This window comes from Lissotriton helveticus, chromosome 7 (genome assembly GCF_964261635.1).
Source record: "Lissotriton helveticus chromosome 7, aLisHel1.1, whole genome shotgun sequence".
NCBI lineage: Eukaryota > Metazoa > Chordata > Amphibia > Caudata > Salamandridae > Lissotriton > Lissotriton helveticus.
Window position 1 is genome coordinate 673,552,369 of NC_136068.1, and position 288,358 is coordinate 673,840,726.

The window sequence follows — 288,358 nt, forward strand, 5'->3', positions numbered from 1 at the left end:
GTACTCTATATTAAAATTAAAACTTACCGGGGCCAGCAAAGGAGCCCTCGCCTGACCGATCCTGGCCTTGAAAAGAAGCAGCAGCCGATAACCCCTCCTCCTCTGTCCTCTTGCCCCTGGGGGGGGCTGATGTACAACATGAAAGAAAGAAAGACCCGAAAACATGGATGATTGTTGTCAACCAAATCAAACATTTCAAAAGAACAATAACAAAATATTTTGGCGAAATAGCAAATAGACAACTATTCCGCGGGATATATTGACCTATCTCATGTGGTCTACTACGATATTAGTATTGCTTGATTTGCGGACCGTCGACTTGGAAAGTTATGTAACTCACTAAACAAACTACTAAAAAGCTCTGGCAGGCAGCAGTCCGCAGCACGCGAAGTGACAGACAAACTCCATCGTGATTGCAGATCAGCGACAACACTAAAAAGTTTCCTACTACATTAACCTTTAGGCCCATAGGAATGAATGGGAAGACATATCAATGTGCGAATCGCTATTAGCGATTCACATTTTGATTTTGCGATTTCAAGTGTGCATGGGTGTCCAATGGACACCCTGTTGCACCCCTGAAATGACATTGGATGCTGGTGTTACGCACACACATGTCCCAAGGACATGTGTGTGTGTAACATACAACTTAGAAAAATGCACTTAAGTGCATTTTTCTAAGTTTCCGCTATTTACCACGAGGTTTGACTTCGCGGTAAATAGCGGCCCAAATTTGCAAATTCTCAATTTTTAAATGGTTAATGAATTGCATTTAAGGAATCTCAAATAGAGATTCCTTAAATGCAATTCCTCAAAAATATGCGATTTAGCTATTAGCGATTTTTGCATTTGGGATGATGAATCCCAAATGCAAAAATTACGCTTGCAAAGGGCCAGATTCTCATAATCTGGCCCTTTGCGAGCCCATTTTTCAATGATGAATCTAGCTGTAAGTCAGGAAATTTATCAAAACCTTTCTAGGTTTGTTTCTTGCTGGATTCAGGCGAAAAGGATCCCGGTGTATTCGCTGGATATCTTTCTCTAACTCCTCGACTGTTTCCTCGAGGTTAAGGGAGACCTTTAATAGCTTAGTTATAAAGCTTTTAAGATTTACGCCTTCCTTTCCTTCCGGGATCTTCAGGAGCCGAATGTTGTTCCGTCGGGAATAGTTTTCCAATACTTCAATCCGCTCCTGCATACTCTCCCCGTCTCTTTGCAATGTTTGAATTTTAGATCTGGCAGGTTCTAGATTAGATGTCAACAGGCCCACAGAACTTTCCAATATCTCCGTCCTTTCACACAAACCGTCCACCTTTTGGTCGAGCACCTCACAGGATGCTCTAATATCATTTTGGTTGGCTTTAGAGACCGAAAAATCATATCTAATCTCCTCCCTCATTGCAGTTATTGATTTGACCAGAGCCTCAAGTGTATTACCTACTCCCAGGTCACCGCGACTGCCTCCTCCACCATCGCCCATTGTCTCCTTTTCTGATGATTGTGCCACTTGTCCCCCTTCACCTGCCTGCCCATTTTGTGAGGTGAATGCCTCCCCCACAGTAGTAGGCTCAGAGGACGCAGGAGAGCCAGATGATACATTAGGTGATACAACAGGTAGAGAAATAACTGTGGGAATGGATGCCACTAGGGGAGCTGATGATGCTACCGGCTTAGAAGCCGGGCTAGAAGAAGGCACGGAGACAGGGACAGACAAGTCCGCCTGCGAAGCCGCTGCCATGGAGGCTCCCATACCTGGTGAAATATCTAACACCTGGGGCAAAACTTTGAAAAAAGAACGTAGAGATGGTGTTATGCCACCAGAACTCTTCGGGTATTTATTTGTTGTTCCTCTTTGCTTTGTACCTTTACCTTTACCTTCCTCCTTTGTAACAGCACCCTTAACCTCACTTATCTCTAATTCGTGCTCCTGACCCCCTGCCACGCTTCTGCATGCACTCTGAGCCAGCCCTGTGGTGCACCCTGGGACCTGTAGTTTTTTAACCGACTTGTGCCCCTTGCCTTGCTTCCTGGTTGTGCTCCTTGTGCTCCTTAAGGGCAATTCTTTACCCTGACCGCCCGTACTTGTTCCGCCCCTGGCCTGCCCAACCACCTTACTTCTGGGTGAAAAGGAGTCTCCCGAGTCGTCTGAGCCAGCCGAATCCTCATCCACTCTGGGAGCAGCCTGTACCGATGTTGCTTCGAACTCAGGAAGAAGAGAGCCAGGCAATACGGAACCAATCGTTATCGGCCCTCCTCCTCTCCTACTACCCGCAATTGCTCCGAGGAGCCCCCGGGCAGCCGCCGCACGGCCGCGCCTGAGCTCCACGGCTGCCCGTCTCCAGCACGGCAGAAAGGCGGAGGGGAGGGGGCGGGACGCGGCCGGCAGGCACATCCACCAAACACCCTGAGGCTCAATCTGAAGGAAGCAGCAGCCGCAGATTGCCCCGCTCAGGTCCTGTCTTCAGTGTGCACCAAAACAATCGTTTTCCCCAGTCAAAGCATGTCAGAGAACACCGTCCTACGGCATAACCCCGGTAACAGCAGAGTGGAGTTTCGGAGAGCTGTTCGGAGCGTGCGGACTGCATTAGCCGCCGGCCGCCATGTTTTCCCTGACAATACCGACAGTTTTCCTCTTAGCGAAATGTGTACCGGAGGGTATATATATCATGTGGATTCTCAAGCATGGTAGACTTGTCTTTGTGCCGTATCCTACAGCTACCTACAATTCTATAAGGGCTAAATTAGGGCAAGTTCGACAAGGACATAATTAGCACTCAACTTTTACCAGATATGGGATTGAATTTTTTTTTTCTCCAAGCTCCTTTCATGCAGATGTTGATTTTCATGATGCCCATTCACTGCTTAAGTTTTAGTAGATTTGGGTCTCACAGCCAATTGTTTATATGATTTTCTCTCTAGGTGAGAAGCAAGCGTTTAAGGGTTTGCACTACAGACAACTTTAAGATTGGAGCTAGACATTCACAATCAAAGGCCAAACCTGATGGCACCACTGGAAGTGGAAGAAAAGGCCTTAATGTCGCAACTAACAGACACAGAGAGGGTGCTAATGGCAAGATGGCCACCTTTCCTCTGATCCACTCTCCATTGGAATGTTTATTCACCCTTGTTTTTTAACTTTTCGGACCACCCTATGCCGCAGGTGTCATGCATGGAGCATGTCAATCACTTGCCACTTCCACTGCCTCCTCTATCACCCCTCATTTTCAATTCATGTCAGACCCTATTTCATCAATACCAATTCACGTATCTTGCATTTTGCTTCTGGGTGCCCTTTTCCCTTGAGATCTTGTTCTTGCCTTGCTATGTTTTGATATCAATAAAAAAAATACCTGCTGAATGCCAAGGCTTCATTTCATGCTTCCTTTTTTCACCACCGTAACCTTTTTGTCTCTCTATCTCACTCTTGTAGATTTAGGGGCTTATTTACAAGCCCCTTGCGCCACCGGTGCGTCACTTTTATTATGGGAAAAAGTTATGTAACTGTGGCGCAAGGGGATTGTAAATAAGCTCCTCACTTTCTTTCTTGCTTTCTCCTTTCATCACCGTTAATATGTTTCTCTCTTTTCTGCCGTTCTCTATTCTCCTGGTCCAGGTCAAAGTATGACGATGAAATATAAATCCTAATCCCAGAAAATGAGTGACTGTTACCACCTGAACAAATTAAACACTGATTAAATGCCTCCGCCCTGCACTGGCTCTCTCCTTATAAGACTAATTCATCAGATCATTCAAGTACTGGTGGCAGGAAGTTAAGTTGATGGGTTCTTCTCAATGAGATCACCATGGAGGGATATTCCTTTCTCTTTCATTTCTTGTAGTAACGCCATCCAAGAGATTAGTTGCTTCTTTTGCTGTGTTTAAGGAGCCTTTATTTCACTCACAACCTCAGTTCTAAGAGGTTTCTCTGCCATGGGATGCTTATGTTTTGTTAAAAATCTGATGGTTAGCAATGGGTGGCGTCTATACTCTCTGCAAGATAACAAACGTCTCGCAAGAGAGAGCACATGCACAGTCTTGGGCAAGACCTAAAAACTAGGACCTGACCCCAAAGATGTGGGCAGTTTTAGCCTCGTAACTGAAAACACATTTCTAGTGAAATTCTGGAGCTGCTGCCATTCAACTCCAACAATAATACAGCGATAGTCACAACTTAATAGATTATGTTCAGTCTCTTTCTTCCCCTTGTCACTCTCTCTGTTCCCGCCTCTCATTCTCTTTGCCTTTCTCACTTTCTTTGTATCTCTCTCTCCTTATCACCTCTTCCTTCCTATCTCTCTCATCCTGTTTCCCCTTAACTCCGTCTCCACTGTGCAATGAGTACACACAAACCTATGCATAGTGCATTTTTTCTCATGATTCAGCATGTCCATGTCTAAAACAAAAATAGTGCATTAATTGACTGATTAGGTCTGTCATACTTTGAACAAGAGTACATTTACCTCCCAAATACAAAACCTATTAAGACATTAAGAGCAGAAATAAAAGGAAAGCCAGGCACTATGGAAGAAAGACGAGAGGCTGTGACGTGGGAGTGTGTGTTCTAATGCACCATTGATTGCATGCTCCGAAGTAAAAGGTCACTACTGTGCAGGTCTCTACAGCGTCATTGTGCCTACCTAATTAATTAATTGAGGCCCTGGTACATCTGAACCACTCAGAGCTTCTAAATATAGACTGCAATGGCAGGGGGCGGGTAGGATAACAGGGGTGCCCACCTAACACGAGTCCAGTCAGGACAGAGCGGTCGGTGTTGGTTTTCAGACTACTTGTAGCTCAGCCAGTCTTACAAAAGTCTCAGGTACAGGTTTCCCAGCTACCTGTGCCTGGGCTGCACTCTGCAGAGGCAGTTGTGCTTCAGTGAAAGGCAGTCAGCAAACGACTTCAGTTATACTTCTGCAGGCTGCCCGGGGTCCACGAAGGAGACCCACTAAAGGGGCATCCTATTTAGTACCATAAGAGGCACAGGAGGCTGCCTCCCAGTGTTTGGGACCCTCATTGGGGAAGGCCACGGTGTAATTTGGTTCATCAGGTGGCAGGCGGCGAGGGGCGGCCTGCCATAGGATCGCCTGTAAGATAACCCACCAATGTTGGCATATCTGTAATGCTAATAAACCTGCAGCAATTTTTTCCACAAAAAAGGTGTATTTTCTGGTTATTGCTCTAGGAGAATGCTGTATGGGGGAGGGTGAGTGTTTGCCGATATTGGCACGAAGTATCTCGCACAGGGAGATGGATACGTGCAGTTGCTGAGATGCACTGTTAGAGACCCATATCTCCTCTGCAAGCAGGCAGCCAGCAGAAACACAGTGGTAAGCTGAACTATGGAAGCACAGCTCCTCTGGGGATAAAAGGAGAGAGGTGAGCAATTCTTAGTTTATAAAAACGAGATAAGTATAGGGACCCAAAGTTTTTTCTTAGGACACAATTCTTCCTAATGTCCGATGATAGAAATTGGGTCTCTAGTTGGCAGAGGTCTGCACCCTGTCCAAGAAGGGACCACAATCCTAGACAGGGTAAGCTAGATACAAACTAAAATATATCCTGTGCTCACCGTCTGGTAGCTTCGCACAGAGCAGTCAGGCTTATCTATACAGGCAATTTGTAAACTATTTGTGCATAAAACCAACACACACACACACATGCATGTATGTATGTATGCACGCGCGCACACTCACACACAAAATAAAACCACCACATAAATAATCCACACAGGTTTAGAACATTAGAGAATACTTTTATGAGTAAAACAAGATCCATATGACAAAAATCTAATGAGTAGAACTAGAGTAACACATTTTTAAAGAATAAATCAAAAAGTAGTGCTTAGAGTCAAATACCACTTAGGCATTACTTGAGGTCGTGCTGGACCAGGGCAAATCCATAGTTTCAGGCTGATCACGATGGAGGGCAAGTTGACTACAGTATCCACATGGGGCCTGCTGAAAAAGTACCTTGGATGGAGCAAGCATTGGTGTTGAAGACTCAATGCGTTGGTTACGATTCACGCCGTCTGGTTGATGCATTGATGTCAAGCCTTGCAGTTGGGTCCCACACCGCCATCGAACCCTTTTGATGCTGGTGCCGCATCATCGTCGAACCTCACAGGGATGTCATCATTGAGCTGTGCGGGGATGTCCTCAGATTGGCACTGTTTTGTTGTTGAAGGGCACCGCTTTGGTTCCGATGGGCGCAAAGCGTCACAGCATTGATTTTGAAGCCAAACAGCTGAAGAAACCACTTCTGAGGCCCAGGACTGGATTGGCACCTCTGGCAAGGGAGGACTCACAGATGGCAGAGTCCAGCAGCAGGGTTGCAGGAAGTTTTTGATGGCCATGAGACTTTAGAACGGGGGCAAGACAATAAGCCCTTGGAGCCACTCTGGGTTTAAGTGAAATGGATTCAGTCCTTGTCCTCAGCAGAGCAATTTCCCGGTCTTAAGTTTGGCGCTACCTCCTATTATCACCATTCTTGATAATAGGTGGGTGCGTCCAACTGCACGCCATCTTTCACGCTAAGTTTAGCGTGAAAGGGGCCCTACTCTCAAGGCAGCGTTAAGCTTTAAGCCACGTTCAGTGAGTTAACGCTGTCTTGAGAATAGGGCTCTGTCCTATCGCCACGGGAATGTAAAACAGAGTGACATTCCCATGGCGAGAGGGGCTTGTGAATATGCCCCTATATGGTTTGAGTGTCACAGTTTCTTTTATATGAAATTACTATGACACTGTTTTTAGATCTCATTCACCTGCAATTCGTACTGTTTAAAACTGTTGGAGGTAATTTAGTGCTAAATCTATGCACTTATATAGCATTCATATATTATTTTGATCCTTGATGAAAACAAGTTAGTACCTACCATGATGAAACACATGTTGGTTTGTTCGATTTATACCAATTAAAGGAATAAAGAAATAGAAGGACTAACCAAATACTACTGTGATACGGTTTTCTTCAGAGTGCTTGCAACCAGTTTATCACAGCCCATGTCTCTTTCTTCCACCACCCTACATGTCCTGTCTCTTTACCTTACTCTTGCATGTTCATTTTCATCTCTGCTTTCTCCTTTTGGTACTGTTTTCCAGTCTTTTTCTTCCGCCTTCTTTCTCCCATTGCTGTCTCCCCCCACCGTCTCTGGTTCAAAGTGTGATGATGAAAATTCCCGGTCCCAAAAATGATTGCCGTGGCCCATCGCCTATAACCACTTTTATAAATTAACACGTGCAGTAGTGCGTCACTATAGTCATTGATAGATATATATGCTGCAGACACTTGAAGACACAGCAGTGCCACTTTCCCCTCTGCATGTAGATACGCATGTTCCTAGAGAGGCAGACATCACAAATATGTTTTTCACACTGAAACAATGCTGGAACATGACACCAAGATGCCATTCTAGGGCTTAGTTTAGACCTTGGGGTCAGTTCCTGGAATTGAAAGAGAACAAATCCAAGCTACCTGGGTTGTCATGAAGTTTTAGGTGCACAACTTAGTCAGTGGCTGTCGTTAAAATAGCATCAACATAAGGTAGTTTTTGGAAGCACTGCAACAATGTAATTTTTCATGGGAAAATATATTTATATTTTTAAAAGACCCAAAAAATTAGTTTAATCAAAAAATGTAACCTGGTTGATCAAAAATGTAAATGTGGAAGCATGCACATTTCTGTAAACATATTCATTTAATAATTTCTTTTCTAAGTGATTTATATTTGGTTCCTAATCAAACAATGTAGGCTGAGAAGTGTATGTGGAACATATAGCTTGCATGCCACAAATATTCCTAAAGTGATGATTGAAGAAAATTGGTACATTTGTATAATCTATGGACTGGAGGCCATAGAAGCGTATTATGGCATGAACAATCAATAGCAACAGTTTCAGAGGATACTTATTAAAGTTGCTAAGTGTCCAGTTCGGTATACGGGGGCAATGGGGGCAGGGGAAGAGGAACACCTGCGTCAACACTCGTTCCAGCTGTCATAATATTCTGTGAAATCCAAGGTTTTGGATTAAATTCCACATATATTTACACCAAAACTGATCAAATTTGAGCCTGTGATTTATCAGGGCTGCAGAGGAAGGCATCTGAATCAAGTCAGATAAGTCACTGGTATTTTAATGAAACAATACTCAATAATACATGCTATTGTTCTAGCTTTATTACACAATTAATAATTTCATTCAATCTTTTTGAGAACATTGACGTCAAAATTGTACTATTTTATGCCACAAAGACCGTAACTAGGTTGTGATATCATTTTACTTCTCTGGACACCAATACCATTCCACACCATGTTTAAAGAACAGCACCTTCATTCTGAAGTTGGATTTCCTAGACTATTCTGAGTGGCCTATTTCACACTTTCCAACTTTGTAGCTATTGTAGTATTTATATATTATGAGACAGGGGAAAGAGAAATTCATTGGGGAACGGGAAGAATACAGAATAATATATTTACAGTGTAATATTCAATCACATCGCTCATTTTGTGGAGTTCTGTTGTATGCGAGCGGGCACATGCAATTTTAAGGCTTTTCCTGAATTTCAACTAGTTCATCTTGTCCTCAGGTTTGGCTACCATCCATCACCGCCCAAGGACCTCTCGTAGCCAGCGGTTGAGTAATTTCCCAGAGGTAATACAAGTTCAGCCTGCAAAGAAAGTGTGTTAAAGATGATGTACTGGTGAGACTTTATAAAGCAGGTTGGGATTTGTATTGTGCAGGTCATTGGTGCAAACTCCAGTACAAGCTGCACCCAAGCAAATGGGCCTTTAGTCCCGGACAGAGGCTTAACATTAACAAATCAACAATGCATCCATAACAGTGAAGCACATTAGGCCTCGCAAGTATGACAGACATTCGCAGATTTGCAAACCATGAAGGTTTATTAGCAGATTAGCAAAGTTACAAACTCAAATCATTTAAGGTGATCAAACTTGCATGGTCAGTTACATGAATGTTTCCATTATATAATTCAAATCAATTCAAAGTTAGCAAATACAAACAAAGCACTAAGAATTGTTGTAAGCAAATCAAATGAATTCAGTTTCACAGGATGGGAAGATTCCCTAATTCGTAAAGCTAAAGGTAGGGTTTTAAGTGGGCCAGGTCCTGCCGGTGCTCAGTGTTCTGCTGAGACGGGTCCCTACAGGCTCTCCATTTTTGCCCTCATCCTCAGGGAGAAAAATAAATCTTAACTCTGAAAACCTATTACCCTTCCCTGCCTTTAATGCAACTTTGTAGATGTAACTTCAAAGAGACGCGTTATAGTTCTTTCACATTCTCATCATTTCAGAACGGAAGCATTTTCAATATTATATACAACAGACCCATCATTGTTGCTTATTTATCTTATGCAACTAACAACCATTGACAAAGCCAATAGTCCTGTATTGTTGTAGATGTGATGTTACTTGCTGTATTATATATCTGGATGCAATGACAGAAGCAGCAAAATACCAATCAAGCAGCACACTATGCTTAGCACAGATGTTTAGTTTATGTGTTGTTAAGCCATGCCCCTTTAAGAGACCCTCTAGTTTTTTCACCAATCAGAATCTAACATTTCACGATAACATGTTTTCAGTCTTATTCCCAGACATCGTACAATGGAAGTTTTTTTACCTCGCAGGATTTAAGAGATATCTCGTTGCAGGATGATACATTGCGATTCATCAGTCCTCAGCACAAGTGCAGTGATTCATTATTCAGCTCGCTGTGAAACACGCACAGCTAAACGTTTGCACAGAAACTTTAAACAAGAGAGTATATATTGATTCAAATTCGATAGTTACAACTTTCATAAGTCCCAGGAGACTGAATTTCAAATGCCAGTTTTTGACTTCTGCTGTTTAAGTCTAGATTCTTCCACATCCCTCAAATTAACATTTATGTGACTCTGCAACCACAAATGCTCTATCTCGTCTGTCTGTCATTTTCTCCTATTTCCCTTAGTCACTAGTTCACCTCCCTTACGCGTTGATCCATTCCTTTCAGTCATCAAATCAACTTCCCCTTATAAAAAGAAACAAGCATATAACTAAGGTCGCAGTTATTCATATGCGGGTCAATATTGTCTCTAATAGTCCACTGCCAATGCCACTAAGCCATCTACCAACTGCAGAAAATAATTTGCCTGTTTCTAGAAACATGAGAGATATTAGTAATACATTTGTTAATCTCACTACTCTTGTTAGGCACATAGGTGCAGCACTGCATAACGCATAAAAGGCAACAGACTCCGTCCTTCTTAGAGAGTATCATATCTAAAGCAAGCCTATTCTGGAAAACCATTGCTCTAATTGTGACAAGCTCTGTATTAATAGCAGTAAATGCTCCTGCAGTGTTGATAGCAAGACAGTCCACCGACGTAGACAGTTTTCTAATCTTTTAATTGAGGCAGGAGACCCCCTGAATAAAAGTTTTTCCAGGTACTCCCAGCCCCATTTTAACTCACCATCATGTCTACACTTTCTCCGGCCCCATACCCGCACTTCACCAACCGGCTGTTGGAAAAAAGATCTCCGAAAAAGTGCCCCTCTTTGAGGTGAGCCCGTTGGGTATTGCACCGCCGACCCAACGAGGAGCAGCCCAGATGATGAAGCATGATACCTGCAAGGGTGTGTGAGGGCATTAAATTCCAACAAATGGATTCCCCCTGTAAATCCTAGTGAGACACGGTGGGTCCCAATCCTCTAGTGACTTGTATAACCGCTACCAGAGGAACAGCACCACATTCCTTTTTTGATTTCTTGATTGGGGCACCTGTTTGTGCTGGACCTCCCACTTCTGACAAGTGGAAAAAGCCCCCCGTTCATTCCCCTACTTTGAGAATAATTGATAGGGACTATGCCATTGGGGCTCCAAGAAACATTTCCTGATGTGTCTCTTCATCAACCCCAATCTCATGAACTTAAGTCATGGCACTGTTCACTGCTTGGAATGGGAGTAGCAGCCTCAACCTGATGAGAGACAGGTAACACCATTTAACACCTTTACTGCTGTGCAGATTTTACACTGTGTGCTGAAAATTGCAAAAACCCATTGTTCAAGACGAGCTCAGCTCGTCATAAGCACACGACCAGTGTACTGCATGACGAGCTGAGCTCGTCATGAGCAGTGAAGGGGTTAAACCAGTCCTTTGCACCAGTCAAGAACTATATCATCTGTATTATTCACAAGTGCAACTGGAGGTCTCGTATGTGGAGTGCTTCAGAGACTCATCAGTACCAAGCCAACTTGAGAGGTACGTGAATGTGCACACTTTGACAAGTCATGACTTTAGAATCTTGTTCATCTGTTTGACGATACCAGATGCCTTAAGGCCTGTAACTTCAATGGAAACTCTGATCCATTTTCAGGGCTACACACATTATCCTCATCAATTCATTCTTGAAGTGAGTCTGATGATCTGACTCCAAAGGAACCAGCAGCTGAAGTAAGGTATCAATTCCCTCAATAACAGCTTGGTCACATTGAGACCATCATTACTCCAAGTTGGTATGCCTCCACTCGGCTTGAAAAGATGTACAATACCACTAAAACTTAACAAAGGCCACTGAGTTCAGGCATCTTGACAAAATTAAGTACCATGTAATTGAAAGGTACACCTGATCCACCTAAATGACTCATGGTAACCACTGTCCTTCTACCCGCATTTAACTGCCTGCAGGTGACACATCAGTAACACAGATTCTCTTTAATGACAGAGTACCAGTGATTGTGACTTAAACAAATGTACCATCATTATCCTTATATGGGTGGAGCCATGAAGATTGCTGTCAATTGCACACAACATAGTGTCTGTCAAGACAGGTCTCCCACTTATCGACACCCAAATATTATACTTATTCTTCACACACCCTGCTCTGACCCACCCCCCTGTCCATTTTTTGGGGCTTCATCCTACCAACTCTTAATCTCTACACTTGTATAAGCAACGATTAAGAAAAGGCTTGCAGTACCATCATTTTATAATCATTTGAATGGGCTCTATTCAGTTTGCAAGACCCAAGAGCTGAGCATCTGGCCATGTCATTCGCATACCAGTTACCAGCAGTCAGCAAATCATATCCACCCATGTGCTGCACGTTTCACAACCGCTGTTTCAGTGAGCAACTGTAAATCCATTATCAGGTCCATAACATAATTCCCGATTTGGGTAGGAAAGCTAGAGGAGGTCATAAAACCCCTTTGGACCACAAATTCCCAAAATCACGGACCACACAAAACCCAACAGACTCTATTAAGAGAGATCAGTTTAGACATCTGTGGGGAGGATACATTGCCCAAATATAAGGCTTCCACTACACATTCTAAGGTAAGGTGCAGACTGCATTGGCTGCTTTCAAAACTCCTTGTCCCTTTCATAAACAAGAGCACAAACAACATATAATCAGGCTTTTCCAAAGAGATGTCTCAATTGTTGTGTCTTGGCTTGGTACTTAACTGTGTAACGTCCAGACGTCATGGTCAACCTGATCATCATTTTCATCAGTAACAGGCAAAGGTAACAGTATTACAGGTTTCAAACAGTTACACTTCGAAAAGAGTAATGTTGTTGAAATCAAGAATTAGCTGCTCGTACCTGGTCATCCTGCTATGTGTGATGTGTTATGTTCATGTTAAGGTGAGTAAGACCTCAACAGATTAGGGAACCATACCTGAAAAGGGTACCCCCTGACAATTCCCTAACATTCCTGAATCTTGACACCCACTGAAACCACCACCTTTAGGCAACCTGGCAACGCTGTGGCTAATGGGTCAAGTGTGGCAGAAAAATATGCTGCATGACTTTAGAGTTTTTATAGGTCTGTGTTACAACAGACAACAAGCACTCATCAAACTGCAATATAATACAAACTCCTTGTCATAACCCGGTATTCTTAGAGCCGGGGCTTTGCAGAGTCTTTAACTACTCAGCCCGAGGAAGGCGCTCAAGCATTCATTGTTCCAAGGTAGCGGATCAGACACATTTTAGTGTGTAAGCCTTTGTGGAGCTTTTGCCACTAGGGAAAACGTTGGGAATCTACTCACAATAGTAGTCTTGCATTCCCAGAAACATCCTAACTTATCTTTGCTTTGATAGAGGGATCATTCTCAAAATGGTAGAGATTCTCTCTTGAGGCACCATTATAGCTCCTTTCTCAATATGGTATCCCGGATACAAAACTTCCTTCTAACAGAACTGCAATTTGGTGGGGACTCTTTGTGTCTGTTCTCTGCCATGAGATTCAACAGGACAATGGTGTCTTGTCCGCATGCATCTGTAGTGTCGATGCCACCAGTAGGTTGTTGATTTATATTGAACTGGGACTGAATTGCATGGCAATTGTGAGGTCTCCATATTTTTCTCCAGTATCTGATTGAAAATCGAACAGCTTTCTATGTACCCCAGTGGGTCTAAGCACCATGCAAGAACTTTATTTTGGATTTTGAACTCAAGGAGGAACCGTCTTGCCTCATGAAAAGGAATGGAGAACTCTTGACACAAATCAATAACGGTAAACCAGTCAGTTTTTCATGGTATTTGGAGCAGTATCACAGCAGGATTCAAGACCATGGGATAACATGGGACAACAATATTATTGACATTTATCAGGTCCTGAACAATTCTCCACTTCTTATTTGAAAACCCATTATAGGTGAATTGTAGGAACTCTCTAGTATCTCTTTTAAGATGCCCTGTTCTAGCATGAACTCAATTATGGGAGTAATACCTGCCAATGCCTCTGGTGTGATATTGTACGTGGGCATTCGGCTATACTCTCAGCTTCAACATTTTTGATTAGACCTTCTCCTTCGTGGAGTCCTGGAGGTCAGGAAGTAAGTTCTCCCTTGTCAAAATGAGTAACAATCCAACATCTAACTTTTGCGTGCTTAGTTTAAAGTCTACATCCTCATCGTGTGTCTGAAGTTCTCCACCATCCAGTGTAAATAAATCACACAATTGAGCTTGTAAAGTAAATCTGTGCCTAGTAGATTGACTGGACTTGATGATATATTACAACCTGATGGTCTTCTTCAAGGGGACCTATATTCGCATGGACTTTAGCTGAAACAGGATTCGCAGCAAGTTTATTGTAAATGCCTATAACTTGGACTTGTTTTCCTGAGAGGTGTTGGTTTGGGACCTCTTCAGTTCTGATGGAAGAATGGGTAGCTCTGTTGTTGATCAGATGGCTATTTACCTCTCCATCAGCATATAGGCCACTCTGGCCTACCTCAAAGCACACAATCTGCCTCTCCTCGCAGGCTTCTCATTGTGTGAAGCCAGATCTCCGAAACTGTTGAAGACCAGGAACTGTTGGTAACTGTCAGGGCTCATGAAAGTCTCTGGTGAACTTTAGGGTTCAGATTAATGATAAACCTCAGACCATTATTATATTATTTCATCAAAGAGGTTTGGGGTATATTAGCATTTTTAGGTCTTTGTATTTGCATATTTTGCATCTGCATTGCATTCATGTTTGACATCTAAACATCAATTTGCATTTGATTTGGACTCAGCCTACATTCCCACTTTCAATGGTCCACCTTATTGACACAGAGTGGTCTTTTTCAATATACTTATGTCCATCCCCGAATTCAAGGCAACTGGCTTTGCTTGTTCCAAATCCTTTTGGACACTGTTCCATTCTGCATCATCTGACCACCACTTTAATAGCCAGCACCCATCATTCCTGAGCCAACACCAGGAACATAGCCAGAATTTATTATATATTGGCCTTTCTGAAACCCTTACTGTGCTAACTTTGTTTGAGCCACCATGAATTTTACTCTGATCTTTTTGTCTCACCTCTAAATTATTACTGCAATACTTTGCATACCACAGGATTTCATCCAGGGGCTTTAACTGCCACAAATCATGTTCTGCTGAATGTGCGATCTAATCTCTGGGTGCAAATCATGAACAAACTGACATTCAGAATTACTGAGATTTCCTCTTTCGGGATTTTAAAATCCACTATGCTGCCAAAAAACGTGCATTAACCGCTCATAATAAGCATGCACAGACTCTTTAGACTGATTTGCACATAGCTGGGTCCAAACTGAGGTGGCATGGTGTGGAGGATAACAATGTATTCGGATGCGGCCCGAATGATTGCCAGTGGCTGAGATTAATTCAAGCATTCCATCCATCACTGTTTTATATACTTATAAATCTCTTTCTGCAGAACCTATGTCTTCAGAAAGGCAACAATCTGGTTATATTTTCCATAACAACAGGAGAAGGGGCATTAGTTTGAGCAGCTCTTGGTGGTTCATCAGTCGGGCACTGCACTGATACCTTGCACTTAGGCAACACATCAATAGAAATTACGATATCAAAAAAAGCATTCAAGTCCTTCCAAAGAACCTTTGAAAGTTTCATAAGCCACTCAACCTGTGAGTACCAAAGGTCAGGATTTTCTCTCAGTTTTGGAAATTGACTTGTAAATGTGACAAGATGACCACCACTCCAATGTACATGTACATATCCACCCCCATGCAGAGGTCGAAGTGGGCAGGATCTGAGGAGCACAACGTGCAAAACAGTTTCCCTACTATCTTTTAAAAGGCAACCATCTGGGGATGGTTAATTCCCACATTTTTTGATGCCTCAACTCAAGTGGAGGGGAACAGGGCCAGCTTTGGCGTTGGTGGTGCCCGATGCAACAGTGTTTTTTTGTCTCCCCTATGACCTCCTTCTCCATTAATTCCCTCATTACCACTCTCCAACAGTGCACCTCATCTCTTCATAGTCTCTCTCTGACATACATTTCATATTTTTTATAGTGCTAGTCATAGTTCACTCACACTCAGGCCCGAATTACGGTGTCAGGTGGACCATTGCAGAAAGGAACCACAGTATTATGATGTGACCACCCGCAGGGTGGTCGCTAACCTCATTTGTCTATAGAAGCTTGTGTGGCAGGCGGAAAAGTCACACAGGGACCAGCTTCCATTGACAAATGGAGGGTTGTAAACATCCCTGCACCGTGTGGCAGGCACCTTATGGTGCCTGCCACACGGTGCAGGGATGTTTAGCAGGCACCATAGGTGCCCCCAATGCCCCATTGCAGAGGGCAAGGGGATAAGGGGCACTCCTAGGGGCCCCCAGTGTTGCTTTCTGACAGCCATTTCATGTCAGAAAGGCCGACATGGAATGGCTGTCGGAAACCGATATCATAATCCCGCCGGCCGGGCTGTTGTCCGACGCAGCAATAGGAACCACCTCAGAATCCCCCTACAGGCGTGACTCCGACTGCCATCATCCTAATATGGTGGTTGGATTGTAAACCTACTATGTCGGGCGTAAAGCCTCCGACTGCTGGTCGGAGGCTTTCCACCCGACATCGTAATGAGGCCCTTTGTGCTCTGCTTGGTACACGTTCTTTGCAGCAGGCACATTAACCCTCCGCACTACTATATAGCGAGTCAAAACTGCCACTAGACAACATTCTGATCTCTCACCAGTAGGAACATTAATCACCAGAGTTATGTTTACATTTTTATTGTTGAAACAAAGTAAAGTAGTGTGGCACTCTGAATGATACCAGTATTAATCAATCTTAAGTGGCTTGGGTGCTGACCGGTTGGCTCCCTCTGACCAGAGGGGAGTTGTCGAATATATCTGAGTAGGTGCTGTCAACCTTGACAGAATAGCCAATCGCACGCCAACACTTTGCAGGAACAACCCAAAATTTACAGAACGGTGGTACGAAATATTGAACAAGTGTTCATTAGACCTTATCTTACTTATCGTGGAGGAACTATCTAAAATTATTGAAGACCTTGATAAAGATATCAAAAGAATTCAAACGAACCTGGAAAGTAACCTCACAAAAGACGACTTAGATCGCGCATTAACAGATATCAACATACAGCTTGATAAATACACGAGGGAAATCAACAACAGGAAAATTCGTAAGTATAAACGCGACACCATAGACTACAAGTTGGGAGAGGTGTATAATTGGGCTGAGGTTTACGCCCAACGAAGACAACAAAGACCATTCCAAAATCCATCTTCAGACGAAGGAAGCTCGTCATCATTTGATTCCACCCAAAAAGGTCCTTACAAAGGAGGCAGACAAACAGACAACAGGGAAAATACTATCAATACCTCTGCCCCAACAACATCTGAAAGGCCTTTTTTAGGGAGAGGCCAAAGCCACAACGTCGAACCAGGAGGAGCAAGAGCACAAAGAGAACAAAGTTCTTCGATAGCCCAATCGACACGCAGCAAAACAACCTAGTAATCAATATCTCGAGAGAGAAGCTATCCAAAAATCAACTTTCCACATTACAACGCGGCTTATCTTTTGTGCCACTTACAGACCCAACGAATTGGAAACAGAAGTGAGTTTCTTTAAACTCATGAGAACCCTCCGACTGAGACTTTTTTTCTCGAACATAGTCACTGAACCCACATCATTGACACAGTCTGAAGACACATTGTTAGGATTGAGAAGCAAAAGTACTTTTTTAGCTCCAGTGAGCCATAAGATTTTTGACTCTTACGAAACAATAACAATGAATGAAATCAAAGAATTATTTAAGAAACCTCCAGCCAAACGCACCAACTTTCATAATAGTGAGTTTCGTGCGATCAACCAAATCATTGAGAACAGGAAGATCAAATGTTGTAAAGCCGACAAGGGCGGTGCCCTCATCATAATGGATTCAGAATTCTATTTGGAAAGCGTGAACAACCACGTGTTTGAAGAAAAGTTATACATGACATTACCGAGTGATCCTACCATGATATTTAAAGAGACTCTGACTACAATCATCGACCACGCTGTAGAGATGGGTACCATTACAGAAAAAGACAGGAAATTCCTGTTAAAAGATCATCCTAAGTGCCCAGCATCCATATGCTGCCAAAAATACACAAGGATCTAATGAAACCACCATTCAGACCGATCGTATCGACAAAGGGTTCAATTCATGAACCCACAGGTAAATACCTAGACCGACACCTACAACCTTTGGTACAGAAAATGTCAACGTACCTTCATGACACCACAGACTTCCTCACTAAACTTAACGACACAGTACTTGATGTAACAACCGAAGTAACACTGTGCACCATCGACGTGTGCTCCTTGTACACGTCCATTCCACACAACCGGGGCATTGAAGCAATAGAGTTGTTTCTAATCAACCACGACATTAAACAAGACTTAAAGGTGTTCCTACTTGAATTATTACATTTCACCTTGTATCATAGTTATTTTACCTGGAACGAACAATATTTCCAACAATTAGCTGGAACCTCTATGGGGAATTGTGCAGCCCCCAGCTACGCTAATCTCTTCATGCACAGACTGGAAGTGGAGCACATCCTAGAAAATCCAAGATGGTTGAACAAAATTCACAAATTCTGGAGATATATAGATGACATCTTCCTAATATGGAAAGGACCGTGTACTGAAATTGAAGAATTCATGAAATACATCAATGAAATAGATGACCACATTCAGTTCACACATACCATCGGGAGTGGATCCATCCCATACCTGGATGTATTAGTTTCTATACAGGACAATTGTTTCCTAACAGATGTGTACACTAAAAAAACTGACAGGAACAATTTATTGTCTTTTGACAGTTGTCACCCTATGTCATTGAAACGTCATCTACCTTTTTCTCATCTGCTAAGGATGAAAAGGATATCGTCAACTGATCAGATTTACTAAACAAATGCTAACTTGATGATCACTAAATTTCGTGAACGGAAATATCCAGAAACCATTCTTGAGGAAGCCAAAATAAGAACCCAAACCCTCTCTAGGGGAGAGTTACTTCAAAAACATGCGAAGGACACCAATCAGGACAGACCAGTGTTTGTATCCAAATTTTCGAACCGGAGTGAACAAATTAAAAGAGTTATCCTGAAGAATTGGCAAATGGTAGAAAAGGAACCTGACTTTCAAGGACTCTTTACTAAACCCCTATTTGCCTATCAAAGATCAAAGAATCTTAAGGATTTGATTGACAAGGATCCACATAATGCGAACATCAGATACACAGGGACGATCCCATGTGCCAACTGTGGACACTGCAATAACATAATCCGCGGCAACAGCATTAACCATCCTACCACAGGTAAACTAATTAAACTTTTCACTAATGCCACTTGTGACTCGAAAAACGTGGTCTACCTACTTAAATGCCCGTGTGGACTCCCATATGTTGGGAAAACAGAGAGGAAAATAAAAATTCGCATGACTGAACACAAAAGTACCATAAGAAACAAATCCACTAAGGCCCCTGTAGCCGTACACTACAATTCCAATAGTCAAAACATCAGCCAGATTCGATTTATGGTTTTGGAGTGTGTTCCCGTGAAGCAAGGCTGGGACAATAAGGAAAGACTGCTTCAACGTGAAACATTTTGGATTAAAAAACTAAATTCCTGCAACCCAACAGGGTTGAATGAACGGCTGGAATACAGTTGCTTTTTATAGCACGCATTATCTGTCATACAATTATGAACTTTGTAACTGACACCAACTAACATTATTATTTCGTGATATACTGAATAGCTATTTTTGTGAATTTAGTCCCTTAATTTACGTTTATCGATTGAAAATGTGATATATGTTTTGAACTGTTCCACTCATTGTTTCTTTCCAACCGAGTATTTCTAGCACTGTGTACATCTTGTCCATGTTAGGTACTCCACTCTAATATGGCCGCCATACACACACACACACACATACACACTTCGACAAAATTGTTTATTCATTTCACTTCAGTGGGTGAACTTGATTATTCACTCATCTTGCCGCACTTATTCATTGACTTCCCAAGTCCACTTCCGGGGCACGAGCGATTTGATCCGGTTCCCCGAGTTTAAGCGCAAGCGCATCATGCCGCAGGCTGTCACTGATTGAGGTTACACTTACATGCTTTCCCGAACATCCGACAGGTAAGCGTCTTGCATTAAAATACCCGAGCGAGTAGTTTCGACTCACTTTCATGCTTAGTTACGGACGCAACTATCATCGCAGAGATGGCACTAATGGGGGTATCGAACGAATTGGCGAAAACATGGACACGGGTACTCTGAGATTGTCGGCCCAGGCACACGGGGATGGCACCTTTAACAGACGTTGGCTGATTTAAATACGAGCACATCGTCACTCTTACAAACGATCGAGTTTTACTAGTTACACACACGCTGTTCATTATCCTTACCCTCACGTTCCACAGACGAATTAGCTCATTATTAAGACTCCCTTACTTTCACTAATGATTGTGTTGCCCCACGTCCAATAAGTCTTTTCAGTTTAGCAGTTTATTTGTTTTATTTGCATGTCCAACAAACTGACGAACAAGAAGTAGTGCTTCATAATGTTTTCATCGTAATGTTTTCATCGCATGCTTTTTTGAAGACTGTGGCCCGCCCCTTTATCTCTGATTACACTTTATTTGACTTTTTTCCTATAGATGTGAATGTATTTCCCCCGATGAAGTGCTTTCAGCACGAAATGCATTGGGAAAATTGATGTATGGATCATCTGGAATAATTTTGGGATGTTCTGAAATGTTGATATAGTTGTGAAGCAACAGCTTATACCAATGAGAAATATGAGAAAACGAAAAAATGAATAAATTTGAATGAGAATCCGTTTTCTACAGTTTACTTTATGAATACCCTTCATTCGAAATTCTTGATTAAACATTGGAGTGATCTAAACGACTCCCCAAGGAGTGCGATTGGCTATTCTGTCAAGGTTGACAGCACCTACTCAGATACATTTTTATTGTTGCCTGAAAACTGCTGGACTCACAAGGAAGTTCACACGCTTGTAAACCAAAGCTTATATTTAAACGCAGCGTCTCCCACCAAAGTCAGCGTCGGGTGCGGCTAATCGTGTGGCACACCCCTAAAGCACTTTGATGGAGCCTATCTTATAGTGTGTGTAATGCAAATTTCTAAATAATAACACACATATTCATAGTGCTGCCACAGGCTGGGACCCCATAACGCTCAAAACAGACATGTCACTATTGCCCATTGCATCAACTAGAATTCAATTGTGTGCCTCTCTGGTTACATACACAAATATCTGCAGTGATTGCAATGACCAATTGAAGTTTCACAACTTAAAATTGTGCATCTTTCACAGATTAGGTTAAATTACATTTATTTTCCATGTACGGTGTGGATTATTTTATATGCAGTCACTTAAATGTAAAAGACTAATAAGAAAGATAAAGAATGCATTTGATACCTCCCCCACGCTCACTGACCCCAACCGCAATGGACTCAGGATCACAGTTCCCATTCTATTTTTAAAGCACTTTGACTGCTGCCCCCATACACCTCTCTCTATTGCTAAACTTTAACCTCCACTTCGCTTTGGCTATCCTCCCCATCTGGTTCTCCAGAGTCATCTTTCTTTTTCTTTCCCTTATCTGCTTGAGCCCTCCCAACTTTAATCTTTTGAATATCGCTCCACTTCTGAATACTGTTAACTAATTCACTTAGGTGTAGTTTTAGCCCAGGCAGTTGAATGTTCTTGAGAGTTTCCTAATTTATGAACATCATGAAATTCTTCTTTAATTCGTACTTTTCAACAAAGTGACTTCAAACCCAGTGACTATTCCCTCTACAGTTTCAGTAGAATCTTTGCACAGAAACACAAGTTATTCTTCATTGTACCCATCTAAGTAATTTAACTCAAAATGTGTCTGACCAATTTCCTCAAACTCTGCATTCAGTCTCAAAACATCCATTGATCTTGCTGGAACATCCCTCTCTGGGGTTTGTGACTCATGACTTTCCTCAACCTCTACAACAGGCCCACTCCTAATGGGAGCTCCACATATTCAGGGTCGAGCTCCTGAATCTAAGGTAGCACCAACATTTGGTGTAGCGGGGACTGAGGTAACTTTGGTTGTATCTTGGACTGTGATAATAACAGGTGTACTTGGGGCTCCTAAAGGCCGACCCAATGTAACAAGGGGTAAGCCTCCTTCAGGGAGTCCCTGGTCAAGGGGCGTACTTGCACCTACATCAACAGGTGCTGTTGACTCTCTGGGCTGTTGATTCCCTCCAGCCTGATGAACAGTATTATATGAAGGTGGTCTGGAAGTCAACAGATCATCCAAAAAGTCAACACTGGGATCACTATCAGTAGATTCATCTTCCTTTTCTGCAATCCCACCCCCTTCTTGTAGTTTCTTCTTCTCTGCTCTGCCTCTCATTATTGCCTTGGGTGCATCCTTATATCCCCGATTATTCTACCTTCATTGTTGCTATTCTTAATGTGGCTTCCATCAAACTAAGGGCCTTATTCTTTACTAGGGTATGGTTATTCTCCTTGAGTTTTGCATGTGTAGCACTGGCCCATGCATTCAATGCCTCCTGTGAGATGGTCTCGGTGGGGATTTTATCTTCTCCAACACTTGCCCCAAATTCTCAATTATCGTCAGATTATAAGTACCATGTGGGGGAAACTGCAAGGACCTTTCATTCTGGTGATCATATTCAATTGTTTGAACCAGAAACTGCGCGTAAGCCAACCTTGGTTGTCATGTAATGTGTGGGTGTGCCCCTGTATGGGCTTCCTTGACCTCACAGACAGGTATTTCTACATAGTCACTAAACAAAGCTCTCAATTACTTGACATATTTATTCTTTACTCTGTATGCGAGGCAACACCAAATCAATAAAAGTTCAATTGAAATAACCAACAGTTTTCAGCATATCACAATGCAATACTAGTGCACAATCTCAGTGTGTGTGATAACGACTGTATGGACCACTCAAAGCACTTTCTGACGTGATGACTAATCCCAGCATGACAAATACACCATCTGATCAATACCTGCACTGCACCATATGAGGTAACACATAGCACCTCACAGCAGCTCCCACTCACAAGCTATCAGCTTTTCATAAGCAAATTATTAAATACCAAAAGCAAAACAATAACTCTTGTCTGTTCCACTAAATAAAAATTTAAAGTCACTGATCCCTCTGGGGAAGAATGGGGAGTAGCTCCCTCCTGGTGCTGTCACACAAACCAAGGTGAATTCTCGATCAGTGGGAAATCACCTAGAGTAGTGCGCTCTTCTGCAGTGCACTAAGGATTCAACTGAATACTAATCTCAGTTAGGACATCTTCACAATAAAAGTTTAAGAAGTCCCTGTCTTAGCTCTTCACAGTCTCAAATTAATATAACTCTATTCCTATTCCGGGGCTTTGGGTACAACAAATCTGATAACCAACTTCAACTTTTTTCAGCAAGAGCGTTTCTCTTCATAAAAACAAGCAAAACGCAAACAGCATTTCAAATCTCAACTTTAACACAGCAAACCTCCCTGACCCAAATGGACATCACACCGTGAAAAACTATACTTCCTCAAAACCACAAACACTTCAACACTCAATAACACACAATCAAGGACACATAATCCTACTTATACTCACACACCTAGGACACTAGAGCCACTTCAGGAATGCTTGTATATCGCCAAGTTTCCGATGTGGACCATGGAACTTTGGAGACAAGGACTGGGCTGGAGCAGATTCAAACTGACTGTGGGGCACATTCTAAGTCTCCATACCTCAGCAGGAACTATCCTCCGCTACCAGATTTGTTGCATCGGGATGAGATTTACACAATTCAGATAGTTGGTGCAAAGTCAAGTACAAGCTGCATTCGAGCGGGTTGGCTTTCAGTCGTGACCTGAGGCTTTACATCAACAAATCAACAATACATCAATGACAGTGAAGCACATTAGGCCCCACAAAGTTGAGAGAGAGCAGTAGCTTTGCAAACCATGAACATTTATTAGCAGATTAGAAAAGTTACAATCTCAAATCATTTAAGCTTATCAAAGATAAATAGTTAGTTACATGAATTATTTAGAGTTTGGCAGACAAGGAACACTGGACCAGATTTAGACTTTGGCAGATGTTGGTATGGCGGAGTACTTTACTCCAGCCATACTGAGGGTCCTCTGCCCACCAAATTTAGATATGTTGGCTGGCCCAGTTGACATTTCATAACTTTGTCAGGGCCCACACTCACAATGGTTCTTGTCAATGTTTTAAGAGTATAGTGGATGGTACAGTCAAGCTTTTAACATGTTTTTTGTAATTTCAAAGGCAAAATCCCAAAGAGAGATTTTGTTTTTGAAAATACAAATCTAATGACCTAATAGTTGTCTCCCATGGTCTGGGGGTCATTTTGCAGTTTTCATTTCCCCTTACCACCAGGTGGTAAGTCACAGTGAAAACTAGCCATTCACTGGCCACTCCAAATTGGGTGGGTGGTCAAATCCCCAACCTTCTGAGGGCCCTTAGTCTGTTAGACTGTCAAAGGAGTATGTCAGCGACTGAGACAGAGTAACCTCTGTTGGTGACATAGTTAAGGTCCATGCTTTTCTGTTCATCACACGGGCGGACCTTCAATTTGGAGGAGAGCGTAGTCCATTGCAACCTCGATTGAGTGCCCTTTCAGCCAAATTCTAAATCAGGACCAACGAGCATATCCCCCTTATGAAGTTATGTAACTTATTTTAAATCGTCTGCGTTGGTGCATTGGTCAAAAAGTACACAATCCACATAAAGTATTTGTACAATTGTGTTTTAATATGCAATGTTTTGCATTTTAGTTATGAGTAGTCATATTCATAAACAGTATTCAAGATTGTGCTTTATGATTTAGATCCTGGAGTTAGACGTTTTTGACTTTGAGCTGTGATTTATTAGTTACATTCTCCTTGGAGTTGTGGAATTGAAATCTAAAATCCTGTGTCTCAAGGCTTATTCAAATGCCTAGAATCAAGCGATGTCTCTTCCTACTCTAAATGTAATGATTAATATTCTCTTTCTCTACAGAAACTGGCATTGGCCCAGTGTTCCCTATGATTCTTTTGAGAAAGATTAATTATCTTGGTCACCAGTGAATTCAACATTAGTTCTGGTGTTTGCTCTCTCTTCTCTTCATAATTAGGTGCAGTCACACTTTTATTTTGAGTATGAGTGTTTGAAGTGTGAGAAGGTGGCTTCCCAAACTTTATGATTTTTTCTAATTTAAAGCTCACTTTGACAACATCATGAAGATGGCAAACTTTTAAAAAAAAATATTGAGTTTGAAAGTTCCACAAAATTCGGCTTTGCAGGTAAAACACAACTAGAAAAAAGAGTTGCAAAAAGAAAAATCCAGAAACCTTTTTTTCCACCTGCAGCTTTTATATAGACAATGAAGTTTGTAAACTCTTGGAATTGCCAAATTTGGCATATTTGCTACATTTTGCTGAAAATATAACTCCCACACACTTGTAATGCTTCGTCTTCACAGCCATCAATAGGTGTTTGTCTGTTACCTCTATTTCTACATGTGATTGTGGTAGGGAAGTTGGCTCGGCACGAGTGAGCCGTCGTTATGAAGAAGTATGCCAAATTCAAGACAGAAGGAATGGTTTCCACCCACTCACCATCACTCCCCTCCTCTACGATTAACCTATTGATGAGATGAAGAATCCTAATGACTGCATCACTTTAGTAATAGAATGATCATTCCAAAAAGTCACATCTATTCTGCCCATCTTTAGCTTAGTTGCATTTATTACTATGGTTGACTGATAGACCACCTAGCAGGTTTATTATATGCATAATTATTTTGCATTTAATATTTATATTGAAACGAAAATGCTGGATACATTCAGGGTTCAAGTCACAACGAATAATCATGTCAAAAATTCACCACCAGCACAATAATAAAGTCTCCTAGAAATCGAACCCCAGGCAAAATGTTACCTTGTCAATAAACAAAATACCACCAGTTATCTAGATAACATATAAATACAAAATCATTCAAAGACAGCAATCATGTCCTATCCAGTCTTTTAATAGCTAGAACACTATGGAACATAAAATAAGCACTACTTAAATATCTTTTTATCTGTCACTTAAATGAGGGAAGGAGGTTGGCCCTCCATCTTGATTCTGTTGGGACACCAGTTTTTTTCCTCTGAACCTGACCTTCTTCAGGAGCGGCTACAAAATGTTCTTTATGGACGGGTTAGATACAGCAGTACCAACTTATTGACAACCCTCCATATTAGAACCAGCATCTGCATTTCAATCTTTGCAATAATTACAAACCATCCCAGTCTATCCGGGGTCTTTGACCAGTGACGACATTTCATCGTAGTCTAATCAGGGTGCTTCGATTTTGTAACCTACCTTTTGAATTGGTTTTATAAATTAGATAGAATATGGCAGTTGTGAAAGCACCACAATGTGAAATAACAGTCTATGTGGTTTAGCGACTAGAACAGGGCCAATGTATATATATATATATATATATATATATATATATATATATATATATATATATATATATATATATATATATATATATATATATATATATATATATATATATATATATATATATTAGTAGAATGATAATATACTGATATTTGGCTTCTAATAAGTGGCTGATTTTACAAACACCTGAAGTTGTAGTGTGCACTGTTTGTACAGCGCTTGGAGGCAGGAGAAGGGCGGTGGTCATTTCCACAGCAGAGAATGTAGCAACTAAAACTCACAATCAATAATTTACTCCTATGTATACACAGTGAGCTGGATTTCGTCCATGTCTGTACTTGTTTCAGACATTTCATCACCTGCTACATTCCATTAGATTACTCATAAGGATTCACTAGAATTTGCGTATCTTAAGCATACACGCGACACCTCAGACCTCAGTCCCTAATTCGGAGTGGGGAAGCATACCTGAGTTAAAGAGACATAGCTATTGCCGAGCTCTGAGGAACCCCTCAAGACTTTTTCAATACTAGGCAGAGGTCAGGCGCAGAATGGGCTTAAGAACCCCCCCCCCCGCCCATTCGTCGTGTGTCTCAGCCCCGGCTGCTGCAGCTGTGGGCTCGACTGGGCAGTGTCTAGAGTCTTATCTCCCCCAGGCCCGAGTTTTTCACAGGTCTTTAAAGACCATTTGCATATTTACATACCTTTGTAAACTGGTTACCAAGGCTTAGTTTTTTTTCTGGTTCTGGTACCCCCTGTGCCCCCACTTTGCCTATTCCTTACATATATTTTACATTTACTGCTGTAGTGTGCGAATGCATTTCATGAAAAGGAATATAAACTAGGTTTGCCAAAAGAAAAATGCCAGCCAAGTGTTGTTTAAAGAGCCTGCAAAAACCTTGTCTTGACACTTAATAGGGTTTTAAATAAAAAAAGTATGTATTCATTTGTAATGTGACTTCTTTGTCTATGTCCCCTTTAATTATTATCATGGGTCATTCAGGCTGCCCTAGAACACAATTAAAAATGCTTTCTATTTATTTTTGCTGTTCGAAGTATAAGTGCTGAAAATACTACTTTAGATGACTGTCCATTTTTTAAACCATCTGGGACATCAAAATAATAAGCTGGCAACCCTAATAATAAGACTGGATGTTTGTTGCAGGATCAGCACATTATTTATTTCATCAACCTCGATCACTAATTAATGCCACAATAGCAGGGCTTTAGGTGGGCCAGGTCCTGCAGGTGCTGGTCTCCAGCAGTTCGTAAAAGCAGGTGCCGAGACGGGTCCCTATAGGGCTCCCAATTTTCACTCTCACACTCAGACTGGAAAAAAAATCTTAACTCAGCAGCAGTTTACTGTTTTTTTTTTACGGATTTGTATAGCGCGAACAAGACCCTTGTTGGTATCAGAGCGCTTTACAGGGCAAATATAGGTGATCGACATATACATATAAATACAATGCATTATGTGAATACAGTAGTGGTAACTATTATAAACTAGCACATATCTACAAGGGTGTAAAAAAAAAGTTACAGTAAGTTTGGACGAGAGAATCGATTTCACTTCTTTTTTAAAAAATGCAGCAGACGGATTAAGTCTTGTTTCTGGGGGTAAGGCATTCCAAATCCTGGGAGCCATTCCTGAGAACGTATGGGGGTACGTTTTCTTCTTGGAGAAACATTGTGGTTTAAGTAGAAGATTATCAGAACTCCTAGTAGATCTGTTACCACCCGATAGTACTAGTTTCTCAGCTAGGTGTCTCTGGGTTTTGTGATGCAATGCCTTGTGTGTCATACAGGCAATTTTCAAATTGATTCTGGCCTCAAAAGGTAGCCAGTTGAGGGCACGAATGTCAGGGGAGATGTGGCAGTTTCTTTTGGAACTTGTGATGAGTCTAGTGCTGTATTGATTGAGCTCTTAGAGGAGCGGTCGTTGATCTGTGAAGGCCGCAGAGAGCGACACTCTCATAGTCCACTCAAGGAATTACTAGAGCTTGAACTGCCTGTTTAAAGTCATCTGCAGGTATGAAAGGTTTCAGTTTTCTCAGTGTGTTCATCTAAAAATTTGCTCCTTTAGTTGTAGCGCTGATGTGCTTCTGCATATTTAGCTTATTGGCCAGGATTATTCCTAGCGATTTAGCAGAATCAATGATGAGAGGTTGACCGTCGAGTGCTGTTAGGTGCTTCATCCACTCGAGGATGTTGGTTGTTTGGTTGGGGGAGCGATTAAGAGGAATTCTGTTTTTAGGGTGTTTTGTTTTAAACAGTTCTTTACCAGCTAGGTCTGTGTTTTTTGGAGCGTTGAATTATGGGACTTGATGTCTTCAAGTGAATGGACCTTAATGTAGAGTTGTGTGTCGCTGGGGTACTCCCAAAGTGACTGGATGGGGTTAGATAAAGATTGGTTGATTTTGAATCTTTGTGTTCTGTTTTGGAGGAAGGAAGTAAACCAGTTTAACCCCGTTCCAGACAGTCCCATTCTATGTTTCAAGAGGTCTAGTTTGTTGTCGTGTTTGACTGTATCGAAGGCTGAGGATAAGTCAAGCAGGAATACTAAACAGGCTTTGTTTTGATCCAGTATTTGTAACACGTCATCTATTATGTGGGTTATGGCTGATTCGGTCCTGTGCCCTGATCAAAAGCCTGATTAGAATTGATCGAGTAGGTGGAAGTGGTCTATGTGTTTACTAAGCTGCGTGCGGACACACTTTTCTAGTGGTTTGTCCAGGGTCGAGATGTTGGATATTGGGCAATAGTTATTCAGGTCTGACGGGTCCGCCAATGGTTTCTTTAAGATGGGGGATACCTGACCAGCTTTGAGGATAACTGGGATGGTTCCTTGCAGAAGAGAGGTATTTATAATCCTAGTCCATAGGGTACTAACAGTGGAATGAAGGCTTTTAAGTGGCTTGCTGGTAGAGGGGCTTTGAAGTGATTAGAGGGTTTCAGAGCAGTGAGCATATTTAGGATACATTCTTCACTGTAGAAGTTGAAGGCGGTCCAGGAGGCGTTGTTCTTGAGGTCAAGCTTTGCAGAGCAGTTATGCGGGGTCCCTGGTGTGGTCAGTGAGGAGTTCATGTGTGGGTCAGTATGGTATAATAGATCGTTAAGTAGGTCTGTCTTTAAGTTTTCAGTCTTTATTGTGAAAAAGGAGGCAAGTTCCTCACAACTGGGGAGTGTTTCAGAATTAGCTTGGGGGAGTGGGAGACACCATTAGATTGAGCTTTGATTATTTTGAATAATCTTTTGGGATGATTCTTGGCTTGGTCTAATTGTTTACATGTGAAGTCAGCTTTTGATCGTCTAATCTTTCTGTAATCGGAATTTCTAGTGCTTCTTAGTAATTTGAGGTGGGAGGAGGATGTTGCAGCTCTATATTGTCTTTCAATTGCTCTTAGTGATCTTCTGTCTTCATTTAGCCTACCATCATACCAGGGGTTTTAGTCTTTTGTGATTACTCTTTTCAATTGTAAGGGAGCTAAGTTGTCTAGTACCATGTTCATAGAGTGGAAGTAGTGATTGGTCAGATCATGTACATCCTTTAGTCCATTTGGCGGGGGCGTGAGGATATGAGTGAGGCGGGATTGACTTTTTTTAGGTTCCTCTTCCAGATTTTCATTCTCGTCGGTTGGACAGAGAGTAGTTTAACTGCTACCTTGATATGGAAAGTGACTATGTGATGGGAGGATCAGTTGCAAGGGAGGATCGGTTCCAGCTGGGTAGAGTCTGCTTTGGAAATTACTAGATCGAGGGCTAAGCCTTTTTCGTGGATGGGGCTGTCACAGATTTGGGACAAGTTAAGGTCGGACAGGAAAGCTTTGAGGCTATTGACCTCTGGGTCGTTAGGATCGTTCCAGTGGAGGTTGAAGTCCCCCAGGAAGATTTGAGTAGTCTGTTGTCTGACATTTGTGGCTAGAATATCCATTACCTGTTCGATGAAGGTAAGGTTGTTGCCAGGAGGATGGTAGAATGAATGTAGTGAGCATGTTGGCTTGTTACTGTTCGTGATGTTTAGGCATATGTATTGTGTAGTATCAAGAAAGGACTAGCTTAGTTGTGTTGGGAGACTCAGTGGGTACGTAGGTCGGCAAACCAATTGGTTTGATTATGAAGCCCTCACCCACCAACCTAGTTGGTGGCATGCTTCATTATCGGGCCCACCACAGTGACACCGAATGTGTCCCGGGTGTGCTTCGACTCCAGATTACCGAGGAGCTGGTATACTTGCTTAGTGTGCTGTGTTGTGGGTGTGAAGGTGATTTAAAAGCTATGGAGTGGGTCCCAGTTCCCGAGGGTATATGGATAACTTTAATGTCTGGGCCCCTGCTAGCAATAACAAGCATTTACAATGCAACGGTTTCGCCTTTGACACCTCGTCAGGGTAAGAGCTATATAAATGCAATTACAAAACAATACAATACAATGAAAATCCAGGTCCGGCTAGTAAACTACTAGGTAGGTGGGCACCCTAAACATTCCATGTAAGTACGAAAACAACATGACAGCTCCCCCAATGTATGTATCTTCCTTTATACATTTGTATCCTGCATATTTTCCCAACATTAAATGGATTTTTAAACAACCGTGAAAATGCAGTTCCGATAATCGTTAACACAAACGTAAACACTGAAAATGCATGGGAAAGTACGCAGCTTGGTCGATAAGCCTAATACGTAGATCGGCTGCTTCTGTCTGTTTCGCCAGGGAACTTTACTTCATTTACAATGCACTGGATGCGAAACGCTGCAAGGGACGGGGAGGGGCGAGACCCCCAACAGACGCTATCATAGAGGAAAATTACATAGATGAGGAGCACAGCCTCTGATCGAGCCGAGAAGCAAAAAGTGAAGCCGAGGGAGAAAGAGCGAAGTGCAGCAGAAAAGTACATAAATTACTACTCACGATGACAGTAAAAGATCGAATGGTTCTCGGGCAACTGGTGCTGCTTGGATGAATCAAAGTACAGTTAGCCTGAGCCTACCTTTGTATCGTATACACACCAGAATACAGTTCACTCACGTGCTTTCCTACCACCCCAAGGCTCTCACGCTGTCTCTTTCTGACTGAAGGGCTTGACTCGGGTCTAATCGCAGGTTTCTCGCTAGACTGTCAGCCAGTATGTAGCGTTAATATCCCATTCCCAAGCACATGTTTTGTTGATGGCCGCCTACTGGCGGAAGGAAGGCGTGGAGTGCACACAGCCAATGAACATCTGACAACAACTGAAGCAGCCAATACCACACACCCTTACTTGCCGCCTTCTCGCAATGTTTGCACCAACTACAGCACACCTATAATCACTCCAGTACGAGATCTCACTTCCCGGGCAGACGGTGTTCTCAATGTGTTTGATCGGAACATGAAGAGGAAACAGAACCAGAAAGAACAAGCACCTACGAGGACACAGGGGGCGGGAGAGGACACGGACGGCGGGAGGGGGCGGGAGGGGGCGGGAGTGGACACGGACGGCGGGAGGGGGCGGGAGTGGACACGGACGGCGGGAGGGGGTGGGAGTGGACACGGACGGCGGGAGGGGGCGGGAGAGGACACGGACGGCGGGAGGGGGCGGGAGAGGACACGGACGGCGGGAGGGGGCGGGAGAGGACACGGACGGCGGGAAACGTGCACAGGACAGCGAGGGGGGGGCGGAAAGGCACACGGAGGGGGCGGAATGGACAGACTTTCAGTGAAAGGGGAGGGAACGGGCAAAAACGTAACTCCGCCCTGGGAAAAAATCTCGGGAACGCCCCCGAATGTGGTCCGGCCTTGACGGACAGATCTCTGTTCCAATGGCTAGCCTCCATTTATGGAGCTAGCCAATGGGACAGGGGGGCGTATTCCATTCTCCTTACTGGAAATCAAGAGATTTCTCTGGAGGCGGAGCTAAGAGCTCCGCCCTCCAGCGAAACCTAAAAAGGCAAACAGACGCGGTGGAGTGAGTTATGGGCTCCCACGTCCTGTGTGGTCTACATGTTTCAGCCAGGCCTTTTGTTTACATCTGGCTTTCCTCAGGACCAATGAGTATGTGTGGGTGAAAATAAACTATATTAAGTGGTTAGTGTTGTTTTATAAAAGTGTCGCACGCGCTAAGGTGCTATACGTGTTAGAGGGGGGTTCCCTCTGCTTTAACTTGCTGTTTGCTGTTAAAGCTTCCTGGGTCACCTGGCAGGGGGAGAGAAGACCGGAATTGCCGATCTGCGTGCTTCTGAGACCTATCGTCCTGCTGCGGTGTCCCATTTTGATTTGCTGATATTATGCATATGTATTCACATGAAGAGAGCACCGGGGAGTTTGAGCGGTTCACAAAGAGGTTGTTCCTATTGACGCAGGCAAAACCATCATTCACCTAGCCTATCAAGTCCATCTAGTCTTGTGATGTAATAGTTTGGGTGAACTGGTATGTCTAAGATGGATGTGGATGATTTGTTTAGCCAGGCTTCTAAGGTCGGGTTCATTGGTTATTATGAGGTCAGCTATATCAGCGTCATGACATGCGGCCAATCTACTAGTAGGATACATTTTAGCTGGGCCTTGGTAGGAGTGGTGTTGTGGTTATAGAAGATGGGTACTCTCTTGAGGTTATTTTCAACAAATGACCTCTAGAGGCATTGGACTGGATGGGTTGGATTAATGACAGTTTCTGTGTGTTATCCGTGTGTGCAGGTTTAGGGGGTGGGGAATGGAGCTCGTAGGAATGGAGCAGGGGAGTAAGATCTTTCGATGATAGAGTTATTTTTTCCTAATCGGACGGGATGAAGCATTGGGGTAAGGTACTGTTTTCCATCTGGGGAGCATCCGAGACGGGGAGCTAGTGCATGATCGATGAGTGAGTCTCGCATGTGTGTGGCTTGGGTTGTAGCAGGATCAGGTAATGAAGAGTTTGGATGTCCTCTTTGATTTTTTGTAGGGATAGTAGTATCTCATTGAGTCCGGGGTCAGGTGTAGGAGTTATCGTATTGATAGCCTGGACTGTGATTAAGTGAGGAGGGGTTAATACTTGTGTGGGGTGTTGGGGCACGATGTGAGCGGGTTTTGATTTGGTTTAATTGTTTTACAGTTATGTATTGCTAAATTTGAGGTGCGTTACATGAACACCAACAAGGACGTCTTCATTTATGTTTTGGTAGCCACGCACGATTAAGTGATTTGATTAGAAACACAAGATGTTGAGCTGATACTGAGACTCAAACCTGCTTCCTCCGCAACAAAGTTGGCAGCTCTAGCTATTACGCCACAAGCTCTTGCACAAGAACTAAAGCATTTTCAATATTATATACAATGAAGCCATAGTTGTATGTATGTATAAAGTATATTTATTGTATGCAACTAACAACCTTTGACAAAGCCAATAGTCCTGGCTTGTTGTAGGTGTAATGTTACTTATGTGGAGGCAATAACAGAAGCAGCGAAATACCAGTCATGCAGCACATTATGCTGAGCACAGACCTTTAGCATAAAGGTTTTAAGCCACACCCTTAATTATATTGCCCCTTTGAGAGACCCTCTGTAGGAAGCTGGCTCTGCATGTACCATACCAAAATGAGGTATAGTGTGCACCGAGTCCAGTGGAACCCCAAAGGTAGGCAGAGGTAAAGGTAGATTAACACCTTACTCTCTGTTTGTGGTAGTGTGGGCGAGCAGTAAGGCTTTATCAGAGGGTAGAGTTAAGCATTTATTGTACACACTCAGGCAAGAAATGATGTCACATACTCAAAGACTGAACTCAGACCAATTTGTTTGTATAAAAATATTATTTCATTATTTTATTACTAAAACCAAGCCAGACCTGGTGCCGGTAAGTGAAATAATACTTTGCTAAATCTTATGCAGTGATGTACAGTTGAATGCAGGTTCAAATACAGTTGGTTAATTAACAGGTAAGTAAACAGTTCGGAATAACTTTTCACTTACTTTACAGATAACTGTGCACGTTAATTTTTAGATTACTTTTTAAGTCACTTTTGTTAATCAGTGTGATATGCCTAGATGTCACACTGAGACATTTCCTAGACAAAAGGTAAGTAATTCAGTTTTTACACATATGCAGTTTTTTTAATATTTCCTACAAACCAACTCTACACTTCAAGGAAAAGTAGTCAATGCAGTCCTATGGGAGGAAATGAAGTTATCGGTTTGCAGGTAAGTACTGGTTTGTGGGAGTTGGTATTCTGGGGTTAGAACCAGGGTTACCCCAGGGTCGAGGATGCACTCTCGGACCACCCTCAGTGGCACTAGGCCGGCCGGCTGCAGAGTGCTGAGACGCAATGTTCTCCAATGGGGAATTGGGGGTCTCCGGTCAGGGGCTGCTCACAAGCAGGCCACAAGGTTGTGGGAGCAAAGCTCCTGGTGTTAGGTTCAGGGGAAAGGGGAGTTTGAGTTAGCATACAAGGTGCACCCACAGCGGCACAGGGACGGTTGAGTGCAGGGTGCTGTTTTGGCGTCGGGGGCCCTGTTGTTTTCAATGGGGATTGACGGTTTTGGCTGCAGGCTCGGTCCAGGAAGACCTCCGGGAAGGAGGGGGGACCAACAGCTGGGCAGTTACCGAGGCAGGCTCAGGAAAGTGGGTGCACCTCGGACTCTCTTTTCCAGGGCGCAGGGCGGCTGTATGCAAGGGTGTCTTTTGAGGTCAGATTTCACCTTACCGGGCCACTTGCTGTTGGGGGTACTCTGTGCAGAGGCTGTAGACGATGTTGGGGAGTCATGTAGGGGTCAACCCACAGTGGAATCAGACTCTGGAGTGCTGGGAGACCTCGCTGGGACCGGTGAGCCACCCAGATTCGGGCCATAGGCATCGGATGCAGTGGTGGTTCCACGCAACAGGTTTCTTTGTCCTCAGCTGGCTCAGAGTCTGTCTTGGAAGTTTCTTTTGAACAGAGCTGCTGTTCACAGGAGATCCAGTCTTTGTTGAAGGCAGTCAGTCCTCCCACGGGTTCTGGAGGTCATTGGCTGCAGGACAAGGCGATTTTTGGCACAGGATCTCTAGAAACTGCAGACGGGCTGGTAGGGCTGGGGCCAAGTCAGTTCTTCTCTGCAGTTTCCTCTGCTGGGCGTCTTCTTTCGTCCTCTACTTCTTAGGTTGCAGGAATCTGTCTTTTGGTTCTGGGCTGCATCCTAAATATTGAATGTAGGGGACGTTTTAGGGGTCTCGAGGGCAGTAGCCAATGGGCTACTGATCTTAGGGTGACTACACCCTTAGTGTGTTCACCCCACGTGGGGGAGTGGGTACAATACCTAATCCTGATTGGAGCGTGCCTGCCATTTGCAAGATGGCGAGCACTGAAAAGTGGGCTTTACCTCACCTCCCCACATGAGGAGTGGGATGGGCAGAGGTGGGCACACCTTCTGGGCTGTGCTAATTTTTCCCGTCTGTCTTCTGGCGGAAAAAGAGGGGAGACAGGAAGGGGGCCTGCTCCTGATAGCATGCGAGGCTGGGGTCGCATTACAAAGGCAGCAAGGCCTTTGAAGCTTCCCTGCCACAGATGGCTCTTCCTGGCCTGGGGGAGGTGTGACCACCTCCTCCCAGGAAAGGCTTTGTTTCTGAGCTCAGGGAGTGAATGCTCCCACCCCAGGGGTTGAAAAACATGTCTCGTGGTGGCAGGCTGGTGTGTACCAGTCAGGGAATTCACCAGAGGCTGGTTGTTTTTCAAGGGGCATCTCTAAGATGCCCTCTGAGTGCATTGTATAACAAATCCCACAACGTCATCAGTGTGGGTTTATTATGCTGAGAAGTTTGCTACCAAACTTCCCAGAATTCAGTCTTGCCATTTTGGTGCTGTGGAGTTCATAATGACAAACTCCCAGACCATATACTCTCATTTACTGCAGTTACAATGTCTAAAAATGGACGTGGACACTGCAGGGGTACAGTGCTCATGCAACTGAACCCTCACCAGTGGTATTGTGCACCCAGCTACAGGGGTGTCTTACCTATACCATAGGCAGTGGATTGCAGGCATGGCACAAAGGAATGTGTGCCATGTCGACTCTTCACTTTTCTCCGCACCAAAACACGTAGCCTGAAATGGCAGTGTGTGTGTGTTAAGGTACAGGACTTCTAAGCGTGACACAATATGTGCTGTAGTCCTTAGAGGCTTTCCCAGGTCACAGTGCCCTTGGTACCATTGGCACCTTTTACAAGGGACTTACATGTGGCCAGAGAGGTGCCAATTGGGGGTACAAAGGTACAGTTTTGGGTAAGAACACAGGCCTGGGAACCTGATTGGCAGGGACCCAGGGCAGATCAAGTCAAATTGCATTACAAATCTAGTAAAAAGTGTGTGTGTGTGTGGGGGGGTTACTACAACAGAAACTCAGCTCCCTGCACTCCCCAGTTTTTTCATACCGCTTAAAGCCCTGCATAATAGCAATAGTGTAACTTATATCTGAAGCTCTATGCCGCTATCAACAGCATACTGAGTTCCTTCAAGTGTCTGGGAATGCACCCTGCAATCAGACAACTCACTCCTCATTGTCGCCCTTCACTTTCATGCTCACCTTGCACTCACAGCGATCATAATGCACTCACAATGATCACCATGCATTCACACCATTCACTCGCTCTCCCTGCACTCACAGCGATCACTCTGCAATCACAATGCACTTGCGCTGTTCACCCTGTACCTCACCCTGTAGTCACACGAACACACTACTCACCCGCACTCATGTGACACTTCACCCACCTATCCCCCTCACTGCTCAATCTGCAATCTCACCCAAACAAGCCCATCACTAACCATGCGTTCATTCATCCCACTCTTCACTTACATCTGCACCATATGTTCACCTCACTCACCCTGCAGTCACTCCCCTTACCCTACTCTCACACTGTTGCATCGCTCACCGTGCACTCACATGGGCACTCCTGCCACCCACACAGTGGAGAGGATTAATGTGCCTGCTACAAAGAACTTGTACCATGCAGATCACAGAACCCTATGTGAGTAAACTATGAGTGGCACTGTAAAAAATGAAATGTTTGTCAGATAGGTACTATAGAGAGATGAGAAGAAGCATTGTTGGTGAGGCGTACTGAGGGAATTCATGGAAAAGAAGGAAATGGGGGAAGGGGCGCCAGAAGAAAATGTTGCACCATGTGCGACCAGTGCTAGGGCTAGCCCTGGTTTGGAGTGTTAGCTCCCCAAAAGTTCTGGTCTAGTTGCCCCCTGGTAGAAGTAATCACCGAGGTGGACTCACTGTTTCCTTCCATGAAGAAAGAAGCAGTTAACCTCCGTGGAGTTACTTCTGATCCCCATACCCCAATCCAAGCTCCCAGGACAGGAGCTAACCATGATCTATAGTCTGAAATGCGGTTGACATGTCTGGAAGCAAGAGAGCTGCCTGTCTTCCTTTATCTTTGAGAGCAAGCCATCTCTCCCTCACGGTATACATCCTTTACAACGCAACTTTTACCACGCAGTGCCTTTACGACGCAACTTTTACAACGCAAACTATTACAACGCATTGCGCTGGGGGGCGCTCTAGGATAGGGAATAGGTTTAATGTACTATCCAACACCTTCCCTACTATCCATGGGGACTGGAGTTGGAATAGTAAATTAAACTATTCACTATCCAGCGCCTAAAAGCACTATGCGTTGTAAAGGTATGCGTTGTAAAATTTGCGATGTAAAGGTAGGCGTTGTAAAAGTATGCGTTGTAACGTCATACATCCCTCCCTCACGTCGATTAAGGCTGACTCAGGCTCCTCACATGCAACAAACCTCTCTCCAGATGAGACAACAGGAAGTTGCCCTCCAAGTGCTGTATTTTGGCATGCTTCCATGTTCTTTCTGTTCACAACCAATTTTGTCAAATAATAGTACTGAAGAACCGAACGCTTTAGGAAGAGAATTGGGGATGTTGGTGGTCCAAAGTCAATCCAATGTATGTAATACTTTGTCTGGCCTTTTAATTGGGTGAGTCCCTCACTGGCTCAGCATAGTGATTAGTAGAGTATTTATTGATGAATTCAATTCCTTAAGACGTTGGCAAAAAAACTAAATTTGAGAGCACTCCTGAATTGATGCAATGGACTAGGAATGCTCTCCTAATTCGCAAGCGTCCCAGAGTTTTGTAAATAAGAATCGACAATGCAGCAAAAAGAGCTTCTTTTATTTGGCATCACCAATTCAGTCAGCTGTCACCTCACAACGTTTTCCTGATCATGACAGTTGACAGCACTTAAAAAAATCAAAAGTGAGTCCAGGGTAGGCATGCTGCGGAATGTACCACCATGATGAAAAGAGAGGGAGTACACTAAAGATGGATGGGAGACATAACACTTCGCTTCCAGTTCTGTTCATCGGCTACAGATAGATTTAGTTGCCTGTAAGCTGGCCTATAGTTTTTGTTCGACTTGGACTGGATTTCCTGAAGTTGTGTCCCCCTACTACTTAGTTGAAAGTGGTATTTTTCATTTTATTTCAGCACTCCAATGGAGTGCATGTTTCCTGACTCTCTTTCTCTATTTTCTATGTATCTTCTACCTCTCTTGATTTTCCTTCCCCTGCTTGGCTTAGACTTATTGGTTTTGCTAGTGCTTGGTTTGTAATGAAAGTAAAGTCTACAAGCTGTGCTAATGATGCTTAGACTCTCTAACTGTCAGAGTTCAAACGTTCTTACACCCTCTTTTGTTTCATAAACAGGTCAAACTGGCATTCACCAAGGAGATTGTTTTGTTTGGCTGCCACTCTGAGATTGTTTATGCACCATTCCAAGCGCTGAACAACAAGGTGTGCGCTCTATGTGAGTGCATAACTCTGCCATGAATTCGCTTCCTGTGGAACTGAGAGACAGTATTTAGAAGAACGTCGCGTTTTGTGGTCTGTTGGAAATCTGACCCACACTCAGGCCTTTGAAAGATATGCTAACAACTGTTCTCGTTTCACATATTGGGGAGTTGGTGGCTCACCAACAAGTTTGAATTTTAAGTTTTGCATTTGTGATAGCCTGTTCCTTCCTCCATGCAGAAGCAGTTTGCTTTACAGAGGGCAGCTTTTATTATTCTGTTGGGAACATTTCGAGCATAAGGTGCTTAGAACAGTATGGCTTGCCGGGTCTGGCTGATACAAGAGTGGAGAAACAATGTGATGGGGAAATATATAATGTAAATATATCTTCATTGTGCAAGGGTTAGTGGGAAAGTTACTAACTTCTGACCCCTGGAGGGTGAGTTTTAATCCTGACTTCGGCTTCTTTTGTCTAAGGGATCATGGGGATTGTGAGCAAATCGATGTATGTCTCTGTAAGTGTGCTTTATGAGATTATATAATAAAACATCTGTGTGCGTCATTTGCAGATCAAAATCAGAACGTAAAACCTTGCAGCGAGATTACCATTAATGCTGATAGAGCGTGATGGTGCTCTAAAATTGTAGGGGCGCATTAAAATCATTGATAGCCCGCACCCACACATATTCATGTTTTGTAATAATGTGTGATTATTAGAACGTGGTGTAATAATAATGTGATGTTGAACGGTAGAAATGTATTTGTGCCATGCAAAGAGAAATGCATTGGCAATCATGACTGAAATTGTAATTTTTAGTGTGCTGCATGCAATTGCTTGACGAAACGTTTATGTGTAATGAAATGCATTTTAGTTTAAATGTGCACTAAGATGAAGATTGCACGAAGAAATAATGTGAAATGTTTAACGTGTATTAATTGTAGATGCTGTAGTGTAAAGCATTATTAAGTTGAGTGTATAATTTGATGTGTAAAGGCCTAAATTAAATGTTCATGTTGGAATATGAAGGGCCTATTCGTTTATCCTTACATTGGCCAACTGTGTAGACCGAAAATGCATTTTTCCCTGGTGTGCTCTCGCATTTAGAGGTAGTCAGCAAACTTCATATTTATACAAGGATGTTCTGTTCTCACGTTTCAGTTGCAGGTGGAAAAAGCTGCCTTTGTTAGTTAGAACTAACGCCTTTTGTTTTAGGAGGTAGGCATGGAGGAGATGTGTAACAATGTAATGAATGAAGCAATAATTGGGAGCCGGTGTTCTCTCTCACGGAGAAGGCCCGGGAATCACGGTGGAAAACTACATAGAAGAGGTGTCTGTTAGTGAGGTGATCTGTGAGTGTGTTCTACATTTTCGTATTTTGTATTAGGGAAAGTGCCCCGAGGGAGGAGAGTCAGAAGGAGCATTAGAGAGGCAGAAGGAGAAAGAGAGAGAGGTTCAGAGAGGTGGAAGGAGACAGGATGAGGTAGGAGCTAGGAGGTCAACCTAAGAAGCATCTTAAGAACGAGCTCTGTAGCTTTGTCTACTGATTTACTCTGTGAATGTACTTCTTAGGAAGCCTTCACAAGCTGACACCTTTTTACTAATTTTGCCTGGGAAATGCTAAGTAAGGATGTCACTTTAGAGATAGTGTATTGATAGTTTAACAGTTTTTCCTTGTTAGCAACAGATTAAGTCTCACTTAAATGTTGGAGTGGTCCTTGCTTGTGTTTTATTTTTGGAATTGTTTATTCTCTTCATGATTCACCGGAGCAGACTTATATGTAGGTTCAGCTTTGTATTCGTTCACATGTATTTCTACAACCTCTTTTTGATGTGCTTGTATATTTAGTTATTTTTGGCTTTGTAATAAACACCCTAAACTGAAGTTGGAGTTGATAGTCCTAAAGTCCTGATTAGTTTGAAGGTTAAATTGTGATGTATTGTTTCTCCCCTTTACACTTCTCAGCAGGTAAAAAGAGACATCGACCTGAGGTTCCATGTTAAATTTCTGTAGAGGAACCCAGCCTCATCAGTTGGTAGTGAGAGGACAGTTACCTCTGTAGTAAGGGGAGAGTAAGGGAAAGGTTAGGAAAACCCCATAGAGCCTGAAGCCTGAGAGATGGTTGCCCAGAAGATCGAGAGCGGAGAACGACGGTGTTTGGCGGAGACCGACGGAGAGTGATGGTGTGGCGGAAGCCGCAGTTCGCGTAGGAGTGAGTATGAATAGGGATGTTGTTAGATTGCGGTGATGGTTTGATTGTGTGATATCTTGCGTAGTTGGAATGAGAGTTGAGTGATTGTGGTTTCGGACTGAGAGCACATGCGGTCCATGAAGTTTTGATGTCAGGCTCGACAAGTAGCCTAAGATCCTGGGATAGATAGATTGTGGTGTAGAAGACACCCAGAGCCGTAATTGTCAGCCATTGATGGTGGGAGCCGTGAGTCGTCTTCGACAAACCCATCTGAGATAGGGAACAAGAGAGTGAGTGTTTGAGTGACCAACGCAGTCCGTGGGTTACTGTTTGTGTAAAATCGAGTGATTGGATCCTATCAACTATTTATGTGACCGTCTGGCTGTTCATGGGCAGATGGTTGAGGGCAGTTGTCCGGTCTTTTTGCTGACAGACAAATGTCAGATTGAGGTAGACAATTACGGGTGACTGTCTGGTCATATGGTGGACAGACAGTCGATCAAGTCATTGTTTGGTCGTTTCGTGGACAGACAGTTACTTGTTGTATGAGTGAGACGTGCAGGAGTGTTTGAAGAGATTGTGAAGGAGGGGAAGTGCTGCTTGAGGAGGAAGAAGGACGTCGAAGTGTGCCGCGCTGTGATAGGTCGGGTTAGTGTAACGCCGCGCTGGTATTGGTGGATTGACATTAGGAAGTAAAACGAAAACACTGTGGGTAAAAGAGTTGATTTTATCTTGAAATGTTTTAGAGTATTACAAGATCTGTGTAGGGGAGATGGAGGAGTAGTAAATCGAGTGGGGGAAGAAGCCCACCTGAGGATACCCCAGCTCATTATGTGGCTACAAATGTAGGGGTCCATACTATACTTTGGCTTCAAAATTGGCAAAAGATGACTGAGAAGGAGGGATATTTTGCTTTCCCACGCTATGGCTCATTTAGATTAATGTGTTGTACCATTTGAAATCGGTGGTGGCTGTATTGCGACCAACTCAGTTTGAGGCGCTTGATGTATGGATAAGAGCAGCGCATGCAAGAAAAAGAGATCGAAGTCAGGAAAGGGTGAAGAAGTCGATCAGGGCGTTTCAGGATGTGTGATGGGACGCATTGGCGAGGAGATGAAGGGTAGACGCCATTGAGGGAGATAGACTATTTCCGTTACTAGTAAAAGTAGGAGACGCCCAAAAGAGAAGAAAAGAGGAATATGATAGCGACACAGATGACAGTCTCTTGGAGAGGCTGTTGGCAGAATGTCCACCACCATATAATCCAGGTTCGGAAGGAGGAATGGGAGCTTCTGCAAGGGAAACAGGGGCGATACAGATAAACTCCACAGTGGGAGTGAGAGGAAGGATTTCAGCAGGGACAGAGAGGATGGGGACACAACCACTGATGGGAAGGGAGGCAGATGAGCTCAACACAGTTACCAGACTACCGGAAGCTCTTACAGTACCGATCACCATTGGACCTATAGTCGCAGGATACGATCCAGATCAAACAGGAAATGGAAGTTTGGTACAGTCAGTAATAGGAGAGGGTGCTGGTTCTGGAGGAAACGGGACAGCGGATGGAAGTAGTCACCCTTTGAGGGCCAAGGTGCTGGATGTGGTGAGATTAAAGGCAGAAGCGGAGTAGATAATCAGTGGAAATTTGCCTTTGGAAAGGATCTAACTCTATGAGCCAGATGAATTGTTGTTTGTGGCGAAAGATGTAACTCGCAAGGCAAGGAAAGCACATGAGAAATTGACAGAGTTGGCACAGAGGTATGATGTGGATTTGTCTAACACTAAAATGTTACAGGGGAATCATATGTTAAATTACAGTGATCAGGAATTAGAAGAGAAAAGAATCATAGGTTTGAAAACACACATTCGAGAATTGATTATAGGAATATGCGCATGGAGCATGTTTGACAAATGAGAGAAAAGATGGTCAAAGAAGAAGAGTCTCTCTACACATCCACAAGGGACAAGGTTCTAAGGGATAATTTACTGACCCCACCAGATTCAATCCCCATATTCACTCTATTCAATACATAAAAATCTGGAGGTCATTTTACAAACCGTTGAGAGAAGGATAAAGAAAAAGAGACAAAACTAACAATAACCGTGCTCTAAGACCATTGCAAATCAGTCAGATTTCCATCAACTGCCTCACAAGGCCAGTGTCATCATTTGGATATCCTTCTTATCTCAGCATTCACTCTCTTTGGCACAACAAGAGAAGATATGGTGAGAATATCGCTTTGGTCCATATGACCCTTATATAAACAGACAGAGACAAAAGAGAGCACAGTAACCTGTAGTGTTACTGAGTCTACTAATATATCTGAAGGATATCTACTCAGTTGTATGATGGAAAAGGACAAAGTGCAGTGCAAAAAAAGTGGTGATCTAAAAAGGAGATGTGAGAGAAAAACCTTTTATTTCCAACAACTCCCACAAACCTAATAAAATAATTGCGGATACGACATTAGCCAAATATGTCGCTGCTCAAAAGGATATGGACGACTACTTTCAGCCTTTAGGGGCCTTTTGCCCAGGCTTTCTACAGGACCTTTGTTGACATTAAGCTACTGTATATGTGAAAACATAAAAGAAAACCAGTGTAATTATGTGCTCTTCATATTACCTGCATATAGGCAGCGTGATTGTCACACCTAAAAGAGAAGAAGAGTGCCAGGAAGAGTATAGGAGAAACACCACCCCCAGGTGGAGGAAAGATGAGAGTAGAGGCTTTTCCGTTGCGCGAGGTACCAAATGGAGGGTATGTGCATGTGCCGTGGAGTAGAGGTGACTTAGCAGCGTTTACCAATGATTTTCCTCGGCTGAGGGAAAAACCTGGTGAATGGTACAAGCAAGTTGATCGTTTTGTCAAAATGTCAAAAGTACTGTGCATCGATTTGAATACATTGTTTGATATTGTGGGAGCAAGTGATTTGTGGTCAGCTTGTAAAACTGCTGTTGATTGGCCGTCTTCGGGGCCTGAGGAAGATTCAGTTACACATGGTCCTTCTCCTGTGGTTATGAAAAAGTACTAACAAGTAATCACATGGTTGCAATCTAATATTTCGCCACAAGATATTGATTGGTTTAAGATAGACAGAACTGTTCAGAAGCCAAAGGAGAGTGTGCATGCTTACTATGAGAGGCTCTTAAAAGCCTTCAAGCAGTCAGTGGGTTAGATACTCTCGATCGAAAGGATAAGGGACAGTTCGTCTTCAAATTTGTGTTAGGATTGAGACCAGAAGTTAGCTTTATGATTCAGCAGCATTTGATTTGCTGGAAAAATAAATCAGTGGATGAAATCTTGCGGTATGCCAGATACTGTAGCGATGAAGGGGACTCGAAGCAACACAAAGCTTAAGGATAAGCTGATGCTGGTCCAGTTGCAGAATGCAGAGAAGGAAGAGCAGGCCCAGACCAATGGAGGAACTCTAGGAAGAAGGCAGGTAAATTATCAAGGAGGGACTCAGAATGTATCAGGTCAGGGAAAAGGGAAACCCATAGATCCTGAGACAGGACTAGATGTTGCTACCTTAAAGAAGACTACTGCATGTCATAACTGTCCTAAGATCGGGCATTGGAAGAGCGAGTGTAGATCGAATCCAGCTAATCAGATCCAGCAGGAGGAAGTGGTGCAGACGTCTGAGGTTGTCAATACAGTGACTAGAACCAGATCGGTACAAGGGGGACAGTAGGTCCGCAGGTACCAGTTCTCCAGCCACCGAGAATTCCACAGGGAACTCAAACTTACCAGCGGATGCCTTTTATTGAGACTTTTGATAAACACAGTTCAGACCCATTGCAACAACGGTGTCTGATGGGGGAGGAAGAATGTACCCTTGGAGCAGTCTTGGAGGTAGATCAAAGAGGACCGTATGTAGAGGGTCACCAAACTACCTTCTTGGTTGACACGGGTGCTACTCGCTCTACTGTGAGGTCCGCATTAGTTCCTAACTTACCCCTCTCAGGACAGTCGATTCAAGTTGTAGGAGTGGCGAACAGGAAAATGACTAATCCTTTGACTGAACCAATATCTGTAAGAATAGGGACCTGTCATGGTCGACACCAATTTGTGGTATGCGACTCAAGTCTGGTCTGTCTGTTAGGTCGTGAATTTTTGTGTAAATTGAACTGCACCATTTATTGCACACCCAAAGGAGTAGAGCTGCAGAATAGGGATGATGATGCTACCTTCAAGGTGGTAAACTAGAATTTGTGTATAGAAGAATTTCCTATGTTAACAGTAGAGGAACTCCCGCTCGACCTGAGAGACTCTGTCTCTTTGGATGTTTGGGATTTCAGGGGGGAAAAGATAGGACTAATCAAGGGAGTTGAGCCAGTTAAGATCCAAGTGAAACCTAATGCTGAGGATCTGAGAACACCTCAGTATAATCTGTCACCGGAGACGATTGCAGGAATTAAACATGGGATTGAATCTATGATCGAACAAGGAATTCTGAAGGAGATAATGGGGTGCTATGTAACTCACCAAACATGGGATTGCAAAAACCGAGTGGGAAATATAGGATCGGGCAGGACCCGTGAAATGTTAACACCCTTTGTCCCCCCTGCTTTTGGTCCCTCCTCTCCAACTCTTCCCCCTTCCCAATATGTTCCTCCCCCTATCTCGCCTGCCTTGCCTCTGGCCTCCACTCTCCCTCCCCACCCAGCATCTGCCCGATTCTCTAACGTTTTTGCCTCCCCTAATCCCCCTAATCCAACCCACCTCCCCCTTCTTATTCCACCTTTCTTACAACCTAATCCACTGATCAACTTTCCTTACCTTCCCCCTTCCTGCCCCCTTTTACCTCATCCCTTTCCACTCTTCCCTGTCCCCGTACCCTAAATTCTTCTTTTCTACCCCATCTCTCTTCAACCTCCCCTTCCTCATCCTTTGCTTCCTAACCATGTCTCCCTCCTCGACAATTCCTTACTTGTTTCTCCCTCTGACCTTGCAGTCCCTTACTCCTCCCTTAGTTTCCATCTAGCCCAATCCCCCCCACTCCACCTGTTACCTGCCCCCTACATTCACCCTTCATAGCCTACAATACCTGTCCAGCTCCATCCTCTCTTTTCTCCCCTTACCTCTGGCCTTCCTTGGTCCCCCCTCCCTCCCCTCCTGTACAGCCCCCTCTCCTCTCTTTTTTCTCGACCTTTGGCCTTCATCTGACTCCGCCCTCCCTGTTCAGTCTCTTCTCCTTTCTTCTCCCGTTACCTTTGGCCTTCATTTGACCCCCCTCCTACTCCTCATCTTTTTCCTCCTATTTATGAACTCTACTCTTCCCCTCTGTTCAACACCAGTAAAAATATTTCTCTTCCCACCACTGTTTCACCATCCACTCCTATCGTCCACCATCTTTCCCCACATTCTACCCTTGCTCTCCAACTCTCCACCCATTCCCCTACCCCACCCCTCCCCCTTCCCCTCTGCACTCCCTCTCTTATCCCATTCTCACGCCCGTCCTGTCCTCCCTCACTCTCTGCACTCCCTCCCATATCCCGCTCCTCCATCCTTCCCCGTCCTCCCTCATCCTCTGCACTCCCTCCCTTATCCCATTCCCCACCTCGCCGTTTCCCCCCTCACTCTTTCCACTCCCTCCCGTATCCCGCTCCTCTATCCCTCCCCATCCTCCCATACCCTCTGCACCACCTCCCTTATCCCTTATTCCATTTCCTCACCCCTCCCTGTCCTCCCTCACCATCTGCACTCCCTCCCTTATCCATGGAGCCACCCAACATTCCATGCTCAGCTCTCCTCTCCCTGGAAAAGAAACTTGATTATCTCATCTCTTCCATTTCCCAGCTTGAAGCGCCCATCTCACTTTTAAGCGCCAAGATGTCCCCCTTCCCTAATATCCTCCCGAGGAGTTCCTTGCTCCCACGCCCCAATAAAGCCAACCACAGTCTGTCCTCTGCAGACATCACCAACTTACTGGCCAGCTACAAGACCACCAACGTCACTCCCCCTCCACCTTCCTTTCCTAAAAATTCTACGCAGTTCCCTATTCAGACCATCTCCTCTGTCAGAACTTACCAGCCTCCCTCTTACCGGGAACCCTCATTCAAGAATCTTATCCCCATCTCCCTTATCAGCCCTAACACCCCTATCACCAAAACAGTTGCGTTAGAGCTGCACTGCTTGCTCCACAACTGCAGATCTGCAATCAAACACAAATTGGAAATCTCTGACACTATCACCCACCAGAGTCTTGACATGTTCTTCCTCACTGAGACCTGGTTTAATGACTCCTCTCATACTTTGTTTGATCTTCTGGTACCCACTGACTACTCTATCCTCAGAAATGACAGAACAGACAAAATTGGGGGCATTGTCACTACTCCCTTCAAATGAAAGCCTTCCCTACCACCCTTTTCCGTACATTCGAATGCCTATCCCTAGTACTTCAAATACATCACAACTCACCCTTTAGATTCCATGCCATCTACCATCCGCCCGGTAACTGCTCTTCCTTTGTGGAGGAACTCACCAACTTCATCAGTGACGAATTTTCTCAAAGTGACAGACAGATCTTCCTGGGTGACTTTAATCTCCATTGAGGCTCTTTTAAAGACTCGACTGCCAACAAGCTTGCCACCTTTTTCTCAGCCAACGATCTCTTCCAACATTGCTTGGAAACCACACATTCCAAGGGCTCAATTCTGGTCCTTGTTATATCCAAAGCAGACCTGCTGACTAATGTTCCCCCATCCATGTGGACTGGTCTGACCACTTTCTCATTCCCTTCCATTTTCAACCATTGCACGTTATAACTCTCGGCCATCCTAAAAGAGCTACTACCTGGTTCCGCAACACTATAAACATTGATCTTGACACTTTTTGTGATTCTGCTATGCGGTCACTTCCTAGACTAGACCCTAACGTGGATGTCAATGTTCTCACCTCTCAGTGCCTCTCAGTCCTAGCAGTCGAAATCGACAATGTCGCTCCACTCCAAAGCAAAAGGAAAAGACCCACCCCCTCAGCACCTTGGTTCAATAAAGCTCTCTACGATGAAAGGGAAAACCTTCGAATCCTAGAGAAACATTGAAGAAAATCTCCTTCACCTCCAATCTCTCTCTTTTACGTTCAGCAAGATCCAAATACCATAACCACATCTTCCATAAAAAAGCATCACATTTCAGATCCCTCTTTGACTCTGCCAAAAACAGACCCAAAAAACGTTTTGACCTCATCAAAAACCCAAACTGTTCTCCCCTAACCATTAAGCCTGAGGACTCAACAAAGAAAGCAGCAGATTTTGCTATATTCTTTGATGAAAAGGTCAAAGCACTGGTGGATCAGGTCGCCCACCCCACCCCCATTGAGGAGCAGAAATCCTTAGTCACCTGGCAGAACTTTGACGTCATCTTGGAAGATGACCTCCTCAAATGCATCCTCGAAACCAAACCCTCCAACCATTCTTCTGACCGCATCCCTAGCGTCATCGCCATCAATTTCTATACCCATACTCTCTCTTACTGGACCAGGCTAGTTAATCTCTTCCTCAGTCAGTTACCCCTCTTCTATAAAAAAACCTCCGCTGATGCGAACGACCTCAACAACTACCGCCCTATCACCAACCTCCCTTTTCGTTCGAAAATCACAGAAAAATGTGTTGCGAAACAACTTTCCCTACATATTATGGACAATAATCTCCTCAATGTTTTCCAGTCTGGCTTCATCCAAAATTGCAGCAATGAAACAGCCCTGCTGCAAGTGATTGATGATGCGCTGCATATACTCAACTCTGGGGAATCGTGTCTTCTGATTTTTCTAGACCTCTCTGCAGCCTTTGACACTGTTAATCATAGCACCCTACTCAACACTCTTCAACAGAGAATGGGATTGGATGGCACAGTGCTTAAATGGTTTGCCTCCTTCCCCTTGTACAGATCCCAAATGATCAAGATAGCGAACAGTCTTTAATCTTCATTGGCTGTAGGTCAAGGCGTCCCTCAAGGTTCTATCCTGGCACCCACTTTGTTTAATCTCTACCTGGAACGATTAGGGAACCTCCCTAGCAAATCTGGGATCCATTACCATCTTTATGCAGATGACACTCAAATCTACCTCAAGGTGTCTTCCGCACACAATCTCTCACTACTCAACTCTAGTCTCAACTCTATTCACAACTGGATGTTAGCTCACCAACTCATTCTAAATCCCGCCAAAACTGAATTCCACCTCCTTTCTACCTCTCTTTCACCTCCTCCTGTTCAATCTTGAATGGATCAGCTGAACTTACTCAACAACAAACCCATCATTGTCGACAGCGCTAAATACCTAGGTGTCATTCTTAACAAAAGACTCAACCTAATCTCTCACATCAACTCCATTGTTAATAATGCATGTTACCAGTTGCGCCTTCTGTGGGGATCCGTCGGTTATTCCCGGAAAAAGACTTAAAAACTTGGTACAATCACTGGTGCTCTCAAGACTGAATTATTGGCAATTCTCTTCTCAATTCTCAATTCTCTCCTACCCAAATCCCACCTCTCCCCTCTCAAATCCATCCTCCATTCAGCAGTTCACTTCATCTCAGGGTCTAAACGAAGCGACCACGTAACTCCTATCCTGTCCTCTCTTCGATGGCTTCCGATTGAGGCAAGATCTATTTACAAAACTGCCTGCATCCCACATAAAGTCTTGCACACGTCCTCCCCTCGTTATCTTGCAAATAAATTGAAATTGTCCGGAGGCTCTCGTCCTTCTCACAATGCAGAAAAGCTTCTACTGGAGGCCCTTTCTTCAAAAGGGAAAGATCGATGGCGCAGTCCTTCTCAGGCAATGTGGTGAGAATCTGGAAGTCGCTTCCCCCATTGCTCCGTGCCACCTCCTCTACCCGGATCTTCAAAGCTGACCTCAAATCTCTCCTCTTCCAAAGACACTTGCAGAACTAATACTTTCATTCGCAGGCCCATCTAGGAAGGTCTCTCTTCATTGTGAATTTGTAGTTCTTCCTGTACATTCCTCACCCCTGTGTGCTGTGTTGGATTTTGTGTTTGTGTACCCTTCATTTTAAGTCTCCTGTTTATCTTTGTAATGTTCTTTTATGTAACACCTTTCTCTTGTAACGTAACTGGCTCTATTGTACAGCACTCTGACACCTTTGGGTAATGTCCGCACTTTATAAAAATGCACTAAATAAATAAATAAAAAACACGATCGTGCTCTCATGTAGTCCTGTGGTACCGAATCCATCAGAGAATCCATCGATCTTTAATCAGCTCTTGAAAAAGAGTCTTGAGAGTCTCGTCCTGCCGCAGAATTCAGTTCTCGTACAGTACACTGACGATCTTTTAATCGAGTCTGAGACTGAGGATGCTTGCAGGATTGATACTGTTGCCTTATTGAATCATCTTGCTGAGAATGGACACCCGGTGTCCCCGAACAAGTTACAGTACTGCTTACCTGAAGTTCAGTACTTGGGTCATAGAGTAGAAAAAGGCAAAAGGAAGGTGTCACCAGATCGAATTGAGGAGATTATGAAAATGATGGTGCCCATCACACAGAAGTAAGTCCGAATGTTCTTGGGAATGGTTGGGTACTGCCGTCAGTGGATTCCAAACTTTTCCTTGAAGGCGAAGCCTTTACAGAGGCTGATGCACAAGGATGTAAGTGATTCAGTACCATGCGATCAAGATTGCCTGGTAGCATTCTTGGAGTTGAGAGAGGATCTATGTCGTGCTCCAGCTCTGGGGATGGCAGACTGTAAAAAGTCTTTTTCACTGGTCTGCTATGAGCGAGAAGGTTGTGCTTTGTCAGTCTTAACTCAGAGCCATGGAGGAGTCCTTAGACCAGTTGCCTATTTCTCAGTTACTTTTGATCCAGTATCTTCAGCGTTGCCCAGATGCCTCAAATCTGTTGCTGTAACAGGTGTCAGCATTGAAAGATGTGAAAGTATTGTTATGGGTCATCCACTTACAGTTTATGTTCCACATTCAGTTGAGCTCCTGATGACGAGAACCAAGACACAACATATAACAAATAACAGACTCACACGTTATGAGCAGGTTATACTTGCCTCGGAAAATGTGACTGAAACAATGTACTGTTTTAATCCTGCTACTTTAATGCCTGTGTCTAATATTGCTGATGAAGAATGTGAGGACCATGATTGTCTCTTTGTGACTGAATTTCGTTTCAAACTGAGGCCTGACATTGTAGATGAACCTCTACCTGAGTCCGATGAAATCTTTTTTGTAGACTGTTCATGCTTAAGAGACAATGTAGGTCACTTGAGGGCAGCATTTGCTGTGGGTACCATTTCTGGAGTCAAGGAAGCTGTTTGTTTACAGGGAGTATACTCTGCACAGCTAGCAGAAATCATTGCTCTGACTCAAGCCTGTTTGGCTGCTGATCAAATTTGAATCACCATTTACCCCGATAGTCAGTACGGGTTCGGTGTGGTTCATGACTTTGGACAGCTATGGTCACAGAGAGGGTTCCTTACGTCATCAGGATCTCCCATTTGAAATGGGGAATATGTAAGACAATTTTTAGAAGCTTTACAACATCCACAAGAAATTGCGGTGGTAAAATGTTCAGCTCATGGGAAGAGAAGTGACTGTGTCTCTCTGGGTAACAAGAATGCAGATGAGGTTGCACATTGTTGCGCTGAACAAGGGGTGCATATTTACTGGAGATTATACAGGAGAGTGCCCAAAAAGAACCGAGCTCAGCATGATGTTAGCCAGCAGACACCTGGGATGAGCTCAAGCGTCTGCAGGGAGAGGCTTCAGAAGAGGAAAGAGCTGTGTGGATCAGAGCAGGATGTGAAATAGGAGATGAAGGGATGTGGATTTCAAATGATGGTCGAGCAGTGTTGCCAGATGTTTATTGAGCCCTATGGCAAGACAGATCCAGGGAGCAGTGTGATGTATTCCTATAGGTTCTGTATCGATCCCCCTATTCCTGACCCTATTCTGGTTAACAAGTTAACTAGCAGTCAGCCCATGAGGCAGAAAACCCCCATGATGCAGAAACCGTTATCTGATAAAGCCACACTACGGCACAGGAACGTGTTATCGGATTAGGTCATAACGCTTGCCATCTAATTAGACAAGCGATATTCCTCCAGCCCCTGATAAGGCATACGGAGTTCTCAAAACAAATCAAACCTATGTCAACCTGGAAAAACCCTGCAACCATTGTTTTGATTTCACCGAGAACTTCAGCAAAAGAATGTGCTAACGACCAAGTCGTATGACATCCTTATTGACGTATCTATGTCCATCCTTACGTCAATCTCGGCACCTTAAAGGTATAAATATTACCGATATTGCCCTATGCAAACACACGCGGTGGTGACGAGACGGAGCAGCCAGACTTGCCGAAGCCCAGAGCAGAGCAGACCCCGCTGGCGCAGCCCCGCCTTCCTGACGCGCTGAGAATGAGACGCGCTGCTTTCTCCTGCCGAGAAATCCAGCACCGGCGCTTCCGGGTAGCCCTCGCAGGCAGCCTGGAATATCGAGACCAGAGACGAGAGATACCATCCCTCATCCATCCTAGATTCCAGGTACAGAACTGAATAACCCCTCGCAGAGAATTCTTTAGTCAGTCACTTGGCAAAACAAACTTAACTTAAACTGTAACTTTCTATTCCCGCCCACGTATTAGGCTTAGGTCAGGTACACGGGGTAGGCGTAGTTAGAAACACCAGTTGAGTACGTTTAGTCAAATGTATATGTGTATAAATATATTTTATTCATTTTAAACCTTCATATGGCTTAGAAACCATATCAATGTTTTTACAGTATTATTTCATACTTCTGCTTTTAATGTATGCACTTTACTTAACTATAAGTATTGCAATAATATCGATCCATTTCTCTTGTATGAGAAAAGAGACTGATCAATAAATAACATCTTTTATTGAACACGCCCGTCTCTTCCTTTTCTCTACAATCTGATGAGACTAAGAATGCACGTACTGACTGAGTAAAATAAATTGCCTTTTGTTCACACGACTCTCGAGATACACTCTTGATTAGGGGAGAGCAAAGTTGTCATGTTCTATGGTTGTCAGAAACTAAATCCCTTCTTGTCTAATCAGGGAAGTTAATTCCTTCCTGAACATTCGAGAAAGTTTCTAGTGAACTCTGAGCTAGCTGGCAAACCCAAAACTTTAAGTCTAATATCGACAGTAGTAGACCTAGTTAACGTCTGGTCTAGGCCTATACTATTGAAGGTATTATTCCAATGCGCAGAGCCTATTGGGATAATAGGAACTACACTACATGGCGCCCAACGCGTTTGGAAAGGGCGATAAAACTAACGTAAGACATTTAGAGTAACTCAGTCGTGCTTTCTCACTCAGACCCCTTTTTCCCCATAATACTCCAAAGACGTCTGGAGTGGGTGAAAGGTTATATCCGCCAGACCTCGCAGGAGGGAACTCCTATGTATGGTTCTTGGTTTAGTCAACGTTGAAGGATACACTGTTCCAAAATATTGTGCATCTAATCTTTGTTTCCATAAGAAACCTGATCTGCAAACAAACAGAATAACCTTCCTGTCGGTAAAATGGTAGACAGCGATGATGAAAGAGAGGCAGTTAGACTAGCAACTGAACTCGCAGCAGCTGATACTGCACTGCGGGAAGCAGACCAGCATATAATACTCATCCCGGTCATCAAAAGGAAATCTATAACCTTAAAACTTATAGAAAATGGACTGACACCTAGAGGTGGCACAGTCATATTCGTAATTGAGGCACACGAATATCGGCAGACAGAGGTATACTATTCATGGTTACATTTTCCAGCAGCAAATGCTGTAACAAAGTACTTCCACTATTACAAAATAGAGGAACCTCCTAATGAGTACACTCCGTTCGAGGAGGTGGAAGTACCACTCAAATTTCAAGAGCACCTGCTCTTATTTGATGGCGCCCTAAAAGACAACAATCACATCACCAGGCTCGGTCCTTTAGGTAGACCAGGAGCAACGTGTCCGGTCCTAGCCGGATACACACCACATCCAGACATCGACGGGATGTCTGCAGCAAATCTTTTAACACAGCTAAAACAATTAATAAAAATACATAGACAATTAGTCCAGTATGTGATGCGGACTTCAACAATTCAACCAGCAATTAAAATTCCACAGCTGACCCCTCACCAGGGGAACACAACTAAAATTACACCACAGAACATACAGTCCTGCCTAGGTAAAGTACCAGCTAAACGGGAACAAATACCATTCTGGTTAGCACAGAAAATCACCCAAATAGAGGCGGTGTTTCCAGACACCACCCCGTTAGAAAAACATAGGATTCTGACTATCTGTCTTCCAATGGGAATCGCACCACACATTGAGGACTGTGACACTTGGGGTACAGTCTTTGCTTCCATCTACACAAAAACGCACGGTGTTCCATCCATTTCGGTAATACCAGATGTGCTAAAACAAATTCAAGACGAATATGGTCCAGAACCCGCTTTAACTCTTGGTATGAAACTACTGAAAGACTTCAAGCAGGTCTCGGCTATATTACTAGCCAACATAAAGGGAGAAGCAGCAAACGTGGCGATCCGCCAGAGGTTAAAAGAGACAGATATAGCAGACCAACCAGCTGAAATTGCCAGAATCATAGAAAAATCCTATGAGGAACTAGGTAGAGATAGTTTAGGTGGAATACCAGTAAAACCACAACTGATTGAAAGTCCTGACAAAATATTTTTTTAAATAATAATTCAACATCACAGAAAAAGAGCTGGGATGGAAACAAACAATCCAATCCTAAAGAAAAGAAATTCCAGTCCAGAGGAAGGTCTCCTAGGCGAAGAGAAAAATCTCCGAACCAAAGACACAGGTCACCCCAGAGTGACCCCTCTGGGAAAAGATATAACCTTAGAAATAGGGATAATATAAAAAAGCCTGATAGATATCAAGACATTGATACACGTCCCTCTCAATCTTTTCAGACTTCCTCGCGGAAATCGGAAAGAAGAGGACGATCAGAACAAAGAGAAGAGCACGCCAAGTCCAAAGACAAGGAACCTGCTCAGCTAAAAAAGAAATTACAATTTCCAAAAAAGAAGGTAGCCAGCATTAAAATAGTTAACAATGCCGAGAATACTGAGGACACAACTGAAAAACGGAGAATGGGCTCAGACAATGCTAGACAGCGCAGCAGAAGTGAGCATAGCTCACAAAGTCCTTATGAATCATCTGGAGACAGTGGACACGAATGAATATCTTCAAGTGGAAACTGCAGACACCAGAGTTAGCAAACCTCACAAAATATATGAAATAACATTACGTATAGAGGGGGATAAGACTAGGAAAATAAGGGGACTATTTTGGGATAACCTCTCCAAGGGCTATGACATCCTTCTAGCTGAAAAAGACTGGCCACCAGAGTTTGTCAGGGATTGCCCTCATGGCGAAGAAATAATTATGCCTGCCTTCTCAAATCACATCCCAATTCATAAAAAATATACACTTGCTAGAAAGTGGGCAGTAGCTCTAGCTCCTGCTTTATATAAAAATCACGTAGGATGGGATGAGGACTCACCTCCTCACAAAATCCAGTTAAAATCACAACCTACTGCACAAAGGCAGTACCCAATTAAGCAAGAAGCTAAAAAACAGGTAAAAGAAATACTAGATCAGCTAGAATACCAGGGGGTGATTGAAACTTGCACCTCACAAATGAACAACCCTTTGTTTCCGGTCTCCAAACCAGACAATTCATATCGTCTAGTTTTGGATTACCAACACCTTAACTCATGTTGCAAAACTTTTGCAGTGCAAAACTCGCATAGTGCTGCACTAATGAATAACATAGTGCGCAAAAAATACAAAACAACATTAGACATCTCTAATGGATTCTTTTGTCAAAACAGCACCAGAGAGCAGATATTTGTCTGCGTTCTCAATAAATGGCACTCAAAAACAATTCTGTCGGTTGGCCCAGGGGTACAAGAACAGCCCGGGAGTATTCTCAGCGAGAGTAACAGAATTACTACAAACATATGATGACGAAGCATTATCTTATGTCGATGACATTTACTTAACAGATGATGACTTGGAGACTCACTTGAAGAGAGTGAACACCATAATACTTGGGTTCGCTGCAGAGGGTTACAAATTCAACTTTAAAAAATCCAGAATTGCCCATCTGACAGTCCTGTTCTTAGGATATGAATTATCAAGTGAAGGCAAAAGCCTGGCTGACAATTTCCTAGTGAAATGTGCCGTAATCCAAGCACCTAGAACACTAAAAAATCTTCAGTCAATTCTAGGCTTCCTAAATTTCGGAAGAACATACATTGCAAATTACGCAGAAAGGGTCAAACACCTTTATGATCTGATAAAACCAGATTTTAAAAGATCCAATTGGACTCAAATACACACAGAAATTCTGAGATCCCTACAAACAGACATGCTAATTAAAACAAAATTAGAAACACGTGATAACACACGCAATCTTGTGATTCGAGTCATCCCAGGAAGATGCGGATTCACATACCTGACCTCTAATGAGGGAGAAAAGGTACCAATTGCATTCAAATCACACTTGTACACAGAGGCTGAAAAGAAGTTCAGTATTAAAGAAAACATTATTCATTCAGTTCACACCGCAATAGCTAGAGAAAAAGATCAAGCTGACGGTAGACATATCACAGTCCGAACAGCAGAACCAGCCTTTGAGGCATTAACAACACCGTGTAATTTACCAACAATGACATTGAATCCGGAATGGATACAATGGGTGAATTCAATCACAACGGACAAAGTATACTACTACTTTGATCCAGAACTAGAAGAATTAAAAAATCTAGAATATGAAAGAACATTCCCTCTGCCAATCGACATTCTGCCCTTACGACACTACGCTTGTGTAATCTATACAGACGGACATGCTCAACCCTCCGTTTGGGGAGAACAAGCATACAACCCCACATGTGGGATTACAAAAGAAGTGTGGCGCGGAGATAAAATAAAACCTCTATTAACAAAAACACACTCAGTAGAAACTAATTCAGAACAACAGACTGAAATAATAGCATTGAAAATGGCGCTAGATAATGCGGATCGCGAATTCCCGACACTTATAGTGTCCGATTCATATTACTGCGTCAAATCATATAACAGCGATTTGCAGACATGGATTCAAAACGGTTACAAAGATGACACAGATGCAACAATAAAGCAGAAACTGCTCTGGGAACAAATAGCTCTTTTACAAAAAGAACTACCAAAGACTCACGTGACACACTCACTGAGTCATCAGCGTGATGGCGTTCATGTTGCAGGCAATTCATTGGCTGAGACAGCCACAGCGGTAGCAGCTAAATCGGCTTCCGTAGTTCGAAAAAAGCGTACATTAAAATATATTGACGGTGAAACAGTGCTGGCAGTGAAAACGTCATCAAAAGGCGACTGCTCAGCACTACCGATCAACTATCCACTCAATTATACATACATAATCGATGCAAACTCCGTCCCTTTTGCTCGAATCCCTGGAGTGGGGGATAGAGTGATTCCAAACATGGACAGGAGAAACTTGTTAATCGCAGACGCACATATGGGCGAGGGTCTTGGACACCTCAAACTAAAAGATTCTCTGGAAGAATTACAATCAAGGTACTGGTGGCCAGGCATGAGCCTGCAGCATCACATTTTTGTAAAAAAATGCCAGGACTGCAACAGAGATCACAGTGGTGAGAGAAACGGTATACTACCATGGGGTCTCACTCCAGAAAGAATCAACCGTAAAAAGCAAAGCGTCCGATTAACATATACAGGCTAGTTTCCACTTATAATGTAGATCCTCGGCACTCGGCTGACGTCTGGACTGTTATACAAAGATTAGCGAGTCTAAATGGCATATACGCTAGGAGCATGCTACGTTTGACCAGTGTTTTCACTCTAGCCCTACAGCCTGAGGGGAAACATGGCCAAATGAGCATAGCACAACGGGAATCTTCTCACTTCCTTCCTGAGGGATACGGGATGGTGTAAAGAAAAAACCAAGGCATAAAGCAATCTATAACGGAAAGGATATTAGGTTCGGGAGCTGGGTGGGTGTAGCCGGGCCCCCCATGCGCGCCCCGCTCTAGGGCGCGAACTAACCTCATGTGCCCCCCCCCTTCTTTCTCCACAGCCTGCAACCTGGTCTGGCCCAGAGAGATATAGTTGCGACGACGAGGAAGACTGGCCCTTTAACTGGACCGAAGGTGTGCTGGAGGAGGAGCCGGCCCCACCGATAAAAGACGTCCCTGAGCAGACCCAGGTGTGTTTTTTCACCGGAGGAGTGGTCAGTGTGAAGGAGAGCGGAGTGGCGGGAAGCAGCGAGGACGAGCAGAGGAGCGGAAGAAGAGGAGGCGAGGAGCAGACGTGGATCGACAGCGGACGCTGGATCAGCGAGCTAAGCCTACAGGAGGAGGAGGCAGCGCCATCCCAAGAACAGAGAAGGGAGCGGATTACCGGGACTGCAGCTGACGACCTTGAGACGAGAGGAGCCGACAGGAGAGGTGGTGTCGGCGAGGGCGGACAGCGCGGAGCCTCCGGGAGCCAGGAGAAGGAGGAGCCCCGTCCGGAGGAAAGAGGAGGGTATTGTCCGCAAGACCCGAGGAGAGAGAAGCCGGTCCCCTCGCAAAGTGCCAGTGCGCAAGACCTGTACTGATTCTTTGTTAGAACGAATAAATTCAAAACCCACAAAAACACGACTCCTGCCTATTCCTAGCCCCGCTGCTACAGTGGGTCAAACATCTAATAAGTGTCCAACGTAGTCTAAATAACCTGCCAAGAAATTCTCTGAAGGGATTCAGTCCGTACGAATTATTATTTGGAACTAGGATGTTAATCTCTGACCTTGATAGTCAGACTTCAGTGGTGAAGGAAAAAAGCTTTGATATCAAAGATCGTTTGGCTATTTTGCAGGACTTAAACAAAACAAGAAAAGACCTGAGCAACATAAAGTTGAAACAGCAGCCAACAACCACTGAAGAACCACCACCTGTCCCAGCAAGACCTGTCTGGATTCCAAAAGTCGGGGATCTAGTCAGAGAAAAGATCGCGGTAAAGAAGGAATTTGGGCCTTCTTACAGAAAAGCAGTTCCTGTCTTGTCTATCAACGGGACAAGATCAGTTGTACTACCGCCGCTTGCTGGTAAAAAGGAGAACCGAGTTGTATCCATCGACCTGGTAAAACCACAATCATGTGGCCGATAACAAATAGTAGGCCAAGTGGACTCCCAATAAGTAGCAGAACACCAAGGTTTGCTACAAGTACAGAGGTCCTAACAAAGAGGCTAATCACATTCGAAACGCCTACAGAAGAACAACAAGGACTATGCAACAATGCAATGGAACTTAGACCTCTGAAAACCCAAATAAAAACATTTAGCAGAGACACACCAATCTATAATGAAGTACCAAACGAAAAATGCAAGAAACAGTAATCCTGAAGCAATTGGAACAATTGACAGAACTGCATCCGGCTACTTCATAAACTTCGATGATTCCTCTGAAGGCTTCAGTGAATCAAAGACACAGCCATCATCAAAAACCTTTAAAGATAAAGCTAAAGAACTTTTGAAACAACTGAAAGAAACATATCTGATTTCTCCATGGATTGAATTTTGGGTGGGTTTTGGGGCATTTATCCTCATACTTTGGCTCATCATGGTACTAACTTTGGGACGCTTCATTGAGGGAAAATATGCTAAAATGGACACAGCAAGTCAGAAGATCAACTTGATCCTCAAACCACACACATCTTCACACGTCGAGAAAAGAGAACTTTCTTCAGTCAACTTCACAGCCAATCCTATACCGGGTGGGGTAGCATGGGACAACACTGACTACGAAATATATGGTCCGGTTGAAATCCTGAAATATCCACACCAAATTAAGATCTCATTGAGTGACTTTGTAAAACCAAGCTCTTTTGCTGATGATTGGGACTTCGAAAGCATTAATAATATGATGTCTGACTTAGTAATGTCTGCTAAATTTACCAAACATGATTATTTGCAGGGTTCTACAAATTATGATAGTATGTACTGTTATAACCACTATGGTAACCATTTTCTACATAGATCTGCACAACCTAGAAATGTTTTAAATTATAATCAATGGGAACATTGTGCAACCCCTCCAAAAGGAAGCTCAAGAACCTTCTATGACAAATATTCATACTTTTCAGGTTTTAACACAAGTAATGCTGAAACATTTTATTTCAAATTGTCAAATAAGACAGGGACAAAGACCATGATAACAAACACAAAATTGATATATTCAGACTCATTCTTTGAACAAATGAATACTTTTGGTTTTGATTATTGGGACAAAAATGTTGAATTGAAAAGTGTTTGGGGCACAAAAGAATGGCAAGTACAGGGTATAGAATCCATGTTTAGAGCCTGCATGATCCCAGAACAAATTATATTTTTAAATGACACTGTCCAACAAACTACCTGTCTTGGCCTAGCCAAAATCAAAGATTTAAATAAACCGTCTATTCCAAAGCCAACAATGTTCAGCAATAGCTCTACAGATGAAGAGATAGACGTAAACTATGTATTAAACCAAAACAGAACACATCCTGATTGGAAACAGTGGTTGATCTGGCCCACAGATACTAATAACTGTCAAGACAGATTTCTGAACAAAACACAGGGGTTAAAAATGACCAGGCCAGACCCTAGATATCCCCAAAGACATCACCCAGGGATAATAACAACCTACAGTGTGGGCAAATTATGCCTTCAATGGCTACAAACTTCCACACTGGCAGAAATTAAGCAACACCTAACTTTACTTACTGATGGTGCTGACTTGCGTGATTTCATTATGGGACCGCGCAAACAGCGTCAAAAGCGTTTCATAGCAGCCTCTGTATATGCAGCATACAACGAGGCCTGGAAGGTTACTCAAATTGAAACAGCAGAGAGTATACGGGAAATTGACCGTATTAATTTGGAAAAATCACTTTCTGTAGTGGACAATGGGTTAATGACTCTGTCCTCCAGAATTTTTTCTCTGGACAGCATTGTGTCTTCAGCAATCGACATATTATCGCAGGACTTACTGTTGTTACAACACGGTCAGTCTCAATTGCGTTCTATTGTACAGCTTGGCTGGACGTTACAAAATCTGCGTTCAGGCTATGTGCCTTGGCGTTTAATCAACACAACGTCACTATTCCATATCTTTAACCTTACTGAGAGACAAATCAGTATGGCACAAAAGGGTGCTGATTATATAATCCTGAGCATTGAGAAACTCGAAAGATTACCAGTGACAATGTCAGAACGACCTGTCAGTGAATGGATAATACATGGATAATAAATATTCCAATATCAACCTTCAGGTTTCAATACTGCCAAAAATATATACAGGCTGGCATGTACGAAAAATTGGGAAAGGGGTACATTAAAACAACATGGAACCTGCCCTATTCACATGCATGTGTCAGTAATAAAGGACAGAAAGTGTTTCTTAGTGGCAATAATTGTGCGATGTCACTAAGCGGCACACTTCTGTGTAACGGAATTAGTCTGCATGGAGCCTGTGAAGGGAATTCATATAACCTTTCATGTCACCAGCAAGGCACACCTGCAACAGAAATAGAACCATTCTTTCAAAGACTCTATAATGGGAGTTACATTCTAATTGTAGATCGCAGATGTTGTAGTCTTATGCCCGGGACTCCTTATCTCGTAACTACGACTGCGAAGGTCAAGTGCTGTGGACGCTCATTGTTCCCCAGCTCCTTTCCAGACAGGGAGGCAAGGGCATGGCCCAACTTGAAAATTACTTCTATTCGAATAGATACTTTAAGCAGAATGAAAACAGTGCTTCTTCAGACGCCTACCAGGCTCACGTCATCAAAAGAAACGTATGATCTCCAAGTCGCAAGGACGACTGCAGAGATACACTCCTTATTATCAACTAATTCCCCCATACATTTCGCAGAAATCCTGAATGAAATCTTAAATATTTCTGATACCAGTGGGGTCTCAAAGGTATTTAAGACAGTATTTTCGATGGCATTAACACCATTCAAAGCCATACTGGGTATTTTTCCAGATTTCGTCCATTCGATTTTTGGCGGACTTCCCCTCATTTTGGGACTAATTGCAGGAATCCTATTCTTGGTCCTAATATTTCGTTATGGCAAACCATGTCACAGACAAAACACCTGCGACAAGGGAAGAAACAATCCTAGCCATTGGATACCGGGACCGGATATCAAAAATCCTGGGACTATCCCGGCTTAGAGACCTGAACATGACTTGGTTTCTATCATTTCGACCAATGTGGCAACGATGTGTTTTACCTGTATTAAGGTGCCTGCTATGCGGAGAAGAATGCGTGTTAGACACCTGTCTGACGCTACAATCGGATGCGCCAATGGATGCAGAAACATTGTTGAGTCCTATCAAGGCTCACGCTTTGTGCTGCCCTCAAAGGCTACCAATCCTGATGACGGCATTCGTGGAAGCTTCACCACTACGATTAAGGGGTAGTGAAGTTCATGATGAAAGCAGCATCGATCAGGTACGACCTTCTGTCAGCAATCCAAATCAGAACGTCAATGGAGACAATCATGCGCACGAATGCATGGTTACACCTTTTTCCGAGTTAGTGGAACTTTCCCAGGAAGCTGTTGACAGCTTTTTCGAAAGCCTGAATGATATGATGTTCTCACCAGAGCAGAAATAGAGACTTTTGAGCAAGCTCGCACACGGCGTTCCCTGAATTTGGCCTTCAACTTTAATAATAAAGTCACATGAACAATTTTCCCTCCAGTTCACGGACAGCAATTTTTTCAGCAGCCCCAAAATATTTTTGCATATTTTTCGGGACACTTATCTTCTGCTTAAAGTGAGAAACTATTCTTAGAGAACTAAAATTTCTAACTTCAGATAGCTTATAGACATTAGCTGCCCGCTGGTATGTTCATAATTATTTTATTCTGTGATGGAATGGTCTCGAACTTTTTTTCTGTATTAAGAGCCATTTCATGTGTAATTTTTCATATACCGAATAGCAATAATGTATACAAATGCATGATTACTTTAGCATTAATTCACAGCTTGAGTGCATACAATACATGCAACTGCATTTTTTCCGTATATTTGATAATTTCAAAATGCATTTATGTATTTTGGGGTGGTAAGGTATACACACTACTCTATAGTATGTTGTACTATGTTTTACTATGCCTAGATTAGTAAATATGTCCATAGTTAGCGTGGAGTGGGTGTGATGTATTCCTATAGGTTCTGTATCGATCCCCCTATTCCTGACCCTATTCTGGTTAACAAGTTAACTAGCAGTCAGCCCATGAGGCAGAAAACCCCCATGATGCAGAAACCGTTATTTGATAAAGCCACACTACGGCACAGGAACGTGTTATCTGATTAGGTCATAACGCTTGCCATCTAATTAGACAAGCGATATTCCTCCAGCCCCTGATAAGGCATACGGAGTTCTCAAAACAAATCAAACCTATGTCAACCTGGAAAAACCCTGCGGCCATTGTTTTGATTTCACCGAGAACTTCAGCAAAAGAATGTGCTAACGACCAAGTCGTATGACATCCTTATTGACGTATCTATGTCCATCCTTACGTCAATCTCGGCACCTTAAAGGTATAAATATTACCGATATTGCCCTATGCAAACACACGCGGTGGTGACGAGACGGAGCAGCCAGACTTGCCGAAGCCCAGAGCAGAGCAGACCCCGCTGGCGCAGCCCCGCCTTCCTGACGCGCTGAGAACGAGACGCGCTGCTTTCTCCTGCCGAGAAATCCAGCACCGGCGCTTCCGGGTAGCCCTCGCAGGCAGCCTGGAATATCGAGACCAGAGACGAGAGATACCATCCCTCATCCATCCTAGATTCCAGGTACAGAACTGAATAACCCCTCGCAGAGAATTCTTTAGTCAGTCACTTGGCAAAACAAACTTAACTTAAACTGTAACTTTCTATTCCCGCCCACGTATTAGGCTTAGGTCAGGTACACGGGGTAGGTGTAGTTAGAAACACCAGTTGAGTACGTTTAGTCAAATGTATATGTGTATAAATATATTTTATTCATTTTAAACCTTCATATGGCTTAGAAACCATATCAATGTTTTTACAGTATTATTTCATACTTCTGCTTTTAATGTATGCACTTTACTTAACTATAAGTATTGCAATAATATCGATCCATTTCTCTTGTATGAGAAAAGAGACTGATCAATAAATAACATCTTTTATTGAACACGCCCGTCTCTTCCTTTTCTCTACAATCTGATGAGACTAAGAATGCACGTACTGACTGAGTAAAATAAATTGCCTTTTGTTCACACGACTCTCGAGATACACTCTTGATTAGGGGAGAGCAAAGTTGTCATGTTCTATGGTTGTCAGAAACTAAATCCCTTCTTGTCTAATCAGGGAAGTTAATTCCTTCCTGAACATTCGAGAAAGTTTCTAGTGAACTCTGAGCTAGCTGGCAAACCCAAAACTTTAAGTCTAATATCGACAGTAGTAGACCTAGTTAACGTCTGGTCTAGGCCTATACTATTGAAGGTATTATTCCAATGCGCAGAGCCTATTGGGATAATAGGAACTACACTACAGCAGTGCATCTCGGAATGGATGCTATGGTGTGAGTGTTCAGGCAGACGTGATATAATCCACAGTTTTGAGCGTTTGCTGAAGCAGTGTGTCATAGGTGTGTCGTATGTCAGCAGATGAATGCTGAAAAGAAGACTGTGGTTGCCTTGAGTCATATTGGGATATCTGGAGGGCCTTTCAACAGAATACAGCTTGATTGTATTGAAATGCCTAGGTGCAATGGCTTGAGGTATGTTCTGGTTGTGGTGTGTGTTTTCTCACGGTGGGTGGAAGCTTATCCAATGAGAAGGTGAGATAGCCTTACAGTAGCAAAGTTGTTGCTTAGGGAGTTGATCCCGAGGTTCGGATTTCCTACCTCATTGGAGTCAGATACAGGAACGCATTTCCAAAGTGAAATCATGAAGTTACTTTGTGCTGCTTTGAACGTTGACCAGAGGTTGCATTGTAGCTATCGACCAGAAGCTTCTGGTATCATGGAACAGATTAAAGGGACTTTGAAAATGAGAATGGCAAAAGTGTGTTCAACTACATCTTTGAAATGGTCGGATGTCTTGCCCCTGGTGTTAGTAAATTTTCGCAGTACACCAAATAAGAGAACAGGTCTTTCACCACACAAAATCCTGATGGGGAGGGTTATGAGCTTACCAGCAGTGCCATCAACAGCCTTGATAAACATCACAGATGATCTGATCCTTGACTATTGCAAAGGACTGGCTGATGTGTTCCGTTCTGTGTCTTACCAGGTGGAAGCTGCAACTGCACCGATCTCAAAAGACCTCTGCCAAGACATGTGTCTGGGTGATTGGGTGCTTGTCCGTAAGCATGTGAGGAAAAGCTGCCTTGATGCCCATTGGAGAGGTCCTTACCAGGTAATCTTGGTGACGAATACAGCGGTGAAGTGTGGAGGGTTACCAAAATGGATACACGCCTCCCACACTCAAAGAGTTCCAAAACTCCTGGAAGAAACAGCCCCTCTTGTTGAAGAAAATCCAGCTGTGGCAGAGAGGCCACTTGAGAGGGCAAGTCAAGTTGTGGGGGTTGCTGACGAAGCTGGTCCGACAGAACAAGCTGAGGAGGGTTATGCTACACAAGACCCAGGTATTGACTCTGAGGGAGAAGGTAACGTGGCAAATGATATAGAGTAAGACTCAGCCGAAGTAACTGGTGTGCAAGTTGGTCGGGGGCAGAGGAGGAAAGCTGACGCCATAGAAAAAACATGGCCTGGGAAACGAGGAAGGCTGAATCCGAGACTAGCCTCTGAGAGAGATCTTGCTCCTGTGTCAGAGACTTCAGAATCCAAACTGAATGAAGTAGAGCAATCTCAGGAGCGTCTAAGGGGGTCGAGGAGAGCAAGAGTGCCTTGTCAAAAATACGCTGCCCCGGAGTGGACTTATTTGGTAACAGATGCCAGGAGTACTGGGGACCGGAAGACTGAGGTCTTCGCGAGTGATCAGTAGAACGCCCAAGTTGAAAATCGAGGTGGGACTGATAGTTCCTGGACTGGAGCTAGAGGGACTGTTGATAGTCATTGTTCCGAGACCTCTAGTCTTGAGAAAGGTGTGGATTTTGATCCTCCAGTAATTGTCTTTTCCGACTTTTGCTTATCAGCCACCAGCTCAGGAAATCGCAGTTGTTCGTCATGAAATACTGCAGCGAGTGCTAATCGTGATTGGATCTGAGCTTATAAGAGACTGTGAGTGAACTGTGAACTGTAAATAAATGTCTCAAAGAAGATAACCAATGTCCGAGTGGAAGAAGAAAAAATTAGGGCTTTTCCAGTAGAAGAAGAAAGAGGGCTAGGGAATTCTTTTTGGACTGTGTAAATAAATCCAGAGGAACTGAGCTTTAAACAAATTCCCCTGATTTCAATGAACTTTGTTAGAACTTTTGAGCAGCAATTTGAGGTGTAAAGAAGAGACTTTTGTGTATCCTCTTATTGTACTGCCCGACAAGAGAAGATGGTGTCTGGGAGTTCCACCCGTAGGTCTAAGTGGTTAATATGTACATTTACTGTACGAGTGATAGTATTAATAGTAGTAGTTGTTGTATCTATAATTCTTTCACAAGATGCAGAAGTTAGGGAAGTGGGGGTACAAGGGACATCCACACCTATTACTTCTAGCACAAAAGAGGGTATGGTAGGAGCTGAAAAGGCTATGCTTGATCAAACTAGTTAAATGCTGCATGTAGATTTGTCTAGAGGAGATTATACGCTTAATGCATATGCAAAGCTGCTATATGAGTACGTGAGTACAATGGATGTGAGAGATTGTTATGTGTGTATGCAGTTGCCTGCATCTGTGGAGGAGGGTATGCAATATCACCATCTTCCCTTGACATATGGTATCACCTGTAGTTAATTGCTTAGTATGTTTTATGACAAGGGTCACTATGAGTATTATTTTTCTAACTATGATGTAGTGCTTTCAGAAGTTCCAGCTTACAAGCATTTGAATAAGTATGATTATCATAAACAAGAAGATAGAATAGGGAAGTATTTCATACCCACTGTAACCTTAGATACAGTTTAGCACACACCGACATAACTTAACATGTTCACTAACACATGCAGAAAAAAAGTTTATAGACCAAGTAGAAGATAGGCATAGACAACTAATAGGGAATAGTTACAATAAGGGAGGTAAAGTTGAGTGGGCCAATGGGGAGTTAGCTCAAAAGGCAAAAGGGAGTAGTGGTCCAATTGCGTTAGATTTTGAGCAGAGAGGGAAGTTATGTGTGCAACAAGTTCAGACTTATTATGATAAGGTCTTTGTGGGAGAAAGTGTATGTAATCATACTTTCACCATTGAGGCCTTAGCAAAGAAATGTTTGCAGGATGCAATTCAAGTGGTGCCAAATGTGTATTTTTTGTGTGGGAAAAATGCTTATGTGCGACTGCCATTGAATTGGTATGGTACTTGTTATGTGGCAGTAGTGTTTTCCAAGATTTATCACGTGGAGGATTTGGACGATTTGGAAGATGGATTACACTCTGGAGGGAAGCGAGGTGCAAGTGGAGGAGAGATTGTAGGAGATATTTTTGGGGCATTAATTCCTAATGTTGGAGTAGTACTGAATGATATCAAGATTCGGAAGTTGTCAACCATTGTGGACTAGTTATCAGCAGACAAAACTCCGTTGTTGTTGCTTGTAGATGGAGAGATGGTGTCGATAAGAGCTATGGTGATACAGAACCGTCTTACTTTTGATGTTTTACCAGCAAAAGCGAGTGGAGTATGTAAAAGGCTGAAGGTCCAACAGTGATGTACTTACATACTTGACCACAGTAAAGATCTGAGGAGGTATATAAGCAACATTACTGAGATACATCATGAGGAATTTGGGACAGGGTCGGAAAGGGATTTAGTAAGGTAGGGAGTTGGTTTGCGTCCCTAGGAAAGGGATTTCTTGGTTAGATTTTGAAACCTATCATTATAGTGGTGGTTTGTGTGATTTTGTTGTGGGGATTGGTGAGGCTTTATAAGTGGCATAGGGCAAATATAATTGAAATATCTTCTAGAGAGCAAAAGAGGAGAATGGAAAGACTGCAGGACAGTCATTACGAGAATATTAAGAGCCTAGAGAAGTTCCGACATGGAAGGATGGCTACAAGCTCTGTTTAGGTTGGTTCTTTCTCCAGGGAGTGTGATTTATTGTGATGACACTAGTCATCAGAGGGGGGAACTGATAGAGCGTGATGGTGCGCTAAAATTGTAGGGGTGGATTATAATCATGGATAGCCCGCACCCACATATATTCATGTTTTGTATTAACGTGTGTTTATTAGAACGTGGTGTAATAATGATGTTTTGTTGAACGGTAGAATTGTATTTGTGCCATGCAAAGAGAAATTAAATTAAAATCATGACTGAAATTGTAACTTTAGTGTGCTGCAATTGCTTGACGATAAGTTTATGTGTAATGAAATGCATTTTAGTTTAAATGTGCACTAAGATGAAGATTGCATGAAGAAATAATGTGAAATGTTTAACGTTTATTAATTGTAGATGCTGTAGTGTAAAGCATTATTAACTCGAGTATATAATTTGATATGTAAAGGCCTAAATGAAATGTTCACATTGGAATATGAAGGGCCTATTCGTTTATTCTTACATTGGCCAAACTGTGTAGGCCGAAAATGTGCTCTTGCATTTAGAGGTATTAGTTCCCATGTATTTCCACAACCTCGTGTTGAGGTGCTTGTATATGCAGTTGTTTTTGGCTTTGTAATAAACCCCCTAAGCTGAAGTTGGAGTCAGTGGTCTTTAAGTCCTGATTAGTTTGAAATTTAAATGGTGATGCATTGTTTCTCCCCTTTAAACTTTTCAGCAGGTAAAAAGAGACATCGACCTGAGGTTCCCTGTTAAATTTCTGTAGAGGAACTCAGTCTCATCACCGCCAAGCTTTCATTACTGAGTCACAGATGTAGAAATAGGGCATGATGTGTGGTGAGGCAGGGTGGGTGGGGTGAGACAAAAAATAAAACAAAAAACTACTTACCTTTTGCCGGCCACCGTTTTTTCCCTTCGGTTCCTTCACAAGCCGCCCTATTCTCTGCTTCGGTAGAGGATGGAAGCTGGAAGCACACTGGATCCCTCCCCTAAGCCAATCACAACACTCAAATGTAGCGGTGTGACTGGTCTGAATGCTGTGGTTTGGCGCTCAGATGGGGGATGTGAGGCTGGGCATGTTCCTCACCCGGCTGGCAATTACAGCCCAGTGAGGAACATGCAAAGTGTGCATGAATGTTTGGCCGGCTATGACGGTCTGCCAAGCAGTCACATGTACATGGTGTGTGCAACCCACTCCTCCTCCTGCGACCCCAGCCCCCCCACCGTAACCCAGCCCGTAGTGAAAAATAAAATGATAACAAGGTTAGTTTTTCCGCTGCACTGCTCTTAAAGCAGTGGGTGACGTTCCTCCGCCTCAGCTGAGGAGCTGCCATTGGTTACCAGGTTGGCCTCGTCCATGCTACATAAAACTGCAAAAATAATAAACATTGGCAAAGGCAGTCAGTGTGCCACTGGTTGCCAGTCGTTTGGCTTTGTCATTTCAAGCTTTGTTTTGTGCTGTTTTTATAAAAAAGTTCTGGGAGCTGCTGACCTTTGTAAAAATACGTTGGGAAAATAAATATATGTTTATATTTGGGCTTTAAAACTACATAAAGCCATAGTAGTAGTTGACATTGAAGTAATCTACTTTGTGTGCTCCTTGTCAGGGGGACGATTGTTGTCACTCATAGTGAAGTTAGCCAATGGCTGCAGAGGGCTGACCCATTTCCCCATGCTGTATACAGTACTGAGTGGAAGAAAAATGTGCATAACACAACAACAGATCAATGGACGAAGAGACTGGGTGTGAACCGATATAAGTAAGTATATAGTATATTTAATTTTGCTAAAATCAAAATGGCTTGGATAATGTCAGAATTAAAAATAAAACATCATTTTCTAACATAATGCGACAATGCACCTTCTGGTGCTGCTCTCTCTTCACAGCCACAAAACTTGGGTCGCTTTTGTTACTATTCATAAACAACCTACCCTAGTTGTTTAGGTTGAACTATTGCTATTGGAGAAGGACCAAGGCTGATTTGCATATAATAGGTCCCAGTCTGAAGTAGCACCATGAGCAAAATAATGAGGATATGGAAGCGGCCTGGGGTAAAGACAATGATGGGGCTTCACTGCAGAATATGAAGAGGGTCCTCTGGGTCTCCCATATCTCCCATATATTCATTTGTTTAGAGGTAAATGGAATCCCCCCTGCACCGCAGGGGCTGGAGGAGCCTGCGTTATGTCCCTGGGTGAAAAGAAGGCAAACACTAATACACTGCAATATGTATATTGTCAATTCTCTCAAGAATCACAGCTCTTTGCAGTGTTTTTTCGTCACTCTCTATCCCAGGTCCTCAACACGCATGTCAAGTAGTTTTGTAAATGTGATTACACCTCCCACGAACCCCAGGAACCGTATTCTCGATGTCATGATAGCTTCATATTAAACATGACCTGAAAGAAGAGATCTGCACATGCTAAACTTTTCGATATTGGACATATGAACTGCCAGTGCACTAACGTTTTGTACTTAGAATTTCGTTAAGTGATTTACATCAATGTACTGAATGTTCCCAATAAACAGTTTGTAAGTTAGAAAGGAGGAAATAAATGTACAAACTAATCCATACATGCAGCACAGCTGGAAGACAAATTATATGAAACAGTAATAAAACCCGAACGTATATAAAAATAAGCCTAAAAACAATAAAGTGAATATATGTGCTGCTGTATTAATATTTAACTTAATTGACTGTTCAGACTTTCATTGTAAAATGCACATCTTCCTGGAGTATAATGTTTAAATAGAATTGTATAATGTAGCTATAAATAATGGGGATGGTTTTCACTGAGGAGGTTGGTGTCTTTAGTTGTCTAAGATGTGACTCTAACATTCTACTTATTGAAAGCTGCTATTCTATAATTTAGTATAATGGTTGTGCGCAATCAACACCCTCTCCTGATGTGAACCAGCTGTAGTTATGAGGATCTATACAAAATCTCACCCTGTCTTACTCTCATTCATGACCATGTTAGTCAATAGTCGAGGTAGACTGTGACCTATGTGTAATTTGATGCTGACCGCGATGGAGCGGGGGTCGCATACACCAACCAAGTTTGTCCAGGTCATACATTTTACCTTCTGACTTAGCCATTTAAGTCCTAATTCACCATAGGAGTACACTTCTAAAGCCCTTAACAACCTCAGGGAAGGCACTTAGAGACTTCTCAGGGTGTGAGGTGGATCCAGCACTACGGTCCTGTCCAGGTTCAGTTGTCAGTGGTCAGCTGGGAAGTTGCAGGAAAAGGCCTGCTGTAGCTTGTTGTGTCACTGTAGCTTTAATAGGAGGTTAGCCTTATGACACTTTGTCCTTGGTATAAGATGGAGAATGTCTAGTCCTGAAAATCTCCTCTCAGGTCTCACACAGCAGGTTCAGTCCTCTTTTGTTCTTCCTTTGGTCCAGGAGTGTTCTGAAGTGGGTGCCTGGAGTTGTCACATATGTCTGGCAGGAGCTAGTGGATGGAGATGACTCTTGGACAGGTGCTAAACAATGGGCTAAAGTTCCTGAGACCTACTCTACCCACTTTCGGCATTTTCAAGAAGGTGTCTTTGGCCACACTAAACTTGGGCTCTGAAGGCGAGGGATGAGTGGGGGAATGTACTATGGTAATCATTGTGTCCTCCCACATATTACCCTGAAATCCAGTTTTAAGCAGTTACTTCAACAACCACACCATTGATACACAAGAAATCTCTTGCATCCTGTTCTCACCCTATGAAGTGCGCCCCAAGTGTAATATATAAAAGCCCGGCAGACCTGTCATGCATGGTTTGACACTCCAGCAGGATTTAACATTGTAATGTCAAGAAGAATGCTCACTGCCCTACCTTGCTTTATTTCTCAGTGTCAGCGGGGTCATCTCTGTCCATTCAGGTCAACCTATTGTTTGTTCTTAGGAGGTATTTTGCATCCATTCACACCTGTTAAAATGGTAATTACTGGCTTGCAGAAGCGGGAGCACACATGCAAATGTCCCTCTAAAGGCTTTAGGCAGAGAAAAGGTAATTTTCTAAAAGTACATTTGCCTTACTGTTTACAAAACATCTGACTTCATCTTTGAATTGGGTTTTTAATACTATTAAAATAGTTGAATTATTTTTATAGCTCTTTCCTAACCATAATTAGCATTACTACATGTAATAATGTAACCTAGAATTTCCCTATGGAACAGCCAGCCGTGCTATAGTGAAAATAGCCTTTTTCACCACATGGACGTTTAACATTAAGGGCCCGATTTATATGTTGGCGGGACAGGAACTCAATCGTAATGGCGACGGAATGTGCTTCTGCCAACATAGTTGTCCGCTCATCAGATTTATTTTCGGGCGGACCTTGAGTTTGGCCATGACGTTGACTACTCTGTCTCTGATGTGGCCAAACTTCTCTAACGGCCCTGACGAGTAAGGGCCATTGGAGGCTGACCTGTCATTCCGCCCATCTAATTTAGATGGGCAGAATGACAGGTCAGTTTTCATTGCCCATCACCGCCAGGAAAACACTGGCGGTAAGGGGCAATGAAAACTTCTAAATACTACCCTCACTATGGGAGAGGACTCCCATGGAGAGGGAAGCATTGTCTTTTTTTATTTTCAAAGAGAAAAAAATGACAGAAAACTGTTTGGTACAGGGCTCCGTCTTGCTGACAGAGCTTTGCACCAAACAGGAAAATGCATTGACAGGATGCATTGGCAGATGCTTTATATAATGACTGCCAGCTTGGTGGTCATTTACAAAAATGGTGGGAAGTCCCTCCATCAGAACAACTGACTAATTTACTCTGTTGCCCTGGCTAAACCACAGGCCATCTGCCCAAATATAAATCAGGCCCTAAATTCCTACGTGCCCACTTTTAAATACCACATATGAGCAATAAGGCCTACCTACATGGGGGGACTTTGTACATATTTAAATGCAAGGTTTCAACCAGTCAAAAGAGATTTTGATAGGTCAAATTTTCAGCTTAACACGTCAACAGATGGTAGGCCTGCAGTCCTGTTAGCACTGGCATTGTAGAGGATGGCAGTATTAGTGCTGCGGTTCATTAATGAAATTTAACTTACAGGCCCCTGGTTCACTTGTACCATATACTAGAGATTTATAGGTAAGTTAAATTTACACATTATGAGAACACCATTTTCATTGTACATTGCACTTTTTCGCTGGTTAGTATTGTGCACAGTCCTACAGCCAGACAAAATATAGGGTCCAGTAAAAGTCATAAAATCCAGGGTGAGCCTGCAGAAAGGGCAGCTTTCCTACACATACATTATAGAGTTAGAAAAGGAAACAACCTTTACAACGCAACTTTTACATCGCACTACCATTACAACGCAGTCATTACATCGCAACATCCTTTACATTGCTTGCCATTACAACACAACCATTACATCACATGTCACTACAACGCATATCATTACAACGCATGTCATTACAACGCATAACATTACAACGCATACCATTACAACGCATAGTACCCTTACACTATCAAACACTTACCCTACTGATGCACCCACTGGAGTTAGAATAGTAGTTTTTATCCCTATACTATCCAACACTTACCCTACTGTTGCACCCCCTAGAGTTAGAATAGTAATTTTTACCCATATACTATCCAATACTTACCATAAATGCAATGTAATGGTATGCGTTGTAGTGGTATACATTGTAAAGGTAGTATGCGATGTAATGGAATGCGTTGTAAAGGTAGTTTCTTAAAATGCGATGTCGTGTCATGCGATGTAATAGAATGCTTTGTAAAGGATGTTGCGATGTGAAAAATGCGTTGTAAAGGCATGCGTTGTAAAAGTATGCGTTGTAACGTCATACAACCAGTTGGAAATAGTGACCCTTTAAGTCATTCTTAAGTTGCAACTTCAGTGGAAAAGTGCCTTATTGGTTTGCTAATAACTTTGGTGTCATTTGAGAACTCTGCACAAGATATGGCAGGTGTTTTATGCGTCCAACTTAGTTTCTCATTTAACATTTTTGTGCAGCTCTATCAAAGTTGTTTGGAGTGAAGCCATTATTGTGCTGTCCCATGTATGGCCATTGGGAATTTTTTGTTTTTACTGGGGCAACAAGTAGTATGGTGGTATTACACCACACTTGGCTTGGAAAAGCAAAGTCATTCAGAATAGTCCCATTTTGTGTTTTGGTGTAATATTGAAATATTGTCAAAAAGAGGCTGGATAGCGTTAGCAGGGTTAATTTAATGTCCATACTTCCAGTTAGTCCACACATTATCCTGGTGGCCACTAATAATTTGATTGTAACTATTTTGAACAATGTTCTTATCTGATTGGCAAAAGGAGCCTTTTCTCCCGTTTGTCATTTCAGCATCTATGGTTCACACTTTGAGGCAAGGATCCCTGTAACTTAATTGGCTGCCTTCCCATAAACGTTTCTGCAGTGGCAGCCACTTTTCTATTCGAGGGCTCTCACATTTCCTTATTACTTCTTCAATATTGAGTTTTAATTATTGGGATAGCAAAATATCATAACCAAAAGAGTGTGATGCCAACAGTGCTGTCATAAATTATGTTATAAAATATGTAATGAGGGATGTAATATGTGGGTTGTAAGCAGTACATGGCAGTGATGCAAGTTATAGTTAGCTCTTGATATAAATGGGGGTCTCTAGTTGGCAAAGGCTTGCATCGTTGTCCAAGTAGGGACCGTTTTTCCTAGTCAGGGTAAGGGGGATACACTTAAAAAAATAACCCCTTCTCACCCGATTGGTAGCTTGGCACAAGCAGGCAGGCTTATATCAGAGGCAATGTGTAAAGCACTTGTGAACACATACAGTAATACAGGGAAAACACTACAAATGGACACCACAAAAGTTTAGAAAACTAAGTAATATTTATATAAACCAAACAAGACCAAAACAACACAAAATGTAACATACAATACTGTAAAACTAGTTATTTTGCAAGATAGCCTTTAAATTGCAGAAATAGCTGAAAAACACAGTTCTTCCAAGCCAGTAGCTCCGTCCAGGGCTACCACAATGCTGAAAACAATAGAGTCTAACAGTTCCGCGTTGGTATGGGCCAGCTAAAGTGTTGACAGATTTGTGAACAGTACCTTTCTCGTTGCGGCCGACATGTTGGTGCAAGTCATTCTAAGGCAACCATTGCGGTTGCATTGCAAACAAATGGAAGCGGCGCAGGGTGCGGTGCACTTATGATGCGGTGCAGGCAGCAGCTCGGTGACCATCGTCCAGACGGCATCGGTGAGCCCAAGGCTTACATTGTAGGGTGAGTCGGTGTTTGGTGCGGTGCTGGCAGGTTGCAGTGCAGGCGACGGAGCCTGTCGATTTGTGGGTCATGCAGTTACGGTGTCAGTGACCTCCATGCAGGTTGAGGCGAGGCGGTGTGGAGTGCGGTGCCCAAAGGAGGTGGTGCAAGCAACGGCTTGGTGAGGATCTTCCAGACGGCGTCGGGGAGACCAAGGGTGCGATGCAAAGTGCGGCGAGCTTTCTGTGGTGCCTTCATGGCACGGAACTCTGCGACAGACACGGTGACAGAGTCGGTTGCTCCTTTCTTCTGCGGCGGCTGCAAACAGCGGTTCCAGAGACTGTGCCCACAAAGATTGTGAGGTCTTTGCTGTTCCTGAGACTTCTTGAACAGGGGTAAAGCTCCACTTCCAAGCCCACGGAGATACTTTCTCAAGCAGAATACACACACAGTTCCTCTCCTTGGCAGAAACAGCTACTGCAGGCCAACCCCAGACAGCACACAGCCAGCCGCGGCCCATGGAGGGTGTTTCGGTGGGGCAAAGAGGCGGGGTGGGGGAGGGTCAGGGTGGGGGGTGCTAAAAACTGGAGTATAGATAATTGAAGGTAAGTAAACAATTTAATTAATAAAACGAATTTCGTAGCGTGCCCTGCATCGCAAAATGTGATGCAGGTTGCGCTACGAAATTCGGTTTATTTATTAAATTGTTTACTTACCTTCAACTATCCATATTCCGGTTTTTAGCACCCCCCACCCTGCCCCTCCCCCGCCCCGCCTCTCCGCCCCACCGAAACTCCCTCCACGGGCCGTGGCTGCACACAGCCTCCTCTTCCTCCAGTTTCATCAAGCTCTTCACCTTTGCAGAGGTTCCTCTTGAAGTCCAAAAGTGATCTAAAAGTCTGTGTTTGGGCCCCTCTTTTTATAATACTTACAGGTACATGCATCATTGAATGGCTTTGCGATTCCTTATTAGCGATTTTTAAGGAATCGCAAATAAGGAATTGCAAAACGGAATGCATGATAAAAATAGCGATTTTTTAAGGAATCGGTAAAAATCGCAGAAAAAATTGCGATATCCTTTTTTTGCGAACTCGCAAATTGCGAAATCGCTATTTGCGATTTCGCAAATTGGGAGGTCGCGCATTGATGCATGTTGATGACATCACAACCAGGAAATGTACTGTCCAAGCCTCATTTTCATTGCTGAGGCTCAGGGGGAGGAGGGAGCTGGCTCTGGGAGCAGAGGAGAGCGAGAGGGAGAGAGACTGTGTACACCTGAAAAGAACAGCAAAATGGAAGCTGACAATCAAGCACAGGACAGCCAAAGTGCAAGGAAGAGAAAACTTAAATTCTCTGATAAAGAATTAGAGACTCTAATTGAGGGTGTAGTGCACAGCAATGACAAGCTGTTTGGGAAAGCCTCACTGAAGGTTCCTGAGCAGGAAAAACGAAAAATATGGATCCGGATTCAGAACCAAGTAAATGCCATTGGGGTCACTCACCGTTCAACAGAGGAACTTAAAAAGAGATGGTACGATTTACGCAGTCGTGCCAAGGCGCGCATTGCAGACCGTATGAAGGAGGCACACAAGACAGGAGGGGGCACACCACCAGACACAGGAAACACTCCCATGGAGGAATTGGTGGAGTCAACCATCCAGCCTGAAGCAGTTGTTGGAGTCACGCAGCTGGACACCTCTGGAGCTGCACACACGTCTGAAGATAAGAGAAATGCATGTTTAAATTGCCCCAAGTACATAAGTCAGGATGTCAGCAGAGCACAGCATAAGCACACACTGTGAAGCCTGTATAGTATTACATTACTGAGGGAAGTGCATCATGGGAGTTGTAGTTAGGCTAAGTACTGACAATGACACACACACAGATAGGCAAAAAACTGTTTGAAATAGTGTAGCAGATGTCCAAAAGAAAATGAAATGTATTAATTGTGAACTGTGACATGACCTCACAAGCATACATTGATGCAGTTTTGCACTGTTTAACCTCACAGATGCAGAACTTAATGAGGCCTGAGACAGTGATGATCTGGAAATGCACCACAGCAGCGCATCAGAACATGAGGACACACCAGCTCTGCCAACTACCCAGTCACGTGTGCCTCATTCCCGTAGGTCACCTGTCCCAACACTGCGTCCCATGGCTTCCGATGATGAGGGCAATGCTGCACCTGCAGTCAGTGTACGGCAAACAGTCATCGCAACACCCACTCCAACACAGATCCGGAGAGGCAATTGTAGATCGCAAAGGAGAAGACGCAGAGCACACAGACCACAGCAGGTGGAGGCGACAATTCCAGTCTGGGGTGGCTTGGAGGGACAGATGCTCCGTTCACATCGCCTGCAGAGCAAGAACACTCGGTTAGTGAAGGAGGAAATTGCTAAGATGTCAGGCAACATTGCAGTACTGGCCAGTAGTGTCCAGGAACTCACAAAGGTCATGCAGGAATGGGCATGCATCGCGCAACAGACAGCACTGCCAACTGATGCAGCAACTCAAACACCAAGGAAAGACCAAGAATAGGCTGGCCACAGCCACGACACTGCTGGCGCGTAGATCAGTGACTATGCAGACGGAAATGTGTCACTGGAGTGGAGATGTTGCCAAAGCACTACATCAAGTGACAAATGCAGTAGACATGATGAATGCATCCGGTAGTCAAGTGCACATGACTGCACAGGATGACAGTAGTGAGTGTGCCTCAAGCATGAGCAGTACAACAGTGCCTGTTGAAAGTGCAGTGAGATGCACTACTCGCAGCGCTACCCCATCCACTACCAACGAAAGGCAAGAAGATGCTGCGGTAGACAGACGTCTGGGTGTTCGAGGGAAAAAACGCTAGTCTCCCATCCAGGCATTTTGCTTAAAATGGTGATTTAACCATTGACACTCTGTGACCTAATCACTGACTCTCAAGTACATTTGATTTAACTTTTGATATTATTTTTTTAATTCCAATGAGTATTGTGACATTAGTCACTTTGGCTGTTTGATTCTGTTCCCTGGTCACAATACATTTACATAAAGTATACTTTGCATTTCATTTAATGTGTTTGTGTCTTCATTACTCACCTCAGAAGTAATTCTGTGTAATCTCCATTCTGCGCCTGCGGCCTTCTGCTGCGCCTGTGCCTTGTTGGGCAGGGTGGTGTGGCACTTGTTGGTTTCCATCCTCCGAGTCACTGTCAGACAGCTCCAGTTCCAAACCTCCCTTTGTCGCTATGTTGTGCAGCATGGCACATGCTGCCACTATCTTGCAGCATTTGACGGGACTGTATTTCATTGCGCCTCCGGTCTTATGAAGGCGTCTGAATCGGCTCTTGAGTAGGCCAAATGTGCGCTTAATAACGTTCCTTGTAGAGATATGTGCTGCATTGTATCTCCTTTGTGCGGCTGTGGCTGGATTTAGATATGGTGTCAGCAGGTAATTTCGCAAGGCGTATGTGCTGTCACCTACATGTGAGGGATGAAAGGCTGTCAGTGGTTGTTTGAGTTTTACATTTGTACAAGGAATGGAAAGATGTATTGCACATAATTACCTAGCAAATGTCCCTCTCCAAACTCTCCCCTTGCTAGACGGGTCTGAATGCCACTTTGCCTGAAGATATACGAATCATGTGCACTGCCAGGGAATTGTGACACAATGTCCGTTATAATGTTCTTTGTGTTACACACTACCTGAATATTCAGGGAATGATAACTTTTCCTATTGCGATACATATATTCATGAGCTGCAGGGGGACATATCGCCACATGGGTGCAATCAATACAACCCAGTACTTGGGGGAAGCCAGCAATTTGATAAAACTCCTGCTTGGTCCTAGCTATTTCATGGGCTGTGGTAGGAAAACTTATGTGGTTGTGTATCCGGACCATCATAGCATCAAGGAAATCTGCCAATATTCGTGACATTGCACTTTGAGACACACCTCCTGCTACTGCTATGACTCCCTGAAAAGTGCCTGATGCCAGTAGATGTAGGCAACATAACACCTGAACATGCGTTGGGATTGCATTGGTCCTATGAGTCTGTCGTTGCAGGATAGGGTCCAATTCATGGATTAAATCATGTATCATTTGGCCATTCAGCCTATACTTATCATATATTTCATCATCCTCCTGACCAAGCAAAGTTATGCGGATTCTGAAGATGCGCTCATTAATTTGCCTCCCTCTCTGTTGAGCAGCTTGCAGCCTCATCCTCCTCGCCATCAGGTGCAGACCAGCCATTTTGGAAACTGGGACCTCATTGTGGGTGTGTTTATATAAGTCTCTGTTGGTCTTCAGCTGTTTCTGATTTGCACTCATTTTTACCACCTGGTTGTGTCCCTTCTTCAATTGCGATTGCAATTTAGCGATTTTTCAGTAAATCGCTAATAGCGATTTTTCATGCATTTGGATAGCGATTCCTTATTTGCGAATCTTTGTTTGCGAATCGCAAACGGCAAATCGCAAAGGTTTTCGCAGAATTTGTTTGCGATTCCTTAATTTTGCGAAAATTTAAAAAATTTCGCAAAATTAAGGTTCACGCTTTTCTACACCTCAAATTGCGATCGCAAATGCGATATTTTTGCGATTCGCAATTTTACCGACTTCCTAAACGCTTGATGCATGTGCCTGAAAATCCTTTGTCTAAGGCAGACCAGGCCAATTCAGGTGTGAAATAATTCTCCTCCCCTTACTCTTAATACAGCCCAGGTCTATTCAGCCCAGCCCTGACTTACCCTGGATTGGAAAGGCAGGCTACGCCTAACCCCCCCGCCCAAGTGGCTGTCTGAACAGAATGGATATCCCCAGCCCCTGTCACTCCTAAGCCAGACAGTCAATACACAACCTAGCAGAGGCACACTGGTTGGTTAGACAAGAAAATACCAACTTTCTAAAAGTGGTATTTTCAAACCCAGAATGTAAAAATCACTTTCACTAAAAGATGCATCTTAACATTCTGAGGTCAGGCATATCAAACTTTATTTTCCTATCTGTTAGACCTGGCACCTTGGCGTGAGTCTCCCTTCCACTTTTTGCTGATGTGCCTCAGATGTTTTGCTGGTATTCGATGCTCAGGGCACTGCGCCATGGCCAATCCGTGCCGCAGTGTAGGTGCTCCCAATGTAAAGTGTATATGTAATTGATTTCCACGATTGGCTTATTTGGTTTACTGTCAGTCCCCAGTAAAGTGCACGAGGAGTGCCGGGGCTTGTAGATACAAATACTGCTAGTGGGCCTGCAGCGCTGGTTGCGCCAATCACAGAAGCGGCCTCGTAAGATGTGTCTCGGGTCCGCCATTGCAGACCCCGCGTACGGTCTCGTACTGTCACGCTGACTGCGCAAGTGCCCACACTTGCCAGTCCCTGAGCCTTCCCTAACCTTCATATCAGTCACCCCTATGGTAGGCCTACGGGCAGGGTGCATTGTAAGCGTAAGGTAGGACAAGCCTAGAGTGTGGCATGTCCTAGTAGTGAATTACCGCCCTTTTCGTTCTTCACTATTGAAGGGCTACCTGTTCTCTTAGGCCAAGATGAGCTGCCGAAATTATTACACGCTATAGTCCCGGCAGGCTCAGGGAACACGGTAGCACGTCGAGTTTAGTATGCCTGAACTCAGAATAATAAAATACTTCCTTTAGTAAGGTTTATTTTAATATCCTGGGCTTGCAAATGCTACTTTTAGAAAGTTAGCCTTTGCTCGCCTAACTGTTTCAGCCCGCCTCTGCCAGGATGTGTATCTGCTGTCTGGGTTTGTGTGAGTGACAGGGCTGGGAGATTCCCGGGGACAGTCGGGGTTACCAGGTGGTGAATAGGGTGCTTACTCCAGGATGGGTGGGCGGAGTAGTCCTTGACTCTGAATAGGGTTGTGCTCCACCACCACAATGCTGGCTCCACCTCCTGCGGAGCGTCTGATGTCCCTGCCCTGCGCCCTGAAAGAAGACGGCAGCTTCCTGTCAACAGAGTGCTCCAAAACCGGGTTGAACTAGGCTCAGGCCCCCTGGCCTGCAAAGACAAAAGAAACGCAGTATAAATGTAGGAGCTCCGCTCCTTACAAATCAGATCCAGTTTTGACCACGACGAACTTCTGCCTGACTAGAAGGACCAAGAGAAGCTGAAGGACGGAAACCAGTCTGTATCCTATAAGACTGGCCTGCAGTGGAGCCTTGCTGAGAATGGAGAGGAAAGGACCAGAGAGGACTTTGTAGACTTCTGCCTGAAGCGATCTCCAAGGGCTTGATTGCGAGCTTGCCCCCTGAACGGAACCCCAGGACTATTGGGTTCTATTCTGCTTGTGCCCGTCTGCTGTTGAGCCTTAGTTCGTATTCCCTCGCCAGAGTTGTGACTCGGGTGCCTTCGTCCCTCCCAAGGTCGTGACAGCTCGGAGCCTGGTCGCCCCGCCGCAGAGAGCCCCGCTCATCCCTGAGCCGCTCTTTGCTTCAGTGCCGGGCCACCCGCTCTCCTGTCACCTCGCCTGCTAACGGACCACGTTGTGCGCCTCTTATCTTCTCCAGCCGGAATCTGCACGGAGCGCATTCCATAGCCTCGGACGGTCCGTACGTCGTAACGTACCCGACTGTCTCGCTTTGCCCTCCTGCATACCAAGGCTCGTGCCGCACCTCAAGAAAGGCCTCCCCGTACAGTGGTACCGGAAGCCTTGTGCTGCACCCGTCTGCCCGAGAACGCGATGCCCCTCACAGATCCACGAGCACGACCTGGCGTGCTAAGAAGTAGTACGTCCCGCAGGCCTGAACGCCGCCTTGCCCCGTGAGCTGCACCGACCCCGGACCGCCGCAACCCTCCACAGTCCTGCTCGCCCGCCTCGCACCTCGAGGGGGCCCAAGCTGGAGAGATCCTCTGGAGAACCGGCGGCCTCGTCCCGGGTCCGCCCTCACCAGTAGCCGCGCCTGAAACGCCTCGGACTTCCACAAGCAAGGTACACTTAAACTCCATCTCGAGTTCATATCGAATCCAGGGTCCGCAACGCTCTTATTTCCCTGTCCTCGTACCTTGCTGAACAACGAACATTTAAAGACTAATTGCCTATTGAAATCTGGTGGCCTCAAATCGCTAAACGTTATATGGTCTTGTGATAATCCTGCTTTTGATATATACCTTTTATATAAAGTATACGTATTTTTGATACAACCTTACGACTGGTGTCCATTTGTGGTGGGTCAGTGGGTTTAATGCGCGTGATCATAAATGCTTAACTTACTATCGCCCTGAGGATTAGCCTTGTCTGCCTGCGCCACACTACATAGAGGGTGAGCAGGGGTTATTCGAAGGAGTAGTTCCCTTGCCCTGACTGGAAGTGAGGGTCCTTGTTTGTCACAAGTGCATACCTGTGCCAACCAGACACCTCCGGTTCCAACACTATCTTTTTCCCATGGGCAGTTTTGCTTATAAGTTGTAATAAGCAATTTCCCCTAATCTACCCTTCGGGCCAGATAGCCTTTCATTAGTGATAAACAATATTGGCAGTATTTCACTACCAGGGCATGCCACACACATCAGGGCATGTCCTGCCTTTCACATACACTGCACCCTTCCGACAGAGGTACCTTGGTCCTACCATAGGGGTGACTAACATGTAAGAAAAGGGAAAGTTAGGGCCTGTCTAGTGGGTGCACTTGTCAGGTCGACATGGAAGTAGCAAACTGTGCACAGACACTGCAGTGGCAGGTCTGACTTACATTTACAGGCTGCTTATGTGGGTGGCACAATCAGTGCTGCAGGCCCACGAGCAGCATTTGATTTACAGGCCCTGAGCACACACAGTGCACTGTACTAGGGACTGACTAGTAAATCAAATATGCCAATCATGGAATCACTAATCCATAACAACAATTTACAGGGAGCACTTGCACTTTGGCACTGAACAGAAGTGGCAAAGTGCCTAAAGCATCTAGACCAGCAAAAACGAAGTCCAACACACAGCAAAATAACAGGAGGCAAAGGCGAAAATACTGTGAAAACCCATGCCAATGTTGCGAAGTCTAACAGCTCTCCTAACTATAACTGGTGAATTAATGTGTTTTTTGTGCATGTATCTATCTATCTAGCTATCTATATATATTTTTTTTAATGTATATTATATATATATTTATATATATATGTGTATATTGTAAAACACCATATCCACAATACTGTTTCTCTGCGATTCCCTGCCCCCGGAATCAGAAAGGGAATGGACACCAATTTTCGTGCTGGTAATTTTTTCTTTATTTAAGCAAACATGCTATTCCGCCATGACGTGTTTCAGCCCCTAGAGGCCCTGATCACTGACATATTTACCCAAATATAACGTTAGTTTAACCGTTGTTTTTTCAGTGGATGTATCTATCTATCTATCTATCTATCTATCTATCTATCTATCTATCTATCTATCTATCTATCTATCTATCTATCTATCTATCTATCTAGTCTTTAAGCATAGATGTGAGAGGCTGGCCTGGTATATGATGTCCACTAATGTAAGTGGGCACCTTGCACCAGTCCAGGCAACGCTTATGGTGATTTAAGAGGTCTTAGACAACCTTAGAAAGCTCTCTAAATGGTAGCTGTGGAGAGCAGCCTTGAGGCTTAGTCCAGAAGAAGTGTAAAGCAGCTTGTTTTACCAGAATGCAATTGTATATATATAGAATAAGTGAAAAAAGAACCACACAATGTATTTATAAAAATATGTATTTTTTTATATAACACTCACTAATAAGAACGAAAATCTCCTACCCGGAGATATACACAATGCACACAATACTTTGCATAGAAATCAAGTAAATAGCACAGAATACATAGTGGACCCCAGGGGGGGACCAAACCATATACTAAGAAAGTGGCATAACAACCACGACTCATGTCAAGACAATGTTCAGAGGACGTAGAAGTTCTGGGAATCCAAGGAACCACCCGAAGTGAGTGACCAAGAACCCCATAGAGATTGTGTGCAGTGTGGGAACATGACTGCGATCTCCGTACAAATCAACGTGTAAGTCACGGGTGCAATTTGAAAGATTAAGGACCCTACCCAGTGGACCCTGAAGAAACCCAGTGGAAGACAGCAGGTTGGAGAGCCACCCCACCAGTGGATATTCTAGTACCCATGTTACCTACACCAGGGAAGCCGGGTGCATAAGTGTGAAGTTGTGTCGAAACCACCATCAAGCCCAATGGAGGACTTCAGGTAAGTGCCGCTGGTGGAGAAGGAGAAAGTGTCAGGTGGAATGCGAAGCTGGATTCAGGATGAGAAGTACCTGCAAGCAGAGGAGACAAAGTCTATGTCACTCAGGAGTGACCCGGGGACCTGGAAGACTAATGCCCATTGATGTCGGAAGTTGCAGAAGAGTTGACAGTGACCGTGACTCTCCAGCTGTGAGGACCAGGGAATGCTGAGAAAGACCAGCAGCCGTGCACGAGCTGTCCCATGTCCGGTGTCAAGAGTTGAGGGGTTCGGTGTCCGTCGGGAGCACCAGCAAGTCTTGGCAACTACAAACAATGTAGAAGTTGAAGAAGGTGCAATGTCGGGACCAGCAAGGTCTAGGGGACTAACCACAAGCAGGGGAGCCAGGGCAGGCCCTGAGCAATCAGGAGAGCCCAAAAGAAACAAAAGTGACCCTCAACAGGACCCACAGGCTGGAGGCACTGGAGTCGCAAGAGACCTCAAGCAGCTCAGCAAAAGATACAGGCAACTGTGAAAACAGTGAGATGTGGACAAAAACGTTGGTCACTGGAGATACTTGAGGTAGGGGCTACTTGGAGCCCAAAGTTCTTGATGGAACGAAGCCAACAAACCTTTGCAACGGCAAGTTGATGCGGTGCACAGAGGTTTGGCTCCTGAGGGTCCCACGAGGGATACTGGCCTCAAACTTGGTGTGAGGGAAGGGCAGGCCTCGGGAGCTATGGAGAACCACCACCTCTGTTGTTGAACCTTTTGCAGGAGCTCAGGACCAGCAGACCAGTCATCTTGGTTGCAGTGCCCACAGATGCAGGTTAGTGAGTCATTTACTTCAAGGGAGATTCCTTCAGGTGTCTTTGATGCCCACAGGCCTTAGAAGGTTCCAGTATGGTGCACAGGCACAGACAATGGGGCAGACTGAAAGGGGGACAAAGTCAAGTATTCTCAGCTATATTCACGCATTTCGCCGCTATCGCTGGATATTTTAGCACAATGGAGAAAAACGTTGCTAATAGCATGTTTTCTCCGCTAACATATCTAGCGATAGGCAGCGATAAAAAAATCATCGTTACGCCTATTTAGCGATAATTATCGCTACTTGTTGGTAATATGCCCCTCTGTGCTTCACTTTGGGTGAGGGAAATGAGCAGCCGCGGGCCGTGGAGGGAGTTACGGTGGGGCAGGGAGGCGGGGAGGGAGAGGGGCAGGGTGGAGGGTGCTAAAAACAGGCATATGGATCATGGCAGGTAAGTACACAATTTTATTAATAAAACGAAATTCGTAGCCCGCACAGCATTGCTTTTTGCCATGCAGTGCGCGCTATGAATTTCGTTTTATTAATTAAATTGTGTACTTACCTGCAATGATCCATATGCCTGTTTTTAGCACCCTCCACCCTGCCCCTCCCCCTCCCCGCCTCCGGGCCCCACCGTAACTCCCTCCACGGCCCGCGGCTGGAAATGAGGGCCATCACCCTGGTCAATGTGGCCGATGGTCGCATAGTTCAGGGCTGCCTCTATCCACTCCCCCACTTCTCCTGGCTGCCTAATGCCAGGGAGGAGAATCCAAAGTTCTCCTAGCCTGGCCGAAGGGTTGTGAAAATATCAATGTCAGAAGCCTCCACTAGGTCTTTCACCCTCCCCAACCAGACTGTGATGCCCAAGAGAATTTCCTGAACAGTTGGTGCCTCGAGCATCCAACTCAAGCCCTCCAGCCTGACCTCAAGGCATAGAGAGAGATCCAATAGTGTACGTTCCCTCCACAGCCCTTTCATTGCCCCTCATCCTCTTCCATATGTGGGGCAAATATGTCTTGGCATACCACCTTTTTACCACCCATTGTTGTCCCAATCTTCACACTGTCTGGCAATGCTGGAATGAATAGTGCCACAGTGAATGCCTAATGTGGTAAATTGACCACTCACCTAGCTTTCACTGTCTCACAAGGCATCGTGCCAGACACCAAGCTATTGCTCAGGCAGAAGGTGGCCAATATGACAGCAACTTATCCTTCCTATGTCACCAGGGATTCCAAGGCTTGATGATCAGGAGTACAGGAGCCTCCTAACTACAGATGAAGGTTGAATAGCTGTCAATTGACCAATCCACTCTGCTTGAGCCACAGAATTTGAACTGAACTGTCTAAGCGAGATTACTCAGATTACTTAAGGGGACATTCACGTTCTTCACTGGCAGTGGTCATTTATGTTCATTACTGCCTGTAGCCTCTGATGCTCATAAGTGCCGGAGGCCATTGATGTATGTATTAACTTCGATCACGGCTACAACTTGATGCAAGATGTGATCTTTGACCACATCATGCACCCAGTCTTCACATTGACTAGTTCAGCACAGCCTTCGGCCGTGTGTAGCAGACGTTACATGCAACGCTTTGTATTTCTGCAGGCGTGCACCAATCTCATGTGCCCACCGAACACATTGTGCATGGACTTATGCCAGGCACAGACAGGACTTAATGCAGGACGTGCCCTCAGGCCATTCCATTTGTCCACCTCGGATGATGGTCTTTGGCCATATAAAAAGAACAAAGAGGGGAGTGAAGAGGTTGAGCAAAAATTAAGAGGTGGATACTTACTCCTCCAATTAAAATGAAACAAACATAAGGATCCACCCTTAGTTAGAACAAAAATAAGAAGAAATCTCCTTCCAGTGACCTATGCGTGTATCACTCCTATTAATCTGGGAGAGAACACAGCTTTGTTAAAATAACCCTCACCCACCAAAAGGACCCTTGGTGGCATGCTTGCTCATTGGGTTCTTCCCGCCCTTCTAAGGGACGGGGCGTGGGGCAAACAACGATGACATGGGAGCACTGTATATTAAATACTATGTGTGATTTAGGAGTGGGAGTGGAAGGGTCAAATAGTGAAGTGAAGTGAGTGGAAAAAGATAAAAATACCTGGCTATGTGGAAAAATAAACTTTAATGTTCCTACTAGCTGGTATGTTTAAAAGTGGGGAAAGAGCGGAGGTGTTGTGCTATAATGGGCTATTACCGCCTCAGTCAACATATTTCGAAGCCATCCCCCTGGCTTCTCATTAGGACCTAGAGAGATCCCTAAACCACTCTTGAATGTCAAGGTTTATGTAATTATATCACACACAACATTACATAAGTGTGCTTATCGCAATAAACATGCACACAATACTGTACCCTACTCGGTATGATTCTTGTATAGGTATCTTTTGTACCCTTCTAGTGCCCCATGGGTCTGTTGACAGGAGGTAAGGAGCACCTGTAGTCAAACATTCATCAAGGTCACTCTCTCATCCAGGATAATGCCTCGCCGTGGCGCCGCTGAACCTTTTTGGCCATACTCAGATGACTCTGGGCAGGAGCGTAGGAAGGGGGGTGAAGTGGGTGGGGGCTCGCCCCAGGTGTCATCACTGAGGGGGGTGACAAAATGGCAACAATGTGTGTTTTAAACACATATTTTTGCCTTTTTGTCAAGCCAAGGGTGAAAAGAAATTGTCTGCACCGGGTACCAGCTGACATTGCTACACCACTGACTCTGGGGGCAGATCTTGGCCTCGTGCAAGTCTCTGCACCTGGCCTCTTTGTCTCTAGAACCCTCTGTGCACTGGGCACATGGCGTGGCTGTGGACTGCAGCCTACACAAAACCTCCATCCCCTAAAACTAACAGAGTGAAGACTCTGACCGGAGATTCTGCAAAAGCCACCATGTCCACAGAAGTAATTGCACTCAGCCTTCAGCCATGCACAGTGGGACGAGAATAGGGGCCCCATGCTGAACAGAATTTAATATTAATTTTCTGTTAAACATTTTTATTCCTGTGAGTGGCTGTGTAGGCAGGGCCCAGTGCACTGCTTTGCCGGGCCCCCATGCAAAGCAGCCTGTAGGCCCCCAGCCCCTGTGACCTGGAAGCTCACATGCCCAGAGTATATTCAGGGCGAGGACATGGGAGAGAATGAAGAAGAAAGGGAAAGTAGCCGCCCTCTGCACAAGAGCAGTAAAAAGAAGTTTTGCTTCTCGCTGGTATGACATCACTGCAGAGAATACCCCGTACTACAGATCTATGTTCCTGCTAATGGTTTCTTATTAAAGCCATAAATAAGATATGTCGTCTCCTTTGTCCATAGGAACAAAAATCAATTATGCTGGAGGCATTTTGAGAAGAGAACTGCAGCCCACTGCACTCTCTGATGCAAAACGTCCTTTCTTAAAGCGTTGTGGTGTTTAATCTCATGTTTCCTTTGAACAGGGACAGGTGGCAGGAAGCAGATCCCTTCTTCCCCCTTCCCTAGGCTGAGAATGGAAAGTTTGACACATCATGCAACAGGCCTGTTGTGAAACAGGAGCCCTTGACTTACAGCAGGGTCACCGCGAGATGAGCCGTGCTCGTACATGGTGTGGGGGTGGGGCGGGGGCAGGCTGTTCTCTCTCTCTCTCTCTCTCTCTCTCTCTCTCTCTCTCTGTGCTATCTAAATCCTCTTTCTCTGTAAATGCTGCTGATTCAGAAACTATGGAACAGCTTGGAATCGATAGTGCAGAGATAGGGCTGTCTCATGGCTGGACATGGAAGACCACTGTGGAAATTTCACTAAAATCGTACATTTTCATTGTGGGATTTCTGCTTGTGTGTGGCAGAGGTGTTGGATATGCATCTGTCACGGTATTATAGTGCAGTACTGTACCTGCTACTAATTTATGTATATATTTATTTATTTCCTTTAATATTTATAGTTGTTACATTGGTGGTTTTATTGCATCTTGCAATCAAATTTTGATAATCTGTAGAAAGTTGTTTATTTAGTGTAATGTATGGAATCAGAGGTGTTTGCTTCAGAGTGCACAAAAGCAAGGCTAGATGTAAAAAATCGACCTCACCCTCTGGCCAGAATTTGTGCAACCGCACCGGCGTTTGATAGGTTTGATTAAGGAATTTGAACTGTTTAAGTCGGTACCTACCATTAAGAAATGCGACTGGTGGCTTTGCAGCAGTATTTCCAAATGTCGTCATCTATATCAAGCTCTAGGTCCGCTTGCCACTCAAGCCTGGCTTTGACATAGTGATTACGGCTCAGCTCCTGCATCTTTGAGTATGTGTGTGGGACTAGTCTCCTCAGGGATTCCGTGCGGAGCAGTGCGGTGAAGGAAAGGACCTCCGGGGGTTCCAGTAACTCGTCCCCAAGTTAGTCCCGCAGTGCACTTCTAGCCCTATAATAGTGGGATGTGGTGGGGTGGTGGGGGGGTGGAGGTTCGATCAATAACAGGTCAGCCCAAAGTTTACCTGCCCCATCACTAAAGAAATCGCCGATTGTGTCCATTCCCAGGGAGTGTAGAGCCGCTATCATGTCTGGGGTGGTGAGAATCGGGAGCCACTCGCACCAAGCAATGGAGGTTATGGGGGAAAATAACATGGAGAGGGCTTGTCGGTTAAGGAGTTTAAGACAGGAGTGTATGGTGGTATTAATTGAGTCAAGGGTCCCAGTGATTCGGCGTGGTGCATGGAACAACGCCGTTGCTAAGTGAAGCCATGAAGATTCACCCTCAATTTGGCCGGGTACAGCATGGTGTATGTAATATTATGATCATAGAGTCGCCGTAGTGCAAGCCCTGTGGGATCACAATTCCCCCAGTGACACGGACAGTGAAGCTGCAGAACATCCTGCGTCCCTGTAATGCGATAGACTAACCGCATACTCCTTCACACTCCATGTAGTTTCCTCCTACATGCACGATTGAACTGCTGCTGCACTAATGGCGGGGGGGGGGGCTGGAGCATAGACGACACGCACGGCTCATATCATGAACACTTGATCCTATATTTGTGTCATCTTGCCCTTGACTTATTGGGTTGGCTAGGCTGTATTAGGGGAGAGGGGGAGGGAGGCTGTTTTGATATTAGGGGTTGTTATATAGGTTTTTCTTATTTGTAATAAAGTAAAAGCGCGACTGGCCACAGGGCAATACTTATCCGCATTGGGCCTTTGTTGGGCCTACATGTGTATGTTGTGTCTAAGTTGCCGCCCGACCCCCGGGTTGTGGGCTAAATGGCCGTGTATCAGTTTCGCAATAAAATGTGTTTACAGAAAAAAAAAAATCATAGAGTTGCCGTTTGGCGTCCAACCTCCTGTACATTCACTGTAAAGTCTGGGTAAAGCGGGAGTGCCAAACCCTCATACTGCAGTTCCTCCAGTTCTCTGGTGCGTCGTAAGGCTGAGTCACGGTCCCTATAGTTGAGCAGTTTGGCTATCACTGGGCGCGGTGGGGCACCTGGGTCGGTCTCGGACCCTACGAGGGATGAGCTCTTTCAATCAGATACAAGCCTGAAAAAATTTCACGGCCCAAGTACAGTGATAAGTAGCTTTTTGATGAATTGTTCCACATTGTCCATGGGCGTGGAGACCGGAAGGCCCGTTATACGAATATTGCTACGGCTGGAGCAGGCCTCTAAATCTTCTGCTTTGTCTTGCAGTGAGGTGAGGGTTTTAACCATTTGTCGCTGTGTCTAATCCATTTCAGTCTGGGCATCCTCTACCTCTGTAATCCTGCGTTTGGCCATATTGATTTGTTCAGTTTGCTTATCTAAGCATTCTGACATCCTGTCCATACAGTATACCAGTGAGTTGATCTTCCCATCCATTGTCGTCAGGCTTTTTTGAATCGTTGCGAACATTTGTTTCACCTCACTCGGGACCTCCTCTGGATTATCTGCTCTGGTGTCTGCGGAGCAGGCCCTCTCTGTTTCTTTATTTCTGGTGCATTTGGCGTCAAATGGGAGCTTGGTCTGTGTATTGTCCACCCTGCCCATAATGCTGGCTGTATTCCAGGGAGGGGAGAGATTGCCCTCTCAGTCCACTGTAGATGTGTGAGGTTACTTAGCGCTATCGTCGTCAGAGTACTCTAGGGATGTTATCAGGGCCGAAGTATAAGGTCTCCTATAAGGGGTGATCAGGGCCTGCTCCTTGATGGTGGTTCACAGGATGGCCAGAAGCAGTAGGGAGCGTGCAACTGGTGTGACCTCGAGGGAGACCAGAGAAACATCTAGCACAGCAATCCCCCCAGAGCTGCCCACAGACAGAAGGCAAGACGCAAGTTTCTATCTAGCAACTTGGAAATGCACCATAGTCAAAGGCTACCAATGAGCAGGAGGACCGTGATATGGCAGCGCCCTCCACCTCCAATCCAGTATCCTGCTCACAGAGCCAGGGTGTCCTCACCTTGTGGAAGCGCCGCAGGAAGTCCAGGAAAGTCTGCAGTCCGGCCCCCCAGTGCTGTATCATTGCGGGTGAGCAGGCGATGTTTCCCTCTCTGTGGTTCAGAAGGCTGGTTTGGTTCCACCACAGCGTCGCTGGTAGAGGGAGAGTACCCCCCTCAGCTAATGTGAAGCCCGCTTCCGGTGTCAGATCAGGCACCGTGCAGTGCTACCAGCAGCCAGAGGGTGAACGTTGTTGTGTGTGGGCCCCAGCACCAGGGTTACGGAGGTCTCAGTGGGGCTCACTCGCTTTCCCCGGTTGCAGCTCTCTTGGGGGTGACTTACTTGGGCGAAGGTACTCGCTCCCGCCACAGTTCACTGGTAGGATCGCCAATGTGGCGCCCAATGCCGAACTCACAGCGTCTCTGCCACCCCCAGAATCACCAACACCGCTGCGCTGAGCGTTGGCATGTTGCGTCTAAGCCACAAGGCAGCAGGGGGTCACTTCGCCTGCAGAGGGCTCACATCAGCAGCCGGAGATGTGCACTCCAGAAGGACAACTGCGCCGGGTAGGCTCCGGTAAGTCCAAACTGCAAAATGCGTATGGCTGCTCCTTGCCACAGCCTCTGACGCAGCGAGAAGAGGCCCGATGTGTGTTTGGCCATCTCCGCCCTTTACCTCCGCGATCAGGGCTCGCAGTTGACTCCGGTCGTTCCAGGAGGTTGTTTTTCACGGGAAGGGCAGCGATCGACAGCTCTCCCCCAGAGTCATCAGTGTCGGGCTAATTTGCACAGCATAGGTAGGCAATTGCCAGGATATTTGGAGCGTGGTGTTGTCGGCTTGCAGAGCTCTGATTCTACGCAGCCATCTTGTTCTGCCGCAAGCTCCGCCCCCCAAGGTCTCTCCCTGCTTTTCCATCCTCTGGCTTGGCAACAGGTGTTTACCCTACCTCACAAAACTGCAAATGGTTTCAAACCGCCCCTTGCCTTTTCTAGAGTAGATCCTGTGTCATCTCACTGCTGCTTACAGACTCTAGTGCTCCCTTGCTACAGTTTTGCTCTAGAAAAACCAGTAAATGCATGCATAAATTTGTAATCTCTACAGAGACATGCTGCTGAAGCAAACGTTTGTTACATCTTCTTCCAGGTAGGTCTTCAATATCATTGATGCATGCTGGTTAGTAGATCTTGCTCTCTGGGCCACGTAGGCCAGTTTCTGTATTGCCAGTCTTCAGTTTCTTGTCGTAGATCAAAATGAAAAATATCTTGGTTGACAGGACCTACTTACCACGCAGTCCAGATATGACACATGGCGCAGAAAAGTATGGGCTGGGCAAAGACTGCCACACTGGCCACTCCACTTTGGGACACTGAGCAAGTGAGCAGCTTGGGTTCCTTGGGAAACAAAAGGTTTTGCTGAGTGGGACACTATTGGTATATTGCGGGTTGGAGATCTGTGGAAAAGAGGAGATATGGTAACCTTTGAGAGGTTGCAACAAGAGTATGAGCTAGCGGAGTGTGAGAGATTTAGATATTTGTAGGTGCATCAGGCATTTAAAACAGCAGCGCCTTGAGAGGAATCGTTTCCAGAGGCCTCGCCCCTCGAAGATCGGCTTTTAGATGGATATATGCCGCGCAAGGCGATCTCGCTAACATATTCCAACTCCCGGATCCACTTCAGCAGCTCCGGGCAAAATGGGAAAGAGAGTTAAAGGAATTAGATGAAGAGGAATGGCGGAAGGCTCTAGCGTCGCCTAGAGAAGTGACGATCTCGTCGAAGCTGAAATTAGTGCAACTGAAAGTACTCCACAGAATATACTATACAGGGCACACATTAGTTAAGATGGGCTATAAGGAAGACGCTATTTGTAGGTGAAATTGCAGTCAAGAGGGTACGTTCCCCCACATATTATGGAAATGCCCATGGATAGTGACGTCTTGGGAAGCCGTTCTCAAGTGCTTGGGGGAAGCATTGGGAAACCACTCAGAACCAAATCCAAAATTGTACCTGTTGAATATCTGGGAACCAACTGACAAAGGAACCAAGGAGAAGCTATGGGTATGTACTCTGAGCGTGTATTCACCGCTCAGAGATCGAGGTCAACAAATTCCAATCTGACCCTATAGAATCTTGTGAATACCTTGGTCTTAATGTAAGATTACCAAAAAATCAAAGCTATAACCTACACGCGTTCTACCACCCACCTGGAGATAACGCAAAGTTCACAGAGCATCTTATAGAGATCATAACTGCCAACTCTAACCCAGATGCCAACAACATATTCCTAGGGGACTTTAACCTCCACTGGGACGACGACAATGACAAACTAGTTAACTCGATCAAAGACTTCCTCTACGAGCTAAACCTTACACAAGCATGCATCCAGCCCACTCACTCACAAGGAGCGACTCTAGACTGGATTATTTCAAGAAACAAAGAGACATCAATCCTCGCTATAGACCCGTGTGATTGGTCGGACCATCACGCCATAACATTCACAATACCTACAATGAAAAAGGGCAGGACCGTGCAACCCCGTAAGGTCAAAAAATTGATACGAGATACAAAAGAAGCTAATATTGAACTTCTGGTCGAAAGATGTGAGAAAGACCTGAAGCCTTGTAACAACAGGCAGAATGTCAATGAGATGACGGATCACTACCTAACGTCGATCGGTAAGATAGTTAATGACACATTGCCTCAAAAGTTAAAAAGAGTCTCCGAAAAGCCAAAAAATCCTTGGTTTAATGAGGCACTGAACGAGGACAGGCGAAGACTGAGAATGGCTGAAAGGAAATGGAGACAACATCCATCCTCCCCCGAGCTGAAAGCCCTCAGGAAAATAAGGAAGCAATATAACAAAAAGATCATCAACTCCAAAAAAGAATTTATAAGGGCTGAACTGGACAATGCCAAAAACAGACCACGAAAACTTTTTGAGATCCTAAAACAACAGTCAAATAAACTAACTAAAACGACACAAGAGAACCCGAAAAATCCCATAAGCTGCGAGGAATTCTCCTCATTTTTCACGGAAAAAATTAAACTGCTAGAAGTTGAGCTTACAAGCGCCGTTGCTAATATCACGACCTTTCCCTCATCTGAAAATGAGACTAATGTGACATCGGAAGATCTCCTAACAAAAAATAAGGCAAATTGGGACACATTTGAACTATACGACCAGGGAAAGATCGCCAAAACACTAGCTGTACTTAGACCGAACAACCACTATCAAGACCCGTTACCGGCAAAATGTGTAAGAGAAATCAACCACACTCTAGTTCCGATCTGGACTGAGATAATAAATGCCTCACTTGCACAAGGGACCCTCCCTGACTGCCTAAAAACAGGGCAGGTAGTTCCCATCATCAAAAAACCGACAGCAGATGCAACAGACCCGAATAACTATCGACCAGTGACCAACATCCCTTTACTCGCCAAACTTATTGAGAAATGCGTGCAGGGCCAACTGAGTCAACACATCGCTAAGTTCTCATTACTGGATGACTGCCAATCAGGTTTCAGAACAGGGCACAGTACTGAAACCGCGATCCTACATATTGTTGATGACGCCCTACAAGCCCTTGACCAAAATCATGCGTGTCTACTGATCCTTCTAGACTTGTCATCGGCATTTGACACAGTAAATCATGAGATCCTGATGACCAGGCTACAAGACAGGATGGGTTTATCGGGAAACGTACTGAAATGGTTTAACTCCTTCCTGCAGAACAGGACTCAGCTATTCCTGGTCAACCAAGCAATCTCCTCCCCATGCCCTAACGCAATGGGGGTACCACAAGGCTCAACATTATCCCCAGATCTTTTCAACTTATATGTAGAACCTCTCACGGAGATTCTTCGAAAATCACAGATCTCCTACCATATGTATGCAGACGACACGCAAATATATATGAAGATCGCCTGCAGTGATGACATAGACCTACTGAATGCAACTTTAAAGAAAGCGCTGCAATGGCTAACAGCCAATCATCTGAAACTTAATGCCAACAAAACAGAATTCCTGTTAATCTCACCGACAAGGAGTCAACCAGAGGTAAAGGAATGGGCTAAATTGGTGACTGCGCTTAACTGCACTCCGACCCTAGTTAACTCAGCCAAATCACTAGGAATTACACTAGACGAGAACCTCGACATGAAAGAACACATCAACTCAATGGCTAAGAGCGCCCGTTTCCACTTGAACTATCTAAGAAAACTGAAACCCTTTATCTCAGAAGCGGATCTAAAACTTGCCATCCAATCGCTAGTTATTTCAAGGATCGAATATGGCTGCACCACCTTAGCTGGCCTACCGAAAACATCGACGGCACCATTAAAGGCCTGTCTCAACGCAGCGGCAAGACTCATCACGGGAACTAGGAAATTCGACCACATATCTCCTCACCTGAAGGCACTAAACTGGCTACCTTATGAAGCTAGAATTAAAATGAAGATAGCCTGTATTTCCCACAAAGCGGTCCACTTCAACACGCCTAGATATCTAGCCAAGAAAATTAAGCTATCGGGAGGTAACAGACCAACCAGAAGCGCTAAAGAGTTGCTATTGAAGCCGGCCTTCTTCCGAAAGAAAAAGACATATGACCGAGCATTCTCCGGAGCCGCCCCCAGAGTCTGGAACTCACTCCCTCCTAACATCAGGAAGATTAAAAACACTGCAACATTTAAACGGGAACTGAAGAACCACATGATGAGTATATACCCTACATAAAGATCCCTACAGACTACTGGTATGAGCATTTATGCCAAAAGAGGTTCAGACTCATCTTGAATAATCTGAAGATCGACAAGACAAAGGACTGATTATCGCGCAAACACCGACTGTACACCTTACTGCTACCTCATATTTATATGATCTCTACACTGTATCTCCCACCTGAAAGATACTACCTATACCTTACTTTGTTTATCTTTACGATCCTAGCTACTAGCTAAACTTTCTCTACTCTCATTGCTAACTACAAAGATAATTGTACTTATAATACTATGTAACCCTACCTCACCGAGCCGAATATATGACTCAAGCTTTACGTTATGCACCTCTTAATGCTAATGGCACAGGCGTTAAGAATTTATTTATCTAAATCGCCCTAGATAGTATATCACCTTCTACCTCATATCTGTTTTGTTGTTATAATTGCTACTATAATGTCAATCTGTAATCGTCTATGTTAAGCGCTCTGATACCCACGGGTCTTGTTCGCGCTATATAAAACACTATAAATAAATAAATAAATAAATAAATAAAAATGGGTGACTCTGGGGGGAATGGTAGCAAAGAGAAATATTGCAAAAAAGTCGGGAGCGCAGGAGAGACCAACGGTAAGGGAATGGATTGAGGATATCGATTGGTGTATGTTCAGGGAGGAAACAGTGTATGTTTCCAGGGGATGCCCCAAAAAGTAAATACAAATATGGGGTAAGTGGAATTTCTATAGAGGAGACATATGTACTCCGTCGAAATTGCCAGATCATACCTGCCTGGAAGACTTGGAGATACAGAGGGGGGATTTTACTTTAATATCGTGGACGTGTTGATTTTAAAGACAGTAATGCTGTTCTCTGACGCCCACAGAGATGTGACTACGACACTGCCTGTGAATCTGTATATTTTATTGTTTGTTTACAATAAAAATAATTTTAAAAAAAATAACTTGACTAGAACATTTGGGTCTAGTAGTCAATAGTTGCAAGTATTGACTACAGGTGTTTTTCTGGAAATTCTTTTCAGAGAGTGGAGAAAATCCCTTTGAACTGTATACAAGGAACTTTTAGAAACTCGTGGAAGTATCTGGGTGTTTAATGAATTTGGTCTACAGTGTTAATATTGATCATTATCCTTGCCGGCATAAAGCTGGTCACTGTCGTCTTGCCTGTACAGGCTAACGAATCAGATGAGTGATGCTCAATGTTTGGTTGTAAGGAAAGAGATCATATCTCAGATGAGGCTGGAGTGATGATTACAAGTTTTAGTTGATTCTTCTGCAAAAAGCGAAATTTCACTCAGAAATGACACCAAGATTTCTGAAATCCTCAGATAGCTTAAGATTAAGGTCAGAGCAGAAGACTAGCAGAAAGGATTTGAGATTCATCATATATCTCTTCAATGGGAATTTTTGTCATGTCCACAGTCACAGACACATTTATGCTGAAAACAGTTTTGGCTGAGCATAGACGTCCTGGAAGCAGTGGAACAGTAGGTACCTCAGCAGGTACAAGTGTCAGTATCTTGATTGAAAAAAACACAAACATATGGGGGTGTTTTTAAGGTTTGGTGGACTGTACTCCTCACTGCCTGGGCTGTGGTGAGTAGTGAGATTGGAGGATGAGCAGCGTGCAGATAGACGTCTGTGATTGATGGGGGCAATGCACCCTCTTTGGTTATTGCTTAAGAGGACTGGATGGGGGAAGGTTTTGAAGAAGACCTTTGCAGCATGTTTAATGCCGTGGGCCCTGATTACCCTATAGCAGAGCCCTACCCTATGATGAGCGTTTTAATTATTACAGTGTTTGACCAAGCTGGGCTCCCTTCAGGCCCCCTTATTCACGAATGACGACATTTCATGCTGGAGGTGACGGGTTCTCAAAGGGACGGGTTCCCAAACCAAGCGCCTGGAGACCTTGCGGTGATAAGGCGCTATATAAGAACCTTTGACATGACATGACATGACATTAGTTACGGGACATATTAGCAGCCCCCGCTTTCTATCCTTATAAGGAATGAATACTGATTTTAAACAGCGCAACTCCTGGCAGGCAGGAGGACTAAAATTTATATTTTACATTTCCACTACCTAGTAAATTGATGGAACTAGGAAGGTATGTAGAGATGCCCATGGACTATATAACTATACCAATATGGGATTCTGCAGGGCAAATTTTCTGATGTGCCCCTGCCTACTGCCTACCTCAGCACAAATGATCAAGCTCTGCAGTTGATGTTTGAAACATTCTGTGAACACACAAGAAAAAGTGAGACTCCGCTGTACAGTACTTCAGGAGCACAAAAAAAGCTTTCAAACAAGGGGCAATTAAGTGTACCTGATGGGGCCTGTATCCTACAAAGTTTGTTGTCAGAGTAATTCTTTAAAATTAACAAACAGGGTTAGATGGAATTAAAAGAGAAGAAGGAAAGGGTTTTCAGTTTTTGATCAATTTGACACAACCCAGGGAACTGCGCTAATTCCCTCTAGATTTTGCAGGGCTTAATTTGCACTGGTGTCTTAAGGTATGGAGGGGAAACGCCCGTTAGGACAAAGCTAGAATCAAGCTGTGCCTTCACAGCACCGGCAACAGAACAAATGCGTCTTTAGCATGCTATTGTTCTGCACACAAGTCGTGACAACAACTTGCTTTAGAGAGGCGCAATGGTGAAGTGGTGTTGGAATAAAAGTATAAAACCTTCCCTACTGTTGCGCAGACTCAAGTTGGAATCGTAAATTAATCTATTCCAATATCCAGGAAACTGCCGATAAAGTGGCGATAATGGGCTTGATAATATGCTCTATGAATTCCAATCGAAGCTCATGTTAGATGTGAAGGACATTGAACATGAGCTTCGATTGGAATTCCAAGGAGCATATTATCAAGCCCATTATCGCCACTTTATTGGCAGTTTCCTGCCGATAAAGCGGCGATAATTTTATCGCCGAGTCTTGATAATATGCCCCGGAGTTCTTAAGGCATGCGTGAAAAAAGCCCTCAGAATTCCATCATACATTCAGTTTGGAGGACCAGAAGGACATATTTATTAGTATCTGAACCTAAATGAAGTGACAGAGGTGCTGTATTTTTATGCCAGGCCATTTCTGGACAAAGAAATATGCTCTGCTTTTCACAAATACAAAGTTATGCCTCCCCTTATAACAATTCAATTCAGAGAAGTGGATGTAATGGGAAAGGGAGGATTGGAGTGCAACTGGGGAAGTTAGAAATAGCTTTGCCCTGACAATACACACACAGCAGCACATGATTCTGTAAGGGAGGGCACAGTTCTGCATCTTCCCCATTCCATTCACTTCAGCAGCTGAAACATAATACCACTTAGATGCACCTATGACATTTTAAATATAAACTTTGTTGAAAAACAAAAAATACTAAGAATCATGTAAGAGGTGAATTCTGGTCCCAAATAATTATCAATAGTTACACCAAGATGTCTTAACGATAACCTGCATTTTTCAGTGGTATCCTGCACTGCCAAGTGTAAGACTTGAACAGGCTTACTATTACTCTTTCATAAATTAAAAGTTGGGTAGTTTGATGATTTATACACGAGCCACACAAATGCTTTTTCTTAGAGAACATGTGTGGTGTTGGTGCTAAATACATTGGACTGTGTGGGAGCCAGGAGTCAAAGTGGTTGACAACTGGGTCATTACCTTAGAAATAATTATGGCCTGGCATGTTATTATTATTGTTGTTATTGTTATTATTATTGTTAGACTTGGCACTTTCTGCAGAGTTACCCCCAAACGTTATGACTTCACCCCTCCTGTTTTTCTGATATTTGTTTTTGTTGGCCATAGGACAGTTTACCACTGCTAACCAGTGAAAAAAGGCTTATGCTCACTCCACTAAAAAGGGTAAAATTGGCATACCATATTCACAATTGGAACATTTATTTACTTATAAGTCCCTAGTAAAGTGGTGCAACATGTGCCCATGGTCTGTAAACTAAACGCTATTAGTGGACCTGCAGCACTTATTGTGTCACCCACTTAAGTAGCCTTTTAAAACATGTCTCAGACCTGCCATTGCTGCTTGGGTGCATTTTTAAAATGCCAGTTAGACCTGGCAAAATAAAACCTTCCTTTTTAATACATATGTAACCTATAACATAGACCCTAACCAGCCCATAGGACATGTGTATTTAAAAAGTTGGACATGTACTTTTAAATGTTACATATCCTGGTAGTGAAAAACTCTTAAATTCGTATTTCAATGCTGCAAGGCCTACCGTTACTTTATTACATTTAATAAGTGATAATCTTTGATTGGGAGCAGGTAGGAATGTCATGTTTTGACTTAAATGAGTTTTATATTTAAATTCTCTTTAATGGTGAAATCGGATTTTTGATTACAATTGTGAAAATACTACTTTTAGAAAGTCCATATTTCCTCCTCCTAACAATATGGTGCCTACAGCCTGTGTCCTGGTAGCATAGCAGTTGGCCTTTGTATATTTCTTCTAGACAATGGTACAAAGGTGCACTAGATGTTGGCAGGATGAACCATCCTGTCAGGATTGGAGGGGCGGCACTGTTTACTGCTCCAATAACATTTCAAAGGAACTGCCTCAGTGCACTCATAAAGTACTTCACATTAGCCTTTTGTCACACAAGACACCAAGCAGATTGGGCAGGTAGGAATGAAATTTCAGCACCGTCTCTGGGGAGAAAATTCTAGAAGCTTCTCCCACTTCTAAGCTGACACCAGGTATCAAAATAGGAGCCCTGGACCACTCTTCAGTATGCTCCTGGATCTGCGGATGTCCTCAGATGAGCTGTATTGAACTCCAGAGGACTGCCCTGCTGCTTGAGACCTGTCTTGTTTGTCAAAGGACTGCCCTGCTGCTAACAGAGGACTGCCCTGCTTCTTGAGGCGTCCATTGTTCTTCAGAGGACTTCCCTGCTGCTCGAGATCAGATTTTTTCTTTAGAGGACTGCACTTCTGCTTGAGGCCTGCCTTGCTGCCTGAAGGAGAGAGGACCATCTCCTTGAACCCAGGACTACCAGTTTTCTGACGTCCTGTTCTGAGCTCCATAGACACAAGCTCCAGATGCCTTCCTGCAACTTCCCAACTGACCTGCTGCAACTAGCCATGACTGAACCTGCAACTGGAGCTGCCTGGACCTGCAACTGGACCTGTCTGAGCCCTGCTAGCCTCTGCTTGAGTGAGTTCCTGTTCCTCAAGAGGTGCCTTCCCATGTTCTGGACCCTCTGCTGGCATTAGTTGAGCTCCTCATTTGAAATCCTGATGTATTGAACTCTGCATGCTGGACTTTGAGAAGGTAACTTTTTAGTCACCTGGTCCCTGTACCCGGCCCACACTTCATCGCAGTTTGACTGAGCATGTGACTTTGTCCTCGTCTTGCACCACCAAATACCACAGTTAACATTTCTGCTTCTTGGAACTATTTCTACTTAAACCTTTGAAATTGCATATCTCCAGTTCTACTGATTCAAATTTGTCATTTTGATCTCATTTTATTTTTTTTAAGTTAAACCACTTTTCTAAATTGGTTTTTGGATTTTATTGTGTTATGTCTTCACTTCATACCTGTTTATGTGCTGCATTTACACTTTGCTTCTAAATGAAGCCTGACTGCTTTTGTGGTAAGCTATCTGACGGTTAAGCACATGTTAATTTAGTGCCTTATGATTCACCCTGAAAAGTATTATTGCCTGAGTGTGGCTTCCACCCTCTCAACCAATTACCCAACCTCTCACAGTGATCATTATTATTATTATTATTATTGGTAGTAGTAGTAGTAGTAGTAGTAGTAGTAGTAGTAGTAGTAGTAGTAGAAGTAGTAGTATTTAATTAATTATTTAATTACTTTTTTCAAATTACGTCTGGCTGGTTGTGCGAGAGGAATGTGGCACAGAGATGCCCCATAAAAAGGCCTTTAGGCTTTGTCTCCTGACTGCCGCCTCCGGCCTTGCTTACAGAGGGCTCCTGACACCAGACATCTGCTAATTTCATTTTATTGCTAAGGTCTTGAGACAACTTACAACAGATTCTGCGAAATATTTATTTCATCGTATGAATTTATTTCAAAGAGCTTTTCCAGTTGCTCCACTCTTCTGGAAAACATTGAAGACATTGCGACATAACCATGTGTCATGTCACTTACTCAAGTGGCCATTGTGAGCTGCTTCCTCGTGCACTATCTTCTCCTGAGCCTAAGATGGGAGCTCACTGAAAAATGGTGCTTACACATGAATAATATTGGTTTTTGCAGTTAGGATGTAAAAGAATGCTAAGCTATCTTCTTGCAGTGCATGTATTTGTTCTCCTCCACCAATCTCTCCCAGGTGTGCAGTGCTCTGAAGCACTTCAACGGAGATTGGTGCTTTAGAAAACTTTGAAAATTAATTAACACATCCAAATAAGCAATGGCCTAGCCAATAAGTCTCGAGTTGGCTGCATGCATTCTGGGTTTGTCAATGCTTGCTTTGTATTGTCATGGTTTTTGTAAAACAATGTTGTGGAGGATCTGCTGACCACCCACTTTTATAACAAAAGAAAACAATGGCTAAAGGCAAAAATATTTTTTTCTCAAAAACCACACATTGGAGGAGCTTCGCGCGCAACCAGAATGGTCGCGTGAGCACAGGGCTCCCGGACCTCCGCCGCCTCCACCGTTTATCCTGCATCTTATCCTGTCCACGACGATGAGTCGTTACTGGCACAACCTGGCTGACCTACTAGCTGTTTTTGGATTTCGATTTGGAGCTAGGGAGCCGAAGTTACCGGCTCCTGAACTTTTCTGGCCTGCTCCTTGGTGCTGACCCGGGCTCGATTTCTCTGCCAGCCGGGCAGTAATCGAACAACAACGGCTTGCCCAAGTCTTCTCGCCCCGCCATTCACTTTCGGTTTCGGTTTTGGCCTTGAGACCTCCCCGACTCTGGTTTGCCCTGACCCGCACTGGTCGCATTCTGCTCTCCTGCTTCAACTCTAGCTCCGTGTTGGCTTACTGGGGTTTATCGTGTGGTGTGAAGTGCCCACTTTATCCTGAGGACCTGTTTTGGTCGCATCGAGTGTAGCCATTTTCACCAGGTCCAAGGCTCCCCTCCGGGGCGCTGAACCCAAGATGGCCACCAAGCCCGAGGGTGAGAAGCGCAAGACCAAGCCGGCTCTCCGTGGGAGCTCCGTACAGTCGAACGTTATGGACAGATACCCTCTTTCCAAGAGCTCTCCGGGGGGACCGACTAAATCCCCGAGCAACGTTGGAGAAGATTCCTCGAAGGGTGAGGACCTGACGCTGAGCGATGTCATGGGCGCCATTGCTGGCATGAAGGACTCGCTGGGTCAACAGTACGAAGCCCTGGCCCACAAACTAGACACAGTTGCTATTGATGTCACTCTGATCAGGGCAGATCTAGCTAAGACTAATGAAAAGGTCAAATCTCTCGATCTAAAGACCTCCAGTCTTACCACCGATGTCTCTGATCTACAGGTGGAGGTCAGTAACCTGCGATCCTCGCACAATTTTTTCTCCCGACGCCTGGAAGATTTTGAAAGCCGTGCAAGACGGAATAACATTTGTGTGGTCGGTGTCCCGGAAAAGGCGGATGCTTCTTCGGTCGACCTGCTTGTGGAGGACCTTGTTGTGAACCACCTTGCCCCCAAGGGTCTCAGTAAGTTCTTCGCTGTGGAACGGGCTCATAGGATACCGGGAGGAATGCCCAAGCAGGGGGCCACCCCGCGACCCATCATTGCTAGGATTTTCAACTTTCGGGACAGAGACGCGATCCTGCAAGCGTCGCGCCAGAGTGGTCCCACTGCCTTTGAAAATACTGCAGTGAGTTTTTACCCGGACTTCACCTAGCAGGTACAGAAACAGCGACTGGGGTTCCAAGGGGTGAAAAAGAGATTAAGAGACAGGGACATGAAGTATGCTATGCTCTTCCCGGCCCGGCTACGTGTGGTGTACGAAGACCGGACTTTCTTCTTTAACCATCCTGAGGCTGCAGGAGACTGGCTTGACACACTGCCCATGCGGCAAGAACACTCTGAGTATTCAGGAGGAGCCGAGGGCGGCCCGGTGGAGCAGGAATAGGGGGTGAGATCGGCTCCCGGATCAACATATTGACTTTTGGCAGCGGTTTGATGCTATGCAAATTTGTTTGCTAATGTACTGTCCTTCGGGGGCACGGGCGGGGGTTGGGTGGGTCTTTCCTCCTCTAGGGTTCTTTTCGTAGATTAGCTGTGTGTTAGGGCGACAGGCACACTGCAAGTTGGGGTGGCTTTTTAGTCTCACGCAGGGGTGCAGGGTGGGGGGTGTGATGTTTGGGATCGGTTGGGGGTAGACGGGGTGAAGTTACTGTTCTTTTGTTTCTCTCAAGGCAATGTACTGATGATCTACTGTAGCTCTGTGTTGCATCTGTTGTGGGATGGGGGTGGGATTGGTTTCTGGGATGGGGGTAGGGGATTGAGGCTATTGTGTTGGAACGTCAATGGGTTGGGAGATAGGATAAAACGAGGGGTGGTATTACAACTTTTACGTCGTTTATCCCCTGATGTGGTGTTGATACAGGAGACGCACTTAATAGGCAATACATGCCATGCTATGAACAGGCGTGGTTATCGTCTCTTAGCGCACTCCGGATTCACCTCTGGCTCCCGGGGGGTTGGTATTCTAGTCAGGAACTCCCTCCCTCTTCAGGTTGATGATATTATCCTCGACGATAGAGGGCGGTACGCCGCCATTGTCGGGCGCTGGGAGGGGAGGGTCATCACCCTCCTCTCTGTCTATGTTCCACCTGGTTTGCAGACTACTACCTTCGCTGATTTGGGGAAAGTGATCCTGGGAGTTCCGGAGGGTCAGTTGGTGGTGGGTGGAGATTTTAATTCAGTGGTTTCCGGGATGTGTGATCGCTACCCTCCCAGGAAAATTGCGAAGTCTCAATCCTGGTTGGGTGGCTTCTTGGACACTCTGGGACTGGTCGATTGTTGGAGACTGCTCCACCCGGGACAGTTGCAATACACGTTCCATTCCGGTGCCCACGGTAGTCTCTCAAGACTAGACTATGTGCTGGTGCCCTTTTCGCAAGCCTCCTCTATTAGGGAGATTAAACATCTGGCCAGGGGCATATCGGATCACTTCCCCTTATGGTTGGTCATGGACACGAAGCTGGGAACGGAGGGTCGGGTGGCTCCGATTAACCCCTGGTACCTCCGGGACCCTAGGGTGCGGGCGGAACTGATTAAAGCGCTAGATCATTACTTTGCGGAGAATGTGGGCTCTGTGTCCTCCTCTGTCTCACTGTGGGAAGCGTACAAGACTGTCATTCGGGGCCAGGCCCTTTCCTTAGTTAGCAATGCTAAGAAACGTAAACAGGAGGCGGTTGTTCGAATTGAAAATGAAATAACTGCTTTGGAAGGGGAATTCGATTCGGGGGTTACCCAAGATAAGCTACACCTCCTTAGTCTTAAGCAACTTGATTATAGAGCACTGGTTACTGATGCTGCGAAAGTAATGAGTAGAGAGCAGCAGGGACGTCTGTATGATGTGGGTGACAAAGCCGGGAAATTGCTTGCGTGGTTGGATAAGAAGGAGTGTGCTAGTCGTGTGGTTCCGGTGCTTGAGAATGCAAATGGAGCGAGAATAACTGGCCCTGTTGAGATTGTGGAGTGTTTTGCGGAATATTTCCGGATGTCTATTCCCCAGTGTCGGATAGACCTGAGCAGGATTCTCTGCTACTTTTGCGGGATATCGCGTTGACTTGTTTGTCGGACCCTGAAAGGGAACTCCTCGATGCCACGCCTACTGTCGAGGAGGTAGCGAATGCCATCCGTGCTGTTCGATCGGGGAAGGCCACGGACCCGAATGGACTCCCCATTGAGCTCTACAAGCTTCGCCCCGATGTGATAGCCCCTTATCTTAGGTCAATGTTTTTGGAGTCGTTGGAAACGGGTTCCCTCCCTCCTGATCAACGACTGGCTTCTATTGTTGTAATACACAAGGAGGGGAGGCCGCGCGACCGTTGCACCTCATATAGACCCATATCTCTCTTAAATGCCGAACCTAAGATCCTGGCCAAATTACTTCCTACTCGCTTAATAACCGTCATCGGCGACTTGGTTCACCCTGACCAATCCGGTTTTATACCACATCGCAACACGGTACTGAACCTCCGGCGCCTGCACGGCGCCCTCGGTAGGGCGACGACTTTACGTGAGCCGGCCATTTTGGCTTCTTTGGATGCCACAATGGCGTTTGATACGCTGGAATGGCCATATCTTTGGGCGGCCCTCGCTAAGTTCGGGTTCGGCCCGGTATTTATTAGCTGGGTGAAGTTGCTTTACACTGATCCTTTAGCTCAAGTGGTGGTAAACGGTCGAGTTTCCGCTCCATTTACCCTTGGCAGAGGGACGCGACAGGGCTGCCCCTTGTACCCGCTTCTTTTTGCTCTCGCCTTGGAACCCCTGGCAGCCTGGCTGAGGTGGGAGCCGTCCTTGAAGGGCATTCGATGGACTTCAGACTTTGAAGACCGTGTGTCATTGTATGCGGACGATATCCTGTTGTATCTCACGTCCCCTCGGAAGTCGTTGGTGGTCCTGTTTGACGTCCTGAACTCTTTCCGTAAAAATTCTGGTCTTGTCATTAACTGGTCCAAATCTTGTATCTGTTCTCTCGGGCGACGCTCCCCTCTTGCCTTGTGGATGTCCTATACAGGTGGTGCGGGAGGGATTCAAGTATTTGGGGATCTTTATCACATTGGACCCCGCACTCCGTTATGAGCGTAATTTGTTGCCTCCGCTTCAGCGCCTCAGGTCTGACGTGGCCGCCTGGCGTAGGCTCCCCCTCTCCCCTCTAGGACGGGCGGCATTGTTTAAGATGATGTCGCTGCCCCGGTTCTTATATGCGTTGCAGAACACTTTCGACACTGTGCCTGCTAGCTACTTTCGGGAGGTCGAGAGTCTACAGAGGCAATTGCTATGGGGGGGTCGTCCCCGTATTGCTCTCGCGAAGATGACGCTCCCGTGGTATGATGGTGGAATCGCGCTTCCTGACATTCGTCGTTATTATTGGGCCTCTCAGATGGGGGCGATTAACCACTGTACTTATGGTCCCGTGCCAAATCCGGCGTTTGAGATGGATAAGTGGTTGTTGCCAGGCGGGGACTACGATAGGGTTCTGTACGCATGATAAGCGGGGAGGGCACTCACGGGCCCCACAAGGATAGCAGTACAGGTATGGTATCGCGCCACAGCTGCCCTGGGTTGGACGGATAAATTGACTCGAGCGACCCCGTTGTATGCGTCTGAGAGACTGGGGTCTCTATGGAAAACGAAGGGATTCGATAAGTGGGACGTAATCGGTATCTGCAGGGTAGCCGATGTGTGGACCAAAGGTAGGGTCAAAACGTTCGAGGAACTGAAGGTAGAGTATGACTTGAATGCTAGGGAATTTTTTCGTTACGCGCAAATCCGTCACGCGTTGTTATCTGTTTTTCCTGTGGGTGCGGATATTCCGGAGGCATCCCCGCTCGAGGACCGTATACTGGACGGGTATGTCCCAGACAGCACGATTTGGCTAATATATAAAAAGTTGATAAACAACAGGGTTGACCTCCTATGTCGCCTCCGAGAGGCTTGGACTAGTGATGGCTTGGAGCTGGATGATGAGGATTGGCAGGCGGCGGTGTCTTCTCCTAAGGAGGTGGCAATTTCGGCACGCCTTCGGTTTGTTCAACTCAAAATTCTTCACAGAGTCTATGTTACAGGGCCGCGTCTGGTGCACATGGGATTTTCTCTGGATGGGCTGTGTAGGCGTGGTTGTGGCCTCGTGGGTACCCTTTTCCACATAATCTGGGAATGTCCTACGGTGGCGCGCTATTGGACTTGTGTGCATGAAGTTATGAGTGAGGTCACGGGTGTGAAGTCGATGCCTGAGGCTAGGCGGTGCTTGTTGAACGTGTGGGAGCCGAATGATTACAATGTGGCGCAGCTTCAATGGGTAACCCTGGGCAATATGATTGCCAAGAGAGACATAGCCCAATTATGGGGTGCCCAGAGGCCACCCACGGTTCTGGCATGGAAACGAAACATGGATTGGTGCATGTTCAGAGAGAAGACGGTGTACGTTGCCCGTGGCAGACCTCGAAAATGGGGGAAGGTCTGGAACCAATGGAATTCGTATCGTGGTGGGATATGTACTCCCCCCCAAGCGGACTTAGACATTGAACTGCTACCCTCCCAACCTGATGTTCCCTCCGCAACCCTTTAAGCATTTCTCCTGTATCAGATTCCTCTCCCTTACCTCTCTCGTGTTTATGTTGATTGAATTGCATCTGTATGTCCCTATCCTCGCATTGATGTGACACACTTATGTACGTACTGCCTTGTACTGTTTTTTCTTACATGTTCATTTGTTTTTCACTTTAATAAAAAGAAATATAAAAAAAAACACACATTGCCATAGTACTACCTGACATTGAAAGGAGCTTCTTTGTTTGTGTTGTGTGCTCCCTGTGTAAGATCAGAATGTAGCCATTCACAATGTAGTTAACCACTGACTGAAGTGGGCTGACATACTGCCAGGGCCACTGGAATTATGCTATTATGCATAATTATCGATTTGTTGCAGGTGCCACATAATCTATCCTTCAATGCTTAATCTGCAGATACTAAACTGCCAAAATGTGTAGCTAGCTCAAACGTTTCAAAAGTTACGAAAAATGCAGCAACACATGTTGCCACACAGTAGACGGCCCTTTTCCGTGCTTGAACTGGTCACCTTTCTGTTGCTTATTTCTGTATTTCGCGTTAAACTTGTTTGAGTGAGGTGCAAGCAATGCCCAGACAGTGTTAACAAATCTAACAAGCATTTACAATGCAATGGTTTCGCCTTTGGAAAAGTTAGAGCTATTGGCATTGTAAATGACAAAATGTGTATTTATGTGTTGGTTTTGAAAACAGATAAACAAATGGCATTGTCATTTACATTGCCATTAGCTTAATCTCTCGCAAATGTGAGACCTATTGTACCCTACGGACGGACGAGCTCAGCAGACAGCAATTACAGCCACACACACACACCCAGAGCCAGCCACACACACACACACACACCCAGAGCCACACACACACTCCCACCCAGAGCCACACACACACACCCAGAGCCACACACACACACACCCAGAGCCACACACACACACCCAGAGCCACACACACTCTGAGGGGATTAGTGCCAGCCGGCAGGGTTTAGCAGTAGGAATTAACCCAGTGGGCTTCGAGCCTCATGGTTGGAATATGGGTCAAAGGTCCCTTCCGGGTATGTCCAGAACTGCAAGTCAACAGGCACTTGCTGTGTCAGACCTATCAAGCACTTTAACTGATCTCCGGCCCCGTTAGTGCATATAGTGTACACCCAGGGGGATAGTTTAGTCATTTAGATGGGGGGGTCGCTGGAACAGAGATTTCCCAACAATCAGTTGCATTGAAATGGCAAAATGGATGAAAACACTAATCAATTTAAAAGGCTTCTCCGCACCACACAAGATCCATCCAGTTCTTTGTTTGTTGTTGGCTTTGTTTTGTGTGAGAGGGAAGAGGAAAGGTGGGTGTCACATTTCAAACACCCTCCCTGGAGGGAGTGTATAAAAGCTTTTCAAAGTTTAACAAGGACCTGTATCCGTGCCATAAGGGCTGCTAATCTGAGTGGAAACCACACTACAGACACTGCTAGGCCGACAGGAGGCCCCTGGACTCAACTACACAAACCAGAATCCATTTAGAGGGGGGGGGGTCACACCACAGACTCCCTCCCTTGAGGGGGTTATACAAGCTCTGCAAGTATAATAGAGACCACAGACATTGCTAGCCCGACTAGAGGCCCCTTGACCCAACTACACACAACAGATTCCATTTATTAGGGGGATGTCGCACCCCAAACACCTCACCCTTGCGTATATTCTGTGGAGGAGCACAACTCTATAACTGGAAGAGCTGCAGAACTGTGAGCCCAGAATACTGGGTTCTAATCACTGATTCAGCACCCAGAGAAATACTAAAATGCGTGAGTCTGGGCAAATGACATTACCTTCCTGTGCTCTACATTATAAAATGTACATCATTCTGTAAATATGTGAAGAATGACAGCTACTGATCCGAATATCTCTTGCCACCCCTTATCTCACAGGTCGCTTTCCGTGATCAGCTCTCAACCAGACACACCACACTTTCCTGACTCTCCTGTTACAATAACAATATTTTCTGTAACGAGCCCTAATGCTCCCCGGAGCCAGGTGTGGGCTTATATTGAATAACTGGAATAAAAAAAAATACGTTTTAGCGCCATCTGCCTCAGGGGCAAAGTAGGTGCCAGGGCGTAGTTTCCCTTGGTGCAGCAGGTGCAGTGGCACCAGGGCCAAGAGGTGCCCCACTGAACCCTGATTATTACTGTATTCCTCATTTCAAACGGCGGCCTGGGGGCATGATACTCTGGCCAGGCCACTGTGAAGTGCTGGGTGACCTGGCAACATCAATGTTTTGCTATTCCTGTCTCGTGTACTCACAATTGCCTGTAAGGCGTTCTGATACCCGCAAGGGTCTTGTTTGCGCTATACAAAACCTTCCAAATAAAAAAAATACAAGAATCATCAACCGGCGGCGGTCAACACCTTCCCCCCCCCAACCCCCTCCTCCCCCTCCCTCTCTCCTTGTGGTCACGACCGGTCAGGCCACGGTCTTTTTCCCTCCTTTAAAAGTCAAACATGGCTCTGATCTGTGGGCTTTCGTGCTGCTGCGTCTGCATCCAACGACAGCGCATGCCCTGGCATAGAAGCATACCGCCCTCCATTAATGATCCCCCCGACCCCACGTCTACCCGCTCCTCACTCAGGTTCACCAAATGATAGGTGCAAAAATGCCTTTTTGTCGACACCCTTCAGTCACGGCGCACGGAAGCGCAAGGCTGGTGCAACATTTCTTAGCATCAGTGTGAAACGGCCAGGCGCTGGTGTACTTATGGTGATACTGCCCTCGGCGGGGGCGAAGCTACCATTGGTGCAGCGGGAGCATTGGCACCGGGGCCAGAGGTGCCCCACTGAACCCTGACAATTGCTGTATTTTACTGCCCCAGAAGCGTGTCCCTGGGCGCAGGCCACGCCTGCCGCTCCGCGGGCCCTCGGGCTAGGGCGCAGAGGACGCGGCCTCTCGCACCAGAGGCAGCCGGCGAGCTCTCCCCTTGAAAGCTGACGTAGTAAATGAAATTGGAACCGGAATCGATGCCGCAAAGACGGAACTTCCTCTCCCTGACTTAAAAGGCCTTTAAATGATTAATACAGAAACTCTTTAGCAGCCATCACCCGCGGCTGTTCGTGAGAGTCCCCGAGGCGGAACGAAGACCTTGGAGCTTAAGTCTCGTTCGTCGGCCCCATGGAGGTCGACCGGTCTCAGCTCCTCCGGGAAGCCCTACAGCTTGCTGGGAACACGAAGAGGGCGGGTCGGCAATGAAAATACATCTCTTGGAACAAAGAAAGTCTGTCCTAGCTGCAAGGGAGCGCCTTATGGCGCGTCACACAGGAGACGTTCTGTTTATCCAAAGGCACTTCGTATGATTGCATTTTTTTAGCCTATGATTCCACCATCAGACACTGCTGGAAAGACTAATGTTATATTTTACTTAAACCATGACACGAGACAGACAGACAGACAGATCCAGTCACTGCGTTCATTCCTCACTGTCAGCCTCCTCATAGCTGTAGGAGAACAGAGTGCAAACAGAGACTCCATTCACCAATGCCACTCTGTTGAGAGGACTGTTGACCCCAATTATAACGGGCACACGGACAGCGGGAGGGGGGGCGGGAACGGACAGCGGGAGGAGGGGGGGTCGGGAACGGGATAAAAACAAAAGGAAACAGAAAAAAGACATTAAGAGCGAAAACGTCAAAATACGTAAACATACAAAGGGAAAAAACATTTATAAAGAAAATGCTCCTTACCTGATCGCTTCGTGGAAACTTAAATCTTGCAACCAACTCCAACACAGACACTTCCAAAAAGAACAAAACAGGCTGACACGAAAAAAAAAAATAACACACACCCACCGCCGAGATGACGCGCACAGAGGGGAGGAGAGGGAAAAAATCGCGGGAACGCCCACGAATCTGGTCCGGCCTTGACGGACAGATCCGGCTTCCAATGGCTAGCCTCCATTTATGGAGCTAGCCAATGGGAGCCGGGGGACGTTCCCATAGCCCATATTGTAAACATTAGATTTCGCCTGCGCGAACTGCTTGCGCAGTAACGCCAGGCGAAACCTAAAAATGACAAAACAATGAAGAAATACTATAACAAAATATGCTGCATTCGCCGCATAATTGGCCTTTTCATGCCATATAATTTACTCATTCCTAGTGCATAATTTGGCCCTCCACTGCCACATAATTCCAGGGATTCTACCCAATGCTGTAGTCAGTGGAATGAAAATGTGAATGACTCAACGGACCAATGAATAAAGAAGGCTGGCCTAAAGCCCCTATAACTCAGTAAATGTTAAACTTACGTTTAGTAAAAGCAAAAGGTCTTGGTTAACACCAGCCCTAAATAAGTGTTTTCAGACACCCTCGAACATTTCTAGTAAATGGTGAGCATTTATTTCTATATGCATTTATGTAATTTTGTTGCTTAGCAGGTTGTGTTTTGCTTTTGCATTTTCTCCTTTACTTCTTTTATTTATTTGAGACCATGAGTGTGAAGTTACACTGCCCACTGATTTTTTTGTTTGTTTAAAATGTTTTTATTGGGATTTTGTATTTCATTGCATCAATCATAATATCAAGTAAAAAACATTTCATCGCGAATTACATCGCCAAATATCTATTATCAATTGAGAGATCACTTTAAAAAGAACAGTTTTCATCGCACATTACATGTTCCGACAGTGTAGACATGGTGTAATGAACATTCTGGGTGTTATCCTGCGCCCGACCCCTGATTTGATGGTAGTACATGTATTAGCCTTCGGTTGGGTACATCTATTGTGATCAGGGATCGTTGAGTAATCCTTTCATGTTCCTTTGTGGTGTGCTCTCGCTCAGTGTTGGGCTTGTGTGTTCCCATAAAGATATCATAGGGTTCGAACTACTGATGCAGGGGAAAAAACAATAAACCTTTAAACCATTAACCTTGGGGTGAACTAGGGAAACTGTTGCAGAGCTACTAGTGTAATATGGTATGTGTTTGGTTGCGGTTGCAGTCTACATTGCGATATCAGGTACATGGGGGGGTCCATGGGGATTTGGCTCTCTATGTCTTTCGGTGGTCGTCCCATGGCAATGTCTGTCCTAAGTGGCTGCATCTGGTCGTATGTTATCTTCTATCGTTTCTCTGGGAGGATAGAGGTGAAATCTGTGATTGAGTGGCGGTCTGTGGTGACTGTTGTGCTGTTTCGTGAGTAAATCGGTGCATCAGTTGTGCCCATTCTAGGGAGATCAGGTGCTTCTGCATTCCCCTCACTGCCTCAACCCGTAATACCGCTTCCTCTGCCGCACCCCATTTCTTCAGTCCGCCTCGAGAGTCTGGCATCGAGGGCAGGCAAAGTGTGTATCAGGATAAAAACTGTGGAGGCGTTGTGGGGTGAGGTATGCCCTGTGGAGTATGTTGAACTGAATGTTCCTAAAACTTGTGTTCCTGGAAACTTTTTTGGGGTACTCTAGGGCTTTTTCCCACTCTTTATCGTTGAATACCCGCCCCACTTCATCTTTCCACGTCTGACGTAGTGAGTCTAATCGGCGGAGAATCAGTTCCCGAATGGCTTTGTATAGCCAGGTCACTAAATGTCTAGCTATCCCCATGTGTAATATAGTGTGTATTACCGGATGCATCGGGGGTCCCCCGCATTTGGGTCCCAATACGGACGGCTGCTGTCTAGTAGCTGCCGTTGCAGTAGGAACTGTCCTGGGGGAGGTCATATTGGGCGGTCGATTGGGCATACGTCATTAACTGTCCGTCCTCGAACAGGGACTCTATCTCCATGATTAAGTGATCTGTGCATATTTGGAGGGCGCGGGTTGTATAATATTTCTCGTTACAGGGGAATCCCACTAATGAGAGTAAGGCTGAGTAGGAGGGTTTTCCCTTGGACATGCGATGTATTTTTAGCATAAACGTGCGTGCTATGGTCACTTGTAGGGGGTAAGTGCAGAGGGGTTTGGTACCTGGCATCAGCAGTCTCCGTATGGCTGGGAGGGTTATCCGCGCTTCTTCCGTGATTGTTTCCCCTATATAACATTCTGCAGTCCAGTACGATAACCAATGGAGTTGCGCCACCAGAACGTATGCCTCAAATAACGGGGCTCCCAGTCCTCCTTGAGTTGTAGGTAAGTAAAGTGTGGTTAAGGCCACTCTACTTCTCCCTCCTCCCCAGATCAAAGTGGTCAGGAGCATGTCTAATTCTCGAAAAAATTATCGTGGTGGTACCACTGGAAGGTTAGTGAAATGGTAAAGGAGCCTGGGGACCATTATAATCTCTGCGAGGGCTACTCATCCGATGGGGGCGAGAGGCAGCGTTTTCCAGAAGCTCACTGATGCACGTAATCCCGCTAATACCTTGTGGTGATTTCCTTCGTACAAATCTGTAGGGGAGTGAAACAGCCTCACCATCAGGTATCTGGGAGCCGCCGGGCTCCAGGTGAGTGTGTGGGTTCCCACCGATAAGTCGAGTGGGGCCAAGTGTGGGCTCAGTGGGAATATCGTGGATTTGGCCCAATTGACCTCAAGGCCAGAGGTCATCGCAAAGTCGCTCAGCGCCGTCCATATGAGGGTGAGGTTTACACTGCCCACTGATATGTGCTAAAACAGACTTTACCATGCGATACCTTCCTTATACTATGTGCCACACATTACTATGTCACAATTGGAACTCTTTGCTGCAAGCCACAAGGGGTACTGTTATCTCTTTGTATGTTCCAACTCCATAAAGTTATCAATGTTCTAGTTCTGGCCTAGCTCGGCCAGAGCTAGAATTTGCCGACTGTCTCAATAGATAATGTAAATGCACTCTCTAGGTAGCATGCAATTCAGTCCAATTTGGGGGCATGTCAGTGCTAGGAACACCAGAAGAATTTGCTGAATGTCTCAGTAGATAATGTAAATGCACTCTGTAGGTAGCATGCAATTCAGTCCAATATGGGGGCATGTCAATGCTAGGAACTCCAGAAGACACATCTGTTCAGTTATTCACTCCATCACCTCGTCGTTACTATGTCCGCTAGCGTTGGGAAGTCTGTGTTTGGATAGGTAACATAACATAACATAACAAGGTAACAGAAAGGGACCAGATTACCTCTGCAAGTAACAAATGCCAGAGATGAGGGGTTGGCCCAAACTTCTCCAAGGCTGGCAAATGCATACCTGAGAATTCAAAGTACAGATCAGAACATTTAGACAAATTCATTGATTAACGATAAGCATGCGTGATGTTACTGCTTTTAAACAACATAGTAATTAAAATCCACAATAATAATTGATCATTAAAATGTCCTGTGTAACATAACGTCATTTGTTGTTTATGGAAAGAGGTTACTTCCTGCTCTTCTGCATATGGTTACATATCTGTTTCTCAAAAGAATCCTGTCCTTTTCTCTGCTGCCTTCAGTTCAACATGCTGTCACACAGAGCCAAGCATCCCTTGCTCTAAACAGTACTTAAAGGTGGTGGCACATTGCCTCGAAAACAGGCAACAATACCACAATTGTATGTATTGCAAATGTATTAATTCCTGAAGGTCATGATGAAGGGTTCTCATGACTGTTTGCAGATGTGCTTGCCTCAAAGTGAAAGGAACACTTGACTGCAGCAATATTTGCCTCAGGTGCTCACACAGGGCCATATCTATGAGTACATTTTCCCACAGACACAGAATGAGTAAAACCCATTGATACATATGGCCCACAGTGTCTTGGGAATTATGGTATTCACTGCTCTTGTGTGACACTGATGCTTACTACTGTTTTGAAAAGCTAAACTAATTGGATTAGGAGCCTTGAAAAACGGATGCTTCTCTGGTAATTGTAGAGTTAATCCATGTGATATCAGAATGATACTGAGAGAGCGACAAAATGAGAAAAATATTGTAGGGGTGTTCCATATGTACAAGTAGTTAACAACCGCATATGTAGAGGACTCACTAATCGTGTTCAAACTGTAATGTAAGGTTGAGGACTAATGTCTACGGTAGTTGAAACACATGTAGAGCTAATGTTAAGAGTTTGAAAATCAATAACGCTGTTCTAACTTAGAAATGTCGTTTGACGTGATGCTTTATTAATAAGAGGGGGTTTAGTGAAATCACCATTGTATACTTAGTTCTGCTACATTAAAGTTCATAGTGTACCTTTACCTGTTATACAAGTGTTTGAAGTAGAAAATGTATTTTGCTTTAAAGTTGGAGGCCTAAGGAACGACAGAGATTGTTCACGTAGGATGTTGGGCCTATAAACGTGCAGAGGCCCAGGTCATGGAAATCGTGTAGGCCTGATTGAACATGTTTTGCTTAGCATTAAATTGTAGAAATGTTTTTATAAAATCTGCCTTTAGCTAAAATGATTGCAACATTAAAGAATGTGTGAGCCGAGTCCCATGTATTTCCTTGCAGGTGCCGGACCAAGTAGACAGTAGAGTAGAAGGGCCCTTTGTGTATGAGTGTTAGGATGCTAGACTCAGACATGGAGGAGTAGCCAAGGAATTTAAAGATACAACTTGAAGCGATGGAGAGTCTGGGACCCAAGGACGTCTTAACGGACAAGGATGGAGAGGTGCCATGATGGAAAATTCTGAAAACCAACACTTTGAGAGGGGCGTACCTGAAGGCGTGTCGTTCGCATTGTGGGGTTTTTTATTAGGGACAGCACCCCGGGGTAGAGGCAGAGCAGATGGGCTGAGGTGCGAGAGGGAGCAGTTGGTTGACAGAGAGCTTAGCTATGACTGAAGAGTCTCTAGACTAAGAAGAGTGAAAGTGAGTGAACTTTCTAGGAAGTCACCACGGCTGACACCTTTATTAGGTTGGGCTATTGTTGAGTAGGGATGTCACTTAGTATAGTGTAGGGACAGATTAACCTGATTTATTTTGTCCCAATGCATACTAGAACTCAGGTTATAGCAATTCTTATTAGCCTGATGATTCTTGAATTGATTCTTGTATTGTTCATTAGCCGCCTGAGACTTTTCCGTAGAGTTATGTTTGTATTAGTGCCTGTTTATCTTTTGAATCTTTTGCTGAGGTGTTTATACCTTCAGTTGTTTTTGGTTATGTAATAAATCTTCAAAATTTAGTTCTTTGTCAGTGGTTCTTAGGGGGGAGACAAAATGGGAGCTGTGAAATTTGATTGCTAATTTGTAGACAGATTGCCTAATTCATTCCATGACAGGTAAAAAGGTCCAGTCGACCTGTGACGGGATTTTGGAGAATGGTAAGCAGACTCTAGAAGCCAAATCCCGCCCTTTCAATACAAAAGGTACACTGTAACCTGCTGAAACCAGAACTGTCTCTTCCTCATCGGTTTATTACCTCCCACTTACAAGGTCAGTGGGGAGACAGGTCCACTTTTTAGTGCATCCACAATTTCATTGGGTTTTGCATCCTCTGGCTCTTACCATGTATGGCTATAGTTATAACCTTTTACATTATTGTGTCAAAATATTTACATTTGAAGTGCATCCTATGTCTGCGCCTCGACTAGTTTCTATTTAGTTTACCCTGTTCCAGAGTCCTGTCTGTGTGTCGAAAGTTAGAGCCTGGTGCTAGATGAAGTAGTCTTATTGTTTCAAGCGAACCCATTACATAGGGATTTTTGAATAAGTTCCCCTTTGTTGTATTTTTAGGATGGGTCCTAAAAATCCTCACTAATTGTTGCTTTTACTTGCATTGCTGGTGCTCTTGCTATGTGGCAGAACCCAAGCACAGGAGATTAAAATCTTCCGGTAATATCCATTCCCTTGCATAATCATAGGCATTGGATGCACTGATGTAGCTCAGTGTATTTCTATTGGAGACTTTGAGCAAAGTTCAACTTTCGATAGTATGGGGCTTTTCATGCAAAAGACCTGAATGGCGATTTTGAAGTCTATTCATTTTCTTGTAGGGCTTTCCATTTTAAACAGTTTCTTAACTTTGACCGTAGAGATCTACAGTCATAATTGTTTAGATGCTCTTGATTTTTTTAGGCTCAGATCTTTTGTTGACATGCAGAAACGTGCCTGTCTTGGAAGTGACTATACTGCACAAAGTAACAGGTTTAAAATCTTCCGCACTTTTCTATTTGCCAACCTCCCTTATGATGAACTCCTGAAGTGTCGTGTTCCCTAAGGTCCAAATGGAAGATGACAATAAATTCAATGTCTGAATGGGTGGCAATACGCAAATCAACATATGTGTACCCTACATTTCATATGAAAGTCATACTGGTGTTCTATCTATATCACTGATAGCTACTCACTGCCAGAAAACATGATTAGGACTGTGCCTTCTTTGCCCTCAATCTATCTGCTGCTTCGTGGACAATGATAATTGCATCACCCGGGAAACAACCATTACAACGCAGTCATCACAAAGCACTACCTTTACAATGCAGATGTTACAACGCAACTGCCTTTACATCGCATGTATTACAGTGCATGCCATTACAACGCATGTCACTACAACGCATGCCATTACCACACATACCATTACAATGTATGCCATTACAACGCATTATAAGGTAAATAATGGGGATTTTTTAGTTTTAGAGTAGGTATGGGTTTTGGGGTACATGGGAATAGTAATTTTTACCCCTACACCATCCAACACTCACCCTACTGTTGCACTCACTGGAGTGGGAATAGTATTTTTTATCCCTACCCTATCCAACACTTACCCCACTGTTGCCCTAAATGTATTATGCGTTGTAATGGTATGCGTTGTAAAATCATGCATTGTAATGGTAGTTGCGATGTAAAAAACGTGTTGTAAAGACATGCATTGTAATTGTTTGCATTGTAACATCCTATATTCACATCACCCACCTTTAGAATTGAGGAGACATCCCTTGAAAGGGGCAAGTCTCTCCTTTGCAACAGAGCCCAAAATTGAAACTTGATTGCTCATGTCCAAATCCAACTAAGCCACTTTTGTTCTCCAGGATTTTGCTAATCTCTAGTTGTCTTGGACACCTTATCTGGTCTCCTCATAGCCCATCCTCAGTAGCTGTAAGTTTTGTTACCCTTTGTATCAGTGGTAGTGCGTCCATTAGGGCACTGGGGCGTTGACCCACAAGCCGTGTCCGACTCTCCCGAGGCAGTCATTAAGACCGGCTCAGCTGCTCCCTCAGTCTCTGTCTCTAAGTCTGACTGTCTGAAAGGGGTGGGTGGGGCAGCCAGCAGGTTGGCTCCAGCCGGCGTCATGCTGACTGACATGACTCAGCAGGCCAGGGGGTGGCGCGGAGCACACAGCAGGCAGCAGCATAAATGCGCATGTTGGGTTTGGGTCGGAGAATTTGTCCGACCAGCCCAGTCACGCGCACTAATGTTTGCATTGGCTTGCGGCTGCGCATTAGGAGAGCGAGGGTTGATCAACGCCGCAGCCCTCGGTCTCCTAATGGGCGGTGAGTATCCCTGCTAAGCCAATCCTGGCACTGCTGGAGCAGCGTCTGTATTGGCTGAGAGGGGTTGCCACACTGCACCAGCGCAGCAGTCTCTCACAGTCCACCAAATTTGATTGCACTGGAGGCCGAGGCTGGGGGAGAGGAGAGGCGGACCGCGAGCCGGAGAGCTCGAGAGAAGAGTGGGATTCTAATTTCTGACCAGGACAGGAGGACCGTGCTCGCGGGACCGGCTGTAGGAGAGTTACGAGCGATGGAGTCCATGAAGCTGAGCACTGCTAAGTGACGGGCTCCTACATCCCATTCTGAGTGTAATCACTACTATGTGCTGAAGTTTTGGGGAAGCGTGTCAAGTTATGCCACTCATTTAACCCGGCAGTTCCTCTGGATGTACAACGCACCCTGCAGTGGCAGTAAACGTGTGTTGTCTTTCACTATCGAGTGCCAGAACCTCTGCTCATCTTAATGTACCCTGTTCCAAGATGCCGCCAAAATAGGTGGAAGGCTTTATAAATAAAATGTTGTTAACTGTTCAAACGGTATGTATGCTCAAGTGTCATTTGCGGACTGTTAGCGTCCCAGGTTCAGGGGCGTGCTCTACCCATTCCGGAGGAACCAGCACCATCATTCTTTTCTTAATGATATGTAAATGTGCCATGTTTCATGCTGGTTAAACAAGCAGGCAGGAAACAAAGACATGAACATCATCAATTAACTGTTCTAAAAAAAAATACACCAATCACTTTTTAATTACTTAGCGAAAACTGCTAGATTTTAAATGTAAGTAGCAATTAACACCTGTTTGTTTAAACATATTTTTACACATTTTTCTAATCTAAGTAACCCTTTTCCAAACAGAATGACACAGAAATGTTAAAAGAACATTTTATCACGTTTCACTTTTCCATCATGTACGTTATTCTGAGTTGGCGGGTGTTTTAAATTGAACGCTGTTAATGTCAGTGGTACGAGCCATAAAGTTATTTTTTATATTTTTTAACTGATGTTTTTTCACATCGCCTTAGAAGTTGACTAACTTTACAGGGAAGCTTGTTTGCCAGGGCTGGGTTTGGGATCAAGGTTCTTCTTAGATGGTTATATTACTGAGTATGGCACCAAGAGAGTTCATTGGCCGCAGTCAAACTTTGAATTAAAAAGTGAGTTTAACAGCATCTTTCTACAATACATGTGTTGCCTAAAAGCTGTTGGTTTTATGGAAAGTTGGGATACGCAGCTTGTCAAACATAGAAATTGTTTATAGTCGCTAATTGTGGCAAAAGAAATGCCAGTTCTTAAAATTATTTAGCAGACGGTCACGGTAGGTATCCATTGCTGTTTGTGTACCAGTTAAATACCCCCGAACCCCACGTAGGTTGTTCCAACGAGCGAAGTGCAGTATGACAATAATTTTACGCTTCACCACTTTCAAATGTCAATAGTCGCCACTGCTTTGTATCCTGCTCCATAAGGGTAACACCGGAGGATCAGTCAACGATCCTTCGGACAAAGACTGATTATCCCATGTTTAATACTGGATGAGAAAAAAACTACCTATGTCTCACAGAAAATAGAATGTAGATTGTGCTTTAACATCTCCACAGACCACTAGCTGCTCGAGTTTCATGACTGCCTTCCATGGTTGCCCCTAACGCCTTCAAGATCTCTAAGAAACCTGGGGACCTCCTTTGACTCGTATCTTTCTTTCATCACACAAAGAGGCAAAGTGACCAAGAATGTAGTTTATTATCCGATCCATCACTGTGGCTTGCTTGTGCTACCCACTCCTGAATTGTTCCCAACCTTGTTCTGGCCATTTTATACAATGGGAATCCCATCAAGATGAAGACAAAATTCTGTAGCATGTTAATAATTGGGGCAGGGAACCCAAAATAACCCAGGGAAGTAAATAACACTGACCAGTTGACTAAATCAAATGCTTTTTCTGCATCAATCATTAAGATGCATGCAGAGATTGAGTTAATATTAAAATAATCTAGCGCCTGTATCAAATATTCTGTGTTAGCTGCCATATATCGACCGGCTATGAACCCCGTCTGGTCTTGATGTATTACCTCCTGCGCTGCGAACGCAAATCTTTGAGCCTAGATTTTCATAAAAACCTTATAGTCCGAGTTCAATAGACTAATTGGTCTAAAGGAATTCACATCCTCCGGATTCTTATCTTTCTTAACGAAACTAATAATTGTGGACTCTTTGAACTCAGAAGGAACCTTACCGCCTATTCTAATATAGTTAAATACATTTTTCAAGGGATCTTCTAATTCCTTCAAGAACACCTTATAGAATTCGATCGGGAACCCATCCATACCTGAAGCTTTCGCTCCCGCTGTTTCTTTTATACTATTTTGAATCTCCAGGGAACTTATTTCGCCGCTTATTTGATTACGCCTAGAGTCAGAGATTTTGGGTATATCCAGATAATCAAAATATTCCCTGATCAGTATTTCTTCCACTTGAATATCTGTAGAGTAAATTCTCTCGTAATGATCAAGGAATATTTTCGCGATCCCCTCGCTCCGAGTATCTGTACCACCGAGGGGACCCTGAATTTTCAAAATAATAGAAGACTCTTGTTTTTTTTAATTGAGTTAGCCAGAAGCTTCCCCATCAGTTGGCTATCTTCGTACAGCTTTTGCTGAAAGGCCTTTGAGCTGTTTATCTCTTCCAGGGTAAAGAAGTCCCTGAGCGATGCTTTAGCTTGTTCCCATTTATTAGGCATATGATGCAGTTTTAATGCATACTCTTTCTCAGCAGTACACTGAAGGGCAGATATTTTACCCTTTCGGACATTTGCTTTGTTACTGGAAAATGATATAATCTGCCCCCGGGCTGCTGCTTTAAATGCACCCCATACCGCAAAAGGCTCTGCTGAATCCTTATTTACTACAAAAAAATCTTTTATCCACTCTTTGAAACCCTCTACCCATAATGTATTCTGTAAAAGGGTGCGATCCAGCTGCCACCTAAAACGTACCCCCTCTATACCCTCCAGAATCAATTCAATTTCAACCCACCCATGATCTGAAAAAGGATTACAACCTATCAATGCGCTGGAGATTTGAAGAGATCTGGAGGATAAAAAAAAATCTATTCTGGAGGCTGTATGAAATCTATTAGAATAACATGTGTAGGACTCAGTATTGGGATTCAGAGAGCGCCAAGAGTCCCGCAGTTGGTATTCTGACATAAAGGCCTCCAGCACCCCTTTCGTCTTTGGTTTTAGTTGTTTCTTGTTCTTGTTAGAGGTATCCCTCTTTAATTCCTGAATGTAATTAAAATCACCTCCTATTATAATTTGTCCCAGAGTACCCCTCAATATTTCACTAATTTCAGTCAGGGCCGAGGTGTCATCAAAAATTGGGCCATAGTAATTTACGAAGTTGAATGTCTTTCCCAGCAATTTTACTACAACCCAAAGCCATCTACCTTTACAGTCTCTTTGCAACTGCACAAGGTAGATTTCTTGAGAAATAGATAGCGACACCCCTCTGTGCAACCCCAGCTGAGGAAAAAAACCCGTGGGAGAAATATCTTGGCAGGAACAACTTTGGAGAATTTGTTTTCAGGTGTGTCTCCTGGAGGAAGACCACCTGGGGCTAAAGGGCTATAGCCCATTTCAAAAGGGCACCGTACTTCTGTTTGTTGAGCAGCCCATTCGCATTAATGGACAGGATATTGCATGGATCAAATCTCATCTATATAATTAAAAAATCTTAAACATATTCTGTACCAACTAATTTCAAGAATAGCAAACCTACTGTGCTTGTGTTTTTTTACTGCTTTTACCCCCCCCCCCCGCCCTGAACCCCCCCAGGAACGTGGGAGTCCCCTCCCCGTCCACGCAGCCCACATCCCTTCCTCCATTTGCTTCTTCAGGTGTCTTCTTGTTACACCCTGATGTGACCCGTTAACCCAGGCACCCGCCTTTGATTATTCCCCTTTTGTTTTTGCTAGCAAAAAACTCAAATTCCTTAAATTTAATCACCTTTAAGCTTTTAAGCCTAAGCCTTTGTGGATATCTCATTGAGAAGAGTCTGAGCCTCCTCTATATCGGTAAACAGAAAGAATTTTCCCTTTACAAGAACCTTCAGCTTTGATTGCTGCGCAATCGAAGCCTGGGCACCATTGGCTTTAAACAGCTGCAGCAATTTTACAAATTCTTTCCTTCTTTAACATGCTACAGAATATTTATGAAGGGGCATCAGCCCAGGTGATAATCAATGCTAGGCAAGCAGGGAAGATAAAAATAAATCGCGGCACTAGACAGGGTTGCCCCTTATCTCCCCTGCTTTTGACCTTTTTTATCGAACCTCTAGTAATAAAAATAAGGAATAATGTAGCAATATTTCCCCCAATCGCTGGTATGTCAAAGTTAAAATTGTTCGCGGACGATATTATCTTATATATGGCTCCCGATGAAGAAAATATTTTACATCTTATGAAAGATCTTAAGGAATATGAAAAGATTGGGGGCTATAAGATCAATGAGAAAAAAACTGAAGTTCTTGTTTTAAATTCAAATTTAGATTTTCTTCAGTTAGAACTTCAGTCTGAAGCAGAAAAACGGGATCCAATAAGATACCTAGGGATCTATGTGACCAGGGAGTATCAAGAACTTTTTCGATTGAATTATTTAAAAATGAAGAACAAAATCAAGAGCTTGCTTGAACAATGGGACCTGCTGCCCTTGTCCTTGATTGGCAGAGTAGCTTTGATAAAGATGAACGTACTGCCTTTGCTTTTATTCTTGTTTAGTAATATTCCAATTAAAGTCAATATGGCCTTTTTTAATGAACTTGAATCCATGATGAGAAGATTTATTTGGAATAAAAAGGCCTCAAGAGCTAAGCTTTCGGTGGTACAACTCTCTGTAAACCAAGGTGGGCTTGCTCTTTCCCATTTTAAAACATATTATGAAGCAGCTTTTTTTGACATAGTGGCAGGATTATTAAGGACTAGACAGACAAGAGACAATTTTTTTTTAGATAAAATGCTTGAGGAATCAGGCTCTCAAATTTTTTTCTTTTTAAAAACTGCAAAGCTTCCTAAGAAAACAAGATATAAGACACTGATAGCGTATTCATCAAGATTACGGCTTTTATTTAAAAAATACGGCTCAGATGGATCTATTTATTTGAAATTGGTAGAATGTGCTAAGATGGGTCTTAAGATATCTTTGAGTCACCTGTGAGAATGGGAATCTGCTGGATTTTGTGAAATAAGGCACCTACTTATCCAAAATACGGTAATTGGCTGGCAAACGCTAACAGATAGAGCACATCCGAGACGGCTTAGGTTTTTTGAATATTTACAACTGATTAATTTTATAAGAAAGGAAATAGGAGGGTTAGACATAACACCCAATGTTTTGTTAACAGCTCCATACGGGGAGAAACATACGGGTATTTGATTTTGGTATAAAAAGCTATTCCTTTCTGGATCATCTCCTATAATTGCTAGTCACTTAGAAAAAATAAGCCTCACGTCACAGTGTGTTTTTTCAGATAAAGACTGGGAAGTTATATGTCATTTAGGAAACAAAGCACTCCGAGCAGCTAATTATAAACGAATGTCCTTCTTTTCTCGCTGGCTGTTATACTATACCCCTGAGGCCTTGCAGAGAATATTCCCTGAATGTGAGAATAAATGTTTCAGATGTAAAACTAGGGGCCAGGGTGGCTGGTATCATATCTTCTTCTCTTGTCCAAAGTTAGAATCCTTCTGGAAGGGGATTTTTGCAGACTTGGAGATGACAATTGGGAAAATTCTACTACCAGAGGCAGAGGTGGCCCTTTTTGGTATCTGCAAAGAAAGGAATAAGTTCAACAAATCAGAAGAAGTGTTTATTTTTATCTCTACGGCTGTAGCACGGTCTTTGATCCTACAAAATTGGAAATCTACGGCAACCCCATGTCAATTAAAATGGATTAATAAAATGAGAATAACATGTAATTTTGAGAGAGCTTATGCAGGTAGAGTGGGTGCGATTGCAAGTTTTGAAAGGAATTGGAAATATTTTGAGATGCTTGAATCGATAAAAGGAAGTTGATTGTTTTATGTAAGTCAATTTTTAGATGGTATTGCTTTTGCATTTTAAAGAACTGCAAGTATATATTTGCTCTGTTATACCATATCAGCTGTTTGTGCACTTTATCGTATATATTAGTCAATTTGGCGCGATTCTGCATTTGCACTGTAAAGAAATGTAATAATATCTTTGCTGTTATATATCGGCGGTTTCTGCACTTTACTGCACTAGTCACTTTATATATGCCAACTTTGCACGTTACTGCACTAGCACTTAAAAAATCGCAATAATACTCTCGCTGTTTTAAATCAGCGGCTCTAATACCTCATAGCACTAGCACTTTATAAACCGTATTGCAATCTTGATGTTTATTTTTACCAGTAGTTTTTATATTTCTCAACTGAGCACGTCTTTGTACTAGCACTTTAAGAAAGGCAAAACGCTTAATCGTACGCTATTGCAGTTTGTGTATATTTTTGGTGGTATTCTTTTGTCTAGTGTTGTCTCTTGTATATTGTCTGGAAATCTTTGTCTAATTATGAAGTATTTAATGTACCAATGTTTTTCCTACGGCTTGTTCAATAAAAAAAAATAAAAAAAAGATGAAGACAAAATTCAGAGTGCAAAAATTAGTGCAAGTGTGAGGATTCATGGACAGAATGTCTAGCATAAAAAGAGAAAGACACCAGAGAGAGGGACACATGCTGGCTTCAGCTGCAGGAGGAAGGGGGAAATAAATCTGCTTCTGGCACAGAAAGCGTATCTGCAGCAGCCGGCACCATTACAAGAAGAGCCTGCAATGACTTTGGCTACTGTATGACGTTGATGGCCTGTTAAGTCTTGAGGAAGGTTCTTCAAAGATGAATGAGGGGTGAGACAGTATATGAAGCATCCTCTTTATTTACATGATATGCCTTAGGTAGAGTGCCAGGAACATGGTCCTAGTCACAGCATCATCCTCCCTCCAACTGTAACTATCTTCCAGCTTCCACCCACACATAGCCACATTCTGTTGCATCATTCACTCTCAGAAATCCAGACACCAGCTCATGGACACATGGAATGGGGATATTCAGGATGCCACACAGCTCCCTTTCTTTCAAACAAAACAAAGAACAGTCATTCCCTTGCACAAACAGCACAGGGGCAGTTATTGACAATGACTAAATCTATAACATGTCTAGGTTGCACATTCACCCACCATAACCTGTTAAAACTCTTCAACACCCACATAGACACACAAAGACAACAAATAGCAGTTACAGTAACTGCGATGGATCGAGGAAAACACCACAACCTTCCAAGACATGAGACTCTCAATATCTCATGTCAAACAAAAAATCAGACAACTAGGTTTGACTAAGTCTGCACAATGGTTCACGACCTGCAAGCCTTGCAACCTCCTCAGACATAAGGCCCTGCCACCATATGTCTTCACACTCACAATGATGCCATTCAACATGTTTTTTCAAGTAGGACATGTAGTCAAGAATTCCCAGTCACACAATAGCCAGGGCATGGAACCCTTCTTAGACAAAAAGTTTCCCAGTCATCCTAACATCTACACATTTAAGGCACAAAGAACACAAGAACAGAAAGTTTAACCAGGCAATACCTCAAATCAAAACTCTCTTTACAAAGTAAAACACACAACCTTTCATCACAGCAGCACTTATACACAGTGTCCCTTGACATCCACATCCAATTACTAAATTATCCAGCTAACATAGACAGAGCAAACGCTTATATGCAATCTCCATAGATACACCATTCAAATCCACACAACACAATTATACATAACACAGTTCTGCTCATTTACATATGTGCAGGAAACAAATCTGAACCTATACACAATCTCGATATGTACCCAATACGCAAGCAAAGTTGGATGCAATCTATATACATACATGATCTATAAGCCAATCATATGCAATCTCCATACATATACATTGAAACTCTGGATCGGTATGCGCAGTACATCTTATTTATTACAGTGATCTTGCAGCTTCTGTCACTCGTTGGCATCGTGTAAGTCACATGCATGTTTGCCTTAATCTCTTTAGGGAATATTTATGAGTTCTGGCACATCTCTGCAAATCAGCAGGGATGCGCCAGAACAAATGCGTCACGCAAAACTACCCTTGCGTCACGGCTTATGCACCGCATTTACAATGCGGCACGCCGTGGCGCAAGGGTAGGCAGATGCGTGACGCATCTCGTGATGTAAGGGCGGCGCATCGCTGGAGTCACGTCGCAAGCGCGACGCGACTCCAGCAATGCTCGGGTGTGCCCTATAATTAACGTGCTGCGTGAGTCCTTACGCTTGCTTCAAGCAAGCGTAAGGAATTGACGTAGCAGTGTCGCACAAGTGTCTGCGTGAAATCTTGTAGATTTCACGCAGGCACTTTTGCGAGGCGCACCTGCCCCGGAACGCCCACCCTGCGCTGAAACGCCCACAAGTGGCGCAGGGCATCACAACTTGACGCATCTGCCTAGATGCCTCACGTTGTAAATGGGTCGCAGGGATGCGCCACGTTTACGTCGCCGTTGCGTGACGCAACGACGGCGTAAACGTGGCGCAAGTGCCTTGTAAATCTGCCTCATAGAATGTTTTTCCGCAAATTGCCCTCGCCTCATTTCAAAGATCACAACCTCTCCTTCTTTGAAAGTCAAACTTCTGCAACCTAACAACACCTAATCACCTCCAGCTCATCTACTAATCCCACCAACCATCTGTGATACCGCACATAAACTGCCCCCCCCCACCCCCACTAATGATCACTCCTACCTCCTATTGATTTAATCTGCCACAGAGAACCTGGAGTAAAAAGCATGGGATGTCCTCCACCAGAGCACAAGCCTAATCTCTTTAACCAAAAATAACCACTGGATTGAGCTTTACCTCGGATCCCTGAGCAGACGGCTGCCTGACTTAAAGTGCCTGAGCGCTTCGAAGGTATAGTAAGTGCTATGTAAATGTAATTTAAATACAGTACCATTTAAACTTGTAGAAAGAAGCTCAAACACAATACTCAAGGAGAAATATTTAAAAGTGCATTGAAAGCAGTTCTACAGACACTGGCTTCATTACAGAAACTGGGCACCCCTTCTCCAGAGCACATCACACATCCTTATTATAAGTTGCTAACCAGAGTCCAGCAGTGAGTGAGACAGTGCTAAACCTGTGAGATGGCACCATTGCATGGAACCACTTTTACTCTCTGGCATGAGCTTGTAAAAATCCTAGCAAGATGTGGTTCTTTTTATGGCGCCATGAAACAGTTACAGCAAACAATGCAGTAACTGTGTGAAGTACTCTAAATCAAACATATGATGAAATCAAAACACAATGTTTGAGGTTGCTGCAATCCATTGCAATTTAGGACAAACTTTTTTTTATTTCACATAGTTATACAATGTTCAAGTTTCATAAACCTTGTGACATGAACAGGACCTCGAGGCAATAGTACAGGCTGCCAAAGGTTAACTAACATGCATAGAGCAGAGCCGCCACGCAAAACACTGTTTAACGATCACGAGATAAAAACAAATTATATGAAAATGTGAACTTTCCAGCTACTGCTTTCAACTTGTACCTCAAAACCTTCAAGGCTGTCGTTTCCTCCACCTAGCCAATTGACATACAATGGGATATCGTTTGGTCATCTGGGGGCCTGCAGGATGGTGAAATGATTCAAATGAACTCTTTGTTTTATGGAAGTTCTTGGACATTTTTGTATTTGCTCAATCATTTTCACGAGCTAAAGTGCTCTAGACACTTACGTTGATTTTTTTTTAATTCTCTTTGTACAGCATGCAACCACATTTTATTTGATGTTTCTAAAATAAATCTTTTTGGTCGTTTTGCAAAGTTAAAAGGCACAACTATCCCATCGGTGTGCGATCTCTGCTAAGGACATGTACAAATATGTGTGCATAGATTTAAAAGAGCCATACTTGTTCTCATAATCTGGTGTTTGCCAAAGGCCACAACCTGGAACTAATCTAAAGGGTTTAGTGCGGGGTGACAGCCAGGCATAATGTGCAGTTGCCTCATATCAATAACTGAGTTAATAACTGGGTTACTAAGTGGAGTTGATAACCAGATATTATTTGTCAATGATCCTGCTGGAAGGTATGGCTGTAAGGCACCCACAGGCCTTCACCAAGGTTAGATGCACAGAGGTAGAAAGCAAGGAAGGCTCGGGTTCCAAGGTAAGCAGTCCCACTTGATATCCTATTTGCCTTAACCTTAACTGTGCATGCCTTCCTTTACTATTGCTATTCTGGCTGTACGGTTTCAGTGCTCGCTTTGTAAAAACAATAAATATAAAATGAGATTTTTCTTTCCAGCCTGCTGCCGGCACTGCGGAATGTTGAGGTTGCCGACTACCTCGGATGCCTAGGGGCAGATTTATGTTGGACTTGCGCCACTTTTGCGCCGCTGTTGCGTCACTTTTGTGACACAGCGGCGGCGTAAACCCTGCACCACATTGCGACATACTTACACCGTGACGCATCTATGGAAATACGTCACGGTGTAAGGTCCTGCACCACATGAAACCTGTGGCAGATTTCATGTGGGCGTTTCCACGCAGGGGGGGGCGTTCCGTCGCAGGAACGCCCCAGAAAAGTGACTCAGTGAAATCTACAAGACTTCACTGAGTCACTTTACCAACGCTGATGCGTCAAAACCCTGCGCCTGCTTGAAGCAGGCATAAGGCTTGACGCACCACGTTACAGATAGTGCAAAGTTGGAAAAGTGCTGGAGTTGAGTGCCGCACGCAACACAACTTCAGCAATGCGCCAACTTCACGCCCTAGATACGACACGCATTTGTTTATTCCTGCGCCATGGTGTGCCGCATTGTAAATGCGGCACATCCTGGGTGGCGCAAGGATAAACTTGCGTGCCGCATCTGTCTTGGCGCATCTCTGCTGATTTGCAGAGATGCGTCAGGCAACATAAATCTGCTCCCTAGTCTTTATTTCACTTCATGACTTTCTTCTGCAACCCTACACTTCCTCTCACCCATCTCCATCTTCCAAGTATTTTTTCATTCACAATTTTACTCTTTGTTAAACCTTTCCTATCTTTCCCTTCCTTCTATGTTCTCCATGTTCTGATTTCTCTTTTGCTCTGGAAGAGAGTCTAATTCTGTAAAGCAAATCCTGGTTTCCAAACCAGTGCTCACGCTCTGCATCCCCTTGCACAAATTAAGCACTGGACAGAAGCAGTTGCCATGGCCCCCTATATACAAGCTGAGTAGATCATCCCAAGTACATGCCTGACACTTTTTTGCGATTGATGATATTCTTTTTTTGGTCATGTGGGCCTCTTACGACTGCCTGTTCTTTATGATATCAGGCTTGGTTAGCCACTCCTCTCGCATTCCAAGTCATCGACATGTATGACTGTTTGGTTGATATCGTATATAAATCGCTTCTTAAGTTGATAATATTCATCTCCTTGCTTTACAGACAGGAACTGCTGCTCGGGCATACACTTTTTCTCTTATTATCTGATGTCACCTTGTCTCTTCCACATTTATGTTTACGAGCACAGCACCCCCCTCACCAGTGAACCAAGAAAAACAACAAAAGTAATCTCTTATATCCCCTGGACAGAATAGAACTCTTCAGCTCACATATCAAACACATCAAATGGATTCAAGGATCTACTGCGTAGATCCCTCAGTGCAACGTGCTCTAAGAGGATCAGGTACAGATAAAGTCAATACCTGCGTAACACGAAATTAGAAATTAGAAAAACAATTTCACAGAAATGGGCGAATTCCCTCTCCTGCCCACCTCCTTCCTGATTGCAGCGTTATAGCGCCCATCAGTTAATTCTAATGATAATATTGCTGGATGGACATTTAGGACACTATAGCAACCTAAAAATTGTTAATGAATCTTCGTTTAATATTCCTACCATTACAGTTGGCTGTCTCATGCAGGTCATATTACAGTATCAAAAGCTGTGGGCGTGGCCAGAAGGCTCATCCGGATGGGGATTTCCAGGCTATCAATGTCTTTTCAAGACGTCGATTTCCCATCAGCAGAATTTCTGGTCAAGCAGGTTCCGGTTTCATTGAGTGCTTCTGCAACGGACACTTCCGCAGCTCTGACAGTCGTTCTTCGAGTAGCTACTGGTGTAGGGGGTTGGTGGCTTCTCCTAACACGACATTAGTCTAGGTTTGGCCGGGTGCAGCTGTGTCTGTGGGTCCTCTGTATTCATCCACATATCCAGCCAGTCCCAGGCTGTCGATGCCTCAGTACAAACAAGCATTTGCAATGCAATCGGTCTCGCCTTTGGGACCTTATCTGCATTTAGCTATTAGCCACATTAGCTTGGGTGCTGAAACATCTACTGTTCTTTAAAATGGAGGGAAAGTAAGCACCAAACTGCACAACACACCAGGTATGGGAACACATGGAGAGAAATATTGCCTTTCAGCGGGAAATGGTATAGTTCAAAGCTGTTTTTAATATAAATTCAGGGCCTTCGGTGATCATATCACTGAAAATACAAGATTTGAAAAAAATAATATTGTCTACGGTGCTCGTGGAAGACAATTTCTATGGACTGAATCTAGAGAATGCTAAAGCGATTCTGGTATTTTACTGACCTCTTTGGTCGTTTCTATCAAGAACGTTAAATAGAGGCAGTTGTCAGAAAAAGAAAAAAAAGAAAGTCCCTCAGCAGAAAGCAATTCTGGTATTTTACTGACCTCTACGGATCGTTTTCTATCAAGACAGTTAAATAGAGGCACTTGAACAGAAAAAAAAGTCCCTAAGCAGAAGCAAACAAGTCCTAGGGCTAATCTTCAGATCCTATAAGTACATTCACATATAAGTTTATACTAAGCTATATACAAGAGGTCTCGAATGTTCGACCTAAAAATGAAAGCCCACGCCCTTAAAAACCATCAAGAGCACTTCTCACTATTCCCATGGAAAATACAACTGAAGATTTTGCTTACAATTTCTCAAAGTTTATGGTCTTTAGAATGAAACCCCCCAAAAAGGAAAAAGCAGAATGCACAATATACACTTGAAAGCAATCTGCCTTGTACAGTTCAAATAAAATTTCAATAAAAAGTTTCTTGCAGCATGCGCCTCCCTGTCCTTAATGTGCTACTGAATACAATTCAGTGAAAATAAGTGTGTAGTACAGACCATATTTGCGGAACTGGTAATGGACAAAAAGAAATACACTTGCAGACATTACTTTGGACAACTAGAAAGCCACAAACTCGAAGTCCATTGTACTTTGAGCTTTTGTTGCTATCAAAAGAATAAACTGATCAAAGCACATAATTGATGCAACGTTCAGCCCTTCCAGTCACGAAGGATCCTGCTAACATTCACAACACCATCAGTTCACAGGGCTCCTACGCTTCACACTCAAACCACAATTCTTCTTGTGAGAGTTTCCATGATTTCCATAGTTCTCCAAAGGCTTGCATGCATAGAAAGTGAAATAGCGCCATACGGTCACCAAGGAGATCCTTAAGGCGGAGCTTGTTATGTATTGGTGGCCGTGGAAGTGCCATTCATGTCCTAGAAAGCATAAACAAGTAATGCATTAGGAAGTAACCAGTCAGCTGGCCCAGATTATTCGACAGGGAAATGCAATCACAACATCAGACAGCATAAGTCTACCATGAGCCAGTAAAAGCCTACAGGGCACGTGCTGTCCGACTGCTAAACAAGAAGCATGGCGCCAGGTTAGGGACCACGCCCACTGTAAGCGCACCTCATCTCATTAACCTTCCACACGCCACTGTGCACTGAGCAGCTTATAAAGAGCTGGTGACTCTTCTTTCCCCCCACACAAAAAAACTGGTCCTACTTGAACTTTTCAATGCAATAATTAGATTTATTGACTTGCTGAATAAGTATTGGCATAGCTTATTGGTCTCACCTTTGGAACTTATTAGCAATTCTGAACAGCATTGGCAAAAAGCAATGCTTTTTGCTGATGCTGTTGGGCACACCCAAAAAAAAGGCAAAAAGCAGCCGCTGTTGATTGCTGTGTCATTTTCTGGGTGTGCGCTGCATCATCACTTATGTGTGTGCCTACAGAATGGTGTGAGCACCATTTTTTAAAATTTTGTGTTCATTGATCTAAAATGGTTGGTGTCCCTCAGATAAGTCAATTTAAAAAGATTTTGTGGAGAGCCAGCGGAAATGTATTGGCTTTTCAAAAAATATATTGAAAAAAGAGCAGAAGAGGCATTAAGAAAACGGATGAGCAGATAGGGGGCAGTGGGTTTGCGAAGAGTAACGATGAGTGGGAAGGGGGCACAAAAGCAATGCATTGGACTTGGAGAGAAGCACAAGAGGGAGACAGCAACAGGGAAAGTGGGAAGAAGTAAACGGGAGAAAGAGCGAGCAGCCATGAGAGACCGTCAAAAGCATATTGTGGGGATCGGTATTTTTGAGTGGAATGGAGAGAAATACAAGAGGGAGAGAGCTGGAAAACACATGAACTCTGATGGGGTGCTTACCCAAAAAGAAAACAGTAGTTCACTAAAACTGAGCAGTGGAAAGACACATGTCAACTAGCCAAGAGCCCCGTACAGAGGATATACACCCAAGGGCGGAAGAAACAAAAGAATGACCAGAAAAGCCCTCAAATAAGAAGCAAGCAGATGAGACTGACAAAGCAAGCAAATGAGACTGCCAATACAATCAACCCATGGTAAGCAACGGATGAGCTGTAAGTGAGTGTAATTTGTTTGTAAGCCCACAATAGGATTTTCGCAACTAGATAGCTTGAGTTGTTTGGTAGAATCAACCTAAAAAGGTATGCAGCACACTGCTAACAAAAAAAAGCATCCTAGCGCTTTTTGGGTCTATACAAACCATATCATATTGGAAGGTTTGAAAGAGTAAATAGGTTTTTAGCAATTTCCTAATGGCGAACAAATTCTTAGTCAAATCAAGGCGTAAAGGCATAGCTAAAGTCAAGGTAAAATGATGAGCAGGCTCGCCAAATGAGGGTCAGTTGAGATTCGCCTGGACGCCTGAGGGCAACTGTAGCGCTTTACAAATCCCATTTCATTCCGCACCCGCTGAACAATCACCCAAGCACTTATCACCAGCTAGCAAGACTATGGAAATGCTGTTTATGTCACAATACCCGCCCAAATCACCAAGCTGCTATGACCGTTCAGAATGTAGCAGCTAGACTCACACTCAACCTCCCTCCATACACCCACAGCTCTCCCACCTTAGAGACCTCCACGTTCTCCCCATTCACAAATATGATATTTTCAAATTACTCCCACACACATACAAAGTACAACACAATTTAGGTCCCACCTACCTGAAAACCCGCGATAGCTTATAAGTACACTTAACCTAACAACAGTGAAGCAGACCAAATTTGGAGGCAGACACTCATTTTACTCTAATTTTTCTTACAATATGTAAACATTATAAAACAAATTAGATTTGCATTTTGCTTCTTTTCACAGTATTGCCGTTTTGGAGTACTGTAACATAGTTTAGCAGCAAATGTTCTACTGGCTGAGATCGAACAGAGGCAGCTTATATACACAGGTCACTTCGTCGCCACTATGTAGTCTGGCCATTTGTTATTCTCTGTAGGAAGGATCCCTCATTGGGAGTTCTATGTCCCTGTATTACCTGGCCCTTAAACTCTCTGGACCTTTATGGAAAGGCACGGCTTCATGTATGCCTTTTCGAAACAATCACTCCACTCTCCGCTATTGATATCAATAATAGAAGACATTTTCAGTGCACTATAAATAACAGGCTGCAACCATGGTTAGACTTACCAATGCAAGGCAAAAACATACAACTGGAAAGTGTAAATATGTGTTTATCAAAAGACATTCATTTTAAAATGCACAAGGTATGCCAGAGTTGGCCTTGGGCGGTTGCGTCAACATGTTTCTCATAGTGCAAGGGGGGTCTTTCCTCATAGATGTAAGTTAGCTCGATGAGTTGAGTGCTCACTGCCAAGAGCTGTATTTAACTGGTAGGAAACGGGGACAACAGGTAACAACAAACAGTAGAACAAGTGCACAACTGAGCGAACAGCTGCGCTGACCGGATCAGCCGGGCTCGGATAAGAGTGCATTAAGCAGGAGCCGCGGAGTTCATTTGACTTGTCAACTTAACCCTTGCAGTCCCCCTCCCCCCAGGCACGGCGCCAGCAGAGGCGCGGCTCCTTACGTCAGAGCTGGAATGACGTGGTCACGGCATGGAAGAGGAACCGGGGAGTCCCCTAGCTGACGAGCCTTCGGTTTCTGATGTTACAATGACGTAAAAGTGGCCTACACTGCTCCCAGAAGAAGGGGTGCGAGTGCGACAGCATTTTTGTTTTTAAGTCCGTCCTCTGTGACTGTTTAGCCCGGTGAGTTTGGGAGGGGGGGAGTGTGCGTGCGTGCGTCTGTCTGTGCGTGTGTTGTGTGCGCCTGCGTGTGTGCCTGCCTGTGCCTGCGTGTGTGCCTGCCTGTGTGCCTGCCTGCGTGTGTGCCTGCCTGTGCCTGCGTGTGTGCCTGCCTGTGTGTGTGCGTACCTGCCTGTGCTTGCGTGTGCATGTGTGCATGTGTTGTGAACAGCCGGCCGGGATCGGAGCGCGTGACCTGATCCGATCCCGGCCGGCTGCGTGCTCGTGACAGTCTGTTGTCTCTGCCTAGTCCTTGAACGGGAAAAGGACTGAAATGATAACAATAGATCGCTTTGCGACAGCAGGGGCTTTCGCCCCTGCATTCGCAGGCGCGACCTAAAAATGAGATTTGTCATCTATCACACTGTGCTTTCCTGGAGACAGTAACATCTATTTAAGCTGCACATTTCTAAGTCTCTTCTTCTCCTCCATGAGAGATCACTGATAGTTCATAAATCAAGTAGATTAGGGCTCTTGCGTTCTCAATGTTCTACTTGCCGTTCTATCTAGTGCATTGTAAGTCGAGGACCTTCTGCCAGTCCCATCAGGACCGTGACATGATGCTAATAGTGCATCTTTTGTCTTCCCTGCTACATATATATTTAAAAACAGGCTGTGTTGTACTTTATTGGTCAACGATGAAGTCGTAAGTAGTAGGAATCTGTGTTTCATGCTGGCTGTTTGTAGGGAGTTTGATGTGATTGGTCCCGGCTGCTAATATAATGGTTGTACGTGTTAGATGCAGTGCTAAACCATGGGATTCACCTCCCCTATTCAATAGTCACTTTCAGGCAGTCTTGTTTTTTAATCAAATGCACCTTGTACCTAGGACTTGTATGTCATATATTCAATTTGAAAAGCAAAACGTAAATCCCAGAATCCAAAAGCAAAACTACAAGTCGCAGAATTCAAAATGCAGTAGGCTGGAGAGCTAGGAATATTTAACGGTGGTCCTTATGTTACCAGTCCACTTAAAAAGTGGGTTGTTACTCCAGGGCAGGGTGGTAAAATAGGCTCCTGTAGCCGCTGCAGTGCAGTGCAGAACCCAACCCTTCAGACAGCCCCTTTCAGCCCAAGGCTAGTGAATATCTGTGATATATGGCAGACTCAGGTGCTACTCATCACATTCTGCAGGGGGCTCCCCATTATTTTGCTTTAGGCCACTGCTCCGGGGAGTCACACGGATGCTGTTGTAGCCGACACGTGTGATTCCGGCAGACTGAGTCGACCTCCTCTCACTATTCCACCATTCTGTACTCATGGTAACAAGATTGAATAATGGCAGCTAAGCCGAAGCTGGCATGTACTTTGAGGGAACGCAAAGTTCTTCTCAGATGATGAACTACGTTAATAGTGCGTCATAAATCATCTCTAAGATCTGACTTTGCTGCAGATTTCACCAGGTGGGGCTGGTATCATTAGTGTCTCTGGAGGAGTGTGTGACTTCTAGAGGGGACTGTGACTTTCAGAGGGAAAAAAACCCTGAAATGAGGTCTCTTTTGTGTAGTGTAGGTCAGCGGCATATGTTGGGCGCCACAAGGAGGCTTGAGCACTTGGCAAATACGACAAGCCCTTCCCTCACAGCTATGTCCTGAATCAGGCTGAATTTGATGCACTGCAGCGTGAGTGGATGTCTATTTTCCATCAACAAAATTATTATTTATCCAGTTGAAGGAGTTAATATATTTATTAGGGAATTTGTTATGCGCGACACGTCACCTAGATAACTTCAGTGCGCTGGAACAAAAACTAGAAATTTTAGACTGGCTATGAAAGTTCGAGTCCAGTCAGAGGCATACGATGGGGCTAGATCTGACGTTTTCATAGTTACCACAGCTTTAATTAAAGGACTATCCCCCAGATTCATCAAAGTTCCATTTTGAGAGTCCTTAATAGCGATTATTAAGGAATCGCTATTAAAGACTCGCAAAACGGGATTCATGTAGAAATCGCAATAATTATAGCGATTCCTACTGCCTCCTTATTTGCGATTCGCTAATTGCTAATCGCAAAAAAGGAATGGCATTCCCATTCACTCCTTATTTGCGATTAACAATTAGCGAATCGCAAATAAGGAAGCGATTTCAAGGGTGCCAGGGTGTCCAAAGGACACCCTGTAGCACCCCTGAAATGCACTTGTACACTGGTGTTGCACACACACATGTCCAAAGGACATGTGTGTGTGTAACATACAACTTAGAAAAATGCACAAAAGTGCATTTTTCCAAGTTTTCTCTATTTACCACGAAGTCAGACCTCTCGGTAAATAGCGGCCCCATATTGCGAAATCGCAATTTTTAAATGGTTCATGAATTGCATTTAAGGAATCTCTAATTGAGATTCCTTAAATGCAATTATTCGCAAATTTGCGATTTCTACAAATGCGATTTTTAGGTCTCGCCTGTCGATGCGCATGCGCATCGAGCAAGCGAGACTATAGGGGCTCATCCAGACTTTATCTAACTTTCAAGGAATCGTGGCGATTCCTTGCAGTGCCCGTGACTTTTAAGCTCAATGCGCATGTGCATTGAGCTTAAAAGCGCGTGCACAGCCGCCCGCATTCCTCCGACACCTTTGAAGTGAAACTTAGCTTCACTTCAAAGGCCCGGCTTGTTCACACCCACATGCCGCTCTGCCCCGCTCCGCCCCCTCCCCTGAGTCATCCTGCCTGCCCCTTCCCGCCGTGTCGCATTTCTCCTCCCCCCTCCCCTCTCCCCTCTCCCCTCTCTTCCCTCCGTCTTGTTTTTTTCTTTGATGCTGGTATTGCTGGCAGCGGCATTGCGCTTGGAGGGACAGCAACAACATAAAACTGACCATGAAGTTAATCACAGGACCCTGCAGCCGAAGGCTTCGTGCACTGAGCCCTCCCGGCATACACATAATTTTATCGCTCTCTTTCTCTCGCGCTCTCCCTACATCTATAGCTCCCCCTCCCTCTCTCCTGTCTTCCTCTGTCTCACTCTAACTGTGTTCCTCCCTCTGTCTCACTCCCCCTCTCTTTTTCCTCCTCTCTCCCTCCCTCTCCGTCTCGCAGCTTAGATTCACGTTTCTGCCTGTTTCACTCTCTCTTCCAACTCTCACCCCCCTCTCCATTTACTTACACAAATCTCGCAGATACCCCAAGCAGCGGTGCACGCAGTACCAATCCTTCTGTTATGCCACATCTCGCAGCTTAGATTCATTCCCTCTTTCTTTTAACTCCCCACGTTTCTGCCTGTTTCACTCTCTCTTCCAACTCTCACCCCCCTCTCCATTTACTTACACAAATCTCGCAGATACCCCAAGCAGCGGTGCACGCAGTACCAATCCTTCTGTTATGCCACATCTCGCAGCTTAGATTCATTTGCTTTTTTTTTTAACTCTCCACGTTTCTGCCTGTTTCACTCTCTCTTTTAACTCTCACCCCCCTCTCCATTTACGTTTCTGCCTGTTTCACTCAGCCACGCAACGCCACTCAGGCACGCAACGCCACTCACGCACGCAACGCCACTCAGCCACGCAACGCCACTCAGCCACGCAACGCCACTCACCCACGCAACGCCACTCAGCCACGCAACGCCACTCACCCACGCAACGCCACTCACCCACGCAACGCCACTCATGCACGCCACTCACACACGCAACGCCACGCACACATGCAACGCCACTCAGCCACTCACTGCCACTCAGCCACGCAACGCCACTCAGCCACGCAACGCCACTCAGCCACGCAACGCCACTCACCCACGCAACGCCACTCAGCCACGCAACGCCACTCACCCACGCAACGCCACTCACACGCGCAACGCCACTCACACGCGCAACGCCACTCACACGCGCAACGCCACTCACCCGCGCAACGCCACTCACCCACGCAACGCCACTCACCCACGCAACGCCACTCACCCACGCAACGCCATTCACCCACGCAACGCCACTCACCCACGCAACGCCACTCACCCACGCAACGCCACTCACCCACGCTACACCACTCACCCGCAACGCCACTCACAAGCAACCCCACTCACAAGCAACCCCACTCACACACGCAACGCCACTCACACACGCAACGCCACTCACACGCAACGCCACTCACACACGCAACGCCACACACACGCAACGCCTCTCACACACGCAACGCCACTCACACACGCAACGCCACTCACACACGCAACGCCACTCACACACGCAACGCCGTTAGTATGTATAGCATTGCACCTAAAAAACAGTTAATATTACAACCCACAAACGCCAGCACCTCTCCCCTCTGTTCCCTTACACATCCAGACTCGCAATTCAACTCCCCCTCCCCAGACGCCAGCACCTCCCCTCTCTGTCCCTGCACACAGCCAGGCTCTCAGAACACAAAAAGACTTGAAAGTGAAATCGTCTACAAAATGAAATAATGACAGACGCATTACAAGCTACATGGCCTTGTACATTCCCTAATCAGCAGACCTACTATTCCCACCCCTCCCTCTACAGCCTGCTACGCCAAAAATAGCGCTTGTATCTATAGCATTGCACCTAAAAAAAAATTATTATTTTGACATGTTTATAAACGGAATGATTAAATCAAAAAGAGACTAGCTCAAGTTACTTTAGGGGAGGGGGAAGACTCTGGTATGTTTTGTCACGGAGTGTGAACACCCAGCAGGTGTGTTCAAAAAGCCCTCACCCACCAACCTAGTTGGTGGCATGCTTCATCATCGGGCCCACCCAGTGGCACCTAGCGTGCCCCGGGTGTGCTTCAACGCCTGACTACAGCGGAGCTGGTATTTTACTGAGTGTGCGGTGAAGATAGTTAAGGAAGTGATGTTAAAACGGCTGAACGGTGGTCCCAGTACCCGTAGGTAAAATTAGACTTTAATACCTGGGCCTCCGTCAGCGGTTAAAAATAAGGCAAGGGGATGTAAGGGGCGAGTTACGACCTCTCACATCCAATGGGTCAACATGTTTCAGCCAGTGCCTTATGACTAGACTGGCTTTCTTCAGGACCTAAAATAAGTGAGTGCAAACTACCTAGTGGGGGTGTAGGGGAGACTATGTGTCTACACGCCCTAAAGTGTATCTACGTGTGAGAGGGGTATTCCCTTCTCAAGACCACGCAAGTTATTTGCTCAGTCTGACCTCAAGGTTGGGAGGTGGCAAAGGCTTGACCAGTACTTCTGGGTTGAGCCTGCTCTGGACCTGTAGTGCCTCCTTCGCATACCGGTCATATAACGGAATGAAACATACAGAGTCAGTTCAATTCAACGGGCCTACTATTTCCCTCCTCCGACACAGAGTGACATCACAGAGCCTCTAGCACATCCACGTGACTAAACAGTCCTCGCAACCCGCCATAACCCCCAACAATACGACGGACCTGCTGGGACCATTCTTTAATACCATTTACATGAACACAAAGCCAGGCCACAGACTCCAAGGCTTTCGTTACCAAAACTCCAGGATGCTAGACTACTTTAAGCGCCGTGTTCAAGATTGTAATCACTTGTGAAGTTCCTTTGGGGATGTGCTAATTTAGAACAGCAGGATGCGAGCCGGGTGTTACCTCGAGAACAACAACAAACCCCCCCAAAAACAAAGTCACTGGAAGAAAATACTAACACTAGAAACGTGATGCTTTTTCGCTAAACTTAAACAATCCCACTGAACGAAAATACTAACACTAGAAACGTGATGTTTTTTTAACAAAAATTATTTACTTCACATAAGCATGTCTAGTATTTCACAACTTCCCTCTACAGCGTGGTATTTAAAAACGGCCTATTCTACGTCGACGCTTGTACAGACTAAAGATTTCTTATGTTGCCTTCAGTGGAACATTTCCGATGTTGCCTTCTTTTGGATAACTACCATATTTCTTATACACACACATTAAGGGGCGCATCCGCAGCAGCCTCACCCTCACTCACCCTCACTCACCCTCAACCCCTCATGCTATTTTGAAGGGTAACTTGGAGCAGACAGTTCAAGTCGAATTACGGTAAGGCCACTCAGCCACGCAACGCCACTCAACGCCACTCACCCACGCAACGCCACTCACCCGCAACGCCACTCACCCACGCAACGCCACTCACCCACGCAACGCCACTCAGCCACGCAACGCCACTCAGCCACGCAACGCCACTCAGCCACGCAACGCCACTCAGCCACGCAACGCCACTCAGCCACGCAACGCCACTCACCCGCGCAACGCCACTTACCCGCGCAACGCCACTCAGCCACGCAACGCCACTCAGCCGCGCAACGCCACTCAGCCGTGCAACGCCACTCAGCCGCGCAACGCCACTCAGCCGCGCAACGCCACTCAGCCGCGCAACGCCACTCAGCCGCGCAACGCCACTCAGCCGCGCAACGCCACTCAGCCGCGCAACGCCACTCAGCCGCGCAACGCCACTCAGCCGCGCAACGCCACTCACACGCGCAACGCCACTCACACGCGCGACGCCACTCACACGCGGGACGCCACTCAACGCCACTCAGCCACGCAACGCCACTCAGCCACGCAACGCCACTCACCCACGCAACGCCACTCACCCACGCAACGCCACTCACGCAACGCCACTCAACCACGCAATGCCATTCACCCACGCAACGCCACTCTGCCACGCAACGCCACACACGCCACTCACACATGCAACGCCACACACACGCAACGCCACTCACACATGCAACGCCACTCACACATGCTACGCCACTCACACACGCAACGCCACTCACACACGCAACGCCACTCACACATGCAATGCCACTCACACACGCAACGGCACTCACACACGCAACGCCACTCACACACGCAACGCCACTCACACACGCAACGCCACACACACACCCACTCACCCACGCAATGCCACTCACCCACGCAACGCCACTCACCCACGCAACGCCACTCACCCAAGGAACGCCACTCAGCCACGCAACGCCACTCACACGCAACGCCACTCACACACGCAACGCCACTCACACACGCAAGGCCACTCACACGCAACGCCACACACACACGCAACGCCACACACACACCCACTCACCCACGCAATGCCACTCACCCACGCAACGCCACTCACACACGCAACGCCACTCACCCAAGGAACGCCACTCAGCCACGCAACGCCACTCACACGCAACGCCACTCACACACGCAACGCCACTCACACACGCAAGGCCACTCACACGCAACGCCACACACACACGCAACGTCACACACACGCCACTTACGCAGCAATGTTCACGATTTTCATAATAAAACGAAGAACACAACTTTTATGGCAAACATTGCATCCGGCCTCTGACCCGTTCAGCACCACACCTGTCTTTACATTTATTTTTTGCCAAAGAAAATCATCGACCATCTTTCTCATTCACCCAATGTATTTTCACGTTGGCACACACACATTTATGGACGCATCCGCAGCAATTTTCAGTATTTTCATACTAAACATAAACGCCACAACTTTGAGCCAGTATATTACAAGAGTTGTATGTTTAAAAGTGAAACTTTGTATACTTTGGATGCTTTATATATGCCATTTTTAAGTGTAACTTCGAGCAGACAGTTGAAGTGTCATTACACTAACGTAAAAAAAAAAGGCCCTTTGCTTTGTCAGTTCCGAGCAAAATCTTATGTGGCCTTAAGGGAGTTGCCCAGGGAAGTCTACTGGCGCGCCAATGTCGAAAATCCATCTGCATACACATTCAAACATTCACACTTCCAAGTCGCGCACATCAGCTAGTGTGACTTTTCCTTGGGGCAAGGGAAGGACTAAAAGCTTTGATCCTTTCTTAAACCAAAAAAAAAAATATATATTCTTGCATCGTTACCCCCTATTTAAGCAGAGGGACGGGTCACTTTAAGTCATACTCTCTTTTTACCTGCGAGGACAGAACTTCGACTTACAGAACGGCGCTGTACTTGCTGCTATCGACCAACAGCCACTGAAAATTTACGGCATTCAATCTTAGAACGTAAGTGCATGCAAGTTTTATTTCTATACATCTAAGGGACAGTATTGATACATTTACTTGCGTTTATTACAACTGTTACTATATCAACATCGCACCTCTGTTAAATTATTCTGCGACATGTTTGTTTGCAAATCTACATTTTCTATGGTAATACTTAGCAAAGGACTACGTAATTTCTCAAACAGGTCATACCTTTGTTTAAACCAACCGATACATATTGTTTTTTTTATCGTTATCTCTTGTAGGTTATTGGTACGCTTTCAACATTTCCTTGATAGGGGCAAAGAAACTGCGCACCAACATATATCATGTAAGTACAGCCAACTGTTCACTCTTCTACACAATTTTTACTTCCGTTCCTAACACTCCGACTCGCCACACAGAACATTCCTTCCAATAATTCAAGGCACAACATAAGTTTGACACACACCCATTCTTTCTTATATTTAATGCAACACAGTAACTACTCCTAATTACAACATGACACACACACCTTTTTACGTCTGTTACTAGTACCTTTTCACGCACACACGGTTAAGAACACATACTATATAACACGCACGGCGAATTGAGTGCAACCACAACAGAACACTCCTTACTATTTTTTTCACTGCTTCACAGCAATACAGTAAACAGGATGATCGGACTGAACAGTGAACAGAGCTCCAGCTTACACTACTCACACACACCTTGTCAGATTATCTGTCAAGATTACATGCATACCGCTTCCATTCTCTGATTAAATGTAACACAGTAACCAGTGCAAGTTACAAGATGACACATACCCACCCTTTTTTTTTTACATCTATTACTATTAACTTTTCATGCACACACTGTTAGGAACACATACTATATCACACGCACGCCGAAATGAGTGCGACCACATTAGAACACTCATTATGCTTTCATTTACAGCTTCATAGCAAAACAGTAAACTGGATGATTGTACTCAAGAGTCAACAGAGCTGCATCTTACACTAATCACACACAGCCTGTCACATTAGGCAAAACACTGACTGCCACCCTTATACAGCACGTGCGACTCAAACGCAATCTAAGATCATAGCACTTCGCCACTACAGCACCAAACTTTCAGGAACAACTTCAAATTGCACATTTATTTGTACGCAAACAGGCTACACTTTACAACATTCACCCGCAGCTTTACTGGCACACATTAAGTAATCCAAGTTACTAGCTGACACACGAAAACATCCGCTCGTACAACTACTAGTATTACCTTTCCACAAACACGCACCCAATAACACATTAGCCAGGATTTGCGGCCTACAAAAATAAACACTTCACTTTACAGTTACTACACTATTCCCAGGCACATTGTATCATTCGGGAGAATAGTACAGCCATAAACCGTTCGCAACACTTCGCCACACCACAAAAAAATTTTCATGCACACATTCCACGAACAAGGGCACTTTCACACACACCATCTATTACATGGCTACTCACAATCTTTCTCTCAGGGGACAAATTTAATGTTTACTTTGTGTCCAAGGACCGCATCGGTGGGGGCAGGGTCAGTGGTTAAGGGTCGGGTCTACAGCAACAACATAAAACTGGCCATGAGGTTAATCACAGGACCCTGCAGCCGAAGGCTCCGTCCACTGAGCCCTCCCGGCATACACATAATTTTCTCGCACTTTCTCTCTTCGTCTCCCTCCCTCTCTATAGCACACTAATCACACACACCCTGTCACATTAGGGAAAACACTTCATCTTACACTAATAACACACAGCCTGTCACATTAGGCAAAACACTGACTGCCACCCTTATACAGCACGTGCAACTCCTACGCAATGTAACATCAGAGCACTTCGCCACTACAGCACCAAACTTTCAGTCAGAACTTATAATTGCACATTAATGTGCACGTAAACAGGCAACACTTTACAACATTTACGCAGAATGCATTCATTCGCAGCTTTACTTGCACAGTTAGTAATCCAAGTTACAACCTGACACACGGAAACAGCCGCTCGTACAACTACTAGTATTACATTTTCACAATCACACATCCAATAACACATTAGCCAGGATTAGCTGCCTACCCAAAATAAAACTTGACCTTACACTTAATACACTATTCACAGACACATTGGAACATTAGGGGGAATAGTACAGTCATAATCCGTTCGCAACACTTCGCCACACCACAACAAACTTTTCATACACACGATCAAGGGGAGTTTCGCCCACACCCTCTATTACATGGCTACTCACAAGCTTTCTCGCAGGTGAATAATTTACTGTTTACTTTGTGTCCAAGGACCGCGTCGGTGGGGGCAGGGTTAGTGGTTAAGGGTCGGGGCGACAGCAACAACATAAAACTGACCATGAAGTTAATCACAGGACCCTGCAGCCGAAGGCTTCGTGCACTGAGCCCTCCCGGCATACACATAATTTTATCGCTCTCTTTCTCTCGCGCTCTCCCTACATCTATAGCTCCCCCTCCCTCTCTCCTGTCTTCCTCTGTCTCACTCTAACTGTGTTCCTCCCTCTGTCTCACTCCCCCTCTCTTTTTCCTCCTCTCTCCCTCCCTCTCCGTCTCGCAGCTTAGATTCACGTTTCTGCCTGTTTCACTCTCTCTTCCAACTCTCACCCCCCTCTCCATTTACTTACACAAATCTCGCAGATACCCCAAGCAGCGGTGCACGCAGTACCAATCCTTCTGTTATGCCACATCTCGCAGCTTAGATTCTTTCGCTCTTTCTTTTAACTCTCCACGTTTCTGCCTGTTTCACTCTCTCTTTTAACTCTCACCCCCCTCTCCATTTACTTACACAAATCTCGCAGATACCCCAAGCAGCGGTGCACGCAGTACCAATCCTTCTGTTATGCCACATCTCGCAGCTTAGATTCATTCGCTCTTTCTTTTAACTCTCCACGTTTCTGCCTGTTTCACTCTCTCTTTTAACTCTCACCCCCCTCTCCATTTACTTACACAAATCTCGCAGATACCCCAAGCAGCGGTGCACGCAGTACCAATCCTTCTGTTATGCCACATCTCGCAGCTTAGATTCATTCCCTCTTTCTTTTAACTCCCCACGTTTCTGCCTGTTTCACTCTCTCTTCCAACTCTCACCCCCCTCTCCATTTACTTACACAAATCTCGCAGATACCCCAAACTGCGGTGCACGCAGTACCAATCCTTCTGTTATGCCACATCTCGCAGCTTACATTCATTCGCTCTTTCTTTTAACTCTCCACGTTTCTGCCTGTTTCACTCTCTCTTTTAACTCTCACCCCCCTCTCCATTTACGTTTCTGACTGTTTCACTCAGCCACGCAACGCCACTCAGCCACGCAACGCCACTCACCCACGCAACGCCACTCACCCACGCAACGCCACTCAGCCACGCAACGCCACTCAGCCACGCAACGCCACTCACCCACGCAACGCCACTCACCCACGCAACGCCACTCACCCACGCAACGCCACTCACCCACGCAACGCCACTCACCCACGCAACGCCACTCACCCACGCAACGCCACTCACCCACGCAACGCCACTCAGCCACGCAACGCCACTCACCCACGCAACGCCACTCACCCATGCAACGCCACTCACCCACGCAACGCCACTCACCCACGCAACGCCACTCACCCACGCAACGCCACTCAGCCACGCAACGCCACTCAGCCACGCAACGCCACTCAGCCACGCAACGCCACTCAGCCACGCAACGCCACTCACCCACGCAACGCCACTCACCCACGCAACGCCACTCAGCCACGCAACGCCACTCAGCCACGCAACGCCACTCACCCACGCAACGCCACTCACCCACGCAACGCCACTCACCCACGCAACGCCACTCACCCACGCAACGCCACTCACCCACGCAACGCCACTCAGCCACGCAACGCCACTCACCCACGCAACGCCACTCACCCACGCAACGCCACTCACCCACGCAACGCCACTCAGCCACGCAACGCCACTCACCCACGCAACGCCACTCACCCACGCAACGCCACTCACCCACGCAACGCCACTCACCCACGCAACGCCACTCATCCACGCAACGCCACTCAGCCACACAACGCCACTCAGCCACGCAACGCCACTCACACACGCCACTCACACACGCAACGCCACGCACACATGCAACGCCACTCAGCCACGCACTGCCACTCTGCCACGCAACGCCACTCAGCCACGCAACGCCACTCAGCCACGCAACGCCACTCACACACGCAACGCCACTCACACACGCAACGCCACTCACACACGCAACGCCACTCACCCACGCAACGTCACTCACCCACGCAACGCCACTCACCCACGCAACGCCACTCACCCACGCAACGCCACTCAGCCACGCAACGCCACTCAGCCACGCAACGCCACTCAGCCATGCAACGCCACTCACACACGCCACTCACACACGCAACGCCACGCACACATGCAACGCCACTCAGCCACGCAACGCCACTCAGCCACGCAACGCCACTCAGCCACGCCACTCAGCCACGCAACGCCACTCAGCCACGCAACGCCACTCACATACGCAACGCCACTCACACACGCAACGCCACTCTGCCACGCAACGCCACTCAGCCACGCAACGCCACTCAGCCACGCAACGCCACTCAGCCACGCAACGCCACTCAGCCACGCAACGCCACTCAGTGAATAATTTACTGTTTACTTTGTGTCCAAGGAACGCGTCGGTGTGGGCAGGGTTAGTGGTTAAGGGTCGGGGCGACAGCTACAACATAAAACTGACCATGAAGTTAATCACAGGACCCTGCAGCCGAAGGCTTCGTGCACTGAGCCCTCCCGGCATACACATAATTTTATCGCTCTCTTTCTCTCGCGGTCTCCCTACATCTCTATAGCTCTCTCTCCCTCTCTATAGCTCCCCCTCCCTCTCTCCTGTCTTCCTCTGTCTCACTCTAACTGTGTTCCTCCCTCTGTCTCACTCCCCCTCTCTTTTTCCTCCTCTCTCCCTCCCTCTCCGTCTCCCTCCCTATCACCCTGCATCTCACTCCCTTTCTCTTCCTCTCCCTCCATTTCCCTTCCTTTCCATAACTTTCCCTTCCTCTCTGTTTTTGTATATAACTCTCCATTTGTCTCCCCTTTATTCCCTCTCTATCTTTCTACATTACTTGCACACTAACTGGGTACATTTTCAATATTACACGCACAGCGCATTCATTCTCAGATTCAATGCAACACATTAACCAGTCCAAGTTACAAGATAACACACACACATTTTTTTACGTCTCTCAGTATGAACTTTTCACGCACTCACTCACTCTCTCTCTGTCCCCCTTTTCCTAACACTCCCTCTCTCTCCCTCTATCATCTCACCCTGCCTGTGTGCCACCCGTGGCGCATACACTCACAGCAGCACTAGAGCTCTTAACAGGTCTTTAAAACACTATTTACATGTTAATGTGCCCTTTATGTGAAAAATTCGAAAAAATCTCTTCTAAACATTATGTATTTTTTTTCTCCTTTCAGATTATTAAAACAACAACAAAAGAAACAGAAGTTAAGGTAAATACTACTTTGCCACTTAGTTTAAAATTTTTTAAAAGTTCTGACCTTACAGTCCCCAAAAAAATTTGTTAGTTCACAAACCTTCTTAATTTACATTTGTTGATAACAACATTTCAGTATAACTTATAAAATGCAGAGATGCTTGAAAGCAAGTTACCATCAAGGGAATAGCAAATTTAATAGCAAATCACAAGGTAAGCAATGCTTACCAAATAGTGCTTTTGCTGTCTTGCACAATTTATGCAAGCCAGTAACTACTTGGAACTCTAATGATCTGCATTATATCATGGACCGTGGGGACGCTTTATATCTCCAAATGCATTCTATTAACAACGAAACACTTATGCATCCAGATGACCTGCCAAGGTATATAGACCACAATCAAGAGATATATTCACTTTTGCTACGGAATGCTTACTACGGTGATGTCCTTAAACGTTTTGATAAAGCCTACCCAGATATTAGCACAGCATTAAATGTTACTATTAATAAGCACTGTGGTGTTCTACTTTGTATGAATGTTTATGTAATAGCTATTTTCAAACATATGCAATCATACTTTGTATTTGATTCACATAGTAGGGACCATGAAGGCATGCCTCATTCAAACGGAACATGTGTTACAATTGCATTTAATTCGTTTGAAGGCCTAATTCAATATGTTATGAAACTAGCATATAACTTTACACATCAGGCTGAGCAATGTGTCCAATTTGAATTAACACCAATAGATATAAAAGTCATTCAAAGGAAATCCTTTACAAAAGCACTTACTGTGCATAACAAAAATAGTCACCTACCGCAAGAAAGAAAAATTTGGGTACATACTACTGAATGTACTCCTAATCAGACGATAACATCAACATCAATGTCTTCTGATGATTTACTGAATAAAAGTAAGGGAGGGAATAGCAATAGTAATCATTTAGCACAATTACCAGGTAATAGTAAAGCTATACAGGGAACAAATAAACAGTCTCGGAAAAGAAAAAGGGATTCAAGTACATGTCCAACTAAAGTTGTACAAAGAAAAAAAGTTAATACAGCTGAAGAAGACATTACCAACAGTCAACTAAGTGCTACTGATAATAACATCCCCATCTTCACGCAGGGCCAAAGACAGAAACGAGGTAAACAAATCCATACAATCATTCGCAAATTCCACCGGGAAATATTGCATGGCCCAGAGTACATTTGTACTCTTTGCAATCAACTGTGGCATAAACAAACGTTGCAAAATATACGCAGTGTTAGCCAATCTGAAATTTTCAAGAAGTGTAACATTAGTAACAAGAAAACCAATTTTATATGTAAGACTTGCTATTATTACATTCGCAAAAACAAAATACCACCATGTTCTATTGTAAATGGCATGGGCTTCCCAAATGTACCAGTTGAATTAGAATTATATGATTTAGAAGAAAGATTAGTTTCACCTAGGATACCATTCTTACAAATTCGGAGTCTGCCACGCGGTTTTCAAAAATCATTATCAGGAGCAGTAGTTAATGTACCTGCAGATGTTATGACAACTGTTACAATTTTACCAAGGCAAATTAATGACGCCATGACAATCCCAGTGAAATTAAAAAGGAAATTAATCTATAAATCATATACACATTATGAGAATATTAGACCAAATACAGTAAAAAAGGCAGCTACTTGGCTAGCTAAAAATAGTACAATGTTTAATGAATATGGTGTTACGATTAACCCTGACTGGGAGTATATACCTCCAGAAATAGAATCTCACAATGAGACTTCTGAGACAAACAATTCATCTGATAGTTCTGACAACATAGAAGCTGGGAATTTGGATACTATGTTAACTAATGAAACTATTACTAGTAATTCGCTGAATGTGTTAAGTTTCGCTCCAGCTGAACATAACACGCCAAGAGGTTTATATGAGGATAAAGATTCAGAGTTTTTGGCTTTCCCTACTATTTTTTGTGGTGAACGAAGGCCTAACAATAAGGAAAGACACATACCGGTACATTATAGTACTATTTGCCAAGCAGAGTTAAGGAGTTATGATAGAAGAGTCGCTAAATCTATTAGTAATATGTTTTTTAAACTGAAGAAATTACATATTAAGCAGATCCATGGTAAAATCAACATTTCCATCAGAAAACATTTTACAGATGGGAATAAAATAACTGCTAAAGACATTAAATGTAATATTGCCAATGTTTTTCAGTTTAATGAGGGGTACAAAGTATTAAAAACTATACGCAGTTCACCTCCATATTGGGAAGGTTGCAAAAAAGATATTTTTGCAATGATAAGGCAACTTGGCATACCCACTTTCTTTTTGACTTTATCTGCTGCTGAAACAAAATGGCACCATTTAATAAATATACTATTGAGAGTTAGAAACTTAAAGGAATGTACAGAGGAAGAATTCTTAAACATGTCTTGGGAAACTAAAAGTAAATTAATACAAGAAGATCCAATAACATGTGCAAGACAGTTTGACTATCAAGTTAGGAAATTCTTTAATTGTGTTTTGCTGAATGGCACTAATCCAATTGGGGAAATAGTAGACTACTTTTACAGAGTCGAATTCCAACAAAGAGGTTCTCCACATATACATGCATTACTCTGGGTAAACAAAGCACCATTGTATGGTGTTTCACCAGTCGAAGAAGTCAATAGCTTTATTGACAAATATATCACTTGTCATAAGTCTGAGGACCCTCTTTTACAACCGTTAATAAATCTACAAAGGCATGGTCACACCAAAAATTGCAGACGTAAACAGCAACGGACATGCAAATATCAATATCCCAAATATCCAATGTCAAGAACGCTCATATTAGAGCCATTAACACTTGAGGAGACAAATAAGCAATGGCAAGATAATATGAAAATAATACATGAAGCTATGAATAATACTACTTTTAATACACTTTCTTTTGAGGACTTTTTAGAGTTCATTAAAATGGATGATAAAGAATATATTACTTCTATACAAACTAGCTTACAAAAAACAACTATTTTTTTAAAAAGAACACCAGGCGAATGCTTCATCAATAACTACAATAGTACTCTTTTAAAAGCTTGGCGAGCAAACATAGACTTGCAGTTTATACTAGACCCTTATGCTTGTGCAGTCTATATTATCTCATATATCAGTAAATCGCAAAGAGGAATTAGCAAACTTCTAGCGCAAGCTGCTAAAGAGGTAACAAGCAATAGTAATATCAAAGATCAACTTAAACACATAGGAAACAAATTCCTCAACTGCACAGAAATTAGTGCTCAAGAAGCAGCATATCTAATTCTTCAAATACCATTACGGAAAAGCTCACGATCATTTGTATTTATTAATACTAGCCGTCCAGAGAAAAGAACTTATTTAATGCGCGATATCGAAACTATTAATAACTTGCCAGAAAATTCAACTGACATTCAATGTGAAAATATTATTATTAAGTACTGCAAACGGCCACAATCATTAGAGATGTGCACGTTAGCAGACTATGCGGCTGATTTCAACTATGTGAAGAAAAAAACACATGGGAAAGAAATAAATGATTGCGAAGATTTACTTGCAGAACAAAACTTTTACAGCTCAGATGAGGAAGAATTAGAAATAGAATGTAGTCACGGAAATAAACAACAAAAGAAACAGAATTATGATTATGCTTTAAATAAGCGCAGACAAGGGAAAATAATACGCTTTTGCAGATTTAGCAAAAATAATGAACCAGAAGAGTATTATAGAGAAATATTAATGTTGCACTATCCATGGAGGGAAGAAGAAAAAATACTAATCAACAAGGAAACTTACTATGAGAGGTATCTGGAAGTTAAATCATTTGTTGACACACAACTAAAAATCTATAACAAACAGCATGGCGAAGTTACAAACATTATTCATGAACAGTGTCATGAAAATGTAATTTCACCTCCTCTATCACCAACTGTTAATATACAGACAGAAGACCAAAATCCAGAACATAATAATAGATATGATTTGGCTCTAGATTTAGGAATTAGAACTACAACTGAAGAACAAAGCTTAACTAACGTTATTTTACCCAATGAAAAATACCAACAACTTATGCAAAACTTAACGGAGGAACAACTTAATTTTGTTTACCATCACTTGCATTGGTTTAAAACTACAAGCACTCCATGCTATACTTTTTGCACTGGAGGGGCTGGTGTTGGGAAAAGTTTTGTAATATCTGCACTATATCAAACTTTACTACGCTATTATAACACTAAGGCCGGTGAAAATCCAGATAATGTTTATATCTTACTTACTGCTCCAACAGGAAAGGCTGCCCATAATATTAATGGAAAAACACTGCATAGCACTTTCAAAATACCTGTGTCGCAAAGTTTGACTTATAAACAACTGAGTCATGAACATAGAACTGCTCTACAAATGGAAATGATGCATGTTAGAGTTGTTATTATTGATGAAATTTCAATGGTAGGACACAATATGTTGAATTTTATACATAACAGGCTTCAAGAAATTAAATCATCTAATGAACCATTTGGAGGAATTTCTATTTTAGCCATTGGTGACTTTTACCAATTAAAACCTGTATTTGACAGATACATTTTTCAGGATTCTACACAAATGTATGGTCCTTTAAGTGCTAACTTATGGAAAGAACATTTTAAAATTTTTGAATTAACAAAAATTATGCGCCAAAAAGAAGATCTACAATTTGCTGAATTACTAAACCGATTGAGAGAAGGCAAGCATACTGAGGAAGATATTTCACAAATTAAGCAAAGGGAAATACAACCTGATGAGACTTTATTAGAAACAATTCCATATATCATGTCAACTAATCTAGAAGTTAATGAAATTAACCAAAAGGTTTTAGAACAACATTGCAAAGATTATCCAGTCTACATAACAGTAGCAAGCGATACCGTCAGTTCAGATTTGTCTGAAAATGTGAAAAAAACCATTCTTAAGCAACTGCCCAAAGATCCACAGAAAACAATGGGCCTTTCACATACATTACACATTGCCTTACAACTTCGTTATGATTTAAGTTGCAATGTGGATGTCAATGATGGTTTAACAAATGGCGCAACTGGTGTTGTACAATTAGTTGAATTGATTAACAATACACCTATTATCGTTTGGTTGTTATTTGACAATCCCACTATAGGACAAACAACCAGACAACAATATAAACACTTATTTCATTCACAAATACAAAATACATGGACACCAATACATGCTATAGCTAGACATTTCCAATACACTAAAAAATTTATTACCATTATACGCAAGCAATTTCCTTTACGCCAAGCATCAGCACGCACTATACATCGCACACAAGGTGCAACTCTCGAACCACTTTATATACACTTTAATAACAGCAAGATTCATCATTTGCATTATGTTGCTATTAGCAGGGCAAAATCAATACAAAATGTATATGTACACAATTTTGATGAACGTAAAATTGTAGTACATCCACAAGTTAATGAGGAAATGCACAGATTAAGGACAGAAATGCCACTTGAAATACATATCCCACAGTTACATACATACAGTGCACATTTCAATATCATTGCACACAATATCAGATCACTACAGAAAAATTTTCCATCTATGGTAGCGGATAGCAATATATTACAAGCAGACATTATTTGCTTAACTGAGATCAACACTACAAGAAATGCTACAGCTAATGATTTCACGATAGAACAATATCATCACATTATATTTGATAAATTTCATACATACAACACAAACCATGGAATGATTATGTACTACAAAAAAGATTTATTTATATTGCCTATTTATGAGACACTTGAAGGGATTGACATTTTACATTTTACTCTACAGATTGGTAACACAGATTTCCTTATTATTATTTTATACAAACCACCCCTAAAAAGTATAACTTCTCTTTTTGATTTCATCACAAATATTACGGATTTTTACCCCACACACAAATTCATTATTATAGGTGATTTCAATGTGGATGTATCTCAACAAAATGCAAACAGCAAGCAATTACTTGGATTCTTTGAAACGCAATTACAATGTCAACAACTCATTAACAGTTACACAACTAACTACCAATCCATTTTAGATCATATATATACAAATGTCCAACTACACAACTATGGTACTTTAGAATGCTATTACAGTGATCATAAAGCAATATGGGTTTGTATTTAACATGTTATGTCACATTTTCTATTTCAGATGATGTCTATTGAAGAAATTATGAACATTAATACCGATGACAACAAACCATACCAGAAACCAATAAGAGTTAATGTCATCAACTGCTCAGGGAAAACTACGTACAAAAATGCTAAACAAGAGCAGAAAATTTTATTCCATTTGGCTTTAGCAGATAAAACTGGAACAATAAAATGTACTTGTTACCAAGAAAATTTATATGAGCAAACGAAAAATAACTGTGGACTACTGATACGAAACTTTATTATCAAAAACAAAACAATTTTAATTACAAAACAAACTAAAGTAACCAAATTTCCTGCAATGGCAATCGAGGATGGCCTGATCCAACAAGCAAACAACATTTTGCATCCGCCTGCACCATCGGCTTCTCCCATCAAGGAAATAAAACGGGCAAGTCTAAAAAGCCTGATGACCGTTTCAGGGACAATAATTGCCGTAAGTATGAACACAAACATGTCATCATGTCAACTAAAAAAAAATATTGTCTCGCATTTGAAAAGTTGGACTTATTAGTATTGTAAATGACATATCTTATTTATTTTTTACTTTTTTAAATTGCAAGTCTAAATAGCACACCTATGTCATGTGACAGGCAGACCTGCTCTTAGGGCAGGTATGCTTGCCACATGGCACCTGTGCCCTTTTTGGGGATGCCAGAGGGTGTCAAAGTGACACCCCCTGCACCCTTCTGAATTCTTTAATTACCGATTCGGTAAATAACAAATCGATAATGCCTAATCATTCCTATGGGCTTCAAAGCCCATAGGAATGAATGGGCATTACCTATTCGGTATTTACCGATTCGGTATTTTAAGAATTGTTAAGGATTCGGTACGAATACAGATGTTGGGACCTACATACCATTTACCCATTTTTAAATACCAAATCGGTATTATTCGGTATTTCAAAATAGGTAAATGGGATTTACCTACATCGTGCCCTTAGTAACTTCACTAACAAGCTCAAAAAAGGTTGCATTATACACTCTTTCACACTATGTTGAAAGTAAGAGTTTTGGGAAATATAATAGGCCAGTGCTTTGGGCTATACTACAAATTCAAGTACTCTCCACAAAGCCTTTTTTTTAAAAAAAAAATGCAATATGGTAGAAAGGATGTTCATTTGGGTCGTGAAATCTAATACATTATATTGCCAGTCATACAACGCATCTACTACTATGTGGTTTTACTGTCACTATTTTATAGATTTGCTCTTTTTGGGTGTCCCAAAAGAACGCAAAGACTGTCTTTACATCAATGCCTCACCCTCAGTCACCCTGACTCACCCTCAACACCCCACCCTCACTCTCCCTCAACACCTCACCCTCAACAATTCACCCTTAATGCCTCACTCACCCTCAATCTCACTCAACATCAATCACCCTCAACACCTCCTCCTCACTCACCCTCAATCACCCTCACTATCCCTCAACACCTCACACTCAAAAACTCTACACTTCTCCCTCAACTACTCACTCACCCTCACTCTCACTCAACACTTCAACACCTCAGCCTCACCCTCAACATCAATCACTCACCCTCACTCACCCTCATCCTTACTCACCCTCAACTTCTCACCCTCACTCACCCTCAACACCTCACCCTCACTCACCCTCAACACCTCACCCTCTACAATTCCCCCTTAATGCCTCACTCACCCTCAATCTCACTCACCCTCAATCACCCTCAACACCTCCCACTCACTCACCCTCACTCACCCTCACTAGCCCTCAACACCTCCCCCTCAAAAATTCTACACTTCTCCCTCAACTCCTCAGTCACCCTCACTCTCACTCAACACCTCAACACATCAGCCTCACCCTCAACAACTCACCCTCACTCAATCACCCTTACTCACCCACACTCACACTCATCCTTACTCACCCTCAACTTTTCACCCTCAATCTCTCACCCTCAACACTCCCTCACTCTCACTCACCCTAAACACCTCACCCTAACTCAGCCTCACTCACACTCACCCTCACATAACACCTCATCTTCACTCATCCTCACTCACCCTCAACCCCACCCTCACTCACCCTAACCCTCACTCACCCGCAACACCTCACACTCAATCACTCACCCTCACCCTCACCCTCACTCATGTCATCATATGTACTAAAAAAATGCATACTTGCCTTACACACACAGTACACTCAAGCAGCGGTGTACGCACTACCAATCCTTCTGTTATGCCACATCGCGCAGCTTACATTCCTTCGCTCTTTCTTCTAACTCTCCACGTTTCTGCCTGTTTCACTCTCTCTTCCAACTCTCAACCCCCTCTCCATTTACTTACACAAATCTCGCAGATACCACAAGCAGCGGTGCACGCACTACCAATCCTTCTGTTATGCCACATCTCGCAGCTTAGATTCCTTCCCTCGTTCTTCCACGTTTCTGACTGTTTCACTCTCTCTTTCAACTCTCAACCCCCTCTCCATTTACTTACACAAATCTCGCAGATACCCCAAGCTGCGGTGCACGCACTACCAATCCTTCTGTTATGACACATCTCGCAGCTTATATTCCTTCGCTCTTTCTTCTAACTCTCCACGTTTCTGCCTGTTTCACTCTCTCTTCCAACTCTCACCCCCGGCTCAATTTACTTACACAAATCTCGCAGATACCACAAGCAGCGGTGCACGCACTACCAATCCTTCTGTTATGCCACATCTCGCAGCTTAGATTCCTTCGCTCTTTCTTCTAACTCTCCACGTTTCTGCCTGTTTCACTCTCTCTTCCAACTCTCACCCCCCTCTCCATTTACTTACACAAATATCGCAGATACCCCAAGCAGCGGTGCACGCACTACCAATCCTTCCGTTATGCCAGATCTCACAATCTTCCATCACACATGGAGCTGGTACAGCACAGGCAACGGCAATGCAAGCTTCACTCAAACACGGAGCAGGTACAGCACAGGCAACAGCAGTGCAATCTTCCCTTACACATGGAACAGGTACAGCACCGACAGCAGCAGTGCAAGCTTCCCTCACACACAGATCAGGTACACCACAGGCAGCAGCAGTGCAAGCTTCCCTCACACATAGATCAGGTACAGCACAGGCGGCAGCAGTGCAAGCTTCCCTTACACATGGAACAGGTACACCACCGACAGCAGCAGTGCAAGCTTCCCTCACACACCGTCACACACCCTCAGCTTCACACACCCTCACTCACCCTCACACACACACACACACACACACAACAACAAAAAGAAGAATAGAAATTAACTATCCTAATCCACACTCTAACTCCTAGATTTAAATCCTGAGTCCTAATTCACCCTACAAATACACTCTTTCACTCTATGTAGAAAGTACGCGTTTTGAAAACTATAATATGCCAGCGCTTTGCTGTATACTACAAATACAAGTACTCTCTACAAAGCCATTTTTTGCAAAAAATATTGCTATCATTTAGGAAGGATGTTCATTTGGGTCGCTAAATATAATACATTATATGGGCATTCATACAACGCACTAATAATATGTGTTTTTACAGTCACTATTTTATACAATGCTTACTTTTTCTTTAGGAAGAAAACGCAAACACTGTGTTTACCTCAATGCCTCACCCTTAGTCACCCTCACTCATCCTCAAAACGTCACCCTGACTCACCCTCAACACCTCACCCTCAACACTTCAGCCTCAACGCCTCACTCACCCTCAATCTCACTCACCCTCAATCACACTAAACTCCTCACCCTAACTCACCCTCACTAGCCATCAACAACTCCCCCTCAAAAACTTTACCCTTCTCCCTCAACTCCTCAGTCAACCTCACTCTCACTCAACACCTCAGCCTCACCCTCAGCCTCACCCTCACTCACCCTCAACACCTCACCCTCACTCACTCACCCTCACTCACCCACACTCCCCCTCATCTTTACTCACCCTCAACTTCTCAACATCAATCACCCTCAATCGCTCACCCTCAACTCCTCACCCTAAATGACACTCACTCAGCCTCACTCACACTCACCCTCATCCTTACTCACCCTCAACTTCTCACCCTCACTCACCTTCAATCTCTCACCCTCACCCTCTCACCCTCGCTCACCCTCACTCACCCTCACTTACATTCACCCTCACACTCACGTAACACCTCATCCTCACTCACCCTCACTCACCATCAACTCCTCACCCTCACTCACTATCAACACCTCACACTCAATAACTCACCCTCACCCATGTCATCATGTCTACTTAAAAAATGCATAGTTGACTTACACACACATTACACCTTTAGTAACTTCAATAAGTAACTCAAAAAAATTAGAATTATACACTCTTCACACATAGTAGCAAGTATGACTTTTGGAAACTAAAAGATGGCAGTGCTTTGGTGTATACTACAAACACAAGTACTCTCTACAAAGCCATTTTTTCAAATAAACAATTCAATCTTTTAGAAAGGATGTTCATTTGGGTCGTTAAATGTGATACATTATATTGCCTTTCATACAAGGCACTAGCAATATGTGTTTTTACAGTCACTATTTAATAGAATGCTTTCTTTTTGTGTAGGAAGAGGATGCAAAGACTGTGTTTATCAATGGGCAAGATACCCCACTCAAATCGATTACAATAAAAGATGCAACTGATGATATAAAAGTGACACTGTGGAGAGAAGCGTCACAATTTAAAATACATATTGGGAAATATGTTACCCTGACTCACGTCACTGTACATGAATTCAATTGCCAAAAAATATTGAATACAACGCGCCATAGCAAAATGGAGGTAAGCACAACAAACAAAACTTTTGTCAACTATCTCTGCTCAGCCACTCTTGGACTTTCACCCAGTCTTGCCCTTTCACCCACTCTGCCCCTTGCACCCACTCTGGACCTTTTACATTTCACCCACTTGGGACCTTTCACCCACTCGGGAGCTTTCACCCACTCGGGAACTTTCACCCACTCGGGACCTTTCAACAACTCTGGCCCTTTCACACACTCTAGGCCTATCACCCACTCTAGACCTATCACCCACTCTCGACCTATCACCCACTCAAACCCTATCAACAACAGGGACCCTTTCACCTACTCAGTCCATTTCACCCAATCTGGCACTTTCAACCACTCTGTTCCTTTCACCCACTATAGGCCTTACACAAAACATAAAGTATACAAATTTAAAAACTAATTGTTGCTTTTGTTTTCTCTCAACAGGTAACAGCCCCACCAGAGGAAAAGATGGACATTCTAATTTATGGTGTTGAAAGCTCTACAGAGCAAAATAGTATTATCACAATAAAAGTGACAAACACAGACGAATATCAATCTATGCCCATCGAAAACCAGATCTTAATTAAATGGTTTATGTTAGATGAGGAAGTTGACAACATCGGAGATGCCCTTGTCCACTTTTTGCCACAAACTTTTGAAGTTGTCTTTTGTAATGGCCAAATCATAAAGATTCTGCACGAAAAAAACGATGACATATGTTCTGACTAAATTTTGCATGTTGCCAGGATATCTTATTTTTGTACAAAGTTAAACAATAACATTTTTTTTTTTTTTTTAAATAAATAAATAAGTGTGGGATACAAATTTTACAACTTCTATGGTATTTTTTGCTCTACAAAAGGCAAATTGTAAGTAATACACTCAATTTATACAACATAGTCACACCCACATACAACATTCAGCCTATCCATTTGACATTACAAACACATATACAAAATACACATACTTTGTAGCTTGCACGCACTACAGTAGTATGTATGAATGAGACTGTTGTTGTGCTAAATACGCCTGTGCTGGTGCCGAGTTATGCTGTGTTGTTGCTCAATGTTACTGTGGGGGGGCCGAATGATAAGGTGGTATTGATGCGTGTTGCATTGGTGGACATCACAAATTAGGTTGTTGTGAGAATTGCACATGTTGTTGGGATGAGTTATGCTTTGGTGGTAATAGTTGAACACTAACAAACCACAACTCATCATCAACACATCACAACAACAGCATTAGGAAGCACCACACTAACATCACTCATCAACACACCAACATCACTCTACACCACCACAACAGCATCATTCTACTACAACAACATACAATAACACTAACACACTTCACCAAAAAAATAACTATTCACACATGCAAAACACTCACATTTGCCAATCACACCCTCACTCACACTCACTCAGCCTCAACTCATCACCCACCCTCAATTACACTCACTCACCCTCAACACCTCACCCTTACTCTCCCTCAACACCTCACCCTCACTCACCCTCAACACATCACCATCACCCTCAACCACCTTCAATCACCATCAACACCTCACCCTCACTCACCCTCAACACCGCACCCTCAAACCTTCAATCACCCTCACTCTCAACACCTCTCCCTCACTCACCCTCAACGCCTCTACCTCACTCACCTTCAGCCATTCAACACCTCACCCTCAATCACCGTCATCCTCACTCACACTCAAGACTTCATCCTCACTCACCCTCAACACATCTGCCTCAATTACCCTCAACCACACTTACCCCCAACACACTATCACACTAAAACAACACACAAACACCACCACTGCACCACTTCACTCACCCTCAACACCTCACCCTTAAACTCTCACTCAAACTCACTCTCACTCATCCTCAATAACATACAACACCTCAACCACACTCAGCCTCAAATCCTCAATAACACTCAGCCCCTCACCCTCACTCACCCTCAACACATCACCCTCAATTACAATCAACACCTCACCCTCACTCACCCTCACTCATCCTCACTCACCCTCACTCACCGTCAACACACTATCACACTACAACAACAAACAAATACTTACCACCACAGCAACACTTCACTCACCCTCAACACCTCACCCTTAACTCCTCACTCACCCTCAATCTCACTCATCATCAATCACCCTCAACACCTCACCCTCAACACCTCACTGTCATACTCACTCACCCTCAATACATCACCCTCATTCACACTCACTCACCGTCAACACACTATCACACTACAACTACAAACAAACACTTTCCGCCACAGCAACACTTCACTCACCCTAAACACCTCACCCTTAACTCCTCACTCACACTCACTCTCACTCATCCTCAATCACCCTCAACACCTCACCCTCACTCACCCTCAACGCCTCACCCACACTCACCCTCACACCCTCATCCTCAGCACCTCACTCTCTCTCACCTTCAACGGCTCACCCTCAACGCCTCACCCACACTCACCCACAGCTCCTCACCCTCAACACCTCACCCTCACTCACCCACAACGCCTCACCCTCAGTCAACCTCAACACATCACTCACCCTCACTCTCACTCATCCTCAATCACTCAACACCTCACCCTCAACACCTCACTCACCCTCAGCCCCTCACCCTCACTCACCTCCTCACCCTCACTCATCCTCACTCACCCTCAACACCTCCCCCTCATTCTCACTCACTCTCACCCTCTCATCCTCATACTCACTCACCCTCAACACACTATCACACTACAACCACACAAAATAACTATTACCACCCCAGCACCACTCATCACCACTGCAGCAAACAAAGGTCATACAATAACAACATGTACGCTTTTAACAGTCACACACACAACAACAGCTATCAATGGCCACTTTCACCAGGCATACACACACAACAGTCATCAGTACTGCAGTATTATGTCTAAATGAGACTGTGGGTGTGCAAAATACGGATGTGAAGTGCAGAGTGAAGCAGTGTTGTTGCTCAATGGTACTGTGGGGCTGCAGAAAGATAAAGTGGTATTACTGCATGTTGCATTCGTGGACATCAGTGATGCCATTGTTGGGAGAACTGCAACTGTTGTGGTGCTGAGTTATGCTGTGGTGGTAAATATTAAACACCATCACAACGCCACTCATCACTAGCACAGAACAACACATCACAAATACAGCATTACTAAGCACCACACACTCACATGCCCACACGCTCACACACCCCCACCCTCACACACATCCACACTCACACACTCTCACACATCCTCGCACACCCACTCACATTCTCAATAAGCCTCATAGCCTCACGCTCGCCAACAATCACTCACTCTCACCCTCACACCGTCACCCTCACACCATCATCCACTCACCCTCAACACCTCACCCTCACTCACCATCAACACACTATCACACTACAACCACACACAAACACTTACCACCACAGCACCACTCATTACCACTACAGCATTACTCAGCAGACAAACGACATACAATCCAAACATGTGCGCTTTTAACAGGCACACACACTAATAGCTAGCAATGGACACTTTCACAAGGCGTACACACACAACAGTCATCAGTGCATCCTTTCACCATGCATACACCCACACAAACAGCCATCAATCCACGCTTTCAACAGTCACACACACCACCAGCCTGAAGTGCACGCTTTAGAACAACTTTTTGTACGTTGCACACACAATTACAGCTATACAAGCATGCTTTGGTGCTGTACAGTACTGCAGTTCTATGTCTAAATGAGACTGGGGGAGTTCTAAATACGGCTCTAGTGGCAATGAGTGATGATCTCATGTTGCTCAATTGTAGTGTGGGGTTGCAGAATGTTAATAATGTGCTATTGCTGCCGAAATGGACATAAGGGATGCCGTGCAAGAGAAAATTACTACACACAAGGAAAGTGCGACCGAAAAACACGTACGGCAAAACGAAACTCAATCCATGCCAAAGAATAAAACTAAATAGCAGCCATTGATAAAATACTAAACACACTCTAATGAGAGGAGCCAGACAGAAAATACGTGCGAGCAAAGCAAGAACGAAAACAATAATTACATTACACCTCACACTCACTCTCCCTCAACACCTCACCCTCACTCACCCTCAACACATCACCATCACCCTCACCCACCTTCAATCACCATCAACACCTCACCCTCACTCAACCTCACTCACCTTCAGCCCCTCACCACCTCACCCTCAATCACCGTCATCCTCACTCACACTCAAGACTTCATCCTCACTCACCCTCATCACATCTGCCTCAATTACCCTCAACCACACTTACCCTCACACTATCACACTAAAACAACACACAAACACTTACCACTACTGCACCACTTCACTCACCCTCAACACCTCACCCTTAAACTCTCACTCAAACTCACTCTCACTCATCCTCAATAACATACAACACCTCAACCACACTCAGCCTCAAATCCTCAATAACACTCAGCCCCTCACCCTCACTCACCCTCAACACCTCACCCTCAATTACACTCAACACCTCACCCTCACTCACCCTCACTCATCCTCACTCACCCTCACTCACCGTCAACACACTATCACACTACAACAACAAACAAATACTTACCACCACAGCAACACTTCACTCACCCTCAACACCTCACCCTTAACTCCTCACTCACACTCAATCTCACTCATCATCAATCACCCTCAACACCTCTCCCTCAACACCTCACTGTCATACTCACTCACCCTCAAAACATCACCCTCATTCACCCTCACTCACCATCAACACACTATCACACTACAACTACAAACAAACAATTTTCGCCACAGCAACACTTGACTCACCCTAAACACATCACCCTTAACTCCTCACTCACACTCATCCTCAATCACCCTCAACACCTCACCCTCACTCACCCTCAACGCCTCACCCACACTCACCCTCACACCCTCATCCTCAGCACCTCACTCTCTCTCACCTTCAACGCCTCGCCCTCAACGCCTCACCCACACTCACCCTCAGCTCCTCACCCTCAGCCTCAACACCTCACCCTCACTCACCCACAACGCCTCAGCCTCAGTCAACCTCAACACATCACTCACCCTCACTCTCACTCATCCTCAATCACACTCAACACCTCACCCTCAACACCTCACTCACCCTCAGCCCCTCACCCTCACCCACCCTCAACTCCTCACCCTCACTCATCCTCACTCACCCTCAACACCTCCCCCTCATTCTCACTCACTCTCACCCTCTCACCCTCATACTCACTCACCCTCAACACACTATCACACTACAACAACACACAAACACTTACCACCACAACAACACTTCAATCACGATCAACATCTCCCCCTCAACCCCTTACTTACCCTCACTCTCACTCATCCTCAATCACCCTCAACACCTCACCCTCACTCACCCTCAACGCCTCACTCACCCTCATAGCCTCACCCACCCTCAACGCCTCACACTGACTCACCCTCAATCTCACTCACACTCAACGCCTCACCCTCACTCACCCTCAACACCTCACCCTCACTCACCCTCAACACCTCACCCTCACTCACCCTCAACACACTATCACACTACAACCACACAAAAAAACAATTACCACCACAGCACCACTCATCACCACTGCAGCAATCAAAGGTCATACAATAACAACATGTACGCTTTTAACAGTCACACACACACAACAACAGCTATCAATGGCCACTTTCACCAGGCATACACACACAACAGTCATCAGTACTGCAGTATTATGTCAAAATGAGACTGTGTGTTTGCAAAATACGGATGTGGAAGTGCAGAGTGAAGCAGTGTTGTTGCTCAATGGTACTGTGGGGCTGCAGAAAGATAAAGTGGTATTGCTGCATGTTGCATTCGTGGACATCAGTGATGCCATTGTTGGGAGAACTGCAACTGTTGTGGTGCTGAGTTATGCTGTGGTGGTAATTATTAAACACCATCACAACACCACTCATCACTAGCACAGAACAACACATCCCAACTACAGCATTACTAAGCACCACACACTCACATGCCCACACGCTCACACACCCCCACCCTCACACACATCCACACTCACACACTCTCACACATCCTCGCACACCCACTCACATTCTCAATAAGCCTCATAGCCTCACGCTCGCCAACAATCACTCACTCTCACCCTCACACCGTCACCCTCACACCATCATCCACTCACCCTCAACACCTCACCCTCACTCACCATCAACACACTATCACACTACAACCACACACAAACACTTACCACCACAGCACCAATCATTACCACTACAGCATTACTCAGCAGACAAACGACATACAATCCAAACATGTGCGCTTTTAACAGGCACACACACTAATAGCTAGCAATGGACACATTCACAAGGCGTACACACACAACAGTCATCAGTGCATCCTTTCACCATGCATACACCCACACAAACAGCCATCAATCCACGCTTTCAACAGTCACACACACCACCAGCCTGAAGTGCACGCTTTAGAACAACTTTTTGTACGTTGCACACAGAATTACAGCTATACAAGCATGCTTTGGTGCTGTACAGTACTGCAGTTCTATGTCTAAATGAGACTGGGGGAGTTCTAAATACGGCTCTACTGGCAATGAGTGATGATCTCATGTCGCTCAATTGTAGTGTGGGGTTGCAGAATGTTAATAATGTGCTATTGCTGCAGAAATGGACATAAGGGATGCCGTGCAAGAGAAAATTACTACACACAAGGAAAGTGCGACCGAAAAACACGTACGCCAAAACGAAACTCAATCCATGCCAAAGAATAAAACTAAATAGCAGCCATTGATAAAATACTAAACACACTCTAATGAGAGGAGCCAGACAGAAAATACGTACGAGCAAAGCAAAACCAAATACAATAATTACATTAACATCAATAAAAGGAAAGGCATAAACAAAAGTATAAGAACTCACAAAGGCACTTTTTCATAATATGCAAATAAAATTGTCATTACCTGTCGATCGTAGCAGCTCATTCCCTGAAATGTAGAAAATATAAAAAAAAACACAAAAAAGAGAACATACACAGTGCATACATTATACTTTTAACTACAACAAGCAACTAACAAAAAAAATGAATAGCGGCGAAACAAGTCACATACCGGTACAAATGACACAAGCAAAAGCTAAGTCAGAGGGAAAATAAACATCACAGTGCCACCTCAGGCGAAACGGAACTACTGAAACTACATACCAGGAAGACACTAGCAAAGATTACTCAATGCATCCCAAAGAATCTACTTAAACACGAGCCAACATTCGCATAAAGATCAAGAAAAATTCAAAACACAAGGAAAGTGAGCGAGAAATAACAAGGGACGCAATTTCAAAGACATAACACATACAAACATAAACATTGCTTTATGTAACATTTCGAAAAAACTATATTTTTCAAACATATATCTTTTAGAACAGTACTAAGGAATATTGTAACTCAAAACTCGATAATACACATGGCGCAATACAAATAAAACACTCATACATCCTAATAAAACATTATTAATAATACGTATATACACACACGTATTAATACATTCAAATTCATGTACTCACTTTTAATAAATGTACATCTTACCAGTCAGACGACGCAGCAACAAACACGGAGGAATAACACACCTTTACCGCACGAACATTCACATCAATTTGGAAAAAGCCCCGTTGACGCATGTCAAATGCAACGCTACGTCACACAACGTAGAGCTGCGATTGGCTAAAAATTACGTAACGCTCATAATTACATCACCATCAATTAAAAAATAGAACGCTAACATCCCTTACGTAACAAACGTAAAGGGAATACATTGCGTAATACCCTTTACTAGAACAGAAAAACAAAAACTTTTATTTACATACACTACATAATTTTAGAAACGTATACACAAGCCAAGTGCGACCAAAAAACACGTACGGCAAAACGGAACACAATCCATGGCAACAAATACACCGAAATAGCAGCCATTGATAAAATAAAAATCAAATGCAAGAAGCCAGGCAGAAAGTACATGCGAGCAGAGAGACCTAATAAAATAATTACATTAGCTTTACAATAAGCAAATCAATAAACAAAAGTATAAAAGTCACAAAGACACGCTTTAATATTATGCAAATTAATTTGTCATTACCTGTCCATCGTAGCAGCTCATTCCCTGAAATAAAGAAAATATAAAAAAGAAAACACACAAAGAGAACATACACAGTGCATACATAAAACTTTTCACTACAACAATAAACAAACAAAAAAAAAAACTGTGCACGCACTACCAATCCTTCCGTTATGCCAGATCTCACAATCTTCCATCACACACGGAGCTGCTCCAGCACAGGCAACGGCAATGCAAGCTTCACTCAAACACGGAGCAGGTACAGCACAGGCAACAGCATTCCCTTACACATGGAACAGGTACAGCACCGAGAGCTGCAGTGCAATCTTCCCTCACACATACATCAGGTACAGCACAGCCGGCAGCAGTGCAAGCTTCCCTCACACACAGAGCAGGTACAGCACAGGCAGCAGCAGTGCAAGCTTCCCTCACACATAGATCAGGTACAGCACAGGCGGCAGCAGTGCAAGCTTCTCTTACACATGCAACAGGTACAGCACTGACAGCAGCAGTGCAAGCTTCCATCACACACGGAGCAGGTATAGCACAGGCAACGGCAATGCAAGCTTCACTCAAACACGGAGCAGGTACAGCACAGCCAACAGCAGTGCAAGCTTCCCTTACACATGGAACAGGTACAGCACCGACAGCAGCAGTGCAAGCTTCCCTCACACATAGATCAGGTACAGCACAGGCGGCAGCAGTGCAAGCTTCACTCGAAAACAAGGAGCAGGTACAGCACAGGCAACAGCAGTGCAAACTTCCCTTACACATGGAACAGGTACAGCACCGACAGCAGCAGTGCAAGCTTCCCTCACACATAGATCAGGTACAGCACAGGCGGCAGCAGTACAAGCTTCCCTCACACACAGAGCAGGTACAGCACAGGCAGCAGCAGTGCAAGCTTCCCTCACACATAGATCAGGTACAGCACAGGCGGCAGCAGTGCAAGCTTCCCTTACACATGCAACAGGTACAGCACCGACAGCAGCAGTGCAAGCTTCCATCACACACGGAGCAGGTATAGCACAGGCAACGGCAATGCAAGCTTCACTCAAACACGGAGCAGGTACAGCACAGGCAACAGCAGTGCAAGCTTCCCTTACACATGGAACAGGTACAGCACCGACAGCAGCAGTGCAAGCTTCCCTCACACATACATCAGGTACAGCACAGGCAGCTGCAGTGCAAGCTTCCATCACACACGGAGCAGGTATAGCACAGGCAACGGCAATGCAAGCTTCACTCAAACACGGAGCAGGTACAGCACAGGCAACAGCAGTGCAAGCTTCCCTTACACATGGAACAGGTACAGCACCGACAGCAGCAGTGCAAGCTTCCCTCACACATACATCAGGTACAGCACAGGCAGCTGCAGTGCAAGCTTCCATCACACACGGAGCAGGTACTGCACAGGCAACGGCAATGCAAGCTTCACTCAAACACGGAGCAGGTACAGCACAGCCAACAGCAGTGCAAGCTTCCCTTACACATGGAACAGGTACAGCACCGACAGCAGCAGTGCAAGCTTTCATCACACATACATCAGGTACAGCACAGGCGGCAACAGTGCAAGCTTCCCTCACACACGGAGCAGGTACAGCACAGCATACCCTCAGACCCTCACCCTCAACACCTCACCCTCACTAACTTCACCCTTATCACCTCACCCACAATTCCACACCCTCACTCACCCTCACCATCACTCACCCTCACTCACACTCAACACATCACCCTCATCTACACTCAACATCACCATCACTCACCCTCAACATCTCATCCTTAACACCTCACTCTTAACACCTCACTCACCCTCACTCATCCTCAACAAGTCACACTCACTCACCCTTAACACCTCACCCTCACCCTCAATACCATTCAACACCTCACCCTCACCTTCACTCAACATCACCCTCACTCACCCTCAACGACTCACCCTCAGTTACACACACTAACACTCAAAAACGCAACAGCACTCTGCCTCTCCATCATTCACACTCTATCCATCATTCACACACTATCCATCTTTCAGAAACTCTGCATCATTCACCCACTCACCATCATTCACCCAATCTCCATCATTCACCCAATCTCCATCATTCACCCAATCTACAGCATTCACCCAATCTACAGCATTCACCCAATAGACAGCATTCACCCAATAGACAGCATTCACCCAATCTGCAGCATTCACCCAATCTGCAGCATTCACCCAATCTGCAGCATTCACCCAATCTGCAGCATTCACCCAATCTGCAGCATTCACCCAATCTGCAGCATTCACCCACTCTGCAGCATTCACCCACTCTGCAGCATTCACCCACTCTGCAGCATTCACCCACTCTGCAGCATTCACCCACTCTGCAGCATTCACCCACTCTGCAGCATTCACCCACTCTGCAGCATTCACCCACTCTGCAGCATTCACCCACTCTGCAGCATTCACCCACTCTGCAGCATTCACCCACTCTGCAGCATTCACCCACTCTGCAGCATTCACCCACTCTGCAGCATACACCCACTCTGCAGCATTCACCCACTCTGCAGCATTCACCCACTCTGCAGCATTCACCCACTCTGCAATTTGAGGAATGTTAGGCCATTTTCTTACACATAAAGAAATTTCAGGACGGAAAACAAGGGGGTCGACGGAGTATAGCATCAGATACGTTAGACACAAAAAAAACTTAACATCATTGACCTAAAAGGATGCAAGGATGTTAATCAGTCTTCGGGCCAAAAAGTAAATTTAATTCGTACGATATTACAACAATATTACACAAAGGAAACAAATACAAATATGTGGCAGGAAGCGAGGACGAGGAGATACAAAGACACAAGTGAAACAGGCAACTTTTTCGCCGGGCAATAAACAAGCACTATTCATCCGGAGAATGGGACGGTTTAAAGACAGTAGTCAACAGTTACACAAAAAACCGGACGCATACAACAATAGCACTTCTTCTCACGGAATTCCGTCTAATATAAAGCAAATATGACGAAATAAACAAAAATTCAGAAACAATCAAATTTTTCATAGGGAAATAAACAAGAACGATTCATCCGGAAAATGGGACGCATTGAATACAATAGTCGAGATTTACACAAAAAAAGAAACGCTTAACACAATAGCATTTATCCAGACGGAATTAGTTCAAATACAATAAAACATATTACGAACATAGAAAGAGTCAGTCACAAAAATCTAACGAAAAATACATTAGTTCACTGTACATGTCGTTCATACATTGCTAAAAATACTACAGTCAGCAAAGACACAAAGTTTCATTTCATACTTCAAGTACGTCAATAACAAATTATCCGACTACTTCAGCATCACACAAAAAAATAATAAAAAAACAACTTACATCAATATATTACAACACATTTACCACTTCGAAATGAAACAAACCCCTTTTGTATGTCAAATTACCAAAAAAAGGACATTAATACATTACATTACAGTTTAACAAAACATATGCATTACACATCGCCAATAAAAAACACTACTTTATGTTACATTACAAACATTTACAAATATTACGAGTGAATTAAATAAATTTAGCAAGTATTTAAATTTTACATAGTATATATACTACATTACATTACATTAAAATAAACTTAGGAATACATTCTTACCTGTCAAACGACGCAGCAACACCACCGGGACAAGAACACGCCTTCCGCACACCAACATTCTCGATCAATGGGGAATTCAACGGTTGACGTATGCAAATCGGAACGCTACGTCAAAAACGTCGCGCTCCGATTGGCTAGAAAAATACGTAAACAAAAAACACACACAACTCAAAAATAAACTAGACCGCTAAACATAGCAGACGTCGACGTGACGCTATACGTCGGCCATTTTAAAAAAAAAATAAAAACGAGACTACACAAACATGTTACAAAACATACACATAGTTAGTACAATACATACACATTTAAAATTACATACTAATATACACATAAGACTGAAGTAATACAAAGGGGACACCTTTAGTTACAAACAACACATTACTTAATTATTATTAACATATACACACACTCTTAACATCACCCTCACACAACAAAACTATCACACTCTTTCACACACGCTCAGTAACGCTAAAACAACCACGCAACGCCACTCAGGCACGCAACGCCACTCACGCACGCAACGCCACTCAGCCACGCAACGCCACTCAGCCACGCAACGCCACTCAGCCACGCAACGCCACTCACCCACGCAACGCCACTCACCCACGCAACGCCACTCATGCACGCCACTCACACACGCAACGCCACGCACACATGCAACGCCACTCAGCCACTCACTGCCACTCTGCCACGCAACGCCACTCAGCCACGCAACGCCACTCAGCCACGCAACGCCACTCAGCCACGCAACGCCACTCAGCCACGCAACGCCACTCACCCACGCAACGCCACTCAGCCACGCAACGCCACTCACCCACGCAACGCCACTCACCCACGCAATGCCACTCACCCACGCAACGCCACTCACCCACGCAACGCCACTCACCCACGCAACGCCACTCAGCCACGCAACGCCACTCAGCCACGCAACGCCACTCAGCCACGCAACGCCACTCACCCATGCAACGCCACTCACCCACCCTCAACCCCTCATCCTAACTCGCAATAACCCTCCCTCACCCTCACCCTCACTCACTCTCACTCTCACTCACCCTCAACACCTCACTCACCCTCAACACCTCACTCACACTCAACTCCTCACTCATCCCCACCCTCACTCACCCTCAACACCTCACCCTCACACAGTGCAATAGGTCTCGTAGGATTTTTAGTTACAGCTTTTACAATTGTTTATTGCTTTTTTGATTTGTAATTCTTTAGCATTGGCAAAAAAAAATAAAAATGCAAAAGATTTACAACAAAAAACCCATAAACAATTCTAAATGCACTAACTCTAATGCTGCGAGACCTATTGCATTTCCAATGCTTGTTGCATTTGGGATGATGAATCCCAAATGCAAAAATAGTGCTCGCAAAGGGCCAGATTCTCAGAATCTGGCCCTTTGCGAGCCGATTTTCCTTTGATGAATCTGGCTGTATATGAAGTGTTCGGAGTGCAGGAGTATCTTGACTAGAAAGTATAAGGCTTCCGATGAGAGTGTGAGTTCACATACTTATACCCTGGACTCCTGGATATCCCACTAAATTTGTAATCATGCTAAACGTAATTCTTATCTATCACTGTCATGCACTATGCTGCGCGTAGTAAGCTTTATGGTTAATATTATGTGCCAATTTAAACAAATAATAGTATCCGTATAGAAGAAGGACTCTGTTTCCACTTGTGCTTAGGTCTTTCTTTTAAAACAGCCTCCTTATGTTTCAAGACACTGCTATTAAATGAGCATTGGTGAAGACGGAACTACTCAATTTCCACCTCCTTGAGGACTCGTGAAAACAGAAACGCCTTCGATTGTTTTCATTCCTTACAGAAAGAATACTGCGCCCTCTTCTGCGGGTCATTGGGAGAAAGGGCTCTCGCCTCAACATGATACGGATGGGTTGCCATGTTGTAGCTCATAGAAACTGTCAGTTGGTAATTTGGGGTTTGGAGGCTTCTTCGACTGCCGCCTTGGAAACATGGTATGCCATCACTCTGTAACCAGGGCAACATCAACATCTGTTGTTGTACCTGCAACTGGAGAGTTGCATACTTCACAACCGCCTCCAAGCACTCCCCTGAACTCTTTGTTATACTTTTTTATGCTACCAATAGGTGCATAGTGCATTTCTACCTTTTGTGTCGTCTTGTAGCTCTTTCGTGATCTGAGTGCCCTTTCTCTGCTGTTCTAGGATTTCTCAATGACCGGATTTCTGGCTGGTATCTTGTTGTTTGGTCTTTGAAACATTACCAATGTTTTGTTTCGGTGGTTGTTGCTGGGCATTGTGAAGAATACTCCTTAGTGTGATTTTCTCTCAATGCGTGGATGTAAATACTGTATTACACTCCGTGTGACCTTAATGGGATCTACAAGGAGCCAGCGTCAAGACATCATTGGGAAACTTTTGTTATGACAAATAAAAATCGTGTAAAGGATCTTCAATAATTGGTCTTCGGTGCATATAGTACACACATTATTCACAAAAAGCATAGTTTTGCTGGTCGCCTACACACTTGAGGCATGGTGGACAATCTCTGCCCTAGTACAGCCCACTAACTGTGGATTCCGCGGTTGCGTATTACCTGCTGCAAACCGCTTCAATACCTTTTCAGGAGTAGTAACAACTGTATAAGTGCAATAGCAAAACGATACAATAGATCAAAGAATGGAACGTGAAAAACAGACAAGGTGGTAGTAACTCGATTACTTACTGGTAGTCTTAATTAATGTCAGAGTGGGTCTTTCTCTCCATAGTGCTTGGTTTAACACCCCGCCACTAGCCCCCATGCTCCTCTCTTATTTTTCTGTAACCACGCTTTGTGTAGCTTGGCATGGTGTAGTAAAATGAAGGTCTTTGGGCTCTTTTTGTAGTTAAATGGAGTAGAAACTAAAAAGTAAAATGGAGAAAACTGTTTCTTAAGGTTATTAGGGAAGACATGTCTTTATTGAGGGGACAGAAGTTGCCTATCTCCAGGGCGAGGACACCTATGAATGTGGACTGCTCATTGTGGTGCTTAAAGTCTCACTGTGTAGGGGGGGGGGGGGGTGCTAGAGGGCGCCAAGCAAGATGGCCACACTTACGTGAGGCTCTTGCAGCTCAGGAGTATATTCTCAAGATATCCTCTTCATCTACCGCACAACACCGGAATGAACGGTTCCATCTGACAGCCAACATCTCGGAGCACCCGCCGCACTGCCTCACCGCCCGCACCTCTGCCCAGAACCGAAGAAACACGAGCTCTTCTTCCACTCGACTGAGCTGGCAATATGGCGGCCGCGACTTTTTAGTGAGCGAGCTGGGACGCTGCCGAGCCCCACGGAGGAAATTACTGCTCCCACAACCACGGCTGCCGCTGGCCCTCATCGCCAATCTCGCATCGCCACTGCCCCTGCCGAGATCGTGCTGCCGCTGACTGGGGAGGCTGCCTCCGTCTCCGGGGAGGGCTGGCCCTGACGGCCTCTGATGAAGACCTGCGGCTCGCCGTGCCTACTGAGGCGGCGGGACCTGTATGACCGGTGGACTGCTGACACAGCCGAGGAAGACTGGGACGGGCTTGGGCGGTTAGTGGACTGCGATACCCTGTTGGTGCCCGTGCAGCCTCTGAGAGACCCGCGCTACTGCGAGGACTGGCCAGCCTGCTCCTGCCCTGTGTAGTCTGCAGCGCCCCACCTTCCCGAGCGCGGGCGTCTGCGGCCTGGGGGCCCGAGTGGGTGCGAGCGACGGCCGCGGCATCCTTGGCACCGGCTGGGAGGTGGGCCTAACAACGCGCTGGCTGCTGTTGAACACGACTCCGATCAACATGGCCCGGCCGCATCTGGCACCCGTGACCTCCCCTCCCGCTGTGCCTGTGGGGGGCAACTGTCCTGCTGACATTGTGCGGGATAGCGCTGAGCCCTCACTCCTAAATCCACATTGCAGAACCACTGCGCTCCGTAACCATAGTGCACACCTAGTCGGCCCTTCGCTGGATCTAAGCCCCCCCTCTGAGTGCCTGATATAGAAGTGGACAGAAGATAAGCACCCTACGAACCCACAGCATCTGCTGGGAACATGGGGACACCGCCACAATTTTCGGCCGTGGCTGCGTATAATAACTCGGCACCCAGCACTCACCACGCCCAGAGGCCTATAGCCCTGTGCCCGGCTGCATGCAGGGTGGAAACAGCTTAGTTTTGCCATTTTGGAGCCCTTTACCAGTGCACAGACTCATAATGTTACCGACGAGCTTGCCCTGAGCGACCTCTGCATCAACCACCTCACTCCTACTATCAACACCTCCCTTCGACCCCCCCACAGCCTGGGAGGAACAGATTAATATCATGACTCATGCGAAAGGTTGTAAAGATCTGATGCCACCCCTCCTGCTTTACGACGACTAAATCAATTTTAAAGAGTACATCCTGATCATCACCGGCCCCTGCCACCGCCAGCTCCCTACGGACTTACGATCTGCGGTACAAAACACGGGGCGCAAACAAGAAAGTTACACTGCGGACCCTCCCTAACTACAACCGCATCACCGCCCCCCCCCCCGCTTGGAAGCCATGGGGAAACCAGACGGGCGGCAACCAAAACTCAACTTTGACAACTGCAAATCGGCCCGGTCCCAAACAGAGCCTGAGGAAGACGAGCCAGAGGCACCGATCACCTCTACTACGGATCTAAAAGAACTGCTACTGGTGATGCAGTCGAGCCTGACTCTTGAATCAAAAATGGACTCTATGAACGCGAGGCTGGATGGCCTCACGCACAGGGTGGAGAAGCACGACAATCGCCTAACTGAGGTGGAACGGCGAATTTCTGACCTGGAGGACACATCCAGCACCACCACAAGTCGCACACTCGAAATGGAGAGGATCCTGAAGGTGATAGCTGCTAAAAATGAGGATTTAGAATCTTGCTCGAGACGGAACAACCTCCGGATTCTAGGAGTGCCTGAATCGATGGCCACTGGCAAGATGGAAGAATACGTAGAACGTCTCCTCATCACTCTCTTCGGCAGGGAGGTTTTTTCACCAGTCCTCGTTGTCGAATGAGCACACCACTCATTAGCAAATCGTCCAGTTCCTGGGACCCCTCCCTGGCCCATAATAGCCAAGCTACTCAACTATTGGGATAGAGACACTGCCCTCCGCCTCTCAAGAGAAAAAGGACAACTTAAACATGAGGGGACGGAGATATCGATATATCCAAACTTCACCATGGCCGTCCAAGACCAAAGAAGAAAGTTCCTCCAGGTCATGAAAAAACTGCAACAACTAAACATGCCCTACGCTATGTTGTTCCCGGCCCGCCTCAAAGTTACACACCAAGGTAAACACCACTTCTTTGCGAATCCACAGCACGCCCAGGACTTCCTCAAAACCCTGCCTAAACTACCCACGGGCCAATCATCACCAGCACACCGCCCTGAAAGAAGTGGTGACACGTCAGACATCGAATAAGCTGCAGAAGGGATAATCCCGAAAATGTTAAAACACGCATCAAGCTCCTGTGCACACGCACACTCCCCCAAGTATAAAGTGGGTATTGAACTAATACACATTACTCCGTTCATATTATACAGCCCTTAAAACATGCGGAAACCAGGTCACACACCTCACAGAAAAGAATGAGAGGCCAAGACTGTCTATACACACTGAGACACAGCAGACTGGCTCACTGGGTACTATTACAACTGCCATCCTACCAGACACTTCCACTATCTCTCAGCTATGCCCGACACTGGCAGGAAACCAATGTCTGACCTCTGTAGCGGCTAATGACCCAACTATCCCATACTTGTACCCACCTGCTTGCAATACCACACAAGCTGTGCGGCGCACAGCCGATCACAGTCTTTCGAAGAGAGAACCAACATACAGCGACGAGATGAAACTACATAATACCACCGAGCACCCATGCTATGGCGAGGAGAGACTGGTCACCCTCTAGATTCCATTCGACATGTGAACCCTAAGCATCATATACCATAAATGGTTAAAATGTTGTTCCCACTGGCCCCTGTTGGACCAGTGGATTTTAAGACTTATTGGGAGGGGGCAGGGTTGGGGCACGGCGAGTTTGGGTCGCCGCTATGGGAGGGGGTAGGGATTGAGGAAAGTTTTTATGTTGCTTCCGATTGTACCACTTCGCGCATGCATTCTGACACTGAAAAGCCTGATTACACACCAAATACTTTCTATACGCATTGATCATATAAACACAATGGAGTCAGAACCCACTTCACTATAACTTTTTTACATGGAATGTACGAGGGTTAGGGGATCCCCGCAAACGCTCCCATATCCTTTCCTATTTAGACCGCCACTACATTCACTGTGCCATGCTCCAAGAGACGCATCTCGCTCCCACCGCATCCCCTACATTCGCAGCCCGTTGGGTGACCAGTAGATTCTTCTCGTCCTACTCATCATAAACCCTTATCTTGGTGAAACGCACGCTCCCCTACACCCCCATCGGATCTTATGGAGACACACAGGGCCGCTACAGTATTCTCTGGGGAAGGCTATCCGCACAATCCATCACATTTGTCTCCTGCTATGGACCCAACACCGATGACCCGGAATTTTTCCGGATCCTCTGGGGCAAAATAATAGACATAGGCTCTACTCACCTGATATGGGGAGGGAACTTCAATGTCACCATAAACCTGGCTTTAGATAAGTCGCACCCACAGACTCACCACTACTCTAATGCGCAGACTGCCCTCAAAAACATTGCAGAGGAGTACGACCTTATAGATGCTTAGAGAACGCTGCATCCACTAACCCGAGAGGGGACCTGTTATTCCACTGCTCATTCCTCTTGGTCTTGCATAGACAGCTGGCTAATAGACAAAGGCCAGGCAACTTGGCTGACACATGCGTCTCACCTCCCCCGGCATATATTCAGACCACTCCTTACTCTCACACCACCCTGTGGAGACCCACCCTACATCGCTTGGCGCCTCAACCCACATTCATTATTAGATCCGGTTTTCACAGATGAGCTTGAGCAACAAATATCAGATTTCTTCACCCAAAATGACAACTCGGTACCACAGTATGCTACGGTATGGGAGGCCTTTAAGGTCACCATATGCGGTATTTGCATAGGCATAAGTGAGAAAACCGCAAAAGTTGCGGAAGCTAGAACTAAACATCAAACAAACAGAATTGTCACTTCAGACTTCGCCCACCCCTGAATTGAAAATGCATCTGCGTGACTTCCTCACTGAGTACCAAGAAACGGCTGAAAGAGAGTGTAAATTCAGAGGGAAATACCATCAGGCACGTCGGTACGGTGAGGGAGAGAGACCGGGCAGGGCACTAGCCTCTGTGATCTGCCCCCTGCTTCGCCAATACTATACTAGAGGTGGAAGACGAAGATGGCCAGACACACAGAAACACCTCTGACATAGTTGACACTTTTATGAGGTTCTATAAATGACTATATAAAACGCACAGGAAAAAGCCAGTAGACTTTATCCCATTTTTTGAGGACACTGCTATTGCCTGGTTGGGAGACGGTCAGAGAGAATTCCTTTTTGCACACCACGAAGATGAGGAAATCATCTCCGCAATAATGCAGCTACAATCTGGCAAGGCCCCGGGGCCGGATGGCCTCCCGGCCGAATTTTACAAAAATTTCGGCATCTACTCATTCCTGTGCTGCGCCATGTCTTTGAGGAAGCACGAGAGCCAGGCATTCTGCCCCAATCAATGCGCGAAGCACTAATTATCTCCCGACCCAAACCGGGGAAGCCGACTACACAAGTTGATTCGTATAGGCCCCTGTCCCTTATTAACGTTGACGCCAAGATTCTAGCTAAATTAATCGCAAATTGCATCAGTTCCCTTATGCCAGTACTGGTCTTTCCTGAGCAATTGGGCTTCGTGCCGTCCAGGGGCACTTCCCATAATCTGCGCACCCTCTTTGCGATCCTTCATAACATAGACCCCGACATGAACGCTGCTGCCATCTTCCTAGGCGCCACCAAGGCATTTGACTCCCTGGAATGGGACTATTTAGCCTTTGTATTACACGGCGTGGGATTCCCTCTCCCATTCCTAGCCTGGATAAATCTATTATACACAGACCTACAATCTACAGTGTTGATCAATGGCATGCGCTCATCCTTCTTCACAATAGCTTGAGGCACCAGACAAGGGTGCCTCCTATTACCCTCTTGTTTGCCCTAGCTATTGAACCCCTTGCCGCCAAAGTCTGCCAGCACTTTCGCGATCATGCCATTATCTACCCAGAAAGACAAATATTAATTTCTTTATATGCAGATGATCTCACTCTTTATTTACGGAATCCAAGCAAAAGCTTGAATCCCATCCTCAGACTCTTCATCCTCTTCGGACGACTCTCTGGAGTCAATATCAACTGGGGAAAATCCCAACTCTATCCCCTCACCAATCCCACTACTACATTCGAGCTGGATTATCCCTTACACTGGTGCGAAGACACACTCACCTACCTTGGCATAGTCATATCCCTTAACATGAGGAACTAATGAGGGCCATTTATGGCTGTGCATTGGATTCAATAACAGACACAATTGCACAGTGGATTGTATTGCCACTGTATATGGCGGGCAGAGCCGCCCTTATAAAGATGGTAATACTGCCCTAACTATTATACTTGTTCGTCAATATTCCCTACGCCCCCAGCCGACAATTTTTCTCGTCCATCAAGAGTCAACTCATAAAGACTCACTTGGGGAGGGAAGCAGCCCAGGCTACGCTGGGACACCCTCATGCGTCCCTTCTGTGATGGTGATTCGAAATACCAGACCTAGAACTATATTTTAGCTGTGCCCAAGCTCACTTTGCCTCATATTGGATAAACCCCCCCTACATGCCGCATCTTGCAATTGAAGATAGATATATGACCCCTACCCCATGCACTGCCTTTTTGAGCACCCCTGCAGTCCCGAGGTGCCCACAATCAGTCTCCTTACTTTGACGTGCATACTTTGGACCTAATCCAGCTGGAACTCAGGAAAGGTCAAGTGTCGTAGGAGGGTCGAATGTTTCATACTATGGAGCAGTAAAGCCCCCAACGCACCATCTTATCCCAATAAGAACTACAATCCATACTTCACATACAAGATATAGTATTAGGCCGCAGAGTTAAAAATCAGGACTGTTTCCAGGATGGCTTAATTTGAGGCCCACCAGCCAGGCTTTAAGTGGGCTGGGTCTCACAGGTGCTCAGCACCAGCAGTTTTTTAAAAGGGGCCTCGAAACGGGTCTCTATCGGCTCTGTTTTGTGCCCTGGCACAGGCGGTCCGTTTTTTCTGGACTGCAGTGACAGCAAGCACACCCACGTGTGAGTGCTCAGACTGCTCACTTCTCACTAGTTTATCGTATGCATCTAACAACCATTGACAAAGCCAATAGTCCTGCCTTCTTGTAGGTATGATGCTACTTGTAGTATAACAAAAAAACAGCAAAATACAAGTCGGGCGACACACAATGCTAAACATAGATTTTTAGCTTATGTGTTTTTAAGCCACGCCCTTATTTACACTGCTCACGCCCCTTTGAGAGACCCCCCCAGTTTTTTATCCCACCTAAAGCCCTGCCCACCAGTACTCATTTTTGGGGTCCATCACTTATTTTCGCTCATTAGACGTTGACCATGAGAAAGAGAGGGAAAAATGCACAAAGGGGAAAGATGTAGGAAGAGAAAGACTGAAAACGCATTGCTAGGGGAGAAAGCATGAACCTACACAAGCGAGATAAAGGCAAAGGGAGTGTCTGGTGGTAGATGGAAGAGACATGAGGCCGAATCAAGGCTACACAGCCTTGCTATTTGGTACCACAATGTTTAAAAGCACTGCCCGATGGTTTCTGGGTGGAGCTTTGGGTACTGGCACTCATTAACACTAAAAAGTAAGCACTGGTCTCCAGTGGTCTAATTGGGGGAACACCAGCCAGGGCTAAGCCCTAAGAAAGCAAAATAAACAACGGTTATTGAACCAGGGTCCTCTGTTTCTGATCTTCACCAGCTAAAGAAAAAAACGTACCTGGTCACAATGTGCAGCTGCAATGCAGTTTTAGCAGACGTTTCTTTGTAAATGAGAATTAAACAACACCAAGGATAAAGTCCTATTTCACTGGTGTCGCACGACCAAAAAATGTATTTTATTTCAATTGGTCATCAAAGTTATTGCCCTTACATTTAAATATACAATGTCAAGACTTGTATTGCTTAAGACTTAAGATAATGGTTCTATGGACACTGTTTGCTAAACATCTTGTTGACTGCTGCTGGTGGTTGGTATTCTTTGTCTTGTGAGACCCTTAATAAAATTTAAAAAGTCCACATTTGTAAAGCACGAACCACTCATCCTTACGGGCCTCAAGGCGCTGGGGGCCGTTGGGGAAATTAAGGGCCCGATGTAGGTAAATCCCATTTACCGATTTTGAAATACCGAATTTTACCGAATTTTACCGATTCGGTATTTCAAAATCGGTAAATGGGATGTAGGTCCCAACATCTGGATTCGTTACCGAATCCTTAACAATTCTTTAATTACCGATTCGGTAAATACCGAATCGGTAATGCCCATTCATTCCTATTGGCTTTGAAGCCCATAGGAATGATTAGGCATTACCGAATTAAAGAATTCACAAGGGTGCAGGGGGTGTCACTTTGACACCCTCTAGCACCCCCAAAACGGGCATGTGTGCAATGTGGCACACAGACATGCCCTAAGGGCACGTCTGTCTGTCACATGGCACATGTGTACATGCACAGATGTGCATGTACACAGGAATCGGTTTTTTACCATGGATTTGTATTCCATGGTAAAATACCGATTCTGTAAGCCATGTGCTGATGGAACATAGGCTACCTACATTGCATTTTCGGTAATTTTACCGAATCGTTATCATTACCGAATCGGTAAATATTACCGAATCGGTAAATTTACCGATTCAGTAATGATAACGAATCGGTAAAATTACCGAAAATGTGCCCCTACATCTCGATGGCCCTTTACCGATCGGAAACGGCCGAAAATCGGTATTTTCGGCCGATTCCGATCGGTAAAGGGCTACCTACATCGGGCCCTAAGTGAGCTATTGAGCAGAGTCACACGGTGCTGAGCTGCCGGTGGAGTCGGGGATCGAACCGTGAACCCTGTACTCCTAAATCAGCTGCTCTGTCTTGCACCACACCTCTCCACTTGTACAAATTATCAAGCCCAGGGCTGCATTTCACACACAGTAGTAGCCTGTGCCCGTACTTACATTAGCCAGGCCTCTTGTAGAGAGCTCTTAGACACTCCTCTTAGACCCTGCCCCTCTAAGAGCCCCGCCTACTTTTCCCTCTCATTTACTCACAGGCTTGTAGACAGTGGTTTCGCCATCAACATACTTGTTATTCTCCAGAAATGTAAGGAATTTTCTGATTTTACTGATGGAAGCGAGTCTCCCAAGGCAGGATGTGCTGTCCCAGCCCTCTGACTCAAAGCTGTGTTCCCAGGGTAGTTATTACAGAGGCTTGTAAAGAGAGCCCGCGCGCCGCTCTCTCCCTCGCCAGATTGATGGCTATTATACAAGCTCGCGGATGAAGCGGGAAGCAGGGCCCGTGCTGCCTCTCACAACCAGCTGCACGAGATACCAGGGCTAAAAAAAGCTGCTCTAAAGGTTGCAACGCTGCTCTGCCTGATAAAGATTCTTGTAATTCTGCTACGGCTGTAGTTCTCTCGGCTTGGCTCTGTCAGGCCTCCTTCGCGTTTCGAGTTTTAGAAGACAACTGCTCTGTAGTGTGTACAAAACAATATCACCCTTGCAAACATGACCTTCAAAAGGCGCCCAAGGACGGCTAAAAATCTGTGGATGTCACAATATTGGTGGGAGGATAAACCTCTATATAAATTATGCAATGGGGCTACCCAAAAAATCACTTTAGGCTTTGCAAGGGGTAGGAAATGAGCTATGTAAATATCCATAACATGCAACATCACAATAGGTACAATATTGTGTGTTACAGTCATTGATTGACCCCCAAAAACTTGCAACATTCGTTTTGTGCCACTATGTGAAGTTATTTTTGCATATATTTGATTAATTCTTACTTGGAAAATGAAATCCTGTCTCTCTCCCCCATCAAGGCATCCCACCCAAAGGTCAGTTATAATTTCATGTTTCATTTTCCCACAGAGCTGCGCACCAGGGGAGCCCACTGGGGCCCACAGAGAAAAAGAACCAGCACGTGTATCTCTGTCAGGCATTATAGCAGTGCATTGATTGCAGTTTGGGGTTTATACCTTAGGCAGCACCCACATCTTCTCAGTAATATTCTTTCAGGGCGATCTTCTGCTGCTGGCTGACACCCATCTGTTTTCAACCTGGTAAGAAGAAAGAGACCCCAATTCTTCATCACAGGTCGGGACCCTCTTATTTTCTTGATAAATGTGGCAGACAGTGGAAAGCAAAGATCAGATCTCTGCCCTGGAAAGTGAGGCATGTATTTTTACATTTTATATGTCCCGGTAGTAAAAAACTACCAACGTCGCAATCACTACTGGAAGACCTGCCTCTCCCATAGGATAGTATTGGGTTACCTTATTACATTGAATACTTGATAACTTTCAATTGGGTGATACAAAAGGGGATGATGGACGGAGCGTTTGAGCAAATCAAACACTCACCCCCAGTCAACTGATCTGGGTTTAATCCATCACCATTCTTTAGCCCACTCAGCCACCTCATTTCAGACATGGCTATATGCAAATCAGTCTGACCCTGTGCCTCATGGGAACAGTCCAGCCCGAACTGCCAAGCCATGTCTTCCATGGACCGGAACCAAGCATCCTGGGACCGGTTTCGGATTCATAATCCTCATCAGCCAGGCTATCTTGAATCCAGTGGCCAAGTGAGCAAGGGACTCACGTCTGAGCATACCCTGCCACACTTAGGGCGAACAAAGCGATACAAAAGGGGATGATGGACGGAGCGTTTGAGCAAATCAAACACTCACCCCCAGTCAACTGATCTGGGTTTAATCCATCACCATTCTTTAGCCCACTCAGCCACCCCATTTCAGACATGGCTATATGCAAATCAGTCTGACCCTGTGCCTCATGGGAACAGTCCAGCCCGAACTGGAACTGGCAGTTCGGGCTGGACTGTTCCCATGAGGCACAGGGTCAGACTGATTTGCACATAGCCATGTCTGAACTGGGGTGGCAGAGTGGGCTAAAGAACGGTGATGGATTAAACCCAGATCCTCACTTTGCCACTGGATTCAAGGAAGCCCGGCTGAAGACGGCTGGAATGCCAGAAACCGGTCCTCAGAAGCTTGTTTCCGGTCCAGGGAAGGCATGGCTTGGCAGTTCGGGCTGGACTGTTCCCTTGAGGCACAGGGTCAGACTGATTTGCATATAGCCATGTCTGAACTGGGGTGGCAGAGTGGGCTAAAGAACGGTGATGGATTAAACCCAGATCTTTTGACTGGGTGTGAGTGTTTGATTGATTCAGATGCTCCGTCCATCACCACCCCCTTTTGTACTGCTTTTGGCCACCATAAGTGTGGCAGGGTATGCTCAGACGTGAGTCCCTTGCTCACTTTGCCACTGGATTCAAGCAAGCCGGGCTGAAGACGGCTGGAATGCCAGAAACCGGTCCTCGGAAGCTTGTTTCCGGTCCAGGGAAGGCATGGCTTGGCAGTTCGGGCTGGACTGTTCCCATGAGGCACAGGGTCAGACTGATTTGCATATAGCCATGTCTGAACTGGGGTGGCAGAGTGGGCTAAAGAACGGTGATGGATTAAACCCAGATCTTTTGACTGGGTGTGAGTGTTTGATTGATTCAGATGCTCCGTCCATCACCACCCCCTTTTGTACAACTTTCAATTGGGAGCAGGTAGGAATGTCCCTGTCAGAGCATTTATGCCAGTGGTGCATGCAGGGCTCTGGAGTTCTGATCAATATAACAAAAACTGTATTTACTTCTTTATCACCATTTGAATGGTTCACAGAAATGTAGCTAAGCTTCTAGATGTAGTAATGCTTATTTCTGGATTTGGTGTGTTTTCTCAGAATATATATACAACTTATCCCTTTAATACGTGATAACTTTCAATTGGGAGCAGGTAGGAATGTCCCTGTCAGAGCATTCATGCCAGTGGTTCACACGGGGCCCTGGAATTCTGATAAGTTAAAAAACTGCACTTAGTTCTTTACCACTATTTGAATGGTTCACAGAAATGTAGTCAAGCTTCTGGGTGTGGCAATGCTTATTTCTGTATTTGGTGTGTTTTCTCAGAATTTATACACAACGTATCCCTACTGTGTGCTTTAAATTGCGATTAAAAGGTTCCCTTGACTACATTTTTTTTGTTGGTTATTTTTTATTAGAAAATAATTTTCCATTTCTTCCACCTTTTTTGGATTCCATTTCCTTATTTATCTCTGAAAGAAGCTCCCAGAGAAGAATACGAAGGAAAACCCCAGGACTGCTTGAAGGTGAACATCAATAAACAAACAGTAGAAATTGTGTTGTCCTGCCACTCAAAGCAAAGCAACCTCTAACTAAAAGACAGTGGCCTTGCAAGGTCATGATACCGAGATGCCCTCGACCGTTCTGTGCAACGGGCTCTGGACCTCAACAACCCTGAAGCCCATGATCTGAGTTGCAGGATGAAGTCCCAGATATGACACAAGTACATGTTGCAGACTCTGAGTGACAAGGGCTCTTGTGAATCCAGCTCCAGAGAGGCCAGTTGAATGACCACGTGATCTGCTCCCCCAAGGGTCAGCGCTCTAAATTTCTTGAAATGCTGGATCGGAGTTGCTGGGTGCTCCAAACCTACACATGTAGGCAATCTATCTGAAGAACAGAATTTATTACAGGAGACATAAAGAAAAGCACACAACCTCTCTCAAGCAAGTGCTCCAAAGTCTCTCCCAAAGAACAGCCCTTTAAACTCCTTTCGAGAGATGGCACAGAATGCTGACTCAACATTCAAAAACAATAAAGAAACAGTGCAGCAATAAGTATATAATAAAAGTATTCAAGGGACCTGTCACCTGTGCTAGGCCAATACCTCTGCTAAAGGAGGGAAAGTGAAGAGTGAGGTAAAAGATTGTCCCTTCGTTACCTATACGTTGCATGTGAGGCCACCAAAAATACCCTGGCTCTCTATGAGTGAAAGAGTAAACAAGTGAAAATTGGGAATATTTTACCTGTATTTACAAGCAGATAAAACTTCCTGGGTGAAAACAGGGCATAGGCAGAGTTCTCCAGGTCATGCCAGCATCTCTCTTCTTACTCTGTAATGAGAGAACCAATCACCTCATCAACCTTTTTCAATGCATGTAAATGCACCAGGCTGGATCTACTGAGTAGTTTCAAACTTTACCTTCATTTTCACAAAGTGGACCTATTAAACCGCACAGTGAATCCCAACCCAAAAGTCAGCAATTCGGAGAGCGGCTGGATTGGCAGGTGCATCTGACTGCACCATAGACCCAGCGGGTAGTGGATCTAACCAGAGGGAAGGCTTAGTGCTGCCTTCTTATCCAGAAGCACACCTGTTTGAAATCAAAGCCCGAAATGCAGCCCATCCATTTAGATTTTTTCCCTTTTAGAACCAGGGGATCTATGCGGAGGTGGAGACGGGGAGTGGACTTGTGCGGAACTCAAGAGGAGCCCCTCTTTGAAGCCCGGTGCTGCACTGAACTCTTCGAAAAGATATGGGGTAAATGGTTCAACCTGTTGTCCTGAGGGGTGAGTGTGTGTTTTTTATGATTGGGATAGTCTCATGTATGATTTTACCCTACAAACTGATTCACAAGTCTCTGTCGTTTCTCATGTGGATGTAGACTCCGATATTATGCTTGATTTTGCTTCCAATGTAAATTTGTGGTTCGTTCTAAAATTTAAAAAACTTGATTATTAAAAAAAAATAACAAGGGGAGCACTTCCATCCCCCTTTCATAGATAAGCATTTTACGGTGACAAAAGAAGTTGTTTTTCCCATCAGTACCTAGGTTCATGTTTGAAATTGTGAGGACTTTCAACGTCTGATATTCATAGCACTTGATATATAACTTTGCATTTGACACATATGTTATTCCTCATAGGGCATGTAATGTCTTCCAAAACACACTTCACCCAGTGAACATAGAGAGGACGGTTGGTAAATGATTTAGGGCTATCTTTTAGATTCTATTCTTCTGTTTGATAGTATATGCCAAGAAGGTGGAATTCAAAAGGGAGCACGCGCCACAAGCTCAGATTTCTATTTTTTCCTCAGACGTGACCTTCAGAGCAGTTGTGCAAGAAAATGCCCGTGACCTTGGGGGCGGGGACTCACAAAGAGACTTGCCCATAGCCCTGGGCTCAAAGACTGATTAATGCAATCAGTGTGAAGCAAATCAGCCACAATGCACCCTCTTTGGAGCAAGAGCTGTGGACTACATGGGGGGAAGCGAGAGAGAGAAGCCACGTGAACGTCGAGATATTCCGAGGGAGTATAGAAAGCACCTGTTTAACCTGTGCTTACGTCCCTCCCTGGCTTTACATTAGTTTAAAAGAGTAATAAGAAGAGAAAACTAACCCTTCGCTAACCTTTCAATATGGCCTCCATGGGCTTCAGCTATGAGGTCGTAAGTTGCCCTAAAACACAAGTTTTTTGCCCTGTAGTAAATATACTGTGGACATATGGCCTGTCAGGCACTCCATAGGTGGGTGCGTGTGTGTGGGTGAGTGGGTGGGAATGGGTGTGTGTGTGTGTGTGTATCTAAAAGCAATATGTGCTGTTAGAGCAGGTTCTTCATTCAGAATTACTTTTCCAAGAAATATGTTGTTATAGAAATATTAAACACATGTCCAATTCCTAAAAATAGACAATTTAGGTAACCTAAAACAACAATAGAAGATTGCATCATTCAGCCATGCTTACCTATAAATTATACAATTATAACCATATAAAGATAAAAATTTCTCCCTACCCAGTCCCAATACAATCCACAGCCCAGAATCTCACATTGGTTTAAAAAATTTCATAAAAAATAATAGGAGTTTGACCAATAGCAAAACAATTAATTCTGCCCCAATCAGAGCTCTAAACAGGGGCGGCTCCTCTATGTGGGCAGAGGAGCGTCTCCCCACTGCTTTCTGGCAGTGCGAGAAGCAGAAACATAAAATAGTATTATAAATACTATTTTATGTTTCTGGTTCTCACACTGCGAGAAAGCAGAAGGGTTTCGTTGGGGGCGGGCGGGTGGGCAGTCCTGCTCCAGGGCAGGGGAGAAGTGGCTTGCCCACTCTGAGGGCGTAGACTGTTTGTCATACGCACTCTGCATTTTCTCCATGTAGGCTGCATGTGTGGTCGGTGTCCCAGCCAATCACAACGCTGCCATTGCAGCATTGTGATGGGCTTAGGGGAGGGGACGGATGCAGCCTGGGCTGCTTCCTGTGAGGAACAGAGACGATGCGGGACCGGACCAGGCCGGTGAAGGTGGCTCACTGAATATTTCTCACATCTCTTACAGGGGCACTGGCTATTTTTCTTAAAAACATTTGTTTTAAACCCCATAATACGCCTCCCAGGTTCTTCATTCACAATCAAACACACAAATTGTAATATGCCATCTGGCACTGCTCGGTGATGACACCCTTACAATAAATAGACAGACTGTCATCCTAGAGCCCCAGCAAGCCCCTCTATTGCTTTAATTCTTTACATTATAAGACAATCGGGCTCCCACAGACCACAATTTTCACCAGTGCAAAATAAGATGCTCCTCCTCTACCCTTACCCTGTTTTTTCTTTCCCTACAGACGGACCAAACATAGCTGCCAAGTTTTCCGATTGCTTGACTGATATTTCCATTGTTTTAGTGTACGTATGAGTGACATTCTACAACCATAAGTATGTGACACTTTTAGTGACACTACCTCTTAAGTAACACCAAGCAATGGAGTCCATGTAAAGAGATACATATTAGAAATGTCCCTCTCTTTAACAGCTAGAAGCTTTGAAAATGAATCAAAAAGATTCAAAACTTCAGATATGGAACGTTACTAACCTACTTGAAGAGAAGAGAAAAGCCAAAGCAAAAACATTTTGAGGAAATTAAAAACCTGCCTAATGCAAGTTCCCAGTGGACTGACCAGTGCCTCTGTTGACCATCCCACACACACCCTGCAGGATGCTGCTGGCTGATCACTACATCATCCTCATTTGGGAACTTCTGCTTCATCATGGGAATTAAACATCTGTATAGAATAATCCTGGAGCAATAACTTATAGTGCACAAAGTCATCTAACACGACAACAAACCAGAATAATGAAGAGCGGAGTACGTAAAGGTGCGTGGGCTGGAGAACAGATCAAACAAAGGTGCATAAATGCAATCAATGTTCACTACTGTTATGCGACGTTGGGCTGACAGGAACAGTGCTCTTATAGTCTTACATGGATTAATTTTGACCCCATCTATCCAGCGGAAAAGGAAGCAAGCAGAGCATTGCCCAACACATATCTATTTCCTGCAGGCCTTGCCATCAGCAGTTCTGCACCACCAGCCAGTAGCTCCTCAGAAGTCAAATCAGATCCCTCATGAGTTTTTAGGTCTCGCTGAGCCAGCGCATGCTTTGCAAGACATTTAGGGCCAGATGTAGGTAATTTTATTTTACCACTTCTTAAATACCGAATCATACCGATTCGGTATTTAAGAAGTGGTAAAATGGAGGGGGGGGGGAATGTAGGTATTTCAGAATCGGTAAATACCGAATCGTTGAGATTCGGTATTTACCGATTCTGTAAATACCGATTCGGTAATGGCTATTGATTCCTATGGGCATTGAAGCCCATAGGAATCAATGGGCATTACCGAATCGGTATTTACCGATTCGGTAAATACCGAATGCAGCAAGGGTGCAGGGGGTGTCACTTTGACTCCCTCTAGCACCCCAAATACAGGCACGTGTGCCATGTGGCAGGCAGACATGCCCTAAGAGCATGTCTGTCTGTCACATGGCACAGGTGTACATGCACAGATGTGCATGTACACCTGTATTCGGTATTTTATCACCCAAGAGGATTATGAAGGCCTGTAGCACTGTAAACAGTGCTACCTACATCTGGAATTTACCGAATCGGTAAAATTACCGATTCGGTATTTTACAGAATCGGTAAATTTACCGATTTGGTAAATTTACAGATTGTGCAAAATATTGCCTCCTACATCTCAATCACCAAATACCGGTCGGTAACGGCCGAATTCGGCCGTTACCGACCGGTATTTGGTGACCTACATCGGGCCCTTAGTGTGTGGGCTTTTAAAAGTCCTACCACACGGTTTTGGGCTGGCCTAGAGCGTGCGGTTACATGCACAATGACATGCAGAGGTGCCATATGGTTTTCCTCTCTCGTCATGGTGCACGCACACCACTCGCCAGCCTGTGTTTTTTTGTGACTTTTTTGTTCGCGCGCGCACACAACTCCCGGTCGCAGCCGCATGTCTTGCTCGCTATCACTTTTGCACGCGCCATTTGCTTGTTGAATTGAAGTATTGCACACCATATTTCATTTCCAACATTTCAGCATCTGTTGACTTGTTGGCAACGGAAGATCTCACGCCTCCGAGGCATGCACACCCACCTTCAGATCATATGTGTATTTTTGGGATATGTGCCACTGTTTTAAGTGGTGAAAAGATGCCTAGAGCTCAAACCCAAAAGCGAGCTCGGATTATAAATGATCACAACTAAAGTCCTCTCCCTTAAGTGGAAACCAGGAAGCTTTACATGCCGTCTGCCATAGGATTGCCCTGTTGAGTCGTTTTTGGAGAGAAAGAGTCAATTGCCTGGGTCGAGACCTCGGATGTGACGTTACAGAAGGAACGAGAGAGCCCAGGAAGCTTTTCCCATCTCTTCTGCTGTCCAGAAAGGGAGGCTTCCATGAACACATACACTCCTTCCACATTGTGGGCTGTTTTTATGTTTTTTTGTTAATGAATGCACTTGGGCTTTTTATGTTGCTGAATGCTAAATGGGTCGGTTCGAACTTTTGTGTCTGATGCAAACTATCCAAGGACTCTGTAGAAGAGAGGAAGATAAATATCGGTGCTGTTATTTTAAACGCCAATTTGTAATTTCTATTACGTTTAGTTTTCATTGATTACATTTGTCTTCTTTCTACAATTTCTCCGAGTGTACTGTACATTGTTATTCTCCTAGCGCAGAGTAGTGCACGGAAGGTAAAATGCACTTTTGCGGAATTTATAGATGTGTACTCCGTCAAATGTCAGAATTATGGTCTTGTGCGAATGTGCAATACACTCGATTTGCAGATTCTGTGGCCAGCATGCCCGTGTTCATTCCCCTTTGTTTTAGAGTTGAAGATATCCACGCTTCCAGTGAAATCCTGCCCATTAGCTGCTGCATATGCATCTGTTAGAAAGTAAAGCTGATTGCACAGCACCACCTCAGCACCAGCACAGCACCACCTCAGCACCACCTCAACAGCAGCACAGCACCACCTCAGCATCAGCACCAACTCAGCATCATTCAGCACCACCTCATCGCCAGCGCAGCACCACCTCAGCACTAGCGCAGCGACAGTGCAGCACCACCTCAGCATCAGAACCAACTCAACATCATTCAGCACCATCTCAGCACCAGCACAGCACCACCTTACCATCAGCACAGCACCACCTCAACATCAGCATAGCACCACCTCATCACCAGCGCAGCACCACTTCAGCATCAGCGCAGCACAGCACCAGCACAGCACCTCCTCCGCATCAGCGCAGCACCACTTCAGCATCACTGCAGCACCACCTTCTCAGCATGACTCAGCACCACCTCTGCATCACTCAGCTGCATCTAAGCATCACCTCCTCAGCGGCACACCACCACCTCAGCCCCACTCAGCAACAGCGCAGCCCCACCTCAGCAACAGCACAGCCACACCTCAGCAACAGCCCAGCCACACCTTAGCACCCCCTCGGCATCAGGGCAGCATCGTCTCAACACTGCACCAACTTGGGTTCACTCAGCACCACCTGAGCATCAGTGAAGCACAACTACCACAGCATCACCTCTGCACCTCTGCACCAGCAAACCACCACCTCAGCATCACTCAGCACCACCTCAGTCTGCCCTCTGAATCTAAAATCTGCATCTGTTGATTCTCCCCTAGTGTCCGTCTGCCGCTCGTGTTGTAATTCATGTACTATTTCCCAACCTACACTCTCTTGTTGTCTTCTTAGTTATATATAAGTAAACAAAAATAATGATAACACTTTTTTATTGTAACTTTTCAACATTCTGCACAGCAGCCACAATGCTCTACAACATAGCTTAAACACATTGGCAAAGCCAATCGCTCTGGCTAAACACATATAAGGTCCCAAAGGCGAGACCTATTGGCTATGCCAATGCTTGTTCCCTCAAGCGCTAACTTCAAGTACCCAGTAGACAGGCCAGTGGCCCTGTCTGCTGACCATCCCACATACACCCTGCATGATGCTGCTGGCTGCTCAGTTCATCTCTGCTCGGAAGGCCCCATTTGGGAACTTCAACTTCATACTGGTCACATTGCCGGCCCCACTGATCTTGTTGAAATGCAGACTTGCCCCAGTGTGCAGGCCGGTCTCTGAGTGCTGCAGTCAGGGCTGGACCGGGAACCCAAAGTAGCCCTAGCAATTTGGTTGGACCAACCCCGGGAGTTGGTGCAAGTGTGAAGCACTACTGCTTTATCTACTGGAGGCCGATATCACAGCACTGCTGCAAAGCCAGCCCCCGGTAATAAAACCGGCCCTGCCCCTCCAGAAACCCCAGACGCCTGGCATGGCCAGTCCGGCACTGGCTGCAGTTCTACTCAGAGATTGCTGATGCTTATACCTCCACAGACAGGCCCAGCTGCTCGATACCTGCCAGTGGAAAACACAGGACAGTCATGGTCAAACACTGCCCACCAGGAAGTAAGTGGAGGTAGTCTAAAACATCCTGCCATACATGCTACATCGTGCAGTGTCAGAGACTTTTTAAGGAATGGGCAAAGTGGGATCTGGCCCAGGACCCCAGCCTTTCAGGGGACCCCTGATAGAGCCAGCTCAGTTCTGCAAAGAGACATTCCCTGACCTTGAACCATGTTAAACAGATTGTTTTAAATACTGTTTTCCTTTAATTTATTTTTACTGTGGGCGTCGTGTGAGAGTCTGTTACAGACATTTTGGAGAGAAATCTTGTGTTTATGTTTCACACAACATCCATACAAAAGATTATTTTAGATCAAAACAGAACTCACATATGAGAGAAATTAAAGGGTGGCACAGAGACTATTAGCAATAACATTAGTGACCTGCTGATGTTTTACACTATTAAAACACGTCATTTCCCCTGAATATTCGATGTAAACATTTCGAATTACAGTGGGCTTCCCTGTGCACTATCAGTGACCTGGCCAAAGAGGGTATGAAAGAGCTCGAATTGAATCCAAGCATTTTCGAACAGGGGGCCCTAAAATACGTTTGGACCAGGGCCCCCAAATTCCTTAAGATGTCCCTGTGCACTGCGACCCACTTTCAACAAAGGAAGGAGAGAGTTCACTGAATGCAGTCTAAATGAGGATTTCTTAGACACTAAGAGGGTCTCCAGGGGATGCAGCTGCGACCCCTGGCCTGCAACCCCTGGCTTACCGCCTGTGACACCTAGCACTGTGCTTGCAACCCCAGGCCTCAGAAGGAAGTAAACTACTCGCATAGCAATTATTTATTGCTAGGGATGGGTAGATAGAAAGAGGTGGCCGAGGAGAAAGACTATGAAGGGAAACAAGGGCAACATATTGATAGGGGAGCAGCAAGAGGATGCTACAGAGAAGTGTGAGAGATTAAGAGACAAACACAGGGAGGTTAAAGAGAACCTGAAACAGGTAATAGGTGAGAGCGAGATATAGACAGGTGGTGAAGGGACTGAGACAGGTGAGAGTGATAGGTGATAGACAGATGACAAAGTGACAGTCCTGAGTCAGAGAGGGGAAGACTGGCGAGAGGGGATGTCACTATGAGAAATGTGATATAGATAGAGACAGACGAGTAATAGAGATGAGAGACAGGTGTAAGTGGTGAAAAAAGACAGAATAGTTTAAAAAAAGGGAGCTAAGGAAAGACGTGAGATAGAAGGAGCTCAGGGAGAAAGACAGAGTTGAGATAGAGGAGGAGAAGAAAAGGAGGGTGAGAAAGAGACCGCAAAACGTTAGAACGACAAGTGAGACGAGAGAGGACATAAAAAAGACAGACAGTTGAGAAACAGACAGCTGAGGGAAGGATGACGAAAGATCACAGGTCATATGACTTCACTTTCTGTGATGTCATTGGGGGGTCAAAGGACATGTATAGTCACTTCCTCTACCCCAGGCATTTTAGTAAATCGCGGTCCATCCTCCAAGATATGATGCTACCTGTACTTCAAGTTATGTTTTTTGCACTAAACTATTAGATCCTACACAGGTGGAATTTTGAAACCCTGAAAGAAAGGACATCAGTTTATAGTCACTTGTCAATGATTCTGACCAGCTGTAGGGAGTAGAGTCTGATGGTAACCAACTTCCTGCTCTGCGTCTGTGCTGCCCACTTGACCATCGGCCTGCCATCATTAACATTACAAGCAGTGCTTTAAATGGGGAAAAATAAGTGCAGGTACTCATTAAAATAGCGGTGTGGCAAGTGGGCGGGGCTAGGGGCGGGGCTAAGGGCCAAATATCATCATACCTAGAGACTTCTGTACCAGTTGCAGCACATATTAAAACACATGAGAAATGTAGTTATGTCAAAAAACACAGATTAACTCATAATAAACAAGCATTTACAATGCAATGGTCTCGGCATCATTAAAAGTAGAGCTATTGGCATTGCTCATGACATTTCTTTTTTTTTCCTTAAATCATAAATAACAGCACTCACTGCTCTGCGCACTCACTGCTCTGCGCACTCACTGCTCTGCGCACTCACTGCTCTGCGCACTCACTACTCTGCACTCTGCACTCACTACTCTGCACTCTGCACTCACTACTCTGCACTCTGCACTCACTACTCTGCACTCTGCACTCACTACTCTGCACTCTGCACTCACTACTCTGCACTCTGCACTCACTACTCTGCACTCTGCACTCTGCACTCTGCACTCACTACTCTGCACTCACTACTCTGCACTCACTACTCTGCACTCTGCACTCTGCACTCTGCCCTCACTACTCTGCACTCACTACTCTGCACTCACTACTCTGCACTCACTACTCTGCACTCTGCACTCACTACTCTGCACTCTGCACTCACTACCCTGCACTCTGCACTCTGCACTCACTACTCTGCACTCACTACTCTGCACTCACTACTCTGCACTCTGCACTCACTACTCTGCACTCTGCACTCTGCACTCACTACTCTGCACTCACTACTCTGCACTCTGCACTCTGCACTCACTACTCTGCACTCACTACTCTGCACTCTGCACTCACTACTCTGCACTCTGCACTCTGCACTCACTACTCTGCACTCTGCACTCTGCACTCACTACTCTGCACTCTGCACTCTGCACTCACTACTCTGCACTCTGCACTCACTACTCTGCACTCTGCACTCTGCACTCACTACTCTGCACTCTGCACTCACCACTCTGCACTCTGCACTCACTACTCTGCACTCTGCACTCACTACTCTGCACTCTGCACTCACTACTCTGCACTCTGCACTCTGCACTCACTACTCTGCACTCTGCACTCACTACTCTGCACTCACTACTCTGCACTCTGCATTCTGCACTCACTACTCTGCACTCTGCACTCTGCACTCACTACTCTGCACTCTGCACTCACTACTCTGCACTCTGCACTCACTACTCTGCACTCTGCACTCACTACTCTGCACTCTGCACTCTGCACTCACTACTCTGCACTCTGCACTCACTACTCTGCACTCTGCACTCTGCACTCACTACTCTGCACTCTGCACTCACTACTCTGCACTCTGCACTCTGCACTCACTACTCTGCACTCTGCACTCTGCACTCACTACTCTGCACTCACTACTCTGCACTCTGCACTCACTACTCTGCACTCACTACTCTGCACTCTGCACTCTGCACTCACTACTCTGCACTCTGCACTCACTACTCTGCACTCTGCACTCACTACTCTGCACTCTGCACTCACTACTCTGCACTCACTACTCTGCACTCTGCACTCTGCACTCACTACTCTGCACTCTGCACTCACTACTCTGCACTCTGCACTCTGCACTCACTACTCTGCACTCACTACTCTGCACTCACTACTCTGCACTCTGCACTCTGCACTCACTACTCTGCACTCTGCACTCACTACTCTGCACTCTGCACTCTGCACTCACTACTCTGCACTCTGCACTCACTACTCTGCACTCTGCACTCTGCACTCACTACTCTGCACTCTGCACTCTGCACTCTGCACTCACTACTCTGCACTCACTACTCTGCACTCTGCACTCACTACTCTGCACTCTGCACTCACTACTCTGCACTCTGCATTCACTACTCTGTACTCACTACTCTGCACTCTGCACTCACTACTCTGCACTCTGCACTCACTACTCTGCACTCTGCACTCACTACTCTGCACTCTGCACTCACTACTCTGCACTCTGCACTCACTACTCTGCACTCTGCACTCTGCACTCTGCACTCACCACTCTGCACTCACTACTCTGCACTCTGCACTCTGCACTCACTACTCTGCACTCACTACTCTGCACTCTGCACTCACTACTCTGCACTCTGCACTCACTACTCTGCACCATTGTGAAGATTCAGCCTTAATGTATGGACATTTGTACTGTCCAGCATATGTGTAAATGATGCTCCACTTACACGGTCACGGGTATAGATAACCAGCACTACACTTGCATAGAATACTATGAGAAGTCGAACATTCCACAAGGGTTTTAAGCCACTTCTGAGGTACCAGCCAAGTATTTCTGCCTCTTCAGAATCACCAGTGGCACTTTTTGTACATGGTGTGAGGTAAGGGTTACTCTTTTGCTGAGATACAGAATCGCAGAGGCCTCCTAAAAGCAAAGTCGTTCCCCTGTGCAAAACAATTATCTTATCAGGCAGCCCGTGAGACAGTAAGCATGTGCGCAATACGAAGAAAGTGGAACGCGAAAGAACGCAAAATTGGATCGTTTCCCCCGATTTCTGTCGTTTCCCTCAATTTCTGCTTAGGGTCGTGTGACCGAGACTCGAACCCGGGTCCTCTCGGTCCGAGGTCGAGCGCCCTAGCCGTTAGGCCACCTCCTCTCCGCTATAAAAGCGGCATGCGGGGAGCATCTTGTGGTTTTCAAAACCCATTTGTGCGGCCTACTCTCCGCCTCCGTATCCCGTGTAATCGGAAATGTGTGGCACCGTCACAAGCCTCTCCGTAATTAGCACCGGGGCTGAGTAACGAGAGAAAGGATTACTCCCTTATAAAGTGCTTCAAACCCGGCTATCGGTATAAAGCGCCACTTAGATAAACAAGGCCACAGTTAATTGAATGCCCTCCATTTTTTAGGTCTAAATTCAATCGCGGGCCCTATGCTTTATCCCGTTCTCAAAGAAAGGGAACTTAGTATCCTTTAATGTAAGTTCTTGAACTGAAAAGCTTATTATTCTTTCAACAGTAGCATGTCTCCCTCTTGTTTAACTCCACCGAGAGTTTCATTTGCAAGAGAGTACCCAAAGCGCTACTGAGAAACTAGGGGCTGTTGCATTTAAATATCCGCAAGCCCAACACCAAGGCTGCCTAGTCTTGAATTTGTCTTGTGCTTTTTTACTACGGAGGCCGCTAGCAACCCTTCCGCCTTCCGGCCATGTCGGAGGCTGCCCCAAGTATTACATTATTTATCTTGGCGCTGTGCAATGGAGTTTCTTGTTACCCATCTCAACGAGCGTCATGTTATCGACCTTAGACGAATGATAGGCAGGGCAGCCCTACAGGATCGGTGCCTCCTGGTCCTCGTGGTGTCCAGCTGGAGGGCCTACTCTTCAGGGTGCAATTGAGAGACCTGAACTTGCCATCACAACTGTCAGTCGAAATAGGGGGCGGGTTATGCCTCTCACCGTGGCCTCGGTGGCCTGCGCAGTGCCTACCTCCCGGTGCTGGAAGGTATTTCGTGCGTAATAAATTGGACATAAGCTGGGCAGTCTTTAATAAGAGGACGTGCAAGATTATCCCTTTCACCGGCCAAAAGCTTATCTCTCAATGGATGGCTGAGGGCCATTGCTCTACAGTTAATTAGCAGCAGAGGTAAATCAGGCTCTGGTCAGAGGTCACAAAGGACCGATGTGTGAGGCGATGTGTGAGGCGGGAGGAGGCCCGAGAAATGAAGAGCAAACGGCTGGAAAGGATCCCAGTGCATCTGAGAAAACCCAACGCTGAACACTGTGTATTTCAATATAAACAAGAAATCACTGAGGTCCGTTTTTTTTTGCCGAGTTTTATATAGCGCAAACTTGACCCGAATCGGGTATCAGAGCGCTTTACAGAGCACCAGTTACGTTACATGAGGACACAACACTCACCTTTAAAGTTGCTGGGGACGGCCGCCGGTGCAATCTGCAGACTGCAGAGTCCACAGGAGAGGAGGGGCTGGGGCCGGGAGGAGCAGCTCAGGCTCCCAGTCCGTAGTCGCAGGCTCCGCTCAGCTCGAAAGGAATTTGAAATGGAGGAAGTGGGGGGGGGGCCCAAAGATAAAGGGCAAGATTACCGTGTCACTGTTCTGTTGCATGCAATGGTGTACGCGCTCGCACCATCTGGATTGCATTACACGGGCACTCTGACAGCTCGTAATTAAGATTAATCACTCTGCCTGCTCGTTCTCGCACACAATATGCCACATCGGGCACGCGTAAATTACTTACATCCTATCACGGCAACGCTACTACATACACAGCACAGCGAAGACGAATCACTAGGCAGATGACAAAATACACTAAGGAATGTGTCTGTTCAGACCCCTAGAGATCCTTTCTTTCTTCTTTAGCATTAGGAGCTCGAAGCTCCACCCCCTTCGTGGGCGGAGGCCGAGCCCTAAAAATGAAAGTCATGATGACACTTTCACCTGAATGGTCGCTGCGCATCTGATTGACAGTGCAGGGTCTGTCTAGAGACCTTGTCCTGTTAATCACAGCGTGACCCAAGCCCTCTCACCCCCTACAGATTGGGGACATTCAAATGCGTGCTGCTGGAATCTTCACCAGCTACTCTAGAAAAGGATACTTTATGGCGTTAATTACAAGCTGCTCGGAAGCCGAGCGGTTGTGCCCTGCACTGGAGCAGAAACCTTACACACCTGAGCCTGTTGTGCCGAGGATCAGGGTCCCCCGCACCAGAAAGACCAGATCGGGAGGCCGCTCCTTCTCCTTCCTCGCGGCCAAAGCATGGAACGCCCTTCCGCTCCACCTCAGACAGACAACATCGCTCCCCATCTTCGCAAGAAACCTCAAAACCTGGCTCTTCGACAGACCCCCCTCCTTGATGGAATGGAACCTGCACCCCCCCTAACACCCCCCCCACCCCTAGCGCCTTGGGACCCTTACGGGTGAGTAGTCGCGCTTTAACAAACTCCTGATTGATTGATTGATTGGTACCGGTACTCTACCTGGCTAGCGAGAAGTGCCGGTACTGACGGCAAAAAAAAAAATCAGAAGTGCCGGTACTCAGTACCAGTGAGTACCGGCCCATTTAAAGCACTGATTACAAGTGTCCCAGACAAACACAGGAATGAGTCCAAGATAGGAAGTGCAACGTTAGGCATGTAGCACTGAATATGTGTGCGCCCAAAAGATATACAAGTAAAGATATCGTAAAACAAGTTCCAGTCACCACCCACGCCATTGTACTTTATTGTGGCCTAGTATGGTTAAGCACATGCAGCAGAGTTTAGATGAACACAGTGCAGAGTCTGGAGACAGACAGTGTGCGTGACTCCCCTGACTATTGCCAGTCCACAAGTGCCTGGGGAGTGTGTCTTCCAGGCAAGTTGCTTTACCAAGTTGCTTTGTCTTGAGCTGTAATGCATCTTGCAGCAGCGGGTGGAAGTTCAAGGCTCTGTCCGAGCAGAAGGCGGGCATATTTACAAAACAATGAAGGAGTGTGGTGCTTCGCCAGATTTGGCAATGCTGCTCTCCGACATATTTTAAACACAGGGATGCGCTGTATTCACAAGAATACAGCGCACCCCTGTGTGCCCTCTACCACTGGCAGAATGTAGCACACATAGAAAGAGAAAAGAACGAGGAGAAATTAATTAATCATTTCTCCTTGTATCGTAATTCTAAGATCAGGTATTCCTTGGTGTTAGTTTTTGGTGCTGCTTTAGCCTTGTAAATCTGGGGCAGCGTCAAAAAGCAATGGATGTTGCGGTGGAATGCCCACTGCAACACCCATTGCACGCCCCTTTGCCGCAGTAGAAAGGGGCATATTTACAAGGTGGCGTTAAGCCACATTCAATCTCTTAGCGCCACCTTGTAAATATGGGAAATGGCTCTATGCCGCCAGAGCGTAAAAAAAAGTGATGCTCCGGTGGCAATAAGGGCATGTACATACGCCCTGAAGAGCTATAGACTCTCCTCACTTAGGACTGTCTCACTCTGGCATAAAATCTTTGAGAACAATCTCATCGCATTACGTTTTCTCATTCTCTGCAGCCGCATGCACTATCCAGAGACCAAAGGAAACACACTTTCACTCTTTGACACACAATGCAGCAGCCTGCCCACGCAGGGTGATCCAGCAGCCTTATGATCCAGCAGCCTTATGATCCAGCAGCCTTATTTGTGTTTTAGAGAGGCCGGGTGGGGCTGACATAGAGAGCAAAATGTATTTTTGTGGTTCAGAACTGAAACAATATATTCACTGTGGCAGGTCACCATAACAACTAGCCCCCCAGGCCCACAAGCAGGTTAAATTGCTTCGCACACAGATTAAGCACTGCGTGCGAGGCTGCTTTTTGAAGTGCCTCATGATCCCCCAAAGCCTGTCAGGGAGCTCTGTATGCGTGGCTAATAAATTTTAGTGTGGTGAAGCAGACATCAGCACTAAAATGCATTAGTCTAACCCCAGTTGGGTGATACTTAGAAAAGAGGCGGCTGCTATTTAACAGGGTGACGGGCGGGATGAAGGTGAGGGGGTAAATGAACAAAAAAAATCACTTACCTTCAAGTTGGCTGCCACCTCTCGCTCCTCTTTGGCTCTTCCACAGCAGAAATCAGGAACCAGGAAACACCCAGGCTCCTGACTTCCCTAGCCAATCCCTAACCAATCACGCCGTTGTTCGGCACTCAGACGGGGAATGGGAGCCTGGGCATGTTCTCCACCCAGGCTGTAATGCAGCCTAGGTGGAGAACATGCAAAGTGCGCATGACAGTTCGGCCATCCCGAGACGGCCGGCCAAACATTCATGGGCACTTGGAGTGGGACCACTCCTCCCCTGGCCCCAGCTCTGTGAGCCCCACCCTGCAGAAGCATAAGGAAGACTAAAATTATAATAATGTTGGTTAGTATCATTTATGTTTTCCTTTAACTACGGCTCGCTGAAGAGTGGAGGTACGCTCCTCCTCCTTAGTGGAGGAGCCAACACTGACTTAGAAGGGCTGGTGCAGTCGTGTGGGGAGCTTTGACTGTGAAGAAACTGATTCATATAAAACAGTAATTCAGGATTGTTACAGCAAGGTTCTGCAGGGCAGTCCTCCTGGCTTAAGAGTACCAAATGAGCATTAACCCGAAAATAACACTCTTCCTAGCCCAACCAATCAGTTGTTGAACAGGAGCAGCTTCTACAGTGGAGTGCTATTGGGTGCATCAGAACGATATTTAGGCGTTTCACAGTGATAGAGCAGGCAGTGTAAGGAGCGCGATACAGGAGCAACGGTGCTCTCCCAGAGCACATGGACAGTGTTAGGTAAAGAAGTAAGTTTCTTCTTTAGATAGTACCTCTTATTATGCCTTTTTCTGTTTTACGCCCTGCCTCAATATGAATGGGCACTTATTAGGCAGAAGAAGCCTCCTGTTCCTCCATTGGTGTTCTACGTAAGCCCATGAGTTTGCTTATATATTGCTTTTCTAACTGGCATAGGTGTCACTAATTGGCAAGCATTGAGGGTAAAATAGCTGCAAAAAGAAGGCATTAGTCGGATAAAGTACCTATTGATTTTAGCCCTCTCTGCAGTTTCATCCCCAAATGATTTACCTTCATCCTCCAGTATTCTGAACCCATTTTTGTTGGCTTTTTAGGACTCTGCGCACTTTACCTTTGCTAGCTAGTGGTAAAGTGCTTGTGCTCTCTCCTTTAAACATGGAGAAATTGGCATACACCCAATCGGCACACTTAATTTACTTGTAAGCCCCTAGTAAAGTAGGAATACCTGTACCCAGGGCCTGTAAATTAAATGTGGCTAGTTGCCTGTGGTCTCATTGCACCACCAACTTAAGTAGCCCTCAAAATATGTCTTAGGCTTGCCATTACAGCAGTGTATGCAGTTTAACCTGCAATATCAGCTTCACAAAATAAACCTTTTGCCAGGACTAAAACCTCCTTTTGAATACATAGAAGTAACCCCTAGGGTAGGCCTCAAAGAGCCCATAGGGCAAGGTTCAGCGAATTTAAAAAGTGGGGCATGTATTTTTATATCTATTTGTCCCGGTAATGAAAAACTCCCAAAGTCGTTTTTCACTACTGCAAAGTCTGCCTCTCCCAGAGGATATTTTTGGGTTACATCGTTACACTTCCTCTTTAACCTTCCAGTTTAAACCCCTTTGCCACACCAGGTCACGGTAACTCTGCGCGCCAGGATACTCTTGAGTAATTATGTGCGATATAAAACTTCTATAACATAACATAACATAACATTTAATAAGGGATAAATTTCAATTGGGAGCAGGTGAGAATGTCGAGTTTGGTTTCTAAAGAATTGTAATTTAAAACCATTTTTCATTGTAAAGTTGGATTTTTATTCACAATTCTGAAAATGCCACATTAAGAAAGTTGACGTTTTCCTTTCAAAATCGTTTAGTGCCTGAAGCCTGTATCCTGGGTCACATGGCTAGGTGTAGCTGGCAGTGGTCTTGGGTATTGCTCCCAGACAGTGAGACAAAGGTGGAATAGATGTTGGAAGGATGGGCAATCTTTGACTTGATGAGAGGGAGGGGCGGTCACCTACCACACTTGCACATCACAAATGCCCTTCCTCAGCACACTCACAAAGGGTTTCACACTAGTCTTTCATTCCCCAGACAAGCTGGGGTCAGGACAGGTAGTAAGGAAATTCCAAACACATTGAGGGGTGGAACCCAGTAGAAACTTCTCCTATTTCAAAGCTGGCATCAAGGATAAAGAGTGAGCTGTGGTGTTTTGATGTCACTTGTGGAACTGAGAACACGGAGTTGTTCTGGATTCCACAAGAGACAGTTAAGACCCAGGCTCAAGTAAGAGACATACTTTTCTGCATGTGCAAATAAAAAGGTATTCCAATCTTACCATCTGTCTGAGGATCCGTGATTATTATACTGGTGACGATCAGAGAAGAACCAAGGAGCCTGGAGTCCTGTTTGCAGCAGACCAGATAGCTGTCCGGTAAAAGTCACTTGCACGTGGTCGGGCATGATTATGGTGACTAGCGGTGCTTCAAGAAATATTTCGGTGAAAGGCGCACCTTTCTACGACACTCGGTGAGTGTTTCTCGTAATTTACAAAGATTTCCGGCAATCAGACGCGTCTGCCGGTTACCAACACGAGCTCCGTGTATCAGTACGTGACGTACGAACGTCACAGCGTGAAGCGTCCATACTTTGGGCAGAGAAACTTGACTTTGGATCGCATGTGACGTCAGCACGCACACGCATGCGTCTACACGCACGGCGGCCATATTTTGGGACCAAAATAGTGTAAAGGCGGGCATTATCCACTCGAGCTGCTGTCATTGCCTATTAACACCGTTTTGGTCATTTTAAACATCGAGTGTAGTAATTTTAAGTCAGGATTGTGTCGATTTTGGAGCATATTTTAAAAAATACATATAGATATATAATAACGAACATTGACACAATATAGTGGAAGCATCGCTTTATTGATACGTTGCTAAATAATTTCATTTAGTTTACAATTGAAAGTTTTTCTGTTCCTGCACCTTTCTTGGCTTCACCTGGAGAACCCATATTAGAATGGAAAAGATGGAAAGAAGGTTTTCAAGCTTATATTGAAGCAATAGGGGGTGATGATTATACTGAAAAACGCAAACTGGCAATTTTGAAACATTGTTTGGGTGCCGAGGGTAGACATGTTTTAAGTCATTTACCTCCAAGTGGCAACACTGTATCATCTCAGTCAATCAAAAATAGGGAGGAGGAATGAGTGTCCATTTGCTTCCCCTGGGTATGTATTAAAGTTATCAGATGCAAAAACTCAATTTTCGCAGAGTTTGTACGCAAAAAAAGAATTTTCGCAAAAAAGTGGACACTTGTAACAAGTCTAAACCATTGGATAGAAAATTTGTGGTATTCTCAAAAACGCAATGTGTAAGATATTTTGCGGTGTATATTTTCGTCCGCCCCTACATTGCAGTTGTGGCAGTTATCATCGAATACCACAAAGTGTAAGGTGCCTGCCTCATCCAGAGGCTCCTCTGGTCTAGGTTTGCATTATCCAGAGATCCGTAAATGAGGTGAAACAAAAAAGTGGAAACCCCAACAAAAAAATTAAAAATAGATCCACTCCAAGAAAAACTTTAATAGTGGTGAGGAACTACGGTATTTAAAAAGGTTGGTACTTATACTAGATCGAGTGACTAGATCTAGAAGTGTAATATGGTAATCTTTAAAAGAGGTGTCGACATGTTTCAGCCCCCTATGGCTCAACGGAGTCTGTAGGGCTTTCGTCAGGACTAAACAAAACAAACAAAACACAGGTAGTTACTTACACGATTTGTGTAGTTACTTCGATGGCTTACTGAATCAAATTAATCAGTTGCCAAACAATCTCTTATAACCTGCAAAAGAGAAGCACAAAATAGGGATATACAATACATATACTCATGCATATACTCATGTAAGAATTTACGGAGGCACCAGAGCAGAATTCTGTCTCTAGAAATTATTATTATTATTTTTGTAAAACTTTTACTGTGGTGAATCATGGAAGGCAGGGAGGTGAGGGACTGAGTAGCTGATAGGACGATAAATCTTAAAAAGTATGGTCGTAGTGACATAGTATAGTACTCTGCGCAGCAGTTATATTATGTAAATACCGCTCGTGAGGTGTTTTGTGGCGAGCGAGTATCCCACGGAAATACTATCTCAATGGTTACCATGAATAGAGCGCATCTTATTTCAAATATAGCGTGGAGCCTTTAACACCATGGCCAAGTGTAATAAAGACAGTACAGTGACTACCACTCAGAGGAAAAGATAGTCCAAGGCCCCGAACGGGGCTAAACCTTATAGGTCCTACTCGCTGTAAAGTCTGTTACCAACATGTAGGTAGCGGCGGGTAAAAATGACGGACAGCGTTCTTACCTCAAGTAAGATTACGTGAGGCTCCGTCAGGGGATACCGGTATTGTGATACCACAGAGCTAAGAAGGAAAGGAGAAATACAGTGGGATCACTCGCCTTACCTCAAATCAGTGGAGGGAAAGGATGAACAAACACTCGTATTGCTGTCGCCATTACCCGCGTGGAGCGAAACTGCCGCCGCTTGTGCTGACTCTGCCCCTGGACGCTGGAAGGGCGTCACGGTGCGTCTTTTAAAGGAGAAATAACAATCTCGTGCTTATAAACCCGAAGGGTCAGGGTGGACGTCACAGAGTATAATGTTAAGGGGGGGGAAAACAATTAATTCTAGATAGCTCTTTTACTAAGTGAAGTGACACTATGCTGTAAAAGAAACTCTGTATGTGTAGACCTGACTAATATGTAGATCGGGTATCTCAATGTTGTGTACTCTAGGAAAAAATAAACATATGAATTGATATGTGTCTCACTAATTTATGAATCCCAGTGCGGTCTCCCCAAGTTATGTAAACTGGTGTAGAAGTAGTATCTCAATGATGTTCTCACCGGAAAAAATGAATGAACATCTAAATTTATATGTGTCTCACTGGCTCATAAGTCTCAATGAAGTCTCCCCAAGTTATGCAAACTGGTGCCATGGTGGATTGTCATTGAGCCCCCCGATATGGGTTCTCAACCGATTTACCCATCTCTGCTCCTTTTCGTACAGCTTTTTTTCAGAGGTGTGGCTTTTTTCGGTGAGCATCTCGATAACAGTCCAGTGTATTTCATCACATGTGTGTTTTGACTCAAGGTAATGAGCACAGAGTTTGGTGGTTATTTTCTTGAGTCTGATGTTACTCCTATGTTCACCAATGCTGATTTTCACTTTTCGGCAAGTCATCCCGATATAAATTTTGTTGCACGGGCACCTGACCATATAAATTACATAGGTGGAGTTGCAATTTGTATGCTGTTTCTGGGTCCAAGTGAAATTTTCTGACAGTTGTAATTGTTTAGAGGGAGTTCTGTATCTGCATGAAACACAGTTGCCACATGGGTAGTGGCCTGTCACAAGAGCCAATGAGATGTCTCTTGGTGTATCGGTTGGTTGTTTTCTCTTAGGTCTTGTGTGTACCAAGGTGTCTCGTAGGTTCTTTGTTCTTCTGTTGGCAAACCGGGGTTTTGGCCATTCAAACTTGCCAGTTGTCAATATGCTCCAGTTTTTATTGACCAATTTTTGCATATCATAGGTCACAGGACTGAAAGTAGTGACACATGTGACCAGATCTGCCGGGGGATCTTTAGGGTGCACCTGAAGGAGGCACGATCTAGGTTGATTGTTTGCGCGTTTCATACATTTGCGAATTGTGGTTTTGGTATAATCGCGTGCTCTCAATTTGTTACTTAATACCAGCGCCTGCTCTTTGTAATCTTCATTATTCGTACAATTCCTTTTAATTCTCAGAAATTGACTGTATGGAAGATTGTCTCTTAAGGGTTTAGGATGGAAACTTTTATAAGAGAGTAAACTGTTTTTTGCAGTTGGTTTGGTGTATGTCTTGCTGTGAAGGCTGTTGTTTTCAGAAAAGATGGTCAAGTCTAGAAAGTCAATACTCAGGTTGTTTGCTGTGTGTGTAAATTTCAGCCAGGGATCACAGTTATTCAACCAGTTGACAAAAAGTTTGAGATCATTCTTGGTATCCCATATTAGGAGAATATCATCTATATACCTCTTCCAGTATAATATACTGGAAGAGTATGGATTTGAATCGTTGAGAACATGAAGAGTTTCAAATTGACTGACATAAAGTCCTGCCACCGATGGAGCAAAGGCACTGCCCATGGAAGTACCATGTTGTTGTAAATACAAAGTACCCTCGTATTCAAAAAAAAATTCTTTTAATGCAAGATGGCAACATTGGAGAACAAAATGACGTGGGGTCTGGTGATCCCAATTCTCATGGAATAGGACATCTTCGAGCATTTGAAGAGTGTTGTCTTGGGGCAGGCTTGTATACAGCGATTCTACATCAAGACCCACCAATAGCATGGTGTCTTGATCGAAGTAAATGTCATTGAGCTGCAACAATAGGTCTCTGGTATCCTTCAAATAGGTCAGGGTTTTTTGAACCAAAGGTTTCAGGTACTCGTCTGCAAATTTTGATAGGGGTTCAAGGAGTGATCCGATGCCAGCAACTATCGGTCGTCCCGGTGGTGGGACTTTGTTTTTATGTGTTTTCGGAAGTGAATAAAAGTATGGTATCTTTGGTTCACTTGTTACCAAGTAGTCTGCTTCTTTTTTTGATATCCATCCATTTATTTCAGCTTCGTAAACCATCATGGCAATGGTGTTGCGGAGTCTCTCGGTCGGATCTTCAGTGATCTTTTTGTAGTACTTAGTATCTGATAGGAGGGTTAGACACTGTTGATTATACCCTTCCTTACTCAGGATAACGAGTCCTCCCCCCTTGTCAGCCGGTTTGATGACTATGTCCTCATTTTATTCTAGATTTTTGAGTGCTTTACGCTCCTTATTACTCAAGTTTTGAAAAGGGGTCTTTTTCCTCTTTTGTTCCATGGCATCCACGCCTTTAAGTAATGCCTGTTCAAAAGTTTGTATTTCAGGCGGAACACTCCCCGTTGGTGGATTAAAGGTGGATTTTCTTTTCAGATTGGTGTCTCCATCTGTTATTTGCAGCGGCATCCCTGCAAAAAATGCTTTCAATTTCAAGACACGGCAGAATTCTGCCAGTTCGCATTTTAGTTTGAAGGAGTCAAAAGGGGGGGTTGGAACAAATCCTAAACCTTTATTGAGAACGCGAATTTGGTCGTCCGTAAGTTCTATCTGTGCAAGGTTCACTATTAGTGTGTGTTGTTCTTGCTGGTGCTCGGCTGGCCCGTTGACATACTCCTGGTTAAGATGTTTCTTTGCTGGTCTTGCCATGCCAGGGTCTTTTTTCTCCCTCTGGATTGGTTCTGGCCCCGGCCTAAAAAAGGCTGTGCTCGTTGCTGTTGGTTTTGATGTGGCACTGGTTGTTCATTTTCTATCGGAGGCATTTGATGCATTTGTTGCATTTGTTGCATTCCGTAGTCGAATGGTGCCATCCAGCCTCCAAATTGTGGCATACAGGGTTGGTAAAAAGGGGGCACATTCATGTTGGGATAGTAAGGTCTTTGCCATCTGTTGCCCCTTCTCGGGCGTTGGTATCGGTTACTATTCCCCCTTCTTCTGGGGTTGTAATCTTCTGAGCTGTTAACCGAACTATTAGAGGAACCTTTGCCCATAGATTCATTGTCTGAGCCAAGATCATTCGGACTATAATCTTCTTTGGAATATGGGTGCATTTTATCTTGGCTGAATTTTTTGAGGTCCTTACCAAGTTTTTCCAGCTTGCTTTGCATTAAGAATTCTTTGGTTTCCTCCATTTCTTTGTTAATTTCTTCTAATCTCTTTTTGAGTGTCTGTGGATTAATGCCTTTTTTCAATTCAGTTTCTAAAGTTTGAATTTCTTGTAATAAGGCTTCTGACAGTCGTTTGGCTGTTTTTACGATCAGTACTAAATAGTCCAGAGTACACTTCCAAGAGATGGAAGACCAATCTTTACGGAAAGGTAGATCGTGTAGAAAAATTCTTGGTGTGTTGTTCACCCAAAGGCCCCTTGGTGCTATTTTGTGTCGTAAGTATTCGGTCATGATGATGCCGTGAACTGCCGTTCGTATTTGTTCTCTTTTCTTTTCTGATAAAGAGTCCCAATTGTCAGTTTGTGCTAAAGCTTCAGCTAGATCAGAGTTCTGTATTAGTGGCTGTGCTGCGAGTATTTCATCAATGTCATTTTCATCAAAACTCAGTCCAGGGTTGCCCTCCATTATTCCACTCCATACGAGACAAAGAAATGTATCTTCTTTGTAGTTGTGAATCTCCCGCAGCTGCACGCTGCTTTATATACTCAGTCAATCAAAAATAGGGAGGAGGAATGAGTGTCCATTTGCTTCCCCTGGGTACGTATTAAAGTTATCAGATGCAAAAACTCAATTTTCGCAGAGTTTGTACGCAAAAAAAGAATTTTCGCAAAAAAGTGGACACTTGTAACAAGTCTAAACCATTGGATAGAAAATTTGTGGTATTCTCAAAAACGCAATGTGTAAGATATTTTGCGGTGTATATTTTCGTCCGCCCCTACATTGCAGTTGTGGCAGTTATCATCGAATACCACAAAGTGTAAGGTGCCTGCCTCATCCAGAGGCTCCTCTGGTCTAGGTTTGCAGTATCCAGAGATCCGTAAATGAGGTGAAACAAAAAAGTGGAAACCCCAACAAAAAAATTAAAAATAGATCCACTCCAAGAAAAACTTTAATAGTGGTGAGGAACTACGGTATTTAAAAAGGTTGGTACTTATACTAGATCGAGTGACTAGATCTAGAAGTGTAATATGGTAATCTTTAAAAGAGGTGTCGACATGTTTCAGCCCCCTATGGCTCAACGGAGTCTGTAGGGCTTTCGTCAGGACTAAACAAAACAAACATAACACAGGTAGTTTTTCTTGGAGTGGATCTATTTTTAATTTTTTTGTTGGGGTTTCCACTTTTTTGTTTCACCTCATTTACGGATCTCTGGATACTGCAAACCTAGACCAGAGGAGCCTCTGGATGAGGCAGGCACCTTACACTTTGTGGTATTCGATGATAACTGCCACAACTGCAATGTAGGGGCGGACGAAAATATACACCGCAAAATATCTTACACATTGCGTTTTTGAGAATACCACAAATTTTCTATCCAATGGTTTAGACTTGTTACAAGTGTCCACTTTTTTGCGAAAATTCTTTTTTTGCGTACAAACTCTGCGAAAATTGAGTTTTTGCATCTGATAACTTTAATACGTACCCAGGGGAAGCAAATGGACACTCATTCCTCCTCCCTATTTTTGATTGACTGAGTATATAAAGCAGCGTGCAGCTGCGGGAGATTCACAACTACAAAGAAGATACATTTCTTTGTCTCGAGTGGAGTGGAATAATGGAGGGCAACCCTGGACTGAGTTTTGATGAAAATGACATTGATGAAATACTCGCAGCACAGCCACTAATACAGAACTCTGATCTAGCTGAAGCTTTAGCACAAACTGACAATTGGGACTCTTTATCAGAAAAGAAAAGAGAACAAATACGAACGGCAGTTCACGGCATCATCATGACCGAATACTTACGACACAAAATAGCACCAAGGGGCCTTTGGGTGAACAACACACCAAGAATTTTTCTACACGATCTACCTTTCCGTAAAGATTGGTCTTCCATCTCTTGGAAGTGTACTCTGGACTATTTAGTACTGATCGTAAAAACAGCCAAACGACTGTCAGAAGCCTTATTACAAGAAATTCAAACTTTAGAAACTGAATTGAAAAAAGGCATTAATCCACAGACACTCAAAAAGAGATTAGAAGAAATTAACAAAGAAATGGAGGAAACCAAAGAATTCTTAATGCAAAGCAAGCTGGAAAAACTTGGTAAGGACCTCAAAAAATTCAGCCAAGATAAAATGCACCCATATTCCAAAGAAGATTATAGTCCGAATGATCTTGGCTCAGACAATGAATCTATGGGCAAAGGTTCCTCTAATAGTTCGGTTAACAGCTCAGAAGATTACAACCCCAGAAGAAGGGGGAATAGTAACCGATACCAACGCCCGAGAAGGGGCAACAGATGGCAAAGACCTTACTATCCCAACATGAATGTGCCCCCTTTTTACCAACCCTGTATGCCACAATTTGGAGGCTGGATGGCACCATTCAACTACGGAATGCAACAAATGCAACAAATGCATCAAATGCCTCCGATAGAAAATGAACAACCAGTGCCACATCAAAACCAACAGCAACGAGCACAGCCTTTTTTAGGCCGGGGCCAGAACCAATCCAGAGGGAGAAAAAAGACCCTGGCATGGCAAGACCAGCAAAGAAACATCTTAACCAGGAGTATGTCAACGGGCCAGCCGAGCACCAGCAAGAACAACACACACTAATAGTGAACCTTGCACAGATAGAACTTACGGACGACCAAATTCGCGTTCTCAATAAAGGTTTAGGATTTGTTCCAACCCCCCCCTTTTGACTCCTTCAAACTAAAATGCGAACTGGCAGAATTCTGCCGTGTCTTGAAATTGAAAGCATTTTTTGCAGGGATGCCGCTGCAAATAACAGATGGAGACACCAATCTGAAAAGAAAATCCACCTTTAATCCACCAACGGGGAGTGTTCCGCCTGAAATACAAACTTTTGAACAGGCATTACTTAAAGGCGTGGATGCCATGGAACAAAAGAGGAAAAAGACCCCTTTTCAAAACTTGAGTAATAAGGAGCGTAAAGCACTCAAAAATCTAGAAGAAAATGAGGACATAGTCATCAAACCGGCTGACAAGGGGGGAGGACTCGTTATCCTGAGTAAGGAAGGGTATAATCAACAGTGTCTAACCCTCCTATCAGATACTAAGTACTACAAAAAGATCACTGAAGATCTGACCGAGAGACTCCGCAACACCATTGCCATGATGGTTTACGAAGCTGAAATAAATGGATGGATATCAAAAAAAGAAGCAGACTACTTGGTAACAAGTGAACCAAAGATACCATACTTTTATTCACTTCCGAAAACACATAAAAACAAAGTCCCACCACCGGGATGACCGATAGTTGCTGGCATCGGATCACTCCTTGAACCCCTATCAAAATTTGCAGACGAGTACCTGAAACCTTTGGTTCAAAAAACCCCGACCTATTTGAAGGATACCAGAGACCTATTGTTGCAGCTCAATGACATTTACTTCGATCAAGACACCATGCTATTGGTGGGTCTTGATGTAGAATCGCTGTATACAAGCCTGCCCCAAGACAACACTCTTCAAATGCTCGAAGATGTCCTATTCCATGAGAATTGGGATCACCAGACCCCACGTCATTTTGTTCTCCAATGTTGCCATCTTGCATTAAAAGAAATTTTTTTTGAATACGAGGGTACTTTGTATTTACAACAACATGGTACTTCCATGGGCAGTGCCTAAGCTCCATCGGTGGCAGGACTTTATGTCAGTCAATTTGAAACTCTTCATGTTCTCAACAATTCAAATCCATACTCTTCCAGTATATTATACTGGAAGAGGTATATAGATGATATTCTCCTAATATGGGATACCAAGAATGATCTCAAACTTTTTGTCAACTGGTTGAATAACTGTGATCCCTGGCTGAAATTTACACACACAGCAAACAACCTGAGTATTGACTTTCTAGACTTGACCATCTTTTCTGAAAACAACAGCCTTCACAGCAAGACATACACCAAACCAACTGCAAAAAACAGTTTACTCTCTTATAAAAGTTTCCATCCTAAACCCTTAAGAGACAATCTTCCATACAGTCAATTTCTGAGAATTAAAAGGAATTGTACGAATAATGAAGATTACAAACAGCAGGCGCTGGTATTAAGTAACAAATTGAGAGCACGCGATTATACCAAAACCACAATTCGCAAATGTATGAAACGCGTAAACAATCAACCTAGATCGTGCCTCCTTCAGGTGCACCCTAAAGATCCCCCGGCAGATCTGGTCACATGTGTCACTACTTTCAGTCCTGTGACCTATGATATGCAAAAATTGGTCAATAAAAACTGGAGCATATTGACAACTGGCAAGTTTGAATGGCCAAAACCACGGTTTGCCAACAGAAGAACAAAGAACCTACGAGACACCTTGGTACACACAAGACCTAAGAGAAAACAACCAACCGATACACCAAGAGACATCTCATTGGCTCCTGTGACAGGCCACTACCCATGTGGCAACTGTGTTTCATGCAGATACACAACTCCCTCTAAACAATTACAACTGTCAGAAAATTTCACTTGGACCCAGAAACAGCATACAAATTGCAACTCCACCTATGTAATTTATATGGTCAGGTGCCCGTGCAACAAAATTTATATCGGGATGACTTGCCGAAAAGTGAAAATCCGCATTGGTGAACATAGGAGTAACATCAGACTCAAGAAAATAACCACCAAACTCTGTGCTCATTACCTTGAGTCAAAACACACATGTGATGAAATACACTGGACTGTCATCGAGATGCTCACCGAAAAAAGCCACACCTCCGAAAAAAAGCTGTACGAAAAGGAGCAGAGATGGGTAAATCGGTTGAGAACCCATATCGGGGGGCTCAATGACAATCCACCATGGCACCAGTTTGCATAACTTGGGGAGACTTCATTGAGACTTATGAGCCAGTGAGACACATATAAATTTAGATGTTCATTCATTTTTTCCGGTGAGAACATCATTGAGATACTACTTCTACACCAGTTTACATAACTTGGGGAGACCGCACTGGGATTCATAAATTAGTGAGACACATATCAATTCATACGTTTATTTTTTCCTAGAGTACACAACATTGAGATACCCGATCTACATATTAGTCAGGTCTACACATACAGAGTTTCTTTTACAGCATAGTGTCACTTCACTTAGTAAAAGAGCTATCTAGAATTAATTGTTTTCCCCCCCCTTAACATTATACTCTGTGACGTCCACCCTAACCCTTCGGGTTTATAAGCACGAGATTGTTATTTCTCCTATAAAAGACGCACCGTGACGCCCTTCCAGCGTCCAGGGGCAGAGTCAGCACAAGCGGCGGCAGTTTCGCTCCACGCGGGTAATGGCGACAGCAATACGAGTGTTTGTTCATCCTTTCCCTCCACTGATTTGAGGTAAGGCGAGTGATCCCACTGTATTTCTCCTTTCCTTCTTAGCTCTGTGGTATCACAATACCGGTATCCCCTGATGGAGCCTCACGTAATCTTACTTGAGGTAAGAACGCTGTCCGTCATTTTTACCCGCCGCTACCTACATGTTGGTAACAGACTTTACAGCGAGTAGGACCTATAAGGTTTAGCCCCGTTCGGGGCCTTGGACTATCTTTTCCTCTGAGTGGTAGTCACTGTACTGTCTTTATTACACTTGGCCATGGTGTTAAAGGCTCCACGCTACATTTGAAATAAGATGCGCTCTATTCATGGTAACCATTGAGATAGTATTTCCGTGGGATACTCGCTCGCCACAAAACACCTCACGAGCGGTATTTACATAATATAACTGCTGCGCAGAGTACTATACTATGTCACTACGACCATACTTTTTAAGATTTATCGTCCTATCAGCTACTCAGTCCCTCACCTCCCTGCCTTCCATGATTCACCGCAGTAAAAGTTTTACAAAAATAATAATAATAATTTCTAGAGACAGAATTCTGCTCTGGTGCCTCCGTAAATTCTTACATGAGTATATGCATGAGTATATGTATTGTATATCCCTATTTTGTGCTTCTCTTTTGCAGGTTATAAGAGATTGTTTGGCAACTGATTAATTTGATTCAGTAAGCCATCGAAGTAACTACACAAATCGTGTAAGTAACTACCTGTGTTTTGTTTGTTTTGTTTAGTCCTGACGAAAGCCCTACAGACTCCGTTGAGCCATAGGGGGCTGAAACATGTCGACACCTCTTTTAAAGATTACCATATTACACTTCTAGATCTAGTCACTCGATCTAGTATAAGTACCAACCTTTTTAAATACCGTAGTTCCTCACCACTATTAAAGTTTTTCTTGGAGTGGATCTATTTTTAATTTTTTTGTTGGGGTTTCCACTTTTTTGTTTCACCTCATTTACGGATCTCTGGATACTGCAAACCTAGACCAGAGGAGCCTCTGGATGAGGCAGGCACCTTACACTTTGTGGTATTCGATGATAACTGCCACAACTGCAATGTAGGGGCGGACGAAAATATACACCGCAAAATATCTTACACATTGCGTTTTTGAGAATACCACAAATTTTCTATCCAATGGTTTAGACTTGTTACAAGTGTCCACTTTTTTGCGAAAATTCTTTTTTTGCGTACAAACTCTGCGAAAATTGAGTTTTTGCATCTGATAACTTTAACACTGTATCATCAACTGAAGGAGAAGTGGATGTTTATGAAGAAGCCATCTGTCAATTGGATAAACAATACATAAAGAAAGTTAACGTGGTGGTCTCTCGTCACAAGTTTCTAAGTAGGGGTCAATTACCCAATGAGTCTATTGACTCCTTTATGAATGATGTGAGGATTTTAGTGTCTAAGTGCAACTATTCAGATGTTGCGTGATCAGATGGTACATAAAGTTGCAGATGTGAAACTTCAAGGGAAACTACTGGATACAGAAGATTTGACATTAGACAAAGCTATTGATATAGCTCATCGCTTTGAGGAGATGAAAATTGGTTTAAAACAACTTTCTGAACAAAAAGTATCTGAAGTAAATCTTATAAAAAAAACTGTTATGAAGACAGCAAAGTGAAGAATAAGAGCCAGCAATATCAAGATAAAAAAGAACATGTATGCTTCAAATGTGGTATTTCTGGTCATTTGGCGAATGACAGGAAGTGTCCTGCCGTGGGCCAGGTGTGCAGATACTGTAAACTAAAAGGTCACTCTACGAAAATGTGCCGTTATAAAAATAAATTCAGGGGTAAAAGTTTTGATTGCAAAGGTCAAACTGAGGAAAGTGTAAAAGAAGTTATGAGTGACATTGATGATGATGAATTTCTTTTGGCGGTGTATGAAATCAACACGTCTGTAAAAGATGCTCCTTATTGTACAGTTGTCATTGGGGGTAAAGATATCAATATTATGGCTGATTCTGGTGCAAGACACACTCTTATTGGTGAGGACTGGATAAAAGAATTTCCAAATTTGTGTTTATCTCCACCTGATATAAGGTTAGTTGGATATGGTAGAAAGCCTATAGATCTGTTAGGATTTTTCAAAACCACCATACGTTTTAAAGGTAAAACTATTTCGTCAAAGGTATATGTAGCTAAAGATGGATCTTGTCTCCTGGGTTGGCCCCAACAAAGAGATTTAATGATAACTTTGAATCCCAATCACCCGGAGCAAGTACTTGGGTATTCGGATTTAATTTTAAATGTTGAATCTGACCCAGGTTCAGAGTGGGAAAAGAGATTTCCTAATGTTTTCTCTCTTTCGAAATTAGGCCTTTTGAAGAAATTTGTACATAAAATCATTCTCAAACAAAATGCTATACCTAAGGTTCTCAAAGTTAGAAATGTCCTGTTGCATTTACGACAGGCTGTTACAAATGAACTAGAAAGATTGTGCAAGTTAGATGTCATTGAGGAGATAGAATCTTCGGAGTGGTTATCTCCTGTGGTTGTTGCACATAAACCTAATGGTAAGGTGAGATTATGTGTTGACTTAAGAGATCTCAACGATAACATATGGGTCGACAGACATCCCTTGCCCAATATAAATGAAATGTTCACAAAATTGAAAGGGGCATCCATATTTTCTACTCTTGATTTGTCTAATGCATACCACCAGATAGCATTGCACGAGGATAGTAAACATCTCACTTCCTTCATCCGGTCAGAAGGAGCCTTCAGATATAAGAGGATGCTGTTTGGGCTGATATCTGCTTCCTCTGTTTTTCAGAGGGTTATGCACAACTTGTTTTAGAGTATTGATAATGTCCTAAACTTTCAGGACGATATTTTGATTTTTGCGCCAAATCCTTCAGAACATACAGACATTTTACGCAAGGTTTTGTGCATTTTGCAAGATAATGGGCTTACTCTCACTAAGGATAAATGTAAATTTGGTGTGTCATCGGTTGATTATTTAGGTCATTCAATTAGTGTACACGGCATTTCTCCGAAACAAAATTTGATTAGGGCCATTGAATTAGCTCCTGATCCTGAAAATAAGGACCAACTCAGATCTTTCTTGGGGCTTGCCGAATATTATGCAAAGTTTGTTCCATTATTTGCTGATAAAACATTGAACATGAGATGCTTAATGAAAAAAAAGTATAATTTTTGTGGGATGAAAATTGTAAGAAGGAATTTATGGAGTTAAAGAACAGTATTGCATCTGCTCCTGCTTTAGCAACTTTTGATGCAATGTCTAATTCAATTATTATTACTGATGCAAGTAATGCTGGCATTGGAGCAGTCTTAATGCAAAATCAAAAAGGTCAGTTGGTGACAATTGGATTTGCATCTAGACCATTAAGGGGTGCTGAAAGTAAGTATTCTACTTTGGAAAAGGAAACTCTTGCCTGTTGGTGGGAAACTGAGTATTTTTGTAAGTATGTTTATGGAACTACTTTCAAGGTCAGAACTGATCATAGACCTCTAGTTGATCTGTTCACCACAAAAGGTTGCAGTAAAGCCCCTTCAAGAATTGTGAGATGGCAATACAAGTTTCAGGATTTTCATTTCAAGGTGAAGTAAATTCCAGGAGTAAGGAATGTACTAGCTGATTGCCTGTCGAGATTACCTGCTCCTGATGACAATGTGGTTGGAGAAGATATTGATTTGGAGAATGTTATTTCCATTTGTGAAGTGTCGAAAGGGTGTATTCAAGAGAATGAATGGAGATTAACGTGTGAAAAGGATGCAACACTGAGAGATGTTATAACATATGTAAAGTCATCATGGCCACGAAAAGTTAGTTTATCATAAAATGTGATTCTTTTCTTTCTGATTGCACATGGATTATCTCTAAAAGATGATATGTTATTTAGGGGTCTACCATTGATTGTGCCTGGTGAATTGCAACAAAAAGTTTTAGACATGGCTCATGAAGGTCATCCAGGCATGACTTGCATGAAAAACAGAATTAGGAGCGAGTTTTGGTGGCCAGCTCTGGATAAAGCCATTGAACAGAAAGTTAGAGATTGCATGGAATGCTGTTTGAGTGACAAGTCTCAGAAACATATTTCGTATGAGCATTTACCAATATCTAGACCTAGTCGTGTTTGGGAGAGTGTTTCCTTAGATATTGCTGGACCTATGACTTACAACAAAAGTGTCGTGTATGCCATTATTTTAGTTGATAAATTGTCGTAGTGGCCTGAGGTAAAAATTGTGTCTAGTATAACCTCAAGTGTGGTGATAAGATTTTTAAATGAAATATTTGAAAGAGAAAGTTTTCCTGTTTCCATTACAACTGATAATGGTGTGCAATTCGTCTCTATTGAAATGAGAGAATTTATGAAAAGTCATGGTATTGTTCATACAAGAGTTTCTGTCTATTATCCACAGAGTAATGGAATTGTTGAAAGGTGGATAAAGGTTTTTAAAGAAGGGCTACAATTGGCTTTACAAAATAGAAGGGATTGTAAACAAGCTTTAAGTTAAATTTTGTGGTGTTATAAAAACACTCCTAGGAACATGGGAGATTTATCTCCTTTTGAATAAATGAGTGGGAGGAAGAGTATTTCTAATATGAGTCAATCTTGGATGAAACATTTGATTAGTAATAAGGGTTATACTAAAGATTTTCCGAAAAGTGTTTCTTCTCAAATTGGGGTAAATGACTGGATTCGTGTTAAGAAGAGCAGATTGGTCAGATCAGGAGAGTCACGTTATTCTGGCCCATTAAAGGTTTTACGTGTTGGTAGACAGGTGGTGGAGTTATCTGATTGCAATGTGTGGAGTCTATCTAAGATAATTAAAATTCCTCTTTGGTTGTGGCCTAATGGTAGGGTCAACGATTCTTCTGCATCTTCGTGTTCTAAATCTGCAAATAATGCAAAATATTGGAGAAAAATTCACGGATTCGTAAGGTGATGTTTCACATAATCAACGTTCACAGAGAGTGCGTCAAAATCCTGTGTGGTATAAAGATTATACATTTGACAAGTAAAATGTTTTTGTACTTGATGTAATGTTTTTCTTTCTGGCATGATTGTTTTTATTTGGTTCTCTCTGTACATTTCATTTTATTATATTAGTTATAAGAAGTTATTTCTTGTGTTTAATTTTGTAATCATACACTTTGTGGTGTTATTTGCATTTTATTGTATTTGTTTTTCTTTCAAATTTTGTTTTACGAAGGGAAATGTGTGGTGTTTTGATGTCACTTGTGGAACTGAGATCACGGAGTTGTTCTGGATTCCACAAGAGACAGTTAAGACCCAGGCTCAAGTAAGAGACATACTTTTCTGCATGTGCAAATAAAAAGGTATTCCAATCTTACCATCTGTCTGAGGATCCGTGATTATTATATGAGCCCAAAGGCTCAACTCTTGAGATCTCGTCTGGACTTGTGGATTCTGCCAGGAAGAAGGACTGCCCAGCTGTGATGTCTACTTTGGTGACCTGCTTGCTGCCCTTGGACTGCTATGCTGCCCTTGGACTGCTTTGCTGCCGAAGGCCTGCTTTTCTGCCCAAAGCCTGCTGTTGCTGCACCAGGAGGCCTCTGCTGCTGCGAACCACCCTACTGAATCCAGCCTGCCTAAATTGACCCAGAACTCCAGTAAATCTCAATGGGTCCGTTGGCTGGCCCCCTGTTCTAAGCCACAGGGAAATAGCAGGCTTCTTCAATGTTGGCGCAAGTCTCTGCATCTTGATGCAGTGTGCTGCAGCTCGCCATTGACTCCGATCCAGCGCAATGCATCTCATCCTTAAAGCGATGCATCTCATCGCAAATCCTCGCAAGGCCTGGCGGCTCCCTCTGTGCCACTGCAGGCCATCACATCTCTTCATTGACGACTCATTGACCCGTGGCCGCACAATGCATCTCCTCGAATAAGGTTCATCAACTCGCCACAACGTGATGCATCCCAGCACCAGACTTTTCATTGCAGCGCCTCACCAAAGGCTCCTCGATGGTGGTCTGCACGTCGCTAGAACTTTGCATGTCTACACCCAGGCCCAGAATGTACTTTCTCAGTGGACTGACCGTATTCCTCTATGCAGCCCACGCTCCATCCCAGTCGGCCTAAACTTGTGACTTAGGCCCGGCATACCACAACCAGATAATGGTGGTTGGCACCTTTTGCTTCTTGGCACTTTTGAGACAAGCTACCAGAGGGTTGAGCATAGGTTAATTTGGGGTTTGCTTGTGTTTCACCCTGACAAGATTTGTGGTTACTGTAGGGTTAACCCTCCTCCCCAATCAGCCACCCAATTTCCTATAGTACCCATGGCCAGAATGAGCATGGGGTCTCCTGAGGCCTTCACAACTGTTCCAGCAATATTGCCTTAAATGAAGTGCAAAATATGATCAAGGCTGCCTTTGCAAAAGAGAAAAAGTATGTCAAAAAGCCCAGGATTGCTAAAACCAGTATTCCAGGCACTCATGATGACTCATCTCATTCAGATTCAGACTTACCTACTACGTCTGAGTCAGTAAAGTATTATTTACAAGGAAGCGGTCCCTGAGATATCCCCACCTTTGATATTCCAGAGGATTTAGAGAGAGATTGTTTCCTCAGTACAACAAACCTTTATCGTTTGCAGTGCCTCTGCACAAAAAAAGTTAATGGAAGAATATTGAACTTTCAAATATTCCACGGCTTTTGCAGAAACGGTATTCGATACATGTAACAGAAGACATCTGTACGCATAATCTCAAAATAGACTCAGTTTTGCCAAATTTGGCCGTACTGCCATCTAAAGTTTTTCCCAAGGATTTTTCAGATAGGAAGGTGGATCATGGCCTGAATAAAACATTTGCAGCAGAGATCTTAAGCATGGAAGAAGGGATTTTAAACCCTTTCTTTGGCAATCTAAGATGGCAGAGACCTCTGGGCTCACATGGAGCAGGAGGCAAACTTGCTGGCTGATGCGTCATCAGATATTTTGAGGGGGACATCGGTGTAAGCAGCAGCAATACTTCTAATAAGAAGAATTTGAGGATGAGAGAAGAAGGCTGAGGCAATCGAGAAATCACCTCTCCTGAAAATTCCCTTTGATGGCAGGAAGCTATTTAGTGATCAATATGACGCTATGATAACTAATGCATTCAAAGACAGACCATACTCCTTACCATACAAGGGTAAACCATCCACCACCTATAAGCAATGGAGACAAAATTCAAAACATCTTAAGATAGAAGAAAGAACTTTCAGTCAAGTATTGCAGTAGGGAAGAACGAATCTTGATGGGACAGAATATTGTTACAACAATATAGAGGGTCAAAATATCAAAAGTTAAGTGTACATGGATTTACTATTCTTAGCTCCACTTCTACATGCCTTGGTGATATATATGGGTATATATTACCGAGGTATGTGTATGTGGCATTAGGTATAGAAAATTTAAAGAAAGTTACCTTTTGATATTTTACAATTCTATATTGTGGTAACAATTGGCCATATGTACAGATTTTAGGGGAAGCGATTTCTAAATTGCGATTCTCTGTGAATCGCAACTAAAATCGCTCTCCCTAATGTATGAAACTCTTTTAGTTTCGTTTACCGATTCCTAGTGGGTCGCAAATCAACCTACCTCATAAATATTGATGACTTAGGGCGCAGTTTGTGATGCATTGGGGATAGCAGCCTCACAGGGATGTGATTGCTTTTTAATAAAGCAATATTTTTTTTTATGCATCCTGTTTTTCTTAAAGGAAATTGGGAAGTGTTTAAAAAGAAATATGAAACGTAGAAGTTTCATTTTTCAAGAGTAGGCAGTGAGCAGTCCATGGGACTGCAGCCTGCTCCTATAAAATATATATTTTTACATTCTCAAAGTGGAAGGGGTCCCACGGTGATCCCATCCAATTTGTGAATGGCTACCACCTCCTTCAAAGAGTCAGTAAAATATAAATGTTTTGGTCGCAGAACATTCACACATTCCACTCAGATTGGGTATTTGGAAGGGATGCCCAAAAGACGCCCCTTCCAAATACCGATCATAAACACAAATTGTGATTCGGTAACATGTTACTAAATTGAAATTTGTGTTTTGTACATATGTAAAAGCAAAAATGTTTTGTCAATATGGTCGAATGTTCTATCCTGTTGAGATTAGTTATTCCCAGCATGCACCTCAGCCAAGGGAGTTGAGCACAAAGGATAAATCAAACAGCCAGCCAGGAGGATCCTAAAAAGACTCATGCCAACTACCCAGTGGTTTCCTCAGAAGCAGTGGCAGGGCGGAGAATTCATATAACATTTTCAGGTGCAGAAAACCGAGGTTTTGGATCATTGGGTACTGAGCATAATGAGGAAAGTTTATTACATAGGGTTCTCATCGTATCCTCTGGGTTCAGGTCCCATTCTATTCCTATTCTTAAAGATCAAACCAATTGCTGCAGACACTATAGAAGGAAATGGATGCATTGCTTGAGTAAAGAGCAATCATTCTGTTCCCTCAGGAGCAGGCTGGTCAGGGGATATATTAAATACTGTCCTGTCACAAAAGTCTTTGGGATCCTACAGACAGCAGTTGGAATTTAAAAGGCTCACTTCATGGTTAAAAGCACTGCATTTCAAGATGGCAACATTGCATTCGCCTCATTCTTCTGGTTGAAGCCTAGGATTATTTGACTGCCTTAAATCTGCAGGACCTCTGTTTGCATAACCCCATAAACAAAGATCATCTAAAATCTTTCCGTTATGCCATAGGACATCAGCTAGGGTGAACAACCGTCCGTAAATTTCACAGCACGCCCGTAATTTGGGTCTCACGTCCTTTGTCTGTGAGGATCCCTTTTACACACACCTTTTGTCTGTAATTAGGTCTCGCCTGGAAATCGCATCTGAAAGATGCGTCCAGGCTGGAGACTTATAGCTAACTGACATGGGGGAATGAAGGACAAGAAACTGTGACGAGCTTATCCTTGGCTGGATTGAGCTGCGTGCACGAGCTTTTTGCCTTCAGTATCTTTTACAATGTTTCATTTTGTTGTGTGAGCTTGCCTTCACTTGACAATGTTTCTTTCTTGGTGTGATCGTGCTTTCAGTTTCGTTTCCCGTGTTAGACCCTTTTGTTTCTCGTCTCAGCCTAGAGTGCGTTTGTTCTTACTGTTAAGTTTTACTTAGGGCCATTAATTGAACAATAAATCAATATAATGTTATGTTTCTTTCTGTGTTTATTTTCGTTTCGTTATGTTTCTTTCTGTGTTTATTTTCGTTTCCTTTCTTTCAGCATAGCGTGTTTGTTGTTCGAGCGTGTAATAATGGGCAGTGTCACAAACATGGACTAAATAGAAGTACTGTTGTGTTTCTTTCTACACGAAATAAATAGTATTAATATTGTGTTTTTTTGTCTGTGTGACGGCTGTTTGATAATGGGCAGTGTCACAAACACGAAATATGGGGTACAAGGCATATATTCACTTAACACGCAGCAATGAAACAGCAGCAACGAGCACATTTTAAATACAGCCGTCTGACTGTGTCAAGGCAGCCCTCAAGAAGGGCGAGAACTAATGTTAGAATACAGGCGCCATTATGGCGGGGCTCAATGTAAAGTTAGCCCATGCATATGCAGGATGTTAAAAGCAACAATGAGCGCATGTTGTTTTCGACCATAGTGCCATTATGGCAGATCTTAATGCAAAGTAAGGCCATGCACATGCAGCAAGTTAAAAGCAACAACGAGCTTATGTCGTTTTAGACCACAGTGTCTTTGTTTCACTGTTCGCTTTCATCCAGGGCCATTCTTTCAATACGAAATAAATACAATATTATGTGTATTTCTACCTTCACTTTCGTCCTGTCTTATAGCTGAACGTGTTTGTTTTTACTGACCGTTTAACAATGGGCATTTTCAACATCAAATACATACAAGTAATATCGTGTTTTTTTCTCTCTGTGATTGTGTTTTATTTTACAAATATAAAATGTGCCATACGGGAATATGTTTACTTTACATGCAAGAACATTAAATAAAGTAATCAGTTTTTTTTTTATTTAGCCCGGACTTCACTCGAGTGCGTAAAAGGAGCAGGCAACAGTAAGGCCATGTGACCTGTATTATCGACTTTACTTAGGTTGTTTGTGTGTGTGTAATTGTGCTTTCTAGAACGCGAGAGCCTATGTTACAACAAAGCCGCCATTATGGCGATGCTCCAAACAAAGTGAGTCGATGTACACGTAGGTTGTTTGTGTGTGTAATTGTGCTTTCTAGAGCGCGGGAGCCTATGTTACAACAAAGCCGCCATTATGGCGATGCTCCAAACAAAGTGAGTCAATGTACACGCAGCAATTTAAAAGCGACAAGGACACCATGTATATGCAGCCGCTCGTTCTTTGTCTGAGTCGATGTACACGCAGCAATTTAAAAGCGACAAGGACACCATGTATATGCAGCCGCTCGTTCTTTGTCTTAGAGTGCGTTTACTTTCAGTGCAATATTCAAAAAAAAAAAAAAACACTTTTGATGTAGTGCTTCTGTCTACATTACCCTTTTTTTGATTTTCTTGCTGTAAGCAGTTTGCTACAGACTTTCTTAAGCCTGCAGGTATCTACTTGCATGTATTCGTTCACACATTCCTTTCTCGCCCCTACAGTTATCGACATGGTGTTATTTAGTAGATGTAAACAGTCGGAAATAACAACAACACTTCAAAACGTGCTTTGCGGCGGCAGTATGTCTGTGGCGGTGCTATGTCTGCCTGTTGTAATGAGATTTAGAAATGTTGGGCTTTGCCTCTATATTCAAAGCAAAACATTACAGTAATTAAAGTGTCCCATTATATATTAAAGGTACTGCCATAATACATAATGCAAAATAAAATAGCGCTTTTTACATACGTCGTTGGCATCCAGTTTAGAGGCCCTGATTCATATGTAAAAGAAAATGCTTTGCAGTTACATGCTGCAAAATGAAATATTACGTTTTAGAAACGTCGTCTTTACCCTTTTAAAAGCTCGTGTTTACATGTAAAACGAAATGTTTTACAGATATAAAATGTGTCATACCTTTACTTTATACACAGCAACTAATAATCTCTGCGACCTGTTCCTTGAAGGCCTACTTTCAAATGTCAAAGTAAATGCATGCAGCACCGGCGGACTATAGTGAGCACTTTTTGTTGTCTCTTTTATGTGTTGTAAAAAAATGTTTCACACACAAGGTACACGTTTACTTTCAGAAACAGTTATTATTCCTGCAACAAGTGCTCTGACACAAAAGTACAAGGTGGTATTGACCCACTGTTTTACAGTGAAAGGTCTATATGATTATATTTAATTACATTATGTGGGTAATTTTTTTTTTTTGCTGGTATTCGGCCCATAGCCCACAGGCTATTTCACACCACTATTTGTTACATGTGCCACATTGCAACGCATTTGTTAATTCTGCAGACTAACATTTCTGATATGGCGTCTGTACTTTTGCGTGTAATAAGTGCAAAATGTTCGGAATAGTTTTCGCTGAATACAAAGCCCGTTTCAAAAACGTCGGCGCCATACTCCTTAAAGGCTCGTGTTTACATAGTAAAGAAAATGCTTTACAGATCTACGTGGTACACGTTTACTTTACTTGCAGCAATTATAAATCTCAGCGGCATGTACCTCGGTGGTTTAGTTTCAAATGTTGAAGGAAATGCATACTTGCATTCGGGCCATAACACCCAGGTTATGTCGCACCACTTATGGTTCCATATGCCACATGGCATCGCCTTCTTTGATTTTGGAGTTTAACATTTTTGTGATGGTGCTTTTACTTATGCGTGTAATGAGTAAAAAAATTTTGAAACAGTTTTTTCGCTCAATACAAAGCTGTATAAAACATAAGATGGAACATTCTTGGAATAAGGCACACGTTCACTTTACATACAGCGATTAAATAATTCTGCAGCATGTTCCTGAAAGGCCTTCTTTCAAAAGTTAATGTAAATGCATGTGGCCCATATTAAAAGCATCACGAACAAAAAGTTCCGACAGCATTTTACCAAAATGTTTTATATCTATACATTTGCAATTTCATTGTCTGTTATATTTTTACATGCACTACTTTAAAAATATATACATTTACAGAAAGCATTCTAGGATTTGTAGTAAACAACTAATATACATACATTTAGCTATATGTTTCAAATACGAACTGAAACTCATAGCATGTATTAAAAGAAACGAAACTGTTTACAATTGAAACTCACTGCATGCATTAGAAGAAACGAAACTGTTTAAAAAGGACAGTACCTTTGCCCTTTTACTTTACATTGAAAAGAGCCAGACATGTTTTTTCGCACTTAGCCGACTTTCTCACTATCCTGAAGTATTTGTTAGTCCTGTGAGCCTTGCATTTTATTGCCTTTAACGTTTGCTATCTGATCACAGCCGATACTTACATCGGGACTTTACCAGTTGCTACACAGACCCTTACTTGCTGAGAACAACAACGTACGTTCCGAGACCTATTTGCTTCCTACTCGACTTCGCTACTGATCTATCAATTATTTGCATTCAAAGGTAAGCTTATTTTTATGTATTTCATTTAATATTATTCGCAGCTATTAATATACAAGCATTAAATAATGTATAAAATTCGTTCCTTTATTTAGTGGCCCGCAGTTTTAGTTTGACCTAATTGATATCCCGATATTTTGCATACAGGTTGTATTTACGGGGAGGTAGAGCTTGCTGAGAACAACAACGTACGTTCCGAGACCTATTTGCTTCCTACTCGACTTCGCTACTGATCTATTAATTATTTGCATTCAAAGGTAAGCTTATTTTTATGTATTTCATTTAATATTATTCGCAGCTATTATTATACAAGCATTAAATAATGTATAAAATTTGTTCCTTTATTTAGTGGCCCGCAGTTTTAGTTTGACCTAATTGATATCCCGATATTTTGCATGCAGGTTGTATTTACGGGGAGGTAGTAGAGCCCTATATTAACATCAGATACAAAGAGTGTGCTTTGTACTGTTAAATCAGGTATGCGCGCTTGCACGATTAAACGTTCAATAATATACTGATATGTTTGTGAGTGCTTCGAAAAGCTACAGTTCATTGCAAGCCATTTTTTAAGTTACATGATTGTGGGTCAATGTGGCATTATCGAGCAAAGTATTTCCGTAATGCTACTTGCATTTGTATAGGTTTGATATAATGAAGACGGAAACAGAGTTTTCTATATGCAAAATATACTAGCTTTTAAGCCTTGCCTCCATTTCCTCTACCTTCTACCGCACCTAAATACTCAATGTTTTGACTGCAAGTATTATAATAGGCAAAATTGTTGTGCGGAATTATAAAGGATTACACAGGAAGGGTGCTTATAATTAAGCCCATGCACACGTAGTGATTGAAAAGCAACAACGAGCCCGTTTTTAAATAAAACCGCTCCTTGCCTGTCTTACAGCACCTTTCCTTACACTACCGTATTTAAATAAAGTAATCAATTGCATTTGTATTTAACACGGACTTCACTGTAGTGCGTAAAAGCTGCATGCAACAGTGAAACCATGTCATCTGTAGCGCCAAGTTACTCATGCTTATTTTTCAGTTGTTATGCTTTCTACAAAGCGGAAGCCTATTGACCCACAGGCACCAGTATGGTGGTGCTCAATGCAAAATGAGGCAGCAGTACGCAGCAATTAATAAGCAACAATGAGCCCATTTTAAAAAATACCGCCGCCTGTTGTCTGTTTTATAGCGCCTTTGCTTACATTACCGCATTTAAATAAAGTAATTTCTAGCACTTTTACATAGCACGGGCTTCACCCAAGTGCATGCAAGCAGGCAACAGTACAGCCATGTCACCCGTAGCGTCGACTTACTAATAAACAACAGTGAGCCCATTTTAAAAAATACAGCCGCTCGTTGTTTTTTTTAAAGCGTCTTTACTTACACAACCGTATTTAAATAAAGTAATCTGTAACACTTTTAGATACTGCGGACTTCATCCAACATTCAATACATTATTAAACTCGTTACTCTATTTAGTGGGCCGCAGTTTTGGTTTGACGTAATTAATATCCCGATATTTTGCATGCAGGTTGTATTTACGGGGAGGTAGTAGAGCCCTATATCAACATTAGATATAAAGAGTGTGCTTTGTACTGTTATATCATGTATGCGCGCTTGCATGACTAAACGTTCAATAATATACTGATATGTTTGTGAGTGCTTCGAAAAGCTACAGTTCATTGCAAGCTATTTTTTCAGTAACATGATTGTGGGTCAATGTGGCATTATCGAGCAAAGTATTTCTGTAATGCTATTTGCATTTGTATAGGTTTGATATAATGAAGACGGAAACGGGGTTTTCTATATGCAAAATATACTAGCTTTTAAGCCTTGCCTCAATTATCTCTACCTTCTACCGTACCTAAATACTCGATGTTTTGGCTGCAAATATTATAAACGGCAAAATTGTTGTGCGGAATTATAAAGTATTACACAGGAAGTGTGCTTATAATGAAGCATATGCACACGCAGTGATTTAAAAGCAACAACGAGCCCATTTTTAAATATAACCGCTCCTTGCCTGTCTTACAGCACCTTTCCTTACACTACCGTATTTAAATAAAGTAATCAGTTGCATTTGTATTTAACACGGACTTCACTGTAGTGCGTAAAAGCTGCATGCAACAGTGAAACCATGTCACCTGTAGCGCCAAGTTACTCATGCTTATTTTTCAGTTGTTATGCTTTCTACAAAGCGGAAGCCTATTGACCCACAGGCGCCAGTATGGCGGTGCTCAATGCAAAATGAGGCAGCAGTACGCAGCAATTAATAAGCAACAATGAGCCCATTTTAAAAAATACCGCCGCCTATTGTCTGTTTTATAGCGCCTTTGCTTACATTACCGCATTTAAATAAAGTAATTCCTAGCACTTTTACATAGCACGGGCTTCACCCAAGTGCATGCAAGCAGGCAACAGTACAGCCATGTCACCCGTAGCGTCGACTTACTAATAAACAACAGCGAACCCATTTTAAAAAATACAGCCGCTCGTTTTTTTTTTTAAAGCGTCTTTACTTACACAACCGTATTTAAATAAAGTAATCTGTAACACTTGTAGATACTGCGGACTTCATCCAGCATTTAATAAATTATTAAACTCGTTACTCTATTTAGTGTAATTCCTAGCACTTTTACATAGCACGGGCTTCACCCAAGTGCATGCAAGCAGGCAACAGTACAGCCATGTCACCCGTAGCGTCGACTTACTAATAAACAACAGCGAACCCATTTTAAAAAATACAGCCGCTCGTTGTTTTTTTTAAAGCGTCTTTACTTACACAACCGTATTTAAATAAAGTAATCTGTAACACTTGTAGATACTGCGGACTTCATCCAGCATTTAATAAATTATTAAACTCGTTACTCTATTTAGTGGCCCGCAGTTTTGGTCTGACGTAATTAATATCCCGATATTGTGCATGCAGGTTGTATTTACGGGGAGGTAGTAAAGCCCTAAATCAACATCAGATACAAAAAGTGTGCTTTGTACTGTTAAATCATGTATGCGCGCTTGCACGACTAAACGTTCAATAATATACTGATATGTTTGTGAGTGCTTCGAAAAGCTACAGTTCATTGCAAGCCATTTTATAAGTTACATAATTGTGGGTCAATGTGGCATTATTGAGCAAAGTATTTCCGTAATGCTACTTGCATTTGTATACGTTTATATAATGAAGACGGAAACGGGGTTTTCTATATGCAAAATATACTAGCTTTTAAGCCTTGCCTCAATTTCCTCTACCTTCTACCGTACCTACATACTTGATGTTTTGGCTGCAAATATTATAAACGGCAAAATTGTTGTGCGGAATTATAAAGTATTACACAGGGAGTGTGCTTATAATGAAGCCCATGCACACGCAGTGATTTAAAGGCAACAACGAGCTCGTTTTTAAATATAACCGCTCCTTGCCTGTCTTACAGCACCTTTCCGTACACTACCGTAATTAAATAAAGTAATCAGTTGCATTTGTATTTAGCACGGACTTCACTGTAGTGCGTAAAAGCTACATGCAACAGTGAAACCATGTCACCTGTAGCGCCAACTTACTCATGCTTATTTTTCTGTAATGTTATGCTTTCTACAAAGCAGAAGCCTATTGACCCACAGGCGCCAGTATGGCGGTACTCAATGCAAAATGAGGCAGCAGTACGCATCAATTAATAAGCAACAATGAGCCTATTTTAAAAAATACCGCCGCCTGTTGTCTGTTTTATAGCGCCTTTGCTTATACTACCGCATTTAAATAAAGTAATTTCTAGCACTTTAACATAGCACGGGCTTCACTCAAGTGCATGCAAGCAGGCAACAGTACAGCCATGTCACCCGTAGCGTCGACTTACTAATAAACAACAGCGAGCCCATTTTAAAAAATACAGCCGCTCGTTGTTTTTTTTAAAGCGCCTTTACTTACACAATCGTATTTAAATAAAGTAATCTGTAACACTTTTAAATACTGCGGATTTCATCCAACATTCAATACATTATTAAACTCGTTACTCTATTTAGTGGGCCGCAGTTTTGGTCTGACGTAATTGATGTCCCGATATTTTGCATGCAGGTTGTATTTACGGGGAGATAGTAGAGCCCTATATCACATTAGATATAAAGAGTGTGCTTTATACTGTTATATCATGTATGCGCGCTTGCACGACTAAACGTTCAATAATATACTGATATGTTTGTGAGTGCTTCGAGAAGCTACAGTTCATTGCAAGCCATTTTTTCAGTTACATGATTGTGGGTCAATGTGACATTATTGAGCAAATTAATTAAACGGCCAATGATGGCACCTTACTTTATAAATAAAAATACATGAAGTTTGCATATACTTTCTCCATATAACATAAGTAAACGCACGTGCTGTTCTACTAATATATGCATAAAATAACTTTTTGCATTCAAAAATCCAATGCCCGACAACTATTAACTTATCTTATTTTTCAAAATTACTTCTACAAAAATAGTTATAGTAGTCGCGTCTGCTGGTTAAGGGATAAAGTAATGGAAAGCAGGTGTTTTATCATCTAAAAAAATTGCCTAAAAAGTACTTTACTCTATCAAGTCTTCTAATAGTTAATTTTCACCTACCTACTACCGGATGCCTTTCTGCCCGTTGCCGATCACGTATACATTTTAGTTCGGCTTAATCGTCTGCTACAACCATTAGCACCAAGTATTCAGAGAAGGGCCCAAGGGTATTGCTAACTGCTGTAACAGTCTTTCAGTCTTTACTGTCCTATTCTAACGTTGTCTAAAAGCTACTCGGCGCCATAAGGCTGGCGCCCGGGCTGATTTGTTTCAATGTAACTTTTCAGCCACTCTGGAACATCTTGCAAACAGTTAACTATTAAATTACCGAGCACTGTTGTTGGTCAATCCAGCCATGCTTATTCACCTACTACTCACTTCCAGACCTTCTTTTCAAATGTAAAAAAGTTCCAGTAGACATAAAATATGCAGGTCCATATTCATGCATAATATTTCTCGGAAAAATAAAGTATTACACAGGGAGTGTGCATTATTAAGCCCATGCACACGCAGTGACTTTAAAGCAACAACGAGCCCGTTTTAAAATATACCTGCTCCTTGCCTGTCTCACAGCACCTTTCCTTAGACTACCGTATTTAAATAAAGTTATCTATACGCTTTTAGATAGCGCGGACTTCACCTAGGTGCGTGCCAGCCGCATGTAACAGTGCAGCCATGTCACCTGTAGCATTGACTTAAACATAGTTCTTTCTGGATATTATTGTGCTCTTTTTTTATTTTTTTATTTCACAGCCCCAAACAGAATCATGTATCAGAGCGCTTCACATATAAGCAGCCCCCACCCCCACCGCTTTGCATGCGCACACACAGGCAAGCGCATACACACGCAGACACACGGTATACACTCGCTCACACACACCCCCCTCCCCCACAGTCACACACACGCACTCCAGACACATACACACGCGCGTGACCCCCATCGCCACCACTTACCGGCCTCTTTCGACGTGTTCAGTGTCTCATCGCTCCACTTCTTCCTCGGCGGCGGCGGCTGTGGCGGCGGCCGGGACTTCCTGCTGAATTGCAGGCCCCGCCCCCGTCTCAGTCAAAAGTGCCTAACTTCCGTTTTTTTATTTAAATGTTTTCCATTCCTGCTGCCACCCTGTGGCAGTATAGAATATTATTACTCTTTCCTGGATTGTTAAGGTGTACCCGTAGAAATGCACGTAATTGCTGGAAAAGCAGGACGGGTGTTTTTAAATAGCCACAAATGTAACTCAGTTACCCTGTTACCATTGCATCGGCTAGAGCTCGGTGTTGGCATTACTGAGAAGGCTCGTCTACTAATCTTAGTGTCTTGTTACGAGATATAGTTACACGTACATTGTGCGACTTTTTGACTTAGTAATCCGATTATAAACTTTTTCAATGTAGAAATTACATGAGAGCGCCAACTATCTTTATGACTTATTTCCCCAAAGTGAAAGCTACTTGAATATGGCGACAAACTCATCTCTTGCCTTTGCACTATGCAGATGGATGCATTTTCAAAGCATCGCCCATTGAAACTCCCTTCTCACTAAAAGAGCCATGTATTTGTACCCCAGGTGTTAGCAGACCTGAAAGCGCTATTCACCCACAGCAGGATGCAAATGTGCATCTCAATGCATTCATTCATGCTGCCACTTGAACAGTATAGGAACATTCTGAAATAGGTTTCAATATAGAAAATTAACTGAAAAATTTCTGTAGAATACAGTGGAAAAAACTCTGGATGTGCAAGATGCATGACTGATTTGCATGTCTCTTTCAATCAAGCAAATCATTCTGAGGTGCATGCTAGACTAGCCTCTATCATTTTCCCCCAACATTTTTTACAGCATTTATCTGTCCAGGCAGGAAGACTGTGCAGTGACCCCGAGTGGTATAAGATATTTATTCAAGACTAGCTGGAATTTTGCATGCCTCAACATATGGCACTAGTATGCAAGAGGGCTTAAGTCAACTAATCTAGGTCTCCTACCTATTAGCATTGTAAATCACAATGCCTTTTCTTCATGTTTACAAAAAATGCATTGTCCTTTGCAATGTGAATAACTCAAACTCACATGAATGTGAGACCTATTGTATAGGTTTGTTATAATGAAGACGAAAAGCAAGTTTTCTATTGCGCAAAATATAGTAGCTTTTAAGCCTTGCCTCCATTTCCTATACCTTCTTCCGTACTTAAAATGCTCGATGTTTTGCCTGCAAATATTATGTTCGGTAAAACTGTTGTTCAGAAAAATAAAGTATTACACAGGGAGTGTGCATTATTAAGCCCATGCACACACAGTAATTTAAAAAGAACAACGAGCCCGTTGTAAAATATACCTGCTCCTTGCCTGCCTCACAGCACCTTTCCTTAGACTACCGTATTTAAATAAAGTAATCTATAGCACTTTTAGATAGCACGGACTTCACCTAGGTGAATGCAAGCCACATGTAACAGTGCAGCCATGTCACCCGTAGCATTGACTTAAAGATAGTTCTTTCTATATATTATTGTGCTCTTTGCAGCGTAAGAGCCCATATACACAGGTCGCTTAGCAAAGCTAAATGCAAATTTAAAGAATGTATTAATAATGCTGTATATAATGACATTTGTGCAATTGTGAACAGCAATGATCTCCAAGTAAATCTACAAATGCTTGATATATCTATATAAAAATGCATACAAAAGTTATTTATAACATTTTTGTATCATCCTGTTAAATATGTTCCTTAAAATAAATGTTCTTTAACATACATATTGTTTTAATGCTATTGTACAACAAATAAATAATATATACATATATGAATTATATATAACATATTACTTTGTATTACAGGTCCTGCAAAAGAAGAAGAAATCAATAAGGTAAAGATCTATTTTTTTATTGTTATTATCATTTAAAAGCCGACCTATAAATCACAATACTATTGTGGAGAAGTGTGGCTCAGGGGTTAGAGGCAGCAGACCCGGAAGCTGAGATCGGTCCTGGACCAGGGTTCAATTCCCCGCCTCGGCGGGTCTTGGGCTAAAAATTCCACGGACTCGATAATTCTCGCCCCGGTGCCTCCTCGACTCACGGGTTCACACTCTGCGACTCTGGGCAATAGCTTGCTTAATCTCCACAACGGCCCCTTGCGGCGGGATGCCTGACTTTCACCTTGTGGATACCCTGCTATCTCACAGGGGAATACCAGGAAGGGTTCCCTAAGCAAGCGCCGGGACACCCACTGCGGGTAGCTGTGCGCTATATAAGCTCAACTACATTTACATTTACATTTACATTTATTGTTATTATTTGTACAAAAAAGTAAATATACAATATATCTAGTAATTACACACATTTTGTAAAATATTAACATACAAACACCCTTTTGTTAATATAAAATAATGCATAATAGCATACAAGCTCAATACCATCAAGGCCATGAAAAGTTTTCTATACATTCGAGAGGCAAACAATGCCTTCCAAATAGTACCTTCGCTATTATTCACAACCAAAATAAAATAGCAAATATATGGGATGCAGAAGATTTACATAATATAATGGATCTTGGAAATGCATTATATTTAGAGATGCATTCAATCAATAAACAGGATTATATGCATCCTGATGATCTGCCTAAATATATTACACATGGAAATGATATTTATGCGATTAAATTAGGAGAAGCTTACTATGGTAATATATTTACACGTTTTGATTTGATATATCCAGACATACAAGAAGCATTAAATTTAGCAATAACAGCTTCTGGAGTATTGCTTTGTATGGATGTCTATGTTATATCTATTTTTAAAAATGAAGATAGCTATTTTGTATTTGATTCACATAGCCGGAATGAGACTGGAATGCCACAACATGATGGCACATGTGTACTACTTAAAAAAAAAACTTTTCAAGAAGTAATTCATTATATTAAAAATTTGGCAAATAGCATAAAACCATTTAATGCAGTAGATGTCCAATTTGAATTAACACCAATAAATATTCGAAAAATACTAAAGACATCATTTAACCATGCTTTAAAACTAGAAGAAAAAAAGTCACAAAAAACAACAAATTTTTTTGTACATAAAGCAGACATTTATGTACAACAAAATAGCAATAACAACGAAAATGTTGAAGCATCAACATCTACGTTGCAAAAAAAACATACAGAAAATACAACAAATACAGAAGTAGCAAATTCATCCTCAAATACATTATGTGAAACGGCTACTTTAATAAAAACAGCAACAAAAAGACCTTTCACCAAAAATAAAAATAGTAAACGTTGTAAAAAACAAAAAATAATTATTCTTAGCAAAGAAATAGAACTTACTGAAGACTTGCAAAATATTAAAAAAGATAAAAAGAAAATCTCAAAAAATAAAACTAGTAAACAAGAGTTAATTTTAAAAGAGCAATTACTATCAAATATAACATTAGATATTAGCAAAAGTAAAGTCAGTAATGTTACTGCAAAAAAATCTGAAAATAGTCATATACAACAACTCTCTGACAAGGCATTAGATGTTAATAATATAAGCATTATCAATAATGAGCATACAAATAGTAGCAAGTTAATAGAAGTGAATAATCGCATTTTAAATACTAAATTTCAAGAAAATGAACTACATAGCTTATATATTTGCAATATTATATTTGCTGTACTTTACAACAAATTAATATTTATGAAAAACTGGTCCATACAAGAGATACATAATATAATGCAACTTGGGGAAAAAATGTATGAAGACATGCTGATATTTTATAACAGACAAAATATAGACATAAATGATATACCTAAATACATTAAATATAATAATACAACATATTCAATTCAGCTTAAAAAAAAACAAATACATATAAGTTTACAGAATAATACTTTACAAGAAAACATAACATTAGCTTTACAAAATATATTAACTACATTTAATTCTGTCATAATGTACTTAAATAAAATAGTATTTGTTATTACCAAACAAGATAATAACTACTTTACTTACTATTTAAGTACAACATCACAGAGTAAGGAAACACATAATTGCACAACTATACTTTTACATACTACAACAATAACAAATTTAGTGCAGCATATAACAATGCTTTCAAATAACATTTTACCCCGAAATTATGAATCAATATCACTAACTATTATACCAATTACTATTAATGCAATACTTAAAAGTTCTTTTCAAAAAGGTCAAAGGAGACTAATTACACAAAATAAAAAAAAAGGACTTACACATATGGTAATACATTATAGTGCTACATTAGCATCTGAATCTAAACCTGTTATTCCTATAGATATTGAACTAAATGTTACTAACAAAAAGGATAATATTAGTTTACAGCAAACAAATGGAATAGAACATATTATAAGGCCTGATATTTTTAATGAATACTCTGAAATACAAGAACGTAGTATTAGCCAAACAAAAATTAATGTTACTTCCGTTGAAAATGTGGCATTACATGCAAAACAAAATACAAATATTAATCAATCAATTACAAAGTATATTATAGATAACTTTGTTAATCAAATACATTATGGACCTGAATATATATGCACTATTTGTAACCAAATGTGGCATAAAGAAACAGTTAGAAATATCTGCAATATAATACACAACAAGACTTTTATATTATGTAATATCAGTAACCAGCAAAGTAATTATATATGTAATACATGCTATAAGTACATTATGCAAAATAAAATTCCACCATGTTCAGTTTATAATGGCATGAGTTTCCCTGATATACCACCTGAATTACATTTGTATGACTTAGAAGAAAGATTAGTATCTCCAAGAATACCTTTTTTGCAAATTAAAACACTGCCACGTGGATTTCAAAAATCCTTAACAGGGGCTGTAGTAAACGTTCCAGCCGATGTTATGACCACTATTACAATATTACCAAGGCAAATGAGTGATACTATGACAATACCAATAAAATTAAAAAGAAAATTACAGTATAAATCATACACACATTATGAAAATGTAAGACCAAATATAGTTAAAAGAGCAGCTTCATGGTTAGCATACAATAGTGATTTGTTTAAAGAATATGAAGTAACTATAAATTCAGATTGGGAATATGTTCCAATTGAAACAAATAGTATACAAACATCTCATAGTAGTAATGATTCAAGTAGTACAGATAACATGCCCGTAGGCAATTTAGATACATTATTAACTAATGAAACAATAACAGCCGATAACATAAATGTATTAAATTTGGCACCCGCTGAACATAATACACCACGTGGATTATATGAGGATAAAGATTCTGAATATTTAGCATTTCCTACAATATTTTGTGGAAAACGTAGAACAGCTAATAAAGATAGGCATGTATCAGTACATTATAGTACAATATGTAAAGTAGAATTACGTAGTTATGATAAGAGAGTAGCTAATAATATAACCAATATGTTTTTCAAATTGAAAAAATTGCAAATTAAACAAATACAAGATAAAATCTTTATATCACTTAGAAAACATTTTACTGATGGCAAAGTAATTACAGTAAAAGACATAAAAGAAAATTTACAAACTATATTGCACTTTAATGAGGGATACAAAATATTAAAAACAATACGGAGCTCTCCTCCTTACTGGGAAAATTGCAAACGTGATTTATTTGCTATGATTAGACAATTGGGCATTCCAACTTTTTTTTTGACTTTGTCTGCAGCAGAAACAAAATGGTATCACTTAATTAATATACTGTTACGTGTAAAGAAACTTAAAGAATGCACCAGAGAAGAGTTTAAAAGTATGTCTTGGGAAACTAAATGTAGTTTAATACAACAAGATCCTATAACATGTGCACGACACTTTGATTATCAAGTAAAAGAATTATTTAACTGCATTTTATTGGACAAGAGTAATCCAATAGGTAAAATATCAGATTATTTTTACAGAGTTGAATTTCAACAAAGAGGATCACCACATATACATGCTTTACTTTGGGTAAATAATGCACCACAGTATGGCATAGAAAAAGATGACAAAGTTATATCTTTTATTAACAAACATATAACTTGTCACAAAACTGAAGAACTGTCCTTTGAATGTTTACTTCCATTGCAGAAACATGGACATACTAAAAATTGTCGTATAAAACATAAGAAAATATGCAAATATCAATACCCAAAATATCCTATGCCATGTACTAAAATATTAAAGCCATTACAATTAGATAAAAAAGATACAATTGCAAAGCAACAAATTGATATTATCTATTCTACTATGTCCTCAGAAAGCTTTCCACATTACACATATGAAGAGTTTCTACACAAAATAGAATTAACAGAAGAGCAATATATAAAATGCATACGCTTACAAATTAACAAAACAACTATATTTTTGCAAAGAACACCAGCTGAATCTTTTATTAATAATTACAATAGAATAATATTACAGGCATGGCAAGCTAACATAGATATACAATATGTCTTAGATGCATATGCTTGTGCAGTATATATTGTTTCATATTTGAGTAAATCTCAGCGAGGATTAAGCAAAATAATAGCACAAGCCGCAAAAGAAGTGTCTCATAATGTAAACATTAAAGAGCAATTAAAGCATATTGGAAACAAATTTTTGAATTGCACTGAAATTAGTGCACAAGAAGCTGCTTATCTAATACTACAAATGCCATTACGGAAAAGCTCTAGATCATTTATATTTATCAATACAAGTTTACCAGACAAACGAACTTACTTAATGAAAGACATGCATACAATTAACATGATGCCAGAAACATCAACAAAAGTACAACTTGATAATATAATTAATAAGTATAGCAAACGACCAATAACATTAGAAAACTGTACTTTGGCTGATTATGCATCTAAATATAATATAGTACCAAAGAGTAAAATAAAAAAAGTACAAAACAGTTATGATAATTTACTGTTAGAAACAAACTTTTATAGTTCTGATGATGAGGAACTTGAAATAAATGAATTAATTGCCAATGAAACTACTGAAAAATACACTTGCCGTAAAAAAACTAAAATAATACGATATCGAAATTTTAATAAAAATAATGAACCTGAAGACTATTACAGAGAATTATTAATGCTTTTTTACCCCTGGAGAATAGAAAGTAATATAATTTCAGACAAAGATACATACTACGAAAGATACTTGGAGTTACAAATAGAAATTGATAATAATTATTCCTTATATAACAAGCAACATATAATACCCTTTGATGATGAAGAACATAATAATGACAATATACTGATATCACCAGCATCACCACCAGAACAGATACCAATAGATGACAGTGAAATACATGCACATAATAATCATGATGTAAACTATGACTTATCACTAGATTTAGGAGTTAGAAGTACAACAGAAGAAGATTTACTGGTAAATAATTTATTACCTGAAGAAGAATACAATTACATAATGCAGAATTTAACATCTGAGCAACTAAATTTTGTATATCACCATTTAAATTGGCTGAAAACTCAAACAACAAATTTCTTTACTTTTTGTACTGGCGGTGCAGGAGTAGGTAAAAGTTTTCTTATAACTGCACTATATCAAACATTATTAAGATACTACAATACTAAAGCAGGAGAAAATCCAGACAATATTCATATCTTGCTTACTGCACCAACAGGACAAGCAGCACATAATATTAATGGACAAACATTACATAGCACATTCAAAATTCCAATCTCACAAACTTTATCATATAAACAATTAACACATGAAAATAGAGCAGCACTACAAAGCAAACTAATGCATTTAAAAGTATTAGTAATAGATGAAATTTCAATGGTAGGAACAAATATGCTCACTTTCATACACAATAGAATGCAAGAAATAAAAGCCTCAAACAATCCCTTTGGAGGAATTTCTATATTAGCTATTGGAGACTTTTACCAATTGAAACCAGTTTTTGATTCATATATATTTGAAAATTCAAGACACATGTATGCACCATTGAGTACAAACTTGTGGCAAACAAATTTCAAATTATATGAACTTACTAAAATAATGCGACAAATAAATGATTTACCATTTGCAGAAATGCTTAATAGACTAAGAATAGGTGAACATACTAATGATGATATACAAACATTAAAAACTCGCGAAATACAACCTGACTTACATATAATAAAATCAATACCATATATCATGGGTACGAATAAAGAGGTAGATGAAATTAATGATATTGTTTTACAAGAACACATGAAACATTACCCTATGTACACAACAATAGCAATAGATACAGTAGCAGGAGACCTAACTGCAATAGCAAAAGAGGCAATACTAGAAAGATTACCTACAAATGCAACACAAACAATGAATTTGTCAAAGACATTACATATTGCCATAAAATTACGATATGATCTAACTTCAAACATTAATGTTAATGATGGTTTAACTAATGGTGCAACAGGCATAGTTGAGTATGTAGATTGTATAGATGATATTCCAATTATTATTTGGATATTGTTTGACAATCAGAAAATAGGTACACAAACAAGACAACAAAACAAACATCTTTATCATACAAATATTTCTAATGCTTGGACACCAATATTAAAAATTTCTCGTCAATTTCAATACAGCAAAAAATGTATAACTATTATACGAAAACAATTCCCAATACGACAATCATCAGCACGTACTATACATAGAACACAAGGACAAACAATAGAACCATTATATATACATTTTAATAACATCAAAACACATCACTTACATTATGTAGCAATTAGTCGAGCAAAATCATTGAAAAATATATATTTGAAAAATTTCAATGAAAATAAGATAGCAACACACTATAAAGTACATGAAGAAATGCTACGCTTAAAAACAGACATGATACTAGAGATATCTATAACACAAATAGCACAATATAGCAAATACTTCACAATAATAACACATAATATAAGATCACTACAAAAACATTTCAAATCAATGAAAGCTGATAATAACATGTTAAGTGCTGACATATTATGCTTAACTGAAATTAATATAACACACAAAACACCTAGCAATACATATAATATAGATGATTATAATTGTATAATATTTGACAATTTTTCCAATAAACAAACAAAACATGGAATTGCAATCTATTCCCAACAACAAATAATTATACAACCAATATTTACTACAACACAACAAATTGACATTCTGACAATAACACAAACAATAAACAACATAAATTACTTAATAGTATTTGTGTACAAACAACCCAAAGTGCCAACAGAAACCTTGTTAGCAATATTAACAACGACAATAAATGCATACCCACACCATAAATATATAATAATGGGTGACTTTAATATTGATTTACTTCAAACAACACACAATGCTAAATTACTTTTAAGTCACATGTTAACACATTTCAATTGCAAACAAAGAATAACAACAGCTACAACAGACTACAATTCTTTATTAGACCACATTTTTACAAATACACACTTTATAAATTGTGGCACATTAGAATCATATTACAGTGATCACAAACCAATATGGATAGCTATTTAAATAAATGCATTACATCACTGTCTGTATATATTCATCTGACAACATTATCTACCATTCTAACTTAATGAATTATATTTTACAGATGATTTCTATTGAAGAACTCAAAGATGACAGACAAGTTGATGCCAAACCATATCAAAAAGGACTTCGTGTCAACGTTATACAATGTTCATCAAAAACTTACTACAGAAACGCCAAAAATGAGAATAAAGTATTGTACCACATGTCATTAGCAGATGAAACTGGATGTATTAAATCAACTTGTTATAACGAGAATACTATCATCAAACAAAAGAACAAAATGGACTGATGATTCGAAATTACATTGTAAAAGATGGTATAATATTAATAACAAAGAAAACAAAAATTGCAAGAATGCCTCCACTGTCTATTTCCCAATCTCTTATCCAGGAAGCACAGTATATTTTAAATCCAATGGCACCGCCACTGTCTCCTATTAAGGCTGTACGCGAGGCTGCCGTGAAAACACTACTGAGTGTATCTGGAACAATAACAGAGGTAAGATGCAAGAAAATTATTTTGCTACTACTATAACATTTGACATTTTTTCTCCTTTGTAATGCAAAAAAATGTCTTTAACAAAATGCCTATATATAACTGTCCGCTATGCAAATGTACTTATAACCCTAGTATGATACATATGTATGAATACTTTGCACTGTACATGCTATCCTATATGAAACCAAGTATAAGGTAAGTAAAGCGCTTTATATATGCTTGTATCTCTAATAAATATGCATTCCTAAAAGAAATTGCATTTGCAATATACTACTACACAATTTCTTCTGTAACGCTTACTATAGCTATAACAATGCTTACTAGCAAACAATTCTAAACAAATTATACTACTTGAGAGTAACAAATAACTACCAAGTATAAGGTAAGTAAAGCGCTTTATATATGCTTGTATCTCTAATAAATATGCATTCCTAAAAACAAATTGCATTTGCAATATACTACTACACAATTTCTTCTGTAACGCTTACTATAGCTATAACAATTCTAAACAAATTATACTACTTGAGAGTAACAATTAACTACCAAGTATAAGGTAAGTAAAGCATTTTACATTTGATAGTAATTGCTGTTAGTATAAAATGCTAAAAAAATACCAATATGCAAATACTTTCTGCATACAATTATTTTATCAAGTACAATATACATATTAAGACTATTTTGTACTAAAAACTTTAATACAATGTTTACGAATATACAGCAACAATCAATGTAAATAATAAGGTAAGTAAAATACTTTAAATATGATAGTAGCACATTTATTTCAATAGTACGGTAAGTAAAGCACTCTTAAACAATGTTTACAAATATACAGCAAGAATCGATTTAAATTGAGGTAAGTAAAGCACTTTAAATATGATAGTAGCACATTTATTTCAATACTAAGGTAAGTAAAGCACTCTAAATATGATAGTCTTGATAATAGAAATACAATAAAAGCTAAACAACAAATCGCAACTAATTATACGGTGAGTAAATGATTTACAGATAAATATTGATTGCTTAAACACAAATGCTATGCCTTTACCAAAATGTAATCTACAACTAATAAAAATGTGTAAAACAGCTTTATTCAATTAATAGAATACATATATATGACTGCATTAACGCAATAATAAAAAAAACATTTTTAAAATTGCAGATTGAAGATACAAGAACTATAATCGCTACAGGACAAGAAACAAAAATAAGGAGCATCACAATAAAAGATGCTACCGACTCCGTTAAGATAAGTCTGTGGAGAGAAGCAACAGACTTTATTTTTCAGCTTGGAACATATGTACAGCTAACTCATATGACTGTACACGAATTTAACAGAGAAAAAATATTGAATACGACAAGACATACCACAATACAAGTAAGTGAAATTTGTAAACTATCCAATATAAAAATGCTTTGTTTTAACAATTTTTTCCACAGACATTTTGTTTTCACGCCAGGTGACAATATGTACAAATGTATTTTTTTGCATAAACTACATAAAGTTTGTATTTACTAAAGAAAACGAATAGAACAAACAAAAACTTACTTTAGCCTCATAGCTACTATAACACATTCCTCCCCAGTGCTGCACTGTCCATTAGAACTAGTACTGAATGAACGTTCAATAGTCATACACAGCACTGGGGAGGTAGCGCTGCTGACAACCATTGCCCGTCAGCAACACTTAAGGAATTAAAGCAATAAATATTTACAAATTCACAAATACCAATTTACTAATGGCCATTCATTTCAAGCAGCATTAAAGCTCATAAAAATGAAACGCCATTATTAATTTAGTATTAGGAATTGCAAATACAAATTTACAACTTGCAAGGACTGTCACTTAAACATCCCATAGAACACCCATAAAAAAATAGAATGCAATAGCCCAAACATATATGCAATAACAACAGGTTTGCATATCTTACCATAAGTGTACATGCACATAATGCATGCACACTATTTTGGTATTTTACAATTAAAGCAATTTAATAATAAAATACCAATTCAATTAGACATCTAAAAACTAGAAGCATATACATCTAAATCCCTCAAAATATAAAATAACGTAATTGTTATTTTACTAAATCAATAAAATGTCAAATACATTTTTGATGATTCAGTAAAATAATGCCCCCAAAATACCTGTGACATGTATACCAATGTATAAAGACTGAAATATTGCCAATTTGTCAATAACATAAAAAGGCAACCTGCAAATACCTCTATTTATAATATTAACTTTTCATTTAATGTATGCTACAAAAGTATATAAATGTTTTTCTACAACTTAATGAACTGCATTTATAAAACTTGCATATATTAATACAATAATGCAAATGTAATACAATAATTGTTTTTTAAAACAATTTTCCAATAGGTGGTACAACCTCCAAAGGAAACAATTTTCGTCACCTTATATGGAGTTGAAAAAAGATTACACGAAAATACTACCATGACAGCTCAAGTGGGAACAAACGAAGCTTTACAGTCAATAGACATTGTGAATATTGCTTTAATGGACTACTTACGAATAGAACCAGATACTGAAAACTTTGAAGATTCTTTGATGGCATATCTACCCATTAAGCTAAAAGTTTTGTTTTGCAATGGATGCATAACTGATGTGCTTGAAGAAATATAAGGAAACACCAACAAGAACAAAAGATTTTCTTAAAATGCTAATAATTGTTTCTTGCCTAGAAAGCTTGTTATTTTCATACTTGAAGTCATTCTTGCAAAGTAATTTAAAATGACACTAATACAAAGAAAAATATATTTCGCGTATAACTGTACTTTTTTGATAGTGCACTTTATTAAGGGTGTTATACTTTTACAATTGTTTCTTAAAAAACTATGTTCTCCAAAAAAAAGCAGTTATTAGAGTACAACACCATTGCAATGTTTGCACAATATATTTGTGATGTTTACAATTATACTATACTACTAATGTTTGTTTACTAGCCATAACTGTACTGTTATATGTTACATTTTAATTACAGTGTTTGCCTTTTACAAACATTTTCTTACAAACTACCTCCAAAAAAAAAATTTTCTAGCTACAATATTTTGCACTGTTTTCATAATATATTTGTGATGTTTACACTTACCTATTTGAATGTACAAATGGACATTTAGTCAATTACCATTAAAAAGTTTTACTTGTTTTACTAACATATTTTTGTAACCTTTTATGCAAACAAATGTTCAAGACTCAATAAATAATTTGAACAACAAATACTTTATATGTAGCTTTTTATGTACTTAAGAAAAATATAGCATAAAGCAAAAAACACTGCCATTTAGAATAATAATAGCTCAAACTTAAATAATGCGAGACCTATTGCATTGCAAATGCTTGTTTTGGGCATTCCAGGGAACAGCAATGTTTCCCTGCATGAAGCCTCAGCTCCCTAAAGGGGCCTCCTCGCACTCATCTGTGCTCAAGAGCAGCCCCACCCCGCCCATTGTCATTCTGTCTGCGGCTGATTGCCACATACAGAATGACAATGGGCCCGTCTGGGGTGTTACAGAAATGTGCAAAACGCCAATGCTGCTACCTGAGAATCCAATTTATTCAAAGAAGGCGGTGAAACAAGTTAATAAAAAGAAGGGGCTAGAGTTCTTTCAGTGTCATCATTTTAGAACTGGTGCATTTTCAATATTATATTCAATGAAGCCATGATTGCTGCTTTAATATTTTATGCAACTAACAACCATTGACAAAGCCAATAGTTCTGGCTTGTTGTAGGTGTAACTTTACTTGTTGTGTTATATATCTGGATACAATGACAGAAGAGGCAAAATACCAGTCGGGCAGCACACTATGCTATGCACAGACTTTTAGCTTAGGTGTTTTAAGCCACACCCTTAATTACATCGAACACCCCCTTTGTAGAGACCCACCAGGTTTTTCATAGCACTTAAAGCCCTGGAAACAACACCATGTTACAGTCACCTCATACCTTGCCATTGTGAATCATGCATGACTCATGTCTTCCAAGGTTTCAGATTGCCTATGTGCAGGAGCATAGTGAACCCTACCCCCATCCCACCCCTTGATTTAGGAACTACAGCAAGGGTGAAATTCTTGATGGGCCTCTTTTGTCTGCAACTCTGCAGACAAAGGCTCAGCTGATAATTAATGTGAAATGGTGGGTGAGTGTGTAAGTGAAGGGATGGGTGGGTGGATGACTGGATGGATTAGTGGATGGGTGAATGGATGAATGAAAGGGTGAATGGATGGATAATGAGAGAAAGGATGGATGGATGGAAGAGTGAGTGGAAGGATGGATGAGAGAAAAAAGGTAAATAGATGGATGTATGGGTGGATGGGCAGATGGATGGGTAAAAGGGTGGATGGATGAGTGAAATGATGGATAGATGAGTGAAAGGGTGGTAATGGGTGAGTGACTGGGTGGATGGATGAATGAAACGATGTATGGATTGATGAACTGATAAGTGAAAGGGTGAATGGATGGACGTATGAGTGAAATGGTGGATGCGCGGATGGATGAGTGAATGAAAGAGAGGGTAGATGGACAAAAAATAGATAGCTGAGTGAAGGAGTGGAAGGGTGGATGGGTGAGAGAAAGGATGGATGACTGAAAGGATGGATGAGTAATAGGGTCAATGGATGGATTCATGAGTGGATGAGTAGATGGATGGGTGGGTGGATGGATGGAAGGAAGGATGGCTAAGTGAAAGGGTCAATGGAGAGGGAAAGGGTGGATAGATGGATGACTGAAAAGGTGAATGGGTGGAAGGATGAGTGACAGGGTGGATCTATGAGTTTGTGAAAGGGTGGCTGGATGGGTGAAAGGGTAAATGGCTGGATGGATGAGTGAATGGATGGGTGGAAGAGTGGATGGATGAGTGTACTGATGGAGAGGGTGAATGTGTGGATGAAATGATAATGGATAGATGAGTGAAAGGGTGGATGGAGGGATGGATGAGTGAAATGATGGATGGAAGGATACATGATGAATAGGTTTGCAAATGGTTGAATATGTTTGGATATAGATGGGCTTACTTATATACTATTGTGTGACCCCCTCTGATGTGTCTGTAAAACGTACCTTTTGTCCCAAAGATTTGTCCTGAATTTTGACCTCCTGTTCTGAATTTTTGTACTGAATTTTGATCCTTTGTCCTGAGTTTTTACAATCACCATCCTGAATTTGCACCCATGCCAGTTGGTCACCCTAACATCAGCATTTCCAATTCACAGTCTACCCTCTGAGCTGAAATAGGCACTATTGGTCTTCACAAAGGTGTTGGCTCCTCTAGTGGCAAAACTACGTCACAAAGGGATCTTCCTTCATCCTTATTTGGACTACTGACTTATCCATGCTGCTTCAAAAGTCCAATTTTTCTAGCAATCGTAAAGTGTACCATTTGTTCCCAGTAGTCACAGATTTCTAATAAACTGGGAGAAGTCAGAGCTAATTCAGTGTCAGGACGTATGCTTCACTGAGGCCAGGTTCTGTAGAGTTGAGCAGTTGGTGCCCCTACTGCTGGGGAGAAGTCTCAAAATTCAGGCTCACATTTGGAATCTCCTGTCCCAATCAACTCTGACAGAAGCCTCATGGTTGCATATGTCTGTGCCCTGGGCCGGGTTCCATCTCCATAGAATTATGAGCCGTACTCTAAACTGGTGGAGTCCACGTTCACAGGATCTTTCTATTTGGGTCCCAATGTCCAGTTCCACCACCTTGAAGTGAGACAGAGACAGACATCTGGCTCAAACCAGGTTTGGGCCTTCACTCACCTATGGCCTAGGGTGGTGACTCACTTTGAGTCTCCCCCATACAGCCTTTCCTGGAGCTGACTCAATTCTGGGCTCTTAAATGCTAATGCTAATGTACTTGTAAATAATAAGTCTGTGACCTAAATGGTATCCTGGCACTAAGGATACTGCTGGGAGCCAAAGGAGCTAAGAAGAGAGCAGTGCAGTTAAGCAGAGAACAGAAAGGATTTCAAGACATTTCGAAAGCAAAGGTGATTGCAAAGGAGTCTAATGTTGAAAGGAAGAGAGTTCCAATGTCTGACAGTGAGGGATGAGAAAGAACCGCCTCTAGAAAGCAAGAGCCAGTTCTTGGGTAAGACAAAGCGGCAAATGGAAGAAGATCACAAGTGAGTGAGAGGGGGGAGCAGTGATGAGGTGTGGATTGGAGGAAAGAAAGGCCAAGAAAGTGGAAGGCACGGTGGACCAGTCGTAGAGCTTAAAAATTGTTTGATGAGAGATCAGCAGCCAGTGTAGAGAAGAAAGGTAGTGAGAAGAGAGAGTCTTCCACAGAAAAAGAAAAATGAGCCTAACTGCCGAGCTCTGAATGCACTCCAGAGTATGAAGGGCAGGGGGTGGAAAGTATAGGCAGAGTGCATTGTATTAGTCCAGGCGAGTGAGTACAATGGAGTGAATTAGTGTCTGATGAGATGGGGAAAGGGAAACCTTTACACAGGGTACAACTGTAGTTGGAACATGAAGATCAGAATTTACTAATCTGTGTGGCCAAGGAGAGGATGCAATCAGGATTTAGCAGACTGCGGTAGGTACAGGTCTGAGGTTAGAGGGCTGCCAATCAGAAGATCAGAAGGTTGCATCTTTTCTCATTTCCATCTTATCTGCCTAAGTTTTAACAACTTCAGGCAGAAAGGCAGGAACTGGCGTTTTTAGTAGCCTTTAAAGCAGTTGTATTTGCGCTAGTTTAGTAGTTTGATATCGTCAACAGGAGATAATGCAAAAGATCTAAAAAGATGTGCAAGGGAAGTGTAAATGTCAATGAGAGGGGGACTATGAGAGGATCTTTGAGGGTCCACATGCACAACAGAATTAAACTGTGAGCAGAAGGGGTGAGGATGCATTGCTTGACTGTGATTGGTCAGACAGAGCTAAATCCATGAAACAGTCTTGTTGCAGACTTCTACAGACTGGTGACAGAAGCGACAGTGTCATCATATTCTGTGTTTACTCAGCTGAAAGGTCATGTAGTTTGAAGGCAGCAGAGCCGCCTTGGTCAACTAGAAGGTGGAGATCATCCAATACTGACAGTAGTGCGGTTTTGTATGAAATTCCATTCTTTGTTTTTCTGAACATTCTTCATCAGTTGATCACGAGTTCCATCCCATATTGGAGCTTTTCGTTATACCTGATGTATTTGCTATACGCATAAAATAAACAGCATCCAATCCCTTCAGCACAAACGTTCCATTAGTCCACCGTGGCTTAATGACAAAGCCTCTTATCTTGTGCTACAATAAACCCCCTGGCTCCCAACATGAGAATTATAACATATACATGCTAGGACAACTTGGTTGGGGCCCAGTGGTTGCTTTTCTAGTTAATTTAAGCATTAAGCTCACATGTGACATCAGAGAGAGAAGAGGTTAGGACTGGGGTAGTTGAATTCAGACAAGAGGTAAGGTAATGATACTTTACGGCAAGATCTTTTCAGAGGGCTGGTATCCTACCTCCTCCTCGAGGACCTCCATTTCCACCTGGAAGACACCACAGACTCTAACTCCACGGCCCTCCTTGACAGGCTCAGCAACCTTGGACACACCCAGCTCATCCAAGGACCAACCCACATAGCCGGCCACACTCTCAACCTTATTTTCTCTTCCAACAACAGGCTCACCAACACCCATACAACTGAGCCCACAAGGTCTGACCACTACATTATACGTTTCAAGATATCAGCCCACCAAGTCACCGCACAAGAAAACCCAAAGCACTATCAAAATACTGGGACAAACAATCCGAAGAAAACTGGACCAAGACCCTACTAGAACATACACCCAACCACACAGGGAACCTCGATGTCATCACCAAACTCTTCAATAAATGGCTTGCCGACTGCACCAACCACACTGCACCCACCAGAAATTTTATTACCCAAAAAACAAATGACCCAGCTGGCGCACAAACGACCTTAGGGAGTTCAAGCACCACTGCAAAAAACTTGAGAGAAAATGGAGACTTGACAAAAACACACAGCAAGATTCACATACAAAGCCACCCTCAACCTCCATCAGCAAAACTGAGCTACAAAGAAAAGAAACATAACTCTCAAACATGAATCCAGCTACAACAATGGCAACAAGCTCTTCACCATTGTTAGGATGTTCTCCAATCCCACAGCTGCCAACAGCGACACCAGCCCATCCCAAGCAGTCTACAACAACTTCTCAAACTTCTTTGAACAGAACATTGCCAAGATCTACAACGTATTCGACCCACAGCATACCGATACAAACTCCTCCAACCTCTTTCATTGAAAAACAGTAACTAAGCAACCGGAAGCCTCTCTCGAATGAAGAAACCACCACCCTGGTGAATATCATCCACTCAGGACCCCCTCAGACTCATGCCCCAACTTCATATACAACTGTGGAAGTACCATCCTCTCCCCGTGCTCACCGCTATCATCAACACCTCCATTGCCACTGCCACCTTCCCTTCTTGCTGGAAAAATGCAGAAGTCAACGCCTTATTGAAGAAACCAACAGTGGACTCCAACGCCCTCAGCAGCTACAGACCCATCTTGATCCTGTTTTTTCCAGCTAAAGTCTTGGAGAAAGCCATCAATACCAAATCGGTGCTCACCAAGAACTCCATCAACTTCTAAATAGCTCTCAATCAGGCTTTTGCACCAACCAAAGCACAGAGACAGCCCTCTCTGCGGCCACTGATGACATCAGAAGCATCCTCGACTGAGGAGAAACAGCATCACTCATCTTCCTCAACATCTCCACAGCGTTCCACAAGTCACTCATCAGAAAGCTTCAGCACTTGGGTATCTGCAGAATGGCCCTCAAGTGGATATATTCTTTCCTCATGGACAGAACTCAACGAGTTAGACTTACCCCTAAACCTCAGTGCCCACAAAACTCAATTGCAGAGTCCCTTAAGGGTCAGAGCTCAGCTTAACACTTAAGATTTACATGACGCCGCTGACGCCCCTGGCTGATATTGTCAGTAGGCCTGGGCGGTAAATTCCGTTCCGCTCGCGGAATTTGGGTAATTTCGCGTTCCGCAGAGAACGCAAAATTGCTGAAAATTCTGCATTCCGTAACTTCGCAAAATTGTATGCTTGTTCGCATTCTCAAAATGCGTGTTCGCGAGATATTTCCCCCGAGCATTCAAACAGCAACTGCGAACAGGAGAAAAGCATCGCGAACAAGCAATTCCGCGTGTACGCGGAATTTCTGCATGTTCGCATAGATTTTTTACCGTTTTGCAGAGGTTTGCGTAACTCGATTACGCAAATTCCGCCCACCCCTAATTGTCAGAGCCCACGTCATCAACATAGAATCCTACACCAATGACACACAGCTCATTCTCTCTCTTACTAACTCGACCAGCACCACCAAAGCACATTTCTCCAATTGCAAAAGCAACGTCACTGCTTGGATGAAAAACAACTGCCTCCAGCTCAACACAGACAAAACCGAAGTCCTGACCTTCAGCAACAACCACCTCCCTTGGGAGGCCTCTTAGTGGCCCTCCGAACGTATGCCCTCACCAACCCCTGTAGACCATGGCAAGAACCTTGGGATCATCCTGGACACTAACCTCTCCATGAGCAGAAAGATCAACGCCGCCTCCTCATCATGCTTCCACACACTGTAGATTGTATACAAGATTTCCAAGTAGATTCCACTGAACACCATATGAACAGTAAACCAGGCTCTTATCACAAGTAGACTTGATTTCAGAAACGCCCTTTGCATCGGAATCCCGGCCCATGTCCCACGCCCACTCCAATCACACAGAATGCTGCCACCCAAGTCATCCTGAACATCCCGCGAATTAACCAGATCTCTCCACACCTCAACAATCTCCACTGGCTCCCAGTCCATGAAAGATGTAAGTTGAAGCTACTTACTCATGCTTACAAAGCTCTTCACAACACCAGTTCAGTTTACCTCAACCACCGCCTCAACTTCTACCAACCCACCAGACACCTTTGATTTGCATCCTTGGCAAGAGCACGCCTCCCTCACATCAAAAATACCAGAAGCAGAAGACGCTCCTTCTCATACCTCGCAACCAAGACCTGGAACGGCCTCCCAAAACACCTTAGAACCTCCCTCATGGACTTTGGAAGGAACATCAAGAAATGACTCTTCTAGACAAAACAAGCATGATCCTCTTCCCTGCCCCCTCAGGCCCGCCCTACTCAGCGCCTGGATACCCTTACAGGTGATTAGGTGAGTTCTACAAATTTGTATAACATAACATGACAGAGAGCACCTAGGAGAAAGCAATGGCCAGACCACAACAATTGCAGGGCCCGGAGAAAAGGCACTACGGTCAGGAGACGAGAAGAGAGGCTATGTTCAGCTTGAGGGGTGGGGCTCCTCTCCATGCAAGCCATACGTTTTACTGCAGAGATGGGTTGGACCTGGATACTCCCATCTTAGTGCTGGCCTGTGCAGTCCTATTTATGTCTCTCAGAGGAACACCTCACATGATGGGCCTTCCTAGCACTAATGACAACCTCACTCCTTTGAGGTGACATCTCTTCAGCGACTACTTGCATTCAGCTCAAGCAATTATTAGAGCATTCTTAGTCAGCCACTTCTAATTAGGAAGTTACCCTTAATCTCCTTCAGTCACTGTCAATCACACCCGAGTCTTCCATGCAAGTGCTGCAGCCATGACTCCTTTCACTCCTGGTTTGGCCATAACAGATCAACGCAGAGCATACATGGCATCTAAACATCCTGAGACAATATTTGTGCTTTCTGTATTGAACTTCAATTATTATTAAACATTCATGATTTTTATGCTTTACTCGTTCCAAGAAGGCATATTTAATTGATTACGCTCTTTGATTCACCTCTATCTAATATCCTTTAGGACACATTGCCTCATTTGTTCCTGATGACATCACCATCCCTGATTCTGCTTAGGCGCTTTATCTTAGATTATCAGATAAGATAGCATCAAAACATTTTTACGTATATGTTTAATGAAAAAAAAATGGTTTCCATGGAATTTGAAGTGAAAATGAAATGTAGTCTACAACTAAAAAAAACATGTCTCAAAAGTACTGAATCATGTCAGTTAAGATGCTTTTTTTTTAAGAAAGAAAATAAATATCAGGGAGCGTTGGCTTATTGACGGTAATCACAAGTTGTTAAGTATTCCATACACCTCTGTGTGTTTTCATTGTAAAAAATGCCATATTTTATGTATATCGGTACCTTTGATGCACATTGTTAGGTTTTGTAGACTGCATAAATGTTATCCTTAACACTGGTTAAAAACTGTGAATTAAGTTATCACAGTGACCAAGGCCCTGGTTAGGAGCTCAGCTGAAATACCGTTTAAGTCCGATCCTGGTAATTCTTGTAGAGTGCTAATAAAACACTCCAGAGACTCTTTTCCCCATGTACATTTTGCTAGATGTTAGGTTGAAAGAGGAAGAATCAGATGTAATCCTGTGCACAAACTCCAATACAGTAGATTCTTCTGTATCTCAGCCTGTAATAAGGGGGATGGGGCACATATGTGTTTCCATGCTAATACTGTAAAATGCAGTCTTGGAATGATCCTGAGTCGACATTACCAGCTGCTAAATCTTACATCCTCATTATCTTGAGTCAAAATTATCAGCTGTTAAATACTAAATTGATTTCTAGTAGTAAGGCTGGAAGGCATGAGCAAGGTGCAGGTTTTGAAGGGTGCTAGTGGGACCATCATGAGACTGTTGAGGAGGCTTCTCTTCCTCTTCATTGGAGTTCTCCATAGTGATGACTCCAACCAGGGGAATTGAGGCTTAAGTGCAAATGTACTATTTTGATTATTTCTTCTCTGTGGGGAAAACATGTATCCTCAAGGAGAAAACTATCCTTCTACACCCTCAGTAGGTTTTGGGTGATTCGTTCTCCATAATTTCCTGGAAGCAGAGTTACTCCAGACCTCGGCTGAAATAAACCTCCAGCTATTTTCAGGGAGGCAAGGGGACCGGTATGAGAATATCCATCAATGCATATGCTTCTAGGTGTTCATACTAAGTTTCAAGTCAGACCACAGACTGGAACCCCCACATCTCACACCTTGAGTGGGATTTACTGAAGTGGATTTCACTGCACTCTTGGTGGAGAAATCTACAGGAATAAATGGATATCCACTTGCCAGGAATCCTTTTATGAATTCTTGGCAGGAAAAAAAACACATTTGGTTGTAAACTTACATTTACAACTGAATTTACCTTTGCACCTAGGGCCTTATAGCAGTGGTGCAGGCATTCTTTTGTGCGGCCAAGAGTTTCCAGCTTTACTATTGTCAGGGCTGCTACAAGTCTGCATTATGAATGACCAAATTCTTCCAGGATCCTTTGTTGATTTTTGCACCTACCACATCATTTATCTTGGCCCAACCATGTCCCTACATGGCACTCCCAGTTCCAGTATCTTGGAGCCAGACCTGGTAGGCCAGGTAAGTTTACTTCACCAAAACCTCTGGTTTATTATTCAGTTTTCCCTATGGGAGATGAAAGATGAATGTCATTGACTTTCTTATCTAGGCTTGATTTAGTGAACACATACTGTGTTTGCTAGTGACACATTAAGAATAAAAGACACTTTCGGGCATATTTACAATAAAGTGGCGAAGCGTGTTGTTAAGTCAAGAAGGCTCACAACATGCTTCGTCACTTTAGAAACAAAGGGCTGTACCATATTTACTCGAATGGGGTGCAGCCCTGCGTTTTCCCCTGCAGTGGTGCTAACTTTAGCTGCCTAGCGCCAAAGCAGGCACCCTTGCACCCTAGTGCAAGGGTGCCTGTGTTGAGGGGAAGATTGTTTATGTGCAGGAAGGACCCCGTTCCTGCATATAAAAAATGTTTAAATCCCATTTTGTAACTTCTATGTGTGCTGCTTAATACAGCACACATAGAAGTTGCAAAAGAGCATTTTTTTCAAATTATTGTTTATGTTCAGGAAGGGGGACCTTCCTGCACATAAACAATCAGTGGCGTTTTGCTGTTTCTTTGCGTGCTGCACAACGCAGCACACATGGAAACAGCAAAAACAAGGAGAAATAAAGCATTTCTCCTTGTTTCGCCTGTTTAAGACGGGAAACGGCCACTACAACGAAGCCATTTCCACGAAATCCGTAACCACGCATGCAGTACAACGCATGCGTGATTACCACGAAAGCCTTTACCACGCATACCTTTACTACGAGGTTTGTAGTAAAGGCATATGTGGTAAAGGTAAAAAGTAAAAAAAGGGGGGCTTGGGGGGTCTCCCCCCCCCCAAAAAAAAACCTCACCTGAAGTCACGTCGGGATATGCAGAAAATCAGCGTCGTTTAAGAGAAATCGGAAAATAAACTTCCGCTTTCTCTTAACGACGTATGATGTCACCACGCATGTATTCGAGGTAAAGGTTATGCATGGAAAACGAATTCCGTTGTAACGCATGCGTGGTAAAGGCATGCGTTGCAACGGAATTCGTTATAACGTCATACATTCGTTTAAGACCAGGGTTGCACTGGTCTTAATTTTGCCGCTGCCTCCTATTTACGCTGCTCTTGTAAATAGGGGGCAGCATCAAAATCAATGGGTGTTGCGTTGGAACACCCACCACAACACGCATTGCTCTCCCTTTCACGCTAAGTGGCTTAACGCTGCCTTGTAAGTAAAGCGAAGCTCCTATCGCCACCACAACATCACTAAAAGTGACGTTGTAGGTGCGATAGGAGCTTGTAAATATGCCTCCTTATTTAGGAGTCAAAAACAGACGTTCTCTTTTTTGTCGATGAATTTGGCGATTCCAAGGGGAGTTGTGACTATTTTCTCCATAATAATACTCACATTAGTCTGGCAGACTTCCTAGAATGCAGAAGGCTTGGCATGTCCGCCTGCTACTGTTAGCAACAGAAGATATTACATTACGTATACAAACAAGATGACCTACAAGTATGAGCTGTGATTGGGCATTGCTTGTCTACGTGACCTCGGAGCACGCAGGCACCAAGTGCACAACTTGACAGCGGTGGCCCACGAAACACTTTCCATGTGTGGGTTAATAATATCTGTTTTTCCACCAGTCCAGGCAGGTTACTTCCTGATCTGGCGGCGTCATTCATGATTTAATGTTACCATGGCTGACTGGAAGCAGCACGTTTACAGAAAGGTACCATTAATTACTTGGTTGATAATTAGATGCTAAGCGCTGCATTGGTCACAGCATAAGGGGACAGTCGCGGACAAGCGAATATCATAATTCACTGCCGGGCTTTTACATTTGTAGACATGCACTGAGGCGGGACACCTGCTGGTGATCCCTGGTTGAATTCCCTTTATGATTTTTTATGCTTCGGCGCACTCCAGCTGGCTCAACCTGTGGTCTTGATATACAAGGGCTTGCTTGGCTTGGAGTCGGGGGACGCCTACCTGTGCCCTGCACTGGATATGCAATTGAGAGTGGTCGTATTGACCAGTGGCTCTAGATTTTAGCAGTAACATGGATTGCAAAGCTTTAAAAAGTGGCAAGAAATCTAAGATCATTCATTAAAATCACTGACTGGTTTTCACTTCGTTAACCCAATCCCACCCCAGCCACCCATGCGTGTGCATGCTTCCACTAACATAGACACCTTTGAATGACAATCCGCCAGGGGCGGCTTCTCTGCTATGGCGGAGGAGCGTCGCCCCACTGCTCTCAGAGCTGTGGAAAAGGGAAAAAATAAAATGATAATAACAAGGTTATTATCATTTTCGTTTTTTTCTGCTGGGCTGGAATAGGGTGGTCGTGGCTAGTGGTACAGGTAGGAGGAGTCGTTCATGCACACTAAGTGCGCATGATTGCTTGGCCGGCCGACTTGGGCCGGCCAGCCATGCACACTTTGCATGTTCCCCACCAGGCTGTAATACACAGCCGAGTGAGAAACATGCACAGGCTCCTATCCCCGTCTGAGCGCCGAACTACAGCGCTCAGACCAATCACAGCGCTATTTTTCAGGCCGTTTTCGGAAAGCAGTCAAAACCTGGTTGTTTAACCAATACCCTATTACCCACTGTATGCTGCACCAGTCTCCATTAGCGCCGGGAAACCCTATTTGGGTAGCTGTCGCGCTCTACAAACTGAAAAAAAAAAATAATATATAAATAAAATGGTGGCATTGTGATTGGTTTAGGGGAGCCTGCGTGCTTCTTGGACTCGTCAGCAATGACGGAGGAGAGACAGAGGTGACAGTGAGGAGCTAAGTGTTTTTTAAAATATTTTGTCCCCCCTCCCCGATTCCCTGCCAGATGCAACTGAATCCAGCCCCTAGAACTAAACTTTGATAATGCTGCCACATCCTGTGGATGGCAGTATCTTGAGGAACGCGTCCCAGAATTGGCTTGACGTCATGATAAAATCCACTGTACGGATCTGGGCATGGAGCGAAAGCTGCCATGACTCTTTCACAGACACAACCCAGTTCTTGATGCCTCAGGAGTGGCTCTGTAGGTCTCGCCTACAGACAGCTTTTAGCTGTCTATTGTTGAAAGACCTCTTGTGGAGTATAGCAAAAAACTAAGGTTTACCTATAGCCCCCCCCCTATTTCTCACCATTGGTTGGCTTTCTTGTCATTCTGATTTCCTTACTTCTTATTTGATGGCTTTCCTTCCTCTTCTTGGATTTCTCTCTCCCCTGGAGCGTTACTTTTTTACCACCCTTTTGTTTTGATCACTTACATCCTTCCACTGCTCACATTCCGAGAGTTAAGCTTCCTTTCTTTTTTAAGCATTCCAATAGGAGTGCACGTGTTTGTTTTTTCTCTCACTCACGTGCAGCTTCCCCCTCTAATACCAGCCCCCCCATACCAGGCACTGTGTGTTAACCCCTTGTTCCCTCATCCCCAGCTCAAGCATTGCTAATCGCACTCCACTTAAGGTATTTCATATGCCTCTTCCATGGACTAAAACTCGACCATTGCTCTTCCCCCACTCCTGCTATTTTCACCCACTGTGTTGATATCTCCGCTGCCTGCACCCCATTTGCTCCTTTGTTACTCTCCCTCCACTCTTTCACAGGCCTTCTAAAAAAATAGTTTTTGTTGGAGGACCCAACAGCTACCATTGGCTGACAGGCCTTCTGTTTACTCAAAGGGATTTTGCCCTCCTTTAAAAAGCATTTTACTAATTTACCGCTACAAGTGGTGTCTGCCATCCTGGAACTTGTCATGTGGTGCGTACGCACATGCCTGGTTATGCATGCTCGTGTGCACATCATCACGCCGGTCTGCCATAGCGTCATGACGTGTACATGCATGTATGCATACACATCAACACACTTTCATTTCTTGTTAAAACTCATTCATTTCCCCAATGCACTACACATGTAAAGTGAAAAAAGAATTTCTAATGTTTACGCCTGCTTCAAAATGGTGTTATTTTTTGGTGCAAAACCCTGTCTACTATTGTTAACGAAGAGAGGTTTGCGTCAAAAAATCAGGGGTGGTTGCATAGGCACACCAATGTACCATCCATGGAGCGCCCATACAATGCAGAAAAATGCAAAGCAGAGCTTTGCACTGCTTCACCTTACCTTGAGCAGCTTTTGTGCTGGAAAGTACCCCCCCCCCCCCCCCCCCAAAAAATATTTTGCACTGGTTTGGGTAAGCTTTGTGCTGTAAATCCATCACAAAATGTTTGTAGATCTGGGCCTTCCTGTCTAAACTCACCAGGGACTGAAGAAACACTTTTAGTGTTAAGCCAGGCATATAGGCAATGCCAATTCTTGTTTCTGAATGCGGCTTTGCTGCCAAGCCCTACGTGCTGAATTGCATTTCCACTTTGAAAAGTTCTTGTTTAAAGCATAGAAGAAATAACTCCAAGAAAGAGGCGCACAAATACAGAGAGCCTTTGATAGAGCCAGCTCTGTTCTGCAGAAAGTCTTGCCCTGATGACCTTGAATAATTCTCAAACAGATTTTTGAAATACCTTTTTCCTTAATTTATTTTTATTGTGGGTGATGTGTGAGAGACAATTACACAAATTTTGCAGAGAAACGTTGGAGTTTTGCTTCATGCAACATCCATAAAAAGTGTTTTTCTTTTCTTCAAAACAAGACCTTACATATGAGAAAGGCGGATGTGAGAGATTATTTGCAGTAATATTAGTCAGTGACCTGGACAAAGAAGTCAGGAAAAAGCTGAAATTTCATTCATAAATTCAAAACTGTTCCGAACAGGGGCCCCCAAAATATGTTTGCCCAGGGCCCCAAACTCCTTAAAATGTCCTTGACTGAGTGCACACCAATGTCATGCATTCTCAAATTGTTCAAAAAAATATGCTTGTTGTAGGGCCCATGTTTGGGTGCCAAAACCTAGACTCCATCAGCCAAATAATGGGACTCATGAAAGGCCCTACCCCTCAGAGGCGAGCGATAAGGCCCCGATGGGCCCGGGCCGGTGTCTGGGTTTTTGTCATATTTGTGTGTTTCCTTATCACAAACCTCGTGTCCAAAGAGCGCTGCTGCCAAGCAGTCTAGCGAGCCACAAAGCAAGCTGATAGCTCCGGGGACCTTTGCCTCCCTCGCAGCCTATTGGAGCGGCTCCCTTCCTGTACCTTCCCGCCTAAAGGCTGGCCTGTTTGTCTGACAGAGCAGGGTACACGGTGCAGAGGTCGTTTTGGGCTCTTGGTGCAGAGGCGAGAAGCGTTTGGAAACGTAGATCAAAGGGGACAGTGTGTGAGCGCTGGCTTCACCCTTTTAGTCTGTACGTTCAGTTAGGGGGTGGAGCCGGAAGAATTGCTGAAGTTTAATACCGAAGCTGGTGGAGCGTAGGTGCACCGCAAGAAGGAATTCATGTGCAATATCATATATCAGCATTTTGAGAATCCTGGGAGAAAGCCATTGCGGCCTACATATTGGGATCTTGCAGGGAGAATTCGGAAATTCAGTCAATGGCCCGTAATATGACATTAAGCGCTGTTTATCATAAAACATTAACAAAAAACTAATGAGATGATGCGTAGGAAAAAATGTTTACTTTCATATTGCATTGATCGGGGTACTGCCGACAACTTCACCAATAAATTGACGAACCCTGTTGTGTCCTCTGTAACCTCGCTCCAATTTTATCTCTAATTCTTAAAGTTGTGTGGGCAGTATTTTAGATCAAGATGTCTGCCCCGTCAGACATCTTCTCCGAGATGTCTGACTGATCAGACTCTGTTAATCTACACATCTCTTGCATTAGGGTCAGCCACCAATGGAACATAATAATATGGTTTACCAAAGGAGGCTCATAGCTAAAATGTACCCGTTGACTCCAGTCACCAGCTACACCGTGTCCATGTTACACTCCTGGGCTTTTCTTTTAGAAATCCTTTTTTTGTCAGCGGCGTTAGTCTAATTTGTTCAGTGGAAATTAACTAAGACTACAATCTCCAGAATGCACCGGACTGTTCACTAAAAAGCCCAAGATTATAAAATGATATCCCAGGTGATTGGAGCAGTTTATACATCAGCGGCTTTTGATAAGTCTAGATCTTTGTTGACCTTACAGCAAATAGAATGCTTCAAGAAATGTGTGCACCCAAACAGCAATTGTATTTGCCTATGAATTGCATACAAAATAACTAAACGCTAATGCTCCTGGAAACGTTTTGTCTCTTTCAAGGAACTACACTTTTTGGTCACAAGAAGACATACATCAGGGTGTTATATGTATATACTCCTGACATCTGCTGTTATACCCAGGATATACCTCCTAACACTCAAGAGTGAGTATGAGGTTCCCAGTGACCACAGGCATGCCAGCTAGAGCAGACGTTTTCAGTGCTTAGCACCTTTTTAGTCCCAAAATGCTTTCTGGGAGTTGGTCCTTGTCCAAATCTGTGGTGCGCGAGGTCTAGAGTACAATTGTTTTGACACTTGCATTGTATCATCTTCACCTAGGACACGACCAACAGGGGCCGCAAAAAAAGCAGCAACTGAGGCCTCTTTTTTTTTTTTGCAGTTTTATATAGCGCGAACTAGATCAGGTATCAGAGCGCTTTACATAGCACCAGTTACGTTACATGAGGACACGCATTCATTTTAGGCACGGGGAGATTAAATGATTTGCCCAGAATCACAGGAGGCTTTTTTTTTTTTGGGCGTCGTTACCGAGACTCGAACCCTGATCCCCAGGTCCGAGGTCGAGCGCCCTAGCCGTTTGGCCAACTCCTCTCTGTCTCGTTTCCAGGGGCAAGGGTGGCACCCACTGTCTTTAGGTCAGGCCACCAAATTCCTTGCAAAGGTCCTGCACACCACACGCATGTCTTTGGCCTCCTTCATTTTGTGGGAGAACCGCCGGGGTGTGGAAATGGACTTGCGTAAGTCGCACATGCCGGGGTAGCCGGGCCTCTGAGCCTCAAACGGGCTTCAGAGGGGAACCGGCCCATGCCTCGTGGATTAATGGAATGTCAAACAGGCTAACTCTGCCCTAGGGGCCGGTTTAATGTTTGTCCAGACTCTGATAAAGTTTAACCCCTGCTCTAGTTATCCATTCAGCCCACGAGGGCTGTTTTGCTAAGGAAACAATACAGTTAGTGCCGCATAATTGGGCGCATCTGCTGGGGCAGTGCCTGCTCACTCAGGCCTCCCTCTGCCTGCTGGGTACACAGATCCAAGTCGGTTATAGGTGACTGGTCAAGTGCAGGTTTTAAAGCTCACGGTGCTCTGCATTCTGGGAGTTTTCCGTCTCCATTATAAACGTAGGACTACACGTCAATCAGGCTTCTGACAGCTCACCTCACATTGGACAACTTGAGAGCCCCACGGGGCGAGGTCGGTGGGTGATGTCACCTGCACGAGGACACCAAGAGCGAGGCCGCACGTGGCTGAGAAGCACACCTGCAGCTTTCATTTTATTTTTACCAGCCTGCTCTGTCACTCACTGGTACCGTCCATGGCAACCGAAAACCGGAGGAGTGATGCAGGATTTTGCAATTTGGATGCAGTCTTGCCCAGCCCACACAGACCTTCTGCTGTCCCTGCTTCCATCAGTGCAGACATTGACGAGAAGTGGACGCAGGAGACCACCACGCGTGGCGTGGCCATGGATCTACAAGTGACACAACCCAGGGTGGATCCTAACCAGTGAGACTCTGTAGTTACTAAAAGTGTGAGGAGTAGATATGGCCGCAGGCGGCATCTTCTCAGAAGTTAGGCAGGACAGTCACAGTGGAGGAAACTCGCAAATCACATGTTTTACCAATTTTACATTGTTTAAAGGGAAGAGCACACACACACTTTATTTATCGTATAGAAGAGTTAAAGTGCAGAGTCCTATAGCCAACTAAAAACGGTTTCAGTAGCAGAAGGCAAACATCTGTGGTGACACTGCAGAAAATGACACATGTTCAACAGTAAGTAGAAAAGATCTGTAAGTGTGTTTCGATCCCTGAGGCACCCAAGAGCTAAGGATCTTCTGCAGGGATGTATGTCAGTACAACGCTATCTTTTAGATCGCGATACTTAACAACGCGGTTATTACAACGCAAGTCGTTACAACGACTTGCGTTGGAGGGCGCAATATATTATAATTTTATATTCCAACACCAGTCCACGTAACAGTAGGGAAGGTGTTATTCCTTAACCAACAGCGCCATCCAGCGCAAGTCGTAGTAACGACTTGCGTTGTAATGGCAGCGCGGTAAAGGTTGTGCGGTGTAAACACCGCGTTGTAAACGACGTTTACCCTTCTGCAGAGAAAGAATAAAAGACTTTGACAGTTTGCAAAAGGGAAGGAACACATGTTCACTCCCCTGAGAAGTAGACAACTCATTCCATATCTTCTCTACTCGCTTAGGGAGATCTTTCATTCAAGGCTGCACTGAGGACGTGATCATCACCACCGAGAAATGTTAAGAATTAGATTTTTGGGATAAACTTTGTCATGGTGAGCAGTTGCTGTATAGTGCAACAGATATGTAATGATCCAAAAGTTCTGATACTTGGTCGTCTAATGCGAAAAAGAAGATGGCGGCCATGGGGGTTGGTGTTTCCTCCTTAGGAAAACGCTGTTTTTGTGAAGTGTTTGGTTATTCAGGGGATTGCTGCTTGGCATGCATTCATGTGTTTAGCTTCTCTCTCTACTTGCTTTTCAGAGTAGGGATTACTCAACCGCTGCTCATGCTGCAGACATGTAAACATCTCTCAAGGATGTAGAATACAATTTTAACAGAATGATACAAAATATAAAGTATAGAAAAAATATGGGCAGTGTCTGTAGGGGATGGTAATACTCCAAAGTTTATCCCAAGTGAAATATGTGTAAACTCAGTGAAAATGACATGCATTACTTAAAATCATTTTCAGCAGCCATCTGAGTGAGAACCGCACTGAAGTCTATGCCTCATGCCCAATTGTTATGCAAGGTAAAGGTAGGAGTCTGATTCGAGTAGAAAATGTCCTTTGATTTAGCACACATGAATTATACACAGTACACCACAAAGCATTTCAACTATGATAAACCTTTATGAGCTTGACTACACTGCTACACACGTCTTCTTCGAGCTTTGTCACCGCCTATTTAGGTTGCCCTCAGTGCTTAATTGAGCCATGGTTGCAAGCAGTGGCGACTGCCACCGAAAAGTACGGATGGTGCAGGGGTTAGATAGAAATATCAATAAGATTGCTGACGTGGCTGGCGGCCGCCTCCGTCGAGCTACGTCCTCTTGTTCCTGTAGGGAAGCAGGAAGCACATACAGGATACAATGATAGCAGCATTGTGATTGGTCTGAGCATCGTGGTCTGGCGCTCATATGGGAGCTATGAGCCTGTGCATGTTCTCCACAAATTGCTGTACGAGACAGCCAGTGGAGACCATGCAAAGTGTGCATGACTGTTTGATTGGCTTAAGACGGCTGGCCAAACTGTTATGAGCACTTAAGAGCCCCAACCATCCCACCCTTACAGGCTGTGACTACAGCCCAGCCCCGACCTCCCCACAAACCTCCTTCGGTAAGGAAAAATAAAATTATAATAACGTTGCGTTATTATCATTTTATTTGACCTTTTTCCACTGGTCAAAGAGCAGTGGAGCAGCGCACGTTCGCCTTAGCGGAGGAGCCGGGGCTAGTTGCAAGTAGGGCCCACCAGCCCTCATTTTTGGGGACCAGCACTTATTTTTCCTCATCCGACTTTGACTCAGCACAAGAGAGAGAAAAACACAAAAGGGGGAAAGAAGGGGGAAGAGAAAGACTGTAAATCGGTGACAAAGAAAAAAAAACAGGGATGAAAAAGAGCCTGAAAGAGTGAGATAAAGTAGAGAGTGTGTCTGGTGGTGGATAAAAGAGGCATGAGATGGAATGAAGACTATTCAGCGTTGGTACAAGGCAACCCCGGCATTCAGTAGTGCTGGCCGCAGGCTTCTGAGCAAAACTTGGGGCACCGGCACTTATTCTTTTGCAAATTACAGCAATGGTTGCTCCTGCTTTGCAGTGCCCACACTTTCAGTTGGTGAGGGCTCGAAGAGGGCTGTCTATATCTTTCCACACCTATAGGAAGTGGTAGCAAGTGTAAATCCCACTTCGATATCTTGAAAATTCTCTCCAGAGAAAGAACGAAGCAACAGATGTCACGGCAACCTGTTTGTTCATCACAAGTGCCAGGGTCTACATTTTTTTGAACACGTTTAGTGATATTAAATAAAAAATATAGCTTGTGGCACACATTGTCAAAGGAATGCATAAATAATTCTATAAATGTAGATTTATTTCAAATGACATCCAAGACCAACATTTCAGATAAAACATTTATGCTGATATTTTCCAAAAAAAAGGGAGAAGTCCTTGCATCTTAGTGATGGAACACACGCTTAGTACTTTAAGGCCAAACATGAGGTGGATTCTGAAAGAGAATTTGTAGCAGTCCTTCTAATTTGATGATATCTTTGTTGCTAGATAATTACATGTGTCTTTGGGATTCTGCGATGTGGAGGTCTTTCTATGTGCACTATTAAGTCTAGCCTTCTGATGTTCACCTTGTCATAAAATTTAGTTTTCTACACAGGTTGCCTCAGGTACCCAGTTCTTCTATTAACTTGGGGTGAGCATATTCAAGACCAGATGTCTCTGTCCCGCCCAGCTTATCTCACATTTAGGGCTAGATGCACAAAGCTTTTGCGACGCCTAAATCTCTGCGAAAAGGTAAGTATGAAATGTATGTAAGTGGTTTTCAGTTCCATTCGCAAATATAGCAATGCAAACAAAATCTTACCGACTCACTATTTTTGCAGTTGTAAATAACGACTGCCTATTTGCCAAATACCTAAATCAGTTTCATAAAAAATATGCGTTAACCATTCCCAAATTGTGAATGCTCACAAAAACGTTGTGTTGAATTCTCAAATTAGCATCATGTAGGAACAGGTGATAATCAGGTGCAAACTATAAGAAGAGAGGAAACACTGGGGCATATTATCAAGAACAGGCGATAAAATTATCGCCGCTTTATCGGCAGGAAACTGCAGCTAAAGCGGCGATAATGGGCTTGATAATATGCCCTTGTGAATTCCCATAGCAGCCCAGGTTAACACCAGAACCTGGGCTTCTATGGGAATTCACACGGGCATATTATCAAGCCCATTATCGCCGCTTTAGCGGCAGTTTCCTGCCGATAAAGCGGCGATAAATTTATCGCCTGTTCTTGATAATATGCCCCACTGTTTTTTCTACAATTACTCTTTGTGCTCTGTGGAGGAGATTGAGGGGTTTGTTCCACATCAGCAAAGAAGAAGACAAAGAAAGGAGCACATTTTCAGAGTCAGAGTTAGTTTATTCCAGCTGACTGAAGAGGAGATTTATGATAAGTACCTACTGAGCTGTAATTTATTTCGGATCTCTTTGCTGAATAAGACCCTGTGTTGTCTAGGAACATGCACAGGAGAGTGTGGCAGGCCCCAAACATATCCAAGTACTTTGCTGCTTTCATCTTTTAGCATCGAGGGAGCTATCACGGCATAGTAGATACACCACAGGAAGTGTTTCCTGACCTCAGTTTTATGGTGCTTCTGTAATTCCTAGGTATAATGCTGCTTAACACATACAGACACATTGCATTTCCAAACAATCCCTAAGATTTGCAGCAAACAAGTTTAGACTTATTTTCCACAGGTTATAGACGGATTGCATGGCACATGTTTTACTTTGTCCACCAAGTGCCAGTGAATATTTGTAAAGAACCAGGAAAAGCTGGCACTCTTTAGACATATAAATTGTATGCAACGCCTGCTGGTTAATAGCAGACCTTTTAGCAAATCTTTCAGCATCTGAGTCATACATGTTCAGGCACCGATTCCCATACAGCCGCCTTTCCAGAGGAGACTTTGGCAATGACTTGCTATTCTGTATTTAATTTAATGCACATTTTGTATTTGTATATATACATTTTCACTGATTTAAACTATGACATTATGTTTGTGTTAGGAGGCAGTGCATTTGCCCTCCGTACTTGGATCATGACCACATACCTGAATTCTAAAACACATAACCAAAGAAGATACAATCTTGCTCAAAGAAGAACCAGGGCAGAACCTGAGCTCACCTTTGGATTTCTTGAGGCTAGATTTTGCTGCCAACATGAAAGTGGTGGTGCTCTGCAATATTCCCCTGAAGTGATGTACAACATTGTAGCAGCTTGCGCAGTGTTACACAACATTGCAACAACAAAAGGTATTTTAATCCAGCCTGAGGGTTTCGGCTCAGGTGAGGAAGAAGAACTACTAGGACACAACCCAATTCATGATGCTACTAGGACTGCAAATTGAAGGGATCTCTCAAACACACATTACAACAAAAAGTTTCTAAGTTAGGTATATTTAGTACAATGCATATTAATAAAGAATCATATTTAGAATGTTTGGATGAGTAGTTTTTATTTCCATGTTTATTCACAGGAAAGTGGAAGAAATAAATTGAAAATAAATACAGAGATTTTAGTAGAAGCACAATTTTTAGAAAACTAAAAACAACGAATTTTGTTTGCTTATCAAAAACATATTTAAATGTGCCTTTCTTAACTTGCGAGTAGTTAGTCTGTCATTATTCGTCACCGACATCCCCTTCTCTTTTAGCAGCCTGACTACGAGTACACCTAGATTTAACCACATCAGACACAGACACTGTTTTTGGAAGCCTCCTCACTTTCTAGAACAGGATTGCCCTATTAATCCCAGGCTGCCGGTCCGTTATCAGGATGACCACATTAGACCTCTATTCCAACGTGAGGTCGATTGTTTTAGGCCCCAATTTGATCATTGAGATGATCACCTCGGGCCTATATCCCAATACCAGGATGCCTAGGTCCCTACCCCCACATCAGACTGATCACTATAGACCTTCATTCCAATATCAGAATGATTATCCCAAGCCTTTAGGTATTTCCCATCTCTCACTATGGGATAATTTCCCTACTCAGGAACGCAGTTCTAATTATCAACTGACAACAAGACCATTTCTGATCCCCACCCCGAATCGATTTAATATTCTGTCAGGAATAGACGATATTGAATGACTAATAACTACCCAAACTCCTTCGGATAATTTTAATTTGCGCCCCTTAGACAAGCCGACCATACCCCAAAAGGTCTCCTTATCTGAGGATTATCGAGGTAGCTTTTCTCCCTCCAGCGACCTTCCAAATACGGCCCTGGACAATAGCATTTTGATTGAAGGGGCCGGGAACATAATACAAGATCCTTCTTCGCTGTCGCAGGGTCAAACTGCGGAAACACAAATCTATTTCAAACAACCGCATTTTCCTCCCAAGGTACAACCATCTAGTAGCTTGATCCTTTCTATCCTATATTGGAACATAGCAGGCCTGCGTTCTAAAGTCGACCAACTTAACTGGCTAGAAATAATTAGACAGCATAATATAGTATGCTGCCAGGAAACATGGTCGGTAACTGCTATCCATCTTCAGGGGTATAGATTGTGTCACGAAAGTGCACGTCCTTCCCTTTTTGGTAGACCCAAGGGAGGATTATCAATATATATATCAAATATCCTTTCATTTAAGGAAATTGTAGAGATAACAACTGAAGAGAACTATCAGATAATTAAACTCTCAGTGAATCAAGGGCATACGTATTTCTTGGTAAATTTCTATAACAATCTTTTACCACCTGATTTTGTGAAAGTCCTAAATAGGATAACTTCTGTTTTAAATGAGCACCGGAATAGATGTTCCTCCTTGCCTTTTAAATTGATTTGGGGCGGCGATTTTAACATTACTTTATGTAAAGAATATATTAATCCAAACTGCGGTATTGTGGATGAGGGTGGGAGTCCTTTAACACATTTCGCACACTCCAGTGCTGGAAAAATTTTAAATGAAAAGTTTTTTACCCTAGGACTGGGATTTGCGAATGAATTAGTTGAACCCCCAATTGACTTCTCCCCAACCTTTCACGGCAGGGGCTGTAACACCATAATCGATTTTGTTTTGATTTCTAACCATATGAAGGATGAGCTGCTTTCATTCGTTACTGGAGATGACGTCAGCAGTGATCATTTCTCTAACAGTGTCACCATTTCAGTGCAAACTGGACGTGACACAACTGGTAGCCCTGGGTTATTGAACCAAAGAGCCATGAGCATAGAAAAAACTAATGGCTATTCGGTTAAATGGGCTAAAGTAGACCTGGACGCTGTCACAACGAACGTCATTACCAGAGCCCTTCCTATGTTGGAAACATGCCTAAATTCGCATTCCTCTGCAGACCAGATTTTGACCAGTTTTATTAATATTACTAAAGTAATTAGCAAGGAGCTGCTTCGTAAACAAAAGCAGAATGTTATGCATGAAAAAGGGTGGTTTAATTCTGAATGTCGTAAAGCCCTTTCGACCCTAAAAATAGCTTTACACAAACCGGAGAGGGATCAGCTCGAAATTAGGAAGCTGAGAAAGCTTTATAATTTGGCTAAAAAAGAATGTAGGCAAGAAAGGAAAAAAGATCGGTAGGTGAAGCTCCATGAGAGCTGTAATAGAAAAGATAGTTTAATGTTTTGGAAAGTGGTCAACTCACCCTTCCTAAATGACGTGAAGGCTGGCCCCAGTATTGAGGTAGCAGTTACTGCAGAGGGATGGGTCTCCTACTTTTAAAAAATATTTTCAGCTGAAGGTGTTAACTCAAATGAAAGTACACACTCATCGCCTTATCCTATCGAACTATCTTTTAGTCACGATGAAGTAATTATTGCTCTGTCATCCTCAAAGCCTGGCAAAGCCCCTGGGCCGGACGGCGTACCGTTGGATATTTACACGCATACTCAGGAGCTCTGGTCGCCAGTACTGACCAGAGTAATTGAAGCAGCACTAAAAGGGGGTCTTGTAAAATCTTGGTCAACCTCTACCCTGCTGCCTATTTTCAAGAGGGGTGACCGTAACAATCCCGCATGCTACAGGTCCATCTCCCTCCTGGATTCTCTTGGTAAAGTTGCAGGACGCTTGATCCTAGATAGATTGCGGGTCTGGTCTGAGAATAACAACATCATGACAGACCTGCAATACGGCTTCCGGGAGTTCCTGGGCACTGTGGAGCAGGCGTTGAATCTCTCCCTTCTTATTGGGAAGTATGCCCAGGCTAAGAAAGGCAATCTCCACTTGGTCTATGTGGATTTGACCGCAGCCTTCGACTGTGTTTCACATTCAGGGCTGTGGTCAGTCCTTATAGAACTGGGCGTAGACCCACCCATAATATCCTTCCTACGCGAGCTGTATTCGGAAGCATCGGCCAGGGTGAGATTTGGGGTGAACGGGGAGCTTACTCCCCCCTTCGCAGTCACAAAGGGAGTTAGACAGGGGTGCGTCCTGGCTCCCTTTCTATTTAACCTCTACACGAATGGTCTCGAGAAGGCCATGTTAGAGAGGAGTCAGGACCTACCAGCAATCGCCCGTCGTCCCATTCCTGCGTTACTTTACGCGGACGACGCGGTGATCATGGCGCGAACCCCATTACAACTTCAGATCCAGTTAAATTCCTACTGTAAATTCATGGCTTCACTGGACCTAATGGTTAATATTAAAAAACCTTTGCTATGCATTTTGGTAAAAAGACAGCCAAGAAAAAAACGATACTTATTGAAGCAGCCAAGTTGGATTGCACCAAGACATACCCATACTTAGGTATCTTATTTGATAATACTTCTTCTTGGAAACCGGCCACCGTTAGTAGGCATCTCTTATTCCTAAGAGCTACCTCTGCCCTTACTGCATTTGCACGTAAAATAGGGAAGCCTCCCCCCAAAGAACTTATGCAAATATACTATGCTAAGTGTCATAGCGTAGCTTTCTACGGTGCTGGGGTGTGGGGTTATGTACCTGTAGACATCTTGCAGAGGGTAGAGAACAATTTTATTCCTTACTTGTTGGCCGTTCCACAATGCTCTCCAACGTTTGCTTGCCATGTTGAATTGGGCATGGATTACATTGCTGACTACATAAAAATTCAGCCAATTTTACTATGGCACCGTATTTGGTCAACAGAGCAGTGTAGCTTAACACGTGCGTTAATCTCAGACTGTTTGGGCCTTAGACAATTGGTCAGATATTCCGTGGCTGTCCTTTGTACACAACTTTCTTAAGGATCTGGATCTTTCTATATATTTTAAAGAACCTGCTATTTTATCTACTATTACTAGAAAGACCTTGAGAATGTTATGTTTGTCACATTTAAGGGAACTACGCATAGCCCAAGAAATTAATAAAGTTTCAAATCGACAAATTTTAACTATTCAATGTACTCAGGGCATCCAACCGTATCTTACCTTTTGTCTGACCAGCTATGAAAAATATTTGTTGACACGGTTTAGGCTCAATATGTTTTTCCGTTTGGTTACATTTCCAAAGAGACAAGACTGGTCCAATTCAATTATCCGGTGTCCTTGTGATGGTATTTCTGAACAGTCCAATATTCATGTATTTCTGTTCTGTAAATTCTATGAACCACCAAGCAAGCGCTGGATTGTTCCAATTTTGTTATCTCAGGGTCTGAGAAGATGCCGCCCTGCCCTAATGGCGTTACAACATCTAGAAACAGTATCAAATGCCAAATGTATAGCTATGTTTCTTAAAAACTGTCTGAAAATTCGGCGCATATATGATTAATTGTAGTCCCAGTGTTTCATAAAATTCCTTGGCTGAAAACTGATGCATTTACAGCAATTATGTCTGATATTACATAACCACTTTGCGGAATCAAAACTTTTTTAACAACTATAGTTATGAAAGACTTTATTTTGTCAATGTACATGCAATGTTTAATACTATTTTTATTCTATTTCTATGAATGTGTATGAAATATATATCATGATTGTTGCTTTTATGATTTTATCTTGTCTTATAATCGAATAAAGCTTTCTACTACTACTACTACTACTACACAACATAGTACATGTTTTTTGTTTTTGTAGAAAGTAGCCTGCAGGTTGAATAGGAGGTTCAGGTGTGCAAAATGAAATTAATCCTAAGCAGCCTCTGAAGTGCTCTCAATTGTCTCATCCAAAGGTGTGGGATGGTGGCTGTGAGGATGGTCCACCTCCAGTTCATCAGCTTCCTTCCAATTACTTACAAGCTTCACCATTGTCCAGAGCGAAGGCCATACCACCTTTTTCTAATTTCAGCTATATCATTGAGGGTTACACCTACTGATGTTATGCATTCTTGAATTCTGCTCCAGATTCTTTTTTTGGTGGCTTCCAAAACTGTTAGAGATGCTTTTCCAAAAAGATGTTCATTGTCTGCCACACATTATTCCGAAAATGTCTCTCTATCTTCTTCGGAAAATATCTGCTTTCTTTTACTTTCTTATTCCTCTTGCTGACCTTCCTGACTTGTCATCCTTGTAGATTGAAGTAGATTGTATGCCCAGTATTTCTTTGTTGACAGATCCTGTGCTTTTCAATGTAATTGTAACAAGGAGTCCGCGGTCTCAACAGCCCGATTATGATACATGCTTTCCTTTCCTGCTTCGATGGCTGTGATTGACTTCCCGCCTCCATCACTCCTCCTCTAACTAGTAAGGGTGGGTAAAGGGGAGCCAGCCCGGGAGGACACTCAGAGTGGGACTAGGTTGGTGTCTACATTCTCCCAATCTACTATTGCCCCCTCCATATCACACGAGCCCAAACTCCCCACATCTAGCCACGACTCATCTAAGGGACAGATGAGCCCTGAAGCAGGTGACCCAATCGTAGAATTTGCTACATTTTCCAATCAGCCAATTGATCCACCGACCCGACAAAGTAGACACCTAGCGGCCCTATCATGGAATGTGGCGGGTTTGGCTACCAAATTAGACAGCACTGATTGGTGTGATTTTGTGGATACTTATGGTATCTGTATATTTCAAGAAACATGGGCTATGACCACCCACCATAGAATGGGGTTTGTTACTCACGCTGAACTTGCCATAAAGGGTGCTAGAGGCAGGCCATCTGGTGGCCTGACCATATGGGTGGGTGTCCATCTTGGGTTCTCGGTTAAAAGGATCAACACTAATAGCCGCGACATATTATGTATTCTTTTAGCTCGCCCAAACACACCCAAATTGGCAATTATTAATATCTACTTACGCCCTGTTCGTGGGGGAGGGACATCACAGACTTTAGAGTCCTTAACTAATTTATTGAACAGCCTCCCTAGCGAGATTAAGGTGTTAATAGGGGGAGACTTCAACTGCCACTACGAGCCACTTGGGGGGGTTATTCAGATATCGTCAGACGAGGATGACGCCTGCCAGATTCCATTTCCTAATGTCTATCAAACTAAATCCTGGTCACCTATGGTTATGCAGCTCACATCCTTGACGTATACATTTTCACTTAGAGCATGTAATGGTCGCTTTCCGGGGCATAGTCCAGGAAAGTGTACTTATAATGGAATGGGCCATTCGTCAATAATTGATTATTTTATGGCTAGTTTATCTTTATGGCCACTGATCTGTAACTTCCATGTACACGATCGCTCGGAAAGTGATCATAACCCTTTGGTGGTGGAGCTGGATCTGCCACATCCTGAGGCGGTGCAACAAGAGGCTGACACCGTTTCTAGCAACATTAGGATTATACAGGGTGGTAAAAGAATCCGCTGGGCCTCTATTAAGACTTCACCAGAAAATCTGGCTTTGATGTAAAAAGTGTAATTCCTCAGCTAGAGCGGTTGTCAGCACTGTACGAGAGTGTCCCAAATTTTGCGGAAGGCGCTAAAGTTTTAGAAATCCATAAAGAATTAATGATGGCCTTGGCGGGCAGCTTCTACAAACCATCCAACCAGAGTCAACGGCAGCCACGGGACTCTAATCCCTGGTATAACCAGTCATGTAGGAGGGCGAAAACTACTTTAGTATCCGCTCTTAAAACAGGCAGTAGGACTTCCATTATGACTGCAAGGAAGGCTTATAAGGATCTCCTGTTCCATGCAAAATCTGAATGGGAAACTGAGAGATGGCATGCAATCAAACAGGCATTAATTGCGAAAGATGCTCGATCCTTTTGGAATCTGGTTCACACTGGGAAGGTAGAGGGCAAGTCTAAGATCGACCCTAACATCGCTGAGGAAGCTTGGTGTGTTTACTTTAGAGATCTTTATACTAGTCCCGCTTCCCTAACTATTGACTTACCAAGTTTTCCCCTGAGGTTGGATCCAAGCTGGCACCCTCCTCTATTTACTTTGTCGGAAGTGACACTAGCGGTACTAGCACTGAAACCTAATAAGGCCCCGGGGCTGGATAGGATTCCTGGTGATCTCTACAGAGATGAGCTGAAGATATGGGTCCCTTACTTGACTGTCCTATTTAACGCCATTTTGGACGGACAAGAACTACCTAGCACTTGGCTGGGGGCCGAAATCATTCCGGTTTATAAAAAGGGCTCTCCGCTGGTACCATCAAATTATAGGCCAATTAGCCTTATTGATGTCACACAAAAAATCTATGCCAGACTCCTTTTACAACGCCTGCAGGATTGGATTATAGAGAACAATATTCTCTCCCACCTGCAAGCAGGGTTCAGAGCCAAAACATCGACCATTGACCAACTACTACGGCTCCAGGTACTTTACTGGAAGCATGTGGTCCTGGATGGGGGCAGCCTGTACCTAACGTTTGTGGACCTCAAATCCGCCTTTGATATGGTGGATAGGAACCAACTGTGGAGCATACTAACTAATATGGAGATTCCTCCTTACCTGTGCCATCAATTTAAAAGACTCCATGAAGGAACCTTTGCGAAGGTACGCTTTGGTAAATCTGGACAGCTGACTAGAGCATTCCCAATTGAGAAGGGAGTCAGGCAGGGGTGTGTACTTGCCCCCACTCTATTTTCCCTCTTTTTAAATGGCCTTATAGATAATTTGACCAGCGCAAAAAATATTGATGCCCCCAATCTAGCTGGCGGCAAATTCCCTGCACTAATGTTTGCGGACGACACCCTGCTGCTTTCAAAAACACCAATGGGGATGCAGCGGGTGTTAGACCCATTTACCGAATTCTGTAAGAAAAGGAATCTGGTGATTAACATAGATAAAACAAAGTACATGGTGTTTAACGCCAGCACAATCAATTGCCCTCACCCGAAAATGGATGGACGACCCCTGGAAAGGGTAAATAACTTTGTCTACCTAGGTTTGACGCTGAATGACAAAATGGGGTGGGACACCCAAATGTCTAAGGCTAATCTAGGGCTTTCACAGTCCGCGGGGGGAATCTTAAGAGTGCAGAAAACTTGCGTGCATAAACTAGTGAGTGCACCGCTAGAAATATATAAAGTTCAAGCCAGATCTTCCACTCTCTACGGGGCGGAACTCTGGGGGCACCGACCAGCAATTGAGATCGGTGTTACTGAGAATAACTTTATTAGACAGTTGCTTTCTCTACCAAAAAACACACCGCTAATTCCACTAAGGCTGGATCTAAACTTGAGGCCAATTGCAGAAGCAATTGCCTCTCGCCCACTTCTCTATTGGCGAAGATTGTGGAGTGTCCCGGAGCTTGAGAGCTATAGAGAAGAACTGAAGACCGTGATGGCCTGTCAGGGTGTAGGCAGGATACAGTGGCTATCATTTATAAGGGGGCAGGCGACCAGGATTGGCATCGAGAACCTGTGGTCCAATCCGGAGGCCGCATGCCAAGCTACCTCGAGACAAACCCTGGCTGAGACCATAAAACACCATAATCTACAGGAAGCTCTCCAATCAGCCAGGCCCTCCAGTCTTACCGATAGTTTCTTAAATCTTAAGAACGTTTACAGCTTTGAGAAGGAACTAGATATGATTGAACCGGTTCTAGCAAAGAAGCTGTATCTACAGTTTAGATACGGCACACTGCCTCTGCACTCATACACAGACAAATGGAAAGAGGGTCCAGCTCGCCCCTGCCCAGGATGCGAAAACCCTAACGAGACCTTAATGCATGTAATCTTGTTCTGTCCTGCCTACTGCAACAGTAGAAAGAAATGGATTATACAGCTATGTGTGAACCTGGGAGTTAGGAATTATCTAGAGTTTTTTAGAATTTTAAAATCCGATACTAATGCACTAATAGTTACAGCCATTGCTAAGTTCCTGTTTTCTATGTGGTTAACAAGACGGAGAATGTTTCAGAAGTAACAAAGCTTCCTGGTTTGTTGTTAGATAACTCTCCCAGGAAAACTTTGGGTTTCTATTGTATTTTAACTTTTTAATCTGTTAATATATAACTTATTGTCTTAAATATCTTAACGGGACTCCGCCACCAAATGGAAACTTGTGGACTATGCATATGAACTGGGATGTAACATGTGTATTATTTCATTGCTTAAAATGTGTTTTTTTGTTGTTGTACTTTTATGGTTCATAAACAAACCGAAATAAAGTTTAGAATGAATGAATGAATGAATTAATCCTAAGCAGCCTCTGAAGTGCTCTCAATTGTCTCATCCAAAGGTGTGGGATGGTGGCTGTGAGGATGGTCCACCTCCAGTTCATCAGCTTCCTTCCAATTACTTACAAGCTTCACCATTGTCCAGAGCGAAGGCCATACCACCTTTTTCTAATTTCAGCTATATCATTGAGGGTTACACCTACTGATGTTAAGCATTCTTGAATTCTGCTCCAGATTCTTTTTTTGGTGGCTTCCAAAACTGTTAGAGATGCTTTTCCAAAAAGATGTTCATTGTCTGCCACACATTATTCCGAAAATGTCTCTCTATCTTCTTCGGAAAATATCTGCTTTCTTTTACTTTCTTATTCCTCTTGCTGACCTTCCTGACTTGTCATCCTTGTAGATTGAAGTAGATTGTATGCCCAGTATTTCTTTGTTGATAGATCCTGTGCTTTTCAATGTAATTGTAACAAGGAGTCCGCGGTCTCAACAGCCCGATTATGATACATGCCATTTTCTATTGCGGCTTGTGCTGTGGCCTGGTAAAGGGCTGCAGCACAAGCCGCAGTGGAAAATGGCATGTTTTTAACATCCATGCACCCTGTGCCAGGAACCATGTAGTGCCTGGCACAGGGTCCATGGATGTTTAAGGGGGCAAAACGTGGCCCCTGAGCCATATAGCGGAGGTTCACAGTCTCTTTCTGACAGCCATCTTATGGCAGTCGTACTGCCATAAAAAGACTGTTGGAAACAGACATCCTAATCTCCATGGTGGTGCATCTGCAAGTGCCACCACCACTGTAGGGATTAGGCTCCAACAAGCTCTTTGAGCTTGTCAGAGGCAGCTCCCTTTCCCCCCACCTGCTGCTCTCCAACTGCCAGGTTAGGACCTCTGCCTCAGATGTCAGATGGAATGCTACTGACGGCCTGTCGGTGGCCATCTGTCCGACATCATAATTAGGCCCTGAGTATCAAAGATATTATGGCCCCTCTTGACTTCTTGCAAATGGTCACCAATCGTGCACCTTCTGGTGAGCATATTATCAATCTAGTCTTCTCCAATATATAAATTAGGTTGGTTGGACCCCCTTCCTCTCCCCTCGACTGACCATTATCAGATCCACATCGGATGGCAGATGGCCTTACACGGAAGTAGTGGAATTTGCTTCACACTTGATAACACTCAACCCTTTTCTAGGATCCCTCAGGATAGGCTACTTAGCATCCTAGAAAGCACTACACCAAACTTACCTGTACCTCTTCAACTAGACACACAGGTATTTGACAATTGGATTTGTTCCTCAGTGGAACAGTTAGCCTTTCTCCTGAGACATCTGACAGGCCAAACCAAGCACTCTTGCCCTTGGTTTGACGAAAATTTGAGGCCGAAGAAAATATCATAGAAAAAGGCCAAAAGAGCTTGGTGCAAAAATTATAGCATGGCGGACAAAGCTAAATACAAGTCGCCACTAAAAACCTATACCAATATAATTAATTCCACAAAAAGTATATTTTTTGAGGGAAGGATTGATATGGCGAACAATAAGCCAAAGGAGATCTTTAAAATAGTCAAACATTTCTTACACCCTATGGTTTACCACCATAGTCAAGCTTCCTTGGTCAAGTGATGTGAACAAATGGGCAGTTTTTTTAAAAATAGAATTTTAGAAATTCAAAATGGTATAATCAAAATAGGTCATTCAGTCATTGATCCTCCACCCCCAGTCAACGTCACCTGTGTACTTTCCTCTTTTGACCTGATCACAATGGACGACTTGGGAGCTGCAATTTTAATCCTTAAGTCTGACTCCCCCGCACTCCCCTGCCCTCCTTTTGTACTTGCTCAGGGAGTAGACAAAAGCAATCCAGTCCTGAATTCACCACTAAACAAGTCTCTGTCTTCCAGTATTGCCCCTTCTATTTGGAAACAGGTCAAAATTCTGCCTTATTTGAAAAGAAACCCAATGCATACTCAAAATGCCAAGCAACTATAAGCCCATTTCATGACTGCCAGCATCATCAAAACTTATGGAGAGGTTTGTAAACCGGCAGATTTCAGATTATATCGAATCCAACTCATTCCTCCACCCCAGTCAATCAGGTTTAGGCCTACATTTAGAGCAAAGACAGGACTTTTGGAGGTATCCGAAGTGATAACATGGACATTAGGTGCAGCGGAAAGGCAGTCCTGGTACTGCCTGACCTTTCCACTAAATTCAATACCAGGCTGCGCTCCAGGCCACTTGCACTTCTATTTGATATAGGCATCAGGGGCACAGTGCTGAGTGTCTGAAGACAGATTCCAAGAGGTTAGGATGCCACCTTTCTCGTCCTGCAACAGCAGTGTCTCGGTTTGAGTCCCCAGGGCTCGGCCCTTAGCCCAACCTTGTTTAGCATCTATTTGACCCTTTTAGTGGCATTGGTAAAGTCATTTGGGGCGAAGATAATTTCATACAGTGATGACACTCAACTGCTGTTTTCGTTGAAGAAGGGAGAGCCTATGACCCATGATGCCATTAAGCCCTGCCTATCAGCTGTGTTTCACTGGATAAGTATGTAGTGAGGAAATCCACGCAGGTAGGATGTAATTAAAGATGATTTATTCAAGCAGGTAACATGTTGAATAGTTCCAGACAACAGGTAGTTGATTTGTGAAGGGGAGCCCCACCAGGAGCAGCCTCTTGCTGCTCAGCCCACGCTCAACTGTCACTTCACCTCTCAGTCTCCCAACATTCCGAGGCAGATCATGACACCAACATTCTATTGAGCACACAGCACAAACACTGGCTGCTCAGGAGGTGCAAATTACATTAACAATTGCAGGATACTACATATCCCCTTTCCTTAGAACAGAAGCACAATTCCTATATATGAATGAAATGTAACAAGAGTAAACCAAGAAAAGAACACATAGGAAGAACAAATATGAAACAGAATAAACATCAAGGAAAAAAGCAAGCAAGGCAGAGCGAAGAGATAGGTGGGAGAAGAAAACGTGGACAAAGAGAAGAGTAAATATACAAGAATAGAAATGATGCATACTCTCCAAAAAGGAGATAGAATGGAGAAGAAAACAGTGATAATGCGGAATAAACAACAAGTGAACAGAAAGACAAAGATGACCAAAGACAACCCCCAAACATACCCACTGGCCAGGTAGGCAAGCAAGGAAGGAAGGACAAGGCACGACGCAACCTCCATACCAGATAACCCCAAGACAGACGAAATGGACAAGGAAGCGTCTCCTCCAAAACAAGGAAGAAATAGGAAGAAACTACAATGAGGGAAAGACTGGAGACAAGGGAAAACTAACAACCAAATGTAATCCAGATACCAAGGATGAAATGAAAATGAACATCACGAGGAAAACTGAACCGGAGGAAACAGAGAAGAAGCTAAGTAAATACAAACAGCATCACTTATCCTCCATTTTCAAATTGACGATTAATAAAGATAAACGTATTACGTAGGATTTACAAATCAACAATGTAACATCGTAACTGAGTGCGTGGAGATGGGTCAACAACCCATGACCTACCCTAAGACATGAGAGAGTTCTGTAATGTAAATGAGATGAAAAGCCCATGAAAGTCCGTATTCGACAGCCCCTTGCTGAGCTCAAACATGTAGATATGGGACTATGACCCATAAGCAAATACCCCAGGTGAAGGGTGAAAGCTAAGATAAAATGGGACCATAACCCATAAAACACACCCTGTGTGAGGGTAAAAGTGTAATTGAAAATGGGGCTGTAACCCATGACCAACCCTGTGACGTAACGTATGGTGGCTAATGTAAATGGGAATGACACACATGCAACAATGCCCTGTGTAAGGGTGAAAACCTTATGTAGAGTGAGCAAATGGGGCTAGTACCCATTGCCATCCCTGTGTAGGGAAGAACAAAAATGTAAAATGTACACAAGTGAAAGATGGAGTGGATACATAAACATGCACGTGAATGGGAGGAAAGCCCAAATTACTGAGATTTCCCAAAGAGAAACATAACACAGCTTAAATGCAACACTGACAAGACAGAGGTTCTTAGTTATGACTTTAAGTTTTCCCTCAACCTGCAAACCCATTGGCCAGATGGGGCTTTCCTACCAAACCTGCAAGCTGATGTAGTAAAAAACTTGTAAGTCAAGTTTGACAAAGAGCTGACACTACGTAGCCAAGTTAACACAGTAGTCAGCACATGCTTTGACCTAATGCGAACTGCCAAATAATTTCTACAGATCCTCTCCTTGCCTGTGAGGAAAACTGTGATCCTTGCCCTGATTGTATCCAGGATGGATTATGCCAATACCTTGTATGCAGGTCTTTCACAACATCTGTTGAGGAAACTGCAAACGATCCAGAATACGGCGGCCCATCTAGTTCTCAACCTACCTAGACGAACTTCAGTCTTGTTACACCTGAACAACCTGCAATGGCTCCCTTTTTGATAAAAGGATCCTGTTCAAGACTCTTATCCGAATGCACAGGGCCTTGAAACAATCTAGCCCAAGTTCCTGTCTTTCAAAGTCCATTCCCCCCCCTTAGAACACTTCGCTCTTTCCATGGCCATCAGGCCAAAGTTCCTAGAGTTAGGCTGTCAAAAAATGGAGGCAGATCCTTCTCTCTTCTGGGCTATCTAGCCTGGAATATACTGCCCATTGGACTATGTAAAATTGAAAGTGAGAGGCCTTTCAGAAAACAACACAAGACATGGCTTTTCACCCTCTAATTCTTTTAGCCTTTGTTTCTTACTTTCTATTTTAGCACCAGGATACTCATCGGAGTAGCCTTACGCTCTCAAAATACAGCTATTCATTCAGTCATAAATAATATATAAATGATTATGCTGAATATCTCTTGGATGCTGAACATTGATATATATTTTGTTTGTGACAGACAACAGATTTCACACTGCTTCCAAGAAGCTAGTCCAAAACTGCTGACCAAGATACTACGTAGGGTCAAGGAAAGCTTTGGTGGCCTAACTTTTCATCTCAGGTCAAGATGAAATATCTGAGTCTATTGTATAATTTTGATATATGCAGAAAGTTAGTGTATTTGTGTGGGTATGTTTTCATAAAGCATGATCTATAGGTTTCTAAGATTTTGTGTCAGTTTGGGACTTAAAGATGGCTGCTATCTTATATTGAGTACTAGTTTTGTAATATATACTAACTATCCACATGTTCATTGTTGTTCTTCATCGCACATAGTGAATTCTAAAGGTGGAATAAGCTGGCTCTTCTGTAACATTAAACCAGACTAGGGCACACTTCTGGCACATGTGGCTTTTGGTGTGATTTCTTCTAGACTGCAGTCTTGCTATTCATGGGTTAGAGGGTGAAAGAGTGACTGCTGTTTGGCCTTATAACCCCCCCCCCACCCTCCCCCCCCAGTGGTGGCTCCTCTGCTAAGGCAGAGGAGCGTCGCCGCACTGCTTTTAAGCAGTGAAAATAGAGGATACATAAAATGATTTGTGTGTTGCTCTGCTGTTAGAGCAGGGCTGGAGAAGTGGTTTGCCCGCTCTAAGTTCATGGTGACTGTCCGGCCCTCTGGGACCGGACAAACAGTCATGCGCACATCGCATGATTTCCATACAGGTTGCATCACAGCCTGCACGGAGAACATGCCCAGGCCACCAGTCTCCGTCTGACCGCCGAACCATGGCGCTCAGACCAATCCCAAAGCTGCATTGCAGCGTTATGTTTGGTCAGGGCAGGTCTGAGTGCTTACCAATCACAACACTGCATTGCAGATGTGTGATTGGTCATGGATGCTTCCTGGTTCTTGTTTGGCGCAACGGATTCCTGAGGCGGAGGAAAGACATGGCGACGATAAGATAAGTTATTATTATTATTTTTTTACATCCCCCCTGCCCCGCCCTGCCACCCTAGATCGGTACTGCCCTCTACTGTTAAAGCCTACTATTGTCTTGCAGAATCCGCAGCACGTATAACCCTCGGTTAACCATTATCATTTGTGTCATGGAGAGGTTTTGCATCTTTATCAAGTCCTTTCAGCATGTCTCTTTATGGTTTCTTCAACGACAGCTTGGAAGAGTTGTTTATGTGTACCAGTGACGTTCTCGTGAATTTTATATTGCTTTTTATCCTGTTTATTTCTTTTGGGTAAATGTTCAAGTTCAACTTTCTATTGCGGTGTATCACACATTATGACATAAATACAGCAAAGTGCTTATGCACACCGAAATGCCTGCATTTATTGGACAGTGTGTAAGGTGTATCATTTTCTTGAACACTTTCCATATCAATACATTGTAAAATTGTGGATTATTTTTTAGGAAAGATTCCTTAATGGTCCAATTTGGGTTATGTATTGAAGAGAGTAGCTACTCAGTTGTGCTGTGGAGCATGATTGCAGTGTTGTAGAGCTATTACGTTATGCAGGTATGAATTTGAAGGGGCCACGGATAAGCCAAGAAAGGTCTGCCAGTTTGTATGGTGGAAAGTAATATCCAGATTGGGAAGTTATTAGGTTTCACACATCTCACTATAATGAGCATTCCAAGACAACACAAGGTGAAGAGTGTACTCATCACATACGAGCAGAAAGTAAAAGGCATCATGCAGGACTGAAATCATCAGATTTCTTTAGTCCCCATTGTAATTTCCTGCAAGACTAGTTAGAATTTTGAGATGTGGGGATACAAGTATAACGTTTGACGTTTGAATAGATATATTTGTGTTGATAGCCTATCACTACCAGAGTTTATTTTATCTTTTGGAAATGTTACAGTACTCATGACTTTAGATTTAGTAGGCAAGGCTCGTGAAAAGAAGGGGTCCACAGCATGAAAGCTACAGCAGGAGCTTTATTAGAGAAAAAGGTACACATGTCTAATGGGCCTAGAGAATAAGCACCAACTGAAACGTAAGGTGTTCTAATCCTCTTACCCATACATTCTAATACAGAATTACACTTGGTAGGAGGTCATAACAATCTCAACATTCTATACCATAAAGAACATGAAGAGGGGACACAGCAATATGCAGAACACCACATTTCTCCCCCCTTTAAAAAAACTAAAAAAACAAAGGCCCCCCCCAAAGAACATAAAAGAAAAAAGGAAAGGAAAGAAAAAAACTACTAATCACACAGTTTGCATGGAACAGTTCTAGCTCTACAACTTCTCCTTAATGTTGACTCAGCAGGAGACATAGGCAATGAGTTTGGCAAATTACCACATTGTGAGAACTTGGCTAGACATGAAACATTCCACCATTGGCCATTGTCAAGGCGAACAGCATGGTTTTTCACTTCAACAATGTAGCTAGGTTCCCTGAATTTTGATTTTCCTTTTTGCAATAACAAAGGATCTTTAACCCTGACCAAGTCTCCAACAGTGAACTTAATCACTCTCCTTTTTCCAGAATGACAAAGTTTTTCATATTTGGAGCGAATGGAATTATCGGAAGCAATCTTAGCTCTAGAAACTTCAGATGATACATTACAGTCACCTCTGATAGTGTCCAATTTCCAAAAGGGGCATAAAGAAGAAGAAACCTTTCTGCCTCTCATCAACTCAAAGGGAATGACACCACAAACAAAGTGGGGAGTGGTCTTATATGTCCAAATCATGTTTCTTACAACAGTTTCACAATCACAATTGGTATTAAGCATACTCTGCACACATTCAAACAGAACCCTATTAAACCTCTCATTTTTACCATTCGATTGAGGGTGATAAGGAGGGGTGCGCAAGTGTTTCACACCCAGCTTGGCCAGAAACTCCTGCATGGAAACAGAAGTAATCTGTACCCCATTGTCAGTTAGTAGTTCCTCCGGGATGCCTTCTCTGGAGAAAACATCCTGCAAGAAACAAATGACTGCCTTGGAGTTGGGTTCCGAGAAACCTCTTACCTAAACCCACTTGGAAAGATGAATAATGAGAACAATAAAGTACCTCATGCAGTTGGGCAAAACGTGAAAAGGACCAAGAAAGTCAACCACAACTCTTTGCCAAACTCTAGCTGGGCACGGGACAGGTTTGGGCGCGGGAGAGCTGGTGGTAAGATGCTTGTCACTATAGCAGCACTGGACACAATTCCTGACTAAATTAGCAATATCTCGGTCCATACTGGGCCACCAAAAATAATTTCTGATTCTGCGCTTTGTGGCATTCTTCTCCAAATGGCCAGAGTGAGCGGTTTCCATTATTCTTACTCAGAAAAATGTCTGGGGGAATGAGCTTGCTATCACTAGCCTACAAATCATTCTTAATTGAAAGTACATCAGAAAGTTTGCAGTAAGGTTGTAAATCAATAGGGAGGGATTTCCCCTTGGGCCATCCTTTAATTACAAAATCCATTACTTTTCTCAAAATGGTGTCATTGGTAAGGGCATCCTGCCAAAGTGACATATCAGGACAAATAACAGGGTCGTCAACATTGGCGATGATACATTCTTCAATATCATCCGGAACATCAGGGCTAGAGTGAGAATTGTCCATGAGAAGCCTGGACAAGAATTCCGCTTTCTTTCCACTGGATATATGGAGGACAGCAAAATGAAACTCTGGCAGTTTGGTGGACAACCTAGTCAGTCTGGCTGTAGACTTTTTTTTATCTTGGTACCAGAGAGAATGTCTACTAAGGGTTTATGGTCAGTTTTCAACCAAAACTTCCTCCCCAAACATAAGACTTAGGGGCATATTATCAAGGGTGGCGATATGGAATTTTCGCCGCTAAGCAGCGATAATTCTATCGCCCTATTAGCAAGCTGTCGCTAACAGCAGTTAGCGACAGCTTTTAGGTGATAGCGAGTGGTTTGGGGCCCCCTTTGCATGTTAGCGATATTTATCGCTAATGACATGCAAAGTGGGCGTACCCAAACTGTTAGCGACTGAAAACAGTCGCTAACATCGCTATCGCCTATTAGCAAGGCAGGAGTAGCGATGGAAATATTCGCGCTAAGCGCGAATATCTCCAAATACTAACACCTGCCCAGACCAGTTCTTAGCCATGTTATCCAATGGGAGGTGGCTAACATGGCTAAGAGCATTTCGTCGCTAATGCGTGAATATCACTGTATTCTCAGCGATATTCACGCATTTCGCCGCTATCGCCGGAAAATGTATCGCTTTGGAGATAAACGTTGCTAATAGCACGTTATCTCAGCGATAAATTCCGGCGATGCTCAGCGATAACAAAACCATCGCTAAGCCTATTTAGCGATAAATATCGCTACTTGTTGGTAATATGCCCCTCACATTTTTCAATGCCCCACACACAAGCCAGCATTTCTTTTTCTATTACAGAGTACCTCAACTCTACATCTCTCATCCTCCTGGACGCAAACTCTAGCATAATCTCTTTTCCGCCGTCAATCTGGGATAACACAGCACCCATACCATAGGTGCTCAAATCAACAGTGATAAAGGTGTCTCAACCTTCCACCTAAGCTTGGTGTGCTGGGGCAGACAATATACATTTTTTTATTAGATCGAAGTGTTTTTGACATGTGGCTGTCCAAATGAATTCAGAGCCTTTTTTTAACAAGTTCCTAAAGCATTCAGTGAGACTTGAAAAATTCTTAATTAACTTGGAATAGAATTTGCACAGACCAAGGAAAGAGCGTAACTGGTCTTTGTCCGTGGAGCGTGGTGCATTGACAATACCCTCAACAATCCTGGGCTTGGGTCTGGCACCATCCTTAGTGAGAACATGACCAAGATATTCAATTTAATTCACGGAAAAGCTACATTTATCTTCTCTCAAAGTGACACCATTGCTTTGGAGGGTCTGTATAACGAGATCCAATAATTGGCTGTGTTCTACCGCCGTGTTAGTATGCAATAGAATATTGTCCTGGAAGATTACAACATTGGGGACATTAAGAAACATCTTAGTCATTACTTTCTGGAACACAGAAGCTGCCAAGGCCAGTCCAAATGGCATGCCTCAAAACTGAAATGTACCATCGGGTGCCACAAAAGCTGTGAGGTGGCGAGATTGTTCATCAAGAATTTCCTGATGGTACGCTGAGCGTAAATCCAGCTTTGAGAACTATTTGGACCGACCTACGGCAGTAATGAGATTATCTATACGAGGTAACAGAAAGTTCTCCACCCAGATTGC

At 43.5% G+C, this 288,358-nt stretch overlaps 1 protein-coding gene and 1 long non-coding RNA gene across 3 annotated transcripts; one reads left to right on the forward strand and one right to left on the reverse strand.

The window, feature by feature from the left end:
• Positions 1-8,152: 8,152 nt before the first annotated feature.
• On the reverse strand, positions 8,153-184,567 carry LOC144766964 (uncharacterized). Its single transcript, XR_013598002.1, has 3 exons — positions 184,384-184,567; positions 116,078-116,145; positions 8,153-8,667 (listed from the first exon to the last, which is right to left on the reverse strand). It is a non-coding gene; the product is annotated as an uncharacterized LOC144766964 (long non-coding RNA).
• Positions 144,869-162,015, forward strand: LOC144766963 (uncharacterized). 2 transcript variants are annotated; one of them, XM_078650647.1, is made up of 5 exons: positions 144,869-145,102; positions 150,285-150,320; positions 156,523-156,960; positions 161,058-161,273; positions 161,705-162,015. In XM_078650647.1, the coding sequence occupies exons 3-5, from the start codon at positions 156,523-156,525 to the stop codon at positions 161,987-161,989; spliced, it is 939 nt and encodes a 312-aa protein (XP_078506773.1). In that variant the 5' UTR covers positions 144,869-145,102; positions 150,285-150,320; the 3' UTR covers positions 161,990-162,015. The 2 variants fall into 2 exon arrangements, with proteins under 2 accessions (XP_078506773.1, XP_078506772.1); XM_078650646.1 differs by lacking the exons at positions 144,869-145,102; positions 150,285-150,320 and having other exon boundaries at positions 156,341-156,960.
• Positions 184,568-288,358: the final 103,791 nt, after the last annotated feature.

Coding starts and splice junctions, on each gene's coding strand:
- LOC144766963 (XM_078650646.1), top strand. CDS start 156,502: ATGTCACATTTTCTATTTCAGATGATGTCTATTGAAGAAATTATGAAC. Junction 156,961..161,057: donor TTTCAGGGACAATAATTGCC/GTAAGTATGAAC, acceptor CTTTTTGTGTAG/GAAGAGGATGCAAAGACTGT. Junction 161,274..161,704: donor CGCGCCATAGCAAAATGGAG/GTAAGCACAACA, acceptor TTCTCTCAACAG/GTAACAGCCCCACCAGAGGA.